Below are 252,502 nucleotides of genomic sequence, written 5' to 3'. Positions count from 1 at the left end.
CTTCCTAGTGGTGATACAGAAATTAACCCTGAAGATTTAATTGACAGTCATCAAGATTTTATTAATTCGAATATAAAAGACCTGGAATGGGATGAATTGGAAAATTTAGCCGGTTTCATTGCATTTAAGTTACAAAAAAAAAGAAATACTTGGATATATTCCGGACGCTAACGATAAATCGTTTACTTGGGTAAACCACGTTTCTGAGGGTAGTTTACTCAAACCAACACTGGAATTTGTAACTAAATGTAGTGAACTGGAATATATTTTTCGTAGTTATAATGGCAACAAATTGACAATAACTAAAAATTATTTAAAAAACCTAATAGAAGCTGCAAAATATGTAAATGTTAGCGAAGATGTAAAATTACTTTTTTTATATGTCAAATATATTTTAAAATACTAATTCTAAATAAAAATATTAAAGATAATTACAATATCCGCAAGAAAAAAAATCACGAAGATTGTAAAATAAATGTCTAAATGATATTCATAAAATCTGAAGTATGACCTTCTTTTCTTTATGTTTCAAATTCTTTACATTTTACCGGCCTTTTATATTTAATTCATGTTTTGTAGCAATATCTATTTTGTTTGTAATACACACAATCAAATCGAAGATTCATATATTTCTTTAATTAATTTTACAAATTACTTATTAATTTTCAAACCACGTTTTCACAGAAAGTAACTAGTTATGACTTCTTAGTGCAAGATATGGCATCGAGGTATACTTTTCGTTAACAGTTTAAGTTTCGAAGTTGTCCATTACAGTGATGGAACAACGTTGCCATATGATGCATCGTTAAAATAAGATCCACACAAGTCCCCTGGCTTTGTCTCGCTATGACGTCATGCGAAAAGTCGATTAAAATTAGAACGACAAGTGAGCATACCTTGTTTGTTATAGTATCATGTGAAGTAAGAAGAGAAATTATTTTTATTAAAGTTGAGTAAATATAATTAAGGATTGTTACCTTCATTTAAAGACTTATTTTTGCTCTTTATATATATGTGGGACCAATAAATACACTAATAAATTTTATCTAATATTTTTTTCTGTAGTTTTTCAGTGCAATTTCTTCTTTTTGTGTCTATAAAACTAATTTGTAGATTAAATATTTTAGTGTAATTTTTTAAAAAAAGATCCTTTTTCTCTAATCTACACGATACGCATAAAGCAAATGTTCAAATATAGAAGGTAAAATTTATTATGTTGATATGTTTAAAGTACCAATCAATCAATATGGTGTTAGTTCAAACAAGTTATATAAAGAGTCCAAGGAAGGAGGGTTTGAAAAAAACATTCTTGTAATTGCTGCTTATCATCTATGACTAGGATATTATTGAGATAATCTTGTAGACATTTTTTTATAGATATGAAAAGGGATAGAAAATATATTTGCCCCAACATGTTTCATTTATCTGGAGGACTATTGGTTTTACTGGAAAACGTTATATATAAAACATTTAAATTTCTTACAATCTAAGTATGTTGCAAAATTTAAATCTTGCCCATCGTGAAAATGCAGTGGTTTGCAGATGCATATGTTATATCGTATACTTATAAATTTTCTTACAGCCAACTAAAATATGTAATCTAAAGTCAATAGACGAAAATGTTATTTCCATCCCTTTTCACAATAGAAATTATTTACAAGATTACCCGCTGATCGGTACTCACCCGAGGTGTCGCGATTGTTCGGATATAGCGACTCTGTAAAGACAATTATTAAACCAACTTTATTTAGGAATAAGACATTTACCCAACACACACACACATTACACAAAAACTGATTATCTCATTAATAATCTTAGTACTTAATATGGTTAATTGAAATAAAAAAAATAGTAATATATGCTATCTAACAATTAAACCGTAGGTAGATGTGAATTATTTTTTGAAGTCTACCTTTTTTAGCCTCTGGTTTTTGCGAATAACGTATTTCACCCGATTTACTGGAGAAAATTATAGGCATAATTGAATAATTATCGATGTACATTAGTATTTGTTAAAATTATATTTTTAAAATTTTTGTATGGTGACTATTTTATGCATACACTAGAATCTCTGCATTTGGTAAGAGCATTTTGGCAAACCTTTTATTATATCAAGTGTTTAAATGATAGGTGCTTCCAAATTGTAACAGAAAATCTGATTGTTCTATAAATTTATCAAATTTAAACAGATGGGATGTTTGCGAATAGAACGAGTGTTATTTGTTTATATTGAAAGTTACAAATATTCAAAATATAAGAAATGTTCAGGGAACATCGTGAAACTAAGGTGTTATATTCTTTCATAAAGAAATTTATACATATCTATCATTATTGCATCAATAGAAAAAACAATGTAAAATGCTGTGAAATATATTTCAGTTTGTATTATTCGTTTAAAATTGTTTATTTTTATTTTCTTCTAGATTATATATGACAAAAATAGGTAACATATTAAATTAAGAGCACAGTTGTCCAATTTCTGTCATCATTATCGCGCCTTTTTTTTGGTAATTTTTCAATGATTAGAGCAGCCCACGAAGTCCTACTCATCCCAGGAAGTTTAGTATATCTAGAGGCTTTATATTAGGTAAATCCTTTTCTTCTCTTTATATACTTCCAGGCAGCATGCTCTGGAGTTCCTTAGGAAGTATCAGTTTAGGTAGCAATCTAGAAGATTCATCCCTTACCTCATACATTTCGATTGTCTCATTTGTTGCAAGTTTTTCCGATGTTTAGGTCTTTTACGATCTACTTCTCCTTCTATTTCTTCCAGCCCAACATTAGTTGTTAATGCTGTTAAAGGATGCCTGTTCCATAAAAGCCGTTTTTGGACTTTCGATTACGGTACTAGTACATATTAGAACGCTAAAAAAATACATATTTTCAAAAAAAAAAATTCTCAGCTCTTTTATTAGATACGGACATGAAATATTACGACTTCAACATGATTTTTATGTATTACTTTTATCTTTGAATTAAACAAAAAAAATTTTTTTAGTTCCTCTTACCTAAAAAGATGGCGCTAGAGGGCGCCTCAGTTAACGTCTCAAAAAAAGGTGTCCGATGGTAGACACTAATTCTCAGAATTAGCACATCCGAAACAAAAAATTCCAACGGGATTACTTACCCCCACCAATTAACCAGTTTAAAAAATGCAAAAATTGGTAAAAAAACGATTTTTTTTCAACGTTTTCTTTAAATATCCGCCATTTTGTTTTTTGATTAAAAGTAGTTGATTGTCTTGCATGGCCGCTTTATTTAAGATTGAATTTTTTGTTGTACTAATCTTGAGAATTAGTGTCCGCCATAGGACACCATCTTAGAAAACCCTATAGAAAGTGGGCTCTTCAAGGGAACTAACAACCAAAAAAGAACCCAAAAATAATATTTAAAAAAATGCTTGTAAGCTGTTCTTATCTAATAAAGGAGCTGAGATATTTAAATGAAATGCTTTTTATCTATATGACCGTTATAGTAACATAACATGACTGTGTACGCTAGTAGCGACCTTTATATGAAGCAACAAGAAGCGAGGAGACTTCTTTTCGATGGTGAATTAGATTAACTGCGAATCCAAACTTACTGGAAGCTGTTGGACGATGTTAGGAACATCTGTGGCTGTGTCCCTATTTATGTATAGCTTTCAGAAAGGGAATAATAAATAAGTGGCTCCAAGACGCGAGACTATCTCTCATCGTGCCACTCATTGATTGGCCAACTTGATTCATGCGCGATTTCAAAGCCAAAACCTTATTAAATACATTAATACAGGTTTTGAGTTACTACTGTTGCGTTTGAAATTTTTTTGACTTCAATATATCTCGCACCGTGAATTCTCTAGGCTCGAGGCACTGAAGCGGGTCCGTCAGCGCACTGAGCCATCAAACCTGAATGTTTAGAATATACGCGTCACTTCCGACAGATGGTTTATTTTTGAAATTTTCAAGGTGCAGTCTTAATAGCACATAGAAATTATGATCGGCTATAATATTTTTACTGTTTAGGTATAGTTTGCTTCTAAAAATATTCTGCACGTATGTTGCCATGAGTACAGAGTGGCGTACCATACTGTACACGAGGGTTGAGATGTAGTTTTTGAAGTTTCTGTATTTATGACTTATATCCACTTTCCATATGCCTTTCGCCTTTTCAACAGTTTCCACTGGTTTTTTCTTTTGGATCCTAATCCTTATGTGAATATTTTAGCAAGATGGTTTAAGAAAATCTTTACATTAACGTTTAACAGATAATTACAGATAACATTAACACTTAGCAGATACGTCAATTAATAGATGCTGAATTTCCGATCGGTTTGCCGCTCGGAGGAATCCGTTAACTTTAGGCGAAATTAAGTCATTTCGCACATCTTACCGTAAATTACGTTTTTTGTAATTTAATAGCCCAAAACAAGATATCACAGGTGTAGTAACTTTTGATCTCTTGTTTTATTGCAAAAATAAATAATATTAGTACGCCTATATTGACTTGGCCACCTATTTTCAGGCATTCTCTGTAGAGATATTGGTCTTTGTATAATTCTTATGCAATTAAATGAAATCAACTTAAGTTTCAGTTACCATTTCTTACATAAAAAGATTAATATTTTCGGTACATGTTATATAAAAATAGACCATGATTTTTTTCAATTATCCTTTCGCTTAGGTGCATAACCACTGCAGCTATCGAACCATATTTCATGTAAATAGGGTTAATGAGTGTTGTCGAACCTTCATCAAATATTAGACCGCTCTGACTCGCTAATACGTCAATTTTTATTCCCCATTTTGTAGGTTTGTTTTTATATATTGTTTTACTTTTTGTCTTAAAAGACAACAATAAATAATGCCTAAGAAGCAGTTTGTTAAGTGGCGGCCATAGCATAGGTACACCATACAGTGTACCTGGCTAACAAACCGGACAGCTCGGGTTCAATACGGACAAAGAATTTTTTTAATTTCTAATGTTGAGCTGCCATCGTTCTTCGGAGGGCATGTAAAGCCGTTGGTCCCGTCTACGTAAGTAGTCGCTAACACTAAAACCTGAGCCAGCAGTTTACATTAATGGAAGATGTACAATTACCCTATTGTTATAATACCAGATGTCTTCGAAACAAAGCAATTGCTTTGTTTCGCGTACAGTCGGCATAGCTAAACACGTACAGTCGCCATCAAATTATTGTAGAATTTATTATCTGCATGTCATTATGAAGTCGTTTCTATTTGATGGGAATGTTAACAAAAGCAGGTAGCTGTAGCATTGTGTTCATCTGTGACTGGACTATTTGTTTATTGTAGATACCTCTCGAAACTTAACGGACATCACTTAAATACAAATGCCTTTGTAATAAGCTTAAGATAAGGTTTTCTGCAATAATTTGTTATCAACTGTAACGTATCTACATTGTTTTCCTCGCGACTAGTAACTTCTACCAAATGTATTGTCCAAACATAGTTCTATATTTTATATTGGTTCATATGTGAAAATGCAGATACACCTCCCTGAAAAAACGTTGCGTTTCCACCACGTAGCGTTGAGTTTCCGAAAAATATAATTTAAATGGTTTTAAATATGAACATCTCACACTGTCCGGAACGTATCGTTTCAGACACCTAACGTTTCCGTTCAGTATATTCGAAAACAATATTTTACTGATGCCGACGGCTACGTAACGAGTCGTAACTGGTTGGTACGGATAATGTGAATTAGATGTCTGTGCTTTTCCCCTCGTTGTTTATTTAGGTATTTGTTTGATGTTGATAGAGTATTTAAAAAAATCGTTTTCGAGGCTATTTTGTCATTTATGCATGTCTTTTTATTGCTTTGTGACAATTAATCACGGAAGTGATAAACAATTAGGACTTTTGTACGGAAGTGATACCTCTTCTTTTTAAAAATACTTTTTGGTTTGATGTATGGCTTCGTTAAATGTAGTATTTTGTTTTTTAACTGAAGGTGTAATTAAATTTAAAATATATTCAAACTGAATCCTATTTATTCTAAAATATCCATAATATTTTTCATCGTCATCAATTAATTTTTTGTATTAAGTCCAGTGTTCACCTTCCTTCTTCCTTTCTCTTAGCATTGGATGTACTTCAAACCTTTTTACTACAGTTTTTCTTTCTTCATCGTTAAGTAGAAGAGCAATTGCACATAATTTTTGTCGAGAAAAGTGAGATCATATCTTCACCGAACCAAACTGAAACGTTCTAAGTATGAAAATGTGAATGCGCAGTCCGATTGCTAGACTGGAAACGCTACGTGCCGGAAACTACACGTGCATGATAATATGCCGCAACCTTTAGAGTATCTTTTACTTAAGGGGTCCACATATGTACTACAATGGAAACTCATGCAGACTCTAGGAAACTGTAACTTCCCACGCTAATATGAATTAAAATAAATTTCAATCAAATTCATCGAAACCTGTCAAGGGAAATTTAGCAGTATTTTCATATTTCATATTAAAATCATCTTGTTACGCTTTGTCGCATGTGGTGCCAACCTTAAATATTAAAATAGAGCATACCATCTGATATACAACTAGAGATTAAGCGAGAAATATCTCACTTTTGTATATAACGCTATAGAATTTAATGTAGGGATGTTTCAAAACTTCATGAAACTTGGAAATGCGCATGCCCCAACAAAATAATCATAGAAACGTTAACTATTTAAATTTAATACTGGATTCAATATAAATATTAAAAACGAATGTTAGAAGAACAATACTGAAACTTTTTTATTAATGCAAAAACTAGTATTGCTATGAGAACGCACTGCAGACAAATAAATGTTTTCAGTAATGTCGGATTTCATAGTTTCGTTCGTAGATTGACGTCACCAAATGAGCCAGGTTCATGAAATTTTGTAAGATCAGTATATTGTGATGTACAAAAATAGAGAAAGGGTTAATATGTGGTCTAGCTCTTGTTTTATCTGTAGGTGACTTATATCAAATACTTTCTGGTAATAACCAAAAAATTTCAGTGTACAACATGCTTTAGTTTCTCCTCCTTTTGAAACCAAATGACCGACACCACAAATTATTTTTTAGTACCAAATGCTGCCAAACGACAAATGTTTTATGTTGTGAGGTTTTTAGAAGACCCTTACTAAAAGATATCGTAATTCCAAGTTGCTATTCAAGTGATCATTTTGCGTATTGCAAAATAATTTTTGATGGCTTACAATTGAGATTTATTTCAGTTTTTTTATTAATAATAATTATTGATCGATATCGATGCACATGGTAATACCATTGAGATCTAGTCGTGACTGACTAATTATCAATTCTTTTATCTTAAAATACAAAAGCATACACTTAACTCTGCCTTGTCACTAACACTGTACTCTTTTTTTTTTAGCAGCCAATACATTTTCTTACATCGGATACCTAATTGGTTCATCTTCTTCTCAACGTGGACTTTCGAGCGTAGATTAACTGAGTGATGTCATTTTCTTAAGATATATTAGTGCCTTCTGGAGCATTCGATCTTTACCTCAGTATTAATTCCATAACTTAAAAAATTAATATTAGGTACCTGGAAGTTTGTTTTCAAACCACTGAAAAATTTAAGCAAATATTTTATTTAATAATTATAATATAGTTCTATAATAGATAAGTCGAGGAATTTCCAGTTTTTTTACATTTTGAACTCCCCGAAGTAAGGTGTATTTGTAACTTCAAATTACGTTTGCATCCCTAAATCCGAATCAATGGTATTTACGTCACTTTTTTACTGTTTTTCTGCCAAATGTGGTCACCTAACTAAATTCTTGTAGATACGCCACTGAACGAATGTTAAGCTTCCTTAACAGTTAACTCGACTCAAAAATGCGTCTTTTCGAGCAACCAACTATAAATGTCGTTTGTTGAATTAATTTACAATATTAGGAGGACCTGACAAGGTCCTTGAATATTGATTTCTTTAAAATTTATCTTATCTAAATAAGTTGTTTTACATTCACATTTTAAACAGGACGCTTTTGCAGAAAGGGTTGAAAAAAAAAGGAACAGTTTTCGCGGTGAACATTTTTTTTTTGTTTTTTAAAACGTATAAACCTCTTTAGTATGTTCTCCATTCTTTCTGCTGTTTTATTCTCAACTTTTATATTTATACAGGTTGGTTTTTGGACATATTTAAACCGTTCTCGGGATTTGTGCTGTTGTTTTACAACTGTTTTGCAATTAGTTGAGTTTTATTTTGTCCAAATCGAAATAACTTCCGTATTTTTAATGTTTTCTCCTTTCTTATATTTGAACACATACAAATCTATAGTCTTGCTTTCTTCAATGATCAGGAACTCACACTGTCCCAGATTAATGTATATATTGTAGTATATAAATAGTAAATATTCATTCTCGAAATAGTTGTGCTATATATTATTTTGTTTCGTCTAAATGCAAGCTTTGAGACTTCCATACGCAGATTTTGAATGGATAGTACTAATGCAATTGATAGATATGTATAAAAACGGGGCTGTTATGAGGGTATTGAAAAACAATTTAATATATTGTTCGTGAAATAAAGGTACTAGAAAACGATAAAAGAATTTTACTCTATTTTTAGATATATTTAAAAGTTTCTAGTACCATTGGACTCTATATAATAAAAGAAGCCTTTATTGAATGTTGTGTAAAAGTCGAAGAATTATTTCAATCCTTGATACTATATTCCTTGAAGTTTGTATTTGCCGAAAGTAATTTTAGGAAATATCTTCAAGGTAAAATACAAACCTTTTAGATACTAGAAACGCTTTGCGTCGCTTCTGTAAATCAAAATAGCCTTTTTAATAGTTAGTGTAAAATCTTTAATACCTCAGATAGATTGTAGATGTCGAAAATTATTATTTGGCCCTTCGATACTGCGATCTAAAAGACTTCTTGTATCCTACGTCTATGTTAAATCTAGGGTTCTAAGAAAGTATATTATTCGTTTCGGACAGACATTTGTTACCTTCTAAGGTACTAAAAAAAATCTGCGGCAGATATGTAAGAGGTTAGCGAATAATTTCCCTGCAGTTGGAGGTTACAGAATGTTGTAATAACCTTTTTGTTTGTCGTTGATTAATTTAGAAGTAGATTTTCCCATTTTCAGACATCCTTCACTTTGGAATAGCTTTGCCTTAAGAAAGGAGTATTAGTTTCCTCTATGCAAGACTACTAGCAATCCTATTATCAACAATTCCTTAGAGATCTGGGGAAATAAATATTTTCCTAAATTAAAGCGATATTTTAGGCACTCTTGAGCACAAGCAGTTGTGCTTGAAATAATGTAGAGGTATATCCGAGGGATAGTAATCTATCGTCTGCTGATGCAAAAGTAATGCCTACTCCATCCTGTCTTTTTGACCAATGTGTATAATACGTGAGGACACGTCTTGTGAATTGTGCAATTTCGTTTTGTGTTAATTTTTTATGATGATATTTAGTGAGTTATCGAAATCTTGTATTGCAAACATAATGTCTCTAGGCATCTTCATGGACTGGGTTATTTCAAAACTTAAATCTCCAGATGTACGTTCAGGTGGTTGGACCGTGTGCCACCATCCCCTGGTCACGGTGGTGTTATACTTTGGAATGTTTAGTGGAAGCATACTCAAACTCACAGTCTCACGAAGGTGCCATCATCAGTAAAGGCTGTTCCAAGTATTCTCCTTTTATGATACATAATGAATTGATCATTTCTTTCGAACCCCCTTTTTTTCAAATTCTTCCACCAATTTCTTGCATGTATATATCACTTCACCCACATCTTTCGTCCAACTTAGCAACAAAATACAAACACCGGATCTTTTAGGTATCAACTTCAGTTAATACTGAAGGTTGGAACTTAGTTAAGGAGTTGGATGTTTAGTAGTAGATAGTCGATAAAAGTTTACATCGCCAGGGCTTTAAATTTCTTTCTCCAATTTTTTATGTCTTTGTCAATGTATGTACAGATTTTAAATTATATTAGGAAAATATAAAATATTGGCGAAACTCTTGAATTGTCCTGCGAGTACTGTAGTTTGTTATTATGCTCCGTCGTCGCAACTCCTGCAGCTGCTATCAATGAATGAGCCACCATATCTCTCACCTTCTACTCATCCTTTGATGAAAAACCTAGTAAAATACTCAAAATGAGTCTGCCAACCCGTGAACCATCGAGCCGACATGAATTCTGCTCTTCTGATTTCACAAAATATTAGGCTGTTCCTGAAATAAGATCAGTTTAAATCAAGATCAGTTTTTGTCTATTATTTATTTGTAGATTTTTTTCTGCCTGTAGGATTGAATAATAACTTATGTACTACATATTACACACAAAAATGTCTATCACAAAACTGTGATGGTTTAAGCAATCATTGTGAAAAATTAATATTGTGGGAATATTTGAAAGGATAAACACAGTTTTTCCGACTAAAAGTATCATCGAAAATATTTTAGCTGATAAATATAAGGTGATACAGTAAATTTGTAACTTTTCACATATATCCAATAATATTTGTTCTAGTAAATTGCCATATTTGGAGAAATTTTGTTACTGTATTAAATCAGTCGACCTGTTAGTTCGTTTTAATTATATAAAGCGTTTTTCTCTCCTTGGCAATTTGCTATTTTATCTCCTGTTGTTCTGAAATCTTTTTTAAAACAATTAATTCTGTTATACATTTGAAAAATTAAAAAGATAGAAAAGAAAATACTTTCTATATATTTTTATGCTAACCCAGTTATGAATATACATGTTTCTTCATGAATGTTGTTTAAAATTGTTGATTCGAATCCACACCAGAGCCGATTTAGTAGACTTTTACAAATTAAAAGTATATTACTACATGTTTTTGGTTTATTTTCGTTAATTAGGCCATATAGGAAGATGAAAAAACTATTTTGACTATAGATTTCTACGAGTGCACCAAAGAAATCTGTGAAATTGTTCAAATAGATTTTTTAAATACAATATTGTGTTTTTATGTGAGTGTATTTTTATTTAGGGATCTATAGTCGATGCGTAATTTGTCAACACTGCTAGAAGATTAACCATCATAATGTTGAGAACCACGCAATTTTCTACTGTTTTGCAGGAATCTTCTTGTAGTTTCATCAGACTTGATACTGACTATCAAACAGCTTTTCGAATCTTTCTGGTTATTGCTAAACGACGTAAAAGTCTGTACGGTTATTTAGAAGTTTCTAAGAAGTTTCGTAAGTTTCATCTTTCCTGATTTGCATTTGAAATTTATTGAATCTTTTAGCATTCCATTAAATTATTTGAGCTGTTTCATGTGTTTCAAATTTCCAGCTCTACTGATAATACATGCAGAATACTGACAGACACTGCTAGACAAAAAAAAAAACAGACAACTGATGCATCTTGCAGCAATGCAAAATATTGAATTCGTCTCTATACCACAGTTTATAGTCCGTGAACTACTAGTTGGTTTGATAAGTAACCTCCTTTGGAATTAAAAACATGTTTTTAATAAATTCTTTTATTTTATTGGATATATTCTCCTTTTAACTCAATACAACGATTCCATCGATTTTCCAACTTCTTTATGCCGTCCGAATAATACGATTCTAGAAGTTCTGCAAAATGGGCGTTTGTTTGGTCTATTACCTCTTCGTCCGAGCTATTTTTTGAAGCGATTGGGGAAAGCAATTTGACCCTTAACTCATGAGTGTCAAAAATATACTACATTGCGCTTCTATTTGACATCTATGCCTAAAAAAAATTAGACTTTATAGAACTAATGTTTTTTTTTTAGATGCAGCTCCCTAATCGGTGCTTATTAGATAACCAGATAGATAGGTATTACAAAAATCCATTATTGTTTCAAGAAGAGAATGTAAGCGATATGTTTGAGAGCTAGGCGTGAAAATTAAATCTGCTTACCCTCCGATCTATTTCTTGCCATAGCGGAGTATATTTGTAAGTTGCAAAGAAGGTGGCAACCATAGACCTAGGTTCTCTCATAATCAGTGATAACTTGATAACTACGGATAAGAAATATAAAAAAGCAGATACAGTACGTTAAGTTTTGGATTAGATATTGTACACTACATAAAGTACTAAAATCGGCAACATTGCCTTGTACGAAGTAATTGTAATTACCGATCTCCTCCAACACCACGACAAAAATAAGAAAATCATTGCATTTAGTAACACGTAACAAAGTGTGGGATGCACATCATCTCCGTCATTCGAATTCGATGTTTTGTTTGTTACGTATTATCTGTTCATTTCTTAGAGTACATACACTCCATAAAAATACACTGACCTTTATAAAGCGGTGCATTTGTATCGGTTTTTAATAATGTGAACAATTTTTTGAAGTTTAATTAAAAATAAAAGCGCATTTGTTTAAAAAGGTAAAACAAAAAATATCCTCTTATTGAAAATAAAAAATAATTCCTAATAAAATAAGAAATAATTCTTTATTTGTGGTGACTACAAATCCACATTGAATTTTGCGTTAAATCCGGAACCTTAAGCACTGCCATCGGTACAGGGTATCTTATCCACACTTGCGAGCGGTAAAGTTTTTGCAAAACGACATGGCGCAAGCTTATCTGCAGTTAAGTGTCAACCGCGAAGCTGCTGAAGCACAAACAATAATTACGCATAAAGGGGCTTTTAAATGCAATCGTTTACAGTTCGGTATATCAGTGGCTCCACAAATTTTTCAAAAATTCATAGACACTCGATTAACGGGTATTCCAGGTGTACTACCTTATTACGATGACATTTTAATAGTCGGTAGCTCAGAAATAGACTTGGATTCAAGAGTGCGCGCAGTACTATCGCGTTTCCAGGAAGACGGACTGCATTTGCGCAAAGAAAAGTGCGTTTTTCGAACAAAAAATATAGAGTTTCTTGGTTTTCAAATTAGTGAAGACGGTTTACGCCCCACTAAAGACAAAATCGCGGCCATAACTAATGCGCCTGCGCCAACCAATAAAACCGAGTTGCAAGCTTTTCTTGGACTTTTAAATTTTTATCATGTTTTTCTAAAGGACAAGGCAACAATTGCGAATCCGTTACATGCACTGCTCCGAAAGGACGTTCCCTGGCAGTGGAGTTTACAGTGAACAAAAAGACACAAACAACAGACGAAGTTACACCGTCAACCTCGATGGAAACAAAAGTACTAGCAACTCCGCAACCGTTGTTTCTGCATCTAAACGAATTTGTAGACCCAGAACCAGAAATTGTAGAGCAGGCCGCTGAAATTAAAAAGCCACCTGCTCGAATAAGAAAACCTCCAAGGTATTTGGAGGACTATGATGAGTAGATTCATCCAGGAGGGAGGAGTGTGATGTATTGGCAACCATGCAGCGCGGTTACGTCACAATCAGATGAGAGAAAACTCAGTACGACAGACGCGACGATGGCCTATTTAATATATATTGTTATTTGCATTACGTTTTGGAGTGATAATTAAAGTCGGTAGTATTTCCTATACTGTTGTTATTATTTACAACCCGGTCCGATACATATTACCAGTTTAATTTATTTACGGCAACTACAGACATAATATGCACTATTTTATTCGTACTTTTAGTTGAAGAATAGATTAACTTATTTCAAATGTACTAAATTATTAATCTCTAAAAATTTAAATTACAGTTCTGTCGTAGCTTGTCACAAATTTCTCAATTCGAGTGTATGTTTCCGTCTAAAACATGGCGGCAAAAACTTCAAAGGCGGCATCTGGGAGTGGGCATTCTGATTGTTATTTATTCTGTGGTTATGTGGTTGCAAGAAAAATAGACTGTATTGTTGGCCATGTCTTCTGTTTTCTACAGAAAAAAATGGATCGACCAGCGTCGGAGTCCACGATTTAAATAGTTTTAGAGTTTTAAAATGGAGACATGTTACAAGATGTGTAGCCAGTTTGATTCAGTTTGGCAAAACAATAATTGAAAGTTCTCTTAACCAAGCTTTTAAAGCAAATATTGCTAAACATAATGAAATTGTTAAAAAATAGATATAGGTACCTATCGTTAGCAAACTTATAGATGCCGTATGTTTTTTGGCCAAATAAGAATTAGCGTTTCGGGATCATTTTGAAGGCGATGACTCTGACAACCAATGCAATTTACAGGGAATTGGTAACATTAATTGCCAAAAAAGATCAACAATTTTGTCAACATCTAGAAACACCAACTTTTTTCGGGAGTTTCAAGTGATGTACAAAACTATTGAAGACATTTATATCTACATTTATGATTTATGAAATTAAGTCAGAAATTACTGAAGCAACTTTTGTAGCTGTTATATTGGATGAAAGCACTGATGTTACAAACCTGTCGAAACTTTCGGTTGTATTTAGATATGTACCTATGCCTCAACGGTGATTGATGTTTGTGAAAGATTTTTGAAATTTAATTTAGTGAAGAATGTTCAGCGGGACCGTTATCGGAAATTTTGTTCAGTGTGGAAATAAATTAACTGCACATACTTACGATACTGCGGCTGTAATGAGTGGGCAACACAACGGCCTACAAAAACTGGTTACAGATAAGTATCAAGATGCAATTTTTGTTCATTTTTATGCGCATAAAATCAATTTTATTTTACAGCAATCAGTGGATCATATTAAAGACTAAAATTTTGTTTCAAACGTTATCAGGGCTTGCTGCATTTTTTTTTTAAATCTTCCACAGCGCGCCCACGCCCTCGCGCTTTAAAAATTTTCAGACAGCCGACGGATCATCACGCGTATCCACAAATAAAAGTGGTTACAACGTAACGTGCCACTAATATTTCGTGCGTTTAGTTGGCTATTTACTGAATTACTATTAACACATATTTTATTTCTATTTGTAAAAATTATAAATAGAACTATTTCACAGTAGTCATAAAATATTTATTTGCAAGATTTTTAACTGTTACTAATGGTAACAATAGTTACATGGAGGTTTCGCCAGTGCTTAAACTGTGTTTAATTTATACTTCAAATATTGTAGTAATAGTAAGCAAAAAAGATATCATTCTTAAACACTTATTTTTATGCTACATAAATTACGGATATTGGTTTGAGTTAACAATTTATCTATATATGCATTATACTAATGTATTTCCATTCCAAAAGACTTCAGGCATTTTTGGTTGCCTAAGACGTGGCGTTTTAAACAAATTTCAGTTGATTGCAAAATGCCCAGCTGATGGTGATGATGACCCTAACACTTTTGCTAATATTAAGAACAGCTCAATCACAGAGAATATTCTTCTGTTACTCCTTATAAACTGGCATACACATTATATAATGTTGTTTAATGTCAAGTTTTTAAAGGAATTTTTGTAGACTGTAAATTAATTCACAAAATAATTTAAGGCAACATAATTTCTTGCAAATATTCCAATCTATTTAAAAAGAAAAGCTTTCAATCAGTGCGTTCTGCCTCTCTTCACATATGGAGCAGAAACCTTAACTCCCAAAAAAATTACAGCGGAAAAATTAAGAAGGACGTAACGTAAAATGGAGAGATCAATGCTCACCCAACACGATGGATCAACGACCTCAAAAGAAATGTGTCCAATTGGATAGCAGAGGCGCAGAACAGAAATAGATGAAAATATCTAGAGGAGGCCTGCGTTCAACAATCGACAAATCAGGGCTGATTGATGATGATGAATTGCTTATCTATTTATTGATGCAGATTTTTGTTTCTTAGCCTCGACTTTGATGAACTCTATTCATTCATATTCTGCAAGTTTTTATAGTTAAACAGGAATTTTGCAATTCAGATATTTTAATATCGTAAAATTTAGTGATGGCTTTTCTACTAATTACTAAATATACTAATACTTAAATCTCAATAAATTCTATAAAAAATTTAATCTATAGATCTTTACATTGACCGCTAAACATTAAAAAGCTGACAAGATATTTATCGCTATTGCCGGCATATTCACTTAAATGAATTCCAGAATCTGAAATTTAAAATTATAACACCGGGTCACAATATATTTATTACTTTTAAGCATTAAACTGTGACCGCGTATTTTATTTTAATATAAATAATTTTAATATAAATCAACGTGTAGTAATTTTTATACCTGTAGGTACCTATATACCTCAAATAAGTTCTCTTTTACAAGCAAACAACAAAATTAAACAATTATTCTTCAAAGCAATTAAGTAAAATAAAACAATTTGTTGATTATTTTCGACAATGTAGGTATTGAGGACCGGAAAAGCTCATTTATATTTTTGTTCCTTCGATATGCCAGAAAATTAATTCCTATCCTATAATATTATCCTAATTATTTAAATTATTAACATTTCACCTCTCCCTATCTGGATAAGTGAAGTTTTAAGTCGTTGCTGTGAGAGAGAAGGGGATACAGCTGATATGCGTGTGCCTGCAACATTTATTACGTCATTCGTCACTCATGTATTGAGATCCTATTAAACCCTATGAAGACGACAGCTTCCCCTACAACGGCTCCCCACCACCTAGTCTTTCTGCGCCGCCGGTCACCTTTTAACTCAACTACGCCCACTTTTCCTTTCACAGTTTTTTTATTCAAAAGAAAATTCTATCCATTTTTTATTTTTTTCTAAATCAACCATTTGAGGATTCCCATCTCTTGTATTTTACAAATATCAAAAATGCCCGGAATAAAAACATGACAATAAAAAGTATATTGACTTATGGTAGCATTTATCGATTCATCATCCAATCATTTATGAATATTATATTGTTTCTTGATAGTTGCAATAATTCAATTAATCTGTTAATCACAAACTGTTACAATGGTTTTAATCACTGATCTGCCAAAAAATAGCAACCTATAATTCTATAATTGCATACATTATTATAATAGCAGTTATATTTCCTTTCAGTTGAATAAAAAGAAATACCTATGCACTCGTTCTTATCTCCAGAGACGTAAGATCTAAAATCGCCAATCTGCTAATCTAACCTTAAAGTAAACGTTATTTTTTTGTGTATCAAATGACGCTTCCTGACGACCAATCAGATCGGCCGTTGCCCTGCTCCTACTAAAGTGAACCCCGTTTTTACCCATCAAGTGAAATTGTTAAAAGGTACGTAGAAATTTTATTCATTTTATGTTGAAAACCGTGTGGGCTGGCTTCCATGTTGTTTATTGTTAGAAATCAACTAAAAATGGCATATTAATTGGAGATGCGATTAGTTTTTTGATTAGTAGGACTCACATGATCAATTGCTTGATTTTTTACCTTGAGTTTCTTTGTAACCTTACTTTAGTATTGATTTTTTTATGCGGGATTATATTGTTGTCCCCAAATAATAGAAAATATATTGCTAATTAATTAATTTGATATTTATTATTAATAATAGGTCATGTTTATGATTTATTGACAAATGTCATTCATTTTTTTGATTTTTAACCTATTATGTCCCCACTATTGGACGTTCATTATTGTTCCCACCCACTTATCACTTTGTTTGAATGTGATAAATGTTTTTATCGAAATGATGATTGAACTTAACCATTGGGGAACCTGCCAAAATCCATTTGTTATTTAACAAATTGCATTTTCTGTAATTTACTAATAAACTATTAATTTAATTACATATTAATTATATATAAAAAACCTTGAAACAAGACGGACTGGTCCATTTTAGATGTTCTTGGGGGATGTAGAAGCAGAAGAAAAAGGCGCATCGTAAAAGATGGCGGTATAGTGATATCTTATTTGTGGTTGCAAATTTGCAAATTAATTATAAACAAATAAACTTCAATTCTATATTAAACTTAAATATCGCCCGCTTAATAACATTGCTTTATATTTGACGATAATGATAACTTTTTCAACGAAAATCTTTGTTTACTGGTAATTTTGACTGTTTTTCGAAGAGGTTATGTTTGCATTTTAAGTAATATTTTCGTTTGTTTTAGGTTTATATAAAGAAAACTCGGAATAAAAGAAGTGCATCGGATGCCTAGGATCTAGTGAATAGTTCGTTTATTATTTGTAGTTAAGTGGCTGTTATTTTTCGCGTTTAAGTGTTTAAAAACTACACAATGTCTTTCAGCTCCTTTGTGAAATAATGCTGTTATTAATACTGTACCTTTTCTACATCTACAACGATAAAATGGCTTTATTCGAGTTTGGATAAGTGATAATGAAGTGTTTCCAGACAAAAACTATGAAAGTGTTAAAAAGTATGAGTATGATTTAGTATTAGGACAACATTCCAAAGTGGACTTATTGTAGAAGAATGTATTTAAATTCGAGTGTGCTTTGATTCGATACATTACGCGTTGTGGGAAAATGTCTCAGACTCCTCACAAACCTCTACAAAAAATGTGTAAATCTCCAAAAAATTCAACCTACCAGACCATCAAACAAGAAAAGATCGAATATGAGAACTTAAGCACCAATTGCACTGTAGTAGGATCCAATAATTTGAATCTCGTCAAAAAGCCACAAATCATAACCAGTATGTCTCCTGCATATTCCAATCCTAGTCCCAGCTATCCTCCATCTCCTTATTCTTCTCCAGCTAGTCTCAAATCACCTTCTCCTTCTTTGAAGCCTCCTACACCTCAACCCAACTTTCCAGTCATGCAGATTATTCAAAATAACATTATGGCAAGACCCATTCAAACATCACAGCCTCAGAATATCATCAAGTTAAAGCCACATCTTAATATATTGCCTAAACCATCAGCTAGTCCACAGCCATCACCCAAGCCAAGTGTCAGGTGAGTTTTTTTTATTTTCACATCTACCAAAATAATTTAAAGGTGATTTTTTAAGCATTATTATGGAATATTCAGTTCATGACGGACAGCACAAGTAGCATGGTTGTTAACAATTATAATGTGTACAGAAGAAACATTTGTTTACTTATGAACTTTTTGATTGAAAGTTTAGCTGCTGTGTTGTATTATCTAAAAACATATCAAATTATGCTTAAAATGTCCATCTTTAAAATATAATGCTAGGATACAACAGAATTTGTAATAATAGCTTGCAAACAAACTATGATGTTTTTTTTTAAACAAATACACTGCAATTTATCTGTTCTAAAGTATGACTTTAGTAAATATCAAACCAGCAGATCAGACAAGAAACGTAAAATTCAAAGATGAATTTTTATCATATCTCAGAAATAAACTTCAAAACTCTAAAATAAACTCTGATGTGTTGCTTTTCAGATTAAGTAATTTTCAAAATATAATTATTCTATTGATGATATTCTTGTTTTGCTACTTTAGAATTAGAACAAATGTAGTTTAATCTTACCTATCTCATTTATACTGACTTAAAGATCTAAAAGTGGTAATGTTTCATTTTCATCTTCTTCTAATAGCATGACAACCCTTTGTGGGTCTTGGTCTAGTTAACAATGTTCTTTCATTCTGCCCTGTCAGATACTTTCCTTCGGCAATGCCTGATATTCACGGTTTTAAGATCTCTACATTATCTATCCACCTTTTACGGGTCCTTCCTCTTGTCCTATTTGCTGGGGATTTCCATTTCTGGATTACTTGTCTCATACTTTATATAAAAATTGTTTCTTAACATGTTTAAGATAGTATATAACTGGTAGACTCCTAATAGTTTATCAGTAGTATTCTGTTGTGTAGTTCTGTGTCAGTAGTACAGTTGTTCTTACCAGTGGCCCACTGGTAAGTCTACAGTACTTATGCTCCTACACACAGGGTCTTACTTATGGATTGCCAGGCACTTTAATATAAATACAAAGTAAAAAGGGAAAAATCCCAGTAGGTGACTGTATACCATAGTTTAAAAAAAACTTACAAAGAAGTTAAAACTTCTGGTTTATGATGGTATTATTTTATTAAAAATAATTAAAATTTTTCCAAAAGGATTACAATTATTCCAAAACATTTTCAGTCCAGTCTGGCCATCATCAGTGACACATTTTAAAAATTAGTTGAAACTAGCTATTGAAATAAGTTTAAAAATCTTTAAATTAGATGGCAATCGTGGTTATTATTATTAAGGTGATGACACAAGGTCGATGTTACGAGATTTCACCTAAAGAGAACATATTTTTTCAACTGCTCGAAAAAGAGGACTACTTTGTCCACTGGGTAAAACAAGCCAACTGTTGGTTGATGAATTGTATTAAAAAACTACAAGTAATTCTCTGAAGAAATTTTTAGTAAGATTATAAGATTACTTAAAGTAAAAAAAAGTGCAAACTTTCCTCTCCTATCATTTTTTCAATAGTTCCTGGAGCTTTAGCATGCTCTTTGTCTCAAGAGTTTTTAAAAGAACTTCTGGCTATTATTAACCAATATATAATGAATTCTAAATCTGGAGAGATGAAATCATTTTGTGGATTTAATCTGATTTAATAGTTGTTCCTCAGAAGATAGTGCATGCAAACTGCCTCTATTGACATCTCCTTTTGTTCCAAGTGTTTTAGTATCCTAGTACCATCTTGTCATTGTTAGGCCTTCTCTTCCTATAGTTTCCCATGCCCTGTTTTTTTAAGCCATCTAATCTAATATTACCTATCTGTGCTTACATGTCTGGCTCATCTCCATTAATGTTGATTAACTCTAGTTCTAGTCAAAAATGAAATAGATTCTTCATTGTTCCATTTCTTTTTTACTTACTCTTACAAATGTTGAAAATCATTTCTAGTAAAATGGCTCTAGACTCTAGAGAATTATTTATACATGAACTATTTCAATCTGTGTAAGCTTGCCAATAAGATCTATAAAATCTATAAAGATGTGACAAAAAGCATAAGGTGTAGTGTTTGTAAGGTGGGTAACCCACTTTTAGAATATTGTTTAATTTGATGAAATGAGTGTGTTTTGCAAAAAAATCTGAATAAAAAAGTGACAATATATTTTTGAATGAGCTTAACATGGAGCTAAGGTTGGAAAAATACAATTTTTTCCTTGTTATCTCAAATTGAATGTCCCATTATGCCACAAATGAAGTAAATTCCATTGCCAGTTTTAATTTTTCAACAGAGAAAACTTGTTTAGCAATTCCTGGTTCTCCTTAAAAATTGTAAAATACACTTTCTGAAATTCCAAAATTTTGCCAGTGCACACACTTTGGATAGCCATCAAACACTGCATTAAAGGAGTATTTAGCCTTCCTTCTACATTTTTTCTGAAAAAGTTCTCAGAATCATTGATTGGTAGCTTGAGCTTGTATTTTTATTGATACACCATGATTGAAGCTCTACTGAGGATATGTCATGGCACTTGTTCTTGGTAGATTATACAATGGATTTTTTTTTAAATATAGCTACAATGGAAAAAACTTCACTAACATTTTTTTACGTGGTTCAAGGTATCATGTTTTGTTGTTGGTGCAAATCTAATAGCTCCTCCACAATGTCGAAAAACTACCTCTCCCGGAGCATATAAATATGTTCAACTATGTAATACCAGATTTCATCTAAAAGCCAGTGAAAAATATTTGCAGTCTCTTAATCCTGTGATTATTTGTGTTTCAAGATCCTGTTCCATATCATCAATTTGGTTCATGGCACTGCCATGGATTATGCAACCCATTTATAGTTTTTGTTCAATTTTCCTGTTGGTATGATCTAACAAAATCATGCATACATTAAGCATTACGCATCAAGAAACTTTTATCTGATCTAGCATTGAGTAGAGTGGCATATAGACAGGGAAATAGAGAAATTCCCCCCTTCCCAAACAATGTCCCATATTAAAGAAAAAAATTGTTGAAATATAGAAATATATTAGCTGTTGTGAAACTTAAACCATAGACAGACAAATTCAATTCAATAAACCTGCTAGTTAGGAAAATTATTGCATATAAGTTATTATTTATCTCTTTTATGTAGTTTGGGTTGATCTTTTTTATGCCAAGGCAAATTTTAGATCTGCCACTGTGATAGTAATGACTAAGAACTGACCCTGATGCAATCTTAGTTTTACATTAAATTTATCAGTGTTTCTCATACTTCTCCTATTACTAGTTGTTACTCCTAAAATATCCAACCCTTATTTAATGTATTTCTCGAAAAAATCTGTAATTTACTTTATTGTATCTTTGACTATGATAGGTTTTATATAATCACACAATTTTTTGTCTCTTATGAGTAATACAAGTATTGAGGAAATATTGTTAATAGACAACAAATAGTTACAAATTAAAAATAAGTAAATCATTTCTGCTGCGTAATCACTTATAATTGAAGTATTTATTATAATTTTATATTTATCATTACACATTTCGGCCCTAAGAGACTCCCTTTTCAATTTCCCCTCTATTATATTTGATTACATGTTTAGGTCAAGCAATGTCATGAATAACTATTTAATAATCAATATATTGAAAAATTATTTGTGTTTATATAACAATAGTTTTTTATGAAAATAGTTTAGGATATATTGATTTATTAATATTATTATGACATAAAAAATCTCTTATGTGATTAAATTATTGATCTGGAATGTTAATAATTTTTATCCAATGACAGTTTCATTATTTTAAAGTAATAAAATTATCAAAAATTAATCCTTTTTAATTATTGAATACTATAACTTTGTATTTGGTGACTCGATATAATAACTAAAACTGGGGTATGATCTTTATGTTGACAGAGATTTGTAAGAACAGTATGTGTCAGTGGCGGCTCGTGGCTTGAGAGACAAGGTTGGCAAGGTATTTTTTGTCTCCTCAGATAGGTATACCGTCTAATAAAGACTTAAGTAAATCATCATAGGAGATTTTTTGTTTTCTTGTTTTTTGTTTTTTTTTTGTTTTTTTCCTATAAATTTAGAACCTAAACACTGTTTATAAATTAACTCAAAAGTCTACGTTGTTTGGAAGTAGCAAAATGGGTTATAACGTCATCGTAAAATTTATTAGAGTTTTGGAGAGATTTTAAAAGTTTTTTTTCTATTGACATTTGAGACAAGCTTGACATTCTCTCTTGTTTCATGGTATTTCGACAATAAGTTTTGATTCTTTTGAGGCAAGAGAAATCTCGTTCATCTGAGGCAGACGTTGGTGGTAATGAGAGAATTAATGACAATAATTTATTAATTTCGGTAACAGTTTGTTGTAATGAATTGCAGTATATAAAATTATACATATCTTGTAACTTATCCCATCTTCCGAAAATATTTGGATCAGCATTTAAAACATTTAATTCATTTTCTAATTTTATTTTATTAAAGAATGATGGATAATTTTTAATTAACCTGTCTAATAAATATCTTGGAAATTCTTTGGCGTAACTTTTAAATTTTGAATCGTCAAAGAGGTCAAAAATTTGCAAATCGTCAAAATTCGAAAAACGAGTATCTATTTGCATAATAATAGTATCAAAAATTTCAAAATATACTCGTTTTTCGATATCTGTTTCTGTGTCATGCCTTTGTCTTTTTTTTGGGGGTTCGGAAATATCAAGCGAGTCCAAAACTTCATTGCGTATATACTGGAAATTACTATCATTACGAAAATCTCTGAGATTTTGCACCAGTCTTGTTATTCTATTTTTGGAATGAATAATGTCAGTTAACTGATTTTGAACAACATTGAATATCAAATCGGTTTGGGTAAACACTTTCTTAAAAATATTTAAAAGTATGTTAAAAGAATAATCATTTAATAAAGTTTTCAAACCGATTGCTTCACGGATCGAGATATCATCACTTTGAAAATCGTCACATTCAATAATAAAATCAAAAACTTCCAAAAGCCGTTCACGAAAATCTGCTACAGTGAAAACTAACCGAGATTTAAAATTCCATCGCGTCTGACAAACTGTTGACATTTTTTTCGAAACAAACCGTTCTAAAACATTAGTCCGTTTAGGTGAGCTTGAGAAAAATGAAGCAAATCCGCTTAAACTGGCAAAAAAAAGACATTCTTTAATTTTTTTACATGTATCCTGCAAAACTAAATTCATTCTATGCGCATGACAGTGAGTAAATAAAGCTTGCGGTGCAATAGTTTTAACTTTTGCCTGGAGACCATTTAATTCACCAGACATCACGGCAGCGCCGTCATAAGTTTGCCCTACCAATTTATTTTTGATGTCAAAAAATTTTAATCTGTCCTTTAAAACACCAAAAATATATTCTGCCTTATGGCTTTTACTCACGTCTGTAAAACTTAAAAACCTCTCATAGATATTACCATGTAACACGTATCGAACAACAATTGATAATTGTGAATGACATGATATGTCGGTAGTTTCATCTACTTCTAGTGAAAAGCAAATGGTTTCCTGAATCTCAGATTCAATAACGTTACTCAAAATGTAACTAATTGATTCTATTAATTAATTCTGGATTGTTTTAGATACACCGCTAAATGTCTTCGAATCAGAAAGTAAATTAGAAAATTCCAAATCGTATTTCTTAAACATTTTTATTAGTTCTCTATAATTACCTTGATTTAACGAATGCTCCGATTCATCGTGTCCCCTAAAAGATAATTCCTGACAACTTAAAAAAATTACAATATCAATTAAACGACGTAAAACTGCGTGATTATTTTTTACAATTTCGTTATGTTTAACAGCATTTTCACGTTGGGCATTATCTAATGAAACATAGATATTTTGTTTTCCAAATAAATCTAATTTAATCTGGCTGTAAGTATGATCTTTCGAAATATCATGGTTATGTAAAGCCCTAAATAATTCCTTTACATTATCGTAACCAGATTCACACCACGGATTTTGATGTTTGCCCCTATTTGTCGAAAATAAAATGCAAGGCCAACAGAAAAGTTTGTTTTTTATTTCACTCCCGGTAAGCCATGAGTACTTGCTGTACCAATTATCTGAAAATGATCTATTACTTCCCTTACCCGCACTAATATTTATAAGCCGGGACATTTTAGCCAAAGGACGCCCCTTATTTTTAATAACAATTTGTTCTTCGTATGGAATAGATGAAAACCCATTATGCAAAATATAATTTACAATATCAGACTTATCAATACTTACAGTATTTTACAGTTTACCTGAATTTGTTTACACTTTAATTTAAAAAAAACTTCTATGTCAAACCCTTTAACCTTTAACTATTTACGGCAGACGTAACGTATCACAGTATTACCTTAGAAAATAAAAATAAATCACATAAAGAAAGGCTAGTTCGTGCACTGAATATCATTTCACTTTACTACTTACGTTCTTATATGAAATAAAATTTCATCCCGCGCTCGCAATGTACAGTTCGCGACCAATCACCAATCTAAATGAAGCATCGGCAAATTTAATTTTGCCGTACTTGGTAATTAAGTTCATATGGAAAGAAATGTATATTTGGTTGCGAATCAACTAATATTCCGTTGATTTTTACAAGTAAATCGTCAAGGTTGGGATCGGCTCGCCGAAAACGCAAAACGTGCCTTTTTAAGAATCCACAGGCGGATGGATGTCTCCGATATCGGATCATCAATTCGAAAAGTGTCTACGCAGGGATCACTTAACGCTCAGATTGGACGAATTCTTTTAAAAACCATGAATAAAATTTAATCTGGTCGAATTGGTCGAATTCTTTTAAAAACCATGAATAAAATTTAGTCTTTATTATCTCATTATCTCACAGATATTTTTTTATTTCACAAAAACAAATGACATCAACTGATTACCTGCCACAATTAATTATTGAAATACTGATTAAATTAAATATTAAAAAAATCTATAATATCTATAAAGGTGTGGGTCGGCACTGCCGACCCTGACCGGCCGCCACTGGTATGTGTTTATTTTGTACATTATAATGACTCATGATCCTTAGGCAGGATCATCAATTCTACTATATTTCTAGATTTCAGTCTTCAGAGATTTGACCCCTAAAAATCATAGGAACACGCTGAATTTTGCTGAGAATATCAATTTTGGGACCCTAACAAAGATGCAAAAAAAAAGTTTACCACTTTTACCCCCGGCTTCCATCCTCCTTGTAGAGGGGTAAAAACTCAAAAAAATCAATTTACCAATAACCTGTACACCATAGAAAAAAATATTTCAAATAAAAATTGTAGCTGAGATGATTTTCAACAAAAATGTCAATCAGCACTTTTTCTGTAGAATGAACCGTCCTCTCAGAAACAATGCTTGAAGCGACCGGCGATTGTGAATGTCACTAGCGCGTGCGAAATCAATGTTAAATAAGATGTAAATCAAGTCCATGGTAAAAATTCGATATCTTTTGATCGGGGTGTTCTATCGACAAAAATCAAAATGTGTTTTAAAGGTAAAAAGTGCAACTTTCTTGTGCAATGTTTGTATTTTGCCGCAAATGAAGTCAGTTTCTATAAATCTGTTCAATAAGTAAATGTTGTGCGTTTTGAAAATATTATCACTTTAATTGACCGGTCATAGAAAAATTTCAATTTTTGGAGACCAATCTTCAAAACATGAAATTTGAATTTTGAGTTGTGACAACAAACATGAGGCATTTGAAATATGACTAAAAAACGCAAAATTTAAACTTTTACATTACAAACGATCCAGGCATACAACCAAATAGAACGAGCTGCACAAAATAGTGGTCTTAAAATCAATCAATCAGACCAAAACAAAATATATGCAGGTAAGAAAAAATGCAGAAATAAGGCAGCCACAAAATATAACAATAAGAGAATACAACATAGAGGAGGTAAAAAACTTTATATACTTGGGATCCCTAGTCACGTCTGATAATAACGTTACGGAGGAAGTGAAGAGGCGAATATTTATTGCAAATAAATGTTACCATGGCTTAATTAGACACCTAAGATCAGATAACGTCGCAAGAAAGACAAAATGATATAACAACCTTAAAAATAAAAAACTGGAGAAAAAAAGCACGAAACAGATCGGAATGGAGAAGAATCCTAGAACAGGCCAAGACCCAAAAAGGGTTGTCGAGTCAGTGATGATGATGATGATGATGACATTACAAACGATCGCATGTCACGGGAAATTACTTCAAGAAGATGATTTTGAGTGTAATTTGTAGCAGAAGATGGGTAGTTTTGAAAAACATACTAGTGTAATTGAAAAAGAGTAGTTTTAAATGTTTTAGATCGTTTGTAATGTGAAAGTTTAAATTCAGCATTTTTTAAGGATATTTCAAACTCCTCAAAATTGTTGCCACAACCCAAAACTAAAATTTCGTGTTGTAGGTTTTAAAGATTAGGCTCTAGTTATGGAAACTCCATAGTGGCCAGTTAATAAAAGGGATACATTGTATTGGATCTCTTGAGAATCATAAAAATTGGCAAACATCGCGCCACGTTTATTTATTTAACGCCCTTACTAAAAACTCAGTATATTTGCGGCAAAATACAAAAATTCTGATACAAAATCTTGATTTTTGTCGATAGGACTCTCGGATCAAAAGATATCGAATTTTTACCGTTGAGCTGATACAAATTTGATTGAACATCGATTTCGCTCGCGTAACTGACATTAAAAATTGCCAATCGCTTCGAGCTTTGTTTCTGCGAGAACGGTTCATTTAACACAAAAAATGCTAATAAACATTTTTGCTAAAAATTATTTTGGCTACATTTTTTATTTGAAATATTTTTTTGTATGGCATACAGATTCTTAGTAAATCGATTTTTTTTCCGTTTTCTCCCATTTACGAGGGGGGTTTTAGGAGAAGGTCAGAGGATAAAAGTGGTAAACTTTTTTGCTTTTTTTTTGGCGTCCTGAAATTGACAGCTTGTTCGTATGACTTTTAGGGGTTCAGTGGCATATTCGTCTCTGACGACTGGAGTATATCTATATCACTCTGCTGCATTGGTGTTTTTTACTATATCTTAAATATATTCTAGCTATCTTAACCACTGACTTTAAGTGGTAAAGATAAAGTCTAGTTGTGACACCTGTTTTACTAAATAGAACCAGATACTGAGGATGTAGATAACTTTTACTTACAACCAATAAGATTCGTACTGGGTGACTTCAACTGCCACAGTGTCATGTGGGGATATAAAGAGACAGAATCCAATGGTGAAGAAGTATGATATAAAAACCGTAATATTCTACTTTATATTCTACGTAATATTTTAATAGTGGAAGATGGCACAAAACCACAACACAGACCAGTAACTTCCCTTTACAATGCGGCAATCAGATACGAAACTGTTCTGTTCAGAAGAAAGTTTAACTACAAAAAGGCAAAATGAGAAAATTTCATTTAAGCCTTGGATTGAGAATTTTCCCACCCAGAACCGTGCTCTAGGTCATATGATAAGTTTGTACAAATCGTAAAACAAATATCACAAAAGTATATCCCTAGAGGTTGCCAAACCGAATACATAGCAGGTTTTAATGCAGATTCTAAACCCCTACTTAAAAGATACGAAAAGCTAAATGACCCTTTCTCGGAAGCAACAATACAAGCTGATTCCCGATCACACCCGATCAGATAGCCCACTACCTCCTGATAAACGGTAAGTCGCTATCTAGAAAAACAAAGTGAGATTACAACGAAATATCGGCGAAGAAAGAGATGTTCTAGGTACATCCTTAATCTGGAGGAAAATGAAGACAATACAGCAAATGAAAAATAAATCGGCTGGCCTAGACGAAATACAAAGAGAACAAATAAAGAACTTTGGACCAACAACCATAGAGTGGCTTGTAAGAATGATGAATTGCTAAATTCATATATTACAAATTCTCAAAATTTGGAGAAAAGCCTGAGTTGTGGTCTTCTTAAAACCAGTGATGAACCCAATGGATACAAAGAGTTTTAGATGTCTCTTTTTTGTGTCATCAACAGAAACAGAATGATACTAAACTAGGTTATTGACTTAGTGGAAACCAAGATCATTTCAGAGCAAGTAGGTTTCAAGTCGCACCTAGATAGTCCTGCTGGAGCCAAACCTTTAACCTCACTCAACACATTGAAGATGATTTTTAACAGAAAGAAATAATGGATTTAGTTATAAGGGGTTCTGGCAAAACTCGAAAACTCAAAACCGTCAGTAGTGGGATCAAAAAAAAGGTCTCCCCTTCCTCGCGCCGATACCAACAAAAAAAAACTGAAAACTGATTACACAAAAACAAAAGTGTGTCCTTTCCATTTCAGAAACAAACATGCCTGAAGGACTGGACACTTCCACTGGAAGTAGAATGGCAAGGCCAGATGCTCGAACACAAGACGCCAAAATACCTCGGCATTCAATCTTTAGATACAATCTTTACCTTAGCAATATGTTTTGTCGCCACAGAATTTTGAGCACCAATGTAGGCATACTCAGCCCACACCAAAAACGTTGATGTGAAACATTACACACTTATTGAGGAGCTTTACCCCATAGCTAAACGTGCCTGAAATGTTCCAAATAAACTTATGACAGGCGTCAACCATCCCGTGTACCAGGAGGTTTATACCTGCCATTGTGGTGCAGTTGTGAGTAGATGACTTGCACAGATGAAGACCTAATTTTAGCAAATGACAAGGCCATCTATGTGCCAGCTATTGAAAATATAAGATTTAAAATTGATGGTGTTTCATACAAGGTAAAATAAGTAAGTGCAACTAGACTTTAGCTTGAAGTTGTTAATCTAATCTGGTGGTCTCCAAGAGATTATTGTTAAAACCATTATTAGTATAAATGTAATCTTAAAAATTACCTGTAGCTGTTCTAGTTCTAGATGGAACATGAATATACCCATGGGGGCTCAGGAAATCATGTACCAAACTGTCAAATAGTTTGGGTTACATTAAAATGAACTCTCTTAAAAGGCTGACGTTCAGCAATCTGATACAATTCTGACAAAAGGGAAAATATTAAACATGTGTTTAAAGATTTGGAAATAATAAAACCAATTGACACAGAAAAATGAACTGTGATTAATCCTATCATTATTTTGACCTAAAATACAACATACAACTGTTTTCTTTTCCAGCCCTCAAATAGTCATACCAACTAACCATCAACAAACAGCTACTATTGTACCAACAGCTCAGCCACTACTTCTCAACCAGATGCCTATGCTAACTGCTCCTTCAGTTCAGTTCATCTTACGGCCACAAACTGCTACCAAGATACAACCACAGATGCAAGCTGCAACAGCTACACCACAAGGACTGATCCTACAACCCAGTGGGCAACAATTGTTACAGATCCAACCGCCTAGGTCCCAACCTATGGTTAGGGTATTGACCAATGGTATGCAATTGGCGCCATCAACTACTACATATGTCACACAGGTAAGTCTTAATCTAAAAGTATATCATAAAAACAGTGTCATTGAGAAGTCACAATTACAAATTTTTTATGAATTGTTTTTAGAAATGTTTATTGAATTTTGGCACCTCTGTAATTGATACTTCTATATGCTAACCTCAAATTTTCTTATTATTATTATTCCTTCCATTTTAAATTTGAATAATTCATATTAGCCGTTTTTCATTACAATTCCTAAATGCAAATTTTATCTTGCAAAAAAGTTTGCCACTCCTACCTCGGGCTTCCCCTATAACCCTCCCTCGTAGGGTGAAAATGGAAAACATTGTTTTCCCAAGAGTCTGTACACATTAAAAAATTTTTTTTTTGAACAAGAAATGTAGCTGAGATAATTTTGAACAAAAATGTTTGTTAGCACTTTTTGTGTAGAATGTTGTGAATGAATGAACATTGTAATCAGTAAAGAACCAATAAGTTGTTTATTCAAATTATATTTAGAAATTAAGGAAGAGTTAGGTCTTTTGACCATTAAGCTAGATATATACAATCAACTTACCAGATTACATACTTTCAGTGTAAGAGGATATGATTCTAGAGCTGAGGACTCATAAGGCTTCCATGCATATATAATATCAGCAACAAAGGGGGTAGAGGGGAAACGCTGAGGTTCCAGATACTTGTCTGAAGAAATTATCTGTAATGAAAAATAGTAAAAGTAAGGTACTTTTTGGCGAGATCAGTCAAAAGTTGTGGTTATTGGGATAAAAATGAGATAACCTTTAATGTAAATGTTGGTAAATAAAAACTCACAAGAATGTCTTGGGGGTCAGTTATTAGAGATGAAATCAAGCTAATGAAATGTGTGAAATTGCACACATAAGAAGAAATAAGGCCTGAATTGGATTTTGTTGATGGCAGCTGATTAATTTCGAATGTTTGCATGTTGATAAATCAATGGTATTGATAATGCAATGAAGGTTCAGGTTTTCATTTTTACTAATTTTACTTTTAAAACATTCTGATATCTTTTTTTTGTCTGTCCCTTCTCATGAATAGGACAATTTTAATTCAAGCCTAATCGAACTTCAAACGAGTTCGAAACTCAGGTGAAAGTTCCCCTGTGGTGGATTCAGAGATCAAGTACTTTAGTATTATCAACCTATGGCTTGAAACCTATCAAAATGATGCATTTGACAAGACACATGAGATCCAAAAAACAGTTATACTCGGTTCGCTGATACCAGTCCCAACTGCCTAGTAAATTTACTAATTATTTTTTGCTATTTTGGTTAAATTTTGACTTAGAATGGAAGTGGCTGAAAGGTACTAGACAGCCAAGTACAAATGCTCATAACCAATATTAATTGTAACTTGAAAGGTAAACATTATTCACCTGCAGTTTATTAATAAAATAAATCTGCTTCAATTTAAACAATTTTAAAATATGTCAGCTACATTAAGTTTATTTGGGCAGTTAATCATGAGAGGTATGAATTTTTGTGTTGTGTGTTTCCTACAATAAATCTGTCAAAATATTCCCCAGCTCAACGCATAGACTATAGTTGAAATTTGGACAGTCAAAATAAAAGCCCTTGAACTACCAGCTTTTTTGGTTTTGGTTGAATAAAAGGTGCACACTAGTTGGTTTATGAGATGTATACAAGTATCTGGTTCAATTGTAAATAATTTCCGTTTCCAAGTTATAAAATATTATTTTTCCAACCAAGAGTATATGTTGTTAAAATTTTATAAAATCTGAATTTCCTTTGTATAGATTGATGTGAAAGCTTGAAAATGATCGTTATTTTGTTTTGGAAGTTTTTATCCCTACTCCAAACATATTCTTTAAGGCATTAACATCTTTGAATAAACTTTGAAAAAATTTCGCATAGCCTTTTTGACTTTATTGATGTCTGCATACATCGTCATCATTTTTCTTTCTGTGTATTATTTGTATTGTTTTATTAAATTATTTTAATTAAATTAAATTATTAAAATTATTTTATTAAAACTTTTTGTAGGTTGGTCCTCAACAGCCAAACAATGGAAGTGGTCTTGCTCAGCAAACATTGATGAATAACACTCCACAACAGCAAATACTTCAACAACAGCAACATCATTTGAAGAAAAAGCCAAAAAGTAAAGCCAAGAAAAAACTAGACCTCGCAAATATAATGAAACTTTCTGGTATTGGCGATGAGGATGATATACAGTTTGAAAGTGATACTTCTCAAAGTGAAAGCGAACACAATTCTGTTCCCACAACTCCACAGGTAAGATAACAATTATTATTACTAAGTTATCAAAAACGTTTTTTTTTCAAAGGATTCCCAGTGTAGTTTATCTTGTAATGAAGGTGTGTAAACACACATGATACAGGTCCAGTGACTAATCTTTCGCAGATTACATCCTGTGATCCTTGACTTCAATGGGTATATATATACAGTAAGCCACACTAGTATATTGGAGTGTGTATATGTTACAGGATGTTAACCCTTTCCTAGAAATTGAGTGTCCTATATTTGATACTGGGAAATCAATGTCAATCTGCAAGAAAATCTTGTATGTAAACAAGGATTTCAGCTTCCAGAGCTCCAAGAATCTCAACTTTTCTCTGTCACTCGAAATATATTCTTAATGTGTCTAGTCAGGACACTGAATTTTCATACTCATAGGTGTTAATGGTTTATCATCGAAAGTTTTCAGTAATCTCTATCATTGCCTCTGTCCAACCTCAGTATATTACTTGTATCAAATTTCAAGAATTTCTTTTACGAAACTCTCTCCAAAGGGATGGGATTTTGTGATTGTCTTTTTCAAGAATATAAAAAGGCACAAATTTTTTAAAGTATATTAAATTCACTGACGCAGCAATCTTTTATAAGAAATTGAGTTACCAATAACCGCAGTACTTATCTAGGCTGACAAATTCTAATACTAAACAAGTGTGTCACCATAAGATTAATTTTAAAGTAAAGTTTCGAGCTGGAATTGTCAGTTACTGTAATATTTACCAACACTAACGACCACTAATAAAAAACTGGTCAGCCTATAAATGCTCAAAAATTAACATATCTTCAAAATTGTATGCATTCTTTGTTGCGACAATTTATGTTTTGAATTTGACAGTTTCTGATTTGAATTTGTCATTTTATGTAGTCGGTAGTTCTCGTTGAATTTAAAAAGTAATTTTGTTTTTCAGATTTAGATTTCTAATAAATTGTTATGTCGTTTTAAGTTCCAATCCAGAAGAAATAAAAATTATTAATAGTCTTAACCTAGTAGGAGGAATTTGATAGTTGACTTACTTGGCCTCGATCTTTTAGGCAAAAAGCCATGTTTTGAGGTGAAATTCTGAGGGTTGTTGTACCCTCGGGTTGATATCAAATTCTGATCTTTCTATGCTTGTTGTAGTTAATTATAGATGATGTGTCTCTGATCTGCTATTAACTCGTTAGCGTTGGTATATTCTTGTTGCTGACTTCTTTCAGTATTGGAAACCAGATCTTGCTACTTTCAACTAATGTGTTTACAACTCATTTTTCTTGATTTGGTAGGATGAGGGCTGCTTTTTTGATTTTCCTCTTTTTGCTATGTTTCTTTCATGACTATTAATTCATCTGTACATTGGACTCTGTGCTCTCATTATCTGATATCTGTCAAAATCTCTGTTTTTACTATAAGATTCATGTTCATTTAGTCGAGCAGAAGGTACTGGGTTTTTATCTGGTAATGGAAATACTAATTTCAGGAGCTATCTTATACAGTTTTTTTTTTAATTTTGTTTATTGTTTGTTGTACCCATTGTATTGGTTTATTTCTATTGTAAATTCAATATGACTTCGGAGTGAACAAATATATGATAAGCATTGATCAAGTTGCTTGTTAGTTCCCGTAAAGCATACCAGTACATGATTAACATATCCAGAAAAGGTAGTGAGTTGTTTTCTTTTTTCACAGTGAATTTAATTGATTCTTCATTAGTGGTGATGTCCATCAAAAATTTATTCAGTGCTTCTTGTCTATGAGGCCAAATGAAGAACATATCATCAACATTTTCCACCATACAGTAGGCTTTTGGTCATGTTTTACAGAATATTTTCCTCAAATTCTTTCTATAAAAAACAGGATAAAGATATGATTCATAGTTTGGATACAGACAAGGACTGTGTAAGAGAGAAGCACTTTTCGCTTTTAATGTGCTCACACAAAGATAGGAATCAGGATCTCTATATCTGCTTCACTGGTTTTCAGTAGGCATTTGATAGAGTTCGATGTCAGAAACTTGTAGAACTGCAATGAATTACAAACAAGACACTAAAGGACCCATTTAATGTTCACTTAACAACATTAACACTGTGATGTACACGATTGGGGTCAAATTCTCTTTACTGATGAATCGCGATTCTGTTTGAGGTCTGGCGATAACCGAAGGAGGTTTTGGAGACAGAGAAATATTGTATGTCCCAGAGAAGGAAGGTGGTGAAAGCTCACTCAGAACTTATCAAAGTCTCCCTGAATACTTAGCTTAGAGGATGTTTTGGCAGAAACAGTTATTCCATTTGTTCTATTTATATTATTCGCGGGTAAATTCGCCTTTATGCATGATAATTCAAAGTTGCATACTGCAATATTTTTGACGAATTACTTGCAGTCAATGCTGTAGAATGGCCAGCCTGCTTTCCTGATCTGAATATCATTAAAAACCTTTGGGATGTGCTTTGAACAAAATTTGTTCTTTTCTATTCCAAATCATATACAAGTGATTAAACAGTAATTTTTATTATTTGATGTTCATTTCTCTGTTACACTATTTAATTTTGTACTTTCCTAATTAAATAAATTATCACCTGCCAATCCCATCAGCTTCAACTGTCTATTCAACTTACAGTGCCCTGTTAGCAGACCCACTATGGATTTAATTGTTTTCCTGTCATATTTTGGACTTTTTCGCCTGTCTTTTTCCTGGTAAATTCCTCACATCGTTCCAGAGATTTGAGTGCTACCCAGTTTGTTGTAACCGGTCTTGTTACTGCCTTTGTAACTCTGCAGAAGGGTTCCGGTCCAACGAATGGCATTGATGAGCCTTGTTTGGCCATTTCATCTGGTTTTTCATTGCCCTTATGACCCTCATGCCCCGGTACCCAGGCTACCGTAAGCTTGCTACAGTCTCCTAGTTTATTTAGGGCACCCACACAATCCCATACTAGCTTAGAATTGATCTCTACAGAATTGAGTACCTTAAGCACTGCCTGGCTATCTGTGAAGATGGCAGTTGAATGGTACACTGTTTTCTGCCTTTAAATTTCTTCCCAGTAGTGATGGATTGCCGTTATTTCCTCCTTGAAAGTTGTGACATCCTTAGATAGACTTATAGTATGTATTTATAAAGTAAGTTGAAACATTTCTCTCCGACGAGATTTATAAGGGCAGTTCAATATTACATTTACCCGTAATCAAGTTAAAGTATAAATAACACGCGTCAATGTTTCAAACGTATTTGAACAATCCCCGTACTTCGTAGGAAAGGGATAGAAAAAAGAAAGAATGAAAGATACATCCCATCAAATAAATATTGGACATTGATATGTTATTCAAAATCACAAATATTTAACAGGCTACTTGGAGGTTCGCTTCCAGCCGCCGGCGATGGTGTACAGATAAGAAAAGCTGTTGATTCATGCCAGTGCTGTACAGCTAAAATGTTTATTATTTTACGAAGTATAATAACTATTTTAAATCATTATACTGTCAATATGGCATATTGCCATTATACATAAATTATTTTTGTTGCTAAATATGATATGTTAAAAACTTTTTTAAACACTTATGTACTTTACGACAGTTTTAAGTAAATTAAAATTGTCCTTAGTCTGTTCTTTCATTAATCTATATTTGAATATAAAAATAAATGATGCGCCCATGTCTGGTAATATGATATTATTCTTTTAATGTTTGTCAGCAACCAGTTTTTTGGGTGTTTCAACTGACATTATAAATACTATACCAGGAAGTGTATCCCTTGTTTTGCTCCTACTATACCGGCTCCTACACCCTCTGATTTATAGTAGGACCAATATTTCTTAACAATAATTTAAATGAACCTTCTTGAAAGATATATCGCTAGGAATCAGATAATTTATGTAGTTTTTGCGAGATGGAGATTCACCTCATTATCATCATATCTCAAAAGCTTCCAGATTCTTCATAGAAGAGTTTGATTGTCTACTCCATATAGCAAAACATTAATTATGTAGCATTTAAGTAGCCTAACCTTTCTTTTGTTGAGCTCGTATTTAATATAAACATGTCGTTATTTATTTTATTTTTAATATTTATCTTAAGGCGTTAGAAGTTTTTATTACCTATTGTGCTACGATTTTTATGTGTTTAATTATTGATACTTAAAAAATCAGTCTGGGTTATCTGGCGATCCATGTGAATAGAATCTGATTTATTACGGTTCTACAGTATTTTATTACAAAAAGGCCAGTAAATTGTTTAAAAGCTAATGATGACCCTTTCAATTTTTGAAAATTGAAAAATTAAAAAGCGATGTTGTGTTCTTGTTTATATTAACAATAAATACTAAGGGCTTGAAGATACTTGTGTCCAAAATACGAAGACATAAATGTATTTCTTTATTTAACACATTCACAGTTATTTTCATTTACTACTTTGAATAAATTTATTTAACCTACTTTTTATTTGACTCTAGATATTAATATTTACTTTTATTTCAGCCCCAACAAGTAGTGCATAGTACAGTGCAGGCTCAAACTAACTTTGTTCATACTGACACCAAAAAGAATATACAAAATATACAGATTTCCGCTATGGCGCAGCCGACAATAAATGCAGCAACACCAGTCGTACAGGTAAAATTATTAGCTGTCTTTTATTTTAAGACAAATATTTAATTATATTTAATTATATTTAATTTGAATTTCAGGTGTTAAATCAAAACTTTCAAAGTGGCATGATCTCGAATAGTACTTCTCAGGCAGCTACGGCACAAGCCGGTATTCCTTTTAATTCCTTTATAGCCCCAAACTTTACTATAAACAATGGCCTAATGCTTCAAAGAAGTGGCGGATTTAAATTAACTGTCGGAGAAGATGGTCGTCTGGTACTGCAGCATGACCCGACTATTAATTCAGATTTACAATCTCAGATTATTCTACAGAGTCTATTGGGGGGATTGGTTTTACAACCTTCCATGGATCAACAGACAGTGCAACAAACTGTCCAAACTATTCAGCAACAATCAGTGCAGACAATACAACAACAGACTGTGCAAAGTCAAACGATACAAACTGTTCAACAACAGACTGTTCAGCCGCAAACAGTACAGCATACAATACAATCTTTGCAGCCTCAAATACAGCAGCAAACTGTCCAACAGACTATTCAACACCAGACTGTTAATGCTCTGCAACAACCTATGCAAATAGTTCAGCCGCAACCCATACAGAGCATACACTCTCAAGTACAACCTATTCAACCTATCCATACTATGTCGCAGTCACAAGTACACAGTTTGCAGTCGCAGATACAAGGCCAGATACAAAGTCTTCTACAGCAGCAGAATCACATGGTACATTCACATGTACCTACCCAAAATGTTCACTCACAGACTATGCAAAGTGTCCAAAATGTTCAGAGTGTCCAGCAAAACGTACAAAATATTCAACAGAATGTACAGAGTGTACAACAAAACCTTCAAAGTGTGCAGCAAAATGTGCGGAGCGTACAACCAAATGTTCAGACTGTACAGCAAAATATTCAAAGTGTTCACCCACAGCCAACACAATCTCCTGTACAAAATATCCATATAAATCCATCACATACACAACCTGTTTTAAAGGTGCAACCTTTCCAAAAGTCACAGCCTCCAGTACAAACTGTTCAACCTATACAACATCACATTAGCCATCAGCAACAGAGTCAACAACAGCAGCAGCAACAGCAACAACAGAACTTGAATGATAACCAACAAAATCAAAGCAACCCACCTCCGGCTTCCTATGTAGTTAATTTGACACCCGATCAATTAGAGCAGCTAAAAAGAAATGGTCAATTGACTGTCAACGGCCAGACGATTTTCATGCAGCGTCCAAATAAAGACCAGATAGAAAAGAAATTATCGCCTAAATCAAAAACTCTGAAGAAGGTTAATAAAATTCAGAGTATAAAGAATATTCTGCAGGAAACGGATAATGAGCCGGTAAGTTAAATTATCTATAACAATTTGGTGTAGGTTTTACATTTTAATCATTTATGAGATCGAAAGCATTATTTGTATCTAGGATATATGATTGTTCTATGGAAATATTAAGTACTGTACAGATCCTTATTAAAAACGTCTCGTTGTCCGTCTGTCTGCCTGTGCTATAACTCTTGACACATCTTGCTTTAAGTTCTCGAGGGATTGGCTCGGATCTGTATAGTTGCTGGGCATAGATTGCACCACTTATAAGGCAGGTACCGATCCGTTGCCACTTGTAAGCTGGGTAACGAGGCTGATGTTCTGAGGAACATTGTATTCCTTCTTGAAGCAACCTGTCAGCTGGCCTGTTATATTACAATAATTTGGGCCGGATGGTAGATATAAATAACCTTTCCGGACCTTATACTTTAAAATAAGCCAGGCGGATGAAAGCAAACAACTGTTGCCACTCGTTATGTTACAGTACGAGTAAGAAGACTCATTTGGTTCGGGGTCAGTTTTACCATTAGTCCAATCGTTTTAACCAATCAAGGAGTGAGTTGTACTACTGTTCAGCAAAATAAAGCACCTGCTTGACTAAATCGATGCACCAATCAGGTGTCACTATGTTCACTGCGATTAAGTAATCATAGCAGTAACAAAACTCGCTCCTAGTGTCATAAAATACATGTATAAAGTTGTCTTTTCCAATATTCGGCCATAACCTTATCAACAGCCAACACTTGTGTAGGGAGAAAATATGTAAGCAATTTTCATGATACATATACACATAGCCATACATACTATAGCAGCCCCCGCCTTTTTTCACGTATGCTTTTACACTTATTCTCTCATACATACTAGTATGCAGATACTCTCCAAGTTAATTATTTTACATTCGTTTTTTTTCTCGTTCTGTTTTAGTTTATTCTAAAAATTATCAAAAAAGTGATAAAGCGTTTAAAGCAAAGTAGGTTTTTAATTTTGGTGTTATTAGATTTCTTCATTGCAGAATAAAAAAGAAGTTTGAGTTCTTCTTTACGTGCCATCTCCGCGACGAAGGTTGGTAATCATCACTGCTATTCTAACTTTTGACACTACAGCCCGAAAGAGTTCAGTTGAGCTGCATCCAAACCATTCTCTGAGGTTTCTCAGCCAGGACATTCTTCTTCTACCTATGCTGCGCTTTCCTTGAATCTTTCCCTGCATTATTAGTTTTAGGAATTCATATCTGTCACCACGTGTTATATGGTTATTCTGTCTATCCAGGAGATTCTCAGCAATCTTCGATATGTCCACAGTTCAAATGCAATTTATTGAAACATTGTTTATTTAAAGTCCATGTCTCCATACCATACATAAGAACAGAAAATACCTAACACCTTAGTACCTACTCGTTTTCTAAGATTTATGCTGAGGTCTTTACAACATAATATTTGTTTCATATTATTGAATGCATTTTTAGCCTTTTCTATTCTAATTTCTTTGGTATAATCGTTTGTCTCATTAATGTTTGCCCCTAAATAGTTATAATTCTGAACTCGTTCTATCGTCATATTATTTACGTGTAGATTGTGTATCTAATATTTTTCTTTGATATAACCATGAATTTTGTTTTCTTTATGTTTAGTGACAGACCCAATTCTTCACTCGCTGCAACAACCTTATCTAAAATTCTTTGTAGATCTGTAATATTTTCTGCTATTAGTATTGTATCATCAGCATATTTAATTTCACATATGGGTAGGCCATTTATATTTATGCCTGCTACTTCATCTTCGAATGCTTTTTTGAATATTTCTTCTGAGTATGCATTAAACAGTGATGGCGACAAGACACAACCCTGTCTAACACCTCTTTTGATTTTTATTTTATTAGTTTTTAAATTATTTATTCTTACGACAGCTTCTTATTCATAATACAGATTATTTATTATTCTTATATCCTGTGTTCTTTGTTCTCAGTAGTTTTATTAACAGATTATGTTTCACTGTATGGAATGCCTTGTTATAATCTAAGAAGCAGACATAGATGTTCTTGTATTACATCTAGACATCTCTGTATTAGCACATTTACTACATATAATGCTTCTCTGATTCCTTGAGCATTTCTAAATCCGAACTGAGTTTGTCCAATATCTTGTTCTAACTTTTTATATATTCTACGATGAATAATCTTAAGGAATACTTTTAGTATGTGGCACATTAGACTAATGGTACGGTGATCGCAACATTGTCTGGCGTTTTTCTTTTTCAGTATAGTCACGAATGTTAATAGAAGCCATTCTTTAGGTTTTATACCTGTTCTGTATATGATATTAAATAATAAGACAATAACATGTATATTGCAGTCGGCGATAAGTTGCAATATTTCTGTCGGTATTTCGTCTGGTCCTACTGCTTTCCCAGTTTTCATTTCTTTAATTGTGTGTTTTACTTCACTTTCTGTTATTTCTAGTCCAGTCTTTTCAACGAAATATTCATTATCTATTTTGCCTCGTTTGTCGTTAAACAGCTGTTCTATATTGTTTGCCCATACCATAAATTTGCTTTCTTTATCCATTACTGTGTCTCTCTTTTCATCAACTAGTATATTCTGTTTATATTCTGGTCTTCTAGTTAATTCTTTGATTTTCCTGTGTAAATTAAAACAGTCATGTTTATTTTGTAGCATTTCTATTTCATCACATTTTTCTTTTAAACAATTTTCTTTTGCTATTCGAATTCGTCGCCGTATTTCCTTTTGTGTTTGCTGGTACAATGATTTATTTTTATCGTTAGATACTCTTCTTTTGTTCATCAAGTATTTCGTCCGTCATCCAGTCTTTTTTTCTTTTCTTTGGTTTTGCATAGATACTTTTTTGAAGGTTCTTTTAAGTCAGCATTTATTTTTTCCCAGTTTTTGTTGATGTTTTCTTCATTGCATTCCCCTTCAATCTGTACAGTGTTTAGACATTCATTTATTTTTTCTTTGATATTTTCTCTGATTTCTGGATCTTTTAGTGCTATATCAGTTCTTTCTTCTTTTGCTGTCTTCTCTATTCTTTTCATTTTAATTTTCATATGCGCTACTAAGAGATTATGGTTAGATGCTATATCTGCTCAAGTTGTGTTTTGACTGCAGTAATACTATTCCGATATCTTTCTTTGATCATTGTATAATCTATTTGATTTCTCATTGTCTGATGTTCATTATCTTTTGGCGATTTCCACGTGTACAACCGTCTATTAGGTAATTCAAGGAACGTGTTTGTAACAATTACATTATTATCTTGGCAGAATTGTATCAACCTATCTCCTCTTTGATTTCTATTACCTAATCCAAAATTTTTAACTACATTGCTTGTGCTACCCTTTCCAAATTTGGCGTTCAGGTTTTGAAGTTTGAGTGTTATAATATAAAGCCCGTAATATAATCCTGATCTTGCCATGGATGCACAGAATTTTAAAGAAGTTGGTTTGACTGCTAAAAGATAGTTGAACATGGTTCTCAATTACTTTTAGTAATGTATGGTGCTTCACTTAATTTTAGGAAGCCAAATAAATATACCTGATAAATTTAAACCAACACATATTAAGTTGACTGAAACATATATGTATAGAATGTATTTAATGGTTACTGCCAAAAATAAAAAAATATTGCTCGGCAAAATTCTGTTAACAGTAAATGCATTCACACAGCATCTGAACAGAGTAGTTTTGCAATTACACAATTGGTTATTTAGAGGAGTTTTAAATGCAACTGAATGAGGATGGGAACTCAAAGAAAATTATTATGTTCCGGTAAAGATGACACAGCTTCCTAGCCCTTCAAGCCTAAGATTTTTGATTATCTTCGTTTGATAACACATTTTTATCATAAATGTTAAATAAAAAATTTAAAATAAAAATTATATACACCAGTGTAAATAATGTAATACTCAAGATATTTCCAGGCGCTTGTACCAGCTTTTATGAGTAGCGGATACTTCGAAAACCGTCGGCGCCATGATATTCGTGTTCAGCGACCCCAAAAATCCCCCGATTAATGACTTCCAACTAATTTTGAATTGAAATAACATAAAAATCCAGGTGAAAAGGTCCTTCCCGGGCACCAAGTACTTCGGGGACTATCGCGGCCATGATATTCCTGTTTAGCGACGAAAACTCTCCGAGTAATGACTGTCAAATGAATTTGAGTGAAATTAACATAAAACTCTATGAGACGTCTGCCCTGGGCACTCGGTACTTCGTGGAGTATCGCTGTTAAGTTATTTGTATTCAGCGACTTCGAAAGCCCCCGAGTAGTGACTTCCTATTGATTTTGAATGAAATTAATATGAAAATCTGCAGATGAAGTCCACCTTGGGCACGAGGTAGTTATTCGTGTTCAGCGACCTCGAACACCAAAATTAAACTAATCTATATTTTCCGAGTTCCAAATTTGTCAATTTCTATGGAAATGCATTTTTCTTATGCATAAAATGCAATTTTCATCTCTTGTACATAAATTCAATCCGCTTTATCGGTAACAAGCCTTCAGGGATAACTCATTTTTAAGTAGAGTATCATGAAATTCTCTTACAGTTGGCATCCATAATCAATAATTATCGGTATTATTTATGTTTAATATAAGAATTAAAATGTAACTTCAGGGTTTTATACCCATACATATGGCTGCACGCATGTTTTTATCAAGTCTCATTGATGATGAGTCGGTAGGACCAAATACCTTTTACAAAAAGGGGTGTATTTTTTATTTAATATTATGGTATTCAGCCAAGCACTGGATACTTCTAAATGAACATGGAATTAGTCAGTTTCAAAAAACGAATTTTAACCCTCAAATATCTAATGAAAAGCTACTCAAATCGCTTTCTTTTATATTTTAGGTCAAACCAAGCAATAATTTGGAGCCAGTCAAGGAAAACGTTAATAAATCTTTAGTTAGTGCCTTAAATGCACCACCAAAACAAGTTCTACCTCAAAATCACATTCAGCCTCAACTCCTACAGCAAACTAAGCCTGTGCAACCGCAGGCGATGGTTCAACCTTCAGTACAGGTGCAAGTGCAGCCCAAAACAACGGTATCTGAAAGATCGAAGCCTGTTGCTCCTTCACCAGCCATTCCTCAAGTTCCTAAGCAGCAAAAGGTGGCACCTACTGTCATATCCCAGGATTCTAATGGTAAGTTTGTTCCCTTGTGATATTTTTAAGTTATATAAGGCTTAAATGGAAAATGACTACAAACTGAAGGACTTTTTTGTAAATAAAATGGTATTTGGTGAATATATGTAGTTAAAAATAATTTGGTAATATTTATTGTTTGCAAAGTAGTTGTCTGCTCTCGCAGTGTTGGCAAAATATGGTTGCGACATGTCACGATCGTTAGTGAATAGTAAAACCGTCAATGCTACCATTTGTTTGTCAGAAATGATTGATTAACTCCGCAAAAACAACCGGAATCGTCGCATCCTCTTGCACCAGAACAATGACAACTCTAACACCGCTGGTATAACATCCCGTGAGCCATCCTGTATACATTTCTGATTTGGCTCCGCGTGATTTCCTTACGTTCCCGAAATTAAAAAAAAACTACGCGGTAAATTTTTTAAGACGCCAGATGAGGAAGTGAAAGCATACTAAGAGGAAGTCATAAATGCTTCGATGATTGGGTTGTTCGAATGCAAAGTGTATTAATGTTAAAGGCGAATAAAGCTGATTTTTCCCAAAATATATTTTCCTTCTATGATTTATGCAAAACATTGAGTGTATTCGTCGTATCTCAGTATGTCCAAAGATTTTCTTCCAGCTCTTGTTCTCTTATTTCCCGGTTTATGTCTTCTTTACTGCTCAAATCTTCCCCTTTTTCTTCCTCTTCGTCTATTTGGCGTCATTTAATAATTAACACTCATATAGTAAATTTGTTTTTTTATTAAATAACATACATCTTTTGCAGGTAGTAACACAAACCCTGACGTGGATAAGATCCTCGTCCAAATACTCGAAGAATCGAACATGAACAACGTACCGAGCGGCACAAATATAACCCCTCCAACGACTCAACCCCAACAGAGAATCACTACTATTCAACTGACGCCACAGAAGCAGCAACACCTGCGCAATATTCAGATGCAAATACAGACGTTATCTGCTAGATCTACTCCCGCTGATACGGATATACAGAATACTTTGAAGATGTTGTTTACCGAACAACAGAAGATCTTGGCTTCTGGAAAACTGTTACCACCAGAAAAGGTAAGTGTTAATTATGTATTTTTCTTTTCTTTCATTTGAGACTTCGACAAGAAAACAGCTAATTATTAGTTAAACTACTAAAGCAGTTTGTTAGCTAATTGTGAATTATGCACATGCCTTTCTCTAATCGGGAACAGGGAATATTAAATAATTTCCTTGTAAAATAATTGTTTGTGTAAATTGTTGATTAACACACTCATGACATGTTTCACGGTCACACCAAAGTTGATATATTTATAGTTTATCGCTGTCAGGCCTACCTCAATATTTTATTAGTGGTAATGTTGTAAATGTTGTTAATGTAAAATTACCAATAAATGTATCTTTTCAACAATACATTGAATCTGTTTACGAAATATTACATTAAAGAAGTTCTACCATCACACCTGGTTCAAGATGTCTCCATAACTCTAGTACCAACATAACATGGCGACCCTGTAACTAAAGAGTGGAATCTTTTGATCCGCCGAAGAAAAAAAAAGTATGGAAAATAACAACTGGTAATGCAAATTCGTTAAAGTGCAGAGACTTAGATGGGCTGGACACATTGCTAGGATGTCAGATCACGAATACACGAAGAGATTAACATTTTCAAAACCAGAGGGCACAAGAAGCAGAGGACGACCACGAATGAGATGGATTGATGATGTGGAAGAAGACCTACAGATTCTAGGGGTTAGAAGATGGAGAGAAGTTGCCAGGAATCGACAGGAGTGGCGACTTTTTTGTGAGCAGGCCAAGATCCACAACGGATTGTCGAGCCCATCGAGCAAAAAGACAAAAGAGGGAATGTAAAGGTAGTGGGGGCAAAAATATTGTTAGACAGGAAGTGCCATCTTGAGAGGCCAAATTAAACAAAGAAAGAGAGTCTTTCCTTGTTTAAGAAATCAAATTTAGTTGGGTTATGTTATTATTTGTCCCAACTGTCACATGAAATCTTATTTATATTGAAGTTTTTTAACAATTGTTTCACATTTTAGACTGTTATCGTTAATATTTAATTAAAATTTTCTCGTCTAAGACACATTCTGAAAACTATTTTATAGCTACTGTTAATAAGTGTCGGAAAATTTAAATTTGGCGCATTCGCATTTCCGGATATGTCCGCCATCAGAGGCCACTTTTTTGGTCGCCTTTTCATAACGATTAGATTCCCTCTTTTGTCTTTTTGCTCGATGGTCGAGCCACTTATGATGATGATGATGATGAATGCAAATGGAAAAAATGGGGTAAAGTATGCATCCCTGAAATGCCTTTTTACTATTTCTATTAGATTTAATTTGCTGCATCGGCGATGGAGGAGGAATTTCGACGCCACATTAGCCAAGAGATCCGCCAAGTCATAGAAATTACGTAAAAACTTTCGTTTAGATCCACACTAGTTATAGTGATTTCCGCCTAAGTCGAAAAAAGACCGCGACAGAGAAACGCGGCATTCTTAAGCACATTTACCATTGGCGTAGCGCCATCTACTTTCGATGACAGAAAATAGTCACCACTGTGTGTGAAACTAAATTACATAACAACCGTTAAAATATTTTGCAATTCCGGTTAGATTTTTGTACAAAGTAAGATTTTTGTAAAGGCTTGGTAAATCAGATTCTCAATATTGTTACACAAATTCTGGATTTTACAATCTGCAATAATTCATCGATACGTAAAGAATGATGCGGGGAATGTATCTCATAGCAATATGAAATGTAGATGAATCTAATAATTCTACAACATTTATCTGACTTTAAATATCTCATGTTTACATATTGCAATACCAAAGAGATTGCAGACTATATCGCACGAAACAATTTTACTAGTATTCTACTTACTTCTGACTTACATACTTTACTATTACTTCTTAACCTTACTTTAAATATCTCATGTTTACATATTGCAATACCAAAGATATTGCAGACTATATCGCACGAAACAATTTTACTAGTACTCTACTTACTTCTGACTTACTTTACTATTACTTCTGAACCTACATTTGGACCATGTTACCACATCAGGGAGTACCATTTTGGTCTATTGAGCGTTCGCCGTTTGTGCCTCCCATTCATTTTGTCGTATTTCCAGCGCATGCGATCTTACTTCATATTTTATTTCTGGTAGATGACCGTTTTCTCTGTTATTTAGAGTTTCTCTTTCTTTAGCATGGGGAGCGTACCCGTTATGACCTGTCAGTCGTAGAAGTAGTCCGGTACACGTTGCTACCTTTAGTATGGGCTATCTTTGCGCCTTTGCAAGCAGTTCTTCATATTTAGCCATTCTCAAGACTTCGTACCATATGTAGGCGCCGTATAAGAGGGTAGAATATACAACCTGAAGGTACATTCTTCTTTTGAGGGTACTTGGACCGCCGATGTTTGACATAATTTTTATTAATGCCGCTGATCTCTCTTCTGCTCTGTAGACTACTTTCATCAGGTGCTTTGCAAATCTTAAACCTGTCCAGCTGGATGCCCAGATATTTAGCACAGTACATAGACTCTGTCCTTGCACTACCTATTACAAAAGTCAGATTTGGACGGCATCTTGGGCTAAGAATTTCTGTTTTTTCTGTTGCCAACTCTAGATCTTGTTTTACCATTCATCTGTTGACTTTTTGCAGCTTCTGTTGACTAGCATTTCTAACTCCAAGTTGTTGTTACTTTGAATGAGTAAAGCTAGATCGTCTGCGTATGCAATGGCTTTGGTCTCTGCTCCATAGTCGATTTCTAGTATTTCATTATATAAAACGTTCCAAAGCGTTGGTCCTAGTACGGATCCTAGTGGTACACCTGCTGATGTTTTCATGTGTTCAGGTTTTGTCACTTGGGCATACCTTTCATTGAGGTAGTTCTAAATTATATTTATCAAATAATCTGACACATTTGCTTTTTCCAATGCGGTGATCATATGTATGATCCCAGTTGGCAGAGTTGAATGCGTTTCTCACATTAAACATCATGAGGGTGGCCCATTTCTTCCTCGTCGTTTTTACACATTCTCAGTTATTTCTCTTACCGCATTGATAGAAGATAGTCGAATTTTTAATTAAGATTTTCATAACATTTTCCCAGGCTGTCTAGAAGGCAGATCGGTCTATAATAGTTGGCAGTCTCGGGGTCTTTGCCCGGTTTAAGTATTAGCGTCAGTCTTGCCTCTTTGGGAATAATTTGCTTCTGGAGGAGTTGATTGAAGATCGTCGGGACCATCTTAGGATTTTTTTCTATGAATATCTTTATCGCTTCAGAAGGCACACCATCAGGACCAGCTGATTTTTCTAATTTAATACTTCTCGTCGCTATTGCTATTTCTTCAGACGAAAAATCGTCAGATCGAACGTTGACGTTATTTTGAGTCAACTTTTATGGGAGCCTAGCAGCAAATAGGGTATTAGCTATTTCCTTCCGTTTTTTTCACAAATTTTGTATGGGGTATCTGTCTTTAATATTTTTGTGGCAATCCTATAGGCTTCGACCCGTATATCATCTTCTAGTGCAATGCATAGGTTCTGCCAGCAAGCATGCTTCGCCCGTTTTATTTTTTTACCCAATGCTTTTTTAGCTCGCTTGTAATTTTCAATGTGTTGTGGGATTCTTGTTCTTAACCTTTGTACCGTTCGCCTTAGTCTAAAGCATTCGGCTCTTTTGCTCTGGATCTCGTCATTCCACCAGTATGGAACTGTATATGTGACGTTCTCGGTGGAGCTACTTGAAGCGTATGCGTTAATAATTTTCTGTCTAAAATCTTGGAACTCGGTATTATCTTCTTGTAGGTTACTTATCTCCGTCGTATAAGCTTCTCTATTGAAGGTTACTTTTTTTCCGACCGATCTTCGAGACCTTGATCTCAATTTCAAAGATTATGTATCTGTGAAAAGTGTAGGGATTATCCTCACAACACATCCCAGCCCACAATCTTCCTGGCATAACTTTCATTCACAAGGGTAATATCTATGTGACGTAAACTCTCACCTCTTACAAATGTGGGTTTTCCATTGTTTAGCACTACTAGGTCATCTCAGTCATTCCACATCTCCCCTCTATGGTCGTTTCTGGGGGACCCTCATTGATTTGGCATTCACTTCTCCAGCCAGTATAAAGTCCCGATGTGTTTGGGACGTCATTGTAATATTCTCGACCTGTTCTTTGTAGCGCATCAGGTTGATGTTAGGTAAGATGCAGCAAAATACAGATTGCCATGATGGTCGTCAACATCCGAAGCGGATAGGCACTACAAGAAGAAGAAGATGTAGCAGGCAATGATAGCCAGACTTCCTATTTTAACTATCATGTGCCCCTCTTTCTTGACAATCTTATTTATGCACACTTTCTTATTCATTATGTATATAGCAACATCTGCGTTTATATCGGCTATCCAGCCTTCATTTTTAGTAATGTTGTTGTGTGGCTCGGGAACAATAAAAAAGTCTGCTCCAATGTCGAGAGCTTTTGCATATATCAGTTGGTGTGTCATTTTGGCCCTTCCGATGTTAACTCGAAGTATCTTTAACCTTTTTGTTCCTTGTGCAGCCATTTAGAAGTCTTGCCCCTGGCTTAGTTTTTTAAAGGTCTTCGGAAGTAGGGAGTGGGGCTAACTTAGACGAGGGATAATAAAGTGGGCGGTAGCAAAGGAGTTTCATCGGGCTCATGAAAGGAGACACGAAGTATATTTATATCCAACCCCTTCGTAACTGGGCCTGGCTGGTTCTCCACCGCTCGCGGTGCTTGGACTTGATTCTTATTGAAATTCTGGACTGTTTGAAGTGCATTCCTGAACTTAGGGCAGTTTGTGGTGCCACATCTGTGCGGCGCATCACAAAGGACGTACCTAGCCGTCGACTTACAGATCTGATATTGAAACCCGTAACCTAACCTAAAATCTATTACCCCCTTTACATGCATCTCACTTCCGCGGCAGTAAGCAAGGAATTGAGCAGGGAAGTTGGCAGCTTGAGTATGTAAATACGTCGCTCGCGCTGCCATTACTCATGCCACTGCCGCTGTCGTATACTCTATTCGTTGGCGGTTTTTTTTAACGGAATTCAAAGGACTTGCAGTGCGAGTGACAGTAACTGTTTACATGCTGCCTTGTCGGTGCACGGACTTATTTGTTTATTGTTTGGTAAATTTTTCGTTAACTATGGTTGAGTGAAGCAATGACCAAGTGCTGAAGTTTTTAGAGCTATATGCTAGTGAGAGATTGTAGTGTACCCGATGCCGTTTGTCCTTTAAATTTAAATTTGGTCGTTTAAAACGATATTAATTGCTTTACAAACTTCCGGCACAATAATCGAAATTGCTGGTGATGATACTTTCTATAAATAATGCGAACTAATGTGGTATTGGAATTCTTACTTTAGTCTGTTTTTATCATGGGCCCAATTTTCTGAAGCAAAAATTCAAAATCTATACGTGACATTCTGCAAAAGTTAACAAATTCTCCGGATTTCTCACAAATCAGTTTATTGAAACAGTTTGGTCTTATTTAATCTGTAAAAAAATGTTTGAAGCCATTTTTAGATTATTATCCAAATAAAAAACTTTTTCGACATCGACGTTTTTTTCTACCCCATTTGTTTTTAAAACGTTAAGATAATTTTGTAAACTTAGAACACACAGAGCTGTCGCCACAGTAATTTCTATGCCCTTCATTTCTGATGGTATACTAATGCAGCACTGTGGTAGCTGTATGTAAATAGTCATTTGCCTTAAATTGGAATTATTTCGGCCAGGATAGTGGGCAACTCGAGTAGCAGCAGCAATGGCTGCATGTAAAAGGGGATAAATTGAAAGAAAGCAATAAATGAACTGAAAATAATTTAAAACATATGTTTCGGTTAGATAAGAATAAAAAAATCTGTTTAGAAACTGTAAAGAATATTTTGAATGCCAAAAATTACACTACTCGAAAAAGAAAAATACACATTTAAAGACTAATATAGAAATTGAATAACTTAATTTGCAAATTAACAACACATCTTGTAACGCTTGCCGTGCTACAATAATATTACAAGGCCAGAATCGCTCGTTGTCGAAGAGAATTAGGGCGGGGTTATAGAAACTATATCGTATTTTAAATTCAAGCACAATTAGATAATATGAAATTATAATTTATTATTGGACGCCACCCCTGGTTTATCCTCAAAGGGGAAGAGCAAAAAAAAATTAAGATTTATTGAAAGTGTACAAGAAAACTATTCTTTATTATTTCTTAGCAATGAACAAAAAGAAAACATTAAAAGTTACGTCATCCCAAAGGGATTCCAAAATATTATTTTATGTTAACATTATCATAAACAAAAAATCTTTGTATCGTATTAAATTAAGAATTGGTTATAAAGAAAATGAATGTATATATATATTAACCCCAAATTTCGAAATTTGTTTACATTGAAAATAATATAGTTATTCATCAACTAGGAACAATGAAGAAAATAAACCTTTAAATTAAATTAGAACACTTCACTATATTTTCATTTTTTTTGAGTTCATGATCATTTCTGTTGTCTTGAAAGTAGGTATAATAAAAATTGGTACAACCTTAATCTGCTCTGTTTCTCTTCTTATTTAATGTCACCAAATAAACCATTGATTCAGCTACGTACTATATCAAATCACCACCATCCTAGATAAGAGGGGTTAGGGATTCCAAAAAAAGATACTGCTACTGGGCCATGATCTGGAATAACTCCATAGCAATACTATCTTGCGACGAGTATTAGAAATATAATAGCAGCATTATAGCCTCTCCAATAAGGGTCTCTGAATTGAGACCCACTTTATAAAACACGTCTTAACGGTTGGACGGTCTTAACAGAAAAGAGCGAAGCGCTATCATGGCGCCTGAATCTGGAAATTGGGCGTGAGTGACAAGTTGAAAAATATGCTCATCTACCGGATATATTTGGGAATTACAGAAGAAACCTTGAGTCGGCTACAAGTAGGTACTTGACAGATAGATGGGGTTAGAAGTTTTATTTAAAAAAAAATAATCGAAATATATAATGAGTTTCTTTTAAATCTTTTGAAACGGTTACACAGCCCTCCCCACGATTTCAACTGGGTACCAGCGTGGAATCGGACTAGGCATGGTGGCACACCATACTAACCTTTTCAAAAGTGGAAATAGATATACGGAGAGGTAAGACAAACAGAATGGACAAATATAGCTACAATCTGGACTCACAGAATCCTTCTTTCACAACTCACGTGGGAACAACTCAAAGATTTCAGAACAAAGCGAAACAGAACGCATAGAAATGACTCAACTATAAAAATGTAAACAAAAAAAAAATTGCATTCTCACTCTCAAAATGCATAGGGTATTTCACCTATAACCAATATCATGAACAAAGCGGAATAAAACAAAACATATCTACAAATCATTATTTGAGACCAAATGCTCGCATTCAATCGAAACAATATAATTAAGATATTATTATTTGAAATTTCATAAGTAATATAAAGCAAAACATACTAGTGTTGTCACCAAGATACAAAACAGATAATTTACTGCGTAGTCGTTATGAGACCTAACACAATAAAACACAAAAAAAATAATGTTATCGTTTGTTCGGAAGCGTAGAGTCTTTCATCTATGACTTAATCCACGAATAACATAAGAATAATAATACAATCGTATCATTAACGCCATAAGATACAAAATACAAATGTGTCATCGTTTGTTCGGAAGCATAGAGTCTTTCATCTATGACTTAATCCACGAATAACATAAGGTAATAACGCAGCGCGTCATTATAGACACATTTAGAAATACGCAAAGAAAAGGAAAGAGTTACTAATAGTTCAAAATTTGGTACATTAAAGTTCTACAAAGACAAGCCTTAATAAGTTTACTGGGAAAGGTAGACATCAGAATTTCTGTAAGACACATCTATAGAAACAAAAAAAGCTGATGTTTAGTTATTAGTATGACAACTAGAATTTGTGATAACTAACGTGTATCATCCGCCTATAATAGGGACAACATCGGTAGGTCAACTTCGGGTAGGGTTAACTTCGGGTAGGGTCTAAATAATTCTAGATTACATAACTAAACAAGTATTGGAGAACTAAAAAAGTTTCCTGACGCGGGAGGCTGTTATTCTAGATTTATTACTGAAATAAAATTATGAATGGCTTATCATTCCGACGAGTCAACTAGCGGGAATCCGCTTACTTCATCCCTAGCCTTCCTCAGTGTCTGGCCATTCAGAATAGAGGATGTTAGACAGCAATAATCTTTTCAAACATTATTTTGGGGGTTTCGAATAGAGAGTCGAAATTCGAAGGTCTCCACACTAAGAGTAAAACTTAGGCAAAATGAACAGATACTATAATGAACTATCATTGGTAACTAGACAGAGGAATCTTGATATCCTTGGTATAGATACCAAAAAAATTACTTGGATTTATAAATCCGTAAAATAAGATAAATTGAATTTTGTATCCACTTGAAGACAACTAAAGGTATGTACAATTTATTGTAATATAAACTAACATAAGCATAAAAATATCACATTCTACCAAGGCATTCTAAAAATAAAATGAGATTAAATTTTGCAAACACCCTTAAAATCAATATAGGTTCTTGGTCGGGGTAGCACAAACTCAAGATCTCGATCAATACAAACTAGAGAGAAAATAATACCGAAGTAGAATAAGATAAGATAAAAATAAAATTTATGTCGAAAAGAAATACGACATATATACATATATATAGACATATTGAACACAATAAATGATCAATATTATAATAATAAAAAGTAAAACAGTTCAACGAACTGGGGTGCGAGCCAAACTGAGTTGCTCTGGAGATCGACGTGCGGAGTCTCCTACACTACTTCCAGAGGCTCGTCTCTTTGCGACAACATCTGAGATACACAAAATTATTAATTGGAATAGGGATAGGTCCACTAATCCACTTGACTATAGCAGGATGCTCCCTGACTAATAGTCAACACCACCGACATAAAACAAGGGTTGTCGAGACAGCTCAAAAAAATTGAAACGTGTCAACTTCCTGAAGGGAAAGAAGCACTAAGGGACAGATTTGCCGAAGCAAAGTGGTATTCAATGTACTAAGTACTAGGGTATCAGTGCTGTACTGACCCCACGCCAAAAAAATTTGGAAAGGAAACGAATCCTCTCCAGGATAAAGTTCGCGTTAGCGCAACTCTTCCTGTACACGGGCCACGGAGGGGTTGAATAGTCGCTGGAGAAGGTAGCAAAGATTAAGTACGCAAAGGCGTAAAGGGAATCAACTAAAAAATTAAAAATTAAGAATGGACTGAACATTTTAGAAGAAAGGTATTAAAATTTTAAGAAAACCGATTTATTCGGTTTCAGACAAATCTGAATTATCCGACGAAATACTGACAGGTTGATAAGCTTTTAGGTCTTTTATATGCCAATTTCCGGCATTTGATCCATCTGGATTTCTAAGAACATATACTAAAGGAGATAACTTCTTAATAACCGTACACAAAATATATTTAGGAGCCAATTTTGCCATAAAATGTTTTGGAGCGCTAGATAGGACCATGTTTTTCCTCCAAACTTGGTCACCGACGTTAAACTGTACGTCGCGTTTACGCAAATTATAAGTTTTGGCATTTCGCTCATATGCACGAGATAAATTCCTACGCACTACTGAAAAAACTTCTGTTAAACCTTTGACTTCCGAGGCATAACTATTACGATCACCCGGTAGGATTTCAATATCAGCAGGATCATTGGGTACTTGACCATAATAATTTCCAGATAACGGTACATGTCTAGCAAAATTCAGAAATGCAGGAGTATATTGAGTTACTTCATGTTTAGCGGTATTAATGGCTTGACGAATTTCATGAATATGTTTATCCCAATCACGATGGTTATCAATATAACTTCGAATCGCGGTACCAATAGTACGATTATTTCGTTCTACAAAATTTACCTGTGGTGAATAAACAGCAGAAAACCAGATTTTTTGGACATCATATCTTTTACAAAGATCCTTCATGATATTACAATTTAAATTTGAAGCGTTATCACACATGAGATGTTGGGGAACTCCAAACATTAGAAACACTTGTTCTTCCAAAAACTTACATATGTTAGAGGCAGTAGCCTTGCGCAGAGGATGTAACAATGTATATTTCGAAAACCAGTCAGCACAAACTAAGAGCCACGTAAAACCATTTTTACTTCTAGTCAAAGGGCCTATCAAATCGACAGCGATAATTTGCCACGGATACTCAGCTTTTTTCTCCTTACCCATTTTTCCCATTTGTGCGGTATTGGGCGCTTTTTGTGCTCCACATATTTTACAAGCACGAACATAACTAACGACATCTTCTCGCATCTTCGGCCAGTAATAGCGTTCTTGAATTCGAGCAAGAGTTTTGTAAACACCCGGATGTGCACAAGTAGCTGGATCATGACATGACTTGATGACTCCTTCACGTTGAGGTTTAGGCACAAGAATCTTCCATTCAGTTAGATTGGAATTAAAAGGGAGACATGCGGGAATAAACTTGTAAATGAGATCATTCTCAACTTTCCATTGTGGAAAATTATCGGGACTGGTTAAAATCTTCGTACGCAAGTCATCATACCAAGGATCGATACGATCGGTGTCTACCTCAAGGTAGGCAATTATATCTTTCTCGTGAATCCTGCTAAGTGCGTCTGGCACCTTATGAAAAGCTCCTTTACGATGAACAATTCGGAAATCAAATTGTTTTAGGCGCATAGCCCAACGAGCCAAACGACCTGTGGGATTTTTCAAATTCGTGAGCCATAACAAAGAATAATGATCAGTGATAAGAGTAAATTCAACACCGTCGATGTAAGGACGAAACTTTTCCACAGAAAACAAAGCAGCAAGGACTTCCTTCTCGGTGGTTCCATAAGAACGCTCAGCCTTTGTTAGAGAACGGCTAGCATAAGAAATTACTTTTTCTCCACCATCGATTTCCTGAGTCAACACGGCACCCAAACCGGTGTCACTAGCGTCACACTGAATAGTAAAAGGACGAGAATAGTCAGGTTGTACAAGAACTGGGGAAGAAATCAAAGCTTCCTTTATAGCGATAAATGCATTTTCAGCTTCGGGTGTCCAAACTATGGATTCTTTCTTTTTCTTTCCTTTCAAAAGATCATTAATGGGGGAAACAAGAGTAGAAAAGTCCTTGACGAAGCGTCTATACCACGAGCAAAGACCAATAAAACGTTTAATCTCTGTCGTGTTGGTTGGACGAGGATAATTGACCAGAAATAATTTTATCATCTAATTCTCCTTCCAACAATAAACAATTTGCAGACGCCTCATTTTTATATTCGATTTCCTCATCAAACTCGACCGGTAATCTGGATATTCTAAGAGATAAATGGGAGAGATGAGCTTTTGCCCTACGATAGACTGAGTCACTTATATCACCTTCAAACTCATCAATCAAAACACGAATATCAGATGATGCTAGGTCAATTTGAATTCTTTCTTCTTCAAAATTTAACCTATTTTCGTCCAAATCAATAACAGCATTTTTATTAAGCAATTTGCGAAGCATTGTCTTCTTCTCACTAATGCTTTTCTTCGTTTTCACACCTCTTATAAACAATTCATAATCAACCTCACTATTTTTTAGGTATTGTACTACAGAAGACTCCATTTTAAAAAAATTCGTCAAAAGCAAAACAAAAGAAAATATTAGATTGTCACCGTTATTTACTGTAATCAAAATTATTTATCAAAAAAATATTTAAATAATATTTTATATCACCCTGTACATAGATATAATTCGCAGTTGTTTGCTACAAATTAAACCATAAATAGAATTTGCTTAATTGATTTTTCAAATAACAAGAGCCTTTCGTTTATTTAAAATAAACACATTGAGGAATATAATTATTATGCTTCTATAAACAAAAGACTGAACTGCAAAGAAAAAGAATTGAGGACTATACAAATTGTCGAGACATATTAGCCGGAATAATTTCAAGGTTTCACTCAATCTAAACACTAAAAAAGAACGACGAAATATTATATTACTTACAAACGCTTCTAAGAAAAGGCCAGCGTTTAGATACCAAATCAATTATTTCATGAACGTAAACAAAATTTCTAACATGGAATGTTTATTTTTTAGACGAGTCTGGAAAAACACCGCATTAAGAATACCGACAAAAAGAAATTAAGCAGTGAATGTTTACATCACATCATTCCAAATACGTTTTATTTTGATCTTAGAAAATAGACGGAAATATTTCTACGTAATTTTACGAAGATTAAAAACGAATACATATAAATACTTTACAGAAAAAATTCTAAACTGATTAAACAAAAATTGGGTAAAAGCAAATACACAAACAACTTGAGTCTAAAATACGAAATGTAAACAGAAATCATAAACATATTACGTTGTTTTTATAATGAAGATACACGCTCCACGATTGGCGCGCCATTTATGTAACGCTTGCCGTGCTACAATAATATTACAAGGCCAGAATCGCTCGTTGTCGAAGAGAATTAGGGCGGGGTTATAGAAACTATATCGTATTTTAAATTCAAGCACAATTAGATAATATGAAATTATAATTTATTATTGGACGCCACCCCTGGTTTATCCTCAAAGGGGAAGAGCAAAAAAAAATTAAGATTTATTGAAAGTGTACAAGAAAACTATTCTTTATTATTTCTTAGCAATGAACAAAAAGAAAACATTAAAAGTTACGTCATCCCAAAGGGATTCCAAAATATTATTTTATGTTAACATTATCATAAACAAAAAATCTTTGTATCGTATTAAATTAAGAATTGGTTATAAAGAAAATGAATGTATATATATATTAACCCCAAATTTCGAAATTTGTTTACATTGAAAATAATATAGTTATTCATCAACTAGGAACAATGAAGAAAATAAACCTTTAAATTAAATTAGAACACTTCACTATATTTTCATTTTTTTTGAGTTCATGATCATTTCTGTTGTCTTGAAAGTAGGTATAATAAAAATTGGTACAACCTTAATCTGCTCTGTTTCTCTTCTTATTTAATGTCACCAAATAAACCATTGATTCAGCTACGTACTATATCAAATCACCACCATCCTAGATAAGAGGGGTTAGGGATTCCAAAAAAAGATACTGCTACTGGGCCATGATCTGGAATAACTCCATAGCAATACTATCTTGCGACGAGTATTAGAAATATAATAGCAGCATTATAGCCTCTCCAATAAGGGTCTCTGAATTGAGACCCACTTTATAAAACACGTCTTAACGGTTGGACGGTCTTAACAGAAAAGAGCGAAGCGCTATCATGGCGCCTGAATCTGGAAATTGGGCGTGAGTGACAAGTTGAAAAATATGCTCATCTACCGGATATATTTGGGAATTACAGAAGAAACCTTGAGTCGGCTACAAGTAGGTACTTGACAGATAGATGGGGTTAGAAGTTTTATTTAAAAAAAAATAATCGAAATATATAATGAGTTTCTTTTAAATCTTTTGAAACGGTTACAATCTTAGGAATTTTCATACAATGAATATACACAAGAACACTAAATATATTTTAATAAATACCACTTAATAGACAGACGACTCATAAACTCAAGGCCTTTGTAGCAATCCATAATCAACCGAGTCTGTTTTGAAAAACTTGAAATTATGTAATGTAGTAAAAAAAAAAATTAGGACTTTTTCTTGAAAAGTATTTTAGATAGATAAAATTTAAAAATTTACATTTAAAAAGAAAACTAGTATGACATAAATGTTTATTTCTACAAGACATGTACTAGGACATACAAAAGACGAAAAAAATGGACACATGCGTAGGAGATAAAATGAACTAAAGATAGTCCATGAGCGCATCTTCATGCATGAAGTGTTTCAAAGAAAATAATTAGGTTCTTTAGTTAGGCTTATAAATATAAATGTAACACCATTAACGGGCTTTAGTTTATTGGTAGTTTTAATTTTTTATCTATTAATTTTCAGATTATGAATCCCGTTCAGAAAATCTTATATGTTTAAAATACACAAAAAGGCATGTTTGTACTGGTTAGAGAATTTGTTGTATTCTTTGAATTCGCAATCATTTGAATGTGTTAATTATTTCTATTTACAAATATTCTCTTTCAGGTGTACTACCACAACAATCAGCTTACTATTGTGAATCCGTCCACTCTAAATATGTCTCCACCTGCACCGGTCAAGCACGATCCCCCGCAAAGTTCCAACCCAGGACCTCCTGTTGTAAGCAATAATCAAACTCCAGCGAGGAGTACGAGTGTCGAAACTCAAGCTACAAGTACCCACCAGGTAAGCTGCAATTTTTATTAAGTTTATGAATGAACTTTTTTATATGATTTATTTTTGATACTGTTACGTCTTTATTTAATTCTAATTTATTATATTGTTCTTATTTTAATTTATTAAAATAACACGATAATTTATATCAATTTATTAAACCACTTTACAACAATTTATTTGACTAATAATTACATAATTTATGTATACGAACGTTACAATTAAATCGCGAGCGCGAGTCTTCAAAATTAACTGTTCCCTTCAATGAAAGCTCCGTTATTATATATAAAAATACAACCGGTCGAGAATTCAGGTGAATCCCTCTGATTATACTAGAAGTAAATCCAGGTCATCGTTTCGACCGGTTTCTGGAAGCTTCCGTTTCAGGTAGATTTCTGCCAGCTGATCGAAGGGTCTCGTAGAATCTACAACATATTAGTGAATAAATATGTTTACAGGTTTATAATATGACTCATATTTTTACGTAACAATACTTAGTTCAAATAAATTCCTTATACGAACGATAGAAATTTTTTTAAAATTATTTTTTTATGATAGATCGTAATATAAGAGAGTAACGTCGAATAGTAATTCCCAGTTATTGTTCTATCCAGAAAATCGATCATTATTTCTCCTTGGCAATTCCAAAAAACTGAAATATGAACTTTTCCAGAAGATTTTTGAACAATAAATTTCTTAGGCGTTGGAGAACTTTATGAACACAGCTTTAAAACAGTGGAAAAGAAAAATTCAATGAATGGAAACAGAACACGGCCCTTTACTTTTTAAGTTTGCCGATAACCAAGCAGTTATATCAAATGATAAGGGAAATTAGTCTGGAGTTCAAAAATATAAACATACGAGGGTTGTCTTTTTAGTTGTTTTGCATTTAGCTATAAAGACAAAAAATATATAGACTTAAAGTACTTTATTGCTTTTCAAAATATGTCCCACCAAGATCGATACGCATACATTCAAACCAATTGGTAAAACCGTTATTCCAGTCTTCAGTTAATACCTGCAAAATCGCTGTTTTAAAGGCATCGATGGCTCGTTCTGTTGACTGGAATTGCTGCCCACGCATTGAATTCTTGATCTTTGGAAACGTAAAGAAGTCTTTGGGACTTAGGTCGGCCTATAGAGTAGATGGCTTAACAATTCGATATTTTGAAGCTCCGAAAACTCTATTGTCTTTTGGGCAGTGTGAGTTGCGTTGTCCTGATGTAGGATGATTCGCCGTTGTTTGGTGCTTTGTCGGAGTTTCGCGATAACTTCTGTTAAACAAACGGTTATATACCAATCAGAAGTAACTGTTCTTCGATCTTCTAAAGCAATTGTTGCCATTGTTGATCAGATTTTGACACAAAACTTGCGACCATTTTCTTTGACACACTTCGAAGTTTTGTTGGTTTTTCCTCGTCGTGAAACACCCACACAGCGAATTGACGTTTATTTTTCGGTTCTACGAGTAAATTCAAGATTCATCGCCACCAACAATACTATAAACGATTGTTAAACTTCCTTAAACCGTTCCAATGTTTTTCGACACCAATTGACGCGAACGGCTTTTTGCTTTTCTGTGAGCAAATGAGGGATCCAACGGGAAACCAACTTACCCAGTTCTTCATATAGGATCTTTTGGATCGATGTTTTTGCATTTCACTACAGAATTACAGAACATTTCAGCGAGTTGGGGGGAAATAAAGGGCGCCACCTAGTCCTTTGTCGAGGGACGAGGAAAACTCGATCGACATTTGACTATGAAAAGATTGGTTTGAGAAATATTAAAAAAAAATGACATCGGCTAAACCTCTATAAAAAAACCAAAATGCACATATAGTAAAAAAGGAGGAACATACGCACTTACCTTATATTGTCACTCTACATTCGTATCAGATTTACGTTTTTATCAGTTACCAGAAGAAAGGAAGATTATGAGAGTATTAAACAGATAATTGCTAAAAATTAATAATTTTTATTTCCTAAAAGTTCAGACAGGTAAAAGTATTATAGAATGTCAACACATTAGCAAAGTAAACATAAATCAAACAAGGCAAATAGCAAAAAAATAAAAATGTAAATTTAGACGAATTCGACGAAAAAAAGACGAATCAGGTATTAACAAATATTCCTAAAAGTAGATCTAATAACGTAACTGGGTCAAGCTGAAAAGTGAATTTAAATAGCAAAATTTAGCAAAAATACTTTGACATTACCTCAGTTATAGCATAACTATCATATTATCGGGGATTATAACTTACTATCTAAAAAAATACCTATAAATTAGCTGAACAAAAAGGTATTACTGAACATACAAACTTTTAGGTTGTACAAAAAAAAACAAAGGTTATTACGGAATACCAAAAAATTGAGGGACATACCTTATACAAAAAAAAACGTGGCACTGCACTGCACTAAATACATATGTAAATAAAATCCTAATAATAGTTTAGATTGTCAATCTTAGAAACGCAAAAAGTATAAGAATCTTTTTTGGCTTCCACGATGTATAGGGTGAAACAAAAATGCTACAATGTGTGACAAAATATACCTAAGATCTATTCAACGAGACGCGATATAATATAGGGTTACAAATATTTTAATTGACTGCGGTTTAGTGCTTTCTTCGCCTTCTTCAGATCTATATTACGAAAATTAAGTGAATAAATATATAAATTAAGTGAATAAAATTTATGAATATATATTTTTAAATAATAGGTCATTTTTATTTAATGCACTTACAAAGACGAATGTTTTTCTCATCCCATATGTCATAAACTTGGGAACAGGTATTCATTATACAATTGTTTGTTTGTAATTTTAAAGCAAATGCTAATATTAAATCAACTGACAACACTGTACACAGCTGTACAGCGTGAAATTAGTATTGGAAGAGATTTCAAACGATAAAGATACATCCTCGGCCACAGCCGCACGATACTCTTGCTATTGCACTGTTGCGAAGTTATATTTTATTATGCTTATTATATATTTTATTATGTTTTAAATCCATGTGTTGATAAAACATGAAAAATGTGCACATACATTTTGCAATGCATACCTTTTTTTTTTCAAACACTTTATATTTTGTGTTTCTATTTCCGATAATTAGTCTGGTGAAGTTAGATCAAAATAATAAATCAAACTGATTTGAGGCAAATGTATGTTACGCATTATTTTTATAAAAAAGGTTTACAAATAAATAATAATTGAGAATAGTGGGATAATTATGAAACTAAATATAAAAAACAAACGACTTTTGTCTGTGAGTCGCCACTCTTTTTTGATTCAAACATCTATAGACCACCTTCTACAAAGCCTGTTTCACTCCTATTATGTGTAATAATCAGTCTTTTTCACTTGTCCAATGGATTTTTAAGACCTGCTGAGAGACCTGACAAAAACTCCTGCCTGTAAGATTTCACCGTTTCGTCGACCCACATATGAGATTTTGTATGTCCTGCATTTACCCACGTTTCATCTAAATAATAAATTTTCCTGTTTTCATCCCGAAAAATTTCGCCTCCATAAATAATCTCTTCTAGTTCTAATAAAGCACTGTTTCTATCCCTACGTACGTATTTAAAATCTAATGATTTTAGAAACTTATGGAAAGTGCTGCCTTTAAAATTTCGCAAGCTTTCGTCGTCGTTAACAGCTACGAGAACTTTGTCTATAGTTGGTATCTCGTTTCGTAAAAAATTGATGTACAACTCGTCTTATAACAGTTTTATCAAAATCATCACTTTTTCCAGTATGCTTTTTATGGGCTTCTTCTTTTTCGGTGAAGAAAATCCTTCTGTACTTTTCTTTTCCCTAATAATTCTGTACACAGAAGCTTCACCTCCTCCGCTGGTAGAAGCAGCCTGTTTAACTATTTCCGATATTAAAGCTTCAGGACGCGATTCCATTGTCGATGTATAAATATTATATATAACGCTTTTTTCCGTACGACTAAATGCCCGTAATTTCGACCGCTTTTTAGGAATGAATTCCTCCGCAGAATCTGTAGAACTCGACATTGTTTGTAAAACTATAAACTAGACCGAAAAACTGTAAACAACGTAAAAAAATAATTAGCATACAGAGTGGTCACGTTCTTAAAAAATATAAAAGCAGGCTATGCAATAAGTTCGATTAAACCCGCCGATATGTGCAATCATTAACTGAACATGAATAGGATGCAGCGTGGGCGTGATTGGTCATAAGGTTTATGATTCAATAAACATCCGATTAGGTTAGGGGATTCCCAACACATTGTTTTTATAAGGGACTACGACTGTGTGCTTTTTACTTAATTTTTTCATCAATTAGAAGTATCTTTGTTTGTGTTATATTTTTGAGTTCTTATTTAGTATTTGACAATTTTTATTTCATTGTGAATAGTAGCGTGTTACATATTGCTGTTTATTTTTAAAATGGAAAAATTTCTTTTACGTAAAACCAACAAGATGAATCCAGGTAAATACAACATTTTATAATTTTGGATTTCCGCTTTACCAAAAAAATATGTTTAGAAAGGTGTGTATTAGCAAACGTTAAATCCGGTCCTGACAAATTTGGCAACGCCTTGTTGTTTTGGCGCGTTATCTCTTCTCGTTGGATAGACCTTGGTCTCAACATCGGGATTACCCTCTCCACTTGAGGGAGACAAATACTGATCAAAAAACAAATTAAACAGAACCTAGAAACCCCTAAAGCTAAACCAGTCACTGATGATGATAGAAAGCAAAATACTGATAGAATTGTTCTGCATTATTATCCTTTTAATAGTCTGTCACACTATATGATACAATTGGAAACACAGGTTAATTGAATTTTCATTTTAAACATCTTGCATTTTTACCACCATCGGAAAGTATGAATAAAAATCAATTAAAGTTGAAAAAATCAAGCAGTTTACAATTCTATATTATGAACGTTAGTGTATAAAAGGTTTTGTTACGGCTTTAATCGTTTTCCTTATCCTGTTCTCCACTTCTTCTTCGTCTTCTTATCCTCATATAAGTCCGTAGTCATTTGACGCTTTTGCATCGTTTCAGTTATTTTGCCATTCTACGCTATTTAAGGTCAACATCTCATTGTTATTTCCACTGGTTTCCATTTCTAGACTTTTTGCGGCAATCTGTTTGTATTCATTCATCTCTTGATACTGTACCCGGACCAAAGTAGCTATTTTTTTCTCTATCGTGCCCATTAATAAAATTCACTTTTCGTATTTTTGAAATAATTATACACTTTTAATATTATTTAGCGACCTTGCTCTTTCACTACGTTTGTCTCCGTCAATTTTTAATAAAATTTTTTGAAAATTGAAAATTGTTCAAATTGATTATTTATTTATTCAGTAAATTGATAATTTACTAAATATTGAAATTATTTCATGCTAAAGCGTGGCTTTCGAAGCAAGTTCAAATTTAGGCTTGTGCGATATGCCTTTACAGTTGGCGTTACTTATACTTTCGGACGCGTTTGATAAATCTATTAAATTAAATGAAGCTGTCTTCCGCATACGATTGATTTTTCTGCTAACTGTTTAAGATAAAATAAATGACGATGCATGACCTGGATTGCTTGCATATTTTATAATTTCTTGTGTGGTATTATCAAATTCCCTATCTGACTCACTCGATTTTTCTTTATTTGTATTGAAACTTATCTCAAAACAACTAAGACGCCGCATTTATATTTGCCACTGAGAGTTTTGAAATCCAATGCAATATATTATGCATTTTCTTCAGGATATTGTGATATTTCGATTTTGTTTGTCGTTATAGAATGAAAATACGTACAAATCATGTAAGAAGCAAGTATTTCAGAACAAATATTTTGTCTCATAGTGAGAATTTTGACTTTCTCTTATTAAAAATGATTCATCTTCTTTTTATGTACACATGACTGTTTGGTTTTCAATGTGCTTCCAGCAAGTTGTCTTTCGTGATCGTCGGGTCTTCCCACTGATCATCTTCCTTATCTTCCCACTGATCGTCTGTCATTCGGCTTATATGATCGTTCATTCTACTCTTTTGTTTCGTACCCAGTCCTTGATGTTCTCCATTTTGCGTCTCCATCGTATATTTGTACTTCTAGCTCTGTCCCATAGTATCTTACCATCAATTTTTTTAACGGTTCTCATCTCTGCAATTTCTAGCTATCTCTTTGCTCTCTCTGTGTCGAGTGTCGGGTGGTGTTTCTGCCGCGGATATCATTATTCGTCTTAAGACTGCTTAGTAAATTCTACCGTTCATTTCTTTCCTGATATTTTTATTTCTCTATATTGATTGTCTCATTCAGGCATCCCGCAGCTCTGTTTGCTCTATTCACTTGAGCTTACACTTCCATCACTTGTTCTATTATCTGCCCTACCATCTCCAATTTAAATCTTAGTAAATTTGCTGCTATAACCATCCATTTTGTCTTTTTTGGTGAAATTATTATGTTAAATTTTCTGTCGGTTCTATTACATTGATATGTTGTAAATCATATTCACTTTGAGAGATTATTTTAAGTTGTTTTTCTCCAATTTAGTATCCTTTTTTGTTTTTACTTTTTTTATTATTTCATCCATGACAAGTTGAATAATATGGGGCTCAGAGAATCTTTTATTGTTTAATATCAGGGGTCTCGCCTAACCGACAAGACGAATCCCCAAGCTAAGGGCTGAGGATCAATAGATCGCAGCGTGGAAACTGCTTTGCCAGGTACTTAAGTCTTCTACAGACAATTCTGAGTTCCAACATCGAAAAGATTATAATACCCATGTTCGTCCTTCTAAAGATCTGTTCTACTGGCAAGGATCGATCCCACCGTAAACCGATAATCTCAACGGAAATAAGGGCTCTTGCGACAATCGTAGTGAACTACGATTGCCTAGTAAAGTCACATCGTTTTGAGCCTTTCGACTCTCGGAACTCCAAGAGATATTGTTGCCACCTTTTACTAGAAAGGATACGGCCTTAGAGGCGTTCAGGCATAATCCCACGGATGGTAGCTTCGCACCATTACCCGCTCGAGAAAGTGCGTCAACCAAATGTCCGAACCTGCGGTTCCTCGTACTGAGCAGGATTACTATCGCAACAAGTCATCAATTAGGCCTGTCGGTTAGACCTGTCTCACGACGGTCTAAACCCAGCTCGTATTCCCTGTCTATGGTTGAACAATCCAACGCTTGGCGAATTCTGCTTCGCAATGATAGGAAGAGCCGACATCGAAGGATCAAACTCTTATCCCATTGCCAGCCTAAATTGGGTGGGTTAGTTTTTCTTTTACTTTTATTGTGTTCTGGCATATTTCCGATCGTTTTGATTTTCTAGAGGTATCTCTATTTTTAATTTTACCCCGTCAAATGACTTCTTCAGGTTCACGGAACATAAATATGCCGCTTTGTTATATTCTAGTGATTTCTTTTGCACTTGCCTCATTATAAATATTGCGTCGGTGCATGATCTTCCCGACCTAAAACCTTGTTGTTCTTCTGCTAATGTTATTACTTCATCCAGTTTATTTATTTCATTTCAGTTAATTTTAGTGTTGTATTTAATAGGTTGATTCCTCTGTAGTTTTCCGGTTTTGATTTGTTCCCCTTTTTGAAGAGAGGTATTGGGATACTTGATCTCCATTCTTGTTAGTTCAGTTCGTTCGGTATTCTGTCCTCTTCTGGTGATTTTCTGCGTTTTAATTTCCTTAATGCTTCCTTTACCCCTCCCTCCTCATTATTTAAAAGTGATTCCGGAATAATATATTCACAAATGATTCTGTAGACAATATTTTATATGTTGTATTATTTTTATTAAACCCAATGACTACATCAAAAACCAAACTATATTGATCAGATACACTGAATTAACAAAAGGCAAAAAAGTTTTAAAAATAATGTGTTAAACTAATGAAGCCACAAAATTCATTTGATTTGAATGCACTATAAAGTTTAAGGGATTTAGGGCTGCACACCCCCCTTTAAAATTTCTCTGTGCGCTTAGATTTTGTTGTTTCTTTTGTATGAAAAATGCTTTCAGAACAAGAAAGTCACGTGTCCATTTTTATTACAAAATGTCAAGTAGTTTAGGAGATAATGCAAAAAAACAATTTTTATTTTGTAACTTTTTTTGTGCACACTTTTGTACTAAGGTAAGTTGGATTCAATCAATTTATTTTTGTCCCCGGAATGCGTGATTTAATTTATGACATACCTTTTTGAAACACCCTGTATAAGCACTTCTTGCAGTTTTTATTATTTTTGTTTATAAAATAAAAAAACAATAGTTAATTTACTCAATTTGTACGAAATATAAAAGATAGAGGAGATCTAGAGAGCTGAATTTTTGAGGTATGGTTCTTGGAGAAAGTGTTGATTTGAAGTTATATGAAATGGTTTTTTAGCTGATGTATATGTTTATTTACAAACGAAAACTTGGCTATTATTTACAAGCCAATAGAAAATTTAACTATCGGTGAACGTCTCTTTTATTTCTGAGGGAGAACGAAATTCACTCAGTAGACGCCTGATAAATGCCCTTCGAAGCCTGATAAATATGGCATAAAAGTGTGGTGGATATGTTATTCAGTATATGGTTTTTCGCTCAAAGAAATTATTTACACAGGCACGATAGGGACCACTCGAGATGTCAATAAAGGAGAAAGAGTTGTCAAAGAACTTGTAGTCGGTTTCAAGGATCTAATCGAAACATAAGTATGGATAGATTTTTCACGACTTTGCCTTTAGCTAAATCTCTTTTTTCGTGGAACCTCACTATCATTGGTACTTTGAAAAAAGAAAACAAGCCATACATTCCTCAAGAAATGAAAGCTTTGAAAACAAGAGAACCTTGTCAACTCTTTTTGGGTTCAATGAACAGTTACGATATGTTCTTATGTGCCAAAGGAAAGCAAAGCTGTGATTTTGCTCAGCACGATTCACTAAGATGGCTGATGCAGTACATAAGAAACCAGGATTTATAATGAATACAAAACTGGTGTTGATACAATTAATCAAATTTGCGCGAAATACCTACGCAACGGCGAACGTGTAGGTAGTCCTTGCCATTTTCTACCATATCCGCAAAATCTTTTCTTGGTGCCTATAAATTTATTACGAAAATAATAAAATGATACCAAAGAGAAGGAACCAAAGATCCAGCTTTCTGAAGGGTTTGCTATGTCATTGAAGAGCGAGCTTCAAATCAGCAGATCATGTGACACCATTCGACAAAACTAGCGATTGAAACTTATTTCATCGTTGTACATTTATCACAAGAGAACTATTTGCAAACGAAGAAAGTCCAGAAAGTGCTGAATACCAAAAGCCAGAATGGGCGGAGAATACCACAAAAATAACAAAATGTATAAAATGTAGTCATTAATTTGATTTTTATTGATTTCTTAAAAAAATATTATATGTTTAATAAATAAATAAATCATTGAAATTAACATTTTACTCCATTTTTGCATTAAAATATTCAAATTTTATATGAAATCCATGATTTTCGTAGACGGGTACCTGTTGGGCCTATATGTGTTTTATTTTCAAAACTTTTTTTTGGTTCAAATAAATAAAAAAATCTGTAACCTCAACCTCATACATATATTATAGAGAGTTAGCCAAATCCTTTGGATTTGGGAGGTTATTGGTGAGTTTTTTTATAAAAAAAATAAATTTTTTAAAATGTACGTCGCTGGATATCTGGGTACCCAATACAAGTGTTAATAATATTAAATTCTCAGAAATATTAGTTAAACTATTCTCTAATAGCGAGCTCCCTCCACCTTGTTGATTAGGTCCACATCCGTGTTCAACGTAATTCCATTCATATTGCAAAAATACTATACTTATCGAAGTCGTAAGTATTTTATTTAATCTACAATTACGTGTATACTGTGACAGATGTCGGGTAAATATATGAAAATATTAAGATTTTTTAAAATAAATGCAATTGGACGATGTAATCTCTTAACAAACCACTTGTATTGAAAATAAATTCTTGAAATCGACACAATCCACTTAAGTTTTATCTTCCTAATTTTTGTTCAAATAATTTAATTATTTAAATATGTTTTTGGTATTTTATAGCTCACGTTTTTTTTTTCTACGTGATTACATAAAAGATAACTTATTTCCTATAATATGATCAACACTCCTTGTGTAGGTCAAGAAATGCAAACGGAATGCTATTGTGTGAAAATGATTCCTCTACTAAAAACGTCAATTATGCAGAAAATACGCGTATGTCCGCGAACAACGACTGATTCATGGAAATATTAGCCATGATAAAAAATCTCATTCATTGATAACACGCGCTGACAAGAAGTTTGTCGGTTTATTTTCGCACTGCTAGTTATTACAAATTTTTGAAAAATCGACTGGTCGTTAACTGGCACCTATTATCAGCTGATAATAAAAATTATGATAAGAGTGTCGTTATCGCATCTATTTACTTACTGTTTAATTTTTTGTTGTGTTTAAACAATGTCGCGAGGGATTCTACGCAAATAATTAACACATAATGAACTATCCGCATTGGGATTACTACTATGACGAGTTTTTCAACTATCACACGGCGTTTGTAAGTAAATATTATGTATTTATGTAAAATATGTTTATTTAGATAACAATGTTACTTAAAAATACACTTAATTTACTTAAATTAATATTATTTAGTTATTATATTGTGCTATTTATTTTATCCCATGATTTAATATTACACAGTATGAAGTAGTAGTTGAAACAGGACTACAATGCAGCTTTTAAGATATTCGCAAAGCAGTGTTTATTTCTGAATTTTGTATTAGGAAAGATGTTCTATCTTTCCTAAGAAAGTTTTAATATCATCTTTTTGCTGTGCATTCTGTTGTCCTTCCTTCTGTTGCTGTATCTTTTTATGATTCTAATTTTTATGATTGATTTCTATTTTATTCCGCATATAATTATGTGAACATAGAACCAACTTCCAAACAAAATAAGTTTAATTTTCACTGAATCTGTCATTTTGATCTATCTCACTTATCTTTATTTTGGTCAGAAGAATGAGTTCCCCTAATTATTGGTATTAATTGTATTTAATTGGTAATTGTAATGATTCATTGTATTTAATAGTGTGTAATTATATATTGTTTTCCTGGTTTATAGACCATGATGTTTTATGTGGATGGTACTTTTGAGATTAAGGCTATGGGTAAAGTGAACACAGAATTTTCTTATTGCATTTATAGATGTTTTAGTCATTCTTAATTGTATCTCAAAAAATGCGCAATAACCAACTCTTACAATCCACCAAATTTCATTTGCAAATCTCAAAAAGTTTCAGGGCAATCAATAACTCGTTAGTTTATAAGAAAAATTTCCAACACTCTATATCTCGAAAAAGGAAGAATAACTCCTTGAAGTGTTAGTTGAACATATTTACTAAAACTGTTAAAAATTATTCAAAAGGACTAAAAACCGACACGTTGAACCTCTGTAACTCAGAAACTAATTATACAAGGGAAAATCCAGGACAAGAGAAGTGTAGGAAGAAGAAGAATCTCATGGTTGCGTAACTTAAGGGAATGGTACGGATGCACATCAATTGAACTATTCAGAGCAGCAGCATCTAAGATCAGAGTAGCCATGATGATTGCCAACCTCCGTCGCGGAGATGGCACGTAAACAAGAAGAACTCAGAAACTGAGCATAACCAAAGCTACCTCTCTGAAAGTGTCGGGGTCCTTTTGTTATTGTTACTTGGTAAAAAAATTCTTCTAATAATTTAATTTTATCTGACTCATTCATATTGACAATTCAGACATATATTATACATTTTAAAGTAGATGATATTATCAATATTTTGGAATTGAATTCCTGGGAAGACTTTTAGTGGAAGCTAGTTCATTCGATTATATGAAATCAACTTTCGTGGAAATTGAAGCTTCAAAATAAACTTATCTTAAAGTAAAATTGTGGCTTATATTCAATAAAATTTGTTGGCAACACTTTTGGATTAACTGGATAAAAGGTGTTCCTGCCTTTAGTAATTCGACACGAATATTTCCGGGACTTAGGGATCGGCCATTCTTCATTCTGGATAGTGCGCGTCCATCTTACTCTTGATCTCTCACTTCTTTGTCCAGGTCTCCATAGCTAGACAGTGTAATTTCCAGGTATTTTATTTCCATTACTTGTTCAATACTGATGCCATCAATTTCTATTTTACATCTGGTTGGTTCTTTGCTGACTACTATTGTTTTAGTTTTCTGAGATGACGTTGTCATATTAAATTCTTTTGCTCTTATGTTAAATCTGTGGTCCAGTCTTTGCAGAATATCTTCATCTTGGGCTATCAATATTACGTCGCCTGCGTAACAGAGTATTTTGATTTCTTTGTTTCCCATTCTGTATCCTCTTCCTTTGTTAACGCTTTTGATGATTTCATTCATGATCAAATTGAAAAGCATGGGGCTCAATGAATGCCCTTGTCTTATTCCGCTGCCTATTTCTATAGGTTCTGTAAGTTGTCCATCTATTCTGACTTCCATTTTGTTGTTTTGGTAGATGTTTTCGATAGTTTTTATAATATTTAGGGGAACAGATGGATTACATTTTTGAGTCTTACTCTGTCAAACGCTTTCTTTAGTAGGTTTAACGAAAATATATGCGGACAAATATATTTCCGCACGCCAGCCGCAGTCTCCAGATTATAAGCAACAGCCATGGAAGGTTAAATGAAAAAGTTTTTTGTGCATTTTTAGTTATTAATAATTTTCAAGAAATCGACTTTTGAAGCTATTTTTGCAATAATTAAGTAACAAATTAACAAAAATAACTTTATAAACTCTCATTTTAAAGGATTTTCTGTTTTCATTAAAATTGTCACTTTTCCATTTATTCTCGTTTAAACCTGGGGACTTTCATCTTATCTCGTCAACTACACAACGTACTGGTTAGGAGGAGCGCAACACTTACAGAAAATTCGACATTTCCCACACCTCACTGTAAAGAACAATTTGGTTAACTCAATTTAGGTGTACTATCCCCAATTCTATTATCTTGGTGTAACGTGCTTTTCAATAAGAAGGATAAAGGAATAAAATGTTATGTTACAATAACTACATAAAGGTTTTCTTTCTCGAGAACAGACAGTAAAGGAAGGTGTCGTTCTATCTATCTACATTTTTTTAAACATGTGTTCACTACCGAAATGTTGACACAGTTAAGAAGATAAACCAATTACGTATAGAATAATTAGCTGCTGCTATTCAGAAATAAATATTAAGTTTAAATTGTTTAAATTTTAAACTGTTAACCGTTTGAAATAGATGAAAGTTTATATAATATCAATAACAATAAATTATCTAGTCGACATTTCATCGTGATTTGCCCGTGTGAAGCTTATTGTTCATAAATCGTGTACTTGAATATTGCAATTTTATTTATAGTTATATTTATAGCTGTCGACTAATGCAGTTTTTTTAAGACAACAAATATTCTAGTTTGTTACTAAACAAAGACAAGTTTTAAGAGTTTTATTGTTTTGCGTGTAATTTATGAAATATGCGGTTTTCAAACGCGAAAAGAATCTCTGTATCCTGGAGTGAAGAAGTATAATTAATTAATGATATCACTGCGCATGTCATTTGTATTGTTTTTTAGTTTGTGAGTAGATTAGATATGTTAAGGTAATTAAATGTAAGAAGCAAGAGTCGGGATGTTTAATCAAATTAGAGAATCTGTCAAAGTAAATATTTTTGATCTACCAAAAGCTTTGGTATTTGGTAATTAGGATTTGTGTTAAAAATTGGTTGATTTATGTTTCACTCAATGCACAAATAATCTCTTGATTTTCATCAAAAAATATTCGATCTTTAGTATTCCCATAGCGTTATTGTTCTATATCCGTTTACAACATCGTCCTACGCTTTTCGATTTCTAATAACCACCCCATAAGTCATTCCATTATTTCTTATCAAGATCTCTTTCTCCCATCTCTATCAATTCTTTCTTTGCAGCTCATTCTTGAGAGTTTTCAAACCAATCTTAAAAAATAACTGCTTCCATACTATTTTAAATTAGAGCATTTGCTTTTCCATTTTTGCAATGCTATTTTAAGATACAGTGGAATTATTAGAACATCCCCCCCCCCCCAATTTTATTGATGAGCTATAAAACATATTTGTGTGCTTAATTCTATTTTACTGTGATTTAGAACCTTATAAAGTTTACATTAGTAATTACATGAAAATACTTAACTTTTTGCCTTAAGCCTAATACTTTTTAGTGTCATCCTTTGCAGCAAAAGTGTTCCACTCCTGTGCCATACTGCTAAGCGTATGGCAGTATTAAGCGCTCGAACAATTGACGCTTTGTGGTTATAATTTCATTAGAATTTTTTTTTTCTTCATGAGCTTCAAAAGTTTTTCTATTGGAGTCAGATCTGGCGAATTGCCAGGTCAGTCCAGGACGTTTATCTAGTTGTCAGCAAGGAATTTTGTAACAGTTTTTGCCTTGTGACAAGGCCTTAAGTTATGCATAAACTTGAAACTCTTATTCGGAAACCACTCCTTGATCTGGGCAAGCATTTTTGTTTGCAGTACTCTCAAGTACTGGTCCTGCCGCATTGTTCCTTCGACAATGTAGAGCCTACCAGTTCCTGACTGCTTATGATAGACCACACCATGATGCTCAGAGGGTGCTTTACCGTCATTACAGTACAAATCCGCTTTGCATTTTTCGCAGGTCTTCTCCCCACAAATTCAGCTCTATCCATGAGGATCTGCACGGTAGATTCGTCCCAAAAACAAACCTGAAATATTATTAGTATTTTAAAATCGTGGACAGATCAACTATAAACTACATAAAAGAAAAACAGTGCTATGTAATGATATTTACCTGATTCCAATCATCAATGGTCCAATCTTTATGATCTTTAGCCTATTGAAGCCTTTTTTTCTTCATGACTGGTGTGAGTAGCGGCTTTTATGCAGGGCGACAGGTTGAAAATCCCAGATCTTTTATTCGCCGACGAGCTGTCATTGGTGAAATACGGCTGTCATTGGAAACAGCCAATGACAGCTGTCATTGGAAATATTTGATTCCAGAGTCCTGAATCATTTTCGTTAAAATCCTTCGAGGTTGTTTTCTGTTTGCCATGATAATATCTAGAATTTTTCTTTCATCTCGTGGTGTTGTAATTTTTTTACACAGTTACCCTTGAAATTTTAGAAATTGAGCTTAATAATAATGTTTTTATTTCTGTTATTTTTCCTTGGTTAGATGTTTTTGGCTTTTCTCATGATGTTCTGGTACCACTGGTGTAACGAACATGCAATGTTTGCTAAATTAACAAGAAATAGTATATGACTGTCAGAATATCACTAGAGAGCAATGGAAACTATTTATTATAACTCTAAACATCAAGAATACAAAATAATATGCCCACGAGTTGCTAGCTAGGCTGGACAGCACTGACAAACAATTTCGTAGGAGCCACGTATTGCCACGCCCGCTATACCCCTTTTGTAAAAAAAAATTGAATTTTTTTAGGTGGCTTTAATAATTTGATCATTAACTGTATATCTTAGATAGAATGGGCGACAGACATTAGCCATGCTTTAATTCTTTCGTTATTTCTATTTCTGATGTTAGTTGATTACCATTTTTAATGTTGACGAACTTGATATATGATCTGCCTGCTCGAAAATCTGCTTCTTCTGCTTCGTGTTCTTTTCATTCTTTCAATGTGCATGCGCCGATAACTTCGTTTTTTACTATTCTTGTTGATGCGAAAATATCCTCTCACTTGGACATGTGGACATTAATATCTTAATTTTCTTGAGATTCTTCTTTTTTTTTTATCCAACAACGTTTTAAAGTATATTTTCCATTCTTTTGAATTTATTGAGGTATTATCTCTTTACTCCTGTTGAATTCCCTTTTAAATTTTTTACTTCCATACAGGTAGGTATTTATTCTTAAACAGGTTCTTTCCCAAGCTTCGTCCTACTTTTTTCCTATTTTGTAGACGGCTTGTAATGATTCATATTTTTTGTTTCACACAATAGCTCTGCATCGCTATGCATTTAGAACCCTTCATTGTATATTTTCATTATTTTCTATTCTTTTTCTGCCATTGGTTTTTTGTAAATATGTTTATAAATGTAGCAATTTCACCATCTCGATTTTTATATATTCGTCCATAAACAATTAACTTTTAATAGATGCGTTTGGTATTACTGTAGATGTTTTTTGTGTTTTTAATCACGTCGTCACTTTCTACTATTCTTTTGACTTAACCTAAATATTTTGATAGGTAATTGAATCAAATTATCTTCATTGATGGTTTTAATGTAATATGGCATGTGTAGAATAAAATCTGTTTTGCTAGTAAGTTTTAAGATTTGTTGGCCATTATGTGTTTCATTTGATTTGCCTTTTCGTTTAACTTCATGTGCCTATTCATAACTTTTTTAAAAAGAGTGAGCCGTAAGCTATCCTTCTGACGTATGACAGCCGTTATATTTCTTTAATCACCTTATCTCACTTGTTAAAGCAGCAAGTACTAAATGGTGATAGTTCCAGAGATTCTAATTATCTTTAATTCCTCTACAAAATATCTAAAAATATAATAGTGAAGACGCTTAAGAAGAACAAATTCCATTTATATAAAGGTTTTAGGTCTATACATTATATACTTTAAATTTAGATTAGTATCAACAAGTAACTATTTATAAAGTCTTTAAGTGATAATACACTTATATGTGATTGTATTTATTTAATTGTACCTTTTAATTTTTAGCCAATTACTACACAAGCGCACTCCGTGCCAAGGATATCAGTATCAGTTCCTTCTAGTGAGACGACAGCTACACAAACAATCCATCACCATCCCTCTCCCCTACCGCACACCCATCCCCACAACTTTCACCAAAACGCTCCACACTTTACTCACATAACTCATTCGATACCACCGCATTCTGTTGGTGCGCACCAAATATCTTCCATACCTTTACCTACCCATCCTCCCGTACCCGCACACTCTCCTGCATCCAGTCATCAAAATGCACCTGTTCATCAGCCAATCAATCCCCCGCTGCACCAGCCTCAGCAGACGGTACACACGACAATTTCAACCCATTCGCAAACGCAGAGTCATCCTCCTATTCCTCCTTATACTTCAGGGCCACATCAGACTATTAGCCATCATGTACAGAATCATCAGGTTCCTAACCATACAGTGCAGCATCACCCGCACCCACCGCCGAATAGCTTGCATCAGAACCATGTGCAGGTTTCCCATTATAGTCATGTTATGAGCCAGCGACTAAGTTGTCCTCAGCCAATTCAACAACCATCTCCACAGCAGCAGCAGATGCAAAGGCAGCAGCTAATGCAGAAGAAGGCCAATCTGTAAGTATCACTTTTTATTTATATTACATTTGTGAGATTTCTTGAGTATTCAATGACTGTTCAAAGTGATTCCATTGTTGCTATTGTTCCATTCCTACGGCAAATATTTCAAGTATCCAGTTTGGCATGCAGAGAAGGAAAAGTATCATTTTTTATTTATATTACATTTGTGAGATTTATTGAGTATTCAATTACTGTTCAAAGTGATTCCATTGTTGCTATTGTTCCATTCCTACGGCAAATATTTCAAGTATCCAGTTTGGCATGCAGAGAAGGAAAAATGATTTTCTCTCCCATATCCGAGATGTCACTAATGACAACGTGCAGAAGATATAGTTTTGCCTCCACGTTTTGTCTCTTATCTCATTCTTTCTTAATCGAGTAATATGTGAGATTTTTTGCTGCCTATAGAGAAAGTTTACTGTGGTCAGTCTACACCAATATTTTATTGATGCTTATGTTTTATATTTTTTAATACTTGATTTAATCTAAAATACATGGGAGAAGAAGGAATAAACTGGCTATGGAAAATATATAAAGAGGCGTGGGAAAAACAAACAATCCCTAAAGACTGGCAGAACAATATCATTGTGCCAATATACAAAAAAGGAGAACATGTAAACTGCGACAACTATAGGGCAATATGTCTGTCATCGGTGTGCTTTAAAATATATACGAAAATAATAGAGAAGAGACTGAGACAAGAAGTAGAAATGGTATTGGGAGAAGAACAAATGGCATTTAGACCGGGAAGACAGACAAATGACAACATATATATCATTAGAAACCTAATAGAAAGAAGCATAGATACGGGGGAAAAACTAGTATTAGCATTCATAGACCTAAGAGCAGCATTTGACACGATAGAAAGACATATTATAGGGAAATGCTTGAGGAAAATTAACGTACCTAATGCATTGATAAAAATTATAGAAAGTACTTACAAAGAGGTAAAAGGAAGGGTACAAATAACAGGGGAAAGATCGGAAGCATTTAATTGGAAGAGAGGTATTAAACAAGGAGATAGTCTCAGCCTTTGCTATTCATAATAGTAATGAACGAATTGATAAGAAACACTAGAGTCAGAATTAATCAACTACAGACAATAATAGGTTACCGCAGATTACAACCGGTAACAATAGTGTCCTTCATGCATGCAGACGACATAGTACTAATAGCAGATTCCGAGAATAAAATGCAGAAACTAATGGATATATGGGTAGAACAAATAGAAGAACTTAAAATGGAGATAAACGAGGAAAAAAGTAAGATAATGATAATCAGCGGCAAAGGAGATAAGGAAGATAATCAAATAAAGATAAAATGTAAAAACTCAGAATTGGAAATAGTAACAACTTACGAATACCTGGGAAGTATAATAACTAATGATGAAAAAATAGACTGGGAAATAACAAATAGAGCAAAGAAATCAAACAAGTTATATTATGCGTTAGCCCCAATAATGGGAAAAAGAGAACTTGCACGAGAAACAAGAATAAAAATATATAACACAATAGTGATACCGACTGTGCTCTATGCAAGTGAAAACTGGACAATTCTGGAAAAACATAAGAGCAGGATAAACGCAATGGAGATGAGACATCTAAGAAGGATAGTAGGAAAGACAAAATGGGATAGATTAAGCAACGAGACTATTAGGAGAATGGCCAACCAGGAACCGATAATGAACAAAATAGCAAAGAGACAAATGAACTGGTATGGGCATCTGATGAGGATGCAATCCAATAGAATAACAAGAAAAATTTATGAAGCAAAAAACATCGGAAAAAGAAAAAGAGGCAGACCAAGAAAAAAATGGATACAGCAAGTAGTAGAGGCGGGAAAACTTAAACAAAAATCACTCAAGGAATTGAAAATAATGGCAGGAAACAGAAAAGAATGGAAGAGGTGGGTAAATGGAAATTAAAATAGCTAGCCCAAATCCGACACCCTGTTAGGGTAAAAGGAAGGGGAGAAAGAAAGAAGGAAAGATTTAATCTTAAACACTAGTTCAGATGGGAAGACACTGATTTTATGTCTAGAAATATCTGTTAAATATGCCAAATAGTATAATTCTATACAAGTTGCCCTATATAGAATTATACTAGGCATCTAGGCAACCTGTATAATTCTATACAGGACGCCTTTATTTAATTTTAATCTTGTGCAATTTTTCTTTTAGCATAGAGACGCAGTTGACAATGGACCAAAACGGAGCGACTAAACCGGACATCCACACTCCGTTTAGAGATAAGAAGGATGCGTGTATTCGACTCATAAGATATCACTGTTTGGAACAACCCGTTCTGTCAGTGAAAGATTTAGATAAGGCTGATGAGATCTTCGAACTGACCGCCCAACACTTCATCGGGAAATTCGCCAAAATGGAAGACAAATATAAATATTTGCTGATGAAGGAAAGCATGGTATGTATAATATTTTGATATAGAAAAATTACCTTGTTCGTGAAGATAATTGAAAGTTATGATAACTTATTAAATTATGTTAGTGTATTGCTAAAAATACCGAAGCGTCCGCTGCGCCAGAATGTTAACGTAATTGTGCTTTCTCATTTTAAAAAATCACCGTTGTTTTGTGTCAAAATACAAGTAAAAATAGTTGTCATACATTTAATAGATTCTCTAGTCTTAGTTAATGGATTGTTGTAGCACAAAAGATGTTACCTACATTTGGCGCAACTCACTAACATAACCTTTTTTTAATAATGCGGTGTGAAAATCTTCCAACATGCCAGACCGAACCATATCCCCTGATGGTTCAAATAATGACTCAGCGTTTGTTGGATTCAGATCGAGTAGTGTGAGCGTACGCACTCCTCCCCGTGGGGAGGCGTGTCTACACAAAACTCCCGTTGATCCGCCTACCAAGTGTCAACACACGCCCCCTCCCCTCCCTGTGACCCACTCGTTACAAGTTATCTGTGAAATGTGAACGTGACTTAAGCTGTGTCGCTGTGCCATGCACCTTCATCTAGAATAGAAATACCTTATTACCTCAGAGATAACTGATTCAGCATCCGTTTCCTTTTATTTTGCGATTTAATAGTTCTTTTCTCTTGATGAACAGAGTGACTAGTCGAACCGTCTCTTAAAAGTCCTGCTTAATTTCACCTACCTTAAAATTATTTCCAAATTGGCCAATCTCTTGTTTCTTTTTCTTAATACTGAATGTGTAAGCTGTAAAAGAACCATATCTCATGTTAGAAACTGTGTGAAGTAATAGTTGATTAAAATATATGTAAGAATATAGAGTATAGAGCAATATTTCTTTTCAATTCGAGCCTAACTATTCCTCTACATGTACTTCATGGTTCCCCAAGAGCATGTGAGACTTCACCAAACAGGGCAGCTACGGGCCCCAAGCTAACTGTAGCTCTAAGGCAAAGGCGATTAGAATTTGCTCGCGACCATCTGGATTGGGACGACTATCAATGCCTGTTGGAGGACGTTGACGAGGTTTAAGGGCGGATTGTTTCATCAGAGACATTTTGGAGGAACACGTGGTTCCATATGCGGGATTTATTGGCGATGCCTTTATTTTAATTCACGATAATGCTCGATGCCATACCGCACGAGTCACCACCATCTATCTGACTGGGATGGGTATATCTACAATAAATTGGTCTGCCTTGAGCCCAGACTTAAATCCAATAGACCATTTTTCCACGAGAACTAGAGAAAAGCACAAAATCAAAAGCAAATGTTAGTAAAGAGGAACCGAAAACTATCAAAGCTCTAAACGAAGATAATAATATTACCAGGTGACAAGGGCAACGCAACAGTAATTATGGACAAAAGTCAATATTAGGAAAAAAGCCAAGAATTTGTCACCGATGGACCTTATACAAAACTAAAAAAATGGAAACAGAATTTTTAGAAGATGCTATTTTACTAAATGATCAGAAGAACTTAAAGCCATTAGTGGCTACCCATTTCGTGAAACTGTCAACACAGTTGTAGTAGTTGTAAAACAGAAAACAGTGTGTAGAAACCTCCCAAAGTATTAATGTTGGTCCCTCCTCACAAAATTCTTCCAAAATTGGATGAACAATGAAATGATTATAAATAAAAGTCACCTTCTCAATAATATTAAAATTATAATTTTTATAACTTATGTGAATCGTGTTTTGTTTTGAAACATTTATAACTTTCTTTTTCACTAACAAGTTTAATTGACGACATTGTAATAATAAATAATATTTTTACTAGCGGCAAGTCCAAACGTCAGAGCTGATGATGCTGGATCGTATGTTCCTAACGGACGAACAACAGTCTCTCCTGAAACTACGTGAAGAGTATGAGAACGAAGTTTTACACCAAGTCTCAGAACAAGAACTCCCATATCCACCGCAACCTCCCCCGCCTCAACCTCCTCCTACAAACCAATCTCATTCCCAATCTATTCCTGCTACATCAACTCCTACACAGAACGTCAATCCTTCGCCTGGTGAACCTACCGCAGAGGACTACGACGAATGGGCGTGCATCCAGCGCGAATTGGGCTGCTTGCCTCAACAGAACGAAGCTAAATCATCTCAGCAACACCAATCGAAGCGTTCAGCGAGTAGTGATTCCAGATTAGAGACGTTAAAACGGTTTCGAGTGGAAAAACACCATAAAAGACCGACAGATGTAAATATTCCTAGCGCAAGTGGTGTACAAAGTGTAGTAAGTAGTATGCAAAGTACGATTTATGCTCAATCGAAGGTACCGGGCGGCTCTTGTGCGTACGAGAACTCACAGAACAGCAGTTTTTCCTCTCACGAGGATAACGAAACGGAAAATAATAGCATCGACGAGCAAGTGCAATCCGCTATCGATTCTATATTGAACTTACAGCAGAATCCTTCGTTAGATTTGGATAGTATTTTGTCATGACGTCATATTTAGGTACGGTTGGATGGAATTTTGTGTCCTGGTACGTTTGACGTTTGTTTTTTAGATCATACGAAAAGTGATTGTACTGTACGTTAAGCTATTTAGATTTTTGTGATATTTTGGAAAGCAATATTGATGTGCAATAACTTAAATGGAATAAGATTAAGATTTTCTGACAATTTGGGTAACTTCATTTTAATAACAACAATTAACAAACAAAGACGATATCAATAAAAAGTAATGTTACCTTTCCTGAGAATGTTGCAGGTTGACAATTCTTGAGCACTTGGGTAATTTTTTATTAATCCAGGTGGGGCGTTTTTAGATTTAAATTCAACTGCATTTAAAAATATTATATGTTTTGTTTTTGATGTATGAATCGGGCTGCTTGTAAAGTGATAAAATTGGTCTATTCAAATTAACAAATTTGTTCTGAAATATTGTTATATACTTGTTTTTGTTTTGATACTGTATTTGGACATTACTTACAGGGAACATTGTTGATTTGATCAATTTTCTAAACTAGTTTGTCAACTATTTTTGTCTATATTTAACATATCGTCTTATATATTTGTTAATATATATTTACTTTAATAACTTTCCTTTGGAACACTGATATTTAGTGTACATTTATCTTTAAATTGTATAAATTTGACTCACCTCGGTTCTTTTTTCTCTGAATGCTAATTTTTATAGACGTCTGCTAATAATTTGATTAAAAAATTTGCCTTTTAAATAATAACGTTGTCTAATTCCCTTGAATAATAAATTTTTTAGCATTTTAACTGTCATAGGTACATTCTTCAAATAAAAAAATCATGTAAGGGAACAGATGGGACTATTTGAACAAAAAAGACAGGTGTCTTTTTATGTTCAACAACGCTAACGCTATCCGATTATCGTCTGAAATGGTTAATAATGCTATAAGAGGTCTTAGGGAAAGAGGTCTTCTCTTCGAGATATCAAAAAATATATCGCGGCTAAGCAGATGGTCAAAAAGTTGCACTGTTCCTTAAAAAACTATATCAAAGCTGCATTTGCTACTGGATCTTTGGAACAAACGAAAGGAAAACATGGTTAGGGATCTTTCAAGTTAGTGCCTGTCTTGTCATCATACTTTGGACATACTGGAGGAGCAACTAAACCGAAAAAAACTACTGCCGCTTCCTTGAATTTCAGCCAATGGCTAAAAGGCAAATTCTGTAAAGGCCAAAAAGCCGCATTAAAGACAGATAAAAACCAACCAAGACGAGCAAAGTTGAAAGAAAATCAGCTCCTATAATTGGGCCATCTTATGCTGTAGTTCTGACTTCCATAAAGGCCAAAGTAAAAACTCCAACCAAAACGAATAAATCAAATAAAGGTAGACCGCTCCTAAGAATAAGACGTAATTGAATTAGTATCTTCTAAATAAAAAAAGGCAAAGTATTTTTTTTAATTCAAATTTTTCAATCAAAATAGAATCAGTGATACATATTCGAATAAGAATTAAATCAGTAAAATTTCGTAGACACGATTATAGTTAATACTTTTGTAAAAGAACGCAAAATGTTCTCAAACGATTATGAAAAATATTCCAGCAACAAACAGTTGTAAACTTGTAATGAATAATTGTACAATATACTAATGTAACAATTTTACACAAGTAAACCTACTCGTGTATCAGCAACAATACGAGCCCTAACAACTAAATGTTCTGACAAACCAAAGAAAGATCGTGAAGATGAACGTTTTCAATAAATTTTCGTCGCCATCTTCGGCAGACAGGAACACGATGATGGTACATGGTGGGTAGTTTTCGAATTTATCCTCATCCTGACCGTGAATGTGGATGACTGCGCCTATTTCGCGAATGTCGCTTAATTCTTGCAGTTGGTGGTGTTTCCTTTCCCTTTAATTTATACCTCCGCAATTAGATGGGGTTGCCGTTAAGACGTAGAAATAATTTCCATTTAATATTTAATAGTTTATAAAGTTAGGCAACTTTATAAACTATAGTTATAGTAAAACGGCAACTGCTTTTGAGGCGGCTTTTTTTATCTTTGTCAATTTCTTTATAGATTTTTCCTCTTCGCCAGTGGTTGCACGTTTGGCAGCTTTTAATAAACCGTTTGATGCTTGCGTTGTAGTAGGCAAATATTTAAAACTTCTTTATTTTCGTCCTTTCGATTTTCCAATTTATTTGTACTTCCGTAGATAATATTTATGAAAATAACAAAGCTGTTAAATTGACTACAGAAACTTTTTTTATTAAAAAAAAAACCTTTATAAAAGGTATATATATATATATATATATATATATATATATATATATATATATATATATTCTAAAACTGCCCTTTCGGGTTACATCACAGAACGTTTTCGGACTAATAAGTCCATCATCAGTGCAGTTACCAGGTATACATGAGTGAAGCCACTAAATATGTGGGTAAAAACCCTTTAAATGTTGTTAATTTACAAAGTTAACAACATTTACACACTTAATTTATTAAGTTAATAACATTAAAAGGGATTTTAACCACAGATTTCGTGGCTTCACTTATATGTATACCTGGTAACTGCACTGATGATAGACTTATTAGTCCGAAAACGTTATGTGATGTAACCCGAAAGGGTATTTTTAGAATATATATTTTTATAAAGATTTTTTAAATAACAGTTTTTATGAATTTCATTTTCCGTGTGGATTTTTTAAATTTAGTCAGCTTTGGCATCCTATACACATATGTTTCTTTAATTTGATCTTTTAATAACGGTAGTGAATAATTAATGATTAATCCTAATTATATCTCAAAAATAATGGCCAGTTCTCATTTACTTTATAGTCATAAAGAATAATTAAATTTGGAAAATATTTGTAGTAGAGGTTTACATCTTAAAAATCAGAATAATCCCATATAATAATAGATCTATTCCATTTAAGATATTTCACAGATAATAGCCATTAACTAGAACGTGAACTTTTATATAAAGAAAAAGCTTTAAGCTGAAAGTTTTAACTATGGTAAAATTTCTTATTAGCTGTAAGTTTTTAACGACGTTCTTTTTGTTTCGAATGGTCAATTTTAGGTGTATATGTCACAAGCAAACGTACCAGGACTCTTAGGGTCAATGTGAAATGCGCATCTAAAATCCGATCTAATTGTTTTTTAATACAGCATTATATGCTTGGGATTTATCTAAAGGTATAGTAAATATGTTTAAAATATTGGATACATGACGTTAACAATGTTACTATTATAACTTTTGGAAACCTATGCAATATTTATTTTAGACAGATCTGGATTGTATGTATCACAAACGGGGTGTTGATGTCCGAATGTTTGTTTATACGAAATAGTACGAGTGACAACACAAATAGAGATATACATATTTTATCTTTGAAAAGATTGTGTTTTGACAGATGACAAAAGATATTGATGTTTTTCTTCTTCGATATTTTCTTGTTGGCGATTTTCTATCTGTTGACATCAGCTGGATTTCTTTAAAGTTTCCCATTTTTGCTGGAGATATTATCAAGACTAGAATGCATTTTTTGAAGCGTTGAGAAATTTTCTTTTATCCATTATGTAAAATTTTTACAATTTTCTCCCGATGTACAGTCGCTACCAAATTATTGTAGGATTTATTAGCTGTATGAGATTATGAAATCGTTTCTATTTGATGGGATTATTAACAAAAGCAGGTAGAAGATATAATCGTAAATTCATAGTCCTTTGTTTTGGTCTATTTGTTTATGGTAAATCCCTCCCGAAACTAAACGACACCGCTCAAATACAAATGACTTTGAAATAATTTTAAAATAAAGTTTTCTGCAATACTTTGTTGACAAGTACATTTTATTTCATAATTTTTGATATATTGCAGTTTTTGAGTATTGCAGAGAATATTTGAGTCCAGTAATCAATTTCCTTTTTCAGTGCCTGTAAAGACTGTCAATAAACGAACTCCTTTTCATTTGTTTAATGTCAAATAAAACTTCTACATAATATTTTAGAATATTGTTACATACAATAGACCTGGATGGGGAAAAAAGGAGGCCCAGAAGTTTGGCGCTATTTTAGATAAAAAAAAAATTAACCCAACGGGATGTTTTGTCTTTGAATTTAAGTTAAACGCAGAAACTCTGGTCCACAGAGTAAAGACGTCCACAATTCTGCCGGCTCTCGGGTGTTTTGAAGGACATAAGCGAGCGTTGGTAAGTAAGTCAACATAATTATCTACACTGGAGATACTGAGACGATTTATTTAAAACCAACTCAGAAAGAAAGTTAAAAAGTTAATCATACCAACTGAAACGGAAGTAGATAAAAAAAATTGAACTAAAGAAAAAGAGCGCCACCTTATGTATTTTCTGAGGGACAAGGAAACCTCGAAGATCCTAGATTTAAAGGATTCGTTAAAAAGTAAAATACATTAAAAAATTTCAAATAGGTTTGGTCGTTTTATAAATCGCTATATAGCTAAAGACACAGAAACAATCACACTTACCTTAAATGGTCTTTTATTATAATTATTTATTGTCCAAGAGAATGGAAAATTGTTAGAAAAATAAAAAAAGTACAAAGTGGTTACCTACTGGCTATTTTTATTGCTGGATCAAAAACTCAGTATGGTAACAAATTTGACAGATCTTAAATTACGTATAACAGAAGCAGAAATGTCAATACAAAGAGATTATACTTTTAAAACATGTATCTTTATAAGAATTTTATTATGATTTCTCTTTATAACCTGGTATATATTGGATTTCAAAATGTTTTCAATAATAAATGTTATTCACAACAAAAAAAAAAGAAGATAAAAATAGAGTGTCATGGTCATATCATGATATTGTATGTAGAATTTACCTCTTAATACAATCTATATACATCGATTATTTAATTACTAGACATACAAGCAAATAAATAAGAAAAAATATACCCCTGATACACTGCTAGATCTTTTTAACACTTCGTTGGTCACCGATTTTACATTAAGAACGATTATTAACGACGAATAAATGGACGAACTGCTTAGGTTCCAGACTAAAGCTGCCATAGGAAATCATGGAACGGAGGGACACTGTTTAAATGCTGTCACCTTGTAAGGGACAGCCGGATATGTTTCATCGTCTTAATAACAAGAGATACAGCAGAAATTAAGAAAACCATAATATAGCTCCCTCAAAAATAAACACACAAAAACTTTCTAACTCCGCTCATTTTACTTCTGGCGAGCGAACGATATTGTTTGCCGCTAGAGGACCAAAATCTCGAGCTCGAAATGGCTTTCTAATACCCAAACGGAAAATTACCTAAAAAAAAAAACGTTTCTTTAGAACGTGACCTTCCCCCTTTCACGAGGAATCGTTTGGTCTGTTATTGATTTGAAACATTGTTGTGCTCGACCTTGGATATTTTCTTTCGGCTTTTTTGATTGTTTAATTCAGATATTATTTTCAAATTCATGCGAGATTGAGAGAAAAGAGTAAAAAAAGAAGTAGAGTACCTATCTCTTTAGAGGAATCTGGTAGCACAAATAAACATTTAGATTATGATTATTCTTATCGAAGATTTTAAGACGCAACTCTCAAAGTGGCAAATAAAAACCTTATGAAGTTTATATGATATACAGAGTGGACAAAAAATGCTACAATACTGTTAATAAACATTTTTATGAAACAATATAACATTATAAAAACACCTGATGATGATAACATAGAAAACGCTCGTCAATTTGATTTGTTTTTCGTTCTGCACTAAATACGTTTTCGGACCTATGATCCAGTTTACTAAGTATTTTCATAACAAATGGCCCACATAAAAAACACTTCTTTTTTCTTCTACCAAAATTGCAGCTGTTACATGTTGATCATTGTTTAAATGACATGTTTCATTCATATTTTTTTAACTTTATCTTTTTGGTAGATCTTATCAACTAACTGTTATTGCAAAAAAATAATTGAATAAACATCAACTTTAAACAATACGCATATCAAAGTAAAATAGCATGAACAAAGGACGTTGAGAACAATTGAGAACTGACAAGAATAGCTCCTTGACATGCTTCACCTATGATCGATTCGATAATTTTGAACAGCAGTATGTTTAGGACTCAGTATTAAGGACTCAAATACCTACAAAGAACAGAAAAACACAAACACATAATACAAGTAGCTAAATAAGGACAAGAAAGATAATATATGATTAAAATAAGAATTACAATATCCAGAACACATCAATCAATCAGTGGTAATATCAGCTGAAAAAAAAAACCATAATAGATGCAGTGTTTCAAGAGAAATATACTGGGGATGAAGAATCTTCAGATTCTTCATCCAGAGTATCTTCATATCAGTATATTTTCATCGGGAAATAAGGATCATCATTGAAATAAGGAGCTCTTCCAATATGCAGCTATTTATAATATGAATGCGTTATCAAACTTGCCCTAGCAATTATATGTAGTTACGAGTAAGAATTTTTCTATTTTCTCAGAACCGATAATCTTAATCGAATTTAAGATTTTCGGGTTTCATAAGTTTCCCAGACACAACTTTAATAGTTTGTCCCAATTTGACAAGTTTTTCTGTATCTTGTAATTTGGTTCAGATAAACAGACTAACAGATAAACAAGATAAACAGTTCAGATAAACAAAACTAAAGGATCGATTTAAATTTGTATTTAGATCCCATAATAGTCATGATACTAACAGTGGAGTGAATATTACAGTTAAAAAGAAATCAGTATAAAGCCCAAAAACAGTTTTTATTATATTATTTATGTTATTTAATTTATGATCTTTAATTTAGTATTTTAAACATATTTACTAGTCACTGTTATTTGTTCTTCTTGCTGTTTTATACACGAAAAATTGCCAGATCGGTAATTGCATCAGGTAATGTTCCCAGACCTTGTGATTGTTTTTAAATTTTTTTAAACCGTTTACAAAAACTTCGAGAGCTGCTGTTGTCAGATAGGCAATTTTGCCCTAAATAGAAACTCCACGTAAAAGGTTATATAATCTTTTTATAAATTTGAAAGAACAAAAGTTGATGACTCGAATTTTTTGTAGATCTTTATTTTAGAATTTTAAATTCCTGATACTGTTAACTCGGTTCCATTTTTCATATGATCGATTTTAAATATGTATAATTCATGTATTATGGAGTATATTGCACATTTTTATAAAAGAAGAGAAGAAAGAAAGCTTATTGAAGTCTAAGTGAAAAAGATACACGAGGATTTTTCGATAATACCGTGGCCTAATAAAGAATTAGCAAGTTTTATTCTACGAAAAACATTTTATTTTTCAATACACACTAATCCCAATGATATTCCAAATTAGCAAGATCTTCATTGTATATCCAGCACGACAATACAGACTCTCGAATTATTTCATTAACATCAATATTGTATCAAAATCAAAATTGTTACAAATCTGTACACAAATATAGTGAGTGAAGCAATAACAAAAATCCATGTAAAAAATTTTGGCTGTTGCAAATTTGTAAGATTAGCGTTATCCTGATGAAAACCAATTTCTTCTTTTCCAGATAAGCTTAGTTATCTTTGATGTTGTCGCTAAGTTGTAAAAAATTGGTAAAATGCGTGCCATGTATTGTTTAGGTCTTTTCTAACTAGGCAATCAAGATTAATAATATAAAAACCGAATTCCAATAACTTTTTCTTTGACAAAACCGCTTTGTTCTTCATTGGTTGCTCAAAACCTTTTATGTACGTTGTTTGAATTGTTCTCAGGTGTCTAAAATGTAATAATAGACCCAGATTTCTTCGTCATTTATGAAACGGTGTAAAGAGTCCTTTGGGTTGTGGCAAAAACACACCCAATCTATTTATTTTTTGGTTCGTCTGAGCAACCAACGCTCCGATTATTATTTGTTTAAAAATAAGTAAAGTTAAAATTTTACCATCTGTCTGTTTTTACTAGGTCAACCAATACTTCCTCATACCGAAGGGTCATCGTGCGAGAGGAAGGTGCAATAGTCAGAAAAGTTTGTGACCAAAAAGTTGCCAGAGGCAGGGGCGAATGGAGAATTGTTCTGGATTAGGCTTTAGCTCATAACAAGCTGTGATGCCAGTGATGATGATGAAGGGCGATAATTATGGCAAGTTGATTTGTTTTGTGTGGTTCCTAGCAGTCGCTAGGTATCTTTGTCTATACAATCTCTTACATTTTTTAACCAAAAGGATTATCGACTCCCTGTCTTCATTTTTTCATCAGTCTTTCCTCCCATTATGAATTATAAAGAGTTATTTAGCATTCATCAGAATACCCACATATCGAATACTTCCAATCCAAATATACCATTCTCTAGTATTCATCGGAATGCTCACATTTCCAATACTCAAATATACCATTCTGGAAATTGGGTGTTTTTGTTATCAACTTGAATTCCTTTTTCCATATTCTCAAGGACCCTTTGAAGCATTTGTCCATAATATTGTAGATTTTCTTCGTCTGATGACATTCGGGCGTACCTTCTCTCCCTTGTCACATTTGACGTAAAGTTATATAAATCCTCCAACAACTTTGTCTGACCATAAACATTTTACCCTGATTTCGAATATACAAACAATCTTATGTATTTTGGCAGTAATGATAGACCTCTCAGCTATATCCTGTTAAGGCCCAGTTGACGTACTAACTTAATTGTCGGCGGTAAACTTGAATTTAAAAGTAACTTTAGAGTCAATTACATTCGGATTAATTTGTTTATATATGTACTAGTTTTCCTTATTGTTTTGTGGTTCAAAGGTGCTCTGTATGGTACTCGATTATATACAAAAAATTTGAAACCTTAAACACAATAAAAATTAAAAAACATCTATATTTCTTCAATAATACAAAAAAAGATAAAATTAAAGGACGACCTATTATACTATAGTACCACAATTGTAGCAAGTGAGTAATATTTTCAATGTAGACCTTTGCGGGTCTGAGAGGAAAGGAAATCAACGAGTCATAGGCGTGCGGTTATTATTAAAAAAATAATCAGGATTTTAGAAAGAATTAATTGTCAAAATTAATTTGTTCGAAAAAAATTATTTTCTTATTTTATTGATGCCTTAGATGAAGAAAACTAATCCTTGTTAAATATATTTTTTTGAGATTGATTTTTGATATTAAGGGTCGCCTAAATAACTTTTAGCACAGGTATAACTGAATTACTTAAACAATTCTTGGTACGAAACGGTACTATTAATAAATGGTTTATTGTAACTGAATATTTATTCCATCAAATAGAAAAAATATATTCAAATAAAAACATTATCTATAATCTAATCTAAGTTATCTATGTCATCTTCAGATTCATCAGTAGTATCTTCGCATAGATACACAACTGTTCCAAGGTAATTTCAATGAAGTTTCAAGGTTCCACATATTCTGCGCTTCTTTCACTACATGCTCGATACATTTTATCCACGACTGTGATGTCACATTTCTAACGGCACTATTAAGCAGATTTTGTACATAATTTAACATCATAGCAATAACAGATATTTATTTGATTTTTAACAGAATATCTGGGGTATTTAAACTTTTCGAAAAACATCTAAGAAAGCTTGTGTTTTTCACATTTAAATCCTGCCAAATTTTCGTCACAGTATGTCTTTCTTTTGAACATGTTTCATCTATATATTTTTTCCATCTCTTCGAAATTTTGCTATTCGGTTTAGATACTTTCTGCGCCATAAAATGATTTCTTTTACAATAAGGATACTATTCTTCTTTTTCTTTAAATACCTAAAGTTCATTTCACGTTAAGTACGTAACAAAACACGTCTTGATATTTTTGGAATATATTCATGAGATTGGAGAAAAGAAGCAATTTTTTATAGTTGGTAATTTCTTTTTGAAATAAAGTTCATGTTCTAATGAGGTTAGGCGTGTTTGGTTGTATCATCCAATTTTCTTTGTTTCCTTCCTCTTGTATCAGTTCATATTGTTTGGTTTCATCGTCTATTTTAATTACTCTGTACACATTAGTTTCTGAAACTTTTGTCAAAATACTACATAATGTAACTACATCGCTTACATTCATATTTTGTTCTCTGACTCAAAGTCCTTATCTGTCACCAAATTGAATTAAACTAAATTACTCACAATTCACAAAAAGTAAACTTAACAGCGCCTTCAACTAATAACACTACAAACAATTCCGTTCTCTGCTTTATAAAACTCCTGTCAGTGCGCTTATGAAACTGACTTACAGATTACAGATAGTATACAATAAAAGAACTATCCAAACAATGGCGTTGTTGCCAGTTAAATCGCCTTAATCTGGGACGGAATTGTTAATCTTGGACATTATCTACTGTTAGAGAAAAATATAATCTACATTGCAGATAACTTTAAGTTGAATCATACACGCTGACAAGCGTTAAATTTTCCCAGAACCCAAATCTTTGACAAAAATAGACCAGTCAAACTATTGAAATGTATTTCATATAAAATGAGATCTTCTACAACATATATTCTTTTAACAGTCAGAAGGTTTTTGTCAATTTTTAAGAGATTAAACAGACTCTGCAATAATCCACTAATAATATTTTTTTTCTAAAGGGTAATCGTCCAATTTTACCGGCCTATAAAAAAACCTATTAAAACGTGAGTCACTCGCTACAATTGTGGTATTTTTACTATAGAAGAACTTTGTGGCTAAAGAATTTTAATTTTTGTCATCATTCTCTTCAAGTGACACTACTTGAGTCAAAGTGGCAGCCAACATAAAGTGTGCATTGGAGGAATATGTTTTAGAATAAAATGAAGTAATTATCAAAACGACTGATTTAAATTTTAATCGATCTTTGGAAAATGGACGAGTAAAACTATTTTCTTTTTTAATCGGACGACCCAGAACTTATTTTTTACTATTGTGATTATGTCAAGTGAGCTACAGAGTTAAAAGCTTGATTATTTATTTTTTAAACGACGCCCACTGTTTTTATTATTAATTTATTTATTTCTTGTAAAGACCATGAACTGTTTTTCTGCCAAAAACTTTCGTTGCGTTCGTTTTAAATTGCATTTACATTTATTTTCAAATAATTGAGATTAGGCCAGTATTCTGTAAGTATATTATAAATAAATGTGAAGAAATTTTCGACAGAGAAATTCGGTTTCGTGGAAAAACAGCGATTGGACGAAAGTCTTTAAGAGTACCTAATTAGTTTTAGTTTTACATTGGAGGTTGAAGATGTTTGACTCATACAGAGTGCAAGAAGTTTTTTATTGTTGTATTATTTATTTTGTTAGGCAAGTATTCATAGCTCAATCGAAACTTATTACCTCGTTCTAAATTGTTTCAAAATCGTCTGCAAAAATTGTGTTGTATTGTTGTATGGGATATAAACTAATTCCCACGTGTTTTAAGTGTACACAAATTTCTCTTTATTTATTATGGGAGAAAACTGTTTAGATTGATTAAGGAATAGTAAAATCTGCATCCAATCAAAACGAATAAAAATAACCAAACCGTTTATACGTTACTGTCAAGATCTTACTTTTGAAAGATCGTGAAATATGTAATATTAGTCGCACATAAAGTTACTTAAATTTGAATTTTGCAGACAAAGAGTTAAATTAAAATGGTGAAAATAATTTCAAGGTTAATTACGACATACTAAAAATAACTTTACCCATTTAAATGTTAAGGAAATGCTCAAAATTCTCAGTCCTACGTGCTCTTCACGATTCATCTTTTAGCCGATTAAAAATATGGTAATTATATGGCTAAATGTATGGACTGTGTGGAGCTCTCCAATAAGCATTAGATTCTTACGGGTTTTTTTTGATCTAAGGCAGCTGTGTATACTCAGATGTGTTGTGGGACCATATGTGGGAACCAAAAGAATGTATAACTTCTATAAACCCAAACAGCTATGGCATATATTTATTTAGTCACAAAATACAATTTGATCAATTTCATCAGCATAAACTTTACCTCAATTTTTGTCTTTATCCAGCACCATCAGTATACAGCATACAAATGCTTCACCTTCTGCGTCGTAATACCATTGGTAACTTATTGCCACTGTTTATCGAATTTCTGGTAGCTCAGACGACGTTCTGTCGCAATAAGACTAGAAATGACATCAACATTTTCCCGAGTTCTTATTTTTGGAAGGCAATGATAAGTTTATTTTTGTGCGTATCTTGTCCTCCACTAAATTGTTTGTGTTGAAGTATAACCTGTGTTTTAGACACTATTGACTGCTCATATTGATTATATAATCTTCGCCAAATCAAACTCGATAAACATTTCACTTCGAAATAAATTTTAAGACTACATTGCGCACTGCTGCAGTTGCAGTTACACGATATGCGATGATACGGCGTAATCTTTTCACTTTACTTCTCTAACAATTTAATATTTCTTGCAGCACCAAAGCTCAGCTATAATTATATGATCCTTTTTCTGTAGGGTTTTGATAGCTATTTCTGTGATAATATCATCATCAAAATCATTTTTAGCGGTATTTATGACTACTGTGTATATGTCGTAGGCAATCGGTATAACACGTCATTCCGTGAAAAGCCTAGTCATTACACGTATTGGCGGCAAACGCTGTATTACAAACATTATTACTTTGTTTGACTGAAATTATGCGCCATTTCACGGACTGCCGTCTACGCTTAAGGCAAACGGTGTTACAGTCCGAATGATTGAAAGTTACAGCGTCTGACGGTTGTACAGTCATTTATTAAATAAAATGCAGAATTATTAGTCCAGTCAGTCTGGAGAAAAAATAGAAAAGAATGTTGCAGGATAATGAAAATTATTAGTAGGTAGTTTAATGAACATAGTTTAGTAAAATTAAATAGAAAGAAAGAAAAGAAACAAACATAAGAAAAACGAATCAAAATAATGTTTGTTTCTTTAATAAAATAATGAATGAATTCTGATGGAAGTACCAACTACATTATTTCGTATCATGTTCTGTTACCTATTTTATTATTTATTTAAACAAGTGGCGCTATGATGGCATCTAGAATTGCACATATTTTTGTTTTTAAAGCACAGGCGATTCGTTTGGCATTGTTTCTTCGAACGTTTGCAAGAGCACCTCATATATCCCTGACCATGACGCAATGAGACTGCAGGGACAGCTTCTCGTACAGAAATATATTTATTCGGCACTTGTGCTATGTTTAAAAACTGATTATCTGCTGTAACAATATCCGCACGATTATACCAACCTTTAATTTTACCGACTGCAGTTCCTAGCTGGAAAACTCCATTTTTGTAGTCAACAATCGCACATAGTAAATTTTGCATGTCGCTTGAGCCACGATTTTTCCAACTGACAATAGTACACAGTCTCCAATCTTTAAAGGTGGAAATTTTTTAGCAGTGTTTGTCAGCATTTTTTCAGTAGCTCTTGTCTGTCCCAAATGGCATTCGTTTCTGTCTCTCGCAATAGATGTTTGAATAGAAAACAATACGCACGATAAATTCTTGTCATTTTCACAGTTAACACACATTACAAGTTCTTGCGTTTCGTTGATGTTTTCATATAGATCAGGCAAAGGTTCAGAAGCAGCTGCAGAATTGGCAGATTCATCAATTACTTCTATTATTATATTTGATTCCTGCAATGAGTTACTTGTATCGATTGCCTCCTCCGGTCTTTGAATAACCCCTTTGCTTTTCCGGATCGAGAAATATTTCTAACTGTTGTTGTTCTAGTTCTTCTAGTGTAGTATCATTTAAATCGGTAGCATGATAATCAGTTTTTTCTTCACGTTCTTTTTCTGGGAACTTTGACAGTATTTCATTAGGGTCTTCTTCCTGTGTAAACTCTTAATAATCTCGTTTGGTAGCGTTGTGGACGATAACCCAATCTTTGGGTTAGTACCAAATAAAGCTTTATATGTACTACGACCAATAACTCTATGAAAAGAACATTTTTTAGAACAAATTAGCAGCCGCTGGACCAGTTGACGGATTCATTATCAAGCATCCACCAACGCATCATACTTTCCACGTCTTGATTACATTCTCACTTTGGAAGATAGCAGGTGCACCACATCTAAGAAAATTTTTTAGTAATTCCGAAGCCGCTTCAATACATTGCTTAGATTTCAATGGGTGTAAACAGCTGAACTTTGTTAGATAATCTTGATAATTTAGTAACCATTTGCAGTCTTCATCCTGACGCCTTTTTCAGCTAACAAAACTTCGCAAGAGCTTAAAAATAATTCTATAATTGGTCGTGAAATGTGATATTTAGATTTTAGACCAAATATCATTTTAGCTCTGGACCCATGCCCGATAGAAATATGCAAAAAATATAATATGTCAAACAAATCTTCATACGGAGTAAAGTATATAATGTTTCCAATATCTTCTAACATTTTCTTAATTATGGCTTGTTTGTGTCTCACCTCCAATGTATCATATAGAGATAATAAGTGATGCTGCCTTCGGGTTTTTTTGCCATTGGTTCGAGCAAAATTTCCGTGCAACCTAAAATAAACAAAATGATTGGTACCTAGTTTCTGACAATTACTTAGGAACTAACTGAAGAACATACTACTTTATTTACTACTTGCTTTTTCGAAAATATCAACCATGTTCTAATTTGACTGGGTTTTAATCTGCGGTAGTGTATAGGAATGAACGGCCGCGCATTTTTTATATTTAAGGTTAGGTTTAAGTTGTTCTTACCTCATTCATTTCTTCATAATTTCACGGCTTTTTGGCATCTTTGTTCACTTGATAATATTGGTTTATTTTTTCATAAAATACACCCTTGTGGATATCCATATTTATATAATAATAAACACTTGCAACGGGATATGTGATAAAATCTTAACTTGACGACTGAATTGACTAAACATACAACCGTAAGACGCTATAACGTTCAATCATTCGGCTGGTATCAACGTTTGCTGTCTGGCAGGGACGGCAGTCCCTGAAATGGCGCATAATTTCAGTCAAACAAAGTAATAATGTTTGTAATACAGCGTTTGCCGGCAATACGTGTATTGAGTAGGCTTTATTGCCTGCGACATATATGAGTTCTAAATAATAATTAAGCATTAAACTTAAAGAAATGTCAACTTCAGTTGTCAATTTGTCAAATTTGACCATAACCAATGTCAGTTTGTACGGGACGATAAAAAAAATAGGTTACTGGAAATAATTCGTAAACAGCTTGATTAAAACTATGGGTCGATTCTTTTGGTAACATATTTTTTTGTGTTCAGAATAACCTAAATAGATTTTTCCTGTAAGATAATAAGGGAAACTAATAAGACACCTCACTAATAACTCACGGGAATTTCCTATAACCCACCCGACAATCAAATACTCGGTATATTAGTTTTTTTAACTTCTTTTTCGTTGAAACTCGTTTACAAAGTTTTTTGTAAATAAAACATTGAAAGTAAAATACCAGATTTTATTGATCGAAATATCTCATACATTGTCAAAAAAGTTGTTTATACAAAAACCTTGCACCCTGTATATAATTTAAACCCGCATAATTTTTTCTAAAATAATTTTGTATGTATCGCACGAAAATTTTAACCGGCACTTGTTATTATTGTTGTGTTCAATAATTTTAATTCGTAAGATTTGTAAATATATAATTATTATAGTAATGCTGTATAAAATTTTATTGTAAATAATTAATTTATATTATGTACTTAGATAATTATTTTACTTTAGGGTTTTATTATTATTAAGACTGACGTTCAGAAAATTTTGGTTCCTAAAGGGAAAAGTATTTCAAATAAAAAATTATTGTTTAAAATTTCTTATTTATTTCGTATCCCTGAAATAGGAGTACAGTACAGTATAGAACAGACGGCTTCTATGGGAAAAAAATCCTCAAATTACCGACCAGAGTTTCATTCTACTGATGAGCGATTTTGAGAGATAACCAACGAGTTGTGGACGGATGTGTGTATTGACACCAGACATATAATACCTAGAATGCGCACTGAAATCTAATGACATTCCCCATGTACGACAAACAAAAAAGATACGAGCAGTCCTTGCATCTCTAATGGCTGGGGTTTATCGACCACGTGATCTTCCCATTACCAAATAATCTCCAGTGGAAAGAATAACCAACAAAGCAAAGCTTTCCCTTTGGCATGTATGGGTAATGGGGTATGAAACCCAAAAATATGTACTGGATATATAATGACTAGTTTGACTGATGACTACGAGCCCCTTTCCATATAAGTTGGTCCAACGTTAGATTGATAAGAGAATTAAATTTTAGAGAACAAAAATAAAAGCGCAGCGTAAATTTTAGAAGTTTTAATGCATCGAACATTTTTGAATTTCCTAATTATAGAAAATATTTTATAACGTAATGAAAACTATTGATTAAACATTAATAATAAAATTCAAAAAACTCACAGAATATGTAATATTAACAAAACAAAAAGTGAAAGTTTACCACTGAGTTACATCCCATTTATTTCATCCCCAAGTTTAACCAAGTTCTGACAAAATTCTAATGTAGACGAATCCCATGTTTCTTGCAATTTTTCCTTCATTTCGTTGACAGACCTGACAGGATGTTTTCTCAAAGCTTTTTTCATTTCACGTCACAAGTCTCTATCGGGGACAAGTCGGTATTGTTAGAAACCCATTCCAGAAGTGGTATGCCATGGTCTTCAATCCATTTTAAACTCTTTTTTGAGTTATGACAACCTGCGCCGTCCTGTAAAATCTTCCGCTGATTTAAACGGTGTTCCATAATCGGTAAAAGAGATTCTTCTAAAATATTCAAATATTTGTCCGTGTTTACAATCCCATCGATAAAATGTAACTTTCCCACACCTGTAGACGACATGCTGCTCCAGATCATGGCAGATGCAGGAAATTTGACTTTTCTCTTCATACAGTCGGGATGAAAAGCTTCATTTTCCTGCGAATGACGCGACTCCTACTGTCTTCAACACACACTTCAAATCTGGACGCATCACTCCATTGTATTGAATCCCATTACGACTGAGTCCAATCTTTATGCTCTTTTGACCATCTTAGTCTATTTTTCTTTTGTTGTAATGTTAAAAGTGGAAAAAATTCGTACCAATTTTTTCAACTATAAAAATTACTTTGTAAGTACCAAATCCTAATTTGTGGGCTTCTCGGTGACATGTTGATCTAGAAACGTATCTTCCAATAACTTCACTCCATAAAACGCTTAACTCTATATAATTTGCTCTTCGACTTTTCACTATAATGATGCGTCTAATGCCCTTCGATCTGCTCCGGTTATTTTACTTTTTCGTATATTTCTAGGTTTTGTGACGACCGAACCTGTAGTTTTATATCTTCTGACTATATTTCTTAAACTATAGCATGACAATTACCACATATTCGCGATTTTCGAATTGGATTTTCCAGTATTAAAAAATCTAATAATGATTGAACAAATTTTCTCATCGATAACCTTACCTCGACCCATTGTGCAATCCACAAACAGCAAGTTTTACAATACTACAAAATACATTTGACATTAACTGACAATATTATTGTTTTGATGTTATTTTTCCATAGCTACCTCTGGATTTAACATACAGATACATAACATTAATAAACAATCAGAATGCTCACTCTGCTTGAAAAAATAAGTACGCGCAGACGGAATCAGCCATGTTTTAAACGGAACCAGTGCTGTTCAGTGACATTTTATCTGGTGTGCATAGAAAAATTAACCAGGTTTAATTTATTTACGGCAACTATAGACATATTTTATTTTATTCGTACTTTTAGTTGAAGAATAGATTAAATTATTTCAAATGAACTAAATTATTAATCTCTAAAAATTTAAATTAAAGTTCTGTCGTAGCTTGTCACAAATTTCTCAATTCGAGTCTATTAATTACTATTTAAATGGGAATAAGCCACAATTAAAGGTTAAAGTACGTTTGTTGACGTTTCAATTTCCACTTCGGAAATTGTTAACTGTCAGGTGATTTTATTTTCTCAGATGCTTCATTAAGCTTTGCTGTTTGGCTCATGCATGGATGAAACGGCACTAACGTATTGCATTCGGACATTTGCTGTTTTGTGACACGAGCGCCACATGGTTATACGTGTGTATTGCCTTCCTACATGTGGTCCGTAGGGTTCAGTGAGGTACGCCATTGTCAAGGACAGTAGTGATGGAATATTTTAGGGTTCGTCAACAAAATTTGTTCGATATGGAATGGAACAATTTGGGAGGGTTTTTATTTTTGTTATGTATCATGAAAGAGTGATATCTGGCTGAAGTTATCGATGTCGGTTCTTTTATTTAGGGATTTTAGGTCAGAAAATATATGATGGTTCTTATTTGTTATGTTTGATAAGAGAGTGATATACGAGCCTTAACAACTATATAATGGGACAAACTAAAATACATGTAAAAGTATAAAGAGTGTTTATTTTGTTGACCAGCAAATATTGGGACAAAGAACGAATATTTATTTTTAAAACGCAGTAGCTTCGCCCTTAGACTTTATGACCGCTCGAATTCGGTTGAGCATTTACTCGACTAAGGATCTGCAATGTTCAGAGGTAAATTAATTTCAAATCTGCTCTATTTTGGCTTTTAGGTTCGTGTATCGTCCGTTGTGAGTTATTCGTTAGTGTCTGTTTCATTTTTTGCTGACATTGTTATCTTGTTTCAATGACATTTAGGTCAGGACTGTTAGAATGCGAAGAAAGAATATTTATATTGTGGTTTCCAAACCAGTTTTTTATGGTTCTAGCCGTATGACAGGCCGCTTCGCTCTACTGAGAAATATAATTTTATTCAGCATTTAATTTCACAATACTTGGAAGTAGGCTATTTTTAACTACTTTTAATATTTCGCAGCATTTACGGTACCCTCAATAAAATAAATAAAGCTTCATGCTTGGTGCGAATAACTCGTTTGCGGTGATCAACACATACATCAAATTTTGATTCTTCACTAAAAATTACTCGGTACCAATCTTCTACTGACCAAGAAAGTTAGGTTTTGCTTAAATGAGCCTGACTTGCTTTTGTTTTGCTGTTAAAAGTGGCTTTTTCTTTGCCTAGAAGAGAATATGTTAAAATATAATAAACTACGAGTATACTTTTAAGTTGTTACCTGTAATTCAACCTTATAAAGCTTTAATCCAGATTTATGTTTCCAATTGCCACAGCATTCCCTTGACTGATTTAATCCAGCTTCATGATTACATTTCCCTATAACGTGCCTTAGAGTATTTCTTCGACCTTTTTTTTAACTTTTACTAATATTCTTTTATTCTTATCCTATCAGAAACTAGTTTTGGACGACCCGGTATTTTAACCTTTTTTTTATCCAAGATACTTCATGTTTCCTCATAATGCTTAATTATATTCCACACTGTAGTCCGTAGCGCACCTAGAATTTGCCTGGGGGGGGGGGTTTGGTTGGTAACCGAATTTTTTTTTATGATGTTACCTCCATTTTGAGTCCTTAAAATGTGCGAGTAACAGTGTCGGAATGGGGTCCTAGGGGGAGGAGGTTTAACCCCCAACCCCCCCCCCTGGGTGCGCACTGACTGTAGTTTTAGGAATGTTAATTTCATCCGCCACTTTAAGGACTGTTTTATTGCGGCAATATTTTTTATCAACAACAGCAATTTTTTAATTTATAGATACCATTTTATTGAAATAATACAGCGATTCACTCAATTTGACAAGAAATTATTTGTAGATTATAGTTTGATGTATGTTAAAATGTCCGGCTGCATTGCTTTTGCAGCCTAATTGTCTTGTGTGGTTTTTAGCAGTTACTTCATACTTTCCGATTATTTAGTTGTCACTAATTTTTACATATTTTGATGATCCTTATGTTATTAATAGGTTATTTGGATTGTATAACACAATATTTATTACGTTTTGTGATTATATATCATTTAACCCTTAAGTACTAACGCCCCGTCTTTCAGACGGCATCGCTTGTCGAAAGTGGAATATCTCCCTACCTAAAAAAATTTTTGCCCGTTTATGACTTTTCAAGTTGGGTTGTTATTTATTAGTATTGGTTCGGCAGTTTGCTGCAGTTTGTTATTCCAAAGATATTTAGATTCAAAGTGTGATTTCCGTCTAATAGACGGGTTGTTAATGTTCGTATTTATTTACTATTTACCTGAATGGACGAGGGACACTGTGCTTCAAAAAAGGTCAAATATGGGGATAAAAACTATGAGGAAATTCTTTTGAAATAGCTTAATGAGGTAGATGACGACATAAGCGAAGTCAATTTGTGATAGAAATATAGAAATATTGCTATTGACAGCGATCACGAAACGGAATCGGAAATAGAGGGTAAGTCAAATCTCTTGGAATTATTATGTATGTTTTGTATTGAAGTTCGGTGTTACTGTAGTATGCGGTCTACCTCGAGGGTGCAATCTACGACCTGATGCACAAAATAATGAGATGCAAGAAAAATCTTCAAAATTCAAAATTCAAAAAATTCACAAGTAATAAACATTTGGAGCAAAATCAATGTAAAATAAAATAAAAGTAAATCTACCAGGTCATGTTATTTGAAAAGAGGGGTTCATATTTGTGCATACCCTGGGAAGAGATTAGGGTGTTATTTGCATATTACTAAAGAAACTAAATTTTCATAGTTTATTTTATATTCCTAAATAATAGGTAGTAGTATAAATGTTTATTGTACTGAGCAATAAACAGTTCTCCATCTATTCCCTCATAACTCTGTAATACCGATCCTCGGTACTTACAACTATTACTTTTCACAATCATTTCACCATCCAAAGTTACCATTTTATTTATAGTAACTCCACCTTTAAATATGAACATTCTAAGTATGTACTCTCTTTTTGTTCTACTAAGTTTTACTTGGAACTTTTTTCCGTAAGAGATTGTTCCCACCGTTCCAGTTTTTATTCCAAATCCGTTTCAGCGTGTCCTAACACTACAGTATCAGCATCCATTAAGCACCAAGAAATTCTCGCTGTTATCTGGCCAAACACCAATGAGAATAATAAGGACAAGGCTCCGAGCCCTAGTGTATTCGTAGTTTGACATAAAAATTATCAGTCTCTCCCACACCTGTGCTAACACTAGTCGTTACTCCCTCATACATATTCCTCACAATCTACTTACCGGGAACTGCTTTCTTATTCAGCGCTCATCACAGAATCTCTCGAGAACTCATTGGCTTTCTCGCAACCATATGAGCGTTTGTTTGTTTATTCCTCTATTTTTCCATTCGCTTATAATGAAAATTACCGATTATCTGTTTTTGATCTACCTTGCATAAAGCCAAACTTATTATCGGATATTTAGGTTTCTTCACGAATCATACTTTCTTTCATATTTTCATGGCGTGAATAAGTGGTTTTATAGTCCCGTAGTTTGTTCATTGTTCTATATCTCCCTTGTTTTGTAAACAGGTACCAATATACTGCTTTTCCATATGTCTGCCAGTCTGCCAATTAACCCCGTTAGCCAACTTTTTTCTGTCTCTCTTAAAGCTATCGATACTTCCCCAGGAATGTTATCTGGGCCAATTGGTTTACCTCTCTTTATTTTTGAAGTACTTGCGCAAATTTCTCGTTTGTTATTTTTGGTGACCATTTCTGTTACTGCCTCCATTAGGTAAAATGGTTTTATGTAAAATTTTTCAATTAGTAAATTACCAAAGTATATTATCAATCGCTTTTGACATCCATTTCATGATGACTTTCATTTCGGATATATTTAATCTGATTAAAATCTGTTGCTTTCTTTGCTCTGTATATGCCTATTTTATATATCTTTGTTTGACCATCCCTGTTGGTATCAGGTTATTCGCATAGATTTGTATACGCTTCGGCTTTAGCGCTTGCTACTTTCTCTTCTTTTTTGGTGACTATATAGTTTTGAAGGTTTTTGTCCCACCTATTTTCTGGCCACTGTTTATATGCTACTTAAACATGTTTGAAAGACTTCCTTTCATGTTTTCCGTACATGTTTATTACATCATACTGCGGTCGTCAGAGACGAAAATGCCACTGAATCTCTAAAAATCATGCGAACAAGCTGAACTTTGCAGAGCATATTAATTTTGGGACCCCAAAAAAATTGAAAAAAGTTTACTAATTTTACCCCTAAAACACCCCTCGCAGGGGGTAAAAATGCAAAAAACATAAATATTAAATTTCTTCTTGGCAAAATACAAAAACTGAATACGAAAGCTGAACTCTTTACCTTTAAAACGCATCTTGATTTTTGTCTATAGGTCACTTGAATCAAAAGATATCGAATTTTTACCGTCGAGCTGATACAAATTATATTGAACATTGATTTCGCGCGCGTAACTGACATGCAAAATCGACGGTCGCTTCAAGCGTTGTTTGTAAGAGAATAGTTCATTCTACACAAAAAATGCTAATAAACATTTTTGTTTAAAATTACTTCAGCTACATTTTTTATTTGAAACATTTTTTTCTACAATGTACAGGATCTTGGTAAATCGATTTTTTTGTATTTTTACCCCCTTACGAGGGGGGTTTTAGGGGAAACCCGGAGGTAAAGTGGTAAACTTTTTTGCATCTTTGTTGGGGTCCCAAAATTAATATTCTCTGCAAAATCCAGCTTGTTCGTATAATTTTTAGGGATCAACTCTCTGACGAATGGACTAGTCATGTTGTTGGCTCACAGTCTCATTAACTTTGTAATTCACGTATACATTCTTTTCTTGTCATAAAATAATCTATTTGGGTGTGATTATGTCCACTTTTGTATATGATAAGTGTGACTGTGATGTATTTTTAGGTGTATTTATGTAAATAATAATTGTCAAGTAATTTTCATAATACATTTATTAATTTTTTCAAATTTTCAGTTTTATATATCAATATAAATAAGTACATAATTTATTAAACTACTAATACCTACTTTATAAATACTACATTAATAAATTAATTTAAAAAAATATTCAGATCGGCGCATTCATAAAGGGCGCAAGATGTTGTGACTTTTGACTAGAATCAGAATCGTGGAACCCCTTTGTACGTTTGGCTACTTCGAACCCTGGAACAAAGAAAAACATTTTTAATAATCCTGTTAAAAATACACGTATATTAGTACATATTATTATTACATTTAGCGCAATAGTATTATAGGGCACGCTCACTTTTCATAATGCCAGTCATAACATCATCTTTCATGTTCGGTTATAATGTGTGTTTTGCAGCCAAACCGGTAATCGTAATGCTATGTTTGCTACTTATCAGTCACCTTCAGCTTCTCCAACTAGAAATATTTAGCATAGACATATACTATAGGAATGAAGCTAAATGTTGATGTTAAACGTAATTTATAGCGAGGTACGTGAAATGGCGTATTTTGGTCTCGAATTACTCGAGAAATGACAGAATCCTTCAGTCCGGTGAAACGATTAGCGCTCGACATCAGTGACGTATCTGCTAGTTAGCACCATTTGGTATTCAAATAGTTTTGATACTGTTTTATTGCCACGATTTACTTAAAATGCCGCCAACATAATCCTTTTAAAATAAGGGTGATGAAACTTCACCATTTTTGGCATTTTCTGCAACTGAGAGTAGCTGTGGGTGTAAATGTTATTCACCTATCATGTGGTTCGATAAATACTTTTGAAGAAATAACTTTTTTCGGATAAAGCTCAATTTAAGTATTTTATTCGATCTATGATTCATAGGAATTTTTTTTGGTTACGACTAAATAAAGCTATTCAAATATCAAGCCCCACGTTGTGCTCCATGTTCTGATAACTGAGTTACAGTGAAGATAACTGTAAGAACTACAATTAAGGAGTTGTAATTCTACATCTAAACTAATTTTGGCAAATCTAAGGAGTTATAACCAAATTATGGGCAAATGAATCCTTCATTATAACAACAGTTTCTAGTCTTTGGCAGATTGCAAATCTCCAACCAAGGCAGCAATGGGACAGGTTAAAAATCAGAGGTAAGCACCAAAGTCTTAGCATCAAAAAGTTGCTAAGAATATCGATGACAGTAGCTGGAATAAAAGGAGTAACAGAGAAACAGAACAACAATAAGTGGAGAGTTGGAAGAGCATATATTCTCAAATGGAAGGAATATTCTTTAAATGTTTTATATTTAATTAACTTACCTGCATTGGGTATAAAAAAGTCTCTATAGAATCTTCTCCTACAGAATTTTCCAATGCACATACGTATTGACCCATATCCGACCATTCTATAGATCTTATTCTAAGTTCGCCGTCTTGAGATACTGAATATTTTTCGTTATTTTCAATAACTTTGCTGTAAGGGTCCATCCAGATTACCCTCGGTTTTGGGTTACCCACATACTTACAAGGAAGAACAAGATCGTTTCCTATAAAAAAACAAAATATTTTAGTGTGTTTAAATGTGATGTGTAATTTTAGTGAAAATTAAGACTATGTAAAGGAGGAGAATGGAAGTAGTATTCCCATTATAATACAATTCCACCTTTACAACTAGGAAAATAAAATATTTAACGGTCGAATAAAAACTGGCATGGAGAAATTGTTCTATGGACAGTTATTAAAAATAGGGTAAAAAACTCTATAATTTGTAAATCCTTAACAGCTTTATTTAAAACCTATTGACTTGAGCCAATGAGCCAATTTTGGTTCAGAAATAACGCAATACATTATAAACTATTGAAAGCAATAGGCTAATTATGACACATATATGATAGAAAAGTGCATATATGGCACAAGTTTTGAACATGAAGTTACATGGACCTCCCCCGATCGATGGAAAAGTAAAAAATCAGATAGACCATGTTTTAATAGAAAGCAAACTTGGTAAGGCAATAGTCAATTTCAGGAGTTACAAAGGGTCAGATACCACCAACAGTGACCATACACTTCTTCTTCTTAGAGTGCCGTCTTCCTACAGAGGTTGGCAATCATAATGGCTATTTTTATTTTTGGACTTGCTGCTCTAAACAAATCAATCGATCTGCATTGATACCAATCACGTAGATTCTTCAACCATGAGTTCTGCATTCGGCTAACGTATTATGAGTCTCAAAATGTCATATTTTGGTCCCCTCATCACGTGGTCTAGGTATATCAGTTTTCTGGTTTGTATAGTGGTGATTAGTTCTGTTTCTTTACCAACCCTCTCCAGTACTTCTTTATTTGTAATTCTATCAGTCAATGATATTTTTAATACTCTGCGGTATAACCAGAGTTCGAAAGCCTCGATTCTTTTTAAATTGCATTTTTTTAATGTCCAAGTCTCAGCTCCATATAATAATATTAAAAATATATAACAGCGAATGGTACGTAGTCTGATCTACAAATTTAGATTTTTGCACGTTAGGAGTGGCTTCATTCGTATAAACGCTGATCTGGCAATCTCTATTCGCCTGTTTATTTCTACAGTATGATCAGTGGTTTCATTGATCAAAGTTCCCAAGTACTATTTTTCTACTTGTGCTATCACGTCACCATTGATTGTCAATAGGGGATGTATATTTTGTGGTCTTTTTGTAATTTGCATGTACTTCGTTTTTTTAGCGTTTATAGTCATTCCCATCTCAGCACTATTCATACTTAAGCTTTCGATAAGATGTTGTAGATCTTCTATACTCGTTGCTATGATCACAGTGTCGTCTGCATATCGTAAGTTGTTAATTAATTTTCCGTTAACGGTAACTCCCGCTTTGATATTATTGAGCGTGTTTTGGAAAATTTCTTCAGAATATAAGTTAAACAAAAGTGGCGATAAAACACATCCCTGTCTAACTCCACTACAGATCTTCATTTCTTCTGAAGACGATACACTAGTAATAGCTAAATTAAAAAAAACTGACACAATTTCCAAAACCCGTTGAAAACATATTAAATTATCAATTAGAGCGCCTTCAAGAAGAACAGGTAGTAAAGGGATTAGAGGAAGAAATAAATAAAAGACTAGATAATATTGACAATCAGGAGATAGAAGAAGAATGGAAGAACATACAGACATCCATGTGCAGCGGAAAAGTGTATAGAAAGAGGCTATGGGGTTCTTAGAAGCCCTAAGGTGGACTCACTGCTATGACTTCTAGATCAGCGGGGAATATACAGCAATAAAAAAACTGATGAACTTGTCAGAAGAGGATAAGCTGTAAAATACTTTGGCTCTGAGAAATGTTCTAGAATCAGTAGGAACCTGACTAGTAAATCGTAAAACCGCAAAAATACGACTATAACTAAATTATAATAAAACGGATGTGATAGATACCATGCCTGGTATTTACAATAGAATAAAGTGTATTTATTATATTAGAATATATCACAAATTAATAGTTTAGCATTCCAAATTAACTCACCGATTACTTCCATGTAAGTACTGGCCCAGAAAGTAACTCTGGGAAGATGGTGTGCTCCAAGAATCTTTGCGCTAAGTAATTGCGTGAAATTCATTTCTCTACCGTCGGTAACTAATAACTTGGTTGGAGCGGTGTCCACTTTGGTACCAGATTCAGCCACACATCTATATACATCTTGATGCCTGGGAAGTAAATAGTTTATAACTAATCTAGAAGAGACCTGAAAAACAAAGATGACATTTTATTACATCTATTATATTATAATAATATATCTACAGCATGATATATTGCTTTTGTTTTCTGTTACATAGCGATGATAAAAGAAATCCCAGAAAATGAGATGAATCTACGTTTTATTCTATAATAATTATAAAAAATCGTTTTATGCAATCTATAGATAATAATTATCGTCCTCATATTGAACTTAAAAAATATATATCGCTACCGCACGTACAAGGGTTATCAGAAAATAAACAAAGCAGAAAGTGCCTGACACATTAATTAATTAAAAGAAGCTTTTTTACTTTAAAAATAAATATAAATAGTCACTGTGAATGCAATATGTGCTATAATTTAGAAACATCAAGTTTTACAAACAAAGAAGGCGATAACAGCAGTAATATCGTACGTTTTCATTGTCATTGATAATGCTCTTCATACAGAAATTATTTTGTAACATATTTCTAAGCTACAATAATTTTATTGATCTTTATAGTAATATTTATTGATCTTCTGCATGCCTTCTGTTCCATGCGTTTCTATATTTTCGGCGTTGCTTTTAGGCATCCTGCTGCTATTCGGCATGCTTTGTTTAGGGCCACGTCCATTTTCTTAGCGTGTGCCGATCTACTTCAGACAGAGCATGTTCGTGAAGGTAGAGAAGACGAGAGCCTTGGCTGTAGTTAGGATGACGTTCGGCTGGGCACCCCATTTAGAGTGGACACAGGAGTAGGATACAGAACAAGACACTGGTACGTCACGCGTGGGGGAGTAGGCAGATTGAGGCTCCGAACTCAAACGGAGCCATATCCCTCTTGTAAATGGGTGCCGAAACGCCGAGTTTTAAATTCTCAATGCGGTTCGTCCCGAGAACTTAGTAATTTTCATATATTCACACACACACACACACACACACACACACACACACACACACATACATATATATATATATATATATATATATATATATATATATATATATATATATATATATATATATATTTATTGTTACCTTAAGCTAAAATATTACGTTTTGATCTCTTACCTCAGCTAGAGCTGGACTCCTCGTTAAGACATTAGTCTCGAAAGCCCCATTTTCTGTTATCTTCCTATTCGCTTTGTACCATTCTATAGTCGGAGGCGGGGAACCCATCGCTTCGCAATGCAGTTCCATGTGTTGGCCGACTTTTTGCTCATTACTGCCACTGGAGGTTTACTGATCTTTACCCATTCGCGTGACGAATAGCCAAAATTTTCTTCTGGGTTAATGCTCACTTCGTTACTGAGATCGTCCATTATTCTCCTACATTCTAACTGGCTGAAAGTGACAGCGATGACTAATACTGATAGGATCATCTGTAACAAAAAAAAAATGGTTAATCGACTTCATATATTTTTTTTGTATATTATATACACTAATATACACTTTCTATTATCATCTCTATGTTATAAAAAGGGCATAAAAATAAACGGCGAGTTAACGAACAATATAAGATATGCCGACGACATGGTGATCCTTGACAGTACCATAGACGAATTACGAACAGGTAATGGAAAGAGTTTATTCAGTTAGTGAGGAATACGGCTTGAGCCTCAACTTCAAGAAGACAAAGTGGATACTGATAAGCAAAAAGCAACAACCTGCTCGACAATTACGGATAAGTAACATATTAATCGACCATGTAGAATCTTATGTGTACCTTGGCACCAACGTAAATGCAAAATGGGAACAGGCCACAGAAATTAAGGCGAGAATAGAACGAGCTAGAGCAGCATTTAACAATATGAAAAAGCTCCTCATAAGCAAGGTCTCTTCCCCTAAAACTACGTCTAGTTAAATGCTATATTTTTCCGATCTTACTATATGGTATGGAGGCCTGGAGCTGACAGAGACGCTCACGAGAAAAGTAGAAGCATTCGAAATGTGGGTGTACCGACGCATTCTTCGTATATCCTGGACCGAACATGTCATCAACATAGAGGTACTCCAAAGAATCGGAAAGGAGAAAGAAATCGTGAGCACAATCAAACAAAGAAAGCTTGAATACCTAGGACCCATATTGAGACACGATAAGTACCGTCTACCGCAATTGATTGTCCAGGGGAAAGTAGACAGTAAGCGAGGGCCAGGCAGGAGCAGACACTCGTGGCTCCAAAATCTGCGGAAGTGGTTCGGGCTCACATCGGTCGAACTATTCAGAAGCGCCGCAAACAAGATCAGAATTGCCATGTTGATAGCCAACGTTCTCAACGGACAGGGCACTTAAAGAAGAAGAAGAAGATGTTCTAAAAGTGCCTCTAAATGAACCATATTTTTACTGCAATATGTGACCGCAATACAGTAGCTGTCAATATTGCCAACAATAACATGTAGACTATGAAATATGGGGTTTACCGGGATTTACGAGTAAACCTCGGCAAACCTGAACAACCTTACGGGAGATGCATAACCAACCCCAGTGGAAGGTAAAGACCAATAGCAACATATGGTGCAGCAACATGGATCATGCCAAAAAAAAAACAATAAACCATATTAATACTTTTGAAAGAAAGGTATTGAGAAGAATATTGGGCCCATCTGCAACAATGGTATGTGAAGAATAAGGTTCAACCACGAGTTATATCAATGACTCTACTGTCCGACAAACGTCAGGCTGTAGAAAAATCAAGGAAGCGGTTGATATACGAAGTAAGAACCGATGTTAAAGAGATAATGAGGGTGGATAACTGGAGGAGAGTAGCAAAGCAAAGGGCTATATCGCCATAGAGAGTTATAGTATGTATAGTATAAACTGAATGATTACTACCCACTGATCATCGCCTAATTACTGACCGGTCTTTTTATATGGCTTTTACATGTAAAGATTGCTATACACACACTAAGTTGTTGTTCCTTCGTTAATACTCATGTAAGTGACAAAACGTAATTCTTAACGATGGCTGTACGAACCCATATGCGAAAATTCCTGAAGCTTAACGATTACGCTTCTCTAACATTTCTTTCATGCTTCACATGGATAATGACCAGTATGCGAACTGACATAATAATGACATACCGAAGTGGAAACAGTAAAAAATACTAATTACAGAAAATCTCAGATTCGATGCCGTCTAAACGAGCTCTAATGTGACGTATAGAAATCGTGGTGAAATCGCGGGAAAGTCAAAACAGGGTACCATAAAATACTTCAACTTGGAAAACTTTTGGACACCAAATAGAATCGATTCCCTGCGCTGCAATATTAGAATGAATAGTGGTAATTATGTTTTTACTAAATTTCTTTACTGTATCGAAAAATGATAAGATTAGTTTATATCTTTGGGCTTTTTAATATTAGTATCTCATGTGCTATTGTCTCGTGCCCTGTCAGCTGCTACATAAAACTAGCTATGCAAATCCTTGACAGATTATTTTAAAATGTTTCTCAAAAACCTGATCTGGTTCATAAAATCATCTTATTAAATCTTAAAGTACACACGTTATCAGAGGAAGTCAATTCGTTATCAAATGGCATGATTAGTTTAAGGTTTCAGTTACGAATTTGTTCTTCAAGCAAATAAGATCACCTCACGTGTTTGCAATAGTAAGATTACTTTTAATAGTACAAGAAAATATATATAAATATGCAGTCACACATATTTCAATATATTTTTTATCTGTCTAAAATTACATTACACAGATACACAGTATATTCCTTACTCAGAACTTGATAATATTCTTATTTAGCCTCAGAGGTTAAAGGTTACGGATATTTTAATACGTACTTATAGATAAAACAGGAAATAGTTTTATCTAAGTCTATTGATTTCGAAATAGCAATCGCCTGAGTGTGTTTACTTAATGTATGGAAAGCACACAATGTGGTTCACAAGTCTAAACATTTACCATGTTGATAAAATCTCTAAGACGCATAAATCTTTTTCTTCTTTTCTTTATGTTTTGGGCGTAATAGGAACTCGCTTCTCTGCCCTTATTTGTAAGGTATATAATAATAATCATAATAATCAATGTAAAGTTATTTTTTACTTTTTTCTTTTTACTTTTAGCGAAAAAGTCTTTCGTGATAAAACGTTTTGATTGTTCTAAAACTCCATGAAATGAAATACAATCAAAGTTTTTCAAAACCTGTTGTTGATGTTAATGGAATTTTGCCACCTAATGGTCCTGAGATTAACCCTATTGAGTATTTATGAGTATTTATTGGACCATCTTAACAGACTAATGCTGGTTGTAGTTGTAATTATTAAATGATTTAAATTGGCGTTGCCTATCGTAGATTTTGTTTCTCAAATGTTTGTACACTCCTTTAATCTGCAATAATTGCCGCGTTTTCGTAATTTTTTAAAAACTCAAAGATATTCACTAATTTATGGACGGAGCTTGTATTAAATGTTATTGCTAAATAATGATATTGTATACGAGAAATAAATTGACTAAACAATATGAATAATTAGAAATCTTTATAAAACCGATAACAAATTTCGATAAAATACAACCGTGTTATTTTTATATAAATAAATCGATCATTTGTATGGAAGAGTTCATTCATAAAAGCATTGACTCATTGATTAGGTTCCTTATCATACTATTTGTAGTATTTCTGCGTTGTTAGGGAATATCTTTCACTGAAAGAGTGCTTTTTGTTTTGTAATGTATTCTCGGTTAAAAGTTAAAAATATTCCGAAGAAGTTGTGTAAGTCATAATGAGGTCAACAATCTTTAAATGCAAGAAAAAAATAATGCAACCACACAATAGTTATAATAAAAGATAAATGATTGTACTGAATGTACTTTTATTCATATTAATTTGATAATCTTCAGATCAGTTTTAAAAATATCTTATAGTATTTTCCTACGACCTATATATATTTATTGGTTATTGAATGGACATTTAATTCAACTTTAATCATAAATCTAAAAAAAGTAGTTTTCTACATCCTCATACAATCAACAAAAATTAACATGATGCTTTCTGAAATAAAAATGAGCTTTAAGAAAACAAAGCCTATGACAGATTTGGTAAAATTTCAAGAAGTCGCACTCATTTATTAATAATAAGCGAAATTTTTTTGCTGTAGAATGCATTGAAATTTGTCTATTAGTATCATATATGATAACCAAAACTAATAGCAGATATAAACAAATTTTATGACACCAATTGAGCGCCGAAGCCATCTCATTTAAACACAAAACCTAAATGGAACTAAGACACTCAAGGGGATAGAACAAGGGTCAGTGAAATGAGACTAAAGCACAAAGAAAAGCATAAGACTGTTTATGTTATTGTAACTTATAAAAAGAACACTTACCATATGTCAAATACAAACATTTTTTAAATAAAACTATTATTTTGAGAGACACGTTAGTAAATGTAAGAGGAAACCCGGACAGCTCATTGATCAGAATGTATTGATACGTCTAGCCTCATAGGATATTAAGTAAAATAAAAAAAAGTGAGATGTAAAGTGTATAATCAATGAGTGAAATAATTCTAGTAAGTTTGGATGTGAAACCTATAGAAAAAACTATCCTTATCATTCCTTCAGTAGGCTTTTTGTTAGTAAATAACATAATCATTGATACCAGTATAAAAATGTATTGACGTAGGTAATCAATATTTTGTAAGTAATTTAGCAACAAAAAGTTGTAAGCGAAAATACAAACCATGACCCCTAAGGAATGTGCTAAAAAACAGCATGTTAAGTACAAATTTTGGTGATTTATCACTTTATGTTCATTGACCTAAATACCGTGCAATCAGTCAGAATTTCAACACTTTTATTTATGAAGATGTCAATAAATTTGTGAGTGGACAATAACTGTTTTATTTTCAACTAATGCGCAATTATTATGTAGTTGAACAAGAAAATCTGAATATCTTCATATTTTTAGCTAATTTCTCAAGAAGTTCCCTTTCATATTCTTCTTCTGAACTTACACACACAATTTTTACTTGTTTTTTTTTATATAATTCGATAAAGGATCCTGGTACTTTTCTTATGTAACAACAGTTAAATTGGATGAAACTTTGCATAGAGGAATATTACATATTTGTGTAATATACAAGATGTTAGTAAATAAGTTCAACAAACTTCAAGGGAGTGATTCTGAAATGGTGATATACAAACTGATGATTTATTTATTGCCCTGAAACCGGAAAGCAAATGAAATTTGGTGAGTTTTAAGAGGTAGTTATTGCGCATCTTTTACCATAAAATTAAAACTTTTATATTCGTCATTGGCGCCCAAGAGTCTCTTTTTTTTTTCATTTGAAGGGACGTTTTTATGGAAAAAATAAAAAATATTTGTTTTAAATGTTAAATTCTATACGTATCTCAAATTAACTGAATGGTTTGACGGGCTCAAAACGGGATAAACTTGGATTTCCAATGGGACAAACTTGAATTTCCAAAGAGAAAACTTGTATTCCCAAAATATCGAACCGATTCCCAATGGAACAAAATTTTGATTTCCAAAGGGATAAAGGTCGTCTCAAACTTAATGGGACAAGCTGGGACCCTAATTAGATGGAGAAAATACAAAGTCAAATATGCAAAGAAGCAAAAGATACAAATATTAAGAAACAAAAGGTATAAAAAAAGATCTTGCCCTTTGTCAGGGGTCTTCAAACACACGTAAAACGTCTTTACATCTTGATGCAAAATACCGTTTCCGATTTTGACTGAAAATATTAGAACTATTGAGTGGTGTTAACGGTATTCTGATTTATTTCGAATATTTCTACACAAACACTGTAACTGAAATTTTGGCGGCATTTAAGTAAACATTTTTAAAGGGATTATAGCGCGTAGATGAATATTTGCAAATAGAAGCCATAACTAAAAATATATACTGAGTGTTTTTATATATTTTTATTAGAATAAATGAAAATTAGACAAAATGTAGCAATCAACTTTTGGACACGTTACAGTACCGGCATTCAAATTAAGAATAGAACAGCCATCTATTACCAAAATCACTTTAAAAAATTTAGGCTTGATAAGAAATTCAGCAGAAACAAAAAGAAAATTTGAAATAAAGACCCTTGAGATCAATTGATGAGAAACATATACAGAATACCAAATAACCAAACAAGAGATTTCGATGTACGATGAGGAAGATAGAGAAGACGGAAATGAAACCAGCATGTTACACGAATGGAGTGAGGTGCTAGCCCTAATAGCAATAGGCACAAAATTACTAGGAAGAGCTTTTAAAAGATGGCGAGATAGCTCTAAAGTCTAAAGCTTGCGACTTAAGTCCGTTTTTCAACTAACTTCTTAACCATACAACTTAATTTTATTAGTTACTATACTAAGGCAGCCTGGGCCATATAATGCGCAATGAACAACGATACAACCTACTTAGGGCCATACTTCAAGGTAAAGTGCATGGGAAAAGAGGTCCAGGACGAAGAAGAATATCCTGGCTGCATAACCAGCGAAAATGGTTTAACTTAACCACTACCGGGCTTTTCAGGGCAGCAGTCAACAAAGTCAGAATAGCTATGTTAGTGTCCAACATCCGTAACGGATAGGCACCATAAGAAGAAGAATACTAAGGCACCTGTATATTGTTTTTTTTTAACATTTTAGTGACATTGATTATTCAAAATGGCAGACGGGCGACCACCATTTTGTAAAATTATTTTAAATATGATCGTAAGCCAAGTAATACATCATTTAAAAGCTCTTTTATCACTCAGTATGATCTTAGATTTTTATCTGATTATGATTTGATTTTTGTTAACATCTGTCAAAAGTATGTAAATCATAATATATGACATGTTGTACATCATTTGAAATCTCTTTTGCCATTCAGAATTCTCCTAGAAAAAGGAAAGAGTTGTTCTTTCACTGGCAATTCATTGAAGATAATTTTCACAACTTTGGTATTTTGAAACGGCGTGGTATAATTGTACAGAGTTGGACGTTAGGATTAAGCAAATATGGAAACAGGACAAATCACAATCTGGGATGCGTTATCGACTGTCTAATATACCACGTTATATCAAACGTGTTACCTATATATTGTATTGTGTTACCAAATATTTTGTAACGCTAATATAGATATTACGAAAGTGTAAGTGTGAAAGGATTATCTAAATGAGGTTGATATCAGATCGATAAATAAGCCAATACGTGACCCAGAGCTAGATCCCATAGAACAAGTTTCTCATGTCTTTTTTAGGGAAGAATGACGAAAGCTGGAGCAATATATATCATGACTCATCATCATCATCATCCAGCCCTTTGCATCCACTACTGGACATAGGCCTTCCTCATTTTTGTCCATGTGCTCTATCTTGATCACTTTTCATCCAATTTCTTGACATTTTCTTGAGATCATCAGTTAAACGAGTAGGGATCTTTCTCTACTTCTTTTTTTAACCTCGACCTTCACTCAAGCAATATCTTGGTCCACATTTCATCACTGATTCAGGCGACGTGTTCGGCCCAGTTTTATTTCAGTGTGGCAATTCGGGAAATTACATCGGTAACTCCTGTTCTTCGTCTTAAGTCTTCATTTCTAACTCGGTCACTAAGCTATATACTCAGCATTGACCTTTCTATTTTCCTCTGAGCTATTTGCAGCGTTTTAGAAGTTGTAGCTGTCAATGTCAAAGTTTCGGCACCATAGGTCATCACAGGCAACACACATTGGTCAAATATTTCACGTTTTAAAGAAATTAGTATATCGTCTTTGAGTTTTCCATAGGCCGCCCATTCTAGGTTTATTCTTCGTCGTAGTTCGCATGTTTGGTTGACTCTTGTGATCTTTATTTCGTGTCCAAGGAATATGTATTTTTCCACCAGCTCTACTTCAATTGTCTCCAATATTGATATTTGCGCTAAATACTAAGTTTGCCATGAATTTTGTTTTGGAAATATTTATTTTAAGACCCACATTGGCACACACTAACTGAAGTTCATGTAGCATTGTACATATATCCTTGAGGTTCTCCGAATACAAAACTATGTTGTCTGCGAACTTCAAATGTATTAATCTTCTAAGTTTTTTACAAGCATATTCTAGTAATGCGGTAAACAGTTTAGGCGATAAGATATCACCCTGTCGGACTCCTCTGCCGATTGGGATATGATCCGTGTTTTTATGTAGTTTCACCGACATAGTTGCGTTCTTGTATGTATTGTAAATTAACTTGTACATCGGTAGTCAATGCGGCATGCTTGTAGTGCTTCCAGGAGTTTGTCAAATTCTACCGTGTCAAAGGCTTTATGGAAATCTACAAAAGCCACCAGAACAAGTCGTCGATTGTATTCGATAGTCTTTTCTATTACTGTTTTAATGCTCTGTAGGCGATCATTTGTTCCAAATCCGGTACGAAATCCCACTTGCTCTATAGGCTGGTAAATATCAAGTTTTTTCTCAAGCCGATTCGTTACTATTCTTGTAAGGAGTTTGTATAGGTGACTAAGAAGATTTATAGGTCTGTAGTTTTGGGGATCTCCTTTTGTGTACAATAGAATTACCTCAGTATGATATAGGTAATGCATGACTCACCTTCATTGATATATAATGTAGTTAAAATGTTTTTTACAAGTAATTATACACATTGCAAGTAATTATACAAAATAAATTTTATATTCAGCAGTGCAGTACAAAAAAGGTGGATATTTGTAAAACATTTTATAATTAAAAAAAAAGTTAGCCAATCGTAGTTCAATTTATCTAATAAGGAAATGATTCGGTTACTGTCCTTGTACTATGATAGTCTCAGTTTTACAAGTAGATCGAAAGTTTTGGTATTTGGCACTATTTACAATCCTCCATGTTATCAGTCAGATTATTTTTGTACTTTTTACGTTATGCAATATTATATAATATACTAAATGTTAACTTTGATATATTAATATCAATAAAGATTTTATTCAAAATAATGATCTTTTCTGTTTACACCAAATACGACATTGACTTTGCTTTTTACAGAAAACTAAATGTACACTCATAATAAAAAGTACAGCATAATTAAAAAAAAAGTTTGAAAGTATTAATTTGTAGATGTATGACCTTAATGTGCGTAGAAACTCATAATATTTCAAAGCTGAAGGGTTGTTTCGGAAAACAGCTAAAAATAAAGCGATAGAAAGGAGCATCGAAGGAACTGACAAAATTCTTGAACATAAAACCAATCTATTTACCAAATTTTCTAAAACTTTTAATCCAAACGTTAACGTTTTTCGACCTTATAATCCTGTAGAATTTCAAAAAGACCATCGAATAGAAAAAAAAATAATAAAGAGATGGAATATATTTCCGAAAAATATGTAGTTTTTTATTATGAACTTCTGCATTACCTTCAAATAATGGTAAGTAGGGGAAAATTTCGTATAAAAACCAAAAATCTCCTAGGAGATCTTGGGATCGCAATAAAAACAGAAATTTAAAAAAATTAGTGGAAATAATTACTCTTGGTACAAATGCAGCATTCTTGAGTGCGTTCTCCATTTTTTTGTGCCCTCTTTGCTCGACTTGTTATGTTTTCTGCATTATTATATCCTTGGTGTTTTCCTTTTTCATCTTCATTATTTTAGTCCTATTGTAGTTTATTCTTAGTCCACCTTTCCTTCACTAACATTTTCGTGGAAAACAAAATATTTACATCTCAAAAATCTCTGTATACTTTTTAAAGGTATATCATATCAATCAGTATTTTTCCTAGCAACTTATATGGCCTTCTAAAATCTGTCGAATTAGTTTCTCAATTATGAGCGCATACTTTGGCATTAAGTAAGTAATCTCAATTAGTTCAAGGAGTAAAAATCTGCATAGCAACAATCTATTTAACTATTTTCATAAAACATCGGAACACACAGTTCCATTTAATATGGTATATTAAGTTTCGTCAGCATTAATTAAAGGATCGTACGATTGTAATTCTTGGAATTAGTAATGCGATTAACTATTTGTATTAATCACCGATGTTCAGAGGCGGGTGTACAATGAGCCCTATCCGATAAGATGACTAAGAAATCATTTCTAATTTTTTTATCTTAACATTTTTGTGATAGATTGGGAGATCAGATAATTCAGGGGTTTATTTTATAATTTTTGGTCTTCTTCTATGTTAAGTTCTTTGCAGAACATTAACTTAGATGATAAATCCTCAGATTAATAGAAAACTTATAATGGAAGCAAAGTGCCACGATTAGAATCGACGATCAAACATCCACAAATATTAGTATAAGTAAAGGAGCAAGGCAGGGTTGTGTATTGTCCCCTATGCTGTTTAACCTTTACTCAGAACTGTTACTTAAGAAACCCTTTCCACAAGAATAAAAATTAATAGGGAACAAATTTCTAATATAAGATATGCAGATGGCAGTGTTCTATTAACTGATACAGACACGAACCATTAGAAATACCATGGCTACTGCATTAACTACAAGCTTGACGCAGAACAAGCATGTAAAGGAAGAATTCCTCAAGTTAGAGATAGTTTCTTCAAGATACGTGATCTACTCTACGATACATATCGATATCAAACTAAGATTGAAAATTATAAAATATTTTGTTTAGTCTGCTGTTCTCTATAAAGTCGAAACTTGGACTATAAAGATAAAGAGGCTGAGTAAGCCAGAAGTATTTGAAATGTGGGTGTACCGGAGAATTTTAAAAATTCCTTGGACTACACGAAAAGCAAATTAAGAAGTTCTAAATAGGGGTAAAATAGAGGGGAAACGAGGTATCAGAAGAAAAAAAATTGTTCTGGCGGCTTATTATTAGACACTGGACAGAACAAAGCTTTGAAGACCTTATTAATAGAGCTGAAGACACATAAATCTTTGTCACCATAACCGCTAAGCTCCTATGATAGAGACCGCACATAAAGAAGAAGAAGAATTTCCACTATTTTTTCCATTATGTTTTTTTTTTTATTGGCATAGACTAGGTGTCTATGCCAATATGTTAATTCTTTAACTTTTGCCCCATCTAGGTTTACGATTTCCAGATTTTTTTTTCGAGATGTCAATGAGAAATAGAAAAGTCAAAATTCTGTCATCCAAAGGGCTTATCGCTGCTTTAAAGATTGGTTGTTGTAAAACTTAAGCAAACATTTCAGAAATGTGGAAACTCTGTCTTGTAGAATTCAAATAATGATATTGATGAAATTGTAGGATCCAGATCTTTGACTACGAATATGTACACATTCTTCAGACCATCTGGTCTGACACTGTAATTCTGTTGACACAGTACCTACTATGCAATCAGCAATTTGTCGAATTTATAAATGGCATATAGGCATCATTAACTCGTGAAAGTTATGACAAAGAAAGAAAGATTCGAGTGAAGGAGCGGAAATGCAGTCGACATAGAAAGGTAAAATAGAGCAATACAGAATAGTTGAGGGAGTGGAGGAGGCGTGGCGTAATCCTGCACGAGCTCTTCACAATGTGTGGAGATTTTTGGCAGAAATCCCACATTATTTTAAAATGAGTAGGATGGTAATTATGAAGTATTATGAAAAGTCTGATGCAAATAAATAAGTGGTACATAATATTTCATAAACTAAAGATCTCTTTCTGTCTCTCTTCAGTCCTGACCCCCGGAGGGAGTGTCGTTTCATCGTGATGTCATACATTGCTCGTCTTCAAAGATCTATTTCCCTGGTCATTTCTTTTAACTTATACGTAGGTCTTTTGTATATTCCTGTAATTTGATCGATCCATCTTGTTGGAGATCTTCCTCGTGATCTTCGGCCTTCTACCTTTCCTTAAATAATAAGTCTTTCCATGTTTTCTGAGTATACTTTCATAATATGCCCAAAGAATTTTAATTGTTGGAAATGGGCTTTGCTGGAGAGAGGTTGCTGACCTTAAGCTCATTTAAAATTGAATTATATGTCCTGATCCACGGAATTCGTAACATTCTTCTCCAGCAGAACATTTCAGTGGCGTCCATCTTTCTTCTTTCCGCTTGTTGTATGCTCCAAGATTCACATGCGTATGTCAGTATTGGGAATATTAAGCAGTTGACCAACCTCATTTTTAGAGTTTGTGAAATTTGAGAGTCCTTCCATATTTTAGCTATCTTTCCCACGACGACTTTTGTTAGATCACATCTACGTTTTATTTCTTTCTGTAGTGACCCTGTGTTTGTGGTCAATGATCCCAGATATAACCTCAAACTTGTCAATCGTGGTTATGTGTGGATGATTGTTATGTAGTCTATCCACCAACATGATCTTTGTCTTTGTTGTGTTTAACTGCAGACCAAATATTTTCTTTCATTTTCAACCAGTCGTATAAGATCAATTAACTCTTCTTGACTATGTGCAAAAAGGGCTGTGCTATCTACAAAACGTAGGTTATTTATTTTTCGACCATTTATTGAGATGTCCTTTACCCATCCTTCAAGCGCTCGTCTCATAATATACAAATTAAAGATACTTGTTTGGTGAAACTAAATTTTAAAAAATTAAACCTGCTACAATGTTGATTTTATTATTTTTTAATAAAGACCAAATATAGTGGCATAAAAAATGTCTTTACAATTCTAATTCTAATCTAAAATGGCTTTTTGTTCATAAATTTTCTGCCTATTCTTGCCCTACTACTGCTACTTTTCATTCATGCTACTATTCATTCATAAAATAAAAGTAAAAATCTCCATTCCCCTGTACGCCACGACACTGACGCTAAGGTTAAACATGTGACTTTAAATGCTGCAAGTGGTAGACTGTATGGTGCCATTGAAGCATTCCTAGAACTAAATTTTTTCGAGCTGTTCCGTTTTGTTGTTGCCAGGGATGCGTCGTCGTGTGTATGAGTTGTGTAATAAATAAAATCAGTCGTCACGTACGCATTTCTTAATTGTAAGAAGTATACTACTAAAGATGATTGATTCATCGTTAACGGTCAAAACAGTTAAAGTTAAGATGAATAATTTTTCAATTGGCTCTTAATTTTTGGGAAGTATTTGATACTCTGGGATTTTCTTATTTTTTAATTAAAAGGTCAATTAAAGTAGTTTGCGATGTGTTATATAAAAAAATGTGCGTTTTTCAAATTAATATGATGCAATTAATATTTTACATTGCCATAGGTGGTATTTTTACTTGTAATGGGAACTTTTTGTTCGGGAAACACAGGTCAATCTATTATCATCCTCTCCTCGTCCATTTTTTCATCGCTTTGTAAAATACATACTCCCACAGTAAAGTCTATTAATTAATTACTCATTTTCTATTGGATCAGAAAAATTATTCCGCGTGATACTTAAAATGTTTGAAAGAGTGCTGAATGGAGAAGATCTTCCGATAAAAGGACACTTTATTTTTAACCATTTTCGTTCTCATCTATCAGATTTCTTTCAAAGTTTCATTTTCTTCCATACTTAACAAGAAGAGTTATATTAGGAGAACCATAACATTTAAAACATACTTATTGAATATGTCAATAAACTCGTATCTTGAAAAACCGGAAAGTATTAGAACATTAAACCTATTATTGAAATAAAACCAGTAATTATCTAATAGAGAAGATAACATCGCTAATGTGTAAGTAAATCAAAATATTAAAATCCTCATTAGGTATATATAGGATTACCATATACGGTATAGTTACCTGAAGAAGTCATTAATTCTCCCAGGACTGTGTTTACAAATAAAGGAATTTAGATTTAATATACGAACTTATTAGAAGCGTACTTTCAACAGTTTTTTTTTTTCATAGAAGCCGTCTTTTGTAAACCGGCTGTACTTCAGCCAGTTGGCTTATTGTACATCTTACATTCCTTCATGATACCCATTTCAGGATTCTGGAACCCTGCACCAGCTTATTTTGACATTAAACACCACCTGAAAGATCTAAACAAGAAAATATCGGCCAAAATCTAGATACAATGAATTCCGCCATGGTCACCATAGCAAACTAAGTTTTGAAACCAGAGAAAGACTGTTGTTGAAAAAGAAACAGATTTTGTTTATCAGTGGATAAACAGAATAGGCCAAGGTGAAGGTGACGTGATAAAGACGATAAAAAAGAGAAAACTTGGAATATCTGCGGTATATAGTGAGAGGTCGCAGAAACTGGATACTGCAGTTAATACTCAACGAAAAGATCGAGGGAAAAAGAGGACTTCGTAGGCAGAAATATTCCAGAAATCTTCGTCAATGAACTGGCTTACCAGCAGATGAATCGTTACAAACAAGAAGTATCAGCTTATACAGGTCTCTTTTTTATGCGTACGATATATTTTTTGAGTCACTTAGAAGTCTTAAAAAACTGTTTGTCGCCCACGATCTAATACCACGCAGTCACGCAAGACTGTGGTTGACTGTCTTGGGCTCTCTGCTACAGAGTCTCAGCTTAAGTTTCCATGTATACAAGTGTCCCTTGACTAGCACATATCCAGTAAGTAAGGCTGTTATGACTCTGAGCTGATTCTTACTTGTTTTCCGCCGTACTTTAGCCATATTAGCAAGTCCAATATACATTTTGCCTTGTGTTTGTATTGTATACTAGACCAAAGTATTTTGTAGCAGATGCTCTTTTTGCAAGTACCTCAGCTATTCCATTGATCTGGAACCTACACCAGTGTGACACAGGTATGTTTTGTCGGGATGTCTAGTTCCTCTCGGCATTTCCACACTAGCCTAGGGTTCACCTTAGGGTTTATGAGTGTCCCTATGGTTGCTGGGCTATCTGTGCATTAATTAATCTACTTCAGTTTGAAAGCTTTCGTGTTAATTTCTCTTGCACATTGCAAGATTGCAAAAATCTCGATTTTGAGAAGTTGGTCAAATGAAAATGGACAAAACGGAAATTACACCAAATATGTTTAATGTGAGAGCAAGACAAATTTAAGAAATCATAACAATTCGTATGACATTATTAATACGGAACTGGTTTTCGTTATGTAATGGCAATTTTTAGTTAAAACATTCCAGCGCGAATACCTGAATGATTCATTTATGTATATTTTTGGAAAATCTAATTTCCAAAAAAATTCCTGTTTACAGATGAAAATACTGAATTATAATGAGAAATGTTAGCCAATTTTTAATGTCTTTTTATAAATGGAAAATTAACACGGAATGAATAAACATCGAACGGAAAATATTGACGGAGGCCACAAGACTTTCGGAGAATGTGAAAAATCGTCGTAATTTTCACTTGAAGAAAAAAGTTTCACAAATAAAGTTATTATTTATATAAGCTATGAATGCCTTAAGTATATTATAGTCAAGTAAGGAGACTCACTCAATACACACACTCACACAGTATAGTGAAGGGATATACGTGCCTTACTTAAAACTATCGCAAATAGATATATCATGTATAACAAAGGAGCAAAGAAAAATATTCAGGACTTAGGTAGGGGGACCCCTTGTCACCGTTGCTGTTCAATTTTGCTTTAGAATATGCAATAAGTAAAATATCGTCTGAGCTGACAGGAGGATTTGCTGATCAAGGGTCAAAACTGTTGCTGGCCTTTACTGATGATATAGATGCAGTCACGTCTTCTACAAGAGACGTGAGAGAGGTGTTTTCACAGCTCGAGGAGGAAACAGGTAGTCTGGGTCTCCGAATAAATGAAGAAAATACGAAATACATGGTAGTAACCAAAAATCCAAGTCCAAGAGTTAGGCAGAACATCAGTATTAATGATCACAACTTTGAAGTAGTAAAGGAGTTTAAATACCTGGGGGCGATAATCACAGCGGACAACCACATAGAAAAAGAGGTCTCAGCAAGGATAGCTTCGGGAAATAGAGCGTTATACTCCATTTCAACATTATTAAGATCGAAGCTGCTAAAAAGAAAATCTAAATTAACACTGTACAAGTCGATTATTCGCCCAATTATTACATATGGCAGTGAAACATGGACTCTCGACCAGCGGGAAATCAATAAGCTTCTAGTATTTGAAAGAAAGGTTCTCAGAATAATATTTGGCCCTCAAAGAGATGAATTCACAGGGAATTGGAGAAGACGCCGCAATGCTGAATTGGTGACTCTGTATGGAACTGAAAACATAGTTAGACATATCAAGACAAACCGAATAAGATGGGCAGGTCAAGTGTACGATCAGAGGATGACAGAGTGTTAAAGACAATGTTTTTTGAAAGACCAGATGGTAGAAGATCAATAGGCCGACCGAGAAAAAGATGGAAGGATGATGTTGAAGCCGATTTATCTAGAATTGGGATACAAAAATGGTAAATAGAAGCGCAAGATCGTAGAGGATGGAGGACGATAGTGGGTGCGGCGAAGATAATTTAGCAACAATTCCTGTATAAGATCAAATAATTGTTCCTGCTAATTGATACACAACCGTTTGGTTGTCGCTGAGCATCAAGTCAATGTTCTTACACAATAAAATATTAAACTGTTAGACCATTCTCCCCATTATCAAGACTTAAGTACCAACGTTTTTTTTACTTTACCTAAAAGCGGTGATGAGCTACATGGTCATAGATAGCTCACTCGTTAAAATATGCAGTCGATGCCTTTAAAAACGCAATTTTGACTGTATTAAAAAAACGAGTAGACTTCAGTGATTTTGATGTGCTCGTCATGTAGTGAGGATAGATGATGACAGGCTGCCGAGAAGAACTATAGATGGTACAATGCGGGTCGGAAGACCAAAAGAAAAGCCACGTAAAAGATGCTGGGGAAAAGTGGCAGCGGATGCCAAATTTGCTGAACTTTAGAACTGGGAGACAAGCGGCGCAGGACCGCGTATATTGGAGGCAGAAATTACAAGAGGCTAAGGCTCAAGTTGGCATTGGAAGAAGAAGAAAAAACGAATAGACTAACAACTGTTAACAGGGTTAGTTCGAGCGAATGCACAATGCACAAAAGTATTAATTGTCATGAAGAATACTTCCAAAAACAACAAAAACCTTTAAAAACCATCTCCTGATTAAAAAGGTATTTCTTTTTATTTCTAAAAAATATCTCCCTTACTAGCAGAACTAGCAGAGTTAAGATATAGACAAGCAAAAATAGATCAACATAAAATGATCACCAAATGAACAAACTTGATAAGAATTCTGAAACAGATTTCTTCATAGTCACAGTTTTTGATTGCTAAGTTCATCTACTTCATATCAAAATAATTAACCAAAATGTACTAGGAGACAGTTTAAGATATTAAGCAACTTAAGAATCCATGTCGCTTTTATAATTAATTGGTTTTAATTTTATAATGTTTAACATTTTATTTATTTTTATTCGTACATAATTAACAACCTTTGTTCGTTTTATAATGGAATTGACGCAATGATTTATTGGTATTGTGATAGTCAGACAGATTCAAAAAACTATTATCGAAGTGGATGACGCAAATGAAAAGTTTATATGTAGTGTTGTGACAGAAACGAGAGCAATTTTGTAGTCGTAGTTGGTTAGAAGAATATTATCCAATATTCACAAAGCAGGCAGTGCTAGATATTAATCCTGGTTTAACAAATTTTTTTAACCGTTTTTGGGTTGCGATTGTGTAAAAATGAAGGTAGTAGAAGTGGTAGATGTCAAAGGGGTAGTTTAGTGACACGTTTTTAAAAAGAATAACAGAAAAAGGATTAAACAATTCAGATTGACAATATAAACCAGACAGAAAGATCTATAGAAAACCAATGTGGGAAACTGAATTAAAAACAACAAAAAATGCTAAACAAATGATGAAAACAAGAAAAAAGTGGTTGTTGCAGCATGAGTAGGAGTATATACAAGTAATTCATGAAGAATCGCCATATATAATTTATGTAGATCGTAGTAGTATAAATATTTTTCCTACCTTAACGCAAAAACAAAACTTTATTTAATGAAAAGAGTGTTTCTTTATTGTGCTCATGTAATACAGTTTGTATTGCACTCATCTGATATTCTATTATAGCATTTTGTGATCATAATAAACAAATATTCAACCGGACGCCATATTTAGTCCATATTATGATTGAAAATTGCGAACATAAACTTAAGTGTATTAAATATACACGCTCACAGTTATTATGATTAAGATAATGCAATTGCTGTTCAAGGAACGACATTTAAACAAAATTTCCAGAAAAATGTGCGACTTGCACATCGATCAAATGATATTAAACTCTGATCACTTTAGGCAGACTACTTAATGGTAGTGCTTGCCTTTTCTAAACGAAAATATTGGTATTAAAGATGATAAGAAATTAATAACATTCATAAAGCAAAAACACGAAGAATTTCGGCAAATAAATATTGACCAGTGTATCATATTTATAAATTTATAAAAGAAGCCCGGATTTCCAGAATTTAACGAGAAAAGTAAGTCGGTAATTGTTTGGCTTTTTAAAAGCTTTTGGGAACTGCCTGTTGTATGTTGTCGCAGTATTTGGCACTAAAAAGACGTGTAGTTGAGCTCCAAAAATTGAGTATTAAAGACATGAAACTAGTAGGTTCACTATGGTGTCTCTAACGTAACGTTTACTAGTAACCTGAGAAGATGAAGATACCAGGAGGCATCACCTCACCTCTAGAAGCATCATTTTTCGAGAACTGACAGAACAAAACGATGAAGACTTATGTTCAGACAAGACATCCGATCATTTTTAGAGAACTGATATGGCAAGACGAAACGTGTAGACTCATTTTTAGACAAGACGTCCGATCTTGGCTCATTTCACGACTAGCTTCACTCCAGTTCGCTTCCCTTTTCCCCAAAAAACCTAATATCAGATTTGCGGCAATGCACCCACGATTTTCTCGGAGAATTGATTGAACCGTATAAAAGTTTTCCGTGTTTCTGGCACGTGAAAAATAAAGAGTATAGTCACAGTAATAAAAAAACTTCGCGTATGAGGAACTTATAAAAAACACAAAGAAATAGACATGATGGCAAATAGAGTTGAGGACAGAGTTGACAAAAAAGAGGTGAGGACAGAGTCTCTTGAACTAGAGAAGAAGGCATTTATACAAACCATCTGTGTGGTACTTAGAACTAATGAAATTTTTAAATTATTAAGATGTACCAAGGATGTCACGAGAAACTATAAACGATGGCGATGAGCCCCCGAAGATATCTGAGAGTTGCTGTGATTTTTTCATAGGGTGTAATGTCTTTTCTCATGCAGGTGTCTTGTTTCAGTATTTGATGTGTTACCAACTTTAGCAATTGACAATAGGCTACGGTGTCCATTCGCAAATAATTGCTCCAGTCATCATGTTCGCCTCTCAATTTTTTCAGTATCAAGACGTGAGAATACTGGCACCTTTTCAGAAGCCACTTCCTTGACCATCTTGTCTTTTCCCTCTTCATCCCTTTATCCCCTCAGTCATAAAAAAAAGTCTCCCAAAAAGATTTACGAAACAAACTTCACGTAACTCAAGACTCTGGATTGCAACTGAAATAGAAAGTGGAAGAGACACGTAGTGTGTATGCACTGGACAAAACGTACATTTTGTCTTACGTTTTGTAATACTGGCCTTGAGTATTACAAATACTCAATGCTGAATACTTGAGTAAGCATATACCACAAAGGATTTTTTGTCTATGACTGAAATGAAAAGTGCAGTGTCCAAGTTGTTGATAAGAACTGTTGGTTTGCTAAAATCCCGCATAAAAAGGTAAAAATTCTGCAGTTAAAAAATCCTGAACTGGTTTAGAAGATTCTCCGCTACTCATGCAGATACTAGAGCAAATATAGTAGAGTACTTTTTACTCCTATTTTAATTACTGTTCACCGTATTTTTATAGGATTGGAAGGAAATACTAAAAGGTAATTTTTACACAATGATTGGGAGGCACGATACATATATATGAAAAAATATGATTAGATTGGCATAAGGATAAATCCAGAGAGACTGATATTTCTCTTTCTAATAGGGTTTTATTATAATGAGCAAAATGTTTATCCTGTATTCGGTATATTAGACCAATTGTGCAACTATTGTGATCATATTATTTTTATATTAGTGATTTTTTTTGTAAAAACAGGTTCAGTAAAAGTGGCGACAACTATAATTAATTTTTTATCCAAAAATTGTTTTATCTATGGAAAAATTCACATTATAGAACAAAACTGCAATCATAAATTGCTTTTTGATTAGTTTATTTGATATGATCATTACAGACATTATGACAGCTATTTATTTTGAAAAGGTAATCATTTGTATATTAATTTCGGTAGGAGACTAAACTCGTTAAAAAACGATACGTGCCAAAAGCCTCATTCATTTTTTCCAAAAAAAAAAGACCAATAGGGGATTTGAGTTAGTCAAATATCAACCGCTGAGAGTCCTTTATTTGTTTGTGATCAGTTTTTTATAAGTGGAACATTTATCTGTCAAATATTTACAATCTTATTGTAAGTACATATTTCTATTAGTTTTTTCAGCATTTACTGCTTTTGGCTTCCTTTTTTCGAATCATCGCTATACATGTATCTACAATCGCATTTAAAACCGACTGTCCATAATTTACTGTTGATAAATAATATACAGTAATGCCCCGAACTTACGCGATAGGTGGGTCCGACCGACAACCGCGCAAGTCGAATTCGCGTAAGTCGGGGTATAATTTCGTATATGTATGTATATAACAAAGTATTTTTAATTGGGATCGGAAGCCAAAAAAATAGTGATATACCTACATAAAAAATGTTTAACAAAAAATGTAACAAAGTAGTTTGACAATTCAAAGATTTTTTTCTTCCGCGAAATTTTCTCATAGCATGCTAATATTTTTTTATTCCTTGTTTTGTAGAAGCTCTTCGTTGTAGTCTATAATTTTTAAAAGTTTTAATCCCTTTTCAATTAATCTGAATCCTTCAGTTAAGTTTCCAACCGTCATTTGATGCTCTGTTTGAACTAGATCTAAACAATCAATCTCTTCAATGTCTTGCTCTGGCTTAGGGCTTCATCAATTTTCAGCTCCTGATTGTGAGAATCCAGCAGTTCTTGAACATCATCGCTATCCAGTTTTAAATTTATTTGCACGTGAATATCAACAACTTCTCTAACGGCATTACTAATTTCATCAGGCTTTGGCGTCAATTCGACCTCAGTGTCAGTGATGAAAAAAATGAGTTATTTCCAGGTGTCATTGTCCAATGATTTTCACTGCATCTAAAATGTTGAATTGTTTCCAAAAGTCTTTAATAGAGATCTCGTTATTTTTTCTTATAACTTCATGCAGTTGTGCAAATGATCGTCTATTATAAGCTTTGAATGTTTTAATGACTTTCGGATCCATAGGTTGAAGTAAGCTAGTTGTATTAGGTGGTAACTTTACACAGGCTTATTAAACTTTCACACGCGGGTCAAAACTAGTTGCAGGAGAATTAACTAGTGCGCTGTCGATGGTTAGAATCACTTTAAATGGAATTTGTTTATATTGACAATAACGTTTGACTTCAGGTGTGAAATGATGACCAAACCAGTCCTCAAAAAGGGAAACTGACATACAAGCTTGCAGGCAAGCCAGATATAAATTTATTTTTTAACGCGCTTGTATTTTCTGAGCGGTAAACTAAGAGAGGTTTTAACTTATAGTTACCAGCTGCATTCGCGTCAACCATCTCTGTCAATAGACTTTTGGCGGCCTTAAACCTGGAAAGTTCTTTTAGACATATTCTTCCAGATTGGGCCAGTCTTATATAAATTGAATATGATTTGGTTGGTGTAGCCACCTTCATCTATCATAACTTTTAATTTCTCTGGATAGCAAGAGTAGCATCTTTATCAGCACTTGCGGCTTGCCCGCTTTCTGCAATGCTATGGCAATTACAGTGACTTTTGAATCGGCCAAACCAACCGTTACTAGCTTTAAACTCTTCATCTTTAGCGAACTACCCAGTATTCTCTTTAAATTTCTTAAAAATCAGCTGAAAGCACTTCTGATTAATGACGTTTTCGAACAGTGGCTGAATTTAAAAATTTTCGTAGCCTCGAGAATTTCTTCTTTGTCCTTTATAATTATTCTGACTGTCCATTCCGATAGATCAAACTTCTTTGCTAATTCACAAATTTTTATTTTTGTATCAAAATCTGTAATTATGTAAGGTTTCATTCTAAACATAACATTTTTCTTTTCCTGTTTGATAGAGGAGAATCAGATTTACTTCATTTGGATGACATTAGTACTCTTTCAAGTCTTCGTAGATATCAAATAAAAAATTTGGTATAAAAATAACACTACGCACTCCGCAGACCCAATCTTGTGTCGCTCAAAACAAAAGACGAATTAAAGACATTTAAAAATCGCGTAACTCTGGGTTAGCGTAAGTGACGGGAGCGTAAGTCGAGGTATTACTGTACATGATCAAGTTTATACGAAATTGTATTAGCGATAAATGAAGAGCTTTAAAACAGAACCGTATTTCACTTTTTTTATTTTGATAAAACAAAATACGCGAATATAGACATTAATAGTTTCCTAATAAGGGGAAATTGGAGAAATTGGAGCGATTTTCATAAAGATTAGAGAACAATCTGATAATAGTTCTTGACAAGTCCCTAATTTTTCAAAAATATCCCACTATTTATAATAACTACTCTATGCTATATATCTATCTATTCTGTATACAGCGAGTATACATACTTGTATCTATATAAAGAAGGCACATCTGAACGAACATGGTATCAACATAAATGGAGAGAAGCTGTCATTTGAGATTTGTAGATGACATCGTCCTTATAGCCGATCGTATGGATGATGCAATAATGTTTGAAAAACTATATCACGCTTCCTTGGAGGTCGGACTAAAGATTAACATGAACAAGACGCAAATAATGACTAATCTAATGCTATATCGAAATATTGCTGTTGATGGAAAGGATATTGTGCAGACAATGATAACCACACATGTGAGCACCCACGTCGCATATAATTAGCCTGGGCAGCGTTTGGTAAATTAAACTATGTATTCAAATCGGACCTACCCATATGCATCAAATGGAAAATCTTTGACCAATGTGTGTTACCTGTACTCACTTATGGAGCGGAAACGTTAACACCCACAAAAAAGGTAGTGAATAAGATTCGCGTAACTCAGATGGTAATGGAGTGCCAGATGTTGGGTGTCTCTCTGAGATACCAAATTCCAAACAAAAAAATACGTGGTAAAACAAAAAGAACAGACGGTATCAAAAAATCGCGTTAAAATGGAATTGGGCATAACACGTCGCCAGATTATCAGACAACCGATGGACAATACGTATTTTACAGTGGAGACCAAGACAAAAAGCAATATGGAGCAGAGGACGCTCACCAACTAGATGGACTGACGACTGAAGCGTGTTAGCAATAATTGGATGTAAGCCGCACAAGACAGAGGCAGATGGAAAGAGCTGAGAGAAACCTATGTCCAGTAGTGGACCCATAAAAGTTGACGATGATATAAAATTGTACGTATCAGTAGCTTTCTTGGATGTTAATCAACCCGTTGATAAGGTTTGGCATGGAGTTCTATTACTCCTATATAAAATCAAAAAACAAATACCACATTCCTAAAACAGCACCACAAATACACTCAACTGCATCTCATGACAGCAGGTGTACTACAAGGAACCGTATAAATCTGATATTCTATTTGATCTACAATGTAGACTTCCATCTAGCGACACCACTACGAAAACGATACAAAATACTTAAATGTCTTATGTTAGTTATAAACGACTAGCAAGCAAAAGCACATATTACAAAAAAATAACTTGGTATTAAGTTTAGGGGCTGTTCCGTCAAAATTCCAAGCTAACGTTGAATAACACACTGTTCCTGTACAAGAAAATTCCATTAACTCCAAATTTGCAATACTTCAATTTCTAAAAACAAAAATAAATGTTCGTAGTAAACTCTCCGTAGTATGTAATGCCCGAGTGAATCGGCAAAAATTTCCAATGTTGGTTAAATGCTTAACACTTCTGTGAAATCTACCCGAAAAATAATAAAATAGGAAAATACAGAAATAAAAACCAATGAACATCTAAAGAACTTAATATAGGTAATACATAAGGATATTCGATCATAGGACACAGTATTCGATTTGATAAATCCAAAGTTATGGAAAATGTTTAGTATTAGATTTAAAGGCCGAAGACAAAATTTTGTTATTAGGAATATTTTAGAATACCTAAACTTATATATTATATCACTCTGCACTACAGATTAATGTAAAATTTCATACGACTTTGTATAATAAACAAGAAAGAACTTGCTACTGATTTTAATGTGACGCAATCTATGTAACAATGATTTTTAGTTATTTGATAAGGTTTACAACATTTTTTTATCACAGATGTGATTTGAAACTTAATTTATTTTATTTCTGAAGTTCAAGATTAATACTGATATTAAATGAACGAAAAATTACTAAAAATAAAAATATACGTTGAGAAATGTTCAACAATCAATACTAAGGTATACAATATTAATTTTAGTTATAATTTTTTCGGCGGGTGAACTTTCGACACCAAATTGTCTTTGTACCTGGTGCAATCGAAGGGTCAAATTTTATTATAGGAAATTTCGACACCGCGGCGTAAAGCAGGTAGGTAGGTAATTAGCGGCGATGGACATTTGCACCCAAGCAGGACAAGCGGGTTTTCCCAATATTTATTGTCACGGCGGGGGGCGTGGCACTTGTGTACTTGTGACTAAATTATTTCAGTTGTAATTTATTTCTTGTTTGACGTTGACTTGTGCACGTATACGGATATTTAAAAAATGAGTTTGATAAAAGTTCCCGTGGTCGAGATTTATTAGTGGTGGAGCATCATTCGTTCTCGAAACAGAAAGTGTTAAAAAGCGGCGAGATATTTTGGCGCTGCATCCAAAGAAACACTAAGTGTTCCGCAAAAGTGTTTACAATAGGCTGTGAGGACCTCACCATCACAAGAAGTGATTTGGTGTATAATCATGAAGCCGATCCAAAAAAGCTTGAAGTAAAGATGGTAACCAATGCATGTAAAAGAAAAGCCCAAGAGGACATATCGGAAAAGCCTGCCAAAATTACAAGAACTGCTGTTGCTGAGTGTGATGCCAATTTGCTGACGGTTCCTGACATAGCTAGCATAAGAAAGAACATTTACAACTGTCGTCGTAAACTGTTATCAGGTCCGTTACCAAGAAGCATATCAGAAGTCCATAACGCGGTTAGTAATTATTCTCCTAAAACCTGTCGCAATGAAAGTTTTTTGTTTTTAAATCATCCTGAATTAAATGTAATTGTATTTTCATGCGAGACAAATATTCGTTTGTTGTGTAAATTAAAAACTTTGTATATGGATGGTACATTTTCATACAGTACCAAATATTTTCTACAATTATTTACTATACATGGCTTGGAAAATGGACATTATGTTCCTTTAGCATACTGTTTGTTAAAGGACAAATTGTCAATGACATACAAAAATTTATTTTCTTTATTAAGGTCTAAGATTTTTAAAACATTTCAATTATCATTAGAGCCAACTGAAATATTTGTGGACTTTGAAAAAGCAATTCACTGTGTTTTATTGTATATGTGGCCCAATGCAAAAATTAGTGGATGCCGTTTTCACTTACACCAAAACTGGTTTAAAAAAATTCAATCTTTGGGTTTGGTACAAGAATATAAGGATACAAATTCAGAAATTGGAAAATGGTTAAGGCATACGTTTGGTTTAACTTATTTAAATCCAGCAGAAGTTGAAGAATGCTTTCTTTATGATTTAATGTCATATAAACCTATAAACGCAACACTTGATATATATGCAGATTATTTACTGGAAAATTAAATTTTCGATAGCGCTCTATTTCCACCACACATATGGTCTAATCAGAATCCGTCTATTGCGAGGACCACAAATGCCTGTGAATCCTTTCATTCGAGATTTAATTCTTCTTTTTATTCAACACATCCTTCTATTTTTATTTTTATTGAAAAGTTAAAAGAATTTCAAGTAGACACTTATGTCAAAATAAATAGTTTACATATACCAGCAAAAATCAAAGATACTACTGTTGAGGCTAAATTGGCATTTTTGGAGAAAATGATGGATAAACTACGATCCCAACAAATACGTAGGTTAAATTTTATAAAAGCTGTATCTTACCATTCCTATAATAGCAAATAAATCATTGTATACAAGTATATTAACGGTAAAATGTACAAAAATTAGGTACTAGTTGTATTATATTTAGATATTATTACAGTTATAAAGAAATAAAATGCACATTACTTTTATTAAAATAAATAAATTATTTAATTATGGTATTTTATTTATGTCGCAGCTATATTTATTTGGTGTCGAATATACCTGTAAGATAAAAACGGGAATTGGGGCTGGTGTCGAAAATTGCCATTAAATTTTAGTCGCTACCTGCTTAGTGTCGAAATTTCCTACGCCCAATTTTTTTGTTTAACCCCTTATTATATCCCACCCACACTCTTTCCCAATCCTTGTAAAACTTTTAAAAATAGAATTACCTAACAATATCCTCAAACCCACGAATAAAATAAGCCTACTTTTAAAAGGGAACAACACCAAAAAAAATACCAGTTTTGAATATTTAGCTAGCCCAACAATCCCGTCACGTATTGTACAAAGAACACTGAAGTTGCATCAGAAAACGAACTGATTCCTCAAATTTATTATGCGTGTTGCGTAAGTGGATGAAAAAACGTTAGGTTTAACCTTTAAGTTTAAAAAGTTTTGAAAAATTGCGAGGAATCAAATACGTGACTTTTGTTTTTCGAGAAAATTTTAAAGTTGGGTCGGAAATAAACATATTGACCTAGTTCTTATTCATTGTAGGAGTTGTAAAGAAAGCTGTAAAGTTTCAGTAACTCAAGGAGTCAGTAAGTGTGCAATTTTTTATATCTTTGCTCATAAATATGAAGTTTTACAATACAAATCATCACAGAGTATTAAAGAAAAGACCTTCGTATTTTAGATACACGTAATAGTGACAAATATTAACAAATCCAAGCAAAATATTTTCATAAAATAAACTTTTCGTTTGACATTTCTAGTTTTAAGATTGAAATTCGTTTTAAAAATTTTTTTTTAAATAAAACTGCCTTGTCATGTTACGTTGAAGATCAAATAAACTAATTCGTATCATGTATCATAGTTTATTATTTTGCCTCGCGTATACCGATGATCGCGTATACCGATGATTTGGATATATGTTGTTACACATTTTAACAGATCATAAAATAATGCATTTAACATTTTTGAGACGTTTTTAAAAACAAATACATATATTAATAATTGATGATACATCCTTATAATTAATAATAATTATAAGGATGTATCATTTGCATATAAAAACATTAATGCAGTATGAAATGGAATATAATTTGCTGTTGATATTGATAGTGGACGAAAATAGGTCAAATACTTTTCAGGTCTGAATCCTAAAATGATCTAAAATAACGCAGCAAAAGGCAATACTAGGGTTGAAAAAAGTGTTAAGGCTCGTTTTAGGGGTATAAAGGGGTAATGAAGCGTAATACATGATGCTGTATCCGGTTGGCATCACTTAGCTTCTACTACTCAATTCCCATCTTCAGCTCCAAGCTGGTACATACCAGTAACCTGAGCAATTTCACTGTAGATTGGGTAACCAACTCCGATGAGTAGGAAGGAGCAAAGGGCTAACAACCCTCCTTTTTTTTGCGAATACAATGGCTATTAAGACAAATTGACGAATCTCACAACTCAGCAAAGAAAAATGGACATGATTATGGATTTAAAATTTGGAACCTGGAATGTGCGAACCCTCTTAAAAGCAAGATCTATGATTAGTTTGTCAGAAGAACTTAGAAAATATGGAGTTGCAATATTGGCACTTCAGAAAATCACTGCCAGGGAGAAACTTGTAAAAATAACTTGTCACTATACTACTCCGGAAACGAAATTAGGCAAGGTGAAAGAGGAGTAGGGTTTATAGTAACCAAGACTGCTAAAATCCCTTATAGCATTTCCATCAATATCAGACAGACTTTGGACAGACGACAATGGTTAATGTATATGCACCAACTGAAGAGGCTGATGAGAAAAAGGTCAAAAGATTCTATGGAGAACTGTAGGAAGTATGTGATAAAATCCAAAGACGTGATGGTGCTATAATATTAGGCAATTTTAATGCTAAACTGGGAAAAGAAGAAGCTTTTGTAAATATATTGGGGAAACATAGTTTGCATATTAAAACCAGTCAAAATGGACTTCAGACTGCACAATTCCACAATTCGCAGCAGCAAATTATTATGTAGTGATCAGTACTACCTTCCAGAGAATAGATATCCATAAAGGAACGTAGTGGAAAATACCAGGGAACCAACAAAACCAATAAAATTAACCACATCCTCATCTCAAAAAAATAGACAACAGACATATCTAATGTCAAAACGTATCGCAAAGCGAAATTTTACTCAGATCACCATCTTGTGGGGGTAAAATTTGGACAGTGGCAAAAGGAATAAATGGTCGAATTAAACAACAGAATGTTAAAGAATTCAAAAAGTCAACAATAATACCATGATGCACTACAAATAAAACTTAGCGGAACCAAAGAGGAAGATATTGCAGTGGAGTGGAGATAATTAAAAATAATAACGGAGGAAATAATCTGCAGAGGAATAATCTGGAAAAGCCAAGCGACAAAGAAATGCGGAATGCTATGATGGTGAAAGCAGAATTGCAGTATAGGAAAAAGGGCAAGCAATAAAAGAATTAAAGAAAGCACACAGTTAAGACTCACTTACATAAAAATCACGGGTAGAATCAAAGTGAAAGAGATTAGTTACTAGATTTTTCTCTTCAAGATGTTTTCTGTTGACAACAACGTCCCAATTCTATCAAAACATTTATTGCCTGTGATAGTCAAACTGAACTAAAAACTCTAGTGGTTTATAGGCTGAATTAAAAAAGGAAAAATGAACTTTGTGCAACCCACTGGATGGATGAATATTCTAGGCAAAGGGCAAGCAAAAAAGTCATTAGAGCTTCAGAAAACTGAACTCAGAGTCATCACAAGTGATCTCAGAGGACACTGCTCATCTAGATATCATGTTTGTGTGGGCAGAATGGTCAAAGCAATATGCAGATTCTCCAGATACAGATTCTGCGGGAATGCAGAGGAAACGGGAACATGTTGAACCGTGTGTGTTAATTGTACGGTGAACTGTGGATGACATTTCAGACAACTACCTAGAGTTATTGTTTAAAGAAAACATATAGATTAATCGTAAGTGATGCGTAACGATAATCTTAGCAATTGCATATCGACGTACAAACCAAAATAATCAATAAATATGTTCTTCAAAAATGCTGATATATGAAGCAGAAACCTCTCAAATAACATAGCTATCAATAAAAACGACCAAAAATAAGAGCAAGTTTCATAATACTTAAGAATACTTTGATTATATTTGAGAAACAAGTTACCCTATCTTCTTACTTAAATTAAACCGATACGAAACGAGTCTTATACAAAAAAATCACCTAGTGACAAATCTGAAATATAACATGACAACAAGCACTTCCTGGAGCAAATTATAGGTGATACACTTACAAAGATTAGGTGAAATGGTAGGTCAATGATAACAATTTATACAGGGATTAATACATTATAAACGTTTAGATCGAATTTTTTACCTCACTTTTAATAAAAACTTTTTAATAAGTTCTAAAGTATTCTTTTTAGTTCATAGTGGAAATGTCTATATCCTCGGCAATAATTTGATGATAGCCTAATCAAATGTGTTCTTAGTTCTTACTAATTAGTCCTGGTATTTTACAATATTTTCTTGTCGGTTATACCGACACCTTACAAGAGTATATTTGTTACAAAGCAAGTATTGATATAATATAGGTAGATATCATGAAATTAATATGGTTTTAATAGGTTTTGATATAGTCGGCAAATTCTGAACTGCGTCGTAGCTGTATCGATTAACATTTACTCATGTATTAGAAGCAATTCGTATAAAGGACTGAACAATATTTAAGGTGTTTATGGACAAGGTATGTAAAAGTAATGCCAAAGTCATCTTCCTGCTTTTTGTTTATGAACAAAATTAGATATTTTAACTTAGTATCAACATCATTGAAGACAAATTTAACAAGATTATGTAAAAGTATTTGATCGCAGTAACAATAAAAGATACAAATATCGATAGAACGCTTAATAAACAAAGACCAAAAGGTTGAAATGCCTCAATTATCTGAAGTTAGTTTGGTTAAAAAATGCAGAAATACAGTCAATAATAAGAGCAGTACAGGTAAAAGATTTGACAATTCTTTAAAGGATATGGATGAAATATACTCCACCTACAATAAATTGGTGGGTGGGATGTATCAAAACAGACTAAAGAAACTTAAATCTAAGAATTAAACACAATGTATAAATGTATGTAGGGGCGACCGGGGACAGTTGTAACAATTTCTGTATTATTGCACACTTCATCGTGCTTTATACAATTTTGGAAAACTGTTATATTAAGTTTTATCTATAATTTAGCTGAGATAGAAACATATGGCTCATTAATTTACCAAATAAAAACATAATTCATATAGCGATGTTTATTGTTACAATTGTACCTCCCTGGCACAATTGCAACAACTTGATATATATCACAAAAACTAAAAAATAGTAAGTAGGTATATAATGTACAAAGAGGCCAAAGAAATAACTTACCAGTTACATGTGAGTGGAGTGATACAACAAAAGCCATTAACGAAAAGTATCACAAAATATCATTAAACACTGGCCTAGAATAATGAAGTTAGGAATGCATTTGACACACGTATCGTGCAAACACAAGATCTTCAAGAAGTAGGCAGAATTATTAGTATTAGTAACACAGAACATAAGTAAAATCTATATGCAAATATACAAAAATACTCAGCTAAAACACCGAAAAAATATAAAAAAAAAACCAAGAGATCAATCACTTGGCACAAAAATATAAAACAAAAATAAACTCAAATAAACTAGCAGAAAATAATGAATATTATTATGGTATTAACATTTTTATAACTTTAACAAACAGAGTAAATTATTATAGGGAACAAGAACGATCTTGAACAATTAACTATTAAGCTTAAAATTATGCCCATTCACTACTCCCAGGTGATAGACACAGGCTCACTCGAAGATGAACAAATAATAAAAATTATACGAGGGGAAATACTACAAATAACTAAGAGCTAGGAAATGGTTTGTAAATATAAATATTAAAAAGAACAACAAAATAAGATAAGACTTAAGGTGAGGTTACCCATAAAATGTAGCTCCTAATGTGGAACAAACACGAAAAATCTGAGAAAAAAGATAATATCCAATAATGAAAAACCAGAGCCAACGGAAACTGAAAAGAATATCAACTAATGTAAATATTATTGCCAAATAAAAACAAATATTGTATCAGTTCCACGTTTTCTTTAATAGAACTTGCACATTGTAAAATAGCAAGAGCAACATATTGAGATAATCAGAAAACATTTTATGGTTGTATCATCTGAACAAAAGATTACATATAACATAAATCCCTACTTACAAAACAGTCTTTGTTGAGAAAACACATGAAAATACTAAAATTAGTTGAAGTAAAAGCACCCACATTTTGCAAAGACGACGACAAAATATCTATACAGCCAACCACGCTCAAACCGACATGTTCTAATCAAAGTAGGTGACACGTGGATAAAATAGAAGAATATATCTTCAACCGGAAGCAACATAAAATCTGCATTTCTTGATAGGTATAACTAGGAAAGTTGCTAAAGTTACTAAGTTTCATTAATAAAATAGAAAGGGACAACTATTTGATCGACCATGCAAATATTGATACAACGACGATGACCCAACGAAAGAAAATGTTAATGCTTAAAATATGATTAACAAAAATTATTGAAGTGCTTCATGTGTCGTAAGTGAGTTTGGCTGAAACTGAAAAATGTGCATTTAATCGCATCAATAATAACAGATTTAAATATAGCTAGATTTTAGAAAACCCAAATTAAAATTTTTAAAATATTAGTAATAAAGTAGTTTTAAGTGAATTTGGTTGAAAATATATGTGACAAGATCTAAGAGAATATCTAAGAGATGGGCTAAAGAAAATTCGAGACAGTTTAACATATATTGGAATTATACAAGGAATAACTTGCCAGTTATAGTAGAGTAGCATAATAAAAGCGATTCAATATATCAGAAAATATGACTAAAAAGTTCCGCATCCAGAAAATATGTTGTATTGGTGCGAACAAAAAGTAACTATATATAATAAAATAAATGCTTACTAATCACTGTTGGTTTTGACAATACATGAAAATACTAAAATTAGTCGAAGTAAAAGCATCCACATTTTGCGAAGACGATGGAACGTCTACACAGCCACCCTCAAACTTTATGCTCTAATTAAACTGCTTGACACGTGGAACCACATAAAATAGAAGAGGATTTATCCAACCGGAAGTCACCCAACGTTCCGAGTATCTTATATGTACATACTAAAAAAATAACTAGGAAAGTTACTGGAACCTTATTTTATAAAATAGAAAGGATTTGCCCCCCAGAAATTTGACACATTAATTAATTCTTTTATATTCTATAATAAAATAAGGATTTAATGTATATATAATTTATAATCAAATAAATGAATTATGAAAAAACAAACACTGATGAAATTTTTAAAATTCTCTGTTAAAGAAAGTTTTTAATGATAATACCTAAGATAAAAAAAGTATAAGGGGAATCCTATAACCACGCTTGTTTCCTAAGAATTCAAAATATTGTAACATGCAACAATTAATATATATATATATATATATATATATATATATATATATATATATATATATATATATATTATATAGGTATATACTCCCAAAATTATTTTTCAAACGGTAGCTTCTTTGATAAAACATTAATATATTGTTAAAAATTATTAATTATGATTAATATAATTAAAATCATTGATATACATAAAAATATTCATAAAAAATTGTATTAAATAGTAATAAATCAAATAAAAACGTGGTTGCAAATATAAACCCATAAAAAAGGTACATAATTCTTCGAAAAAATATTCAAATTTTACTATTTAATAATAATTTTATTAAAAAAAAATGCAAAATTTAGCAAATAAAATATAGTTACTATTAGATAAATAATCAATCTACTTACCATTTTTAAATAAAGGTATAAAAGATAAAAAACTATTACGAAACAAAAATAATATCACAGCACGCGTTTCCAAGCTCTCGTTACGAGTCGCCAGTCGAAGTTAAAGTGACTGTTCACTTCTCTAGATTTTATAATCTGCCGGCTCGAGTGTTCTTGATGTTGAAGAAAGGTAACTCATTGGTACATATGGGACGGTGGTGGGGACATAAAGGACTCATTACATTGGGTCTTATGTGATATCTGGAATAGACAAGTTCTAGCCTGATGATTATTTAACGGATAAAAAGTTGGTTTAATTAAATTTAGGTAATTGTTGCAGAATGGTAGCAAAAAATTATATCCAGCAGGCACGATAATCATGTGGATATTAGTTATAGTATTAGAGATGCAGTAGTTATTGCTGCAGGAATCGGAAATTCAATACAAAATCTAATTACATACCTAAAACACAATCAGTTTGCGGAGCTTGGTAGGGTAATTACACGTACGTTAAAAATAAATACAGTTACTCAGTACTTTAGTAATAGAAGTTGGAAGGAAGAAGCAGGGTGTAGAATTGTAGATAATGATAAAAGAATACGGAGAAGGTATACCTAAACGACAACGGCACGCGTTTTATAGAACTAACTTTAAGCAAATTCACTAAAAATGAATGCTTCAATTGAATATTCTACTCATAAAGGAATCAAAAATACACATGGAAACAGAGAATAAAAGGTTTAAAATGTATCAGTCATTATATCCGTCAATGAAGAAAAAAATCTGAACAAATCTTGTACAGATATTTGGTTCTAAAGGTTCTAAAAGGTATATGCGGGGTAGCTGATGAAAAATTTGTAAAGAAGTTCAGCTGATTTTGCTTTATTTTTGTTTTAAACAATCTTAAAACATAAAAAATATAGTTTTTTGCCTATAAAAAGTATATTACACATTCTAGAGAAAAATGTTTCAATTAAAAGTTGTAGATCATAAAAAGTTCTTTATTTTGAGAGTTTCCAAAATAAAATACATAAAAAATTGACCCAGATAATTATAAAAAACACATATTTTATAAATGTTAACTTTGTTAGTAACATTTATAATGTAATATAATTACTTAAAACTGTGACAGTTAATCAATTATTATAATATCCCAAATTTTAAGCAGATCGACCAAATAATTTATAAATTATTCAATTTGTTTATACGCAGAGCGATTATTTAAACAACTGTCCTTGTCCAAAAAGTCACTCTGGAGGTATTTTATAAATCGTAATCGATTTTTTAAGGCTTCATTTATAAGGTTTATTAAAAAAACTTCAACATTTTATTAAATTTGCTATTAAACAATAGTTTAAAAAAGAGCTGAACTATTAGCTTTTAAACAGTTATAATAACTTTGATATTTTTTTAAGTCACACGGTTGTAAGTAGGCTCCATGAAAAGCTGGTGATAAAGCACATTAAAAAAAAAACAGAATCTTCTATGACCAAGAAACTTGCCTGGATATTGCAGCGGACAGTTCTCGCCTCCACTTTTCAGTAGCGGTATTTTACGAGTACCATCGTTTTAGCTGGTTATACCTTTTTACTTCTTCACTGAGTATGCCATCTATCTGTTGGATCATAAAATTTAGATCTTCTTTTACAAGTTATTCAAGTATCAGCTCTTTGTGGTATGGACAAGCCATAATAACAATGGAAACATGGTTTAAAAAAATGCTATATGGTTTCCTATTGGTCATAGAAGGATTTGGTTTTTTTGAAAAGTGTGTTTTTTCACTAGTTTTTCGTTGAGCCTACATAAAGTGTCAAAGTTATTATAAATGTTTATAAACTAAAAAGTCATCCATTTTTCAAACTGTTTTTTAATAACAAATTTAATAAAATCTTGAGATTTTTTTAATATACCATAAAAACGAAGCCTCGAAGAATCGATTGCAATTTACAAAATACGTTAAAGTGACTGTTTAGGCAAGTATAGTTGTTTAAATAATCGCTCTTCGGTATAAACAAATTGAATAACTTTTTGCACTAGGTGATATTTAGCGCACTTTAACAACATATTAATTGCCATAATTTCAAGTAGCTATATTAATTGTTTATGTATTTTAATTTGGATCCTCCCAAATTACATTGGATAACTTTTTACGGTCTACAACTTTTATTTAAACTATTTTAGTCTGAAGTGTATATGAAACGTTTTTTAGCGAAAAACTATTTTTTTCCACTTTTTAGAATTGTCTAATAAAAAAACAAAGCAAAATTAGTAGTACGTCTTCACATAATTGTCATTAGCTACACCTCATATCCTTTTAAAACATTTAAATGCCTGTATAATATTTTTTCAGCTTTTTTTCTTGGAGCATAAGTGCTATGTGTTGGAAACATAAAATGTATAGAGCGATACCAGTAGAAAATGGTGAAAAGGTAACATTCTCCATTGCAGACGAAACCACTTTAGTTACCAACTCAGAATCAGAAAAGTAATGTACAACATAAATGTGGCAAAGAAGGATCAATCCTTGACAACAACACAAGATGATTTAAATCAGCAAACGTTAAACAAATTGAGATGAAAAATGTATGGGTATGTAATCAACTTTCATATAATTTAATTTTTGTGAACAAAATGGAAGAAGCACGTCTTCAAATTGTATTCAAAGAGAAAAAGGTCAAAATAATTAAAGTAGATCATTTCATTCATGAAAGAAAAGAAAAAAGAATTTTATAAGTTGTGTCAACAGATGTATGTCGTCCTACAGATCCAGTGACTCATGATAATGAAAAGTATTTTGTTACGTTTATAGACCATTGTTCACATTTTTGTGTATGTTATTTGATTGGAAAGAACTCTGAACTAATAGATATATTTAAAGAATATATTGACATGGTCACTGCAAAATTTAATCTAAAAATTAAACAAACAAGCTGTAATAATGGAGGCGATGACTCCGCAAAAGCTTTTAAAAAATTATATTAAAATAATATAATGAAAATTGAATATACAGTACCTAGGATTTCAGAATAAAATGGTGTTTTTGAACGTTTTAACAGAACCATATTGGAAAAAGCAAGATTTTTAACTTTTGATTTAAATATAGATAAAAGTATGAGAGTTAAAGATATGAGAGTAGCAGCATACTTAATTAATAGAAGTGAAACTCGAACTTTATCTGATAACAAAACACCCGCTGAAATTTGGTATGGTGAAAAACCAAATATGGAAAAGATAAAATGATTTGGTTGTAATGCTTATAATTTAATAATTCCTAAAGGAAACAAGAAATCTAAACTTGATTCTCGTAGTGAAAAGCTAATTATGGTGGGTTATTCAGATAATGGTTACATACTATGGAATCCAGAAGAAAGAAAATTAATCCATACATGGAAAATCATTTTTGATGAAAATTCAATTGAAAAAGATAAAATTAGACTTAATAATAATGAACAAATTACACAAATTCAAACTTAAAATAGCGTGGAAAATATTCCAGAAAGAATCACTGAATAGGAAAATATACAGTTAGAAGAAGAAGTAGTTGAAGGAATTAATAAAAATAAAAGAAGTATAAGAAATTAAAAGGGACCGATATATCTTGAATGCTGCAATTGTGAGTATCAGTGACGGCTTGTGAGTAAAATTATCGGTGCGAATAGTACACATAACTCGGATTTTAATTTGGTGGCATCTATACTATAATTCCACTATTTGGAAGAGTGGTTTCATCGTTTGAAGGCAGAGAAGTGGGGAAAATGAAAATGTAAAGTATGAAAATCCAGTGGCGTACACTCACTTTTATTTCAACGTTAATTATATTATATTTTTTAAATATTATTTGTTCGAAATAGGCCACAATATAAGTTTATTTACAGGTTTTTACTGACGTTTCGATCTCTATATCCAAAGACCGTTTTCAAAGATATACACGATAGTTACATTAATTTTATTTGTTTATTATTATATATTTATATAATATTATTTATATAATCTTATATTATTTATTTTCTTTTTTTTCTAACTTTAAAAACGGTCTCTGGAATAGAGATCGAAACGTCAGTAAATTAACCATGTAAATAGATATATTGTGGCTTATTTTCAAAATTCTCCCTAAAAATACAGAATTCCACAAGCAAAAAGCTATAAAAACTAAATATATCTATGACTTATATATTTGAAAACGGCCTCTTTATAGAGATCGAAACGTCAGTAAATTAAACATTTGAATATATTTTGTGGCTTATTCCCTACATTCCTCTAAAAATACAGAATGCCATAAGCAAAAAGCTATAATTGATGGATTCGACCGTTACTTGATGGAAATTCATTTTATGTAACAATAAAACACTGAAAACTTTGTTTTCGAAACTTCCACAAAATTTATTATAAAATCTTATTACTACAGCTGTTTCGGCAGAGTGCCTCTCTCAAGTGATCTATTTTTGGTATGCATTTACACTTTATAGTCTTTAACGAAACCACTTTATAGTCTTCAACCAACTTGAGACAAACAGTTCTTCCCTCCTTAACCTATTTGGTTACTATACTAGTGTAAATGCATACCAAAAATAGATCACTTGGGAAAGGTACTCTGCCGAACCAGCTGTAGTGATAAGATTTTATAATAAATATTATGGAAGTTTCAAAAACAAAGTTTTCAGTGTTTTATTGTTACAACAAGCTATAAAAAAATAAATAAATTTGCAGAAAGCTTATTGATGCTACCCGGCTGTCGCGGAAGTTACGCTAAAACGTCTATTGATGTGACCTGACCAGGTTCTAATTTTGTTAAGATTCTCTTAAACCAGCGCTCAAATACTTCGGAAGTCATTTCTTCATGATAATCTCCTGATTTTCAAGACTCATATTGAAGCAAACCATCATCAAGGAACCCTGTATCACTTCCTATATGGATAATGATTAAACGTCGTCCCTTTCCTGATGGAGCTTTTAATCCTGTAAAGTAGCCTTCTATAAATGCTCTTAGTTAATTAAAAAACGCTCAAAAGCAAAATTTAATGCACTCGATAGCCACATTTTAAAGGCTTCTAGCTATCTAGCTGGTAGGTCAAAGGGAGTTTGTAAATTATATAAACAATGTACCTTTATGACGAAATAAAATTAAACATTACAACATATATATTTATGCTGTATTTATTAGAGCTTTTGATATAGCGATTTGGAGAAAGATCTGGCTGATTATATCCAAAATAGAAGTCTGTCATCATATGATATTATTTTATTAATAATTAATATTATTAATTAGAAAGTAGATAAGGAATTTATATAGTGCCATACAATGCCAATATCACAATCAGGATACATTGAGAACTGATTGGAGAAGTTACCAATGTTACTAAAGGAGTAAGATCAAATTGTATTTTAAGTAAAATTATATTTTAAGTGGTGAATGGGTAAGGCTAAATGCTACTAAAAAATAGTACGATGGTATCGAATTTAAACGAAGAAAGACTGTTTCTGGAATCAGCACCTGGATAAGCCAAGCTGGAAGCTTGTAGAAGCTGGTAAATGATCAGTGTAACAATTTTTCTTGAAACTACTTCCAAAAAAAAACTTTTCCTTAATAAATAAATCGTCCTTCAACGTATAAAAATATATAAATTCCTTTAATTTATACAAAAATGAACAAACTACCGCTTACAATAAATAGTCTCTGTAAATAACTTTTTATGATATCACTGAACATTGTAATTAAACTATAACTGACTCTAAACTGGCAACAAAGTTAACCTTATATAGTTTTATATGATTCTAGAATTTACTTGATCTTTCTTTTTATTCTTTTCGATATGTCCGGTCGTTGTGATTATTCTAGAGTGTTCTAGGGTGTTCTATTTTTACTATTCGCAGCGTTGCATAATTCTCAACTTCCAGCGGCTTTACAAAGGTACTAGGTATATTGGTTATAATATAGTACCCTATTTTGGATACTTTTTTCAAATAAAAAATTGTGAGCAGCCTAATTCTGAAATGGTGTTTCTACACATTATAATTTTAAAATTTCATCCTGTTTTATTCATAATAGACCCAACATGATATAGTTCGTTGAGATCAGATTTTTAAGGAGCTTTTAAAAATATAAAAATGTACAAGATATTAAATTAAAAAAAATACTTTTGGACTATGCTAGGCTTAAGTGAGTCACACTATGTTTAAATTTATGTGTAAAAAGCGCATATTTATATATAAAAGTAGTCGACTCTTAGTATTTTTTAAAACAAGGACAAAAATAATTTTATTCCAAAAGTGATTTTAACCCTTTATATTGGAATGATACCTCGCACAACTTTTTTGAAAAATTTATTGTTGTCTTCGAAAATAGACCCCCACCAAGTGTTACAACAGTTAAAAATACCATTAAACATTTTCAAACTTCGGAATGTGTAAACAGTTGTAAAAAGTGTCATGAAGGTAATGAACCACGTGTTACACATAGATATTAATATTTGTGCTTTTGTGAAAGCTAGTAAACTCTGCAATAGTGTACAAATTGCTAGGAAAGTTAACGTGAATGCTCGAACTGTCCAGCGAGTTCTCAAAAGGAATGGGTATCACTGTTTTAAGATACAACCAACACAAGAACTGTTTCCGGAAGATAACTTTAGGCGGATAGAGTTTTGTGAAATTATGTTAGATAAACAGAATGAAAATGTACACTTTTTAAAAAATATTTTATTTTTCGGACGAATCTTTATTTTCATTACATAAAAAACACAATCCATCCGTTGCAAGGTATTATTCTCGGAAAAATAAACACCTCAGTGTTGCATTGCGAACGCAGCATATGCAAAAGTTAAATGTTTGGACTGGGATGTTAGGCGACCATATTGTCGGTTCATTTTTTATCGATGGAAACCTAAACGGGCCCAAATATTTACAACTTTTACAGAATGAGATCATTCCGGCAGTTCGACGCCTTCCCGTTAATTTTCTGGAGGTTTATTTTCAACAGGATGGGTGTTCGGCTCACAACTCCTAGAGCAACTATTGACTTCCTCAATCAAACGTTTCCTGATCGACTGATAAGTACACGTTCTACAATTAAATGGCCCGCTAGATCCTGTGACTTAGCGCCTAACGATTTCTTTTTTTGGGGTTTTCTCAAAGAAAACATTTATAGGCATCAGTTTGCAATGGCCCCAAACCTAGTCGAACTAAGAGCAAAAATACTTCATTTCTCTGCAAGCATTACACCAGCCCTACTTCAAAATACGAGGAGAAATCTGTATGATAGATTTAGTTACTGTTTAGCACAAGGAGGTGGAATATTTGAACCCTTAATTCATTAATCTGGTTTCCTAATTTTTTTTGTTAGGTACATTTTACGAAGTTTGTAAATTCTTAATTAGGTAGTATTTTTTATGTTTAAGTTTGAAATAATTTTATTGTTTTTTTTATTTAAAAGTACAAACGATTCTTATTCTGATTTTTTTTCTTCTTTCTTGTCTTATTGTTATAAGCTTTGTCCAGAAAATTTAATCTTTTAAGCTTTGTCCTGAGGATTTTATTATTTTTAAGCGGTTTTTTAGCGTTTTCACCTCACTGTGCGTCATCCAGATACCTGTGTTTAGGTCGCCCCTTCTTCTTCTTCCGACTGGCCTATTTAGCATGGTTATGGTTATACAAGAATCTTCTTCTTAAGGTGCCTTCTCCATTACTGAAGGTTGGCTGTAACTACAGCAAATTGCTCTCTATCTTGAGCTGTTCTTAGTATCGAATGTGTGTCCATGCCTGTCCAGTCTCTTACATTCTTTAACCAGGAGCATTTTCTTCTTCCTGTACCTCTTCTTCCTTCCACTTTCCCGTCCATTATAAGTTGTAGGAAGTTGTATTTTTCTCTTCTGTAAATATGTCCTAGATAACTCGTTTTTCTGTTTTTTACAATATTCAGGAGTTCTCTCTCAGTACCCATTCTTCTTAGCACGTCGTTGTTGGTCACGTGCTCTGTCCAAGAGATCTTCAGCATCCTTCGAAAAACCCACATCTCAAAGGCTTCTATACGCCTCATACTTGTAATTCCGAGAGTCCATACTCCGTATAGCAATATGGAATAAATAAACGTTTTTACAAATTGGTATCGGATATCCAACGATAACGTAGAGTTTATTAGGAATTTTTTTATTCGTTGAAATGCAGACCTAGCATATTTTATACGAGCACGTATTTCGACTTCGTGGTCAAGATCGTTTGTTATCCAGCAACCAAGATACTGAAATCTTTGTACTGGTTCTATATGTTTGTTATAGATACAAATATTAATGTCGACATTTGGTGCACGTGTGACAGCTATTACTTTTGTTTTATTTGCGTTTATATTTAGTCCCAAGCTATCTCCCTCTCTGGTTATAACATTCAAAAGTCGTTGTAAACCCTTAGCACTGTCCGCAATAATGACGGTGTCGTCTGCGTATCTTAAGTTGTTTACGTATTCTCCGTTGATTTTTATTCCTTCTTCAATATTTTCGAGGGCATTTTGAAAAATCTTTTCGGAATATATATTGAATAACAGTGGAGAAAGTACACAGCCCTGACGAACTCCTCTTTTTATTGGCAATTCTGCTATCAGACGATGGTCTATTTTGATCGACGCCATTTGATTCCAATATAGTTTTTTAATAAGTGCTACAGTGTTATGGTCTATACCATGTTGTGTTACGGTTTCTATTTCTACGGAGAAACACGTCTTTTCGCTGATCTCGGCATTTTTGTAGTAATATCTGGAGGCCAAATAATGCCTCCCGTGTACCAAGCCCCATACGAATAAACAAATTGATTGTAGCTCAGATTTCTTTCGCATTCTCTGTATATTCGTTGATGTACAATTTTGAGTAAAATTTTCATAAAATGGCTTATCAGGCTAATTAATCTGAACTGTGAGCACTTATTTGCTTTATTTTCTTGGGTATAGGTATAAATGTCAATCTAATGCAAGAATAAGAAGCATAAAAGAATAATACTGGAAAAGATTCACAAAGGACATTAAAAAAGACTTTTATGGTAGCCAAAAAAGAATGCTCAAACACTAAAATTAGAAGAATATAAAAATACTTTGAATTTTTTTATAACTCTATAATAATAAGAGAATTGAAAAATCAAAGAACGCCTGGAGAAGATACAATTACAAACGAACAAGTAGAATCTGGAGGCCCAAGCCTGTCAAAGAAAATAACATAAATTTTCAATAAAATAATTTAAGAAGGGTGAAGTACCTCGAAAATTACATAGATTTTTAAAAAGACGACAAAAGAAATTCAGCTAACTACAACTACAGAGTAGTATCACTACTGAAAACAATATCTTTAATCATATATCTTTAAAAAAATAGTAGCTAAATAAGTAATGAAATTAGTCCTGCAAGCGAAGAACAACAAGGGTTGTGGAAGAACAAATCGACAGCAGATGCCATGATTATAATTCGCCAGATAGTGGAGAAAGCCATAAAATACAACAACCCCGTGTTTATGTGCTTCATGGATTTAACCAAAGCATTTGATAAGATACGACTAAGCGACGTAGTAAACATATTTAAAGAAAAAAATGTGTCTGTCAAAAGGGTTATAGAAAAAATTAATTCTAACTTAACTAAAATAAAAGCAGATGGTAAGTTAAACGAACGAATACCAATAAATATCTACAGGAATAATACAAGATGACAGCTTAAGTCCATTCTTGTTCGAACTTGTTAATGGACAAATAATAAAGTGTTTGTAGCCAGTCAATAAAATCCTTGACTGGCTACAAAGTAAGAGCCAGTAATATTAATATTGTAGGCTACGGACGTGATACTGTACAGCCGGCCAGTAGTGAAGATGACCTACAGAGGATACTATACACATTTAAAAAAATAGATAGTACGAAACAATATTCAAAGTTTTAAAGTTGTTCTTGAAGGTCAATGCGAGACAATATCAACAACCAGCTCGTATAAAATTCTCAATATTCTTAAAGCTTTTCAGAATAACAATACAAAATTGATAAAACTCCCGCTGTTAACACAGGGATAATTGCTTTACACGAACATTTTCATTATTCATAGTTCGCTATCTGTAGCCAAGAGTCAAGAAAAATATAAAAAGTTGGAAAATACTTTTGAGCTAAATCCAATATTGACTGGACTATCGTGTAGATAATATATGAAGGCGTTTATGACGTGTGAAAAATGACGATTATTATTTTTAACTGGTCAAAATGTAGCTGCAGGACAAGAAACTTAATTCACAATGTAATGATGTAGCGATTACAATACAATGTATTCGTAATTATGGTAGTTGAGAAAATTATTGAATTTTGAATTCTCGTATATGCATTTAAAAATCGGATGCATACTGCAATAGACGTTTGACGTTTCGTTATTTAAATAATAAAACAAAAATAACTAATTTTAAGAGAATCTAATAATAAGTAAACGAGAATTTTTGATACATGAATAAAATTTATCCAATTAAATCGTTGCCATTTTCATTGGCATTCTGATGACATTGAACGTCTTGATGTAAAACTATCTGATACTCTCTCATAGCAGGCCGATTTCATTTTTAATCTAACTTGACTTAATTTTCTACAGAGACGACTAAAATGACTTGCTGCACTCAACCCTCAACAACAATTGGAGTCTTTTCTATTGTCCTTTTCAAAAATGGACATAATTTGGATTATTTTTCATTGGTATGGTGTACTTTGCTGATTAAATTTAAGTTCATTAGAAGTTTTAATTGAGTTTTAGTACTGTCCCTCTATACTTAAACAATTCTATCAAAATAACTCCAGGTCCCCGGTATATTCCATTTTTCGTACTAGTTCTCATATCTATGTGTTTAAATCGATCTATCTTAATTTATCTTACTAATCTTCGGTATCGTTTACTAAAAACTGTTCTCTATTATCCACTAAGAGGATGTTATACAATTATTATTTTCACCATTAAAGGTCAGTAAGTGTGACTGAGTTTTCTTTATTGTTTGAAATCCAAAGAAGTGTTAATTTAGTTACACAGGATTATGATAAATACAAAGAATTTATAACTTTAAAATGAAAATTATTATTTATTCTAAAAATATTTCATCAGGTTTGTTCTTTAAATACTTAATTTAATAATGACTTAAAATGTTGCGTTTTTCATCCTAACAGGTTCCTAAACGATCATAAAAGGACGTCTCATATTTTCAGTTTGATTGGTGTTCTCGATCTCAATACTTCAGTATATTTTAAGATACTTCGGGTGTTTTAAATTTTGAATTGTTGTATTAATATGGCCATACATTTTGTTGTCGATATATCCCCACAGAAAAAGATGCACGTAGTGCATATTTTTGTTCATTTCAAACAACATTGCACATTTAACCCTTGTGTTCATACCCACTTTTACCAACGTTGTTATATACCCGGGTACCCCGGTGCCCACCTCCCATTTTTTCGATTTTTTCATTATTTATGCAACTGAAGTTAACTTTAGTTGGCACTTTGAAGAAAAATAAAATTTACGTTCCAAGTGTGATGATCCTGAATAAATCGAGAGAAGTATGCTCTACTGTCTTTGGATTTTATGAAAAAGTAACAATGTGCTCCTACGTACCGAAAAAAAAAATAAATAAAGCAGTTATACTGTTATCAACGATGCATTCCAACATAGCTGTGAACGATGATGCTAAAAAGAAGCCCCATATAATCACAGATTACAATTAAAATATAAAGCTGGCGTCGACACTATGGACCAAATGATCAGTAGATATACAACACAACGTCGCACTTTGAAATAGTCAAGTGGTCATGTTTTTTAACATGCTAGACCTTGCCTCACTCGCTTCATACCTCATTTATTATGAAAATAATAAGATGTCAAAAAAAACCAACCAGCGACGGCTATTTATACGTAAATTGTGCGAAGAGCTTGCAACGCCAACAATTGAAGATCGATATCGCAACATTCAAATAATGAGAAATTGTAGCACCAAGATCGCTATTGAAAGTGTTATCGGTCCGTCAGGAAATCCTGTGGAGGCTGCTCCAGGTCCGGCGATTCAAAGAGATGCATCAGGAAAAAAGAAAGTGATTGGTTCCTGCCATATTTGTTACAAACAAACAATCAAGAAGAGACGGAAAACACGAAAGGCTTGCTTCGAATGTGATAAGTCTATCTGCGATGAGCATGCAGTAACTTTAGCTAAGTGTTTAGAATGTAATAAATAAATATTTTCTTTGGTTTTTTACATAAATTTTCATTATTATTATTATTACCCAATCCATTTCATATGCGTTAACCAAATAAATTAATCAAAATTAAATTTTTCTATGGTGGGTACCCAGGTAACCGGGTGTGTCTGCGTCATATGTATCATTTGAACTTAATTATTTGTCCTTAAAAAACTTCTGAAATATCTCAAAATGTACAATTCAGTTAAATAACGACGATTCGGAGGTTTAAAGCGAAATTTTAATTTATAATCAACTTACATGAAAAAATAGCTCATTATCTATCTGAACTTTCTCATTAATACCCGAATTTAATAATTATAACAAGAAACACATTATTTTATTAGCAAAGCAAGTCATAGGTAACTACTGCTTTTAGGATCTAATTATTTTGTCAGTTTCGGCAAACATTTGTTTAAAGCAAACTTTGTATCGTATTTAGTGTTTTTGAAGTGTTTCGTATATATTTTCGTATAATATATTAAATTTAAATATATCTACCATTCAAAAAAGTGCTTGGATAAAGTGATTTCTCGAGTTAAAGCTTGGTGGAGACAAATTAGTTTGCAAGGTCTATTCCAAACTCGTAAGTTACATTCATTTTCACATTTAATTTCTTAAATAAGAAACTGCCAACAAAAGAAATTCGCTTTTACTTATGTGAAGTCGAACATAGAGAGAAGTATCAAAATACAAAAATTCATCAAATTGTAGACAATTCCGCTTTTGATCTTTAGCTTCTATGAAAATTGATTTCCTTTTGGTGCTTAAACATTTTCTTTCTTCAACAAATTTTCTGTGAGAAGAAAATTCCAAATTGACCAGCATTTAAAAACTGCGACTCATAAGTAGAAGCTAAAAAATATTGCATTAGGACATGTTTAGCAGTCGATGTATATATCTCTTCAAAGTGTTTAAGATCAAGATGAATAAAAAGATGTTTGTTTAATTAAGACCTGTGTATGAAGAAGTAATTGAGGAAATGAAAGTTTCTTTAATCGATAACAACTTTTACTACCTTCTTTCTAAGAAACTCATTAATATTCAGCTTAGCGGGGTGCTATTGTTCCTAGTTGTGAAATTACATGAACAAGGGATCTACCTGTTTTATGGATTGATCCCTTGTTTACAGAATTTCACACCTCGGACAAAAACTCCCAGCTGAGCTCTTAGAAAGATGGTAGAATTATAATTGTCGATGGTCGATATATGGTGCATCTTATAAGCGGCGCCTTAAAAGAGGTTGAACCAGGAAAACCTTATTAAGTAGCTGCAAAATAAGGGAAAAACCAATAATATATCTGTAAGCCGTTTCATTCAGCAAACACCCCGCCTTCTGTTTGCCAAAAGAAATAAAAAGCTAAATTCTTTTAATATTTTTGTGAGATGCCTCTCCGTATACGGTAAACGTAGGACAAAATTTGAAAATATTTTATCCAACACGTCACTTGTCGTTTATATGACATAAATATATGCTAACATGCTAATAAAGTTAATTTCAAACTTTAAAAAAGTATTTTTGAAAGCACTTTTACGTGTGCAAATCTGTAAAGAAAAATTACCAGGTGTAAGCTTGCCTCCAGAGTCCGTAATTACAAAATGGGCAACATGAATTTTGATTTTGATTTTGATGCATTTGATGACATTTTGAAGCCATAAAAGACGATGTTTTTGATATTTAGTCAAAATGACTTGTCAAAATCAAAATCGGTTTTTAACAGTTTTTAAAGTAACGCACAAATTGCTAAAGAACTTATGTTCATAATAGTTAATTTTAATTTTTACCAGATCTAATAAAATGATTAGAACTTTTAACCGAGAGTGACCAAAGAAATTAACCAAACCACTTAATTTACAATTAAGTGATTCGGGTAATCTTGTTAACACTTTTTCTGCTGATTGTCAAAAAATTTTCAGAAATACATTAAAAATAGAAATAAACTAGAAAATGTACTAGAAAAAAAAATGAGGGCTTCGATAGTTTGAGGAAAGGTGTACGTACTTTTGAAGGCAACTTTTCTGAAGATCTTATGACTTGGCAAATTAGTTTATTGCCTAAATTAAAATATTATCCTACAACCTCAGTAGATGTAGGATAAATTTTTTATGTGATAAGAGGCAAAAGTTTTTAGTTGAAAATTTTGAAAAGTATTTAATTATAAATTCATACTATAATGTTTTAGATTCTTAATTATAATATCAGGTTTCTGTATTTCATTTCATTTGTTTTTATTTGAAAAATAAATATATAAACATATATGTTTATAGTTAATATATTTTTTTATTTTTGAGTATTTTTAATATGCATATCTTCCATATTATTTTCATATAATGATATTATCCATATCTTCTGTTTCTTTGCATCTGTTGGACAGTCACCTCCTTTTTGCCTCTCGCTTATTCTTTCTGACGTTTCCCTGAATTTCTTTGCATTTATGCATGCCTTTAGCTTTGTTTTTTCCTCCTTCCATAAGCTCAAGAATGTCTGCTGTTGTCCAAGGTTTTCTTTTTTCTCTAAGTCGTTTGAGGGTTTCGTTTTCAACAAAAACAAGGGTATGCTGAACTTTTTCCCATTTCTAATCAACAGTTAGAGTTTCTGTATTATTATTTTTCCCTATATATAGGGTCATAGGGCGAAAATGTGAGACAGTGAAAAAAGTAGTGCAAAAATGAGACAATTTAATATTAAAAAAAAACAAAATTTTGGTACTAATATATTGTCAACGGTTTTAAAATAGATAAATCCACGGTAAGTACACGGTTCCATGGAAAACATAATAAAATACAAGGTCAAATAACCGATTTTAAACCCGAAGACCCAAAATGGAGCATGGAGTGTTTTGCCATGACAAAACAAGAAATCTTAGAAACGGTTCAATCATTTGTAGATGAGAATAATATCACAACTTTAAAAATTTAAGAACAACAAGCCGGGGCACAGATGATTTCGTGCTTTTTGTAAAAATCGACATCGATCCATTTTTGGTTTATATATTTCGTTTGTACGATTGTACGACAGCGTACAGGAAACCACCAATAAATTAAACTTAAATAAATCACCTGAGCTTATTTGCAACATAGATGAAACCAGTTTTTCTTCCGATCCTTCTCGTATTAAGAGTGTGGCTGGAAAGGAGCAAAAAGTTCATAGGAATATATAGGGCTCAGGAAAAGAAAATATCTCTGTCTTGGCGTGTATTTCAGCTTGTGGCAGATTACTACCACCACTAATTATTCAACTTATAGTCTAGCTGGAAGGGGCAACATGACATATCAAACACTTTCTATGCATGCTCGGAAAAGGGTTGGATGACTACCAATATTTTCCAGCAGTGGTTTATAAAATGGCGTGCAATAGTGCCCCAAAGACCATACATTATAATTCTCGATGGCCACATTACCCATTTGGACAAAAGTACAATTGAACGGGCAATCGCAGAAAATATAACTTTACTGAAACTTCCAGCACACACCACGGACCTTTTACAACCTTTGGAAAATTGCTGTTTTGTATCACTAAAGCTCCGTTGGAGAGAAAAATTAATTAACTGGCAACGTGAAAATCAAAGAAATTTATCGAAATCTGAATTTTTGAACTTAATATGGGAATTATGTGTGAGAGAATGTGAGACAACAAAGTACCCCATAGACCGTTTGGACCCTGAGAAACTGAATAGGCACTATAATGCAGAAATTTCTGAGAAACAAGTTTTTCCCAGCAGTCTTTCCCTTTGATTCAATCTAGAAGTGTTCACAATAAAACTCTAAAAAACAATTCATTCTTTGCGTCATAATCTACAAATTCGAGTCACTTATACTAGCGAAGAATAAAAGAACGACTCCAAATCCTCAAAATATTGACGAAATCTATGAAGATGAAAGTGACACGGAAAATTTGACACTAAACGATATTGTGGAGAATCAAATGGATCCCATTCAAGATCTAGATGTATCCGATGTCAAGGAGGATGACTACATACTTGTACAATTTCTCACGAAAAAGAAGATTGTAGATTACGTTGCCCATGTTGAATCGGTAGATAATGGTTCACATGTAGTATCTTGTCTTCGGTGTAAGGACAACATTTATTCCAATCCAGAAACGTGCGAGATCGATCCTACAGACGTAGTAATGAAGCTTTCTAATCAGACTTCTCATGGTGGGACAGAATGCATGAAAAAGTCACTAATATTTGAAATAGATCTTTCTTCTTACAATGTTCAATAAACTTTAAATTTTTGTTAATCTACATTTCGATTAGGATAATGTTTATCTTTTTTGTATCATGCCGTTTCATTTTCTCCCAAAACCAATTATACTGACTTAAACACAGCTTTTAAATATAACCAGAGGTTGTCTCATAATTGTACCCTGTGAGGGGTGAAAAATGACACATATAAATGTCATATTTTTTAAAAAAGTCGATACTTTGTCTCATAATTGCCCCACTTGACCCTATGTTGTTCTGTTTGAGCTTCCTTTGATAAATGATTTTCTTGGTATGTAATAGGACTTTAGGTATTTGCTATTATACATATTTTTATGTTTACTATAAAATAGTTAAAGAGCTAAGTTGAGATAAAATATTCTCGTATGTCTGACCTTGATAATTTTCAAAATATTACACCTTCTACTTCTAAATTATAACTGTGATATTTTCCGCACTAATTAAAGAGCAAGTCGAGAAAAATGTTTTCGAAAACCATCCTCTATATTCATACGTGTGTATATGTTGTTTGTAATATAAATTATTCATTAACACTTTAATATGGTATTTCTAATATTACCACATATTTTGATCTATTTTTATTAAAGTCCTACTGTGCTGCTTTTACTCTCAGCATTTTATATTTCTAATCAAATCATTTTTATCTGCAACCTCAATATTTTAATAAAATAATGACATTTTTAATGGAACAAACAGCACCAACAAAAATCAAGCACGTGCCGATGAATTTCGGTCACTTTTAGGCCACCCCTTGTATATTAACAATAAAGAGGGTAATTCTACTTCTATTTAACAAAATTTCTAGTTCTGGCTTTCTGCAATTTTAAAAATTCCACTTAGTCCAAAGTCCAAATTCATTTCAGATCTTTTCACCGTATTGTGAATCATCATTATCATTTCACTTTTCTCGCTCACGATATTAGCCGTTATATGAATGGAAATGTAGTGATTTTCTTAGAAATAGAATGCCCTTTGGGTCCTCTGGTCCTTCCAAGAAGCTTTTTAGAAGATTCCTAAAACTTTAAAAATTCCTGGAAATGTGGTTTTGATGCATCCGAGAAACTTTTATCTAGGTGAAAGTACGAAAATAAGTACTTCACAGAATAGGAATAAATGATCGTTAAATAGAAGGTACAAGGATTAACAACAATTAAAATGATTGATCCACATTAAAGAAAGCAATGGTACCAACTTTCCGATATAAGCAACAGCTAATCAAATAAAAAAGGAATTTGTTCATAATTTTATATAGGATAGACATGTTGAGATTTTTATAACGTATACTAGAGCACAAAAATGCATACCTGAAATATACTCATCACTCATGCTTTTAAAAGATTTAATTCATTTAAAAAGACTTTTGCAATACACGTTTTGATATAGATATTCTACTGCTGAAGCTGCTATCGTGAATTTTACTAATGAACTGAAATATTTTCAGTATACACATCAAAGTTTAGAAATCAATTCACCTCATTTTAAGTGAACTGATTCTCACAATGTCAAAGTATTATATTCTATTTCCCACAAAATTTTAAACTGAAAAAAGTTATATGACTGACTCTGTTTATCAGCTTATGTATATGCCAAACTAAACAATTTGATAATATGCGTTTTTGAAAACTGGACATCCAGCTTATAGAAAGAACATTCTTGACAATCTCTAATATTGTGTACCTATATAGAAAAGAACAATAGTAAAAAGAAGTGTAATAGAACCACGTGGGATTCTTTTAGGAGGGTGGCTTTTGTCTTTGTCGAAGAAGTGTGATCTTATAACCATAAGCTAACACTTAGTTTAATCGATAGATTATGATACCAATATGCTATGCTTAAAAGTTTAAGGAAAGTTTTCCACGGCAACCTGTAAACAAATTATAAAAATTGCTTTTTTTGCACTTAAAAAGCACTTTTTTTTTGATAATTTGGATTATTTTAAGTCGAAAATTATTCATGTGATTTTTTCGTGTAAAATGCTTACTTTGGGCGTAAAATGCAAATAAACAATTAAACATGCCGCAAATTTCAGCGTTTTTCGAGGCCATTGTTCAATAGGTTGGACATCTAATTTTAAAAAACAAAAAATGAGAGGAAAGCTTAAGTCAGGTAGTTTCAAAATACGCAATTCCATTTTGATTTTATTATGCAAAAGTCAGTTTAAAAAATGCGTAAACAAATTGGTATACCGTTTCGGGATATATAACCTTGACGAACGTCTGAGCTTTATTTAATAGTATGAGATCCCACTCCAAAATCACTATATTTTTTTTTTTTTTTTTTTTTTTTTTAAAGGTTAAAATACGTTTATTGACGTTTCAATTTCCACTTCGGAAATCGTTCTCAAAATACAAACATTACTATATTTATAACGTAGTTAATTAAACTCACATTTTTACATGCGTTTAAGAATAAAAGAATACATTGATAAAATGTTGCCAATCAAAACGTGGCCGCAAATGGTTTTAATTCAATTAACGGTAAGTAATTTTTGGACAAAAATTTCATTCTTTTATTTTTTAAATAAAATACGCTGCTCATGACATATATGCATGTTTTTTATATCAAATTAAAGATATTTTTTTAATATGTTGATACATATAAGGTTGTCTGAGAAAAAATGGTCGCCAAGTAGCATTACCAGCTGTAAAAAATGCGAGTTAGCGCGCAGCGCCACTGATTTGACGTTGCTAGTATCAGTTTTGTGAGTTTTTAAAGCCTGCGTTGACAGATAGTATTAATGATATAGATATTATCACCTATACACGCGCTAACTTTATTTTACTCTATCCCGTTTTTAACAGCTGGCAACCTTAATTTGCGACCATTTTTTTAAGTTGAAGTTGAACTTTATCAACATATTAGAAGAGCTTCATGGCAAACTAATGAGTGGAATCACGTTCACCTTGTAATTATTCCTCTTAAAGAGTCAACTCAAAGTGGGTGGGATATAATTGATAGTCGTCTTTTACCAGTTTACTTTGTAACTAATACTGCAATGGTAATGTTGCAAGATTTTTTTTGTTCATGCAGAGCCTAGAAAAAATCTTGCGCTGATGAGGTAATTTGTCTATTGATAAAACACAATTTAAAATGCAGTGAAATTTGTCTGTGCTCAAGTGCTTGCATAAATGTACAAAATATTACCGAAATAGAATGTTTAGAATATATAGAATAACATATTGAAGTTGGTAACGACAATAAACAAAACTCACGAAGAAATTTATTAATTATAGAAAATTATTATATTTAAATAGTTCAAATTTCTATTAAGATTAAAAGATAAAAATCTTAAATCTTATTTTATATTAAAGAATATTTGTTTTAACATGTTAAAACACAAATATACTATAAAAACTCAGTTATAAACATTTACGAGTATATCAAACTGTTTGGAAAAAACTTCTTTTACTGATGACATCACCCCGTCTAATTCTCGTCTCTTGATCGCTCATCAATATCCCAGTGCATTCCAGGACCAAGTATTGACGGGAAAGCGGTCACTATTAGTAATATAGTACCTACAGAATCTTAAATTTCTAGGACAATAAGCTCAATAGTCTTCCACTCTAAAGATTAGAACTTATCTTCATCGGAGAATAATACCTCATTGATAAAAAATGCTCGCCGTGAATTAAAAATTAATTTTCATATATTAAAAGGGTTGTATAATAAGGTGTGTATGACAAGGATGTGTGCTAGTTTCCCTTATGTTCTGTGGAAGTGCATAAGGCAAATTAGTCATAATCCCAATAATGTGCTGACGATTGTGGCAATAGCCAGGCTGTGCAAGAGCAGTAATCTCTTATAGATCGCCCTTTAGGGCAAAATGACCGATATGACCTACATATGAGTATATCCAACACAAACTAGAAGACTTCAATATACGAACTATAGCACTATAGAACAGCTCATTCCCTTGGAATTCAATAAAAATTCCGAATATTAAGTCGTCGTTCAGGAACATCAGATTTTATAGTTTAGCGAACTTGTTAGTCGCCGTAAGATATAAAGCAAAACAGAAGCGATTTAGTTGGGCAGCAGTTCATCAATAGAGTGTAGAGTGTTGTTTACTACAATTTAATTATTTTAAATGTTCAATCCTATAGTTTTTTTTTTTTTTTTTTTGGCATAGACTTTTAGTCATTCAGCCAGACTCAACATGGTAAAAGAAAGATTGTCTGAGTTTATATTAAAATTAAAATAAATATACAAAACAGGTAAACAGGGTCACTCTCTTCTCGCCTAGGGGCCCATCAAGGCATTTTTTTTAACATACAACACTAGGCCACGGTAAGAAAGGAATTTAAACAATTGGGTTAGAGACAAAGGTTACGTTATTAACTAATGTATAATTATTCACATGGTTATTTTACTATCTTTTAAAAACATAACTAATAAATCATACACTGCTCTCGAGTCTAATGATAATAGGTACTGAAGGTTCCAAGGGGCTAATATGTTGTGTTTGTGTAAATTATTTATTAATCTGGATGAAGTTATAATATTTCTGGGGCAACTGAAAAATATATGATCTAGGTTTCCTTCTTCTGTACAAAATTCACATTGATCATTATCTAAAACCTTAAGTTTAAATAAATGTTTGGGGTAACAAGCGTGCCCAAATCTCAGTCTTATGATCGTGGTAACATATTTTCTAGGTACATTAAAAAACTTATACCAAGGAGTTTTAGGAATATCTGTTTGAAGAGAAGTGTATCTATTTGGGCTAACAATGGAATATTCCTTCCATATATTATCCCACCTTTGGTATAATCTTAATTTTAAGGAAGCCAGAAAGTCGCAAGCCGTGATTTTATACGAAGTTTCTCTACCAGACATAATACTTTCTCTTGCTAATTGGTCTACATGTTCGTTATTTTCCAAACCTATATGTGCTTTAATCCAAACAAAAAGTACATTTTTGCCCCTTGTTACTAACTTTTGTTTGATATCCTTAATTTTGTAAATATAAGGGCAACTGTACGTATTTGGCAATCCCGGTTTCCCAATAGAGGTCAAAACTGATAAAGAATCTGATAATATCACTATATGGTCCGAGTTACTTTCTGTTGCATAAAGTAAGGCCTCATATATTGCAAGAGCTTCTGCTGTAAAAATAGAGATCTGGGAGTTCAACTTAAATGTGCGTTCTATTCGTTCCTCCTATAGAGTTAATTTGGGGACAATTAAAACCAAGTATAGCCCACAGATCCTGCAACCTTTGTGCCAAACACAAAATTATCTCAAACACTTGCGTCTATAAAATCAGAATCCCTGCGATGGTCTAGAACACTTCCTTTTATAAACACTTCTCTGTTTAACTTTAATAAGCAACAAACAAATAATATCATTTTTCAGCAAGTTCTCAAGGATATTGTGAATACATCTTACTATGATAAGGTGCTTTATACCGATGCATCTTGAAACGCAGATGGAGTTGGCTATTAGGTCACTACAGTTGAGACAGTATTAGGGCAATACCGAATGTAGCGTGTTTTCCGGGGAACTCTTCAGTATTTCAAAAGCTCTCGAATTTCCTTTTGACAGTCATCAAAATGTAGCTCAGTGCACCGATTCCTTATCCGCAATTCATTCATTAGAAAATATTTTCAATGAGCATCACTTAATGATGTTCTTCACTAAGACTTCATTGAGTCTTCAATAACAATAATATGGGTGCCTTCTCATATCGGCATCCAAGGAAATGAGATGGCTGATAGCGCTACAAAACAAATATCAACGTCCAACTTACCCATCTACAACATACAACTTCAAGAAGATATGAAATCAAAATTCAAAATGAATATCCAAGGCAAGTGGTACGAATTTTGGATCACCAAAGACACAGATGAGAGAATGAATGAGATGGAGCCGCCTAAACATATTTATAATCAAAGAATAGATGGAGTGAGAAGGAGAGGCAGACCCAGAGCACGATTTAAGGATCGGGTGGAGGAAGACTTGAGAATGCTGGGAGTACAAAACTGGAAAGCCAAGGCGAAGAATACGAGAGAATGGAGACTTATCCTTGAGCAGGCAAAAAAGAATCGCCAAAGTGCCTAAAGTTGAAGAATACTAAGAAGATTGGGTACTTCCACATTAATGGTGGAAATAAATTTATTATTAATTGAATGATGATATTGACCCTGAAAATACGGAAGAAGGAGAAAATGAATTAAGTGTATCAGTATTTTAAGTGATTTCTTGTTAATTGTTGTGTTGTGCAATTAATGCTCCCACAAATTACAAATACAAGTGTACTAATGAAAACCCTCGTTTTCAAAAAGTTACATTTTTAAATTTTTTATTTTTTAAATAAATAGAAATATAATAGAATAAAGGGAGGGACATGCTTGCATTTTTTGCTGAATTTTAAATGTTTTGAATTGTATACTTGCATTATTTGTGATTTAATTCTGTTTTTATTAAGTTCTTTTAGTATTGATAATTCTAACAATAACAAGAGTAATTACAAAAGCTTTCTATATAAATTATTATCAATGCAAGATGCAGCAAGAAGGAGGGTCCCTGTAAGAGAAAATGTAAATAAAAAATGGTCAAAACTAATTTTAGCATAATATACAATACAAGTTTCATGACGATTTTTATACAAATTTATCTCTCCATGCTCATTTTTTCGTTATCTTAGTAACATTATCTTTTATAACGAAAATTGAAGACGCTAATCGCTAAAACCATGCTACTCGGAAACTTATCGCTGGTCACTTAAACGACTATAAAGCATTTTCACATGGATTACTCATCTCAAACGACTTCGAAAGAGATTTAATTTCGTTAACAAGTTATAAATCTTTTGTAAAAATCCTCCGGTGCTTATTAAAAGCCCGTTCTTCTAGGGGCTAACTGAGATTCTTCACGTACGCCACCGTTGCCTCGCTGGCTGGCATTCTTGTAGTAATTTGAACATGTGTTGCCCCTTTCACTTCTTCCTCCGAAACTGCCTATTAACGCAAAAATGAGTCATACATATTTTAAAGTCAAGTATATCGGAGATATATCACGTAAAGTGCGAAATTCATTTGAATAATTACAGCATGTCTTTTAGAACGAGAAAGCTGAGGACCGTCTTAAATTTGACTATTTTTAAATGTAGGTATGTATCTGAAATGATGTAAGATTTTTATTACAATATAATTTTCTGCAGTATAATAAAGGCAACACCTGACCTGACTGAACCATATTTTTTGTACTTAAATAGAGAATGCGGCATTTAACACTCAGAGTGGTCTCTTGTTTTTAATTTTGTATGAGAAGCTACGTCTGTTATATCATTCCATTTTCCCCACTTGATCAATTAAGTATTTTAAAACTTTAAACTTTACTAAGAAGTAAACTGAATGGAGCTATGGAGGAATTTATTACCATCTTTAAACTAATCAGACTGGTGAGCACAACAATAAAGCTATGTAGGCCAATTGTTAGTTTTTTACTCGACACAACTGTATTGACGGGTTTGACAGATGAAATGTGTAATATGAAATATTACAAAAAGGATCATCTAGGGATTCATCAATTTTTCAGTGCAAATATTTTTAAATAAACAATCAAAACCTTAGATATGCTAAATATTGTTATAATAACTTTTTTATTATTTATTAAAATTTGTTTAAATGTAACTGAACTTGAGGATCTTATTGTTTTTTAATTGTGTACAAAAGGCTTCTCAGATCGGTTAAACAGTTTTTACGAAATTTAATTTATTTATTTTTTTTGAAAAAAGAGCTAATTTCTAAGGCCGGTCCAGATAATTTGACTGAATGATTTCAATAATCCGGAGCGTATTTTCCTCGTTAAGACATATACTACTGACCTACGGAAAACAAGTTTAAAAAAATATAGTCGGTTCGCTATATTTACGCGGGTTTCGGATTAACAAAATTATGCTAATGACTCATTGATAACCAGTTGCAGTAAACGACTTCCCAGAAAATTAGGTAAAAACTGCATTAATGGTCATATTTTAAAATACATTAAAATAACATTAGGGTAGGTATAAATTTGTTACAATATTGCAGTTGAATTGATTCTTTGCCAGTGTTGGCATTGTATGTTTGGTGGAAATATTTAAAAATGCCTAGACGTGTGTTAGATGTAGATAGGCTAATTTGTAGTGTACATAAGTATTTTACGGATGAAAAAGAAAATAGCGGTCCTTTAAAATCGGTAATGTCTGTTCAATAACGCGTATGTGATGCTCTAGAAATTAGTGAAACCAAACTAAGAGGAGTATTACAAAATCGCAATAATGAACGGCCGAAAGAAGATCACCGAAAAACTCGCCTATCATTGAAAACGAAAGGTATTCCAGATGGAAAAAAATTTGAAATTCGTGATACCATTTATCGAATGCGAGCCAACAAGGAACATGTGACCTTAAATACAATTCTCTCGGAATTAAAAGATAGAAAATTTGACGAAATTAGCAGAATAAGTCTATGGCAAGTGATACATAATTTGGGTTTCAAATTTCAAAAGGAGGATAACAGAAAAGCCCGTTGTGAAAGAAGTTCTGTTGTGCATTAAAGAATTAACTTTCTAAGAAAATATTCTAAATTAAAAGAAGAAAGGGCAAATTTTATATTTTTAGACGAAACATGGATATTTTCTAGGGGTGCAACCAAGAGAATATGGCAAGATGATAACGTGAAGTCTATCAAACATACTGATAGAGAAGGGAAGCGACACATAATTTTACATGCAGGAGGGAAATCGGGTTTTATAGAAGGTGCTGATTTAATATTTTCATCTAAATCAAAATCAAAATCAAGTGACTATCACGATAATATGAACACAGAAATGTTTGTAAAATGGTTACATGAAAAACTTCTCCCAGGTTTAAGTGAGCCCAACGTAATTATTTTAGACAATGCACCTTACCATTCTGAAGTATTAAACAAAAGTCCAACGAATTCTTGGACTGTTAATAAAATTAAAGAATGGTTGACAAAGGAACATATACCATTTACACAAGATATTTTAAAATCAGAATTATTACGCTTGGCAAATATCCACGCAAAACCAAAAACCTTTGTTGTGGATCAGATTATTGAAAGTTACGATCATCAAGTTTTACGTCTGCCACCTGGGGCCATTGGGCCTAACGGTTATAGCGACGACGCAGTTCGGGAAACTTGGCGAAAGGCACTTTCAATTGTAACTCCAGAAGTGTGGTGCAACTGTATATTCAAGTGCGAGAAACTAATAGAAGATTGGTGGACTCGTGAAAATAAAATAAACGAAATAAGTCCAATCATAATAACAATTAATGGTGATGACAGTGATGATGATGACGATTATGATATTTTTGATGATAATGACTGATTTTCATTTTTGTTGGCAAGTTAAATTTTTTTATTTTTCATTAGAAATTCTCTCCATGGAACAAATATAAATAGACCATATTTTCTGTGTGAAGTGTAATATAAAATTATTATTAGGTTTATATTAGCCACATTAGACTCCATTAATGAAGTAATTCTCCTTATTATACTGTCAATTATATAAAAGATTTTCCATTATTATTTAATTAAAAAAAGTTATGGATTATTTTTCATTTCATTTGACCAGTTGATATTTCCCCAAAGAGCAGGTAATTAAAACTGGGTACTTACAATAAAATTTTTAATCCGAAACCCGCGTAAATATAGCGAACCGACTATACATCATTTATGTACACAAAATGATATCATTATTTAAGTGATATATTTAATAATAAATATCACTTTTTAACTCCGGTAGAACTTAGTTCAAACTAAATGGATAAAAATATTTGGAAAGCTGGTTAAACAACACAAACTAAAAAAAAAATAAAAGGTCCTACGATCCTGAGAATCCTAGATAGCCGTTTCACAGCCTACACCATCAATTGGTTTTGACGCAGCAGTATATTGTAACGAACATGCATTCGACGTACCCCATATAATGGTTGTATCTCGAGAACGATGCTGCGTGTTCTCGAAGGTTCCGGATCGAGGAGAGATCGAGCCGCCAAACAAGCGAAATAGAGGTGGACTATTCCAGATTACTCTAGTACATAACAACTTGTATATAAGCAGCGCTGTTATGAGTTAAAGTTAATTGATAAGATATAATCATACTGTAAACTTATAAATAAATATATTTACATAAATTAGAACCTCTCATTTTATTTAAAAAAGCTACAGTTGGTGTCACGGTGTGAGTGACTTTTGAACTTTTGAAAAGTATTGTTCGTCGAGAACATCCGCGTACTTCGGTAGTGATTTTTGTAAGAAAGAACATTTAAATAAAAAGTACGTGTATGCCTGACCAAAGATGTGACTTGCAGAAAGCGGGTCCAAGAAGATCCTCCAAGAACGACTGAAGAATGTTCTCAACAAGAATGGAGATGACCCAGAGACATTCAAATTTCAATCAGCAGAAGAAACAGTTTTAACAAAAATGAATGAGAAATTTGAAAATGTTTCTCAAATTATCGAAGAAACTTCTAGAAAAAATGATGATAAATTCGAGAACATTTCCAAAAGATTCGATGAAACGTCACAAATTATTAAGGAAGCAGCTAGAAAAAACGAGGAGAAATTCGAAAATGTTTCTAGAAGATTCGACGAGACTTCTCAAATAATTAAAGAAGTATGTATTCAGAACAATGAGAAATTTGAAGAAGTTTCAAGAACATTCGATGAGGTAGAAGAGAAGATCAAAGATTTAGAGAGCATGATAACCAATACGAAAGTGCTACCACCAGTTAATGCAGTAGTTTTAGGTCCTGTAGTGAAAGAAGAATCACCTAGAGACGAAACGACACATCATATGAGATTCAAATTACCACCATTTGATGGAAAGTGTTCTTGGTCCATATACCTTAGACAATTTGAAGCTATTGGGACAGCCAATCATTGGACAGAACAAGAAAAGACTGTTTCCTTGACTGCTGCTTTACGAGGTAATGCTGCGGATATCCTAAGATCGATTCTAAGGGTCAAGAAAAATGTTACCAGACCTTGTTCACTCGACTAGACAAACGTTACGGAGATGCCCATCTACAACAAGTCTACAAAGTACAAATAAGAAGTAGAATTCAACGAGCAAGTAAGAATTTACAGGAATTTGAAGCAGATGTTGCTTGTATAGCGCGGTTGGCTTATCCTGAGGTACCAAACAACATTTTGGAAGAAATTGCTGTAGATACCTTCGTCAATGGATTGAGAGACAGTAAACTACAGAAAGCTTTAGGACGAGCAAGACCAAAAGTTTGAGATGAAGCGCTCGCCATTGCCTTGGAATACGAAACAGCTAGTCGAGCTTCACGGAGCTATCGAGTACGAATCTCTGAAGAGAGCGACGAACAAAACGATAAATGTCTGGAGGAAATCGTACGGAAAGTAGTTCGTAACACGATGCCGAAGAGATGCGAAATCAGATGTTGCAATGGTGGTGACGTAGGTCACATTCGCCGTAAATTACAAGAAAATAATACAAGAGTCAGAAAGCTAGAACAGATCGAATACCGGGTTGGAAAAAGGCATTCAAATGCTGATGCTCAGTCAAGACGGCCATGCAGTGCAAATTGTAATCACTGTCTCAAATTAGGAGAACGACTTTGCCACTTGAGACGAGTCACCCTCATTAATAATCAATGGCAGCTTCAACAGCTACAAGACGCTCAAGTAGATGATTCATGTATAAAAAGAGAATTCGATTGGCCTATCCAACAATCATAGAATGTCATAAACATAAAATTGTACATTACACTACACTACACAAGGACAAACAGTTTAAAATTTTAAAAACTAGGATGACATGATTTCATGGGTGAATTGTGTGACTAATGTTGAGGTCCTACGTAGAATAGGCAAGGAATGCGAGATTATTAACACCATCAAAGAGCGCAAACTAGAATATCTTGGCCATGTTATGAGGAATGAACAGAGATACGGCTTGTTGCAACTCATTCTTCAGGGCAAGGTATTTGGAAAGAGAGGACCAGGGAGAAGAAGAATGTCTTGGCTTTAAAACCTGAGAAAGTGGTTTAATACATCGACAACCGGACTATTCAGAATAGCAGCAAGTAAAGTTAAGATAGCTATGTTGATCGCCAACATCCGGAACGGATAGGCATCGTAAGAAGAAGAAGAAGGATGACATTCTTTGATTGTTGGATAGGCTAAAATTGACGAAATGCCCCTGAAGATGCTCTAGGAAGCGAAAGTACTTGGGCAAGATTTAATTATTAAACTGTTCTCGATATCTGCCTTTTGTTTGATCAAAGTTTAATTATTATTCAAGCATGGTAGATAAAGGTATATTCTTGAAGAGACAAAAAGTACAATTTGTTTTTAGTGCCCTAGTAAACTAAGGCGTATGACTACAACCTAAATCAAAGAGACGTAATAGAATATGCGGATGGCATCCTGGAATTATTATACTGAATGTGCCTCGTAATAATAAACTTTTGTATGATTTTCAATTATTTTTAGTCAACTAATATGTAGTAAAAGTATTTTTGGATTTGTAATAAAAATAAACGTTTTAATAATGATTTTTTATAATATTCGTAAGCGACGGTGTAGTAGTAACGTATATCAAAACCATTACAGCATTCTACGGTTAAAGAAACATCTAGAAGTATAATCAAAAAATCGTATCTTTAACATCGTTATTCAGAATTTCGACTCGCCCTGTAGATACGTAACTTATCAGGTAGGTCATGTTAAAATAGCACTTAAAAAAATGTGTAACGAATAGTTCTCTTAACTTTTGTTATCTGCAAATTAGCTATTTTCCATTACCAATTTCTATAGAAACATGCCTTGAAAAGATCTAATTTGTGATAACATTAAGAGTTTCTCAGTTGTTAATCTGTTTTTGAAACAATTGAAAATGGATGTACCTAATACGGCATTATGGGATCATTGTTCTATTTCTTTTAGGTACTTTAAAATACTGAGGGAAGTAGTAAGAATTTACTTATATAGTAAGTACCTACATATATATATATATATATATATATATATATATATATATATATATATATATATATATATATATATATATATATATATATATATATATATATATATAATATAAAAAAATTGCATAAAAAAAAACATTACTTGCCTTCTTGAAAAAGTAGGGATACGTTCCGTAGCCTTCTAAAATTATATAAAACCAAGACAAAAACAAAAAAGTTATCAGAAATTAAAAGAACTAGGCTGTATGATAATAAATTACTTCGACTATCTGAAAGAAATTCATACAAAAGCTTAAAAAAAATAGTCCATTTTTCTATTCGTATTTGTGACTATTTATATTTATTCATATGGTGTCGATAAACAGGGAAACAGGGAAACCTGTTTATTTTACTACTATTGTTGTTGAAAGTAAACGAATTATTTATGAACTTCGTCTGCAGGTGGATGTCTCGTTGATTGTCTCGTTCTAAAACGTGTTTAAAATAGCTTAATTCTTCAATATTCTTCCAGTGTAAATCGTAATGATTTTCTATCAATTTTCTAACATTAACTGTGGTGTTGAAGAGTTGGACTGCTGTCATACAAACAAAAAGATTTTTAATTACCATTTATCCCGTGCCCGAAGAATAATTGTCGAAAATAGTCTTGGTATACTAGCATTACCATTTAGAATATTTGAAAGACCAATTGCTACCAATTTGTCTTTAGTAGATTAATCGTTCGAGCTGCATGTGCCTTGCACAATTGCAAATTATATTACTACAGAAACAGTGGATGTTGAAAATGTGGATACTACTACGAATACTTTGAGATCGTGGAGAAGGGATTGAGGAGCTAGAAATTTAGGCGCAATTACAACACACATGGGAAGTAACAACTATTCGAAAAGAGCCCAGAAATCCGGGTGTGGGCCCCGGTTAAGTGCCGTGGTAAAATAAAATGATTTATTAAGGACTAATAAAACAAAATGTATGTTTTTAAAAATAAAAAATATTATCTACATACCATGTTTGATTGGCTTTTTCTGTATCCCATCGTTACTGTTCTCAAAAAACTATCAGCATGTTTAAACCAAATTAGAACCGGTACATATAAGTCGTCAGGTCCAGAACCACTCGTTAGTGATTTCAATACTTTGCTCAATTCACGATTGTATGTTGTTCTAATATTTTTTATTTTATTTTTCAGACATATTGGGTTTATTCATATGTTGTAGAATTGCTTGCAACGCTGCTCGCCTCGCTTGTAGATTGTGATTAAGCTCGGTTTGTGGATTCCATAATACATCATAGTTTTGATAAGCATCCAAAAATCTGACCATGTCTGTATTTGACCATTTTTCAGTCATTTTTTCCCAAAATTACAGCTTGTCGCACTACAAGAAGTACTCTACTCGGCTTTCGGTAAGTTGTGTTTCTGTTCGACGAGTTTACACTTTTACACATTCGATTCCAGTCATTCGACATCGATTCAGGCGACAATCGCCCAACCAATCAGAGTGTCCCATTAACAAATATCAAAATGCTTTTTAAAGGTGAAGAGTGCTGCTTTTGTATGCAATTTTTTCATTTTGTTGCAAATTCATAAACTCATTTTCTATGAAGGTGTTAAATAAATAAACTTTTCACAATTTTTACCATTTTATACTAATCTCATGAACTAGTTACTACGGTCACTATGAAATTTTCGTTTTTAGAGCCTAATCTTTAAAGTGTATAACATGAAATTTCGGTTTTGAGTTTTGACAAAAAATGTGAGGCATTGGCATTGTTGGAAATATGCCTAAAAAAAATCTGAAATTAAACTTTCACATTACAAACGATCTAAAATGTTTAAACTACATTTTTGATTACACAAGGACGTTTTACGAAACTACCCAACTTCAGCTACAAATTACACCCAATACTGTCTTCGTGAAAGCATTTCCCGTGACGTGCTATCGTTTGTGACGTAAAAGTTTACATTCAGCGATTTTTAGGCATATATCATATGCTTTATATTTGTTGTTGAAAATTAAAATCCAAATTTCATGTTATAAATATTGAAGATTGGACTCTATAAATGGAAATTCTATAGCGATCAGTCAATGAAAGTGATAAATTTTGTTAGTCTCACGAGAATCGTAAAAAATTGCAAAAATCGCGCAACGTTTATTTATTTAACAGATTTATATATATATATATATATATATATATATATATATACATATATATATTACAGGATCCAACTTGAAAATACGATACATTTTGGAGACGGCTATGTCCGTATTCCCTTTCTCCTTCGCCAATCCTCCCGGTCCAAGGCATGCTCCTCCTCCAAATCTTTCGATTCCATCGCTCTTCTAATTCCTTCATTCCATGAGCGTCGAGGTCTACCTCTTTTTCTTCTTCCAGGGAGCTTCCATCTGTGAAGTTTTTGTGGCCAACGTTCGTCAGGCACTCTCAATAGGTGTCCAAACCATTTTAAACCTCTTCTTTCTATTCTGTCAATGACCGTTTCTGTAGAATTCATGTTATTTCTTATAGATTCATTGGTCTTCCTTTCCAGCCTTAATGTTCTAGCATTTCTTCTCAAATAATCGATTTCAACTGCCAACAATCTTCTCTTCAGGTCTGCATTAATTGTCCACACTTCAGACCCACAGCAAAGAACTGATTCAACCATGGTTTGCGCTATTCTTATTTTGTTCCTTTTGGAAATGTTGCGATCCTACGATAAGGAGTTCAGACATCCTACAATTTTACGTCCCTGATTGATTTGGTGTTTAATTTCGGTTTCTCTCAAGCCATTCTTATCAATGAGTGTACCTAAATATTTAAATTTTTTCACTTGTTTGATTTTCACGTCCTCGTCTATCAACACTTCAAACCTTGCATCTGAATTGATAACTAAATATTCTGTGTTCTTCATGCTGACTTGTAACCCCCATTTTACATATTCTCTGTATAGACGCTTTATCATAAATTCTAGATCATAAGAATCTTGAGCTAGGACGACTTGGTCATCCGCAAAATTTAGGAAGAACTCAATATATAAATTAAACAGTAAGGGTGACATACTGCATCCTTTTCTTAGTCCTTTAGTTACTTTTATTGGCTCTGATAGTCTATTTCCGATTTTTAGGTAGGTAGTGTTATCCCTGTATACTTCTGTGATTATTCCTAAAAGGTATGGACTAATGACGAGTTGTTGTAAAGCTTGCCACAATTTAAGTCTTCGAACTGTATCATAGGCCTTTTCTAGGTCGATCAAGGTTTGATGTACTTCGGTACCAACCGCTATTCTTTTTTCTATTAATTGTTGGAGTATAAACAAGTTATCAGTGCAAGATCTACCAGGCGTAAATTCACTTTGGTCTTCGCTAATTAGATGTCCTACATCATCTTGTAAATTTCCATTTATTATCTTTCCAAACAATCTCCCGAAAGTAGGTAGGACACTTAATCCTGTATAGCAGTTAGGATCTTTTCGATTACCCTTTTTAAAAATGGACACTTGGTGAGCGGTTTTCCATTCAGATGGTACTTTAATTTGTTGGCAGCATTGATTCATTAGAAAAGTTATTCGTTCTATTAGGAGTGGACCTCCTGCTTTAAGTAACTCTACAGCTATATTGCCTGGTCCTGGAGATTGCCCGTTTTTCATTTTTATGAAAATATCATATATTTCATATATTCCAATCTGGACTCTTGGAGTAAATTTTTATAGTGATTTTCCCACTTTTCTATAGGAATTAAGTTGCTTAAGGAGTTATGGGTGTTTTTCTATAGATTAGTGATAGTTCTCCATGCTTCCGTATTCTGAGAACCACCAATTGAATTTTCAACTTGGACACATTTTTGTTCCCAGAAATTGGTTTTTGCTTCGTTTATTTGATTGCTTACTTCTCCGTTTTTCCTTTGATATGTTACTCTATTGCTAGATGTTTGTCAGCCATTTCTTATATATTTAGTTTTTTTCTTGTATCATTTCGTTTACGTTTTCTGTCATCCATGGTGGATCGTGGTGTTTTTTGTCGTTGTTCTCTGTTCCTAATACTACATGAGCAATTTTTTTTATTATCGTTTTAAGGTTGTTGTATTCTTGTTCTACATCCATATTTCTTTCCATCTCATTTAGTTGCTTTTCTAATCTAGATTGAAAAAGATGTTTAATACTTGGTTGGAAAAAAGGTGCAATTTATATCTCTCCGTTTTGTACTGTGTAGTATTGTTCCTCTCACTTTCGGTGTTCTGTTTGTAGTATTGTACAAAGGGGCACAAAAGATTAGCTAAAAGAAAGTAGTGATCTGTCCCACAGTTAGATCCTCTTTTTACTCTGCAGTCTTGGCACTTAAATTTTGATTTCTGTCTCATTATTATATAGCCTATGATCGACTTCTGTTGGAGTGAAGGTCGTTCCCAAGTGTATTTATGAATATCTTTATGTTGGAATTAAGTATTCATTATTTTTAAACCAAAAAGTTGACAGAACTCAATCAAGCTGTCCCCTGAACCATTTTTAACTATTTCTCCGTGCCGTCCCACCACGTCATCGTCTATTTGAGAACCTAGTCTGGCATTTAGTTCTTCTAACAGTATTATTTCTTGATAACTTTTTATTTTATGTTTGATAACTCTTCATACAAGGAATCTTTAACTTGTTGATTTGAATCGTCTGTTGGCGCCTAGACTCCAACAACTATTGCTTCGATGTCGTACAATGTGACAGTTATTGCCAGAATTCTTTCAGAGATGTACGCATAGTCTTTTATATATTTTTTTAACGATTTTTTTATAAAAATTGAGACCCTTGATTTAGCGTCTACGTGTTTCTCTACTCCTGACCATATATGAATGTAGTCTTTAATCTCTTCATTTCCTTGGCCTTTCTTTTTGGTTTCAGAGAGCACTATAATGCTCATTTTTTGCTTCGTCATTTCAGTTAAAATTTCCATTGTCATGCCTTGAGTGTTCCAAGTACCAAATTTCAAAGTCCTTTTCTTTGCCATGTGTCGTCATCGTAAGTTTCCATCCATATTCCGAGGCTCGGCGTTAGAATTTTTTAGTCAAAAGAGTTTTTTCCAGATGATGAACCAGAAAGTGACTTCATTTACAAAATACAAAAATTGCAAACGAAAGCTGCACCCTTTACCTTTAAAACTCATTTTAATATTTGGCAATAGGACACTCTGATCAACAGATACAGAATTTTTACCGTCGAGTTGGTTTCGCGGGCGTAACTGACATTCAAAATCGCCGGTCGCTTCAAGCGTTGTTTCTGAGGGAGCGGTTCATTGTACATAGCAGTTCTTAAAAACGTTTTTGTTCAAAATTATCTCAGCTACATTTTTTATTTAAAACATTTTTTTATACGGCGCAAAGAGTCCTGGTAAATCGATTTTTTCCGTTTTCCCCTCCTACGAGGGCGGCTTTTAGAGGGAAGCCGGGGAGAAGAAGTGTTAAACTTTTTTGCATCTTTTTGGGATCCCAAAATTGATATTCCCAGCAAAATTCAGCTTGTTCATATGATTTTTATAGATCAAATCTCTGACGACTGGACTATTGCCATAATAATGAATCATAATTCTTCACTTTTTGGTTATAACTAACTTTGTTGCCCACCCACGATGATGGCCACTGTGTAATATGAAGGTATGTTCTACGAAAATTAAAGTTAAATTGCCCTTTTAAGTATATTGAACCTTCCAAGAAGTTTTTTTGCAGTTTCTTAGAGTTTTGTAAAGTTATTCATGATCGAAAAGCTTTTAAATGGAGAAATTATTAGACTAGATAAATACAATAAGAGCTACGATAAACTGGAATACGATAGTAATATCACAGTTTGTATTCAGTTTTTAATATTGAACATTAGCGTAGGGTTTCAATAATTAATAATAATAAGCCAAATTGAAATTTGTGAACATTTGTTCTTGATTCATTTTAAATTTCCCGAATGTTTAGGAAAAAAGTTCCTTAATTTGTAGATTTAAACTTTCTACCAAGCGTTATTAAAAGATTGAGCTACATCTAAGAAAATAGTAGAGCACAGTTTCTTATTTGTTAAAGATTCTTCTTTCGATCGTTATTTCTTCTACCAGAAGAAATAACAACAGCTGTCAGACAAATGAAAGATGGAAAGGCACCGGGACTTGATGAAATTCCTGCAGAATTGTTGAAGCTATTAGACGCAGAACAAATAAAAATAATAACTGAAATATTTAATGAAATATACAAGGCAGGAAAAATACCAGTAGAGTGGCTCAAATCGGAGTTCGTACCATTGCCCAAAAAAACAGGAGCAAAAGTTTGTGAAGATTATAGGACCATAAGCCTAATGAGCCATCTGCTGAAGCTGTTTTTAAAAGTCATCCACAAAAGAATTTACCGGAAATGCGAGAAACAAATTGCGCCCAATCAGTTTGGATTTGTGAACGCCGTTGGTACGAGGGAAGCTTTATTTAGCGTGCAGGTATTGTTTCAGAAATGTAGAGATGTCAGCTGTAATGTTTTTGCATGCCTGATTGACTACAAGAAGGCTTTCGATAGAGTCAGACATGAACAAATGATGAAAGTACTGAAGAGGACAGGGATTGACGGAAAAGACTTAAAAATAATAGCTAACCTGTATTGGAATCAATCAGCAGTACTCCGAATAGATGGAGAATATACAGATCAGGTCAAAATCTTAAGGGGAGTGAGACAGGTGTGCATAATTTCACCACTGATATTCAATCTGTACTTGGAGCACATTTTTGAAGAGGCTCTAAAAGATATTGATGAATAAATGGAGTCAAGCTCAATAACTTGCGGTATGCAGATGATACAATAGTGTTTTCCAATACCATAGAAGGGCTGCAAAACTTAATAAACAAAATATCGGAAACAAGTAGAAAATATGGACTGGATATAAACACCAGCAAAACCAAGCTAATGATCATCAGCAAGGAAAACGTAACTGGAGCAAATCTGTATGTGAACCAAATGAGAATTGAACGTGTTTCACAATACAACTACTTGGGAACTATAATTAATAGTCGTGGGACAATACCCAAGAGATTAAATGTCGCATCGGAAAGGCAAAAAGTGCATTCTTGACTATGAGTTCTGTGTTCAAGAGCCATGACCTCACCCTAGATACAAAAATAAGGCTCCTTAAATGTTATGTGTACTCAGTACTTCTGTACGGAGTAGAAACGTCGACATTGAAGGCGGAAACTCTATCAAAACTTCAGGCTTTTGAGCTATGGTCATACAGAAGGATCCTGAAGATACCATGGGCAGACAAAGTCACCAATGAAGAAGTACTGCGGAGAATGAACACAACTGCGGATTTGATCAACATCGTGAAGAGCCGTAAGCTACAGTACTTGGGACATATAATGAGAAATCAAGGCAGATACGAGCTACTTCAATGCATTTTGCAAGGTAAAATTGAAGGAAAAAGGGCCCCAGGACGAAGAAGAATATCCTGGCTTGCTAACCTGAGAGCATGGTATAGAAAGACCTCAACACAGCTATTTCGTATAGCAACCAACAAAGTTATCATAGCCAGGATGATCGCCAACGTTCGGAACGGACAGGCACCCTAAGAAGAAGAAGAAAGATTCTTCTGATATATTTGATAATCTATGAATGCGTATTTATAAACCCAAATTAGTAATTTGGTATCAGATTTCTTCTAAAGTTGTTGATACTAATCAAACATTTAAATGGTTTACAGAAGATTAAACGTGCGCTAGCTAGTGCAAATATGGACTTTTTCTATGATATTAATAATGATCCTGATTTTTTGACAGTCTTTCTTCCTGAAACTTATAACAACTTAATATTAAAGCATTTTCCACTAAAAAAGTACGACAAACTGCTGACGAAACACCCGTGCAATGGTTTAGTAATGAATTAAGGTCTTACAGATCTAATCTTTCTCTTATTAAACACATTGCAGATGCCACTAAGGATGCCGACTTGTTCAAAGTATACAAACAACAAAAATATGAATATAATCGGCAATTACAAATTGCTAAAAAGTAAGCTTACTGAGATTTTATTACCAATTCCAATAATAAATGTAGAGACTGCAGGAAAATAGTAAATTTCGAAAGAAACAACTCAAGATCCAGTTCCGTGCAACCTGATCTAACTCCAGACGAAATAAATCAATTTTTTACTACAATTGCAGAGAATATAATTACATCTCTTCCCACTATTCATGTCGATGTCCTCTTCAATTATAGAAATGATCCTTCTTTGAGCAAATACTTTTTTTTCGTCCCGTTGTGAAAGAAGATGTCTCTCAAATAATAAAATCTCTTAGTAATTCTAATTGTAGGGACGTTCAAGAAAATTATAGCAAAATTTTAAAATCGCCCACATAGTTTGTTAGCGCTTGTTAAAATAGTGGAAACATCGCCAGATTCTTCTGGCGCCAGGAGTACCTTCCCATAATATTGCATCATATTTTTAGTATATAAATAAGATTTGAATGAGTGGTGTCGCGTTCTTTGGACTTGTGGGTGATTTTGACCCCACCACACAGTTGAAGTTTAGTATTATTTAGTTTTTGGTAATTTTAGATTTTTTTAAAAGAACTTGGTTTGGCACTAATCAAACCATATATTGAAAAACGAAGTAACAATCAAAGAATACCATCAGACATAAGGGCGAAACTAAAAAGAAATGACAGGGGAGAAAACACTCAAGGACCTCCCAACAAGAAACAACGAACAACATTCAGATGTGGAGTGTATCCCCGTTTAAAGAACAGAAAGTGTCAAAAGAAATGTGTGACATTTTTCTTTGTCTTGACAAAGTGTGTGACAAAAGTCTTTGCCCTCTTCAAGCTTTGGCAGGATGAATTAACTGGATCAGAGTTAAGCTGGATTTATAGTTTGACGGACTGTAAACGTAGACGCACTGGAAAAAGATCAACATAGAATTTTGTGTAGTCTTATTTATAAATGAACGTAAACGCTTGACGGAACGTAAGTAAAACGCACTGCAACGGAAGAGTTGGCCAACTTTCATCGTTTACAGTGCGTTACTTGCGTCTGGCCAATCAAAAGGAAGAATTTTGTGCTGTCAACCAAAGTGAACTGTCTGGCCCGCCCACCATTTTGTAAAGTTGCTTATCAACATATTCGAATTTTGATTTTGTTGATTATTTGTTACAATGGACGTTAAGAATTTATAAAATAATAATAATAAACAATAAAAGGATATTATAGTATCATGGTCACTAACTCTAGCCACTGTTTCTACTCATGCGCAAAAATTCCACTAAGTCGATTTATAAATTGTAATAATATTTACAGTCAGTTTGTTACGTGCGTCTACGTCTACAGTCCGTCAAACTATAAATCCAGCTTTAGGATCATGTCGTCTCCGGGTAATTAATAAACGTATGAAAAGGTGCATCTTGGTGCAAGTTCCCATCTGCATGTCGCAGGTGTGTCGTAGGCGAGTTTGCCTGAGCCTCCGTGGTGACTCTGGACCACATAATGGTAGGGCAGGCAGTGACTGGCTACTCCGGGGACGTCCATCGCATCCGGTACTTAGCATCAAGTAGGCTGGCTCGTCGGAGATATGGCACATCGACGGTTTCAGGGCTGCAGAAGGTGGATTGTACTAACATCCGATGCTTCTCCCCGCTGTTTTCTTGAGTGGTTTTGATGCAGGCATCGTGTTGGAACTTTTGCGATTTTCGATCGCTGGAGCATGAGAACTCTGACATCTCGGAGTCGTGGTAGAGTTCGTTAAATGGTTGGGCGCCATGTCGTCTCCGGTGTAATTAATAAACGTATGAAAAGGTGTTAGCATCTTGATGCAAGTTTCCATGTTTATTAATTTTTCTAACTATTGCGCAATATGTTGCAATATTGCGTAGTTAGCCGGTACGCTCTTATTGTGGCATTGTCTTGAAAGAGACAATGCCTTTATGGTTTGTTTACTTGGTGGAAATAAAACACAGGTTTTCTAAGAAGAAAAAAACTCAGCTTCAGAGTCTTAGAAAATTCGCAGAGCCCTTCGAGCAAAGTGCTCTAGGGAGCTACCCTAGACGGGTAAAACCACACTATACACTGACTTGAGATCCGAAAATGTCCCATATTTAAAGACAAATTAACTTTTATATGAAACTTTTTCATTTCTCAACCAATTAAATTTAATTATAAGTTCCAGAAGGAAGGGCGATGCACATCGAGGTGCGTGATTGGTGGCACCTGATGACAATCAGAAAGCGAATCTGAAATTATACTACATGAATCAATAGTCATAAAATGAAAGAAACAGACGTGTCTTTTTTTATCACGCTCTTTTTAAAATATCGAATTATTGAAAACACAAATCCCTTACAACATTACATAGATTTGACATTTTGTTTTTTATGAAATACTATTAATAATAATTGTTTATTCACAGCATTTTATTATTATTTTGATATTAATAAAAACAATATTTACTATATTTTACTAACTTTACTATTAGGCGTTAGGGACTGGGTGCAATGAAGAGAGTATAACATCGTAACTTTTAATATTATTATGAATATGTATTTGGCATTATGCACATTTTGATGTTTATATTCTTGTATATTTGCTCCCCTCATATCAAAAATCTTCGTTCTTCTATCCCTAAATAATATAATAATTGTAACCCATTCTTAAACAGAAATATAAATTCTTGCGCCTTGGTCGGCAAGGCCTGTTGAATGTTTTAAATAATAAATAAGCAAAAGTGAACTCAATACTAAATATGAATTACGTGACGCAGGACATTTGCCTTTCGATAAGTAATGTGCGAAGCAATTTCATCACATTGCGACATTATACAGAAACGGTCAAAAAGCGTCGGTTGTGAACATGGCCGGAATAAAGTAATAAGGATTTATGCGACTTTCCCAGAAATGTGACGTTCATATTTAAATGAATCGGAAAATGCATGTTTAAACCTTTAATTGGCAACATGAACCTACTATTAAGTTAAATTTAAATGGCAGCCGACACATGGAATGTATTTTTTAACTGGAACTAGATTTTAATATGCTACTATTTATAATTACATCACACATCTCGTTAGGTATACTCTTTACTTTGTTGCATCAGATCTTTAACTTAAGAAAGGACGATTGGAAAAAAAAAATATTAAAAATGTCAACTTTACTGAAAAAATATTGATTAATTTTTTTTTTGTATTTTAGCCTTGGTTTATAACCTTTGGCCACGTAATTATATACAAATATTAGTATTCATTTATTCAGGATTGTACAGGGAGGATACTTTTTACGCTCAGGGGTTCATCATAGCGACTTTATGATATCACATAAGACATAAACCTCGCTTAGATAGGTGGGCAACCAATAGGTACACGTACAAAGGAAATATCCATTCAAACATTTTTGTATTATCTTCACTTAATAGTACATTTAAGTTTAATGGCGTCTTTAAACCTGCTTTCAGCAATTCTTAAAGCAACCACGTAGTTGTATTGACATGTAAGGGACAGTTAAAAAATATGTGATTTAGATCAGCTATACTAGTTCCACACTCAGATCTGTCTATTGATAGAACTCCGATTTTATGTAGATGCTTCGGAAAACATTCATGATCTATTTTTAATATTAGAATGATGGATATTATATTTCTACTTAGTGCAACAACTTGTAAAATTGGTGGGCAGCCACTGTTGGTTGTAATTTAAACAAATTAGTGCCTGTAATTTCACCGAACTTACATATGTAAGGAGATCACTTAATCATTTAACATGTGTTAAATTCTTCAATCAATATATGTAGGTGCTTTAGTGGATTTTTAAACATTGAATCCGCAATACTAGGTATAACCTAATATCTCTGAATGTCCCGTAACCCATACGAATTTAACATCATATGACAGAGCTGATAATTTTAATAACTGTTGAAACATTTTTAATATGAATAATTGCTGTTAATTGTGACTTTAAAATTTTGTAATGCATTTAATACTGATAATGAATCAGTGCACACGACAATTTTGCTTCACTGGTTTTCACAACACCATTTAAGGTCTTTATATATAGTGCATGCTTCAGCAGAAAAGATGCTGGATTAACTATTTAAAGTAAATGCTTTTTTAGTTTTCATTTTTGGTACAAAGTAAACACCGGTTGTATCTGTTACTAATTTTGACCCATCTGTATAGATTGAAAAGTAATCTGAATAGTTACTTAAGCTCTCCTTGAGAGTATTATGACAAAATTCAGTTTGTATTTGTGAAGAATAATGTTTGTAAATAGAATACTTTTCAGGTGTGATATCTCCAATGATTTCCAAATAGGATTATAAAGAGAATTTATTACCTTAAGTTCATTGCAAGTTACAAATGCTTTTGCAAGTGGTGGGGAATTCTTTTTTAAAAAGAATATAATAGTTAAATCAGCTGAATTTAATTGACTAATTATTTTAGCACTATAGATAATGTTGGATTAGGAAGTATTTGCTTGCCAGATATTCTCTACGTAATGAGAGTAGGTTTTCAGAGGCTAGAACCAGTGTGGCTTCAATTGGAGTACTTTTAATCAATATATATTAATGGAGTACTTTATAATATTCCATTTAAGTAGATTATTTCCATTTAAATGGATTATAGGTACATTGGAAAATACATAAAAAAAGAAGATAATTTTGACACAGGTTTAACTGCAGCAGAAACTAAGGTCATTGAAATACAAAACAGGGTATATTAATATATTTTTTAACCGAATTCAGTCACTGGAAGAGAATAACAAATGGACTTTAGTCAAACAATAAGAAAATGTTAGTGTAACAAACTCCAAGTGGGTGTTTCGTGAAAAAGAAATGAACGGAAAGTTAGTTAACAAAGCTAGATTGCTAGGTGGAGGCTTCCAACAGTGTACCGTTAGTGAAAATGTGTATACACCAGTAGCAAGAATGGCTAGACAATTAGAGGATTACTTTCATTGTATGTACATTGGAAAAATGTTTTGTGGTACTTGAAATCTACAGAAAATTATAGTTTGGGATTTGTTACAGGTATAAACAAAGAAATAGAGATAGTATCCTATGTTGATGCAGATTTAGCAAAAATTAAATTGACAGAAAAGTATTATTGGTTATGCTATAAAGTTTGACAATAGTGTTATTTGTTGAAAAATTATGAAGCAAAGTGTAGTGTCACTATCTAGCAAAATGTAATGTTACAGAAAATTTGTTCTTTAGTCCGAAGAGATTTTTAAAACTATATAACACTTATAATTTTGTGTATAAAGATGGCCGATCATGTATTAAGATGGCTTCTACTTTAGAATCAAAAAGAATCAAACATATTGATGTTAGATATCATTTTATTAAGAATTGTTTGGTAAAGGAACGCATAGCTTTAAATTATGTACCGTCTGATCAGGAACAAGCTGATATTTTTACAAAGTCATTATCAAAAGCTAAATTCCCGGATTTTAAGGAATTTTTGAATGTTGGTGAATATTAATAGTTTTCTAGTTAAGCTAGTGAATTGCAAAAGGGTGTTGATATTACAATTCTAAATTGGGTCTTTTTAGTGGTAAGACTTGGCACTACTTATGCATGACAAATGTGTCAACGAGTCAACGGGTAGTTCATATTGTAACCAGGTATTAGTGCTATAAAAAACGTTTACATTTGTCAACGTATCCTTAGTAATATTCCATTTAAGTAGATACTTTTCCAGCACGCATCCCTAGAAAAATCTATCCTTAGATGCAATATGAAAATATAATCCAAACAATAAATGCAGAGATATACATATTTGCGAATAACGTAGCGTTTATGGTGAAATCTGAAGGAAAACTGAAGTTCTTAAAAAAATAAAACCCCGAAGCAAAGATATAACATCTAAATGTAAATAAAGAACAAACACAGTTAATGAAAATAACCAGAAAAGGAAAGACGGAAGACCAAATAGAAGTAGAGATATAATATTAAAGATTATTACGTCAAGTATTTATTTATAAATATCTTGGAACATGAATAAACAAAAGGAAGTAAGGTGAAAGCCAGGCAGAAGGAAGGGAATGTCTCAGAAAAACTATGTTTGTTAAAAGAACAGATAAAGCCAGAAATACTAAAATAAAAGAAAGAAATAATAAGAAAGACATTTATCTTGACCATAATGATTGACGACAATACTAACCTTACATAACAGTAATTGAAAAAAGAAAGAGCTCTTAGATTGGTTAATGAAAGAAATAAAGGTATAAGAAGAAATGCTCAAAAAAGAGCTAATTTATATACCTAAATTACATTCACCAAAATTTAAAAAGTATTCTTTAGATGAAGTAGCAAAAGAATGTGTATTTACCGTGTTGCAATTACCACCTTATCATTACGAACTTAATAACAATGTAGTAATCTGGGTTAAATATCTGGGGTTGGAGTTCCAATAGACGAAAATTTGTGCGTTTTCGTGAAGAACTTTGTTCCAATCTCCGAAAAAGTCATATTCGCTTAGTTGCTTGGAAAAGTTAATATAAATATTATACATACCCATAGAGCAGACAATTCAGAAGAAGAACTAGAGCTATTTGATCAACAGGTGAACAAAAAGAAATTAAGATCATATTGGGAGATTTTAACGCGAAGTTGGAGAAGGAGCCGTAGATCACGTAGTTGGAAAATATGGTCTTAGTCAGAGACTCAGGGCATTATAAGGAATCAAAAAGATTATGTGATAATTAATAGAACATACAAGAATGCTTCTACTTCGATTTCTACATTAGCTGGAGCAGACATAAGATCCAACCACAACCCCTTAGCGGCAAATATTAAACTGAGGCTCGCTAGAGCCAAAAGAAAGAACCAGAAGGAGTCCTTAAACATTAAAAAACGCAAAAACAATGAAACAAGAAAAGTATACACAGAAAAAATAAACAATAGGTTTTTTGTTATGGCCACTGTAGATGATGTTGACAAGTTATGGACCACCATAAAAGAATCTTTTGAGGATGTGAACAACACTTTTCTTCTCCAAAATAAAACAACTAACAAGAACAAGCAGAAGGCAGAAGAAATATTAGAGATGATGGAACAACTCAGGCAGAACCAAGTAGGGTACCGAAATATACACAGCAAAATTCGTAAAGAAATTATAGCGGCGAAGGAGATCTGGATGACTAAACTTTGCACCGAAGCTGAAAACCTATATAAATTTGACGATGGCATCATTCTCCACAAGAACATTAAGGAAATTGCTGGGATCTTCAACAAAAACCAAGTCACTGGTCACAATTTTAATTAAAGCGTTTATTTGAAAAACAACACATGTCAATTTTTTGCAATTTTGACTTTATATGTTGTTCGCATAGAATAGTAGTTTCTTTATCGATCTCACACATTCAGTTGTGTAAAAATCCCAGATGTCCTGAGTAAACTACATAGAAAATTCGTATAGTTCTATAAAAACAACAGATGTCCATGCGGTTTGTTGTAAAAGCAACAGTTGTCCCATCTTAGTCAACGGTCATCACTAAGCGTGAATGATCTTGTCTATAATTTTATCAGTTGTGTGCGTTCTTTGTTAACAACAGGTGATGTTTGTTTCTTTTGTATTAGAAAAATAGTTCAGCATGGCGGAAACTGTTCAACAAAATACCTCTAATATTATAGATAATAGTATTTCAATATAGAATAGTGAAATTTGAACTATGGATCAACCAGGAAAACGGAAAAGAAAAGTTTATGGAAGGGAAACGATAAAGAAGGATAAAATACGTGAAGTTAACAACAAGGATACAAGGATGTTTAAGCCCGAACAACAGGAAATGACTGTAGGTAAGTTTTTCGATAATAAAAGTTTTTTCTCGATGCTTAAGACTTCAATCTTGGTTGTAGGTGTAAACGTTATCGATGCTTCTATGTAATAACAAAGGAACAACGTTCTATCTTACTAAATATGTGTAATACTATGAAGAGCAAAGATGAGCAGGATTCATTTATCAAGCCTCATTAGCGTTACTCCTTTTCAGAGACGACGTTCCTGTTCATTATCTAAAAGATCATATACTCGGTAAAATGTATGAAATTGGTTTTTCACTGATGGTTGCCCGGGTCAGAACAAAAACTTCATCTTTATCCACTTTTCATGTATTGAAATTAGCATCAGAGATAACATACGTATTCCCAATACGACGACGTTCATACCTACCTTGCGATAGTGACTTAAGTCTCATTTCTCGTGCAAAAAATGTAGTTTTTGATGTTCCAGAAAAATGGAATGATCTTATTCGACAGTCAAGGTCTAAACCTTCTGCATTTAAAGTGGTTATTGCTGGGAAAGAAACTGACTGGTTTCTTATGGACGAAAGCTTTAAGGATTTATTTTTTCAAAAAACCAAAAATTTCATTGAAACCAGCCAGAAAGTACCGAATATCTAAGAATGATCCTGGACAATTTTTAATACATCAAAGTTATCACGGCCCATGGACGTTCCACACCATTATTGGAAAAATAACACCAAAACAAATTAAGTCAACCAAAGTTTCGCGATCTAATGGGGTTAACTAAATATCTCAAGAATCCTCCTAATAAAGAATTTTATCTTAATCTAGAACCAGAATCCGGGGAAACCAAGGAATATACTCCAGTCGTAGAACTATTTAGCGATGATGATAGCAGTGGTGGCGAATAGACATCATAGAATTTTTTGTTATTTCTACGAGGATATTATATATGTTCAGTTTCCAATATATTTTGCTAAGTTTCTACCGATTTTTGTTTAAAATATCAATAAAAATATAAAATCAACTTGTACAATTATTTTGATATCCACATTCCTTCCAATGAATATCTCAGTAAAGGTAAGATTTGAAATAAATTGAAGCTGGGCAGTTTTTCTTGATTTGTCAAAATTTTAATTTTGGAGTGTTTGAAGTGTTTTTTTTTCTAGAATAAACGTTTTAATTGTATTAACATATCGAAATACGAATGTTTTTAATTATTTATAGTCTATAACTGACTGATTTTTTTGTTAAAAAGCATATTTTAAGAGTAATCCATTATTTTTCTTTAAAAATATCTACGTCAAGTCATACTTTTATATCGATTTGCAGGAGTTGGAAAATATTTTTTATGTTCGGTGCTTGACGATCTGTATGTTATGTAATAATATATCGACCCCTCATATATCACAGTAACATCAGATATTTTATATAAATACAATATACATACTCATATACCTACGTAGCGAATGAAAATAAAAAGTTCATTGCATCATCTTCATGTCTCTAGCCGATAAACGATCATATGGTTTCGAGAATGCGGGCGATTTCGATTCTAGGTAGATTAGAAAATAGATTATGGTAAGTGACAGGAATTAACATTAATAAAAGAAATTAATTAAGTCGTGATCTTGAACGATCATGGCCACGAAATTTTTTTCATAATTTCTGCGAAAATTAGTTGTCTAGAAGTAAATTAGTAAGCCATTGAATATAACTAGATCTTCTACTGGATAAAAAACACGGACTCTTTCATATTTATTAATAAATTAATTAACGGAATAACCCCAATAACAGTAAAATATAATAAAAAAAAAATCAGTTAGGCTCTATGAATCATAAATCTAAATAAAAATTACAAACTTATGAAATAACAACTAAATCTAAAATAGAATAGCAAATTTAAAAATATTAACAGACATTTTAGTAGAATGCATAGATAAAAATAATAAATGTCATCATCATAAGTGGCTAGACAATCCGTTGTGGATCTTAGCTTGCTCACAAAGAAGTCGCCACTCCTGTCGATAACTGGCAACTTCCCTCCATCTTCCCACGCTTATAATCTGTAGGTCTTCTTCCACATCATCAATCCATCTCCTTCGTGGTCGTCCTATAGTGTGCCCTGCGGTTTTGAAAATGTTAATCTCTTCTTGTATTTGTGATCTGACATCCTAGCAATGTGTTCAGCCCATCTAAGTCTCTGCACTTTAACGAATTTCACAATATCTCGATCGGTGTATAACTGTTATAGTTCAAAGTTGTATCTTCGACGCCATAGCCCTTTTCATTAACTGCCCCAAAAATCTTTCTAAAAATTTTTCTCTAAAATACAAAGAACTCTTTCATCATTTTGAGATAAGGTCCACGTTTCAGCCCATATATAAAAATCGGTCTTATTAAGGTCTTGTATATATTAAGCTTTACTGCACGTTTTGTATTTTTATTTTTTAAATGTTTCTGGAGACCGTGAACAGTTCTTATTGCTATTGCTATGCGTCTATTTCGCCGGTTGTCGTGTTTCTTGCGTTTACTAGCGATCCAAGATATGTGAATTCTTTAACTTGTTTAAAGGTATGGTTGTTAATTTAAATTCTTTTTTGGATATTTCGCGGGTTTTTAGAAACCAATATATATTTGGTTTTTTCCTCGTTTATCATAAGTCCTAATTTACTTGCCGCGTCCGCAAGCCTTGTAAAACACTGCACCATGTCTCTCATACTTCTGCTCACTATAACTATATCGTCAGCGAATGCGAGAATTTGCGTCGATCTATTAAAAATAGTTCCATTCATTCTAATATTTAATTGTCTAATTGCCTTTTCTAAGGCAATATTAAAGAGGAGACACGCCAGTGCGTCCTCCTGTCTTAGACCATTATTAATGTCAAAGAACATAGAGTTTTCTCCTTAAATTTTAACGCATGAGCTTACGTTTTGCATTGTCAGTTGCTCAACTTAACTAACCTAGGTGGGATCCCAAAGTCTATTATTGCATTATATAATGCAGTTCTTTTCACAATGTCATAGGCTGCTTTGAAGTCAACGAAGAGATGGTGTGTATCTATGTTATATTCGAGTGATTTTTCGAAAATCTGTCTACATGCTTAAATTTGATGTGTAGTTGACTTTCCAGCAGTAAATCCGCAATGATATTGACCAACAATATTCTTTGTAAAATGTTTAAGTCTTTTAAATAATACATTGCCGAAGATTTTATACGCAGATGCTAACAGAGTAATGTCTCTATGGTTCTTACACTCCAGTTGATCACCCTTTTTATGCAACGGACATATTATTCCCTTTAGCCACTCTTCTGATACCAATTCAATCTGCCATATAAGTACTATTAGTTTATCTTTCTTCTTTAGGTACTGTCTCCTCTAAGGAGGTTGGTAATCATCACAGCTATTTTCACTTTTGAGATTGCAGCTCTGAACAAGTCGACGGAACTGCAATTATACCACTTTCTCAGTCGATTTTTTCTCTCCTTTTACCGATCTCCTTTTTTAAATTGGATATTCTCTCTTTAAATCGTGCTTTAATTAAATAGTGATCACTATCTATGTTGCTTCTCTAAAAGACGTAACATCTAATAAGTTAGAACAGTATCTTGCATCGATGATTATATGATCTATTTGGTTAATCATTTCATTATCAAGAGATTTCCAAGTTCCCTTATGTATATCTTTATGGGGAAATCGGATAATTAAATATCATGTCTCATAATAAATATTTCACCTTACAAGAGACCTGGATCTCAAACACCTATGTTGAACATCCTCTAATGTGTCAACATGGCATTGAAAGTAGGGTGACCAAACTACATAATATTCTAAGATGGATTTTAAAAAGCAACAATAAACTATTCTAGTTGCATTAATGGAAAAATACTTGTAATTTTATATATTCAAGTAATTTAGAAGCCGTTATAGATCTTAAGTTGATATGCTCCACCAAGGAAAGCCTTTATTTTAAAGTAACTGCTAAGTCTTTAATGAAAGAGATGTACTTAAGACTTTGCTCATCAATGAAATAATTTGTACCAATTCTGTTCACCTTTCGGGTAAAACTGATATCACAACACTTATTAACAATTAAATGAAGACCATTCCTATTATTAATATTTGACAAACGATCAAGATCAGCTTATCCATAATTTTAAGTCATCAGCGAACATTAAATACTGACTACTTAAAAAATAGTTCCCAATATCATTACCGAATATGTTGAAAAAAATAGGTGATGTGTGTCCTTCTTGAGGAACACCTGAGGTGACCATTATTGACTGAAATATTAGTAGTAACCTTTGCTCTTTGACTTCAATCTGACAACGAATTTTTGATCCATTCAACAAACTAAACATGAAATCCTACAGTTTTGCAAAAAGAATTTGATGATCAACACGTGCAAATGCTTTACTGAAATCAGTATATATGGTACCCACCTACTTTTAACCTTCGAATTGCTTCTTCATAAGCTCAGACTGATATGTAGAGTTTTTTTACAAACACCATGCTGATACTCTGAGATAAATCCACTGCACAGCAAAGACAGCTGTTTAGCTATCGAACTGTAGAAAAGTTTAGGTATTGCAAAATGAATACACATACTTCGATAATTTTTAATGTCTTCTTTGTGATCACAATCCCTATCGATGAAAAAAACCAAACCCAAAAATACTTTTAAATCATTTGGTATAGAATTACATTGATAAAATTTTAAATAACCAGGTGTTTGATCAAACATCCACAGCTGGATCTCTTCTTGGAAAATGAACCAATACACCATTTTCAGTATAAATTGTAGTCACCAAATATATAGATATTAACTGAAGGAAACAGCTGAACAATATTTTCAGTGGAGTGGCAGTGTTGGATAAGTCTCGCGAAGCATGTTAACACCTCTCATACCAAATCGAGACCCATGAACTTGGCTCAAAATGTAAAGCTGTTCTATGCGATCTTCAATATTAGAATATTGAAAATGGTTGTTTTTGAATATTAGAACTTTTTTTTTAGTTTGATGGCCTTGGTTGAGCCAATTAGTCAGACAAAACTATATTAGAACTTCACCTCAACTTATTTTATTACTTGTTCTACTGCTTCTATGACTCCTATAAATGTTAGAACCTTTACTTTAATTCACTATCCATTATACTATTATTTAAGTTACTTTCGATCACAATAATTATTTTATACAAGATTCATGAAATACTTTGTGATCAACACGTACAAGTGATCAAAAAGTCTATTTGACTACATTCTGGTAGTATACAGTTACTGGGGTAGAGACTCGTTTTTGCCGTCAGATGGAAGAAGTGTCGCTATTATTAATAAGAGAAATAAGAAAAGTTAGTTCGAAATTGTGAACAATACTGTATTGAATTGCCGTCCTTTCTCAAAAACACAATAGGATAAAACAATACTTCATGTGAAGATTAATTCATTATTTTGAGTTGTGTCAGTAGTTTAAATAAGTTAAGGTTATGTTAAAAATGAGTTGTAGTATTTTTATAACTTATGTCAGTATTTTAAAAAATTATTAGATCTTTTTTAATTTTTGAAACCAACTTATACCTACCTTTTTAAATTAAGGCTGCAATTTTTCGAAATACAAATGTATAATTTTTCTTGTATTTATGTAAAGAAAATAAACTAATTTAGTGTTATATTTTCGCCAAATTTTGTCGTTTACACATTTCATTGTAATTTAATTTTGCTTATCATTCCAGAGTGATTCATCTAAATATGTATTAACACGCATTGGCGCCAAGGTGACAATATTTTCGGCAATTTTTAATATACTGATAACAATCTTACTATAAAACAAATATTAACTCCAAATAATAGTATACTACAATGGAGAATGATGCAATCCGCGTTCAGTTTACTACGAATTACGACTGTAGGTCGAGGTGAAGAGAAAATAGACCTGGCTTGATATATTCTGTACCTGTAACCGAAAAGAATCAGAACGTTGTTTCATATCTAATATAAATATTTTACTAGACGATATTATCTAGATTATGAGTACACATTACACTGGCGTCTTTTTAATGAATGAATATCTATGTGTATTCAATATACTACGAAATAATTATATCTATACATTTTATACATACAGAAAACAGTTCATTTCGTAGTTTCGTATTTTCGTAGTTTGAAGCATGGAGAGAAGCAATAGTGTTTCCCATCTATACAAGTGGCAAACTAGAGGTTAAGTGGAATGTGGAAACCATAAAGGTATTACTCTTTTAGATGTAACTTACAAAGTACTCGTCAGAACCATGAGAAACAGACTAGAAAGGTACTTAATAGGTTGGTGAATATCAGGGAGGATTTAAAAATGGTAGATCCACCATTAACTAAATTTTTATGCTAAAAATGATCCAAAACAATACGTAGGAACAACAATTAAAAACTACTAAACCCCCTTTTTATCGACTTCAAACTAGCTTAAGATTCGACGATAAGAAGATGATCGTACCGAGATCTACGAGAGCACATGAAATTTAAGAAAAAAATATTAGGACCCTAAAAATGACACTACTGAGAACTGCCAATAGAGTAAGGATAGAAGGAAGCCTAATAGGAAATTTTGAATCAAAAAAAGGATTAAAGCAAGGGAACCCGTTCTCAATAATACTTCTCAATTCAATGGGGAAAAGCAGAATACGTACGAAAGGAGTGAGCTATGACAGGTTCTGATGTAGTTTTTCGATGATGTAGTACTATACTTCACTCAATTTCAAGATAAGGTCGAGGTAAACAGTTTCAGACACGTGATCGGTGGGCGTGTCCGGTCGTCGCAACTTGTAATTGGTTAGAACTTAATTTCCAACCAGTGACAAGCTGTGATGACATTACACAGCCATAGATCACGTGTCTGAAATCGTTTACCTCGAAATTATCTTGAAATTGAATGAAGTGTAATAGCAAGAACAAAAAGGAAATTACTGAGAATATTCAAATTATTTGACAAAATTACAATATGGTCTATTGAACCGAAGCTTCTATACTGGCGTTATATTATTTTTTCTCTATGGTAATATGCTGGGGCGAGCTTCAGGTAGTAGGGCCACAATACGGCGTCACAGAAGTAGCGCCACGAAATAGCGGTCTTCACATCGATTCAATACTCTGCATCAATTCGTTTCTAGTCATCATATATTTATTATAAGCAGGTATAAATTAAACATTAAATCAGACATATTAAATCATCTGTTTAAATTTCTCGTTTTAAAATAATTTCATATAAATACAATGTCGGATTTTTACAATTACCAGTTTAACTCTTGTATTAAAGTACGATAAAAATAGTTATTGGTAAAACATTTTAAGTTTAATTTTCATATTTATACTTTGGTTGAGATTTCTAAATCGACACATATTAAATATGGCTTTTTACGAAATAGCAGTCACAGTAAACAGTTGGAAGAGTCCATTTATGCGACGAGGGGTCTGTTATATAATATGTAAACTTTTAATGTTATTAAAATCTATAAAAATAATAAATAAATAATAAATTAATTTTTTTTTCATTAATTTTTACGTAAATGGGTCTCTCTGAGTATAAGGTTTTCAAAAAGTATAATATACCAATTGGTAGGTATCCCAACTGACAGTGTGGTCTGAAATGGGTCAGAATGCCAACGAGGACACACAACTGAAGACTGTCACAGATAATTTGGGTAAAGAACCTAGTTTCTAAAAAATGCAGGAATTTGAATACCTGGGGGTTACCTGGACAAATAAAGGGGAAGAAAACCAAGACATCGAGAAGAGGTTTGCAAAAGGAAGAACCATTGGAGCGTTGCACAAACTATTGAAAGCAAAAATCACGAGGGCGGCGAAATTGAGACCATATCGAACGGTGATTCTTATCGCAGAGAAATCTGGGTTATGAACAAAAATGAGGAAAATATGTTTAATATCTGGGAGAAGTGTCTTTTAAGGAAATTTTTCGTGGGAGTTAGTGATGGACAAAACATTTGTAGGAGGCGAACAAAAGTTTCTATATTAACTGAAGCAAATTTAGGTTCCAAATATACTTCCTTAGTTGTTAATATTAAACTTAGGCTTACTAAAGCTAAAAGAAATAATCTCAAGATATCATTAATTAGGAGCACCACAAAAGACTCATTTGAAGAAGTCAAAAACGCTTTTTTCCAAAATAAAGCAATTGTTAAAATGAGTGGATGACAGAAAAAACGTTGGAGATGCTGGAGCAACGAAGGCAATATAAGGTCATGCAAGATCAAGTAAAGTATCGAAATATACACAGCAAAATTCGTAAAGAAGTTATAGGAATAAAGGAGACCTAGATGCCTTTTGTTAACTTTTGTTATCTGAGTGCAAACTTAAATGAACAGTGGGACCTTTAGTGAGACAGTTTACTAAAATTCTACGTATTCACCGTTCTTTTATATGGCGTGGAGTCATGGACCTTAACTGAAGCATCACTGAAGAGACTCGAAGATTTTGAGATGTGGTGCTATAGACGCATGTTGAGGATTTCCTGGATAGACAGAGTTACCTACGAAGAAGTACTACATAGAATGGGTAAAGAGCGCGAACTAGTCATAACCATAAAACGTCGCAAACTAGAATACCTGGGCCGTATAATGCGCCATGAACAACGATACAACCTACTTCGGACCATACTTAAAGGTAAAGTGCATGGGAAAAGAGGTCCAGGATGAAGAAGAATATCCTGGCTGCATAACCTGCGAAAATGGTTTAACTTAACCACTACCGGACTTTTCAGGACAGCAGTCAACAAAGTCAGAATAGCCATGTTAGTGTCCAACATCCGTAACGGATAGGCACCATAAGAAGAAGATGCCTAACACTTTGTAACGAAGTCGAAAACCTTTATAAACTACCAGCTTTCATCTCAATAAGAGAGTTAATTAAATTATTGGAATCTTTAACAAAAGCGGCACTCTCATGAACTTTTTGCGATTGAGTATTGTATTGAAATACTTGTTGAAGAACGGTTAGAATTAATTACTTTTGTGTGAAATTTGACATAATATGTCACATTCTATGTCAAATAACACTTAAATATATGATGTAAATATAAGATGAAGAGATAGATAGACAGATAAATAGAGTAAGGGCGCTTGAGCCAGACGGTCAAAGTGCAATGTCGATAGGCATTGGCTCTGCACTACTGATCGTATAATAATATTTTATGTGACATTTGACATAATATGTCATGTTATATGTCAAATGTCACCTAAATGTAGATCAATCAACTATTAAATCAATCTAGTATATGAAAATGTTTTATTTAATCTCTTCAAAGTTTGTACAGTCAAATTTTACAATAAAACATGGTATGGTGTGGTATTCCAGTTTTTATAACCCTTAACTGTTTATTGATAGTTGACAATTGACGTCAAACTCAAATCTTATGAGAATTTTGAAACATTTTTTATCAAACATTCGATATTTTAAAATTGCTTTGACATAATTTTCTAATATTTAGGAAAGGACTAGAGAGTAATATTTGTGTGTAATCAATAAATTAGTGTTAACCATTTTACTAAGAATTTGCAGAACAGTCCTAAAATCTTATAAAATTATCAAAACCGTGACAAGAAAATAATGGGCATATATGTAGATCTTACAGATAAAATAAAACTGTAGACATGTACCACAAGATAAATAAAGAAAGAACATGGTAAATTTTATTTGGGACACCCTTTAGTTAAAATAAACTAGATATTTCTAATCTTCCAAGTAAAAATTCTTCAAGTTTATACACCTATCCTTGACAAAATTGTTATATAATTTTAATGATTTTTTTGAAGTGTAAAATGTACCTGTTATCTCCATTTCTTAAAAGAGGAACGTAATTTTCAGAAATCAACTCGTAATATATACTACCTGGAAGCTTACGCAAATTTTATATTCCACTTAAGACAGATTAAAAAATTATACATTCGCTAAAACTTACGAGGACGGTACTAAAAGTTTTAGTAGTTTGTTTTAACTAATGTGGTTTGGCACTAGTAGACAGATTAAAATTGTTAATAAAATGTGCTTTTTTTGTTTCACAAGTTATTTAGTAACAATTATTTTAAATTGCCAAAGTCTACATATAGCCATTGGTATGTATTATCATGCATTTATATATAGTAAATTAAATAAACATCTTATGTTGCCCGTTGAAAAATTTTGATAGCAAATTTTTTTTAACCTAGCCCTATATCCTAAAAACAAAATGATATAATGGTATAAAACTTATATAAAGTTGCAAAGGTAGGGGAGACCGGGGCATACAGGACCACCGGGGCATATAGAAACATTGGCAGATATGCAATGATTAAGATAGTGAAAGAAGCACTTGCTGGTATTGTAGGCTACGCAAATGAGTCTGGTTGGATGAAGATGTACCTCGATTATTTTATCAAATTCGCAAAACCTATTCAGGAATTTTCAGTTTTGCTAATCTTGGACGGCCATATTAGTCACATACAGCTGGAAGCTATTTTAAAAGGTGGAGAAAATAACATAACTCCTTGCCACTCCCAATCGTCAATTGTCTGCATCTTCAACCGGCAGATCTAAAAATTATTGGTACCAGTAAGCAGACTGATGCAGATTCACAGTTCTTTCACAGACATAATTCAACTGCTGTCTCCAAAACCCAGCCGACATAAGAAAAAGCACAAAAACAATACTAAAAATGGGATATCGAAAATTTTGACAAGCACCCCAAATAAAGATGATCTTAAGAAACAAAAGGAAATTAGAAAAATTAGAGGCAAGTTAAAAAATCAAAACCACCAAAAGAATTGCAGAAGTAGGTTCAAATTTTGAAGCTTGTGCCAAAGAAAAAACAGCCAGTAAAGGATAGCAGTGACAGTGGTGAAGATTCAGATTCGGAATGTATCTATAGTAATGAACCTTATAGTCGGAGCAAGAAGGAAGAAGGCTGGATAAATAAATGGGCACGTGATACATGTGCTGTTGTGGAAGAAGATATGTTTCTATGCGAATTTTGTAAATACTAACTGATGGTTCCACTTGCCCCGCATACTGGAGTATACAGGACCGGACGCCATTTTTGCTTTAAGTTGTAGTTTTTTTTTAAACGTGCTACTTTATTTTCATTTTGTTGCATTATAAATAATAAAAAATGAAATTCAAAACTATGGTTAGGGCGGTGTTTTCATTATTATTAAGTTTGGCAGATGCAAATAAAAAAGTGATGGGTGGTCTTTTTGCACCGGTCTTCCCTATAAGTGTAATATGCAGAGTCTTTTAATTGGAACTTCCAAATTTTGACAGTTGGTATCGGTCATATTGTTGAAGTTAATCACTATGGATCGACATAGTTGTACGACAACATGTGCAAATGTTAAAATTGTTTTATGAAACTGGGTGTTCTGTTCGGGCAAGGTGCAGCGCTTCGCCCATTTTACGGTCGCTAAAATCGTCTTACCGAGAGTACTATTCGCAGTATGGCGGATAAATTTGAGCAAGATCTGCCGAAAAAATCGCTGCTAATTGTGGCGTAATCGGAAAACTTACATATTTCAGCGGTAGCCTTCTAGATCACCCTAAGGCTTTGGAACTGAAACCACTCTACTGAAATAAAACAACACATAGAAAAAGCACAATTAGCGTTCGTAAAGATGGAGTCTCTTTTCAGAAGGCACTATTTACAACTTGGTGCCAAAATCTCTATCATCACATGCTATGTATTTTCTACGTTATTACACGGAGTAGAGGCTTGAAAACTTTCTGAAGCTTCTTTAAGAAAAAAGGTCGAGCAAATCGGACCCGAAATATTACAGAGGAATTAATTTATTAAAGACAACACTAAAATTAACAACCAAAGTAATAACAAATAAACTGAATGAAATTATAACACTAGCAGAAAAACAACAAGGTTTTAGATCGGGAAGATCATGCACCGACGCTATATGTATAATAAGCGAGGCAAGTGCAAGAGAAGTCATAAGAATACAATAAGCCGGCAAATCTATGTTTCGTGGACCTTAAGAAGGCATTTGACTGGGTCAAATTAAAGAACGTTATCCACTTATTGTGCGCAAGAGAGATACCTCTAGGAATAATCAAAACGATCGAAAATATCTACCAAAACAACACAATAAAAGTAAAAGTAGAAGAAGAACTAACTAACCCTGTTGAAGCTGACAATGGGATAAGACAGTTCTCTGAGTCCACTATTGTTGAACCTAATTATTGATGAAATAATAAAAAAAGGAAGAACTAAAAAAGAATACCAAATGCGGGAAAACAACTTGAAATAATCTGCTATGCAGACGACGCAATACTACTCTTTCAAATTGAAAATGATTTACAACGTATCCTGCACCAATTTAATATAACCGCCAGAAAATTTAACATGTTAATTTCCCCAAAAAGACAAAATGCATGGTTACAACAGCAAATTTACTAAGATGTAAATTGGAGCTGGAAGGTCAGATAATAGAACAAGTGATGGAGAACATTAAGAACTGGGTAAGAAATAGAAGAGTAGAATGGAACGATCATATAAGTCGAATGGCAGCAAATAGAGTAGTAAAGACGGCAAGAGACGGTTTCCCAACAGGAAGACGATCACTAGGAAGACCAAGAAAACGATGGAACGACAACTTATTGGAGACACATTGGAAAATAGACAGAGTCTTGTCTATATAAAAAACGAAGAAGACTCTTGTATTGAGCTTCCTATTCTGATCAGTTCTACTGTTATTTTTCAATAATAATTTCTAGATTTTTCTCGAAGGACTCTTTTTACATTTTATACATCTCCTAAACCTGTGATATTTTCCCTCATCCCTTTTTTTATATTCTCTTGCCGTCTTTTGACTCTTCTGGTATTTTAATTAGAAGTTTAAAATCAAAACCTACGTTAGCACTTAGTTAAGATTAACAAACATAAGGTCAAGTACAGTATCTAGTTATATTACCAGCCACATCCAGTGATTAGTAGATGTTCAGATTAAAGTGGGTCAATCTTAATACTACGCGGGTATTTAATTTATTCAAATGTATCCGCCTTTGTTCATTAAATTAATTCCATCAAGTAATTTTCCAACCGAACATCTACATTTCAATTTGCGGTAATTCGAAGAAATAGAACGTTCACACCTGCATTCTTTGATAACCAGAGGAGATCCGACCTTGATTTGGAGAGAAAATCAATTGGTTTTCTAAGAAATTAGATTCCAAATTTTATGTAGATGGTTATTAGATGTAATTACTATAGACGTTTAAAGTATACGCTAGAGCTTCATAAAACGTTTATAAAGTATGTATATTCTGAACGATAATATAACCAAAAGTTGGGTTGATCGAATATTAAATAAAATAGTTTTACACTGTATAAAAACGATCACAGAAATAATGGAAACAATAAAAATTCGGAAATTATAATATTTTGGCCATGTAATGAGATATCCAGAGAGGTATAATCTTTTAAACCTCATAATACGGGGCAAGATCGCTGGAAGAAGAGGCCCAGGCCGAAGAAGAACATCCTGGCTTTGAAATATCTAAAAGTGGTATCAAGAGTGTAGCATTTCCATTTCACCTCGTATATAAGAAAACGCCGAAAAATATTCTCAATCTTTTTGCGTCTCCGAGATTGGTAATATAAATATTGTGAGTCTGTTTATAATAACATTAATTGCTTTTTCTTTTGATCTTGGTTCCGCAGGGATATTGCGCGTCAATTAAATATGAACATTTCTACTTAGGTTGAGGGGATTTGGGCTATGAGAACACTCTTCGATGAACTGCCATAGCAGTCTATTATATCGTTGTAGTCATGAAGAATTTTGTAACATCGGGAATTCGTAAAGTGTAGTAGTCTAAAGAATGGAGAAGCAGATTGTGTTCGGAACAGTAAAGATCTTTCTCGGCATACCTATAGTTTTGAAAAATCGGCAAAATTTTCGTTTAATCCCATGAGTTTGGTGAATTTATTCTCAAAATGCTATTTGGTAGTCTTTGTTTAGTGCGTTAGTTAATTACCGATTTGTTGGATACTGTATCCCATGCGAGGGATTTGAAAACCAGCATTTCCATTAATTAAGAAAATAAGTAGCTTTTGAAGAATACATATTGTTATTCATTCGATAATCGGCAGAGTACTAAATGAAGAAGAAGAAGAAGAAGAAGAATTATACTATCGCGGCAGAAATGATGATAAAATAAACGAAAGAGCAGTAAGAGGAATGACTATTAACAATATTGGACTAAAGTTTGGGCTAAAAATACTATGCCCTAATATTAGAAAAATAAATTTATTTATAGCGTTAACAGGCTTTTTAGGCCCATTGCTGGACGGATAATTTTCATCGTTTTCTGCTCTTAGCTGTCAATCCAAAGCTTCCAATCTCAGATTCCCATCCCTCTGACATCTTCCATCACTACATCTCTCCATTTCTTTCTTGATCTTCCTCTCTTTTTTTGCCCTCTGTGGTACTCTCTAAGTAATATTCTTGACTTGTCTATTACCTTCTTTCCGAACCATTCTAGTCTACGTTTTTTCACTACTTTGGTTATTGTAAGGTTAGCATGCAATTGGTTCACTTCTACATTAGTTCGTCTTCTCCATTCTCCCTCTACTACGTTTCCACCAAAATATTCTGCAAAGTACCGTTCCCATGCCTCCAATCTGTTCTGTATCGTTTTGTTCATAGTCCATGTCTCGGCAGTTTATAGCATTGTGGGTCTTATTATAGTTTTGTATACTGTTATTTTTGTATTACGAGATATATCTTTGACGAGATATATTATTTTGTTTATGGTCCCAGCATATCTGTTGCTCTTGTTCAGTCTCAGGTTGATTTCAGTTTCTTCCTTACATATCTGATCAATAAGGGTCTTCTTCTTTAAGTTCCATCTTCTATCGAAGGTTGGAAATCATCATGGCTATGCGGACTCTGTTGACTGCCGCTCTAAAAAGTTCTGCACTACTGCATTCAAACCATTCCCTTAAGTTCTTAAGCCAGGATATTCTTCGTCTTCCCACATTTCGCTTTCCTCGGATTTTGCCTTGCATAATAAGTTGTAATAATGCGTATTTTTGCCCTCTCGTCACATGTCCTAAGTACTCAAGTTTTCAATCAATAAGGGTACCTAAGTACAAATATTCATCCAACTTCTCGAATTCTGCAACTGATCCATCCTCCACCTCTAATTTAAAGAAGCCCCTGGTGTTTATTTTTTTTGCTCGAGATTTCCATGTACTTGGATTTATTTATATTAACTTTCAGTCCCATTTTAGAGCTTTCCCGAATCAGTCTTTTTGCTATACTTGCCAGTTCTTTTCCATTTCTTGCAACGAGAACCACATTATCAGCGTACGCTAAGCATTAATGCTCTTTGTAGAAAAGGTTTTCGGACCTATTTATCCCTCTAACCCTTACAATTTTTTCTAGAACTATATTGAATAGCAAGGTAGACAACGGGTCTCCTTGGAGAACACCTTTTTTTACTTAGAATTCTTCTGAGACTGTACCATTGCATTTCACAGCACAAATGGTTTTTCTAATTGTCATTTTTACCAATCTTACTACTTTTTATGGCACTTGGGATCTTTTAGCGTATCTATTAATTTGTTTGTCTATTGTATTGTATACGGCTTTGTAATCAATGAAAAGTACCTGTGTTGAAATGTTGTATTTTTAACAATTGATCAGGATTTGTTTTAGATTAAAAATACGATAGGTTGTTGATCTTCCCTTGCGAAATCCTCCCTGTTATTCCCTGTTATATGTGATATAAATCAAGGAGTTTGTTCGTTTTTTGTTTTATTGTTAATTATTAATAGTCCTTAACAAAGTGCTTTTCTCTGATTTTGTATATCTTCAGGAAAATATATTTTTTGAACTATTTTTGGAGTAAAAGATAAAAATATTCAATTATAAGCGTATCTATAGTTTCCCGTTTAAAATGAAACAACGCGAAATTAGTCACGTAACCCAACGATTCCTAAAAGCTAATATGTTTGATTTTGAATTTTCTTCCATCAGTATACAAAGCGATTCACAAAAAGAGTGAGTACGATTGTATTTTTAGACCCTATAAGGAAACTATTAATTATAATAAATGTTCATAATAATAAAATATACTGACTACAAGATATATTGACTAAGCCTAGCTGGCCTAGTATGATTGAGAATATGACGAAAAAAAAGAAGGAGGAGATCCAGCGTCAGACTGAGAATAGGGTACTCGAATCAAATTTTTGTGGGCACTACAAAGAACTGCGGGAAGAAGGAGTAAACATGCATTATCTATTAAAAATGTAAAATTTTGGGGACATTCGATGGCTGTTCAAATTATTATGTGGAGTTCTATATTTGAATGATCGACCTGGCAGAAATAATGAAGAAGGTTTTGCTCAATGTGTAACACGAAGGAAAGGGAAGATGTGATACATTTTTTGGGAACATGTTCGGTGTTGAGGCAGATAAGGTTAAAGTGGTTGGGTAGAAATGAACTTAGTAGAGTGGACGTAGTTACTATGATGAGACAGGGACAGGCTGAATTAGCAGGTTACTGTAGGGAGGCATGGCCGTATAGGTATGAGTTAGTGAGCCTATTTAATTACTAAATCTATTAGCATGGTGTTAGTTTAATAGGATGAAAATATTAAAAGTAGCATTAATAATTTGTTTGCATATAGATATCTTTTTATCTGTCTTGTCTATCTTGTTATTATTATTATTATATAAACAGCTTTTACTGTTTCTAAGGGACAAATTCAATCATTTCAAATGCAAGTTATACCTTACTATTATACATTGTTATTATTGTTTAGTCTAGTGCGAAGTTTTACTCAGTGGTATATACACATTTAATTTATTACTATTTATATAAATATTTATTTAATTAATTTTAATTACCTTGATAGATAGAATGAGCCTTAGTGTATTTTTTTGTATATTAGAGAATAATATTTGTTTGCCAACCCTCCTGATGGCACGTGCTAAGGAGGTGAACAAATGCCGCTAAAAGAGAATATTGTATTGTATTTTTTTTAATGAGAAATGAAAAGGCATTATTGATTAATTGATTGATTGATTGATTGATTGATATTGACTACAAGAAGGTCTTTGACTCAATGCTGCATAAATTGATTGTAGACATATTGAAAATATATCGATGAAAATATAATGACCTTTCTAAAGCATGTAATGACGGAGTGGAAGACTAAAATTCACCTTTAAATACCTGGTGAAAATAATGTTGAAACTGAAGATATTCCAATTAACCTTTAACATTTTAACAATTAACTTTTAAAGGGGAGACTCGTTGAGTCCATGTTGGTTCTGTCTAGCGATGAACCAACTATCTCAGCTATTGAACTACACTGACTGTACTGTTTATAAAGAACGCCATGCCTCAGTAGGAGAGATTATTCACCAAGAACTCCCTACCAAACTCAGACTTCTCCAAACCTTATTATCAATACGTCCTTGACAGAATGCTTGAAAACGACAATTACAAGCTATACTGGAACCGCACTGTGCTCACAAACCAACCAGTGGCACATAATAGACCTGATCTTATACTAGTTAATAAAATTACTCGGCAAACAACACTAACTAATGTGGCGATACCTAACAACAATAATCATATTTTTAAATATAACGAAAAGATCGCCAAGTACAGGGATCTAGAAATACAAATAAGAAAGCAATGGAGATTGGAAAGGGACCCAGACAATATCAATTATTCTATCTACTATTGGTGTTATCCGACAAAACCTTCTAGCAAATATAAAATAGCTGGGTCTCAGTGAACACCTGTATAATTGCAGAAAGCTCTACTATTATCTATGTAAAGATGCGTACGAAAATGTTTGGGAGATACTCCGACATATCAAGTCACCTAGGTCTCGATAAGACGAAAAAAGTCCAACCAAAGCTCAACCCTTTTGATACCAGAGGTATCTGGGATGAGTGAATTTCTCTCTTAGATGAAGTGTGAGCCGTCTGAATAATAAAATATACAATATTAATTATTAATAATAAAATAAATAGCATGCGCTAAGGGCTCTATAAGCTGCGAAGAACTACTTATAATCGACGCTCTCTTTTAATAGGTCATCTGTTTTTGCATATACCAAGAAAAGGAATATATTAACTATCTATTTTGATGAAAGGAAAGCCTTTGATTCAACGACGCATGAATGGTTTATCAATATATAAAGTCTATGATAATATTCAGATCTTCTTATATCAAATAAAACAGATTGGAAGAGCAAAATTGATCTTCAGAAACCCAAGTCTACTGACTCTGGTTTTAGTATTAAAAATAATAACCCTGTAGTGGTATTGCTTACATGGACGATCTGAAATTAATGGCTTAGATTAGAGAAAACGGCATAACCCAGTGTTATTTCGGAGAACCTCAGAGAGAATATATATCAGCAATCTTTTTGACACTACGCCTTTTGTTAAAGATAATAGAAAAAAATTATTGATAGACATATTAAGGGTGGAGGACATTGAAGGGATTATCCTCTAAATGGCAACCAGCATGCCAGAAAATCAATCACTCTATTAATAATGAAGAGATTGCGTTAACCACCTTTCTAGATATAGAAGGTGCATTTAATAATGCACTTCCAAATTCTGTTTATGATGCACTAGCATCAAAAAGGATATCCAAGCAACGGTTTGTTGGTTCATTGCACATTATTAATGATATTTCTATGTCGATAGAGTGCAAAAAATTCCTTAGCAATTCTGTAACAATAATTTTAGTATTATTTTAATCTTTTGGTCGTTGGAAAAAAATTTAAAAGACGTTTATTTTCCGTTTATCGTTAACAATGATATCAATGTTTGTTAATATTAATGAACTTTGTATATGTATAGGTTTTTGAATATTATCTAACTTTATTTGTAGGTGTCATCCAGGTTTAAATTCGAGACGTCTGAATGTCTTTTTTACACATGAATATAAATGGAAATAAGGAAATAAATCTCTTTTAGAGATCCCGTTCTATATAACCACCGCACTTCAATACTACCATTTATTGCCACTGCGATATAACCTTTTACTGGTGTGAGCAATGGGTTTGCTAGAGAAAATTATTTGAAGTAAATTCGTTATATTCGTGACATATTCACACCCTTATTTAAACAACATTTAGATATAAAAGCAGTTAAGTATTACTGTAAATATTTGATACATAGAAAATAAATATATGTATGTTTCACTTATTTCCATAGCACACTTCGATAAGCATTTTTGGCGCCTATCCTTTAATTAATCAACTTCATTTTACTTTGTGCAATGAAAGCCTTTGGACTCGGTGCCCTGATGGCAATGAAAATTGTGCTATGAAAATAATTTAAATATACTGACCCACATAGGTATATTTATTTAATATCTCTAAACCATTCCGAGCTGTGACATTTGACATCTTGTGTAGGGATACTCATGCATGAGGGGAATGCATATGCATTTTTTAGCTTCTCGTTGCTCAAAAATGGACCGGAAAAAAAACAAACACAGAAGCCTCAGCCATCCGGAAGCAATGGAAATGAATCCTATTACACTTTGTACTTCTGAAGATAAACAGGAACTACCGAAAAGTAGTCAGCACAACCATTATAAAGCTTCATAAGGACCGAAAAAAGGTCCGGCGAGTGAACATAACTGCCGCATCGATAAAAAAGTTTAAGTACCTTTAAAAAAAATTAATACAAAAGAAGCTTAACAGCAAGTGTTGAATCATACATATGTATGGATGTCTACAAAATCAAAATTAATAGTACTAATAAAGAGTCATGAGATAACATAAACTGTATTTATGTTAAAGGCAGATTTATTTGGCTTTGCTGCAACTAGAGTGTCATCATCTTGGTGCTACAGCCCTTAGAGGGCCTCGACCTTCTCAAGGTTTCTACGCCATTATATTCTGTCCCTCGCTTGCATTTTCCAGTTGCCGACTTCTTCTCGGCATCTTGTGTTACCCCGTCCATCCACCTCAGCTTTGGTCTACCCCGTCTTCTCATTCCCACGGGTTGCGCTGTTAGAATCTTTTTTATCATGTTTGACTCAGGGGCCCGGGCTACATGTCCTGCCCACTGCAGGCGGTTTCTCTTAATTATAGTATTATTAGTAATTATCTTTACCACCAAACGTATGCTTGTAGATATTCTGCAGTTCAAAGTTATATCCACGCCTCCATATTCCGTTCTCACAGACCGCTCCGATATCGATAGAGCGGATTCATCTGTTTTCGTTAGCGTCCATGCCTCTGATCCATATGTGAGAACGGGGACTGTCAGTGTTCTATACAGCCTTATACGAGTTTTTTGAGACAGACGTTTGTTAGCTAAGTACTTTGATAGACCATGATAACACCTGTTTGCAATTATTATTCGCCTTTTTATTTCCTCAGATGTGTTATTATTGGGGTTAACCGATGTCCCTAGATATATGAACTCTTTGACTGCTTCGAAGTTTTGGTCATTGATGATTAAATTTGTGTCAACATTTCCAGCTCTTGTGTTTATGTTAGTCGCCATGAATTTGGTTTTATTTTGATTTATCTGTAACCCCATTCGTTCTGCTGCTGCTACTAGCTCGGTTAGGATTTCCGCAGTTCTCGCCCTAGTTCTTGTTATAATGTCCACGTCGTCTGCATATGCTAGAATTTGGACTGATCTATTAAATATTGTTCCCCTGCTATCTAAATTAGCGTCTCGTACAACTTTTTCTAAAGCGACATTAAAAAGCTGACATGCCAGCTCATCTCCCTGCCTTAACCCCCTATGTATTTGAAATGGGGTTGACGAGTCGTTTTGAATTTTTACTGCTGATAGCATCTTCGCCATTGTCACTTTTGTCCGTACACTCTAGTTGCGGACACATTGTCCGCAACTAGAGTGTAGGGACGATTATATTCTCAAAAAAAAACAACTTAATTAGAATAAAAGTTTTATCAAAACCTGCTCACTTGACGAAATAAGTTTAATTCATCCCAAGTATGATCAAGACGTTCTAAAATTATCTGAGTCCTGAAAAAGTCTCCCGGGACGTCAGTAGGGTTAAGGATCCTATTATGAGACCAGTTCCTAATATGGGACCCCTGTCTCTAGAGTCTTGTAACTGCTGCAGCCTGGTGAGCGACGTGAAAACTAAGCTCTGGTAGTGTTTCCAGTAGTTTGTAAAGGGATTGTCTGTCTCTGTGATCTAGTATTACCTGTCAGTGAAGTTTTTAAGTTTTTTGTGAGTCAAAAGTTTTTTAATTGGTCTAGTTTAAACTGAATTTTCATCTTCAAGGTAAGAAATAACAAAAATCACCTTAGTAATTGCAGTAAATGCAGCCCCTGGACGTTGGATTTTTGTTCCCATTAAAAACATTTTACGCAAAATCTATTGAAGATTGGCTTTATTCACACCGTGGCAAGGTTGTGGCAAACTTGTTTGGAATCGCCTACAACAGAGCTGTCCCAATGAACAACTCTGTCAACAGTTTCAAAAAGACAGGTTTACACCCACCGAACAAACATATAGCTCAGAAGACATATTTCCGCTTGCACGACGGCAGGATTTCCTTTTTAATTACAACTAAGTATTAAAAATCAAATTAAATTCTGCATGAGACCTTGATACTCAACCCCTGTTGGGGCAGACATTTTAAAATTTTAATAATTAGTAAAATGGAAAATGGACAAATACTCTTTAAGAATCACCCTGTATATAAATTGTACGTTTGACCTAATACAATTTTAATTAGATCACGAAAAGACAAAATCTTATCCTTTGTAACTAATATTCTCAATATTAAATTTTACTAAGAACAGATTGAAGAGGCATGCGGTGATTTATTTCTGATTTGAGAAACCATTAGCTATTTTTCCGCTTTTTTCATTAGAATTAAGAATGTTGTTACATAAAAATAGATTTTCTAATCTACCAAAATTAAGAAAGTATTTGCTTTTTTAATATAGTCTTAATGACTGAATTCCAAGCAGTAAAAATAGGAAAATCTTACTAGGAACTGACGAAAACCATTCTAAGAAAAGATACAAAGAGCGTGCGTTGATTAATTTCTGATTTGTAAAATCTTTAATTATTTTTCCATTAGTTTTAATCAAAGTGGGAATGTTATTATATAAAAATAGATTTTTTAATGTAACAACATTAAGATTGAATTTGCTTTTTTGAAAAATGTTTATTATATTAAAAGACTAGATATTTGAAGCGAAGCTTTTATAGTGACGTTTTATCACTTTTTTCTCTATCGTAAAATGCTGAGGCGAACGTCAAGAAATTAGCGTAACAAGATGGCGTCATCACGGAACTAGCGTCACAAGATGACGTACTCACGGGTAGTGTTACAAAATAGCGGTTCTTCACATCGATTCACTACTCTTGATCAATTCGTTTCTAATCATCGTATATTATTTATTCCAGGCAGGTTTAAATTAAAAGCTGCATGAAAAATAATTAACAAAATACAGACATTAAATAAGAAGTAAAAAATTAAAAGAATATTTGTCAATAAAATATTCGATTCGCAACGGTCGTCAAAATTTAAAAGTCATAAATATCATTCGATTAATAACAATATTGAATCATCTGTTTAAATTTTAATGGCATTTCTCGTTTTAAAATAATTTCATATAAATACAATTATTATTTTTAAACATATTATTTAGTTTATAAATAATTAAATTTATTATCAAATGATATTTATTTACATTTTATTAAATATATAATTTAATATTTCGTTTGAATTTGACAGGTCTGTCAGAAGTAAACAACGTTTGCTTTATTAATACGTCAACAGGTGACGTTAGGAGCAATCATAATAATTTATTGAATTATTTCAATATAATAATATTTTGTTTCAAAAATTTTATAGAGGATCCGATGAACCACTTATCTAATGCAACCCAAGTTGATAAGCCTAATAACCACTATAAAACTAATAGTTAATTAGATCCAATGGCATGCGTCTTTTGAGTAATTGTATTTTATTACTCCTAACAAACACTTGTTTAGCTAGCACACTAGGATGCATTCTTGCATGCTTTCGAAATCTTACAAAAACTTTAGAAATCACTTCCTTAATGGTGGCAACTGGATTATTATGTTGGATAACTTTATTTGATACATAATTGGGTGCTTTGACTATGGTGCACATTACCTTATTCTGGAAACGTTGCAGAATCTCGATGTTGCTCTTACTCGCAGTGTCTTAGAGTTGGATACCATAGTTCCATGTTATTTGCAGAACATCTTTATATAGTAGGATTTTATTAGCCAAAGACAGTTGTGATTATCGTCCAATGAGCAAATAGATTTGATTAAACTTAATCCATAGTTATTTTCTCTTACTGAAGCTATGCTTTTTCAATATAAGCCGTCGATAAAGGTAGATTCCGTACTTGTTTGGATTTAGTTTCATATAACTTAATGCGCCATTAGTAGAGCCTTACCTGAATTTAATTCAGATTGTTTTGTAAATTTCTGGAAGCACGAGTTGGATCTTTATGCAAGTCAAAGCATCATATGCGTAGATTGCCACGGTTGTTTCTTCAGTAGTGGGTATATCTGCTGTATACAATAAGTACAGTAAAGAAACCAATACGCTGCCTTGTGGAACACCAGATTTGATAGGAAGGATTTGATATTAGGAGTACCTGTTAGGAGTAAGACACGAGATAACTAATTGATAATGAGGGTATGCTAGGTACTTTTTCAATTTGTAAAATAGTACGGTGTGGAAAACTTTATCGAAAGCTTGTGATACATCTAAAAGAGCAGCAGAGCAATACTTTTTTCCTTCCAAGTCACTGTTTATCTGGTTAACCCATCTATGAACTTCTATCTATCGTTCCAAGTTTGTTTTTGAACCCAAATTGATGTTCTGCAGAATTTTGCATTATTCTATAATTAGTTTTAATCTTTTTGCATTATTTTCTCAAAAATAATTTAGGAAATCATTGGAAGCAAACTTATTGGTCTATAGGATTTGGCATCCCTAAGATTTTTTTCAGGTTTAAGAGAAGTAATAACTTGAGCGTCGGTCAGATAGCCAAGCGGGCTGGGCGGCCCGTTCTCATTCGCTTCACTGCGAGTGGTTCAGTGGATGTGAGTTCGATCCCCAGCTTGGTGTACAGAAAACAAAAAGGCTAACGCAGCAGTTTAAAATGCTAAATGAATCTGCGGCTTAGACTAGAATATGCTGGTGTCTGATCGGCCTATAGTGGAGCAGTACGGCAAGAGATAAGGGCTTGCGGCTTGGTGATACTCCTCCATAGATCCCTACCGGAAGGGCGTACCGCCTAAAATACCGGTGTATATATATAATAACTTGAGCAAATTTTCAGTTAATGATATGTTCGAAGAATTGCGTTAAAAATATATGTTATTAATTTGAAGCATTTTGAAGATAATTCTTGTAAAATTTTGCCTGAGATTAAATCAAATCCAAGTGCTTTTTTCATTATTTATTTCAGTCATTGTTCTGAAAACTTCCTTTATTATTATCGGTGGAAGAGGTAAGTCCATTTGAAATGGGGCTTCAAGGTATTTTTTAATTTTGTGTTCCCCTAATGTAGTTTATTCAGGTGGGAACAGTTCACACACTGTTTTTAGTGGTTGGCAAATACATCTGATTTTTTTTATCATTCCTTGCCCACCCATTACTTCATCTAATGGGGGATTATGTTATTTTGCTCTATTCTGTTTTTAAAATCGCTTTCCACAATGAATAGTCGTAGCGTTAGTTGCTGTTAATTTTTTGTAGGTACATTTGGACTCTTCGGTTGTTATTTTCTAGCAGCATTTTTTAAATTTCTTTATTCTCATTGTATTTACATTTATTTTCAGTCGTTCTTGGTCCTTCTCACTCTCTTCCCTTATTTTATGTTTAATAGTTATAGGTTAGCTATAGGTATATGACCATTTTCATCATTTACGTAGTTGGAGACCAAGCTCTCATTTGAATTTTTTAATTTGAATTTGACAGTGTAAGACTACTACTGTTGAGTGGTCTGATGACATGTCAAGACATTGTTCGATTTTATATTTCTTCATATCGATTCCCTTACTTATACAGAAGTCTAGTAGTTGGGAAAGGAATGGTTTTCTCCTTGCTAGTAGTATACTTAACATGATTTTGCTGCAGTGTGTTATTAGTGTAACTGCACGATAGTTGCTGCATTAGTCCCTCGGTCCTTTTTTTATAGAGAGGAATATATATTTATCTGGTCCAGTCCTCTGGTCACGTGCAAGTTTCTCATATCCTTATGCAAATTTGGTGCATTATACCCACTTTGATGTCATCTAGGGACCATCTAATTTCGATTGGTATATTATCTGTACCAGCAGCTTTATGAGTTTTTTTATCTTCTAATTGCTCTTTCAACTTCTCTTCTGAGTATGTCAGGCTTTTTATCACAACTAGTGTGCAATGTTGGTGGCTCCTCTAAATCTGCCTGTGGCACATCTTTTTAGTATATTTTGTTTGGCACTGAGTAGGATTTCGTTCTTTTTGCTTTATTTCACCGTTAATAATAAATTTTAATTTTACGAATTTGCTTTTTAATTTTTTAGGCGTCTGCTTAAATATATTGTTAATATTGTTCTGAAGCTATTTGTTATGGCATTTTAAAATTATTTACCATCTTTGTTGAGAATTAACCATAATTTCAGTTTAAAATACGGTTGATTTGACGTTTCAATTTCCGAAGTGGAAATAGAAATAAGTTACTAAAACAGAATATATAAGAATATAACTTCATCCATTATAATAATGTGCTATCCTATTTTCAACTAGAATAGAGAGACTCATAATAACTTGATTGATAAAAAATATACACTGCATAGTAATATTATATTTTAAAATTATTTAATTATTTAAACAAACAGGTAAAATGAATTAATCTATCACTAGAAATACGGAGATTTCAATGAGCAGTCAAGTAGGTAACTCGAGAGAAAATCAATTATTAAAAATATATTAATGAATTAAGTCATTATCTAAACTGCTAGTATATAGAATAGAATGTATATATATATATATATATATATATATATATATATATATTACATGCTCTCGGTGAAAGCATATCCAAGAGCTGATGTTAAGTTAGACCAATTAAGAAATACAATATAGTGCTTTAAAAAAAAGAAAATATGAAACACCAAATTCAAAAATATACGAGACATTAACTAGGTACGAGAAAGCGGGCACCATAGAGGAAGAACTTAAAGTACTACATAAAGTCAATGCGACTATATTAGAGCAATATCTACAAAAACAGGAAAGACTGTATGGATGGAGGACGAAATTCTAGTTATGATGGAAAAGAAACACAGCGATAAAGGTTCTAAATGTGACACTCGAAAAACAAATAAAGAAAGCAATCAAAGACGCTAAATAAAATGGATAATAGATGACTGTGAGCGATTTGAGAAAACACACGACACGTTCAATCTCCATAAAAAAGTTAAAGCAGCAGCAGGTTTGTATATACCTAAGAAAGTTGTATATTTTGATATTTAACAGATAATCAAGACAAGCCAATAATAACTATAGAATAGAAAATAGCTAGAGGAAATGCATAGAAAAAAATTTGATGATGTGCACCAGAAATCGATGATAAAACAAGTCCTCCACTTACATTTGATGAAGTAAGAAACGCGATATATAGAACTACTATACGGAACTATAATCTCGATGATTTTCACTAAGAATTTCTAAAACTAATAGTGTCTTACAGCAAGAGAATAAAGTATCTTACATCGATATTCAATAATATCTATAATAGATGTGCAATTCCTCAAAGCTGGTTTAAACCGACTCTCAGTGACTGGATGAGTCACTTACTACAGATATTTCTTAAAGTAATTCACAGTAGGATTTATAAAAATTGTAATGAACATGTGCGGCATATTCAATTTGGATTGTACATACGTGTTTTTATAGACCACCAAAAGATTTTCGACATAATAAAACATGATAAACTAATGTCGATAATAAAAGAAATTGGTATAGATGATAAAGATCTTAAAAGGATTATTAAAAATATATATTATAATCAAACAGCAAGCATTAGAATAGATCATGTATTAATTCAACGCGGAGTAGGACAGGATCCCTCTTATTTTTAATATATACGCAGAATAAATCTTTAAAAGTGCGGTGGAAGGCGTGGGTGAAGATGTTGTAGTGATTTAGTGAATGGAGAAAGACTCATCAACAACATTAGATATGCGGACGAGACTACGAGACTACTACGACGAGATACTTAAATATAAAAAGACCAATCACATGATTATCAGTAAAACCCCAATATTAAGAACTCAGCTATTGGTAAACAATTACCAACTTAAAAAAGTTTAGAGCTATACATATCTGGGCACCAATGTAAATACTGAACACTATCAAATCTCGAAAGCTACAGTACTTTGGACACATTAATTATGCGGAATGTATTCATCTGTGCCCTCCTACAAGCTATCCTGTAAGAAAAAATATTTGGAAAGCGAGGTTCAGGAAGAAGAAGAACATCCTGAAGAACGAAAAGAAATTAGTGTGACAGAGGAAAACAAACTGAATGTCTTTATGGCAGTTACCGAAAACCCACACACAAGTATAAGAAGTATTTCCAAAGAACAAAAACACTACTATATGCAATACTATAGCTTCAGGATACATTACGGTAATAAATTCCAGAAGAACATTTGCTAATAATAGTTTACTATTGAACATAATATAGCCAATTACATGAGGTAATAATTTTTTTTAAGAAAAAAAAATGTGGACTATGACCCGATAATTACTACATTACTATCAAAATTAACAGTATGAAAACAAGAAACTCCAGTAGAAGGAGTATCTAGCTTATCAAAGAAGAAAACAGAATCAAATTCTACAGATTAATTATTGAGTTATCAGTTCTTAAAGTTGGAACAATTTTCGCAGTATGTCACACAGTGTTCTAAACACAAAAAAACTTCACATGCCTCACACACAGTTTTCCTGTCTATATTTCTAGGACATTTTGAACATCGTGCCTGCCTCTTCTTTGCAGGCTGTTCGGAATTTTCACCTAAAATCTTTCGGATACTGCTTCTCAACTCTCTAGATAATCTAGTGTTGCACATTCTTTCTCTTTGATGTACTTCGATCAATTGGAAATCCAGTTTCTTCAGAAAAAGCCTTCTAGCAATGTTAGGACTATCGTTGTTTTGTCTGTGAATGATCTGGCTTTTGATTCCTGCAGTGTTCATTAGAGAGAAAAAAATTGTCAGTTGCCAGCGTCGACTTTTGCGTACTACATTATACGTTGCAGATAGCGCTTCTACTACGTCAACTCCGCCTTTGGTCCAATTATAAAAGGAAATAATTTCATGCAGCTTATTATAAGTATCTGTTACTGTTGTATCATGGTGGGAAGAAGATATAAGTAAAACAACTTTTCCTTTCTTTGGTACATACGAAAGAATAATGCATCCTATCCATTCTGAAATCCAAGTATACTGGAAAAACTTCTCTTCCTTTCCCTTGCAGGAATTATATGAGGGAATCAGGCTTATTTTTCGTGATAGTACCTACTGCAGTTAAATTATGAGTCTCACGCAACTTCACTAAGAGATCACGACTAGTGTACCAGTTATCAAACGTTACAATGTCTTTCGGGGAATTGCTAAATCGAAATGGTCCTTCCGGCTGTTGTCCCACATACACCTCCATATTAAGTAGGTAGTTCGTACGTGCGTCAACTAATGCTTGTACCTTGATTTCATATTTCGATTACTTAGTTGGCATATATTGCCTGAAAGCACATCTCCCTCTGAAAGCTTCAAGCTTCTCGTCAATTGTCAAAAATTCAGAGGGAGAATATGCAGATTACCAATTTTCCTGATATGAGCTAGTTTATCTAACTTGACTCTTTCTTCACGGTTTTGTTTGTTATCGAATCTTAGACATGAAATTAAAAATTCGAATAAGAATTTTTAATAATGTATTTTCATTTTGACCTACCTTGTAGATGATTTAACGATTATTATTAAAATTAATCATGTTTATAATTTTTGATTATTGTTAAAAAACTATGGTTGCAATAGATTATTGTTCCTATTCTCTTTTTTAATTATATCGAGAGTTAAACTTGATATTTAATATGATTTTCATCTAATATTGGTTATAACTTTTTAAATACCCAGTATATCAAGTTATAACTTTGTATCCTTGTAACGAGGAGGTGAAGCGGATTTGAACTTTAAAATAAAATACAGCATTATTCAAAAAAATATATCTTCGATATATTTAATAATAAAACAGCAATAATAAACGATGTAGAAATAAACTCCCACCTATTATATTCTGGTTTATTTATTAACTTTTATTTTTCTAGACATAATCTGTGATTAACATAATATTTTATTATTGAGTGGTTGCATATGTATGCGGGAGCCAATCACTAACTGATCATAGGGGTAAATATTTCATCTTGGCGGACGTGAGCTAATCCCCGTAACCACCTACGGAAATCAAAAGTACCTTTTCCCTGTCGTTACTATTTGCTTATACTCTAAGGAAGTTAGTTTTTTTGCGACTTAAGAATAATCCTGGTACCTAGCAAGTTTTTTAGTTAACATGTAACCTTATAAAAAAAGCTTACACGTTTGCTGCTGAGAATTCGATGCAGTTTTTTAGTTATTAAGTATCACTTAATTGTGAAAAATGCAATTTGTTGGATTTTTAATTACCATTAAAAAGCTAAGTATTTGAAATACAATTCCCAAATGTTTATACCTAAAAATAAGATTTTGAGATCTATCTATATGTTGTATTTCAGAAAAAACTGAATTGGCTGTTGTGTGTGAATTGCCATTTTTCATTACTGTAATCTTTTCTTTGAGACTGGTGATTTCTTCTTCCAGCTTGGCAAATCTTCGCACAAACATAGGAACACTCCTAAATGCATCCCGACAGGTAGCACACAAGTACATAGTAGACGTTTCTGCAAAATAATTGCCCGTATCTCGGATGTGAATAAGCCAGAGAATTTGAGCAAAATATTTTAGTAATCCTCGGCTTTTTGCTGTCTATTATTTATGAAATATAAAAAGCAATAACCGAATTAACTAGTATGCACGATAATATTTTTAAAATGCTTTCAAAAATGGAAACGTTTTTAGGAAAATAAAGCAGCAAAATTTTGTTTGTTTTGATAACCTAACCCTATGGTAACCTGATGGTCATAACAAAAGACAGAGTGGATATACAAGTCCAGATTGAAGGAACAGAAGCTAAAAAGGTGAAAACGTTTGAATACTTAGGAGTGACAACTGAGAAAACTGGCAGACAAGTGGTAGAGATAAATAAAAGCATAGATAAAGCGAATACCAGGATATAGAAAAAATAATTATCAATCTTCTTCTTATGGTGCCTATCCGTTACAGATGTTGAACACTAACATGGCTATTCTGACTTTGTTCACTGCTACCCTGAAAAGTCCGGTAGTGGTTAAGTTAAACCATTTTCGCAGGTTATGCAGCTAGGATATTCTTCTTCATCCTGGACCTCTTTTCCCATGCACTTTACCTTGAAGTATGGTCCGAAGTAGGTCATATCGTTGTTCATTGCGCATTATATGGCCTATATATGGTTCTATGGTTACGACTAGTTCGCGCTCTTTGCCCATTCTATGTAGTACTTCTTCGTTGGTAACTCTGTCTATCCAGGAAATCCTTAACATGAGTCTATAGCACCACATCTCAATTGCTTCGAGTCTCTTCAGTGATGCTTTATTTAAGGTCCATGACTCCACGCCATATAAAAGAACGGAGAATACGTAGCATTTTAGTAAATGAACTTTTATTTCCAATTTTATATCGTGGCTGTTAAAGATTTTTTTCATTTTGACGAAAGCTGATCTTGCCTTCTCGATCCATATCTTAATTTCCGTCGATTGGTCCCACTGTTCATTTAAGTTTGCACCCAGATAACAAAAGTTGGTGATTTGTGTTATAGGTTGTTGGTTAACTAGTAATTGACCAGGTGGTATCCTGTTTTTGTTTATAACCATGTATTTGGTTTTTTTGATGTTAAAATCAAGCCCAAACCTGCTACTTACTTCTGCCACCCTGGAGACAAGTATCTGCAGACCTTCAAGACTGAAAAAATGACAGTATCATCAGCGTATCTTATGTTGTTCAATCGTTCTCCGTTTATAAGTATCTATTCCCTCGTCTATGTCCGCTAGCGCTAGGTTCATAATGTGCTCTGAATATGTATTGAATAATAATAGGTACAATATACATCCCTGTCGCACACCTCTTTTTATCTTTATGTCGTCTGTTAACGGATCCCCAACTCTAACAGCTGCAGTTTATTCGTAATATATATTGTTTATTATACGGCGATCTCTGCTGTCTAGACCAATTGAATTTAATATTTTCATCAGTTAGTCATGTTTTGTACTATCGAACGCTTTCTGGTAATCAACAAAACACACATATACATCACAATTCATTCAAATTATCGATAAAAAAAGAAAAAAAAGAAACAAACGAAAACAAATGTTTTTTTATATACCAGTAACTACTGCCAAATTTGACTGTAATTGTAGATTATTTCACACATATTTTGTAATGGGGTAAATATTTAAAATTTCCTATTTCTGCTATATTTACTTGTACATATCTTTGTACTTATCGGTGCGTATATTACTTGTGTTAAATAACTTCTGGCTGTCTTTCTTACGAACTTGTCTCATGTGAAAATTAATGGCTACTCCGGGCTAATTCAGGTTCGTTAAATAAAGTCACTAGCCATCTTGAAATCGAACGAGACCAGTTTTTCGCTCCTAATTTTTTGCATCAAAACATTTATATAATTTGCCAAAGAACAAGCTTCGTTAATTAATTCGTTTTTTGTGTGTAGACAACCGCACATCATTACCTGGGAATCTCGTTTTGTAATTCGATTTTAATAGTCCCCTTTTTTATATTAATATATTATCTGGCCGTTCAGCAAAGTTACGAGTTAATAAATTATCGGTTCAGATTTCTGTTTTATATTCAACAGTACCTTTATTAAGTAATAAATTAAATATATACTTGCTAGGCAGTTCTTTGGGAGCAGCCGATTAATAATCTTGCAGGTTCAGTGATGATCCGGTCATTTTAGGAAAAAATCAATTTTTCAGTTATAAACATAAAAATTTACTTTTATTCTTTTAGTCATAAGTACTCTTGTTAATCAAGCAACGTTTTTTATGTAATTTATTAAAAATTATCATCATATTGCTAAGAAAGTTCTTTAATATTTATCCCACATAGAAAAAGTCCCCTAACGAAGAAGAAGAAGTATTGAAATTCTATATATTCGAGATGCCATCGAAAAATCCTGAAATGTCTAGTGAAGTCTGGAACGTCAGAAAATATATATATAACAGAGGAAGTTGACAGTTTAATAACAATAATATTTTGAAGTTTATAATTGTCATTGAATTAAGTATTGCAATATAGTTGGTGTTAAATAAAATTATTTTAAAGAAGTGTAACACTGAAAACTTACACTACGCTTCTCCATCCGTAATTAGACGGAATCATCGAAAGACATAATAGAACTATTTGTCAATATCTTTCAATGTTTGTCGCTGCTAATCAAAAATTCTTCTTCTTCTTCTTCTACGACACTACAACCCAAATTGAGCATTGGCCTCCTTTATCTTTTGCCTCCACCTTTGCTTGTCTGTGGCTGATATTCTTCATTCACGGACTCCTAAAAGGGCTTGTGCGTCGCTGCTTACTGTGTCTTCCCAGCGCTTTCTTGGCTTTCCAACCGGTCTCTTTCCTGCATTCTAGCATTCAGTGCTCTTTTTGGTAGCCTATCCTCTCCCATTCTTATCACATGTCCGGCCCATTGCAATCTTTGTATTCTAATCAAAACTGACAGTGGTGCTTCCTTATAAAGTTGATAAAGCTGGTTGTTGTATCGACTTCTGAAGATTCCGTTTTCCTTCACAGGTCCTAGTATTCTCCTCAGTACTTTCCTTTCGAATGTGTCGAGTTTGCTTTTCGATGTTTCTTTCAGGACCAATGCTTCACGACCATGCTATTGGTCGAACTAAGGTTTTATGGATTCTCATCTTTGTATTTCGGTGGACATTTTTAGACCGAAATATATGGGAGAGGGCAAAATAAGCTTTGTTTGATGCGTTATTCTCTTCCGTATTTCTCCATCTTCTGATCCGTCGGCATATATTTCTACTCCCAGGTATGTAAACTTTCCAACCGTTTCAATGTCATCTTTATGTATAATGTTTTGTGGGACTATATTTCTTCTCGTCTGTATCATTATTTTTGTTTTTTTCTGTGTTAATTTCCAGACCTAGCCTTTTTGTTTGCGTTTTTAACTCTGCGTATGTTTTTTGTGCTCCTGTTGATGTTCTACTCATAATATTAATATCATCGGCATAGGCTGCCAGTTGAACCGTTCGGTTGGTCAGTAGGTTTCCTCGTCCAGTTTGCATTTGCCTAAACGCCAAAACATAAATAAACGCCAATTACTTAGTTTTTATCTGTGTTTTAATGCAAGAAATAAGCTGTCAATAATTGTGCTATATACCATTTGCTTGAACGAAATAATGAGAGTCAGTCATGTGTGAAATTTTCGGAACGAAGTTATATGTCCGTCATCTTCGAGGAGATTCCATCTTTTTAATCTTAATACTGTTCTGAAGCTATTTTCTTGTGACATCTTAATGCAATTACTATTTTTATTGGGAATAAGCCACAATTTAAAATTAAAATAAGTTTATTTTTGACGTTTCGATTTCCACTCCGGAAATCGTTCTCAAAATACAAAACATTAATACAATAAACAAATTTTGTTTTTTTTGTTACTTGGTGAAAAATTCTTCTAATATTTTAATTTTATCTAACTCATTCATATTGACAATTCAGACATTATTATACATTTTAAAGTAGACGATTTTAAAATGATATTGCCAATATTGTTGAGTTGCGTTCCTGGTACGACTTTATTGAAAGATTGTAAGATAGTTCATTCGATTACACGAAATCAGCTTTAACTTGAGAATACCCGTCAGAAAAATCATAGCATAAGAATTGTTTTTAAAAAGACAACCACATGCAGTGATGACGGTAAAATTCTTCTGTTAGTGATTCCATAGTAAATCATAAGGAAAAAACCTCATAATACTATCCCGACACAGTAAGTATTTGGTCTTACATTTAGTTTACCCTCAATAAACATCCAACTCTGATTTTATAATGTATGTTGTTTAAAAACATAAATGATGTATACTCGATATGTTATTGACTTACTAATAGTATCTAGTATTTTATTTTTATTGATTTCCTCCTTTAATATGGGTAACCAGACCCTACTCTATTTTGCCAAGGAATTTGCGACGGAAATGGTCTCATTCAAGGTCAATTTGCCTACAGAAAGCTGCTTACCCGACGAACTAGAAGAACTGTATAGAATTACCAGACAAAGAGAAGAGAAGAAAAGAGAATAAACAAAAGAAAAAAACGAAACCACCTAAATGAGGAACTTAAATATATAGACAACCTCAACAGAGAGAAAGAATTCAGAGGCAATCACAAGACAAAGCTGAAGTCAGAATGGCGACCTATTAACAGCAAGGAAAGATATATTGAATAGATGGGTGGAATATTTTAACCAGGCATTAATATAGAGGAAGAAGAAGAAAACCTGGAAGACGAAAGAGATGAGGTAAGGGAAATAGACGAGAGTGAATAGGAACCACCAACGATTCTTGAAGTTAAAGATGCAGTTAAAAAACTAGCTAGAAACAAATCACCCGAAATAGATAATCTCCCAGCTGAACTATATAAAGAAGGTGGCCATGATACCATAATGGCATTACAGCACCTTGATGACAGCCAATGATTAGAATATGGGAATACTTTGCACCATACACAAAAAAGGAGATATCTTTGAATGCTCTAACCACAGAGGAATAACGCTTCTAAATGCAGCGTATAAAATATTTTCTACAGTACTGTGTCACCGTATGGCACCATATGCAAAACGGATAGTAGGAAAATACCAGGCTGATTTTAGAGGTGGTAAATCGACAATTCATCAGATTGCAACCGTGAAACAAATTTGGGAAAAAAACACTAGAATATGGCATTGATACTCATCACATATTTATAGACTACAAAGCAGCTTACGACTCTGTAAATAGAAGAGAAATGTTCAAAGCAATGAAAGAGCTAGGAATACCAAATCAGTTGGTAAATTTAATAAAACTAACTCTTGAAAAAGTTGAATGTAGAGTATTCAGGGAAGAACCTGGGAATTCAGGGAGAACTCTCTGAACCTTTTACCTTTTAGAGGGTCTGCCTGCGCCATGCGTGTTTACATATTTGAGATCTATCAAATTCTCTATTTTTAATACAAGATTAATGGTCTTGATGTTTCACCTAAATAAAAATAATCGCATTCGCAAGGTATTTTATAAATACAATTCTTTGTTCTTTCTTGTTCATTGTTAGGTTTAGTTTTAGATATTATTTCCTGTGGATGCGGAAAGATCCCGTTTTAAGTTGTTCAGTTCCATTTTAATGAAACAGATCTTTAATAAATGTTTCTCTTTAAAGAACAAATTTTCGTTAGAACAAGTAATTTTGGCTCTATCGTATAGGGATTTAATAATTCCCTTTTTAATATTAATGGAGAGCATATTTAAGGAAGTTTTAGACGGTTGTGCGAAAGGAATACTAATAAACGGTGAATGGTTGAATACCATTAGATATGCAGATGACACTATAGTTTTTGCCGATAATCTGAATGACTTACAGATATTAACAAATCGCATAACAGAAGTCAGCAACAGATACGGACTAGCTCTTAACATAAAGAAAACCAAATTTATGATAATTAGTAAAAAACCAATACTAAACGCTCAACTTACAATCAACCAACAGAATATCTAAAGAGTCGAGCAATATACATATCTAGGCACCAATTTAAATAGCCAATGGGACCACTCAACAGAAATTAAACAGCGAATCATCATCATCATCCAGCCTCAAGAGTCCACTGCTGAACATAGGCCTCTTCCTCATGTTTCCAACCCCGTCTATCTTGCGCCGCTCTCATCCAGTTTTTATTGAGTCTTCTTAAATCGTCAGTCCATCTTGTAGGTGGTCGACCGACGCTTCTCTTGTCTTCCCTTGGCCTCCATTCCAATAACCTCTTTGTCCATCGCCCATCTGTCATTCTGGCTATGTGTCCTGCCCATCTCCATTTTAGTCTGGCTATCTTCTCGATGATGTCAGTCACTCCGGTTCTTCTCCTGATGTCTTCGTTGGTTATTCTGTCTCGTAGAGTTATTCCTAACATGGACCGCTCCATTCTTCTCTGCGTGACTCTCAGTTTGGTAGCTGCTGCTTTTGTTAAGGTAAGTGTTTCTGCTCCGTACGTCAAGACTGGGAGGACGCACTGATCAAATACCTTTCTCTTTAGGCATGTGGGCAGCTCACTTTTAAAAGTTTCTCTCAGTTTTCCAAATGCTGCCCACCCAAGGCCGATTCTTCTCTTCAGTTCATGAGTCTGGTTATCCCTGCCAATCATAATTTCATGTCCCAGGTATTTATATCTATCTACGAGTTCTATTTCTTTTCCACCAATACTGATGTTCTGGTTGGGTACCAAATTGGTCATGATTTTTGTTTTCGAGATATTTATATTTAAACCTACACTTTCTGTAGCCACCACGAGTTCCTGTACCATCTCTCTTGCCATACCTAGATCTTCAGCTATTATAAGTATATCATCGGCGACACGTAAGTTGTTTAGATATTCTCCATCTATTTTTATTCCCTTTGTCATCCAATCCAAATTCTTAAAAGCATGCTCTAGCACCGTATTAAAAAGTTTAGGTGACATTGGGTCACCTTGTCTAACCCCCCGTTCTGCAAACAGCGAATAATAAAAGCAAAAGCAGCATTCGTTAGAATGAGAACCATTTTCAACAGTCGAGACATATCATTAAAAACAAAATGCCGTCTATTGAACTGCTACATATTCACAGTTCTGCTCTACGGAATGGAAGCATCGACACTGACTGTTGCATCTATGAATCGGCTCGAAGCTTTCGAAATGTGGTGTTATAGGCGCATCTTACGTATATCCTGGGTTGACAGAGTTACTAATGTGGAGGTCCTGCGTAGAATGGGGAAAGAATGTGAAACTCTCATGACCGTGAAAACTAAAAAGTTGGAATATCTAGGACATGTAATGAGAAATCAAGAACGTTACGGCTTTCTCTAGCTGATTCTCCAAGGCAAGGTAAATGGTAAGAGAGGTCCGGGAAGAAGACGCATTTCCTGGCTTCAAAATTTACGAAAGTGGTATAACACGACTACCACTGAACTGTTCCGCGCTGCAATAAACAAAGTTAAGATAGCCGTGATGATCGCCAACATCCGGAACGGATAGGCACTTTAAGAAGAAGAATATTAATGGTCAAATTTTATTTGCAATTTAGGTGTCTGTTGATGTGTGTTGTTTTTCTATACACCCGAGTCTCATATCCAATATCGTTCTTAGAGATTAAAACATCCAGGAAAGGTAGTGTGTTATTATATTCCTTTTCTATGGTAAATGTTACTGTCACTTCTTTATCGTTTATATCATTCAGGAATGTGTCCAACAACTCTGATCCATGGAGCCATATTGGGAATACATCATATACATATCTCCACCATACTGTTGGTTTTAAATTTTGTTTAAAAATAATATTTGTTTCAAAATCTTTCTTTAATATATTGGCTAATAGTGGAGATAAACTAGAGACCATTGCTAGACTAAAATTTTCTTTATAGAATTCATTATTTGGTTGAAAATAGGTATTATCAGTACACAATATCAATAACTCCATTAAAGCTGATATATTTAGTCATGTTCTAGTTGCCAATGTATCATCAATTTCTAATTTTGTTTTAAGTATTTTTAAAGCCTTATCTAATATAACATTTGTAAATAAACTATTTATGTCAAAACGTACTAAATATCTTAATGCTAGAAGTTCTGACTGTGATTTGGGTAGTTTTAAATCTCGAATTAAATCATTAAATTCAGCCTGTGAAATGAGATGGTATTTTGTTTTGTGGAAGACTGCGGTTCTTAACATAGTGGATCATTGTCTATTTTCTGTTTTAATTGTATATCATCAGATGGAACCTCGAAACTTTCAGATTCATCTTCATCCACATTTAAAATCTTTGGTGATTTTGGGATAGGAATATTTTTGCTATGTTCGACGTGACGGATACCTGATGGTAAATTGAGATACTGCACAGTATGCTTAGACTTCAGTCCTACGCCCTGAATTTTGGTAAGACAAAAGTAACAATCTGTAACATGGTCTGTCTATTCCTTCCACATTATTGATACTGCAAAGCGCACTTGAGGTTTTGCACCTTTCAACCAAAAGGGGTTAAAACACATCATATATAACTTATCTTGATTACCTACTTTATAGTTTGTTGGTATGGTTTATAATGGGAATATATGAACAATTAACAAAAATATGTGGTAAAATTTCGCAAATTTTTATTAATTTCTGCGTTTAAGAGAAACGACGACCAAAATCAACCGTACTAATAACTTACACCTTTATAATTAAAATTGGCGCGCTTGCCACAGGAGTGTACAAAAAGGACTGTCAGGTTGATATTGATATATTTTGTACCACTTACGTATGCTGTAGGAAGGCAAGAACACTAAGGTAACGTACGATTTGTTAAATCTTCACCAGGTAATTAAATTCTTTAATAACTTCAAGATATACATACGTATATATATATATATATATATATATATATATATATATATATATATATATACATATATATATATACCTAGTTCTAGATTTAACGTAAACATTTTCATCCCTTTCTGAAGGCATTGTTATATAGAAGTCATTGTATGTGTAGAAAGGAACAACGAGAGATGAGACCAAAAATGAATTGTTATATGTTATTTAGTCGCTGACTTTATCAAAATACACAATTATAAATAGATCGACAACCAGTATAAGAAGTATCCAATCTAGGTTGTTATATTACCGAAAAATTAGATCCAGATAAGAGATAAAATGTAGAATTGAGATGACTCCTTTAACTTTTTAAATAATGAGGTCACTCCTTGTAACGATAAATTAAAACTTTATCTTCGAAAACGCATGATTATGGTTAGTTGTTTTACATGATATCGAAGCATGAACCTTGAAAATATCTACTATTAACCGCTTATAGGCTTTTGAAATGTGATTATATAGACGAACACTAAAAATACCGTGGATAGCTAAGCAGATAAATGAAGTAATTCTCAACAGAACACAATCTATTCGTGAGCTGATTGATAGATTCATATCCAAGAAAATAGCATATGGAAGACAGGCGACCATGGAAAACACAAGGGAAGGTCTATGTTTAGGAGTGGACTAGAAGAGACTGCTAAAGAAGAAGTTAGATTTAACGATCCTTTGTATTTTAGTATCTCAGCTTTTCAAATCACTTTTTTATACTGTTTTAAAAGTGTTTTTTATTCACGAGTTCGTGGTTAGTAAATGTAGAATATTTAGTAAATCTATTTAGGAAAATATTATGATTTAAAATTAGTCAATACCACTCGAATGGATTGCTGCCCTAGCCTACAGCTTGTGCTACATGTGGGAAATAATGACCATTACATACTCTATGTACAATATATTATTTCGATTTTTTTCTTTTAGTGTCTGGTGTGATTTATATTTTACAAAATACTATTTTCACAATCTGCTTTCCGTCAGGAAGTCAACCAGTAACATAATATAAAATCTATTTTAATTTTTAAAATAAATTTTTGAATCAATTTCAAAAAAAATGTCACAAACATCCAGTACGTATTTACAATTATACGAACTCTCAAAACTTGATCCTGACGCTATTTTTAGAAACAAATTAACTATTGAAAACCAATTTCGATGTAACGAAACCGTAGTATGTAGGAAACTAATTTATTTTCCCCTTTCTCCTGCTGCTAGAAATAGTAAAACGTCAATACCAATTGAGATCACAACTATTGAATGTTGCTACCCTAAGTATTTGAAATTATGAATGGGTTTCTATGAGCTTTAATAAAAATGTACAATGAGTAGATAAAATTATCGTAGTCGACTTCTGAAAATATAACAATATGGATGTTTAAGTTATACATGGTTAGCCCCTTAAAAGACTTCTCCTATTAAAATAGGACAAATAGGACAAATGACTGAAGGATCGAAAAATATTTGTAAACATGTAAATATCCTTTTTTATTTAACTACAACAAATATGGAAGATATTTTAAAAATTGCTCAAGATTTTTACTCAGAATTGTATAAGCGAGAAGAACTTCCAGATCATGATCAAAATCAAATACCAAAAGTTTAAAATGTAGGCTCAAAAGACATCCCAGATATCACAACCGAGGAAATAAAATCAGCTCTCTCGGAGATGAAAAACAATAAATCACCTGGAGAAGATGGGATAGTCACTGAACAAATCAAAGAAGGAGGAGGAACGTCAGTAAATGTGTTGAAAAAGATGTTCAATACTTATTTGACAAGAGGCGTAACCCCCTCCCAGTGGCATAATGCAATAATAACCATAATGCACAAAAAAGGTGTCATTTCAGACGTAAAGAACTACAGACCTATTAGTTTGCTCATCCATACACACAAACTATTCATGAAGATAATAACAAAACGGCTTGTGAACAAACTGGATAGTTACCAACCTTGTGAACAGGCTGGGTTCCGCTCCAGATACGGAACAAATGATCATCTACAAGTTATAAAAACGCTAATAGAAAAGTGTACAGAGTATAACAAGCATATCTTTCTTATATTCGTAGACTATGAAAAGGCGTTTGATACTATAGATCATCATAAAATGCTTAGAGCATTGGCTGACTGCCGCATTGACTACCGATATATCGCCTTGATTAAAAGTATTTACGAAACTGGTACAGCTTGTGTCTGCCTTCATGAAGATACCAAGAAGTTTCGAATAGAATGCGGAATTAGACAGGGTGATACTATCTACTCTAAATTGTTTACAACTGTTCTTGAATATATGTTCAAGCAAATGGAACGAGAGGATAACATGGGAATTAATATAAATGGGGAAGATCTGAACCACCTAAGATTTGCCGATGACATCGTTTTAATATCTGATATAGTTGATAAAGCTACAAAAATGCTGCACACGCTCTATAAAGTGTCAAAAACAATTGGTCTTAAAATTAACACTTCAAAGACAAAATTTATGACCAACCTTGTAGTCAGCGGTAAAATTCTGATTGAGAGCCATAGCATCGACCAAGTAATAGCTTACAAATATCTAGGCATGAGATTCGCTTAGGCCGAGATAATCATGACAACTGAAATACAAAGAAAGATAGGTCTCACATGGGCTGCCTTTGGTGTATTGAATAAGAATAAGATAGAAATAGGTGGAACATTTTACGGGAGGCCTACGTTCAGCAGTGGACAAATATAGGCTAATTGATGATGATGATGGTACTGCATGATACAGTACCACAAACCTTTAATTTTAAATAGGGAATATACCATGCGGGGCACGTCATTATACAGGTATTTGGTTGGAGAATTCAGGTATCCCTGATTTTTTTCTATATTAACTCTATTATTGTGAGAAAGTATCAGTTTATTGAAAGTGTTCCACCTCTTAAAAACTAATCTTAACGTCTAGGTTTATAGAAGAACGGAAAAAAGAAGATATCTAAATTAACCATATGCATTCTTTCCTTGGAAGGTTTAATTATTGGTCTGTCTAATTATATAGGTAATACACACTTGTATCGTTTATTTGTTTTCAGATTCCGTTCCAGTTTTATCCTGTACTTTGATTCGAATAATCTTCCATAACAATCAATCAATCAATCAATAATGCCTTTCTATTTGTCATTAAAAAAATACAATACAATATTCTCTTTCAGCGACATTTGTTCTCCTTGGCACATGCCATCAGGAGGGTTGCCAAACAAATATTTTTTTTAACATAGAAAAAATTACACTAAATCTAATTCTATCTAACAAGGTCATTAAAATAATAAATAATAAATTAAATAAATATTCATATAAATGTTATAGTATTAAACTAAATGTGTATATCCTACTGAGTAAAACTTTACACTAGAATAAACAATAATTACAATGTATAATAGTAAGGTATAGCATTCTTTAGAGTGAGTAAAAGATGATGTATAATAACATTAACAATAATAATAACAAGATAGTCAAGGTAGACAAGACAGATGAAAAGATAATAGCGATACGCAAACAAATTATTAATGCTAATTTTAATATTTTTATCCTATTGAACTAACACCATGATAATCGATTTAGTAATTAAATAGGCTCAATAACTCATACCTATACGGCCATGCCTCCCTACAATAACCTGCTAACTCAGCCCGTCCCTGTCTCATCATAGTAACTACTTTCACTCTACTAAGTTCATTTCAACACCGAATATTTTCCCAAAAAATGTATCACATCTTCTCTTTCCTTTCCTCGATCATTCAAATATAGAACTCCACATCTTAATTTAAACAGCCATTGAGTGTCCCCAATATTTTCCATTTCCAGTAGATAATGCATGTTTACTCCTTCTTCCCGCAGTTCTTTGTAGTTCCCACAAAAATTTCTCACCTTGCCACTGTATCCCCTCCTTCTTTTTTTACCATACCCTCAATCATACTAGAACAGCTATCTCTCTATTCCCATTCACACCTTACCTCAATACCAAATTTTTCTCCCATGCTCATCCAATCTGTCTACCTGCCACACCTTGTTCTCATCATTTCTTTCAAAAGAAATTTTGGCAACCTATTATACGAATATCCTAGAATTTTTTCAATATATTTTTAATGTAAATTCATTGTATATAGGCTGACTCTAGCAATACCTGTCTCCAAATCTAACATAAAGTTAGGACAATACCTTGGACAAGAAAACATTTTTTTATATAAAATCTTTTGATTATTTCCTCAAAAGACCCCATACCTGAGACCCATAAGTCAAAATTGGTCTTACGATCGACTCATACACTGTTACTTTAGCCAAAAAGGGTATATCAGCCTTAGACACTAAACTACTTTAAGCCGTGTGAATCGCCACTTTTGCCAAAATCTGGCGCTTTTTAGATGAGCTTTAATCGACAGCTTGGGTGTTAATATCATTTCCAAATCATTATAGTTATTCACTACCTCTAATACTCGATTATTTTCCAAGATTTCCTGGTCAAACCACTTCCTCTTTTGAATACAAGAATTTTGTCGCAGACATATCAGACACAAATCTCGTATAAGTATGCGATCGGCGTTAAGTTACGGTGTGTTGTCGCTACTTGTGGAATAGGTATGTACCCTATTGTATCATTTCACCATGTAGACATACCTTTCGTTCACCATGTAGACATACGTCTACATCAACTCGTAAATTAGTTTGTATTTATTTAGAAACCATAACACCAGTTTTATCTGTCATTGTTAGTCCTTTACATCCTACATGTTATTTATAAAATACGCGCTTTAAATAAAATTATTTAAAGTTTGAATCTGTGTATTTAAAGTTTGTAATTAAAGTGTGTAAAGCTATTTACAAAATTTTGCATATTTCTGCACTGGTGAGGATAACGCTCATGAAAAAAGTTTGTCTAAATTTGTAGTGCTTCATTTGTTATGACAAAGCTAATCTGTTTTTGAGATAAAAAAAAAATAGATTTTAAAAAGTTTTTTCCGATATTTCGGATTTCTAATAACGTGTGCATTCATCTACGATCTGATTCAGTGAACACATATGCATGAAATAGATGAAGTAACTAAACTGGAAAGTCGTATGTTCTTTTTTCGCAGTGCTTTACTGACGATTTGTTACATTCAATGGTAAATTTTACTAATTTAGATGCAACTTAAAATTAAACTCGATATCAGGCTACAAATAATAAGGACATGAAAAACGTTTGTTGATATACATATCATTATAGGTAATACCCATTATCCAAGAGTTAAAAAATATTAGGAGATATCTAATGCTGTATCAGCATTTGCAGAGGGACGCCCTGATTTCCGTGCATTTTCAACCGTACCAGTTTCTCGAAATTTCTTTTCAATCTTACTGACTGTTGAACCCGTTATAGGTCTTTCTGGATATTTATCATTAAACAAATTGCACACTTCCATCTGAGTTCGCGATCTGTCTCCATACCCAATCATCATAAGTATTTCAATTCTTTGCTTTACACTTCAAATTAAATCTAAGCAATAATTAAAACATTCACAAATACCAAAAATATTGTAGTACTAAACTGTCACTGAACATCAATAAATTACTAAACAAATAATGACATTTAACAAAAACATAGCCTACTATATTTCTTTTAAATTGATAAGAAATAATTGCTTTCATATTCTGTCCGCTAGACAATAAGTATTTTTGATATTGTTAATTTAACTAACGCGTTACTTTATGAGCACACACAAAACTATTGTATTTTTGTCCACTCTGTACCAATTTGAATCAACATGTGATACATTTTTGGAATCAGCTCAGCTAGAGTAATCCGAAAATTGAGACAAAATGGGGGTGTTCCATTAAAAAAAAATGACGGTGACGTCATTACTCGAAAGTAATTCACCCTGTATATTAGAATGTTATTTTAAAATACGTTAAATTAAAATCAAAAATCGACGTGTTTCAGGATTATTTCTTAAAATGCTCTGTTTAGCTAAAAAAGAATTTGTTCCATACTTTACGGACACAGTGTATACAGCAACGCTATTTTATATATTTTCAATAACCGCTAGAAGACTCCAATACCTTGTTGATAAAATGAAAGCAGGGGTAAATCTAAATAATCATCGTGGCAAACATACTAATCGTCACAAAAAACTTATGATAACAGATGTAGAGAAAATATGCGAATATAATATATTAGCTCACTTCCGCAGCAAGAAAATCATTATAGCAGAAATGCCTCTTCTAAAAGTTGTCTTCCAGCTGATTTAACCATCTAAAAAATGTACAGATTATTTTTAAAAATGTACCTGATACGAAAATCTCTCTACGAACCTACCACGATATTTTTAAAAATAAATTTAACTTGCGTTTTGGACTTCCCAGGTCAGATAATTGTTCATATTGTGACAAGCTCTTTATCAAACTTTCTTCTGCTAGCGATGAATGTGAAAAAAGAAAATAAAAATTAAAAGTAAAATGTAATGTAAATGTAAAGTAATGCATGCTGTAGTGGAATATATTCGGCAATATTTAATAAATTGGCATGTTTTTTCTTTTTTAAATGGTAGTGGCCCCTCATGGACTTCTGTAAGTTCAGCAAGAGTGACTTCAGTTATAGGCGTTTTAGTTGACTAAAGAATAAGGTAATCATGGTTGAATAGTATTGTGGGATTTTCTTAACCGTATAGTATTTGGATCATCTGAGCTAATTTGTATCCACACTGACCGAGTAATTTTGCACTTTGGATCTTTCCCTACATTTTCTGCGTTGATAAAATTTTTAAAAAATGTTTGATGCACGTAGATAACTAGTTTTAACTCTAGTTTTTGCAATTACATCTGTCCACTGAAACGGGATATAAACCGATGAAAGCTTCTTGTTGCGTTCTATGTGGGCAAAGTCTCTATCACCGGGCGGAAAGCTGTGCCCACTAGTTAGAAACTTTTGCTCAATTTGGGTGAAGTATTTTTCTAACAATAGTAGTCGAAGTAATGTTTTGACTTTCCAATTGTAATCTGGGCCGACACATCTATCTGACCAAATAACAAGTTTTCTTTCTTGGCCTGGATCAAGACGATTGAATTTTTCAGTTATATAAGGTAGCAATGCTAATGCTATCTCAGTGGAGCCTCGATGCGCCATTACTTCGTTCCACAGCATCATTGTAGCAGTATTACTCCCCATATTATGAACAGCGTAGTTATTCGAAGAAAGTTGTCGCTGGTAGAAGATTGATGAGTGAGTTAGATTAGGGCAAAAAATAACTTGTTGCAAATCAGTAGGTACATAAAACGACATAATTAGCATTTACTTTTGCAATTTCAGTATCTTGTCTTAATATTTTGTAACCTGCTTCCGCTCGCATACTTATGATGAATTTTACTTTCAATTTCTATTATCTTTTTACATTTAGGGTACATTTTAAAAAATAATCTGTACATTTTTGAGATGCTTAAATCAGCTGGAAGAATTTTGTTGAGTTTTTGTGCTAATATTTGGTTTAAACTCTGATGAAGTCTATAAACATAGACGAAAGCTTAGAATTTTAATAAAGAGGCACTTACTATGAAACACCCGAGTTTTATTTGCTTCCTCACTGAAATAAAGGGTATCTCTCAGTGTTATCGTTTTGTATTTCAATATTCACTAGTACCCGTTACCTCTCTTTTTGTTCATATATGTATATATATATATATATATATATATATATATGTATATGAAGACATCTTTAAGGAAAAGACCGAAAACATCCCATTCACTTACGAGTGCACATTTTTTTATATATGTATATATATATATATATATATATATATATATATATATATGTATATATATATATATATATATATATATATATATATATATATATGTATATATATATATATATATGTACACTCATGGACAATAATATCGAATATTTTGGAATTTTCTAATTTTTGTTTTTTCAAAATAAATTCTGGTCAATCAAGTCGTTTATTGTAAAATATAGTTTATTTTAACAATGTTTAATGAACAATTTTAAGTTTTTATGCGGAGAAAATTGCAAAAAAAATAAATGTTTAATATTAGGTAAATAGGGTTATTTTACTCTAAACTTAAACGATAATTTAAATTGCTTAAACAAGTCGTTTTAACTTAAAGAAGTGCATGATCAGTAATGAATGTTCCCCCCTCTAGCTCTTATTACTACTTGCATCTTTCTTAGCATGCTTGCAAGTAAATTTTGGACATATTCTTGGAAAATTGCATTCCATTCATCCTGTGCGGCAAGCCGAAGCTGTTTTAACCTATTTGGAACGAGATTTCTTTGTCGTATGCTGCGTTTACCATGATCCCACATGTGCTCTATTGGATTTAAATCCGGGCTAAACGGTGGCCAATCTAATCTTCGAATTTGAAACTCATCAAGATAATTACTCACTATGGCAGCAGTATATGGTCGAGCATTATCGTGCATTAACGTGAATCTTTCATATTAAATGTAACCAACATATAACAAAACATAATCTTACAGGATGTTTTAAACGTAAGAATCACCAGTCATCCGTCCAATCACTTTCACAAGTGCGGTACGTACCTCCCAACTAATACCTTCCCAAAAAATTATGCCAGCAACTCCAACACTAACAGTCTGGGCGAGACTGCAGCTGGCGAATTGTTCTCCAACTCTTCTGTAGAGGGAGATTTGACCATCTGGCTTTCATAATAGGATTCTGGTCTCATCAGTGAAAAGAACGTTTTTCCAGTTGTCGATATTCCACTAAATATATGTTCTTGCAAATTCCAAACGGCGAGCTTTATGATTTTGGAGGAGACGTGGAACTTTGGCGGGGCGTATGGGCTTTAAGTTTGCTTCTTTTGATCTTCAACTAACTGTTTGTGAACTCACATTAACTTTTTTCTGAGGTGCATCCATCTCACTGAACGATTCCGTGTAGAATTAAGAACCAAAAAACGGTCATTAATTGCGGTTGTGCACCTTGGACGTCCTTGACCAGGCCTTCGTATAAAATTTCCTGTTTCGCGGTACCTTTTTAGAGTATTCGAAACTATAGATTCAGTTCTGCTGAGACGTCGTGCGATACCTTTTTGTGCATATCAAGAGAGTATTTAATTAAACTTAATAAATTAAACTAAAAATAACCGAATTAGTATGATTTTTCCTTTATGTGAAGAAGGTTTTTTACGATGAAATGTTCGAATGACACTAATCACTGGATAAACGTCAGAATAAACATCAAAATATCTCAAACCAGTTGAGTACATCAGCCTACTATATGAGTATTATCAGTAATCTAAAATTATTTTGAAATAATAGTGACTACAAAAAAAAATTGGAAAATTCCAAAATATTTGATACTATTGTCCATGAGTGTATATATATCTAGCAATTTATAAAAAAAAAATTAAACAAATGAAAAGAATTAAGTAAAGGAATAATTTATTGTGACCACCATATCAAACATCAAGTTAAAAAATTGACGAATGCGCCGTAACCTAACCGATCGCTGTCGCTTTTTGCGTTATATCATAACGTTTTTTTATATTAAGAGTTATTAGCTCAGAACAAATCCGTCTAGAAATTATTTAATAGTTAGTCGAAGTTTTTCGGTTGGAAATAAAGCAAAAATTATTGCTCATTGGTGGAAATTATATACCGAAGATATGGGAGAATTGACGTTCGTTTTTATGTTTTACAAGTAATTTAAGCTCCTCGCTGACTGGGACGGTATCTCTGTAACAACCCTTCGCGTCATTTCAAGTCTGCTGAATTTAGATTGAATTAGTACAATTCGCTGTCACAGTTTTCCGACTTTGTTTAAGAGTTTTTATTTAGATTTTGTGGAATCAGGTCAGGGTGAATGCAGATCATAACGCAAAAAGATTATATACCTGTAAAATGTAACAAATAAAGAATCACTCGATTGAAATAAGTACGTGGAGTTCTTTGTTTATTAATAAATTTAAGACTATTTCTTAAACGGATCTATTGGTTTCCAAAATACCCTTGTTTTTGTTAGATGAAAGGAAAAATTTACGTACGACTATTAATTAAATTTAAAATATATTCAATGGTCGAATTGTAGAGGTTTGATCGGTCAATTATTGGCAAATGAAAGTCGTCAACTACTTCATCGATTTAATAGAATACGTTTCGCTTTTATTATTATTATTTTTTAAAGCATCCTCAGTTCTCTACAAATAGAAATGATCTTAGAATATAAGTAAAAAACGAACAGGGTTCATACTTACAAAAACAATTTGTAGGTTTTTATGATGAACTTACTAACTAAACGAGAAAAAAAAAACAAAAAACACAAGAAAAACTGTAAAAGAGCACTATTGTTCATTTATTCAATTTTTGGTGATTTTTTTTATTTTGACCGATGGCTTCATTTGGATGTTTTGTTAAAGCTCTTTCAGGGGTCAAACCTTCTTCTTCTTCTTGTTCTTCGCGCGACTAGAATTATTCCTGTTGTTGTTTTTACAGATGTTCGCTAATCTATCTGGTCCCATTCAGTTTACATGTTCGTTCCAGTTTTTTTTTTCTTGTTTTTATCCACCTGTTAATATTTTGAATTTTGCATTGTTCGCGTATATTTCTGTTGGTTTGTGTGTCTCTTAATGATATGCCCGCTATTGATCTTAATACTTTCATTTCGATATTGTTGATTTGTTGTTTCGTCTTTCTTGTATTGGTTCTTGTCTGTGCTGCATATGCTAGGATTGGTCTTACTGTTGTTTTTTATACTTTCATTTTGCTTTCCGTGGTCAGATATTTGTTTCTCCATATGGTTTCTCGGAGGCAACCACTTACTCTTGCCGCTTTTGATGCTTGCCTTGTGGTCTCTGTTCTTATATCCCTGTCACTAGTAATGTCTACTCCTAGGTAATTGAATTTCATTGAATTTCATAAATATACTAGTATGGGTCAAGCATACTAGTATATTTTCGGTTGTTTTAATAGAGAATGGACCAATTTGAAATATTAGTTAAAAAAAAGGAAGACGAATAGGGATATGAAGTTCTTATTTGTCCTGTATGGATTTTTTTATTTGTTCTATACGATGAGAGAGTGATATATTTGGCTCAAGTTATCGATGTCGGTTATTTTATTTGAGGACGCTGGATGTTTTATAATTTGGCACATTTCAAGGATGGATCGCTCATGATAATTTTGTTGTTTGCACAGTATTTTGATATTCGTAAAATTGATACTGTGTTTAGTTGAAATGGCATGTTATGCAAGGGCACAAGATGGTTTAGAAATCCTAATGTCGCTTTTGTGGGACGTTAGTCGATCATGAAGAGAGCGGTTGATCTGAGCAATGTAGCAGGAATTGCACTCTGCACAGGGTATATGATAGACGACATTAGTTTGATCTAGAGCGGCCGATGGAGTTTTTGTCTTCGAAAATAACTTTCCTAAGGTTCTGGTGTTTATGAGCGTGTTTTATTGAGACTGCCCAAAACACGCTCAATAATATCAACGTGGGAGTTACCGTTAACGGAAAATTAATTAACAACTTACGATATGCAGACAACACTGTGATCATAGCAATGCGTATAGAAGATCTACAACATCTTATCGAAAGCTTAAGTCTGAATAGTGCTGAAATGGAAATTACTATAAACGCTAAAAAAACGAAGTACATGCTAATTACAAAAAGACCACAAAATATACATCACCTATTGACAATCAATAGTAACGTGATAGAACAAGTAGAAAAATATCAGTACTTGGGAACTTTGATCAATGAAACCAATGATCATACTGCAGAAATAAACAGGCGAATAGAGATTGCCAGATCAGCATTTATACGAATGAAGCCACTCCTAACTTGCAAAAATCTAAATTTGGAGATCAGACTACGTACCATTCGCTGTTATATATTTTCAATATTATTATATGGACCTGAGACTTGGAGATTAAAAAAATGCAATTTAAAAAGAATCGAGGCTTTCGAACTCTGGATATACCGCAGAGTATTAAAAATATCATGGACTGATAGAATTACAAATAAAGAAGTACTGGAGAGGGTTGGTAAAGAAACAGAACTAATCATCACTATACAAACCAGAAAACTGGAATAATTAGGCCACGTGATGAGGGGACCAAAATATGGAATTTTGAGACTCATAATAAAGGGAAAGATTCAAGGAAGAAGATCTGTTAGCCGAAGGCAGAACTCATGTTGAAGAATCTACGTGATGGGTATCAATGTAGATCGATTGATTTGTTTAGAGCAGCAAGTTCAAAAATAAAAATAGCCATTATAATTGCCAACGTCCGTAGAGAGACGGCACTCTAAGAAGAAGAAGGTTCTGGTATTTTAAGGCTATTTTAACAGGTAAGTTTTTGAAAAGTTTGGTAAGTTTGTTCGTGATTTGTGTGAAGTACGGGAGCGAATCATATTTTGTGGTTTGTTAAGGGACGTGAGTGGAATTATTCATCTTTCATTCAGTAATGGACTGCCCATAGCTTTTGGAATATAGAAATTTATTGATGATGGATGCGGGATAGGAGTTATCTATGAGAATGGACTTCAGTAGATTGGGAGATTCTTCTTTGTAAAGCGGGTGTGTCAACGTGTGTACTCTAAGGCTGAGGGATTGTACCAGGTTAAGTTTATATCTGATTGGGTGTGTCGAATGGTAATTTAAAAAACGGTTGCTAGCCATTTCTCTTCTGTACCAGGTAGTGACTAATTTGTAGGTGTGCGAATAATTCGCATATCTAAAAACGGGATACTACGAATAGATATGCGAATTATGCGCACACCTGATAACAGATTAGTAAAATATTATACATAAAGATGCTGTAAAAGATATCTTCGCTTACTTAGTCTACCGGTAAGAAAGTTATCAGACTTATCAGCATTAAATGGCAAAGCAGTTTTTGTACGTGATTTAACTTTATTTTATAAAATTACTGTCTGCACAATTTGGCAACTCAGCCAATGGATGTAACGATAGAAAACTGTAATTTATGTTAGGGTTTGAAAATTTTACAGTGTCATTATGTAGAAATCTAGAAGTAAGTTGAAACATTTATCACAGCAGCATGCCGCAGTAGAGCCATCTCTAGGATCAGAAACAAATTAATTTAGGGTGCAGATCAACCTTAAATTATCGTTCTCTAATTTTATTGCAAAACAGATGCAATCAAAATTATCTGTAGACTGAGATTTAATCACTCACCAGCACCTTCACACTTGTTTAAATTAAAAATTGAAAATTCTGCAAATTGCGTATTTGGAGAATATGGCACATTAGAACATAATATAATATTAACAGAATAAAGACCAATGTAACAAGATTATACTTGGCAACCCTGTCGACCATTGTGACGTAGGATGCTGTCAACGGTTGTCTGCCATATTTAATGGCATTGTCATATTGTCTACATAGCAATCTACATGTGTGTATCTGTATAATGCAGTTTTAATAATGTCTATTGTTTTATTTTTCATCTGAATACACCACATCAAGCAATGTGTTTTATTATCATTTACATCAACCTGTGCGTTGCTACCTATTTGCAGTGAAGTTATTACGAAATGAACACTTATTTCTCGAAAATCACATCCCCACCTAACCATCCCCTTAAACCAATACTTTTACGGAAGCAATTATGAAAATAAAATTTTTTGTAAAACCGATAAACCTTTATATGTTAATCCTTTCTAACAATTTGGAAGTTTATAACTTATATCAACACATAAGAAGTTTAAGATTAAGAATTTGAAGCAATAGTTTATAAAAAACAATTTATAACAAACTTGTACATAAATTGGAAAAGAAAATAACAAAAATAAATAAATAAGGTAAATAAAACAAAATAAACACAAAAAAATCATTCTAATAATAAAAAAAATGTTAAACAATATAAATTAAAAAAAAATAAATAAAATAATAAAAGAAAATTATAAAAAAAATAGTAAAAAACCAATTAATACATAAATAAATATAGAAAAAAATTTTAAAAAAATACAATCACTCGATGCCAAACTGGATAATCCTGGAAAAATATAACCACTGGATACGAAAATGTATAATATTAGAAAACTGTATACGAAAAGGAATGCGCGACATAAATTTACCAATTGTATAATGTAAAATTTTTTACCGTTTTTATATTATTTTTAAAATATTAATAGTCAATTTAAAATAATAATAAATTTTATTTAAATTTTTGTCCTAAGAATCAAAGTCAACTATGATTAGACGAATGAAACCACAGGTTTCTCAGTTAATATCCCAAACACACACCAATATCGCAGTTAATATAGCTCCATATTATAGAGAGATTTCTAGAAACATTATGAGTCTACCGAAAACTTTCAAAATAGTCTAAAATACCATGAAAAACAATGACTGGATGTGTGAATAAAGCGACTACCGAACAGCACTGGAGATTTCAGGTTGTTTCCAGAACGATCAGAAGTACGATCCACAAATCTTGATTTAAAATATATCGGCTAATAAAATTTAATTTTGTACGTTCACAATATGTGCGCAATTTTATTACTATAGTTATAGCATTAAGTTACTATAGCGTAAGATGAAGGAAATATTGGACTAGTTGGAGAAGCGGAGCTCAAAAAGAATCGGTTATCAATAGATAGAACTGAGTGACGAAGAATATTTGTAAAGATGAGACCTCTACTTTAAAACTATAGCAACAGTCCGTGCTTTGCAATAAAACTATAAACAAAAATAATAAAGCGAATATTAAGTACTGTAACTAGGAGCGTACGTTAGGACGCTAAATAAAATATTAGGGGAAATAGTTAATACCGAGATCATGTAGGGAGAAGATGCAGTAAAAATACTCTCCCAGAAATATTAAGAAAGTAGGATCTAATAAAAAAAATTGAAAAACTGAAATTCAGCGAACACTCAACAACGACTTGTGAAGTAAACGAAAAAAAAAAATAATAAATAATTTTATAAAACGAAAACATAATGAATGCGGTGTAAACATATAGAAAGATAAGTTCAAAATCAAATACTACAGATATTTTGAAAGAAGAAATTCAAAATTCATACATCATATTTTTATTATGAATGAAAATATTCAAAATGTAGTTACAGCGCCGTATTGAAAAAAGTAAAAGAAACAACGCATAAACAAAAAATTAGTGATTTGTCAGAAAAATATAAATATTTTAATATTTTCCAAGTTTTATTGAATTAGATACTATTTTTTCGTTTAAAAGCACTTGTGGAAAATCTCCCATCAAACTAGTTTGGGACTTATTATTCGTTCCCAAGAACAATCACGTAAATTCTGCATCAAAATCTTTTTTCAAAAATCATCCCCGTGTTAAAAAGCACAAACGACATTTATATGTACTCACCATTTTGTCTTGAAGAACTTTCAACGGAGAGTGATAAGAATAACCCTTTAATCATTTATATATGAGTCTTGGAGTGTGATGCTGCGTCAGGGACGGATCGGGATGATTTATAGGGGTACGTGCGGAATCCCTTACACGAATAAAGGATATAATGTCTTTATTTTTATATAGAGTAAAAGTGTGTCTGGTCTATGCCAGACCCACTTTTACTCCATATAAAACAAGACGTAAGTATTTAGGTCGAAAAAAGTATATTTAAAAAGACGGAGTAGTGTGAAGTGAAAATGTTTGGGATATGGCAACTGTGTAGAAACATAAAATCTTGATTAATATCGTAAAATGTACGTTAAAGACATTTACATTGCTTAAAATTACATGAAATATACATATTGACTAAACTATTGAAAAGTAAGTTGTGTTGTAATATTTTTGAAGATCAGTTTTTTATGATACTCGGCAATGCGCGACGTGAAGAAACACAAAAGCATGTCGATCAGTTTTTTTTTATTTTGGCGATGGAATATAATTCCATTCCACGAAGTTCTGATTGTCTTCTTTCTTTATTTGAAGTAAATTGCTTGCTTTTATTTTAGGCCATCACTCCACCTCTTTCGGAGAAGGTCCACGCCGGTCCACGGATGATTTACCTTGAGCGAATTTCACCACATTTCCTTCTTCAATTCTGTTAATGCGTTTATTCAACTCTTTTAACACATATTTATTAATATTTTCTATCTTATATTATGCCGTTTTCATTCTTTTTTTTTCGAACGAAAATGCATACTGTTATTTCGACGAAGAGGAAGTCGAAGATGCAATACGAAATCTAAAAAATCGAAAAGCATACGGACCACAAGGTATACCGAACGAATTATTAAAACAAAGTCCACAAGTATTGCGGGAGTTACTGGCGTATGTCTTCATCTTATTCTATAAAGGACATGACTTACCATCGGAGTGGACAAAAGCACATATTAACAACATCTACAAAAAAGAAGATAGAAAGAATTGTTCACACTACAGGAGGCTAAGTGTCATACATGCAGTCTCAAAACTCTATGGAAAAATAATAAAAAATTGAAAAAGAGATGACAGATGTAGATGTTTTCAATATTTAGTTTATAAATGACAAAATAAGTATATTACTAATGGATTATTTCTTTATTATTTAGAACAACATATTACAACCATCTTATCTTGCTTACAATTTTTATAGTAGTTGACTTTGACGTAAGTCATAAGTACACTGTAGCCAACCTACACTATTGTACCAACCTATACTTAACAAGAAGAACAAAATGGCTTTCGTGCAGGCAGATGCTGTTTAGACAGCATATTTTCTCTAAAGCAGGTTATTGAGAAAATATTAGCCCACAACCATTCAACTCATGTAGTTTTTATAGATCTGACAAAGGCATACGATACCACTTTCAATGATGTGAGTAGCAATGGAAAAACAAGGACTAAATAAAAAAATATAAAAGGAGTACAACAGCTTTACAAAAATATGATGGTAAATATCAAAACTGGAAACAAAATTACCTAGAGAAATTCCTATTCGTAAAGGCACTAAAACAGGGGTGCTGCATAGCATCTACACTCTTCAAAATATATCTGAATGAGGCGCTCTCAGTTTTGAGAGTAAAATGCTGCAATATTGGCATTCCAATCGAAGACGAGAGATTGAACAGGACACTTTGCTGACGGCCAAGCTATTCTAGCTGAAGACGAGAGCGATTTAGACTATATAATAATAATAATAATAATAATAATAGCGTTTATTGTCCAACAGAATCCATTTATAGGACAAAATACAATACTAAAGTTAAATGAAATATTAATAATTCATAAGTACTAACTAAATAACACATTTTTCGAGTATTTTACCTTAACATAAAGAAACTACTCAATCACCTAGGTAGATCTCAGCCATCCTAGTAAGCTGCTTTACACTGCAGTGAAATATATCGCAGTAAGCACTTAAGGAATTATAATAATTGCACATGAGAAATAGAGGAGAATTTAACATAAGATTAGTTCTAGCTTGTGTATTTCTGAATGTAATCGAATTTCTCACTGGATAAGATGGAACGTTAAAATTTATTTGTCGAAGAATATCAGGGCAGTCAATGAGATTATGTAGTAGCTTGTACAGGAATATTAGGGAGGCATTAATTCGTCTAGATTCTAATGATACTACGTCCAAACCGCTACACAACTCACTATTGCTGATGCCCCTCTTGGGATATATGCCGTTAATTTTGAAAGACAAAAATTTTAAAAATTTACGCTGCACCTGCTCTATAATTTGGATATGTACATCATAAAAAGGTGACCAAATGACAGAGGCATATTCCAGTTTACGGCGTACAAAAGTGTAATAAAGTAATTTAATTGCCTTAGTATTAGTGAGATGCCTGAAAATAGATGGTCAAAAAAGATAGATGACTGGACTCCGCCCACTAGAAGAAAACGAGGTAGGCAAGTAATGCATATAATTTGGAACAAATCACTTTTTACTGTTAACAAATATTATGTTTCTCAGAATATAATGCAAAATGGAATATTAAGTTCACTATTACAAATATAATCAATTATCAGGTCTAAGGGATATTTCACAGCTTATTACTTTCTAAGGATAATAACATTTTGTTTGTTGATGTTGAATAGGTACTTAATAATTATCCCACAATCAAATAATTATTTCAAATTACTCGAATCATTTAAATTATTCAGAATTATGAAATTCAAAAGTTTTTTTATTTTATCTCGTTTGTCATCGAAATGTCGAAATGATTACTTTTAAAAAGGAAGCCATCATTTGACGTCTTTTGGCGCCTAGATAAATCTTATAGGTACTTGACGCCGATATATTCACATATACTGCCAATTATTTTGATATAAGAAATATATACTAGAAATATATATAAATTAAGACGAAATAATTGTATAAAACGAGCAATAAAAACTTACAACATGAAGTTAGCCAATAATAGTTATTTATTGTACAAGACGATAAAATTGTACTTTATCTTCGAGAGCGTTTTTTAGCGTCGAGACGTCAGTCGAGACGCTAATTATGCTCGAGAAGATAATGCGATTTTATCGTCGTGTGCAATACAACATTTTTTTCTATAGCAAGACTTCAAGTTCAGGTGACAAATAGAATTTCAAAGAAAATTGTAATTTTTAGCACAAAAATCGCAATTTTGTTGCTCCGTTGCTAGGGATATGAATTACTCTGTCAACAAATGTCAAACAAATGTTACGCTTTGGTTTTTGCGGAGAATATTCTTGCGTTTTGTGTACAAAGTGAATAAATACGAAACGGACGGAAAATAATTGACACAAGAAAAGGAAAACCTGCCATCAGATGTAGAAAATGCAGCGTTGGAAGCAGAAAGTTTATTGTTGCCACAAAAATCTAGGATGATGTATGAGAAAGAATACCATTTAATCCTTAATGTGTTTGAATTTGTAAATTTTATTGAATAAAAAAAAGTTTAAACATTTTATCTACTCTTGCTGTTAAAGTGTCACTTTATCTACCCTTGCGGTTAAAGTGATACTTTATCTACTCAAAACAGTTGTTATAGCAACACCTTAACATTAGCTATGAAAAAAATTTTTTAACACTATCACAAGACATTAAAATTAAAATTTTTAGTCTACCAACAATTACATTTATTTATTTACAAAGCTCAACATACCTTGGAAGCCTAGGGATAAAATACTATTAATATAACACTTGTATCACAAAACTTGTATTAAATATTGTCCAATCATGCTCCTTGTCTACTAAATTGACTTACTATTCTCCTCCACTCATCCCTGTTTATAACTCTTTCTTTCCAACCATTAATTCCCCCTCTCCTGAGATCTTCCTGTACGCTATCAAAACATCTTTGTTTGGGTCGTCATTTCATTGGTAAGTGGGCCCCGCTTTAGGATCATCTTTGACATGCCCCATCCATCTAACTCCATGTGCCTTTATGCAGTGACTGATGCTTGGTTCGTTATACAGTTTCTCTAGCTCCCTGTTTATTTGTCGAACTCATCCTTTTACCGTGTTTTACCTCCATATATAGCTCTGAGCATTTTCCTTTCCCATCTTTCCAATTTCTCCCTATTTTTTCATTGTTTATATTTCACTACCATATGTCACTGTGGGACTTATTACCGTGTTATAACTTTATTTTTCTCGATACATATTTGGATTTTATCAGTGGTCTTAGGCTTTCTATCTTTTTGTTTCCTTTTGCCAATTTAGCATTCAGTTCCCATTCTTCCTGACCTTTCTCTTCTATAATAACCCCCAGATGCATAAAATGGACCACTCTCTCGAAATTATATTCCCTTTATTCACCAGATAGGAAATTAAACTAACTGTCGTCCCTTTTCTTTTTGCTTTCTATTTCCGAGTTTCATGTATTTTGACTTTTCTTGGTTTTTGTTTCTAGGCCAAAGTCTTTTACCTCCAGTTCTAATCATTTTATAACATTTCTTAATTAATTTCTAAATAAGCGAAGGCCAGACAATGATGTTCATTGTAATGTCAAATTAAAAAGCACCGTGAATAACAGATCTTCTTGTCTAAGACCTCTGTTCACGTAAAATTCATCCGATGAAAATCCTCTCCATACAGATTATACTCTCCTCTGATTTCGTGTGCTATTCAGTCATTCTTACTAACCTAGCGAGTTTTGCAGGTATGCCCAAGTAGCTCAATGCTTTATACATTTTATTTCTTCTTGTCCTCACATACGTTTGTGTAAAATCTATGAACAACGCATGAAGGGTTACTTTATGTTCATAGCATAGTAGTAGTCTGGATTTCTTTTAGTGTAAAAATCTGATCTGTGACTGATCTATTGACTCTAAAAACGGCCTGATACTCACCTAGTTTATCTTCAGCAAATCTGTTGAGTCTCTCTCTTAGCATCCAGTCTAATACCTTGTAACAAGTATCCAACACCTCTGTAATTTTCACATGCCAATCTATCCCCTTTTTGTATGTGGGATATAATAAAGCCTTGGTCGGATCTTTGGGTATATTTTCCTCTTCCCATATCCTCTTGATTATTCTATTCATCCCCATGTCTTATAGTTCTTTCACTCCATTCTTTAGCATTTCTGTAGCTATTTCGTTTTCTCCCGATCATTTCTATTCAGTACTTCACTAAAATGTCTCTCCCACGTACCCATCATTGATACCCATATTTTCACTCGTAAGTGCTCCATCTTTTTTTAATGTATGATTAACAATTCTGGTATCCCCTCTTATTTTTTTTAACTTCTTTATAAAACGACCGTATTTCTTTGTTCTGAAATCTTTTCTCTATTTCTTGAATTATTTTTTCGTTATATTCTCTTTTTTTTTCGTCTACATTGCCTTCTTCTTTGATCTTTGTAACTCTGGTTTATACCCTTATTATTATTTGTTAGTGCCAATTTGTTTAATCTTTCTTTTTCCTCTGCTATTTTAAGGCATTATCCATCAAACCAATTCTTCCCTGCTTTCATTTGGCTCCTTTGTAGAATAATTTTATCAGTTGCTATAGTTATCGCCCCTGTATTTTCAATATACAGTGTATCCGTAAAGTATGGAATACATTGGATATTTAAGATGATGGTGCCATCGAATTTTTTGTAAATGTAACACCCTCTATCTTGTGACATTTTTAAATCAATAAAAATGAGCTGATTCCAAAAGATATATAATAGTTGGGGTCTAATATGTGTCTATATAGTTTTTAAAGGATTCAGGTTATTTTAAAAAGACTGATATTATTTCAGGACGAACACTACGTTATTGTAGTTTTTAAACAAAAATTAAGACAAACTGTGAATGAAACATTTTTAATTTCACCTACTTGTTCATTAACCTAGGAGAAAAATTTCTCCCTCGTCTTGGCTCCTAACGTTACTATGATAGAGTAGCTATATGTGAAAAGAAATGTGAAAAGAATTTAGTGAGTTTAGAGTTTGGGGTTAATTTATTTAACTACTTAACAAATACACAACGCGATGAAAAAAAAGGACTTGATTGGAGAAGGAAAGAAAAGGAAGATTTCTGTAATTAAAGAGGACATCGATGTTAATAGTAGGAGAAGATGTAATTATATTATCTGCAATTGTAATAAAACATTGATTTATTTCGTCTGGAGGTAGATCAGGTTGTACCGAACTTTATATTGTATTGTTTCTTTCGAAATTTAGTATTTTCCAGCAGTCTCTAGGTTTATTATTGGAAAAGTAATAAAATCACAGTAAGCTGACTTTTTAGCGTTTTGTAAGAGTTTGTATAAGAGAAAGATTAGATCTGTAAGACCCTAATTCATTATTAAACCATTGCACGGGTGTTTTTTTTAGCAGTTGTTATAAGTTTCGGTAAGAAATACTGTCAGAAGAAGTAATAAACCGTTGAAATTTTTAATTAGTGTCAACAACTTTATGCTCACAGTCAATAAATTTTTATTTCCTATCCCTAGTAATTAATTATTAATGCTATCCCTAGCAAGAATGTTTTCCACAGTTATAAAAGAAAAAATAGAACACATGGACCATCATGGCGAAGAACAAGCCGGATTCCGAAAAGCCAGATTATTTCTAGATAATATATTCATTATGAGACAAGTGATAGAAAAGAACTAAGAGAAAAATATTGAAACACATATGGCCTTTATCGACTTGGAGAAAGCATACGATAACGTGCCCAGGCAACAACTATGGGAAGGAATGGGAAGAATGCACGTTAGAGAGAACTGGGTGAATTTAACACAAAGACTGAATAAAGAAACAGAGATGCAAATAAAGTTAGTCAATAAAATAACAAAAATAATCGCCGCAACAAAGGGCCTCAAACGGGCATGTGGACTATCATCTACACTATACCAGTACAAGAGGATACATTAGATTTACTACTTTTCGCAGATGACCAAGTCACCTTTGCATAAGACTATGAGCTGTAATTACGTATTGGATCGGAGGTTGCAGATCTGAACTTGAGTTTAAAAGAAACGACTATAAGAGTTGTAAGATTTTTAAGTATTTAGGGTCAATGAGAAGCCGAAATGGTACTTGTATGAAAGATATAAAAATGAAAATAGCACAGGGAAAACAAGTGACGAAAACACTCTGAAAAACATAGAGATATGGAACAACACCCTAACGAAAGAAAACAAATAAAGGCTCTTTCAGAGCTTCATGATGAATATTACCCTATATGGAGCAGAATTATGTCCAATGACAACATCAATACGAAATAAAATAAGAACAGTGGATCTGGACTATATGAGAAGATGTCTACAAATCAGCAGAGCGGATTTAATAAGAACAGATGAAATATGGAACAGAATGAAAGTAGAATGCTCAATTACAAGAAAGTTTGAAAACAGAGCCCTGCAGTGGTACGGGCCAGACCACAGGTGGTCGAAAAGAATATTAGACTGGTCCCCGGCGGGAAGAAGACGGAGAAGGAAATCTGCTATAAGATAGAAAACGTACATAAAAAATGGTATGATACAAAGAGATCTCAGAGAAGGTGATTGGGAGAATAGAGTATTACGAAGGACGAAAATAACGAACTCATAATGGGAAACAGTAGAAGAAGAAAAAGAAGAAGAAGAAGGTTACCTCCTAGGTGTCAATGCAATTTATTTTTCTTTTCTACAATTTCTCTTCGTACTCTTGGATGTGTTTTTTTTATATATATCAGCTTATGTTCTGTTTTTCTTGAAGTTAAATATTGCTGATGTTTTTTCTTTTATATTCACTCATTTTCAACTTCATCGTACTACCAATAATGTTTGTGTGAAGTTTTTATTTGCACAAAATATTTTTTGTTTCGCAGCTAGCATCATTCCCAAAAAACTTATGGCTCTTAAAAAATGTTCTGTTAATTTTTTGGAGCACAAGATTTACAGCAATATAGTATAACAATATATTTTTCAGATAAATGAAAAGAGAACTTAATTTTGAATAAAATGATAATCTATCTGAAAATATAAAATATTGATGGTGATAAATATACAAAATAGACTTGTGACGTTATCTCTCAAAACTCAAGACAGTTGTTGGAAATCCAAGTACGTCACGCACTTAACTAAAAATACTACAAACATTTTTGTTATAGATAATTTTTCTTAGAACATATACGCAACCGGAAACCGACTGTTCGGATAACATTTTCTCAGCCCTGTATAAAAAATGTTCTGCAGTTGACATTGAGTTATTCACACAAATATTTTAATGACTTCTGTAAATATTTCTGTCTTTACTTGGAAACGTTGCAAAAAATGCTGGTGTGTACCGAAATGTGTTGAACGACAATTAGTTTATGGTAATCTATACCATGGGAAAATATGTAGGTGTGGTTAATTTTTGCGACGTGAAGATTTTAGCGTAAACCTTGGAATTTAAGTATGTACTAACAAGTATATAATTGATTAAATTAATAATTAATAAGTATACGTAAAAATTTTTTGAGTTATTATTTGTTGTCAAGAAACTAGCCGCTAGAATTTAAGACAAAAACTTTTAAAAAAAATTTCATAATAGCAATGGCGTTATAGTAAACATGAATACGAGAACTAAATATAAATATACAGGGAGTTCGTAAAATATTTGAAAAGCTGAAAAACAGAAAAGCAGCAGCTAAAGACGGGCTACTAAATGAATTTTTAAAATATTATGAAATAGCAATGACAAAACAATTAACAACATTAATTAATAAAATTATAAAACAATAAAATACCGGAAGAATGAAGAATAAGCGAACTAATACTATTATTCAAAAAAGGAAATAAAGAACAACAGAAGATCATGTACAGATGCAATATTCGTCATAAAGCAGATTACTGAGAAATCACTAGAGTATAATAAACCAGCATTTCCGTGTCTGATTGACTTAAAGAAAGCATTTGACAGAGTAAGACTCAAATATGTAATCCATCTTCTGTATCATAGAGAAGTTCCCCTAAATCTTATAAAAACTATTGAAAACATCTATCAAAACAAAATGGAAGTAAGAATAGATAGACAATTTACAGAACCTATAGAAATAGGCAACGGAATAAGACAGGGGAACTCATTAAACCCTATGCTCTTCAATTTAATCATAGATGAAATCATCAAACAAGTTAACAAAAGAAGAGGATACAGAATGGGAAACAAAAAGTAAAAATACTCGGTTACACAGATGACGAAATATTGATAGCCCCAGATGAAGATAGTCTGCAAAGACTGGTCAACAGATTTAAAGAATTTAATATGACAATATGATCTCAGAATAATAAAGCAATAGTAATCAGCAAAGAACCAATCAGATGTAAAATATAAATTGATGGCATCATTAGTGAACAAGTAATGGAAATAAAATACCTTAGAATTACAATGTCCAACTATGGACACCTGGACAAAGAAGTGAAAGATCAACTACAAAAAGCAAATAGACTAGCAGGATGCCTTAATAGCACTATATTGTGAAACAGACACATTAACACTGAGATGAAGTCAAGAATTTATGCCTCAGAAACAAGACCCGATACAGCCACAACACAAAGGCTACTGGAAACGGCAGAGTTGAGAGTACTGAGAAGAATTATAGAAAATATGCTGTGATCGAAAGAAAAATGAAGATATTAGAAGAAAATTTAACGCACAGCGTATAAACGAATGGACCCTAAATATAAAAAAAGAATGGAGTAGCGCTAGCGGACCAACTCGACATCGAGTTTTTTAAATGAAATTTTTATTTTGCGAGAAAAATTAAGAGATCAATACAAACAATATAAGCAAGAATATACATAACATTCATCAATAATAATGCAAGTAAAAAGTAGCAGTTGCCAAAAAAAATCTATATGCTAAACAGAAATGGGAACATACTACATCCGTGACGTAGTCCTTTTATTTAATTACATTAAAATTTATTACTTTTAGGTATTTAATTACATTAAATGCCGTGGCAAGAAAATGATGTTTGTGTTTGTTATTACATATGTAGGTATTATATTTGTGTATAAGAATATTATCTACATATAACCTCTCCATACTTGCTATCAAACTAATTCCCTTGTAGGCTTTCCATTTATTTGTATCTCCTTTTTTATTTATGGAGGTATTATGTGCTTCGGACTATTCATCTTTTATTTTGTTCAGATTTATAGCCTTACTGAATATTTCGTGTACACGAAATATATTTAGATTATGATCGAATATTTAGTAAATAGAAAGTTAATCCAAGAGTTGAGCGCCAACTGTTTTTAGAATAAAAATACGTAGTAGTAAAGTAAATAATAAAGTTAATAGACGAATAAAATTGAAATAAATTGAAATAAATCAATTATTTACAGAAAAGTAATAAAATAAACATGTTACGTTTATAACGTTACAATGCATTATGGAGAATGAAGGACAGTAGAACAGAATCTAGTTGTAAACACAATATGACAGTTAAATATCGTAAAACACCAGAAAAAGACAATATCAATAACGAACAAATTAAATAAGTTGGGCCGATTTTTGTTGAGTGAAATAACAAAAAAAGTTAACAAAAAACAGAAACAGAGAAGATACCAAGAAGCATCACTAATTTTATATTTAAACTAGGCGAAAGAAAAAATCCAGAAAATTATAGAGGAATGTCGAGTACAACCCTGCTAAATTTTCAATATTCTGTGAAAGCAATTATAATCTATTTGCTCGCTTTTCCGCTTTTGTATTAGAATTTATTCGATATTTTGAAGTGAGGCAAAAAGGAATATACAAAATCAAAACCACGGTTTCAGTGGGCGTCCTTCACATACAAGATATTGGGTATAAATAACAAATCATACCATTTTGATAATGATACCCAATACTATAATTAAGTTATATATATATATATATATATATATATATATATATATATATATATATACTAATAATATTAATATACTTAATTTTTTACACACGCACACACACACACACATATATATATATATATATATATATATATATATATATATATATATATATATATATATATATATATATATATATATATATGTGTGTGTGTGTATATATATATATATGGGGACGAATTTTTATGCATAATTCATGCCCTCAAATGTAACCTCCTACTGCTCGGCATCAACTCCCAGTTTTTTTAAATAACAAGTGTGATCGAGTGGCACATCATTTAAAAGGTAATTTTTTTTAATTGATGTGATACTTTGAAGGTAATTTTAGATTTAACTAATTCATTGGATGAATATCATTAATAACAAAAAAAACATAAAATTTCACCAAATTAAGCAATTAAATGTCCTTAGTGACCTCCAATACAATAATTCAATCAGCCTGCAAATCGATATCAACACGTCACTTTGTTGAAGATATTTTTTTTCTTTTTGGA

General features: G+C 33.0%; 2 protein-coding genes across 5 annotated transcripts; one reads left to right on the top strand and one right to left on the bottom strand.

The window, feature by feature from the left end:
• Positions 1-16,900: 16,900 nt before the first annotated feature.
• LOC140436577 (uncharacterized) lies at positions 16,901-85,564 on the top strand. 4 transcript variants are annotated; one of them, XM_072525518.1, is made up of 12 exons: positions 16,901-17,046; positions 17,886-18,695; positions 29,840-30,143; positions 32,142-32,393; positions 36,864-36,998; positions 37,073-38,347; positions 43,200-43,494; positions 44,267-44,565; positions 58,680-58,859; positions 75,611-76,221; positions 78,404-78,647; positions 80,451-85,564. In XM_072525518.1, the coding sequence occupies exons 2-12, from the start codon at positions 18,262-18,264 to the stop codon at positions 81,117-81,119; spliced, it is 4,698 nt and encodes a 1,565-aa protein (XP_072381619.1). In that variant the 5' UTR covers positions 16,901-17,046; positions 17,886-18,261; the 3' UTR covers positions 81,120-85,564. The 4 variants fall into 4 exon arrangements, with proteins under 4 accessions (XP_072381619.1, XP_072381621.1, XP_072381620.1 ...); XM_072525520.1 differs by lacking the exon at positions 16,901-17,046 and adding an exon at positions 17,083-17,167; XM_072525519.1 differs by lacking the exon at positions 16,901-17,046 and adding an exon at positions 17,258-17,665.
• Positions 85,565-103,918: 18,354 nt separating this feature from the next.
• Positions 103,919-241,155, bottom strand: ImpL2 (Ecdysone-inducible gene L2). Its single transcript, XM_072524255.1, is given in 6 exon segments — positions 103,919-104,147; positions 105,234-105,460; positions 107,435-107,654; positions 108,699-108,841; positions 108,844-109,009; positions 241,105-241,155. Coding segments are annotated over 6 exon segments (771 nt in total). The 5' UTR covers positions 241,108-241,155; the 3' UTR covers positions 103,919-104,135.
• Between the last annotated feature and the right edge of the window lie 11,347 nt (positions 241,156-252,502).

Source organism: Diabrotica undecimpunctata, chromosome 3 (assembly GCF_040954645.1).
Source record: "Diabrotica undecimpunctata isolate CICGRU chromosome 3, icDiaUnde3, whole genome shotgun sequence".
Classification (NCBI taxonomy): Eukaryota; Metazoa; Arthropoda; class Insecta; order Coleoptera; family Chrysomelidae; genus Diabrotica; species Diabrotica undecimpunctata.
The sequence above is the reverse complement of the archived record's forward strand: the minus strand, read 5'-3'. Positions and strand labels throughout refer to the sequence as shown.

Excerpts from the sequence above, each read along its gene's own strand:
- LOC140436577 (XM_072525518.1), top strand. The coding sequence starts at position 18,262 with ATGTCTCAGACTCCTCACAAACCTCTACAAAAAATGTGTAAATCTCCA. Across the intron at positions 36,999-37,072 it reads CAGCAACACCAGTCGTACAG|GTGTTAAATCAAAACTTTCA; the intron begins GTAAAATTATTA and ends TTTGAATTTCAG. Across the intron at positions 78,648-80,450 it reads TGCTGATGAAGGAAAGCATG|CGGCAAGTCCAAACGTCAGA; the intron begins GTATGTATAATA and ends TATTTTTACTAG.